Raw genomic sequence first — 219632 nt, 5'->3', positions numbered from 1 at the left:
ATTGCCTGTGGAGTAATAGGGTGAGGATGGGTGGCTGAGGAAGAATAAGATAATATTTAATCAATGTAGCTTCATACGTTCCTCACACTATCCTTGTAAAGTGAGTATTATCCCATTTTACAGATAAAGGAGCAGAGCCTCAAAGAGGTGAATTGCTCTGGCTGCCATAGTTATTCTCCAGAAGTTGGATTTCTTGTCTCTAGAGCAAATGCTTTTCTTCTTTCACCAAACAAAGTAAAGAGACATGGCAAACATCCTAAACACATTTCTCTTCTTTCAGTAGCACTTACCACATTAAAACACCACATTTTTCCTTACCATGTCTTGCTTATTGCCCATGTCCCTGCTAAAATATTAAATTTATGAGGTCAGGGATCTATTTTCTGTTTTGTTCACAGGTGTATGTCAAGAACTTTAAAAGAGTCCTGGTACATGGTAGGAGGTATAAAAGTAGTTGCTGGATGAGTTAAAGACCAGGCACATTGCTGGGTTGGTCATCAGTATTGAAGGAAACTGACAAAATTTTGACCTTCATGGAGCTTATATTTTGTGTCTGTTACAGAACATGTAAACAAATAAGTAAACAAAATAATTTCAGATAGTGAGTGCTTCAAAGAAAATGAACAAGGTGTTTTGACCAAGAGTGACTTGAAAGAATGTAAGTAATATATCTCTGAAGAATAACATTGGTGCAAATGAATGAAAAAGAGCCAGTCATGTTACGGTTTGGAAGTTGGAAGACCCTGAGGCAGAAAAGGGCTCAACATGCTAGAGGAATATCGAGGAGACCTGTGTGGCTAGAGAAGAGTGAAGGGGGAAATGGGAGGTTGGAACAGTGGACAAAAAGCCGGTTCCTATGGGATACTGTAAACCATGGCAAGGGGTTTGAATTTATTCCCAGGGCAATGAGAAACTATCAATGGCCTTTAAACAGAACAATGATATAATTTGGTCTTCCTCCCTCCTTCCTTCCCTTCCTTCCCATGCAATGGCTGCTGTATGGAGAATGCATCGTAGGCAGGCAGAAATGGAAGCAGGGAGACCACCTAGGGGATCTATTGTCAGATGAGAAATTATGACATTTTGGATGTGAAAGTGGATACAGAGATTAAGTTGAATAATTAAAAATATACCTTGGAGATAGAACTAATGTGATTTGCTGATGGATTAGATGTCAGGAGGGGGTGGGGTAGAGTGTGAAGACAAGAGAAATGAATTGACAACTCTTAGGTTTTGGGCTCCAACCAAAAATGAATGGTAGTACTGTTAACTGAGAAGGGAAAGAGTCAAAGAGAAAGAAGTTTGGTTGGGAAAATAAATTTGAGATGTCTGTTAAACATTCTTGTAGAATTGTCAAGTAATTGCATATATGAATGTGAAATTCATGGGAGCTATCAGGGCTAGGGTTATAAAAGTGGGGTTCTTAAACATTTACAGAGCATTTAAAACCATGGGAACAAATGAGATCATCCAGCAAGAATGTAAAAAAAAAAAAAGAAGGCTGAAAACTGAGTCTCAATCTTTTCATTAAGATAGAATGAAAAACCAACTAAACAGCCTGGGAAGGGGCAGCTAAAAAGATAACAGGAAAAGTAACTACATGGGGTATTGAGAAAACCAGGAGAATGGTTCAAGAAGAATGGAGTGGTCAACTGTGTTGAAATGCTACCAAGAGACTGAGTAACATGAGAACAGAGACATGTCCATTGGCTTTGACAACTAGGTCTTAGTGACCTTCTCAAGATAATTTTCTTTGGAGCAATGGGGATAGTAATGGGGAGGGGATTAAAAGGTGATCAGAAGAAGATAACAATGTATATAGCCTTTTTTTTTTTTTGCATATTCAAGTTTTACAGTGAAGGGGAGTAAGGAAATGGATGAAGTTACAAGGGCTGTGAGGTCAAGGGTTTTGTTTTTTGTTTTTCCCTATTGAGAGTCAATAGAGCAGGTGTTCTTAACAAGGGGTCCGTGTGCTTGAATTTAAGTTAAACATTTTTGTGGGGACATATTGCAGGTATGATATATTTATTAAATAATACACAGTACAGTGTGGACTTAGTATGGGTTCCGTGGTTTTCACCTGACTAGCAAAGGGGTCCACTGAACAAAAAAGGTTAAGAACCCCTGTAACAGAGCATGTTTGAATGCTTTTGCAAATGATCCGAGAAAGGGAAATTGATGGCACAGGAGAGAAAGTGCTACCTGAAGGTGGGAAACCCTTGAGAAGATGAGAAGTGATGGAATCCAGGGCAAGAGGATGTATGTGTGGAGAGAAGTGGTTTGATTTGACAGGGACATTTTTCCTATTGGCACACACACTGGTCTCAGACACACTACTACACACATGTGCACTTACAGTCCACATCGTGCAGCTCCAGACAGCGGTAAAGAGATTTGACTAGAATGGAAGGGAAACTATTTCTGGAGGTGAGTAGTTGGGAAGTGTCCCCAAACAATGAGTCATTCTGACTCCGGTTCCTTCTTGTGTTCCAACTCAGACCAATACTTCAATTTTGGCATCTACTTTAAAGGCCCTCCTTGTGTGTGTTTTTTTAATTCATTGCTAAATTAAAGCATTTTTACTTTAAGAAAAACTACAAGACTGTTTCTGGTATCCCCTTATTGCTGCAGAAACAAATAATCACCACACAAACTCAGCGTTATTATTTATCACTTCAAGCTGGGTGAAAAGACGGGCTCTGGTGAAGAATTCTCCATGAACCACAAATATTTATGTTGATTATGGAATGGAAGGCAGTTGATCACTAATAGCAACTTGCTTTGTCATCTCCATGCCCTGTATCTTTCGCCAAGTAAACCCAAATATTCCAACAAAGCAAACCATTTGAGACAAATTTTGGACACTTCATATCCTATCCATTCCTGAACAAAATTACAAAGGTAAAACAGGAGATCCTGGAACAGTTATTCCTTTTATTTTTTGTATTTGTCAGGGACTCACCATTTATAGTCTGTGGAAAAGTACTGCTTTCATTCAGGACAAAGTCTCTTACAAATGAGTCCCTTGGAGTAAATAAAAGATGGAACATAACTTGCTGTTCGGAAGCCCAAGGCGTTGGCCGGTTTTGTGGACAGGATGATCTGATCTCATGAAAAGAAGCACGTCAAAGTTGCTTTCACTAATTTGGGTGCTTGTGATGTACAATCAGGCAGGAAAATGGAAAAAAGAACAATTCCACTCTATTGAACAAATTGCTGTCCCATCAAAGTAAATGTTAAACATTTCCTACAGTTATGTGAGCAAACATTCCAATTTACAAGAAAAGATTTTTTTTCTCAAGGGATATGCTGACCTTTCCAAGTTGAGCTGTTCTGAAAAGGGGGAAAATGCAATCCACTCAGATGCCAAGCGTTTCTGACATTTGTGGCAGGAAAAAAAAGGAAGTCTGTGATTTACATTTGTCATAGACTTTGCCTAAGTAGTGGTTGGGGCTGATATGTTTTTCTCCAAAGGACTTTTCATTTTAAAAGGTTTGGGGTCGTTTCTGACTTTCATTTTAGGTCAGTGAGCTGACTTTTACAAAATGTAATTTCCATTTTTGTTAGGCAAAATGTACACAATGAAGCAGTAATACAGAAAATTAAAAATAGCAGTTTATAGGAATCAAATCTTGAAAGAATGCAGCAAACCCTCAATTGTCCAAAACAAGAACAATTAGAAAGTTGAAATAGAATAAAAAAGTTTATATCAGGTAAATGATTTTAAACTGGAAGACTTGCTTTGCTGTAAATACTAATTCTCCCACCATCACAATGATTGTGATGACTCATAGTTATAATACTAATTCCAAAGAATTTTAAAGTTCAAAGTGTAAACGCTACTCAGAAGAGTTGGTGTGAAACAATTGGAATATTTCAATAGCATTCAAAAATTTTAAAAAGTGTACTTCTTTAAAAAATGTTTTAAAATACGGAGACCCATATATAAAACACATAAAAGTAAAGCTTTTGAAACAGTAGCACTAGATCCAGAGCTCTAACATTTGCCTTCTTATCTGCTGTAGTCCCAGTATCACCTCTGAGAACAGCTTGAAACCTTTTCTCTGTACAGGGCGTTCTTTGAAAACTGCCAGTACACGTAAGGTCTCATGTCTGTTAACTCTTAATTGGAATAGTAGTCTGGCTAATACCAAAGACTCAATCCTTTATCTGTCCAAAACAAATGAATGCTTAATGGAGTTTTTTTTTTTTTTTTTTAACCCTTAACACAGAACTGTGCTTGCCAGTCATCTGCTGGCTTAACTGTGAAGAGAACTCATCATCTCTCAATCACAGCACAGAGGCCTTAAAAGCACTGGGACTATAGTGATGTGAATTGATGTAAAAATTCAGTCCAGCCACCTCTTGTGAATGATTTTGAAAGTAGGCATCATAGCTTCCTCCTCTTCATGGCCCAAATGTTCCTCCCAGCAGTGATGCTATCTGCTCTACCTTCAGGGATATTTTCACTTTCATTCCCTGAAAGTGTCATTTCTGATGAAAGTTGTTTTAAGTCACTTTGAAAGAAACCAATTTTTGTTAGAAGGTAGCAACTCTAGTGGACTGGAATATGAGAAGTACTAACAGTGGCCATATTTCTCTAATTTGATGCTACAGTACAAACCCCCGTTCCCTTCCTTGTAATAAAAATAGCTCTCAGTGTTTGAAATAGTTTGCCAAATCTCACTTTGCACAGTAAACAATAGGTGCTGGCATTTTAAACTGACCTTTAATTCCTTTGAACAAGGATATTATTTCTGGTTTCTTGGTTATATATAGAATATAAAAAATGAAAGTAGTCTTAATAATTTTCCCATCCCCCACTAAAGCAAGACATGGAAAAAAAGCTACAAAATGGTCGCCCATGTCCTGTCTTTGTCTTAGGGCTCCTTCTAATCAAGACAAATTAGGCAATTATGAGGTTCAGATACACTGCAAAGCTTCAAGAAAGTAATAAAAAGCACTTGTAATCTGTGCGTTTACATTTAAATGAGACAAGTTAAATATATCTATATCCTTATACACATCTTTTTTGCCTTCACTTTATTTTTTTAATATTACATTCAAAAAATATGAGGTCCCCATATACTCCCCATCCCCCTCCCCCCACTCCTCCCCCCATAACAACCTCCTCCATCATCATGTGACATTCATTGCACTTGGTGAATACATCTCTGAGCACCGCTGCACCTCATGGTCAATGGTCCACACCATAGCCCACACTCTCCCACAGTCCACCCAGTGGGCCATGGGAGGACAGTATCCGGTAACTATCCCCGCAGCACCACCCAGGACAAATCCAAGTACAGTACTGAGAACGCCCCCACATCACATCTCTTCTTCCCACTCCCTACCCCCAGCAGCCACCATGGCCACTTTCTCCACAGCAATGCCACATTTCCTTCGATTACTAATCACAATAGTTCATGAATAGAATATCAGTAAGTCCACTCTAATCGATACTGTATTCCCCCATCCTGTGGACCCTGGAATGGTTGTGTCCACTCCACATCTATATCGAGAGAGGGCTTAGATTCCACATGGATGCTGGATGCAATTCTCCTGCTTTCAATGGTAGGCACTCTTGGCTCCCTGGTGTAGTGGTTGACCTTCTTCACCTCCATGTTAGCTGAGTGGGGTAAATTCAATAAACCAGAGTGTAGGAGTTGCAAGTCTGTTGAGGCTCAGGGCCTGGCTATCACATGGTCAGTCCAGAGATTCAGGTCCCCTGGGCTTACACACATCTTACTTTACTTAGCACTGCAATAAAACACTGAGTCATGAAATACTTTTAAAATTTATTTTGGAAGCCAGTATATCTAATGATGTTGTAATTTTTCTCCATAAGACAGGTAAACACCGCTTTTACTCAGCAACAGTCAACAGATTTGAAAATACATTGCTATATAAGAAATGAAGTTAAAGGTAAAATATTTTAACAAATCAAACCAATTGTTGGTAGTAGTTAAAATCTTTTAATAATGGGCCAAAACTGGTCTAAGGATAAGAAACCATAATTGTTCTCAAAATACGACTGACTCAGGGTATGTACTTTGAATTTTCAATGCATGGAGATGATTTTGTTCCATGCCATTCATTCTCCCACCCAGATCCTAAAGACACGTTAATAACATAGGACCAGGAACACAATTTGTAGTAAGGAAGGTGTCTGGGTATAAAACATGGTGGTCTACACAGGTATGAAAACTATGACCTTGGCCTAATTAGACTTATGATCTAATTGGCTTAGTTTTTCAAATGTGCAAATATAAACCACACTTCAATTTGCCTTATTATGTGACACAAGTAAACAGGGAGTGTATAATTATATAGCATTGACATTCCACTACAGTTGGCATTTATATGAAAATAAAAGCCAAGTTACTTTCTGTCATATTTACTAAGTTCTTAGAAAACACAAACGGGTGTTACGTTTACTGTATTTTGTAATACCACCGTCCATCAAGTTCTAACTTTAAGACCTAGAGAAGTACTTCTAACTTTATGGTAGTTCATAATTTCATCACATTGAGAGGCCTCAGAGTCCACACAGAATACTGATTAACCACTAATAACCTACTCTCAAAGCTGCTATTTGCTTTTCCATTAATCAAGCACATACTTGCCTGTCTAAGCCTTGGTTTCCTTATTTGAGAGCATCATGGACATAATTAGCTAATATCTCTGACAGTGCTGAGCACATCATATATGTTGGTTCCCTTTCCTCACTAAATTGGCAGTTGAACTTAAAAGGTACAGAGAACTTAATATTGCAAGATGTCAACTTCTCCCACTCTGCAGGGAAGAGGCTGTCAATACAGGTGAGAAAAATACAGAGGAAGACAAGGCCTCATAACAACATTTGTTGAATGCTTATATATGTACCAGGCACTATAGTGTACATTTACATACAGTCTCAGTTAATTCTTAAAACCACAATTCCCATTTAAAAAACGTGCAAGCTTAATTTGTTTAAAAAATATTGCACCATCACTGCCCCACATGAGCAGCTCTCAAAGTTGACCTGATCAGATCAATTTATAAAGAAAGTGCCCCCACAAATAGCCAAGGAAGTCCTCTGAAAGGCAAGGATAAGATTATCATGGACTGCCCAGACTTTGAGTGAAAGTCTCTCTGCAAAAAACTCCCACTTGTGAATAATCAGTATCAGCAGCAGGAATGCAGTGGTAGAAACAAATCTGTTTGGGGTGGTGGGAAAGTGTCCTAGAATATGTGTCTTTCCAGACTTTGAAAGTTTGAGGCTTCTGATGAAATAAATTTTACCCATCTCTCAAAACTTACTCTGGTTACTGAGTATGCCCAATGGCCATGACTAAGGGACAGTAAAGATAAATGAAAAGAAGCAAAGTTAAAACAACTGAGTATAAAAGGAGTCCCTCTCTGCTGCTGTAACCTTGGAACAGCCTTGGTTACGACAAAGTGAGGGAAATTACACAAAACTACTCAAAAACAAAAACAAAAATACTGTAAATGGCAAAAACAAGTTTAAAAATTATTGGCTACAAAAGTATGTTCTGCATGGACTGAACATCTCTTTAGCTCTTCAATTCATGCAAGAAAGTAGAAGCCCCTGGCCTGAAACAATTGAGGGAGCCCCTACCCTAGGCCAGCTTGACTTCAGCCAGATCCATTTAGCTTATAACTGTTGTACTTGCTTAGAAATCTATGAAAGAAAGGTTTCCTTTGAACAAGAGGCCAAAAAGTGTGAAAATCAATGTAAAAGATTGTCCCAATTCTGAACTATGTAGGATCTAACAACATGTGTAAGTGAGCCATATCTGGCCCAGACTGTCCCTTTAGTAAAAACTAACTCCATTATTGACAATATTTAGGGTCTTTTTAAAAAGCATTGGCCATGGTTAGGCTTATATTATAATTTAAACTTGGAGAGTAGTGTTGGAAGCCCCATCCAGATGTCAGTTTCTATAGCTACCACCTCCTTCTCAACAACTGATCTTCTCTACCCAGGAATAATCGCTGACCTGGCCAGAAGTAAGTTCATGTCAAAACTGAGGAAATCAGATGCCTCTATGTCAGTTCTAAATGTCAATTCAATTAAATATGCTACCAAAATGAAGAGCTAAAATACGACTAGAGGATATCCCTAGAAAAAGCTTAATAAAAGAATGAATGGCTAGAACCACAAAATTTTTATGTAAAAAACACAAAGTAATTTTCACATGTCTTAGATTACTTGGCATTTCAATCATGAAATGCACAATTCATATAATGGATAGACAGTACTTCACTAATTCTACCTTTGCTCGCCTGTATTTCTTCTTTACTTCTACCAATAAGCTTCTAAAACTGACATAAGTTTATTGAAACAAAGAAAACAAAAAACAAATTTAGGAGCAACAGGGGCCAATTTGCTACTGAGAGGAATTCATCATATGTATATAACTCAATGACTTCTTTGGGGACTACAATATACTCAAGTTCACTTCAGGAACGTTAGTTTACAAAACAACAAAGGTCAAAAAAGTCCAAAATTACCTATTCTTTTTGTGAGAAGAATCTATTTCTTCTTATTAATCATAAAAACTATAACTTTTACACCAATCTTTATTTCTAAATAAAAAAAACAAAAGCAACAAAGAGCAAAAAACCTCCCATACATGAAAATCATGAGCAAACCAGATTTCCAATACTTGTCAACTATTGGGGAGATGTAAAATTAACATTACTAAACCAAGTTATCTTTTACAAACTCCAAATTTAGAGAAAATCATGTAGCCATTACCATAATAACTAAAAATAAACACAAATGATAAAAGATTAATAAAATGATTATTAAAAATTAGTCTAATTGGGAGTTTATTGGCAGAAATTCCATAACAAACATGATAACCAAAAATATGGTTTTACACTACAATAAGCAGCTTTTTACCAAAGTTAAATTTCAGATGATTCTATAATCACATACAGTGTCTGGAAGCTTAGACTGAAGACTTAAGAAGCTATCACTGTATAACTTATGATTTAATTTTGAAATATCTCTTTAATTCAAGTGTATTAGCAATGTTTGGCCTGTAAATTGTATATGATATTTTAACAATCCACAAAATGTTAATTTTGGGCAATAACTTTTAAGAAAGTAAAAATCGTTAAAACTTCTAAAGCCATAGAAAATCAGGCTGTATTCATTTTAGTTGTAGAGAAAAAGTCAATGGAATTTTCAACTATCAAGTCTACATTTTCCCTAATGAACACAGGATTTATTTAATTCTTGAAGATACTATTTTGGAGCCAGTTAACAACCAAAAATAAAAATATTATTATTCCTATATTGCTTTATAATTTAATAAATCAATAATGTTATCTAGCCAACAACACAGACAACCTTTATTATGTCAAATATAAAAAACTGATACTGAAATCACCTAAAAGCTTCGATGGCTTTCTGCATTTGTAAACTAATGACTTTTGGGGGGGAGAGGAAAAACTAAGATAATTAAAGAAACCATACATCTTAAAATCTACAATGAAAGGGAAAAAAACTACTAGACTCTAGTTTTAAACAACTACATGTTATAATAATTTAAAACAAATTTATCATTTTAAGTGACCTGCCATATGTTTAGACATGCAATATAAGTTAAAAATATGTATAATAACATAGCAACACCACCTAAAAGAAAATAAAGATGTAAAAAATATTTATAATAAAATTATTGCATTTTTAATGTCGTTTTCTTGAACAAAAACCAAAATCATCAAATTGCTTAATGTTATACCAAACATAAACAATACCTTTACAAATTAGAGGAAATGTATGCAAACACTAGCTTCTGAAGCCCTATAGTTTGTCTGATTTAGATCAGGTAATCAAGGAAGCAAAAGGATATTTAAAATGATTTATTTTATCATTATGCACAATGAAGGAAAGCATAATAGTAGAGTCTTTTTCCACCATAAAATTATTTACACCCATTTATTTAGCTAGAAACTAGCTTGAAGAGGTACTGGTATATTCCATTTGAAATTATTTCTCTACAGCAATCAACTGTCTCATATTTGGAGCATGTTGAATTAAATATTGTCCCATAAGTCTTTTTTTGTTTTTTTAAGTTTCAACCATTAAGAGTTCAAAGTACTTTGGGAGAATCCTCGTGTCCTGGATGGCCTGATGAACATATTAAAATCAAGCAGCACATCTGTATTCTGAAAATACTCTCAAATCCATACAAATGATGCTTAGTTGTGGAGCTCAGAAATCTCCTACTGGCACTATGACATATAAAGATCATTTGTTATGAAAGTTTCACACCAATTTTGTTTTGTTCTTTCTTCATTAACCGCTGTGCTTCCTTCTCCATTTTCTTCCGTTGTTGTTCTGCTGCTCTCTTTTCTCTGTCTGCTATTTTCTGCTGCCTGGAATTCGAAAAGAAACATCTTCATATTTTTACTTTCAGAAAATTCCACACAGGTAAAACAGCAAATACATTCCAGAAGGAAATAACAATGTCACTTTACTATTATCAAATAAAAGCTTGAAAAATCTTGAGTCTTCTCACTGTTTTTAAAATTTCAAAATTTCTCAGACTTCTGTTGTTGTTTTAATAATAGTTATAAACAGTCAACTAAAGGATGTTAAGAACACAAGGGTGCAGAACACACTGCAAAAAGAAAATGGAAACTTAAGACACTCCTGCCAACCTATTCTGATTAACATTTAACCAGCTCTACTATTAAAGGTGCAGAATAGTAGGTATTTACTAATTACACATTATAAAATACATATATTCTCCTTGGCCCCTCCACAACTTCACTGGCCCAGAATCATTAAACTTATCTTTATTGATTTATATGGGGATAGGAATAAGGTGATTAAACAGAAGGAGTGGGAACAGAAGTTTGTCCTGGAGCTGAAAAGTTGGGGTATGAGAAAATAAGTGAAGGATGATGCAAAGGTAAGGAAGGAAACGGTAGGTCACAGTTGGGATAGGCAATCCTAGGTTACAAGCAGAAAAATCCAGCATGGATTACCCATATATGGGATGGGTCAAAGTTGACTATAATGAGTGATATGTATAACCAGTTTTCAATCACACTTATAAATGGGAGTTGGCAGAGTTATGGATGAACAAAATTCAAGGAAGTGGAGGTATCTTTAAGGCAACACTTTTACCTTCACCATCAAATAACTAAGTTTTTAAATAATAACAAGAATCTACTTTTCACTAATTCTGCCCACTTTCAAGCAAAACTGATAATGCACTAAAAAAAGTCAAAACACCAAGGAAAAAAGGAAGACAGGAAAAGAATTATAAAGGGCTGGACAGGCTATAAATAAGCAGGATAATCAATCTTTGACCTGGTTCCTAGTTGAAATTTAAAAATCAATAACCAATGTTCTTAACAAGAAGCAATTTAGAAATCATTACAGACAAAATATATTTTAGTTGTCCTGATTCATGCCTGAGATTACTAAGGTACCAGATCTTTTTCCATAATGAACTGATCATAGCACCAGTAGTATTTTAAGGTGGCAGTGAGAAATGGGCTCACAGTTAGAGGGTATGGAGTATGAACACACTCCTTGAAATCTTAAGTGTTCCTCTGGAGCAGAAATGATGTATGAAAGTGTCCATGGCCTTCTGACACCACTTAGACAACTTGCACCATGAAGCATTACTATTACTAATAGGCTCCTCCCCGCAAACCAGCTTATAATGTAAAACAGTAAGATTTTTTGTTGCTGTTTTGTTTTGTTTAGGGAGGAAGAGTATGGAGTAGAAAAGAGAAGCTTGCAGTGAATGTTGATAGATTTATGAATTCATGGCATAAATTCCACTGTGCTGTCATTAAGATTACTGGATTCAAAATGAATAGCCCCTTCCTTTATCCTTATGGTTAATAATACTAATCATCACTAGAATCCCTAAAATGTTCAAAAATACTCAGCTAGACAGGAATTAGATATTTTAAAACTCCCACAACTTTTCTAATTGAGTTTTTAAATGTGACTTCAACTCTTTAAAAAAAAAAAAAGCATGCTGAAAACAGGAAGAGACCAAAAAAAGTCCAACTAAGAGAATTTTAACTGCACCCTCTGCTGGATGTTCAAGTTAACTCTAATTGTAATTACTAAGCCAAGAAAAGTAAATACAAAAATAAAATATTTTTCTGTTAAGATAATCAGATAAAGGTAATTCGTTTTCTGTCATTATTAACAAAATCTTTTAAAATAAAAAAAAATTGCGGTATTTACTGTCATCTTTGAAAATGCATGAGTAAATTTAGAATACATGAGTTTTCATCAGTGATGATAGTCATAAACTCTTCCAAGATACACTTTTTTACTCTTTGATCTACTGCAGCAGTAATAAGAACTAAGTTTACTGCTCACAGAAACAAAAAAAGAACATAACCAACAAAAAGGAACTTTAAAACCAGCAAAAGAATATTTTCTTTTCTGTAGAACGGACAGTACCTTATCTACTGCAGAGTGTTTTCATGGACATCAACTGAGATGCATGCACAACTGCAGGGTGCTATTTAAGTTACCATTCACTCAAAGTACAGTGCTGGGCACTGTGCGGGGGAAACAAAAGAAGTTCTAATTCTGACCTCCAAGAGTATATAGTGGTGGCTCACATTTTATAGTAGGACATATCAAGAGATAGGTATATTTTATACAGAATAAAGTATAAGCATATACTGCAATATAATGTATATATAAGAAAGATCTCATTTGCCACTAATAAAATTATTATCCTTTTGTTTCTATAATGCTTTATTTATTTACTTATTTATTTAAGGAGGTACCAGGGATTGAACCCAGGACTTCATACATGGGAAGCAGGTACTCAACCTCTGAGCTACACCCACTCCCTTCTATAATACTTTAAATTCTTGGTTCTGTGAGTAAAGTTTTAATAATTTTATAAAAAGGCATATGTAGTCTGAAATACAAAGAAGTATCTCAAACTATGTAAGATTCAAATGAGGAAGAGTGAGGAAAAATAAAACATTTGACAGAGTAGGCTTTCTCGACCTTAAACTAAACAGGGAACAAATCTAGTTCCTCTACTCAGATTGTAATATAAATATCATTCAAATACCTCAGAACTTCTTCTGCTTGCCAGGCTGCATCCTCTTCTTCCTCCCATGCATTGGTATTTTCTTGCCAGGTATCTAAGTCACCTAATTCAGGCTATAATGAAAATAATGATAGTAAAGAGCCATCATTTCTCCATAGAGAAGACATGAAGAGTATCTTTTAAAACATAACTCAAAATCTGTTACTTCCCTGTTTACTACCTTCCTGTGGCTTCTCAACTTCCTTACCATGTCCTACACAAGGTCCCAATGATTTGGCCTCTGGTATGCCTGGGACTGAGGGGTTTCCTGTGACAGAGTTAAGTGCTAACAGCCCTAAGTCAAATCCAACTTTCTTCCTATTTTATGTTTTAAGAGATACTCCTTTTATATTAAATTTTCTTTTGTTTACTTCAGTTTAGAACATTTCTTCTTTCTGTTTCTCTCCTTTCTGTATAGGGTGTGAAGAAGGTCTTGAAGAGGGGAGAGAAAAGAGATTGAATGAACGCAGACTGAACTAGAGATGTTTGACTGGACTAATCTGGACAGATGAAATGGAAGAAGATGGTTTCTAAACTAGCAGTAATGTTCATATAAGCATAAGTAATTTATACGAGTGATTTTTCAGTGGTACCTACTGCCTGGGTCCTAGGCAAAATGAAAATTCAGGCAAAATTTATCTTTACTGGAGTACTTCTTAATCCTGCTTCCTTTTTCCTGTCCTACTTACCTGATACCATCAGTCTATCTACTACCCCCCATTACTCCCAGGCTTCACCTCTAAAATTTTACTTTTTTCTTCCAAAACAGTCAAAATGCTAATTCTGGGATGCTTAGATAGGTGTGGAAGTGATTATGTATGTAAAATAAATGGCACCCATCTATGTGTAGGTTTATTTTCTCTTTTGAGTACTTACACCTAAAAATGAAATAATACTGAGATTTCTCCCCCAGATCATAAATGCCTGCTAAAAAAATTCTTACAAGCAATATTTCCAATGATCTGTTGAATATATATTTCTAAAAAGAGAATACCTAAATTAAAGAAAAGGATGATATTTAAAGCTACTGCCAACAAAATATAAATGATCCCCTTGAAAAGTTATAGCAACTTATAGAAATAGTAAGGTCATTAAAAAAAAGTGATTATCTGATCCTTCAGTAGAAATGGACTTTCAAGTTGAAAAAATAAGTTATAAAAGATAAACTTCATAGATGTGCCTATATAAAAAGCACATCTGTCTATCAAAAATAGCAAAACCTGAGATGACGTTAACTATTGGAATTATGTGACAAAGACTTTAAAATAGCTATAATAAAATGCTCCAACAAGCAATAACAAATACTTTTGAAACTAATGGGGAGAAAAAAAGAAAGTCTCGGGGGAAAAAAGATGTATTAGAGTGGGAAAGACATACCATTAAATTGATGACATCTATTGACTGCCTTTTTTCATGTGAGTTGAAATTTTCTTGCCAAATAATTTTGGATTGTATCAAAGACATTTTGAATATTATGCTCTGAGACTCTGTTTTGCTCCCTATGGTATTACCAACAAGTAGCAAAGGGTATGGCTTTTTTAGGAACAGTTATTGATCAATGAATTAAAAAATCCATAACATGGGTCCCACAGGGAGAGGGATATCAGAAGCACCTGTGCAGTTCAAACAACTAAATAAGATAGTCTGAGAGATAGATGTGGTTGTTTAAACGTATGTCCATAAATTCTTTAATACTCCTTCCTTCAAAAAGTGGAGCTTAATTCCTCTCCCTTTGCATGTGGGCTGGTGTGCTTGTTAGCACAAGAGCATTTATTGTTATCTTATCCTTAGAAACAGGCCAGATTTTGTGATCAGCTTTTTTTTTTTTTTCAGATTTATTTTTTTATTTATTCTTCTCCCCTTCCCCACCCCGTTGTCTGCTCTCTGTGTCTATTCACTGTGTATTCTTCTGTGACACTTAATATCCTTATCGGCAGCACCGGGAATCTGTGTTTCTTTTTGATGCGTCATCTTATTGTGTCAGCCCTCCGTGTGTGTGGCACCATTCTTGGGCAGGCTGAACTTTCTTTCACGCTGGGCGGCTCTCCTTACGGGGCGCACTCCTTGTGCGTGGGGGTCCCCTATGCATGGGACACCCCTGCGTGACATGGCACTCCTTGAGCACATGAGCAGTGCACATGGGCCAGCTCCACACGGGTCAAGGAGGCCCAGGGTTTGAACCATGGACCTCTCATGTGGTAGGCAGATGCCCTATCCATTGGGCCAAGTCCGATTCCCTGTGATCAGCTTGGTATCTGATGTAATTTATAGTCTCATAAAAGGACAGGATTGTTAACACTTCAGAATAAAATTTTCCAAACTGCTATACATATTTCAAGGTCACAGAAATACAAATATTTTGACCAGTTAATTTAGACTTTTTCCTCTTATTTAAAACAAAACCCAGCCTTTGTCTAGCTACATTAACATACTTACAGATTGATGAATAAAAGGCATATCTTGTGTAGCTGCTAATCTACTAGAGAAACCTGTGCTTCCATCTGGAACGCCAAAATTTAATGGTTCTCTCTTCTTAATAACAATCTGAAAGATTAAAATAGAATTAAAAGGATATTTTACACATCACTATATAAAAATAGACAAGATACGTAAATGAACAAAGCATTTTGTTGGTTGATAATTACTTAAAATATGCTTTTTCTTTCTCCTTTTTAAATTTGCAATATAAAACTTTAAAAATAAATCCATAAAGAGTACCAAAAATTCCCAGGCAATTATTAAACAAATCAATAACATATTAAGAAAAACTGTAATTTCAATGTTTTTCCTTAAAAAAAAAAAAGACTCACCTTTTTTCCTTCTTCTCCCTATTTTCCGCAGACCCTCCAAACATTACTATACACTTTTAGTCATGACATTAAATAAGCATATGTATCACATCCTGCTAAAATTATAAGTATCCTAGGCATGTGGAAAGACTGCAAATGCCTTATCTCTTTCAGGCCAGTAATAACAATGATTTGATGCTTTATAGCTGAAGCAGTTTGATATTATTAATGAATTCCAAAAAGAAATATTGGATTATGTTTGTAAACTTTTCCTCTGGGCATATTAAAGTATATTGGATTCAGAGGTTTACTTGATTAAGTAATCAGATAAACCTCTTGTGCCAGTAAGGCACTTAGTCCCCACCACCCTTCAGTGGGTGGGGACTTGCAGATAAAAGGCATGGCAAAGGACAGAGTTGGAAGGCTTTTAATGTTAGAGTTTGAAGCCTTAAACTGGAGCCCCAGGAAACAGGCTCACAAAGAAACAGAGGAGCTGAGCCCAGAGGAACCCAGGAAGCCTGAACCCTCGCAGATGTCAGCAGCCATCTTGCTCCAACATGTGAAAATAGACTTTCGTGAGGGAAGTAACTTACGCTTTACAGCCTGGTATCTGTAAGCTCCTACCCCAAATAAATACTTTATAAAAACCAATCAATTTCTGGTATTTTGCATCAACACACCTTTGGTTGACTAATATAGTATCTAAAAGCATTTTCATATAAATTATTTTAATAAGGTACTACACTGTAATATACTAGGTTCCTTGTGAGAGCAGCAATACACCTCCAAAATACAAGGTATTCATCTAGGAAGTTAACTTAATGACTCATTGAAAAATACAGAACTTAAAATGCTTTTCAGCACTGATATATTTGGACAACTCAAAAAAGACAATTATGATTACAGAATGTAAATGTTATCAACCATGACAATATAAAAGTAAATGTACAGTTGAAACTAGATGGGAAATCAAAAAGGGTGAGCACCATATAAGAAAGTTAAAAGTATAAGAAATATTTCCTACATTTGCCTGAACAAGAAATGGAGACGTTTTTAAAATTATTATAGCAGAATAAGTGTTGAGCTACATTGGAATAATAACATTACAATATCTGAAGGACTGGGAAGAAGGAAAGGGTGACATGAAATAATTCCTCATTTACTATAATATGAAGTCAATGGACAACATCTGTTTGGTATCATGAAATAACAATGTAAGTATATTATATATAGATACAATGATAAAGACTAGACAAAGCCCAAACTGAAAAAGTTATGAGTGGCTTTTTCTGGGATCTAGAACTGGCTATAAAAAGTGATGAAGCAGAATGTTGCTTTTTGTTATAAGCCCTTCTATATTATAAGCCCTTCTACATATTTTCTTTCTTTTTAAAGTACATGTACTATTTTGACAAATAAAAAGGAAAATATCTAGCCATTGTGTTTTTTTCTAGCAATTCCTTACATCTTAAGTGATCTTTCATATTCAACTCAAAAGGGATTAAAGTGTGGATAATTAACACAAATCCACAATTACTCTAAGACCTCAAACCTATGCATCAGTTTTGATTCCAAACAATGGAAACTACTTATCAGATTGTAAAACACACTAAACTGAACTCTTTTTAATATTAGAACTTTATCTTATTCAGCTTAATCTCCATAAGAATCTGAGTCTAGGATCTGCCATGCAAGAGAATTTCAATAAATGCTTATATGAAATTTTAAGACTTGAGGGTACAAGTTACTACATCTTTGCCTACATCACTCGATGTATATAAAAAACCTTCTTTAACATGACAGCAAACAATAAATTGATAAACAGAAATAGGCTTTCAATAAATACTAATTATATTATCTAATTTTAATTTTACAAGTCTGAAAAGTGGGTAAAACTCCAAAAGCACAAATCTTTACATACTTTTTGAGTCTTTCTTATAGTTGGTGTCATGTCCTTAAAATAGTCGGGTTCCAACTGTTCCAAAGCATTTTGTTGTACTGCCACATTCCCATTCCCTCCTTCAATCTTTACACTTGTGGGTGCATCTTCATCCCAGGAAGTCCACTCTTCAACATCTGTCTAAATTTAATTGAGCAACACTGTCAGCCACAAGAGGGAAACCTAATTATCACATTAATTTTTTTAATGTGCTTTCTAAAATGGTGGTATTCAAACTTTTTTGACCCACAATAAGATATACATTTTATATTATATACCAAAACTAGATCAAAAGTTTAAAAAATACTTACTATGAGCTGGACATTTAGATACATTCTATTCTGTTCTATTTTATTCTATTCTAGCCATTAAAACAAAAACAAAAACAAACACTTCGAAAACTGAGTCTGATATTAGAACTACAGTCCACAGGAGGACCAGAACTTAAAACCTAAATCTAATCAAGGTGACTGATATCAACATAGGATATAAATAAGACAGAGTCTCAAATATAATATTAAAAATGTCCATGATATAATCCAAAATTATTCAGCATATAAAGAACCAAGGAAATCTCAACTTGTATGAAAAAAGGCAGTTAACGGATGCCAATCCTGAGATGACATAAATGTTGGAATTATGTGGCAAAGACTTCATAGTTAGTATTATAAAGTGCTCCAGTGAGCCATAACAAATACTCTTGAAACAAATGAAAAATAAAAGCAGCACACAAAAACTCAGGAAAATATGTAAGATAAAATGGAGAAACAAATGAAAATTTTAGGGTTGAAAAATATAAGATACTGATCCTGATTACCAAATTTATTTCATCACCCACTAACGAACTGCAATCCAGTTTTAAAAATACTGTTCTGGAAAACTTACTCAACCTTTTAAAAAATTACCTGCTTAGGAACCGATGAATAATCAACTGTCGTTGGCAAAGTTATTTGGTCTCCACTTAATTTCCGTCCTCTGCCAGATCTGAAACAAAACAATTTATTTCAAGAACTACCAAACCAAAAAAGGGGAAAAACAATATGGACTGTAATTTAAGGTTTTTGAGACAAGCTCTTTCTTAATTTTATAACTATTTCTTTTAATAATTACCAGTCACTCATTAAGAAATGATTAAAGAAAAGGCATGAATCGGTTTTTGTGAATGTTTTTAAAATCTCACGCAAGACAACATACCTACTTTTTGCCTTAGCACTCATAACTATGACAAACTCAGGAGGAATATAAAGCCAAAAGCAAATATGTAACATGCTTTCAAATCATGATCCTTGGAGTACTGTGGATTCTGTAGGTGACTCTCTGGGCCATAGATGCTATTTTAACCAAGGTGGCTTGGCTTTTACAAATTAGGTCTCTGGGTAAAATTAACTATTAAAAATTTTGAAAATCACTTGTGTTGAACTGAACTGTGACTGATAAATTTTAAGAATTAGTAGAGAAAAATACTGTGTTAGACAGAGTAGGTATTGTAACAGAGTAATTAAGAGCATCAGCCCTGAAGTCTGTGTAAACCACGGTTTTCAATTCCATCTTTACTAACTGAAAGTCTAGTCAGAATCGCCTAACTGCCCAGCCTCAATATCCTCATTTTATAAATGCAGCTATTCAATTCTCTTTTCATAGGGTTGTTGTAAAGACTTAATTAAATGACATTTTTAAAGTACCCAAGACAGGGACTAGAATATAACAAGACACTCAAAAAATGGTAGTTATTATAAATGATTAGTCACTTGCTTCATTTCAAATACTCTATAAAGCAGCTATTTAGAACCAACTGATAAAGTCAGCTATTTTTATTAGGAATCACACCTTATCTGTTTAAAGGATGAATAGAAAAGTAATATATCTATTCTTAAATTTCTGATATAAGCCTGTTATTTAAGAACATAAGATCTAGATTCTTTCTGACACCTAAGGTAAACTTACCCTAACAATGGGTCAGTTTTCTTTCAAACTGTATATACAACCAATCCTAAATATACTTATAAAAATACCCTCAAAATTTTCTAAATGAAATGAAATTTATGGTTCTAATAGTATTTATATTCACCATAATATAAATTTTAGAAAATACAGATGCAAAAAGAAAAATATCTATTATTCATCACCACTGTAAACACAATTGCTTCTTTTAACCTCTTGCCTTCTAGCAATTAAAACCTATTCTTACCCTACTTTGTGAATTTCTGGCCATCTCTTCTACCACGTTTATTCTTGTGTCAATTTGGCTAGGTTATGGTACCTAGCTGTTTGGTCAAACACGAGTTGAGAAGTTGCTGTGAAGGTAATCTGTAGATGTGGCTAACATATACAACCAGTTAACTTTAAATAAAGGACATCACTCTCAGTAAAGTGGCTAGGTCTCATCCAATCAGCTGAAGGCTTTGAGAGCAAAAACTGAATTTTCCTGGAGAAAAAGAAATTCTGCCTCAAGACTACAAGGTCAATTCCTGCCAAATTTCTAGCTTACTGACATGCCCTGTGGATTTCACACCCAAGTCAACTTCTGACTGAGTCTCCAGCCTAATGGCTTGCCCTACAGATTTCAAGCTTTTTTCTCTGGAGAACCCTGATTTGACAAGCCTCATTTCTCTGATAAGTTGAGCACTCAGGTCACTGTTTTTAATGTTCCCCAAATTCTGTCTTTTTCCTACCTAGGTGACTTTAACAGTCACATTACCTGAACTTTTTCTTTCTTGACCTCTCTACCACCAGTGATCATATATACCCTCTTTAATCCACTCATTCTCATTTCCTTACCCTGGAGCTTTTTTAAAAATCCCATCATACTACCTCTAATAAAAACATCAATGCCACTTAATCCTTGGAGTTCCAATGGCCATGAAATGGTTATCTAGCTAGAGATTATATTTCCCAGCTTCCTTTGCAGCTAGGTGGCCAAATGACCAAACTCTGGGCAGCAGGCTATAAACAGAATTATTGTGTGCGACTTTTAGACCATGTCCACTAAAAAGAGAGCTAACTGCACTCAATTTTCTTTTACTCAACCCTACCCTTAGTCTAGCAATAGGTTTTTCACAGAGCCTCTAAGCCAAAAGAAATATCCAGTTCCAATAATTAAGCAGTTAGACTCAAAGAATGTACTATTTATGTATGTCCTAAATGCTTAGTAACCATCTGAAAAAAAAACAATACACATAAATTGAAAGAAAAGGCAATATTTTATTTCATTCTCAAATAACCATGCTGGCTTTTTAATGGAATGTGTGTAGCTGTTGAGCACTGCACAGCTTCACAAATCTTGGAATCAAACTGGCTACTGCTGCCCACATTTCATATACCACATTAATTATGGTGTAGTTTTTGCTTTTAATTATAGCAACCTAGCTTGGCAGAGGTATAATATCATCAAAAGTAAACGAGAACTTAAACATTTAAGAATATCATCAATAGGAATGCTGCATGATCTATACTACCTTGAGCAATAGGTGCACACTGTTCATTTTGTTTGGGGTCTCTCAAAGTATTTTTCTACACATAAAAATAATATTCATATCATAGCATATAAAGTAGAACCTATGCCTAGTTTGACCTAACTACCTTAAATACTCTGATAATGAAGGCAATTATGTACATAAAAGCTTTGTGAGGATTATAATAATGAAGGTCAGTTTGCTTGTTTTTGAAACTCTATAGTATTAGGCAGGTTATTTTAATGAGAGGTATTAAGAATTTGAAATATCAATAGAAACTGAACCTCTACTTCAGATCTGAAGTAGAGAAAAAATATGAAGGGATGAATGAATAAAACTGCATTTGCAATATTTTGCTTAAATATAATCTGTCCTACTTTTTTGTAGTTATGGAAGAATCCAAAACCAGGAGGAAATGAACAGGCCAGTTTGAACATAAAATTTGTTTACCTGCATATTAATCTCTTTAGGAATGAGAATACTGTTGCTAGGCAGGTACAAACTTTAAATAACCGGAACTGAGTGATGGCCATGGTGGGACTCAAAACCTGTGGAAAAGGCAGCAGAATAAATGCATTAAGTTCATTTCATAGGTCATACTCTTGTTCTGAAGTTACACTGAAAAGTCCTATTATGCACTGAGAAAGTCTGACTAATACAGTCTTACTTTTCTTTAGAAACTACAAATATAACATAGTTATATTTGTAATTTTTTAATGTAAAATTAAAATGTAAATCTTAACAATTCAAGAAATTAGGCTTTTAAAGGGTTTACAAGAGTTAAGAATATCAAACCTTTTCAAATTGTTCTCAGAGAGTGATTTTTTAAAAAATTTTTATCTAAATTATCGATTTAATACAAATTTATTATTAAAAAATAGTATGAAACAATATCCTTTTGAATTGGCAACTATATGAACATATTACTATATATAATATTTTTAAATGTTTTACATTTTTAGATACACATTATTATATCTGTCTTATACAGAAAGAAACTGAATTGAGAGGTCAAATAACTTGCCCAAAGTTATACAGCTAGTAAGTTGGAAGTAACTGTAAAGATCATCTCATCTAGTGGTTCACAAATCTGGGGATCCTTTAAAAAGTACTGATACATGGGCTTCATCCTTGTAAATCGAATCATATTCTCTGAAGGGCTTAGGCCCATTATACCTAATAAGCCAATAAAAGGGATTAAATAATACTAAAACAAAAAGGTAGCAGAAAAAAAAGGAGAAGGGGGAAAAAAGCCAGATGGGACAAATAGAAAACAAACAGCAAGATGATAGATGTAAACCTAACCATATCAATAATCAGATTAAAAGCAAATTGTCTAATACCTCTTAATTTAAAAGGCAGAGATGGTCAAATTAGATAAAAAAGCAAGATCAAACTATATGCTTCCTACAAGAAGGGAATTTTAACTATAAAGATGCAAATAGGTTAAAAGTAAACAAAAGGGGGGAGAAATTGCCATGCCAACAGTAATCAAAAGATAGCTGGAGTAATTATTTTAATATCAGACAGTAGATTTCAGAGAAAACAACATTACCAGGTAAGAAATTGATCATTTCATAATGATAGAGAAATAAGTTAATCAAAAGCATACAACAATCTGAAACATATATACCCTTAACAACTGAAAGTTTACCAATATAAAAAATTAAAGAGGTGGCATCACTAGATCACTAGAGAGTCTACAGATGTTAAAAGGACATTAAGGAAATATTACAAATAGTTCTATGCCTACAAATTTGACAAAAAGATAAAATGGACAAATTCCTTGAAAGAAGCAAATTACCAAAGCACTCCAAGAAGAAAGAGATAACCTGAAAAATCTCTTATCTATTAAATTAATTGAATTTGTAGGGTAAAAATTTCCCAGGCCCTGAAGCTTCACTGGTGAATTCTACCAAACATTTGAAGAAGAAATATTAATACTACACGAATTGCCAGAAAATTGAAAAGAGAATATTTTCTAATTTATTATTTGAGGCCAGCATTACTTATACCAAAATATTAGTAAATCCTTCATGAAACATAGTAAATTAATTCAAACAATACACAAAAGGGATAATATATCATGACCAAATGGGATATAGCCAAGGAATGCAGAGTTGGTTTAACATTCAAAAATTAATGTGATTCACTGTATTAACAAATTAAAAAAGATAAAACATCATATCAATAGAGACAGAAAAAGCACTAGACAAAATGTAACAACCATTCCTGATAAAAAAATAGAACTAGGAATAGAAGGGAACTTTCTTAACCTAATCAAGCACATCTATGAAGAACTTACATTAAAATCGGACTTAAGGGGAAAAATTAGATATTTTCTCCCTAAGATCAGGAACAAGGCACACGTGTGCTTTCACCACTTCTGTTCATTATTGTAGTGGAGGTTCTGGCGATCATAATCAGGCAAGAAATGGAAATAAAAGGTATCCAAATTAGAAAGGAAGACGAACACTGGGTTTCTATGCCTATGTAGAAAATTCAATGGAATGGAATCTACCCAAAAAGGCTACTAGAATAGGTGAGTTTAGCAAGGTTAAAAGGACACAACATCAATATACAAAAATCAATTGCATTTTTATATATTAGTAATAGTCAGAAATTCAACTTTAAAATTTACTAAAGAATCAAAAATATGAAAAACATAAGGACAAATCTGATAAAAGATGTGAAAGACTTATACACTAAAAACCACAAAACACTGCTGAGAGAAACTTTAAAAGACTTGAACTAAATTTAAAAAGCTGTTTACAGGGTGAGAAGATTCAGTATTGTTAAAATTAAACTGTAAATTCTCCCCAAATTGTGCTATAGATTCAATGCAATTCCGATTTAAATCCATTAGGCTTTTTTTTTTAATTGCAGAATGTGACAAGCTAATTCTAAAATTCATATGGGAAATGCAAAGGACCTATCATAGTCATAATATTAAAAAAGAGCAAAGTTGGAGGGCTAACATTAATTACCTTGATTTCAAGACTTATTATAAAGCTTTAGTAATCAAAGCAGTGCTGTAGTCAAGATTGACAAATAGATCAATGGAATAAAATGGAGAGTTCAGAAACAGACCAACATATATATATAGAGACAACTAAAATTTGATCCAAAGATGTAAAGGTGAATCAATGGAAAAACAATGGTCTTCAACAAATAATGCTGGAAAAACTGGATATACATATGCAAAGAAAAAGAACATCAATTCATATCCATGTTTCCACATAAACAAAAAAGTAATTCAAAATGAATCTTAGACCTAAATGTAAAAGCTATAACTACAAAACTTCTAGGAAAAAAAAAAAATAGGAGAAAATCCTTGTGAGTCAGTTAGGCAAAGGTTTTTTAGATGTAACACCAAAAGTCCAATCCATAAAAGAAAAATTTAAAAAGATAAATGATAAAGTGGACTTTATCAAAATTTAAAATGCCTGTGATTCAAAAGGTACTTTTAAGAGGAAAAAAAAGACAAGCCACAGCCTGGGGAAAAATCTTTGCAAAGCGCATATCTGATGAAGGACCTGTATCCAGAATATATAAGGACCTCTCAAAACTCAATAAAAAGAAAGCAACCCAATTTAAAAATGGGCAAAAGTATGTGAATAGTAGACACTTCACCAAAGAAGATATACAATGGCAAATAAGTACATGAAATAGTGATCAAAATTATTAATTATCAGGGAAAAGCAAACTAAAACCATAACAAGAGACTTATTATAATGGCTCAAATTAAAAAGAATGACTATATCAAGTATCAGTGAGGATATAGAACAAATGGAACTCCCATATGATACACTGGAAGGGGGAATGTAAAATGGTACAATCGCTTTGCAAAACACTTTGGCAGTTTCATACAAAGTGAAATAAATACCTACCATACTACTAGTCTTAGGAATTTACCCAAGATAAATGAAATCAGATACCTATATGAAGACTTGTACTCAACTTTTCATAGCAGCTTTATTTTAATAGCTCCAAACTGGAAACAATCTAAATGTACATCAACCAGTGAATGGATAAACAATTTGTGATACATATAATTAATTCTTACTAGTAATAAAAGTGAATAAACCACTAATGCAAGCAATAGCATGGGTTACTCTCAAAACAGTTATGCTGAGTGAAAGAAGTCAAACCCCCTCCCCCCCAAAAAAGAGTATATACTCTATGATTCCATTAAAAAAAACTCTGGAAAATGCAAACTAAACTTTATCATAGAAAGCAGATTAATGTTGCCTTCTGATGAGACATGGCAGGTTGGGCAGGATGGATTACAAAGAGGCATGAGGACACCTTCTGAGGCAATGGAATACTATCTTAACTGTGGTGAAGGTTTTGTGGATGTGTATACATTCATCAAAACTGATCAAATTGTATACCTTAAAGCTATGCTGTTTATTGTACATCAATTAGAACTCAAAAAAGCTGTTAAAAACTATGCTAATAAGACCTTTTTGAAAATTGTCACTTAAATTAGAAAAGTTTTCTGATTCTAGTCAGAATTTTTAAAGACATCATTAATGTTATAATTTTCTTATATTATTTGTCATTCTTTCTGGAGAGCCAACTTCCATCAAGAAACTAAGTCAATCCATAACAAGAAATACATTTCAGAATTTCTCTAGAAACAGAACACAGTAATAGCTAACTCTATATTAGGCATTCTTCTTAGTGCTTTACAAGTTATAACTCATTTAATGCTCACAACAACCCTATGAGTAAAGTACTATTTTGTTGCTATTTTAGATAGGAAAACCAAGGCATGAACCCATAAGTTACAGAACTAGAATATGAACCCAGGAAGTCTGATTCCAATGTCTGAGTCCTTAACGATCACACTCATATTACCTTTGTATGATTTAAAAAAGAGATGTTTCTATATAAAAGTAATCCTACAGGAATTGAGATCCAGTTAAAGCCCTGTAAGAATATGAATAAAAAATTCTCAAAAATGGTAAAAGAATTATTTTGCTAGCATTTTGAAGATGGTCATTATTCCCAAATTTTTCTATACATATTTCAGTCACCTGTACCATGTATGTGTTGCATATATTATCCTAAAAAAATCACTATTTAATTATAAAAGTTCCTAAAATGAGTTTTGCACAAGTTAAACTGGAATATTTTGAGGATCAATCATTGTTCCCATTCAGAGTCATAAAATAAATACAAAAGAAGGAAAATAAAATGTTAATCCATGAGAGATGGCCATTTTTCCACTGTTAAGGGGTGAAGTGGATCATACATTTAGTCAAGTCCCAAGAAATTATAGATACAATACATCCACACACTCATATACAGGAACAATGTTATTACTGATAATGAACTTCATGTTTTAGCTGTTCCTTGCCATTCTCAAAAGAGGAAAATTACTGAATAAGCATTTAGAATCATGATTCCTGTGTTGGAGCACACTGATAATAAATATCATCCAACATCTTAATTTTTTTTTTTTTAAGATTTATTTTTTCCCTGTTCCCACCCGTGATGCTGGGTTTTTGTTTTTGTTTTGCTGTGTCCATTCACTTTGTGATCTTCTGTATCTATTTCTTTTTTTGTCTTTTTATCTTTCTCCTCTAGGATTCAGAGGGATTCAATCCTGGGGACCTCTGATGTGGAGAGAGGTTTCCTGTCAATGGCACCACCTCAATTTCTGATCTCTGCTGTGCTTCACTTTGACTCTCCCCTTCATCTCTGTTATGTCATCATCTTGCTGCATGCCTCACTTGCACAGGCACTGGTTCACCGCGCGGGCACTGGCTCATCACGTGGGCACTGGCTCACCACGAAGGCATTCTTTCTCTTCTTTTTCACCAGGAGGTCCCAGGGACCTGGGTCCTCCCATATGGCAGGTGGAGGTCTTATCACTTGAGCCACATCCACTTCCCAACATCTCAATTTTTAAATGAGAAAACTAAGTACACTGAAATTAGCTGCACTGTTCAAAGTGAGGCAACAAACTTATGACAAAGTCACAACTAAAACTCAACATTCTCCCAGTCCACTAATAACAACTTAAGAAGCAATCATTGCAGTTGTTTTACACCAATATTTGGAGTAAACTGATTGCTTAAAATGAAAAGGAGAAATAGATAATTCAATGTAAATATAAATATAGATATAAATATAAGGCTTAAAATGTTCCTGGAAAAAAACACTACCCCTGTACTAATAACATGCTGTTTTAAAATGAATTTCATATGGATTAAAGCAGAGAGCACTGTTTTATTTTTAATGACCAGATTAAGAGTAATGGAGTCTTGAAAATACCATGTAATCATTTTCTCAATCAACAAAATATTACAAAGAGTGGGTTAAAATTTATATAGTTAAAAATGGTGGTCACCTTTGATTGGGTAGGGGGAGAGGAAGTACACAGGAACTCCAACTTACATCTTAATCTGGGTGGTGGTAACACCAATATACTTAACCGTTCATATACCTCCATATAAATGTTCAAAACAAAACACAAAAAGTAAGGAAAACATCTTTAACTCTATGGTATCTGATCCTAATTGTTCTCAAGAGCCACTATGGTGCCAGTACCTTCTAAAGGAGAACAAAACAAACATCTGGTCCCTCTCTATTTCTAGGGTTTGACTCTTAATGGTACAGAATTTCAAGTTTTCCTAGCAATATTCATGTATTTTTGTAATCTGGAGATTGTTTCTCTATCATAGTACACCTACTACGAAACAGACACTATTCTAGGTGCTAGGAAGCAGGACTGACCTAATACAGTGAGGTCCTGCTCAAATGCATTGTCATGTGCATGTATACACGCTACCTCCTTTGGAATGCATGGGACTAAGAAGGCACAATCCCCATCTGTGTTGCTCAGTTTGGTACTTCCAAGTCTTCACCAATGCCAGGAACATCGCAGGCACTCAAATATTTTTTGCTGAAGGGAAATTAACAGTCCTTGTGCACTTAGTAAGTGCAAGACACTGTTCTAGACAATATATGTTCTATCATCTCATTAGAATCCCAAGGACAACCAGAGGAGTTGGGTTTCTCCATTCCTATTTTACAGTTGAGCCTGACAGTGAGACTCACCTAGATTTTGAAAAGACTAACCCCACAGCCTAAGCCCTTGCACATCATATTCCACTACTGTTGGACTTGAACATAGGTGAGAAATGACCCTATATCATGCTTAGGTTATTGCTCATTTTATATAACTGCTTCAGTTCGATTTTTGAAATGCCCCCTAGATCAACAATTTGATAAGTATGTATCTTGGGCTACCTTGGATTCAAAGGTACCTTGTGTACTTTCTAGAACTGAGTAATGCTAATACAGACTAATCTTCAAAATTATAATTTCCCTAAAAACTACCTGGAAGATGCAACGACTTGAGATACAGCAGGAAAAGGTTCAAAACCATCAAGCAATTTTATCCTCAGACTTTTGGGAAAATGACATCTTTAGGAAAACAATAGGAGCAATAGCTCTACGTCAAATGAAAAAGATTCACCTACAATTAAACAAAACAATCCTGCATTTGAAATTGTGGGATCAAATGTGTCTTTCCTCTTTGTAATTTCCTAAACTGCTCGTGAGATCCTTTCAGAACAGTCTCACTATCACAAGCCGTTACCCGAGCCAAGCCAAATTCCAAGTTGGTACACAATAAGGTAAACAAATTATCAACTGCTGTACTTCGAGGGCTGTTTCTGATTTTTCAATACCCAATTTTGGAAAGTCATATGATCTCATACAGTACAATATATCATCAAATTAACTTTGTAACTCTCTGAAGGTGATTAAGGAATATCATAAAGCCACAAAAAAAAATTTTCCTGAACTCATTTAAATTGTGGAATCATTTAAATTAAGGAAGATTAGGGGAAACAGTAAGAGCCCGTGGTAAAATCAAACCTCTCTGGCAACTGAAAAGTCAGGCCCTCAAATTTTGACACCACTAGGTCTCTCACTAAAGTAGAGTAAGGTTTCCTGAAGGGCTAAAAAGGAAGAGTTTCTTAACTAAAATTCTTTAATTTCAAATTACCCATCTGAAAGAGGTTGAGGAGGAAAAAAATCATACCCACTGCTCAGATGAGAAAAACGACATATGCGTTTTCTGGTTACACAATCTGACGCCATGAGAACAGCGTGAGGAGAAACTCTCTAGCGGCAGGAGGGATGCCGGGTGGGCTGGGATTTGAATTTTGGAAAAATTTCCTTGGGGAGGTGTGGGGCCTTTAGAGGGAGGGCAGGAAGAACCGGCAAATTTGTCCGCTGGAGGCGCATCTAGGGACCGGGTTCTTCGGGCCGGTGCCCCCGCGGACCTGTCTCCCCACACGTGAGCGCAGCAGCCAGGGCTGTACGCCCAGGCCCCGTCCCAGTCGCAGTTCTCTCACCACTGAGGTCACCCTGACCCGGAAACAGAACCCCAGAGTGGCTGTCGGGCTTGAGGAGGCCAGACAGAGGGGCGAAAAGGAAGGTGGGAGGCGGGAAGTGCGGAGCCAGGAGAAGGGCTGAAGGGGTAAGGGCAGATGACATCTCCAAGGCCAGGGTGGGGGTCGGGAGGGGTGGGGGCCGGAAAGACCCTCGCGGGCGCGCGCGGGCCGCACACACTCACCTGCCCCTCCCCCTCCCCGCCCGCCGGGCAGAGGCTCCGAGCTGCCGCGGGCTGCGCGCGCACTCGAGGCGCGCGCGCGCGCGGTAGCGGTCGCTTCCTCGAGCTCGAGCTCGCGCTCCGCTTGTTCAATCCCAGCACCGTTCATTCAAAGCCGGGCGCGCGCTCCGTCGAAGCCGCCGTTGCCGCCGCGCAGCTGCCATGGCCTCCCCCTCCTTGGGAAACCCATCCCCGGCCCCTCCCCCTTCACCGCCTCCTTGAAGACGACTCTGGGCTGTCTCCAGACCCTACTTCCGCACCCCGCCATGGTCCTGTTTACCCAATAGGCGAGAGGCTGTGGCTTTGGCGTTAGGACTGGGAGCCAATGAGCGCTTGGGGCGGGGCGAACAGCAGCTGGCCCAGCCGGCCGCGCCGAGGCAAGGTGGCGGGTGGCTTTTGTGACTGTTGCAATCACTAGGTGCTTTTTCGTCGTGGAGCGCCTGGTCGCCTTCCGTTTCGCTCTACTTCCTATGCAGCATGCCTCCTCCCCAACCATGTCCCTTCCTTTCCACCCATAGAACCTCCTACCATATGGGACCAAAGGCGTTGAGATTGAAAAAACAGAGCGAGCCCCATCTGTCTCAGGATGATTTGCCTGTCGTTAGGCGAGATCCGAATCATTCCCCAACAACTGAGGGATGCGAAACTCTGAGTTTGGATTAAGATTTAGCCTCCAAGTAATTTTTAATTTAATTTCAAAAGTGATTCTTCATCGCGTCTCTGCATTTTCTCCTCGCCGGCAGGCTGGGCTAAGTCATTCGGTCATTCTCCCAAACTAAGTTGCGTTTCCTTGTTCCAATTATTTTTTTTCCTTCTTTTTCTTTTTTTAAACTCGTGTATGCTATTAACAGGGTCCTTTGCTATTATGGGTGATGGACCCTCAGTAAAAGTATCTGTTCTACTTTTGCAAAGTCACTGATAAAGAGAAGGATAATAGGAGTGTTTAGGATCAAAGGTTGAAAGCAGCTTAAGCATGTTGTTCCCAAACCAGCCTTTTTCTTATAACTGTTCCAGGATTACAACTACCTTTGCTCTCCTACCCTCACCTAGCACCCACCTACCCACTTAACTTTTTAGTACTCCACTCATCTTCTAAAAAGGTAAATCCCCCTCCAATCTGCCACACATTTTAGTAATTTAATTTATTACCCCCAAATCGGGGAGAAACAGGGTGTTTATGACTTATTTTGGAGTGGTTCTGTGTAAGTTTGGATACATTATTGACTTGCTAAACCTCAATTTCCTCGTCAGTAAAATGGCCACAATAGTGGTACCCAACGCTTGGAATAAATTTGCGAAGCTCTTAGCACAGAGCCTGGTACAGGGTATACCTTCATCAATAATAGCTATTACTGAGCCTGTAACTACTACTACTGAATTATCATTCCTAGTAACTACATCTCCCAACGTCCACTAAATCTCCTACAGTCCCTTAAACACCCTCTCCAGTCTTCATCTCTTTAATGCCTAAATTTCAATAATCTGCTAGCCAGTCTACGTCTTGTTAGCAACAAGTTTTCAAAATAATTTTCTTAGGAGCTTCTATATTTGCTTCAAATTATTTATTATACCCCTATGGTATTTTCTTCTTTTTACATTATTTCTCAATTTTCTTTATTAAATTTGCTATTTGAAAAAAAAAAAAACAAACAAAAAGTATTGATTTACTTTTCTAGAAAATAACTAGTTAGTGAATACTTGTTTCCCAACACATTAACAAAACAAAAATAGTAAAGAAAGTTAAAGATTGCAAACAAAATTTACTTTAAAAACACCTACAAAAGAATATTGTTAAATCATCTTTAGGTGCTGAGTAGTAACCCCACAATTGGAGATTATAGGTGCCAGTAATTTGGGATCTTGCTTGAAATTTGGGAGCACTTCTTGGTAATGTGCCATTTTAAGACCTGTCCCCTCCCCAAGGTTTGTGTGGCGGGGAGGGGCACCAAATGTCAAATTAAGGCATAGAACCTGGTACATGAAAGATTTCTGTCTAGATTGCCTCTTATCCTTGGGATTACTTCTGCCAAACCATTTTGCCCACTTTAAAGCTTTTGTTGTCTGCTTTCTGCCCTATCTCCAGCTTGATTTATTCATGTTATCAGTTTTCAACTCATCATTTAATCTCCTGGTTCAAAGCTTATATTGGCTTTGTTGTTCCTAGTTCTCCAGCTGGATCTGAGGACAGTCTTGTCAACTGACCTCCCATCCCTGCCCATGAGGTGAATGCAGACCTTGCAAACACAGTCCATTGCTTTCAAAATCCATGTCCCGTCCCCCCCCCAACACAGGTCCTTGGGTTTTTTCATCAAACACAAATTTAGACCTGCTGTTCTGACTTGGACTTTAATGGCTTTTTATTAATGAGCAGATGCTCACAGTTGAATACATATCATAAAGTCACACTAGTTTCTTGATCAAGCAAAACAAAGCCATTTACCATAGCAACCATAACTAGTTGGTCTATAACTGGGCATGAATTTTACACTGTTATAGGAAATGTTAGGGCTTTACATTAGCATAAAGTGCTGTTTCTGTAATATTTTAGAAGGCTGTCTTTATTGCATCATGCTGCCTTATTCATTTGTTTATTTAAATAATTTATTTAACACTTACTATGGGAACACTGTGTGCTAAACACATTAGAGAAGTCAAAGAACACATAGCCCTTAACCAAAAAGAATGCCTCTAATGAAATCAGCATGTCATGGGTAAACAGCATTTTATGAGGAACTTTCTAATTTTAGAATCATCATTATAACAGACTAGGGCATTAGGACCTGCAAGTAAGGTGGCAAGACATTTGTAGGTAGTCAGACTGCCTACAAATATTCAAATAGTCTTCTTTTGTACTGTTACAGGGTTTCTCTGCAGCCACTCTCTGATGAAGTGAAGTTAGGGGAAGAAATATTAATTTTCTTTTGCTAGAGACTGGACACTCCTCATTATCTGATGCCAGCATGAGGAAGCTAAAAAATGCCCACTGATAAGCATGGGAAAAGGGTGAGACCCTCTGTTTCTGACAGATCTCCCAAACCAAATACATAATGGATTTTGATCAAGGTTTAAGCACTTCTCTTTTGGAGAATACAGGTAATAACCTCAAAGATACAAGTCATTTTAAACCCTTTTCTTGTCCTGGTATTATCTCTGTCTCCTGCTGGAGGAAGAATTAATCCCCTATTCTCTTATTACTTTCTTTTTGCCACCTTCGGCTTCTGATGAATCTAGGAAGTGTATTAGTTAAGCCTAGAGACCCTTCTAAGTAACAGTGATATCTTAAAGAGCAGTAACCTAAACATTGCTCGCCTGTGTTCAAGTCCAACAGTAGTCATTTCAGAGCTTGTATGGAACATCACAGAGCTCCTTTTACCTGAATTATCCAGCCCCTTCTCACCAGGGAGTGACCTCTGTCCTTCTTTCCAAGGAGGCATTCCTACCCTAGGCAGCCCAAGAGGCAGACAGGGATGAAGAAAGGGCAAAGAAGTTCACAAAAGCCATCTTTAAAGGAAAATGTCCTAGAACATATCACAAGGTTACTTCTGGATTTATAACCCAATCCCCAGAGCTTGGTCACCCCTCCCTGCAAGGGAGGCTGGGAAATAGTCTTTGTTCTAGGTGGCCTGGTGCCCAGGCAAATATTCTATTAATAATTAACACTAACTTGGTGCATATTATATGATAGTTACTGTTCTGGTGTAGTAAGAAGTCTTAGTGGTTTGTTGAGCCAGAGATTGAAACCACTTAGGCAATATTATGGTAATAAAAATGATATTTACGAGCGCCTACCCACATGTTACTGTGCTGGTGGATGATATACTATATCATTAGTCATCAAATAATACACTACAAAGTAAATATTTCCCACATTTTCAGTCAAGGAAACAGATTCTGGGAGACAAAGAACTTGCCTGAGGGCACAGAGGTGGTAGAGTATAAACCTAGAATTTGAACAAAAGTTTAGGCGTAACTGTGTTTGATTAAAACCTCTCTTCACAATGAAACGTCTTCTCATGCTTGAGGAAAAGTGAGTGGCAGCTCAATGTTGGTGAAGAGCTTGGGCTCTGGAGTTGAAGTTTTTGAGTTTGAATTCCAACTTTAACATTTATTGGCTCTGTGAACTTTAGCAATTTATTTAACCTTTTTAGGCTTCAAATTTTCATTGGAAAGAGGGGATAATAACCTAACAAGGTCTTGTAAGAAACAGTCCTTGTAGAGCATTTAGCATAGTTTCTTACACTTACTAAGCACTTAGGAAATCTTTATTATTATAGTTGTTAGTAGTAGAAGCAATGCTTTAATAGCACTCTTTTGGATGATTTGGAGAAGAGTTAAAAGAAGATGAACTACCTATGAATTACCTAGAAGGCCATTGCGTGATAAGTAGGTGATGAAACGCAGAAAAGAGTTGGGACCATAGTACAAGATGTAAACACTTATTACGAGAAATTCAGGAAAATATTAATACCTCTATATTCTCACATTGACAAAAGTGGGAACATTATATTTACTTTATAATCTTTATCAATTTTTCAGGTCCTGACTAGAACAATACTTAAACACCAAGGGATCTTTATGACTTGTTTAACAGCTAGATAGCCACATTTCATACTAAAAAGTATTTTTTAAAATTTAAACATCAATCTCTAAGATAAAAAACATTCAAGAAACATTATTTCAAAGCAAAGAACAATTGCTAGTTTATGAATGAAGGCTGTATGAAGCCATATTGCCCATGGTTTCCTATGAATTTGGGCATTTAAGAAAGTAGTAATTAAAATTGCAATTTATTTGGCATAAACAATTATGTACATGCTGTGATAACTCTAGAAATTTTAGAAAAAGCAGGCAGACAGAAATATAAAACAGTTAAGCCAGGAATTTTTTTTTTAGCAAAGTGTACTCCTAAGCAATATTTTTAAAATTCCTTTTACTACCAAATAACTTGTATTAGAAAACGTCTTTATTAAAAATCTACAGATAGAAGGAAGCCAAGATGGGGGGAGAGGAAGGAGCTCCTGAAGTCAGCTTGTGCTATAGGCATTTAGTATTTAAAGCATCTTGGGGGCCTAGAACACCAGAAAAGTATCCTGAAATATCCTTGAAAGTATAGAAGGAGGAAATTGCCCATCTGGAGAGAGAATTTGTGAGTAGAGCCCTCAACGCTGTGGAGGTCAGTGCCTGTGGCACAAGCCACCTTGGAGATATTTCGTGGCTGAAGTTGGACGCTCCATTTCCAAAAAAATGGGGGAGGAAGACACGGTATGGCACTGACTTTCACTACTGATTAGCAAATTCTGTGGGCTAAAGTATAATCCTGAGAACAGCTAAATTTTGAGCCTGTCTAGGTCAGAAGGAGGCCAGTAGACGCCATTTTGACGCCAGCATGAGGGGAAGTGGGGCTGATTGAAAATCACAGTGTTGGTAGGGACCAGCTTCTTTCCACCCATATTGGATTGCAGCTCTAGCCCAGCAACATCTCTGGCAGGGAGGAAGCTGGGGGAACCTGCACCACCTCTCTGGGAAACTGCAAGCCACATGGCAGAGGGCAGTTCCCATCATATTCTAGTGGTACCAGCAGCCTCAGGAGTTATTCTGTGGCTGGAGGTAGAAGCTCCATTTCCAATAGACAGTAGAGGAAGAGACGGTTGTCCATTGACTTCAGCTACTGATCAGTAGACTTGGCTGAATCTAATCCTAGAAACAGATAGGGTTTGAGCCTGTCCAAGTTGGAAAGAGTCCAGTAGCCACGATTTTGACTCTGCCCCTGGCATGAGGGGATCCTGACTGATGGAAAATCCAGCGAAGTTAGGGGCTGGCTGCTTTCCCCCAATGTTAGACTGCAACCCTAGCCTAGTCTCCAGCTCCACCTCCAGCAACGAAGAAGCTGGTAGGGCTGGCGCCAGCTCTCCAGACAACTGCATGTGCTCTCTGCCTTCACAGACTGAATAGTCAGACATCTGGGGCTGCATTCTCACACCCCAATAGGATAGAAGAGGAACTGGGTATCCTTGGCCTCTCCAGGCCATGGCAGGCATTAACAGCCCACACAAACTGATCTGTTCCCCCATAGTATAGGAGGGTGCTGGAGTCCCCTCAGCCTCTCAGGGCAATGGCAGGTGCTTTTGGTCTGCACAAACCCAATCACTGGACACCTGTGGCTTCACCTGCCACCCCAATAGGACAAGAGATGGACTGTGTCTGCCCAGCTTCTTTGAATAGTTGCAGGTGCTTTTGGCCCACACAGCCTAGTTTGGTGGGTATTTGTGGATCCACCTCCACCCCCAATAGGATAGAAGGGGTCTGGTATCACCACAGCTTTTCCAGACAAAGGGTGGTACTTTTGGCCTATGAAGATTGAACTGATGGGTGCCTGTGGATCCAACCCCACAGCCTAATAGAATAGGAGGGGGCTAGTGTTTCCTTAGCCTCTCCAAGCAACAGCAGGTACTTCTAGCCTACAGGGACTGAACTGTTGGACATTGGTGGTTCTTTTTCCATCCACTGAAGGGCAGAAATGACAGTAATCCATCAAATTCTCAGGGCAACTGAGAGTTACATGGCCCACATGGATTAGATTGTTGGGCACTCCAGAGGGTTCATCCCCAACCCAGGCATGGAGGGGAAGGCTGGGCAACTGTGGTCATTTTGAACCCACATGGCATAGTTTCCTGCCCACAGCTATAGCTCTGTCCCCACTCAAGTAGGGGAAAAAGGGTATGAATCTTCCATCAGTCTCTCTGGGCAGCTACAAACAGTCTTTTCCTGGCCAACTTGGATTATTAAACATGGTTGCAGCTCTGTCCCTATCCCTTATGGAAGAGAAAGGTGGGAGAAGCTTCATCAATTCCTGGGGCAATGTGGGTAGATTCAGCCTCCATAGTTTACAGCACCAACTACATCCTCAGCTACTACTGTACAGTGAGCAAGGGAAAAAAGACAAGAAAACCCTAAACTAAAGGGAGAAACTGCACCCAGAATAAATATATCTAACAAGCCAGATGGAAAAACACCAACAAAAAATTATAATCCATACCAGGAAATAGGAAGATATGGCCCAGTTAAAGGAATAAGATAAGCCTTCATAAAGGAGTTGAAACAGCTAATTATAAATGTTAAAACAAATCTCTGTAATAAATTCAATGAGATGGCTAAAGAGATTAAGAATATTAAGAAGATATGGAGGGAGCAACAAGAAGAATTTGAAAGTATACATAGAAATATATCAGACCTTATGGGAATGAACGGTGCAATAAATGAAATTAAAAATACACTGGAGGTATAGAACAGCATATTTGAGGAAGTAGAAGAAAGAATTAGTGAGCTTGAAGACATGGCCTCTGAAAAAGAACAAACCAAAGAAATAAAGAAAAGAATGGAAAAAATGGAACAGGGTCTCAGAGAACTAAATGACAGCAAGACATGTGTAAACATATGTGTCATAGGTGACTCAGAAAAAGAAGGGAAAAGGGGCAGAAGGAATATTTGAAGAATTAATGGCAGAAAATTTCCCAACCCTATTGAAGAACATAGGTATCCATGTTCAAGAAATGCAATGTACTCCCATCCAAATAAATCCAAATAGAACATACTAATCAGAATGTCAAATGCCAAAGACAGAGAATTCTGAAAGCAGCAAGAGAAAAGCAATGCATAACATATAAGGGATACCCAATAAGATTAAGTGCCCATTTCTCATCAGAAACCATAGAGGTATGAAGACAGTGGTGTGATAGATTTAAGATACTGAAAGAGAAAAACTGATGACCAACAATTTTATATCCAGCAAGATTATCTTTCAAAATTGAGAGTGAGTTTAGAATATTTACAGGTAAACAGAAATTGAGAGAGTTTATAACAACAACAACAACAACAAAAACTGATTTTGCAGGAAATACTAAAGGGACTGTTATAGCCTGAAAAAAAAAGGAGAGAAAGGCTTGGAAGAGAGTCTACAAATGATGACTGTATCAGTAACAGTAACTAAAAGTGTAAAAAAAGTGGTGAAAATAAAATAACAGATAAAACCCAAAGATCAAACTGGATGAAATAAGAACTGCCTTTACAGTAATAATATTGAATGTTAATGGATTGAACTCCCCAATCAAAAGACACAGATTGGTGGAATGCATAAGAAAAAATGAACAATCTATATGCTGTCTGCAAGAGACTCACCTTAGACCCAAGGATACCAATAGATTGAAAGTGAAATAGGGAAACGGACTTGGCCCAGTGGTTAGGGCATCCGTCTACCACATGGGAGGTCCGCGGTTCAAACCTGGGGCCTCCTTGACCCATGTGGAGCTGGCCCATGCGCAGTGCTGATGTGCGCAAGGAGTGCCCTGCCACGCAGGGGTGTCCCCCGCGTAGGGGAGCTGCACGCGCAAGGAGTACACCCATAGGGAGAGCCGCCCATCGAGAAAGAAAGTGCAGCCTGCCCAGGAATGGTGCCGCCCACACTTCCCGAGCCACTGACGACAACAGAGCAAACAAAGAAACAAGACACAGCAAATAAACACAGAGAACAGACAACCGGGGAAGGGGGGGCCGGGGAATTAAATAAATAAATAAATCTTTAAAAAAAAAAAAAGAAAGTGAAAGATTGGAAAAAGATATTCCATGCATGCAGTAACCAAAAAAAAAAAAAAAAAAAAGCTGAGGTAGCTATACTTATATCAGATGATACGGACTTTAAAAGCAAAATTATTAGAGACAAGGAAGGACATTACATATTAATAAAAGGGATGGTTCACCAGGAATAATTAACAATCATAAATGTATATGCACCTAACCAGGATGTCCTAAGATACATGAGGCAAAGACTGGCAAAACTGAAGGGATAATAGACGTCTCTACAATAATAGTTGGAGACTTCAATACACCACTCTCAGCATTGGATAGAACATCTGGACAGAGGATCAATAAAGAAATAGATAGCTTGAATAATATGATAAATGGTCTAAACCTAATAGACATATACAGAACAATGTACACCAAAACAGCAGGATATACATTCTTTTCACGTTCTCATGGATCTTTCTCCAGGATAGACCATATATTGGGTCACAAAGCAGATTTCAATAAATTAAACAAAATCAAAATTATACGAAGTGCTTTCTCTGATCCTGGTGGAATAAAGTAGGAAATCAACAAGCAGCAGAAAAGGGAAAATTCATATATATATATATATATATGGAGATTAAATAGCATACTCGTAAATAATAAGTGGGTCAAATAAGAAATTTAAAAAGAAATCAATAAATATCTTGAGATGAATGACAATGAGAACACAACATATCAGAACCTATGGGATGCAGTGAAGGCAATGTTGGTAGGACAATTTATAGTCCTCAATGCTTGCATTAAAGAAGAAGAAAAGGCTAAGATCAATGAATTAACTATACAGCTGGAGGAACTAGAAAAAGAACAGCAAACTAATCCCAAAGCAAGTAGAAGGATGAAATAACAAAGATCAGGGCAGAAAAAAGTGAATTGGGAACAAGAAAAACAATAGAGAGAATTAACAAAACCAAAAGTTGGTGCTTCAAGAAGATTAACAAAATTGATAAACCCTTAGCTAGACTAAGAAAAAAGTGAAAGATGAAAATAAATCAACTGAAAAATGAAAACAGGAACATTACTACTGGCCCCCCAAAAATGAGAGATCATAAGAGGATACTATGAACAACTTTATGCCAAAAAACTAGACAACGTTGATGAAATGGAAAAATTCCTAGTAATGTACAAATACTCTTCAGTGACCCTAGAAGAAATAGAAGACCTCAACAAACCAATCACAAATAGAGATTGAAATAATCATCAAACAGTTCCCCAAAAGAAAAGCCTAGAGTCAGATGGTTTCACAGGTGAGTTCTACCAAGCATTCAAAGAAGATTTAATACCAGTCTTACTCAAGCTCTTCCAAAAAATAGAACAAGGCAGAATGCTACCAAACTCATTCTATGAAGCCAATATCACTGTAATACCAAAGCCAGATAAAGATATTACAAAAAAAAGAAAATTACAGATCTATTTCTCTAATGAATACAGATGCAAAAATCCTTAATAAAATACTTGCTAGTTGAATCCAAAAACATATTAAAAGAATTATTCATCATGATCAAGTGAGTTTTTAAAAAAGATTATCTATCTATTTATTTATCCCCCCTCCCTCCCTTGTCTGCTCTGTGTCCATTCGCTATGTGTTCTTTTGGGTCTGCTTGTATTTTCATTAGGCAGCTTGGGAACTGATCCTGGGACCTTCTGGAGTGGGAGAGAGGTGATCATTCTCTTGTGCCACATCAGCTCCCTGATCTGCTGCATCTCTTATTATCTCTCCTCTATGTCTCTTTTTGTTGCATCATCTTGCTGTGCCAGCTCTCTGCGTGGGCCAGCACTCTTGCATGGGGCAGCACTCCTGTGCAGGGCAGTACCCCTGTGTGGGGCAGTACTCTGCACAGGTCAGCACTCCATTCAGGCCAGCACTCTGTGTGGGTCAGCTCACCTGATGGGCCAGCTTGCCTTCCCCAGGAGGCCCCAGGCATTGAACCCTAGACCTCCTATATGGTAGATGGGAGCCCAATTGCTTGAGCCACATACACTTCCCTCAAGTGGGTTTTATACCAGGCATGCAAGGGTAGTTCAAACACAAGAAAATCTATCAGCATAATACACCACATTAATAAATCAAAGAAGAAAAGTCACATGATCTTATCTATTGGCACAGAAAAGGCACTTGACAAAATACAGCATCCTTTCTTGATAAAAATAATACAGAAGATAGGAATTGAAGGAAACTTTCTCCACATGATAAAGGCCAAATATGAAAAACCCAGAGCTAACATTATACTCAATGGTGAAAGACCAAAAGCTTTACCATTGAGATCAGGGACAAGACAAGATGCCCCTTATCACCATTGTTGTTCAATACAGTGCTAGAGGTTCTAGCTAGAGCAATCAGGCAAGAAAAAGAAATAAAAGACATCCAAATCAGAAAGGAAGAAATAAACCCTTCACTATTCACAGATGATATGATCCTATATCTAGAAAGTCCCCCCAAAACTACAACAAAGCTGCTAGAGCTAATAAGTGATTTCAGTAGAGTGTTAGGATACAAGATAGAAATGCAAAAATCAGTGGTGTTTCTATACACTAGTAATGCACAGTCTGAGGTGGAAGTCAGGATGAAAATTCCATATACAGTAGCAATGAAAAGAATCAAATATTTAGGAAAAAACTTAACCAAGGATGTAAAGAACTTGTATTCAGAAAACTATAATGCATTGTTAAAAGAAATAAAACTTTTAAAAAGACCTAAATAATTGAAAGAACATTACATGCTCATGGATTGGAAGACTATCACTAAGATGTCAGTTCTACCAATTGATATATAGAGCCCACCAGCTATTTTTAAACAAGTGGAAAACACAATTATCAAATTTATCTGGAAAGATAAGAGGCCCCAAATAGCCAGAAACATCTTAAAAAGGAAAAGTGAAGTTGGAGGACTCTTGCTTCCGGACTTGAAATCCTATTACCTAGCTACAGTGGTAAAAACAGCATGGTATTGGCATAAAGATAGACACATAAACCAATGGAACTGAACAGATGGTTCAGAAAAAGACCTTCACATCTCTGACCATGTGATTTTTGACAAGCCTGTCAAACCCACCCAACTGGGACAGAACAGTTTATTCAACAAATGGTGCTGGGAAAACTGGATATCCATAGCCAAAAGAAAGAAGACCCCATCTCACACCTTATACAAAAATTAACTTCAAGTGGAATGGACCAAATATCTCAATATAAAAGCAAGTACGATGAAGCTCCTAGGAGAAAATATAGGGAAACATCTTCAAGATCTGGCCATAGTTGGTGGAATCTTAAATCTTACATAGAAAGCATGAGCAATGAAAGAAAACATGGATAAATAGGACCTCCTCAAACTTAAACACTTTTGTGGTTCAAAGGACCTTATCAAGAAGGTGAAAAGACAGCACACTCAATGGAGAAAAGATTTGGAAACCACACATCCAATAAGGGTTTGTTTTCCATTCTATATAAAGAGATCATACAATTCAAGAATAAAAGAACAAGCAATCCAGTTAAAAAGTGGGCAAAAGATTTAAATAGAAATTTCTCCTAAGAGGAAATACAAATGGCCAAAAAGTAAATACAAAAATGTTCCATATCGCTAACTTTAGGGAAATACAAATCAAAATAACAATGAGATATCATGTAACACTGCATAGAATGGCCATTATTAAAAAATCAGACAATAAGTGCTGGAGAGGATGTGGAGAAATAGGAACACTCCTTCACTATTGGTGGGATTGTAAAATGGTGCAGCATCTGTGGAAGATAGTTTCGCAGTTCCACAGGAAGCTTAATGTAGAACTGCCATATGATCCAGAAATTCTTCTTCTAGGGACACATCCAGAAGAATTAAAAATTATGACACAAATAGACATTGCACACCAATGTTCATAGCAGCATTACTCGCAACTGACAAAAGATGGGAAAAACCCAAGTGTCTATCAACCAATGAATGGATAAACAAAATGTGGGATATACATATGATGGAGTACTATGCTACAGCAAGAAGAAATGAAATTGGGACATATATGATAACATGGATGAATCTTGAAGACATTATACTAAGCAAATTAAGCCAGACACAAAAGGACAAATACTGCATGGTCTCATTTATATGAACTAAATATGAGAAATAAACATATGGATTTAAAACCTAGAGTATAGGTTATTAGGAGATAAAAGGAGGGGTGAAAAGAACTACTGATGCTTAATATATGTAGAACTTTTAGTTAACTGTAAAAGTGTGGAAATGGATAGAGTTGAAGGTAACACATTATAGGGAATAGCAGCTGGTTTATAAATGGGATTGTGGCTGAAAAGGGTAGGGGGGAAGTAAATGTCAGTTGTAAGAAAGCTAAGGAATAATCTAGGGACTGAATAATAAAGTGAACCCAGAGGTGGATGATAATTTGGTTGAGGATACAAATGCAAGAGAGTCCTTCTGTGAGCTAGAGCAGATGTACATCACTATTGCAGTGTGGTGGGAAAGTGGAGAAGCATGGGAAAACTACAATTGGTGTGACCTATAGATTGTTGTTAACAGCAATACTAAAATATTCTTGCATCAATGCCAAAGATGTACTATGTTAATAATGGAGATGTATGGAAAAAAAGTGTGCCAAATGTACTTATGGGCCATGGTTGGTGGTAATAGTCTGATGATATTATCTTATAATCTGTAGCAAATGTTCCACCATGGTGTGGTGTGTTAGTGAAGGGGTGTTGTATGGGAATTCTACACATGTGCATAATTGTTTTGTAAGTTCACAACCCCTGTAATAAAAACATATTTTCAAAAAATAGGGTGGTTTGGAGGAAAAATAACAACAAATGCAAGATAGGGACTATAGTTAGTAGTAATATTTTGATGATGCTCTTGCATAATTTTTAACATGTTTCACAACAATGCAAAGTTTTGGAGGAGGGGTGATGTATGAGACCCCTGTATGATGTTATGCATGTTTATTTTGTAAGTTCACTTATTGTTTATGCATGTTCATGTATGAATGACATATTTTAATAAAAAATATATTTTTAAAAATTTACAGGTAAATTTTGACAAAATTTCCCAGTGGACTGATTTAAAACCTTAAGTAGGGAAAGATTACAGATGATGGCCAATTTTATGGTTTTCATGGTATTCCCCTGTGCAGAAAATTTTTGCATCTCTTCCAGAACCTACTCTTTCTCTGAACTTAGGAATTTGTTCCAGAGATGCCGTAACTGCAATTCGTGGAATTTAACTTTCTTACCAAAAGCAAGTATCATGAAATGGAAAGAAAACTTTATTTGCATTAGAAAATCTGACTTTTAAGTAAACATAGAAGGGGGTGCATGTTGGATTTTTCTCCTCCTTTCAATTGTTGTAACAGAAGTTTCTGATTCCTCCAGGACTGGAGCAGGGGAAAGAGAACTAAGGGATTATGAAAGTCCTCAATTAGTTGGTGGTGTGGTATGATCAAGTGTCAGTTCTCTCTGGACATGGCAGATATTCCTCATGTAGGAGCTTTCATGTCTCAGGAAACTCTTACCAGCAGTGTCCTGAAAATTGTGACTATTTCTATTCCAGCTATTTGCTTAAATTTTTTTCTATAACCCCTAGACATTCAGTGGTCCCCTCCAAGTTTCCTTTTCCTAGGTCTAGGCAGCACTTCTGGACAAGACAGAAGATTCTCTCTCTCTCTCTCTCTCTCTCTCTCTCTCTCTCTCTCTCTCTCTCTCTCTCTCTCTCTCTCTCTCTCTCTCTCACACACACACACACACACACACAAACACACACACACACAGTCCACATCTGACACATCCTTTGCCCAACAATCTCTGGGGGTGCTGTTAATTCCTACACTTGGCTAGATTTCCTAGACTCATCTGCCACAGGCTGTTTGAGCCACCTGCTCTGTGATTAATCAGCTGTGACTCAGACAGAACTCCATTGTGTACCCCAAACCTCAGCAGTCATCTACTGAGTTTTCCATGGGGCCTAATTAAATACCTTTTCTCTTAACTTGGCATTCTTCCCCTTTGTAAATTGGCTTCTTCCCCTTTTTAAATTGGCTTCCTAGAGCAGCCATCTCCAAAGAATGCCTCTTTAAAAATTCTTCTCTAATCTTCAACTCTTTTAGGTCATCTACTTTGAAAAGTTTTGCATCTTCATTTGGTATTTCCCTTTATAATTTGTCCTAATAAAAATTTTTATTTTAATATCTGGTTTCAAGTGTATTCAGGGACCTACAGAACAAAATCTAGCGTCCCCCGACAATGTGACGCAGAAGACCTCTGTCTTCCCTTCCAGCCTTGTCCCTTGCCTTTCTTCATGTCCTACTTGGTGCTTAGATAAAAATCAAATTGTTTGTTGATTTCCCAATCCTCCATGCTTCACTCAGTCAAAAAACAATGAATAAGATTTACTCGTGCCAGACATTTGTCAGGTAATGAAAAAATGCTGAGAGAGAGCCCTGCCCTCGAGGAACTTATGATCTAGTGGTGTTTCAGTTTTCGCTCTTGCCACCATTAGATTAGAAAATGCTACCTTGACTAAGACTCATGCTTTATTCTTCAACAGTCATCTCCTTCTAGAACTGGGGTTATTAGGCTTTTTTGTTCCACAGACCCCCTTGCCAGTCAGGTGAAAACCACAGACCCCTTACTAAGTCCACACTATGCTGTGTATTATTTAATAAATATATCATAGCTGCACCAACACATCCCCACAAGAATAATGTTGTCTTTAACTTGAATTCAAGCTCATGGAGTCCTTGTTAAGAACCACTGTTATAGAAGCTGTCCCTCATCCATCTCCATCCTTACAAAATGTCCCTCCCCCATGCCAAGTGTCTCTCTTCTATGCCCTTCTAGCACCCTACAACCAATTTCATTCACATTCCATATTGTATTGAAATGATCTGTTTTTGTTACTATTTCTCCACCTATACTGTGAATTCTTGGAGGTTAGCACAGCATCTTATTCCTTCTAATCTTCTCACTCATTAATTAGAGAATACCTGCTACCTAGTAAATGCTAATTGTTTCTTCAACTGAGCTAAATGCCAAATATATACAAAAATATTTGGAGTCATTCCCTGGTAAATGTCTATACTTTCTCTAGTAAGGAAGTTTAACAATGACATGTGCATATACTAGGGGACGGTATTCAGGAGTCAAAGGTATGGACTTTGTTGAATTTGCTCAGCTATTTCAAATTCTTGCTGAGTGTCACTTGCTGGAAGTTACCTTTTGTGAGTACCAGCTCCATCCACTCAGGACTGGCAAGAATGCTTTATTGGGAGTTCTTCTACCAAATTAAGCATTCCCTTTGGAATTTTTTAAAAAAAATATACAAGTTTTTGGTTAACTTATCTACACTAATCTGTGGCTTTTTAAAATTTACTAGTTTTGTCCTCTTGAAAATAAGCGTATGTTCTGGTGTTCCTGGAATTGGGAGCAGTCACACTCTTAATGGCATTCTAGGATGGGAAGGAGGGGTAAGCAGACAAGGAGTTTGGACTTGTTCCAAAAGTCTGTCTCAGGTACACCAAGAAAACGCATCTTAGAAGACTGGCCAGTGTTTGGTAAGCCCAGAAATTAGTTCAGCCCAGAATTCCTAGGATTACTGTGGTTCTGAAAAACAGCAACTCAATCAAAGAAATGTATAAAACAATCTCATCTCTCTAAGATCTTTAGAAATTAGAATGGCTTAGCTCTTTGGAAATCAGAACTCCATGAATGGGTTGAGAAAATCATATTTTTCAGTATATACAAAAATTCTAAATGCTTCACATCTGATTTAAAAAGGTTAAGTCAGAATGAGTGAAGCTCTTTCTACTCATGAAAGTATGCCACCATTTGTTGGTATAATAACTTAGAAGCATATCTGCTTCCAAATCAGAGATTTCTGAACGTTTTTAGAAATTAAATAAGAACATACAAATATAAGGAGTCAAAAGAAATTTATACTTTAAAGAAATTTCATTTTTGTGACTAAGGTTAATTAGTACATTTTATGTATTATAAAAATATTTTGAGTATATTTGCTTGAAACTCCATTAGACTTTTTCTTGTTATATCTTATTATATCTCATAAGTAAGCAGTTCTATATTTGTTTTCAGCATGTTCTTCAGAAAAGTACTTCAGTAGCCTCCTGAGAAGAAAAAGACAACAGCACAAATGTTTTATAAAAGCAGTAATAGCATATAGTGTGATTCAGAATATATTTTATCAATTTTGACTTTTATAATATTTCATGGTTTGGTTAATAGGACAAAATTAATATTTAAAAATTAGTATTTCAAAGTTTACTCATTTAATGTTAGAATCGATAATATTTTTTTGCATGAAAATGTGTAGACAATAGTGGTCCTTACATATTTTTTATATTTGCCACATTCAGGTTTTGTCATTTTATTTAGTAGAACTTCATGATTCTATTAAAGTAAAATACTGTTAATTTAGAATGCAAACTTATTTTTAAAAACTCGGCCTTTTTATTCATTAATGGCATTTAAATTATCTTATATCTTAATTAAATAGTGGCAAATTAGATAGTAGCAAAAAACTTCTGTGGAAAATGGCCTGAAGAGAAAAAGCAGGAACTATGTTTACTACTGATTTTAACAGAATTTTCTGAATTTGGTAAAATATCCAAGTTGTCAGGAATAAATAGGCCAAAAGTCTGTAAAGATAATTAGAAAACAATGCAATTAATGAGGAAAAACAAATACACAAATATATATAAAACAGTGTTTACGCATTTAGCCAACTAGCCCTTACATTTTAATGTTTCTAAGAAGAAAAAATTGAACTCAAATAATATCTGTCAGACTATTATAAAATAAACTTATTTTACCTTGATTAGAATTATAGAGATAAGAAAACTGGCATAAAAATAAGATAGAATAACCTGATATCTCTCAGCCTCAAACTTATCCTGCTATAATTCAGCCATGACAGCCCAGGGCTGAATATCTTCAAACCATTGTTCTCCCTTGACAGGTGGACTTCACTTATCTTCTGCCAATAGGTGGGGAAAAGGGACTTAATCCCTTCCTCTTTGACTGTACTTCCTGAAGCCCCAGCAGTTGGTTTCAATCCACAGTTTGTTTTGCCACTCTTAGAACCAACCTTACTGTGAGCCCTCATCTTGTCCTTCTCCTAAATTTAAATTTAAAACTCACTTTTGGCTTTTCTCATTTGAAATTCTTTAGTATCCATCTAAACTATTACCCCACTTCAAATTCCTTCTAAGTCTTATCAATATTTCTTAAGCCACACTTTTATTTCATTAACCTGTCCAAAACTTTTCATACTCCTCATTAGCTCAAATGCAACTGATTAATATCTGCCAAGCAAAGCTCTTTAGAATTTACCTACAATATCTCTATTCAACACTACCTCCTATGTGAGGGGGAAGGAATTACCCTCCTTTTAAAACTTAAAATCAATTAAACCTTATTTTTAGCACCTTTTAATATGTAAGGCATGTGGTCTTATCTTCCAAGTGCTCAAAATTTAGTAGGAAAGATTTGAATATATTTAAGGTTATAACTTGAATTCACTAGAGGAAGCACACTAGAGGAAGGGCAATTTCTGTACAATGTACAAATCATACTGAAATTCTCTACTGTTTCTGACAATGGTATAAACAAAGTGCAAGTGGGAAACAAGGATGAGGAGAATTCAACATGTTGTTGAGTGAGAAGGAAAATGGGAATCCCAGTAGAGGAGGCAGGATTTGAGCAAGGCTTGGAAGGATGCTCTGAGAGGTAGACTTGGTGACTAGGAAAAGATGGTCCAGACAGAGAGAATATAAGGGAATAGGAAGAGTTTATTCTGGGAATGCTTTGGTACATAAATGCAATCCTCAAGACTGGTTTCAGGGCCTTTGGTGTTAGCTGTAGTTTGCATGTGTTGGGGAGATTTTTGAATATTTTTGAGATTACCATGTTACTACTTGCTCTTAGGTTCCAGGAAACTAAATCTGATAGAAGTAGGCAGGATGGGTTGGAAGTGGGAAAGTTTAGAAGCAGGGAATTCAGGATGCTCTTATACAGGTCAAGTGAGAGGTAAGAAAATTGTAAGTAGAGCAATGAGACTTTAAAGGAGGGAGAGAGATGATACAATATGGTTGGATATAGATGTCATGGAGCACCTGAAAGGATGTGGAACTTGAAGGAAATGAAGGTCAGAGATTCTGTCAATCCAAGGAATCAGAAATATAGCATAGCTATTAACTGAGAAGGGGAAAAGAGAGGAGAAGCATGCTTCGAAGCAGAGGAAGAGGAATCTGTGATGAACATGCATAGTTTGAAGATATGTTTTCTTCCCTCCCGTTTTTTCCTTTGCTCCTACCACATTCCTGTTCTGGAGTTCCTTTTCCCTTCCTTAATGAGGAAACACTAATATATAAATATATATTCATAAATCTTATTCATTCTATATAGTCCCAACTTTAAAGTGTTGTTGATTGGGTGATGTTAACAATCTTCTATAATCATTCCAGACCACAGGAACCTCTCCCTCCTGTTAAGGTCCCTAACCTAATAATATCTCTTTCTGCCTGCCCCTTCTGGTACTAATAACTTGATTTCCCTCCATGAAACCACATCTCCACTATTCTCAGCACCTCATCCCATGTGACTCAGGTCAGGCTAACTAGAACACTGTATATCCAAATAAGCATTTGACCCAACCCAAGATAATGATGTTGCTTTAGGATTTTCATTGGAACTATTGGGTAAGAGGTTTACTCTTTCTGCTGCAGCTGCCAGGATGCTAGAATGTAAATCTGAAGGTGCTGGTGGCTACGTTTTCTCTGGGGATTGGGGTATGGAAAGTCTGGCTGGGAGTGAAACTAACACTGAGGAGAATAGAGAGACACAGGTTTCAGATGCCATCATTTGACCCTTGGATCTAGTTTTGGCAGAAACCAAACTACTTCTTGACTTCTCAATTAAGTAAACTCACTTTACTTAAACCAATTTGAGCTGAACTTCTGCCCCTTGCTGAAAAAGTGTCTGAAAAAGACTCCTGGTACTGCTGTATATCTCATTCCATATATTGTCATATACCATCAGATACTGTGAATAACATTTCCTGTAGGGTTGCCTTGTCTCTGGCAATGAAGCTGCTACTTTCTCAATGGCTGAAACAATGTCTTTGTGTTCCCAGCAGTGCCATGAGTAAGCTTTGTGCACACAGTTTGTTTTTAGTAAACCTTTACTGAGACCTCAGTATGTGGATACAGATATTATACAAAAAATGAACTGTACTTACCTTTAGTAACATTCAAAATCAAAACTGCAGCTGTAAATATTTCCAAGAGCAACATTCTTCCTATAAGGCAGCTAATAACTATAGTCTTCATCTGGGCAGCTGTCCCCATAGCTGATGCTTTGCTGTTGCTACTGCTACTACTGCTGCTGCCACCACCGCTGCCACCACTGCTGCTAGAAGCAGACTGCACTGGGACACTGAAAGTCTTGGACTCCACCCGAACAACACTGCCCAGTATAAATTCAATTTTATAATTTTTTCCTGGGGAAAAAAGATCACCATAGTGTTGACAACCTTTTTGTTTGTTTTCAGAGGTTCCAATTTGGTTTTTGTTGATTTAGAACATTATATAATTCCTTTTAAAAAGTTCTTTGGATATTGAGTCAAATGAATCAGTTAAATATGAATATGTATAGAGAGGGTCTCAGAGTTAGAAAAATTCAAACCTCTATCAGGGGACAAAGGAAACCTGGGTAGATTTTCTCTCTGCACATCAGTACCTGTTTCTTAACGGTTCCTTTCTGAAACTCAGAACTGGGAGAGACTGTTTGAAATGAGGGACAATAGAGAAGGGAAGTGAAAGTACTGAGCCTCTGCTGCCTGCATACCTGTCCTAAGGGTAGAGAAACTTCAGCCTTTGTGGGGGTGGGTAGGGTGGGGTGGGCATGGATACTGAACACCACTTGAAGCACAGTTACCCAAGCCAAGTCAATGAAAAAAGCCTGTTCAATTCATGACAATGGATTTTCTTTTTTGAAAAAAAAGTGGAATTTTTGTGCCAGATTTGTTTTTCTTAGTGTTTTTGAGGAGGAAAGAATTTAGTTTTTTTCTTCTCCAGCATTGTGAGGAAACTCAAACTAACCTTGTAGAGAGGCAAAATTGAGGAGAACTGAAAAACCCAGGCAAAATCCAGAATCAAGGCTTCAGAGAAATGGCTTCATTCAAGACATCATAACCAACTCCAGTTATTAGAAGCCTCCCCAAAAAAGAATGCGCCCCGCCCCCCGAGCTGAAAGCTCAGATATCGTGTAACAGAGATAAGCCATCCCTGCCCAAACTCCTGACCCACAGAATTGTGAGCAAATCAGATGGCTGTTTATTGAAACCATTAATTTTGGGGCTGGTTTGCTAAGCAGCAACAGAAACTGAAACATACACTAGATATCACTTAGGTTGCCAGTCAAATATGTTCCACATGTTGCCATCTGTTAGTAATATTATTTTTATCTGAGTTGGTCAAAGATGCAGCCTCAGCTGTTCACTTATTTCCTTCTTCTTTTACACTTTTCTCACCTAATTCTCACATCCCTATTTTCTATGTTAAAAATCATAACCCATACCTCCTCTAGCCAGGTGACCACTGCTTTGCTCTTTATGGAGCTATAGTAGAAAAAGGCGAGCTCCTATTTTTTCAGGCTAGAGTAAAATCAGCAACGGGATTTTCTGCAATGCAGCGAATTGTACGGGGCACCTACTAGAAAGGGTCATGAGAAAGATTATTATTTTTTTCACATATTTTTTTTGTTATTACAATTTTATTATGCTTAGTCTCCAAACTGGGTAACTGATCTAAAAATAATGAAAAAGTGACTATCTTTGCCTTCTTTATTACATATAACCAGGGACCTAAGATCCTGCACTTGATTAAAAAATAATAATCACACAACAGACAAATGAGAAGTTATGGCTCTTCTCCAAAACAGGTCAAACAGACTCTCCAAGGGAAGCTTTGAACTCTGAAAGACAATTTACTGTATAAAAGTACTTCAGTTATTATTTTGCTACCACAATAAAATACCAAAACTTATTTTATGGCTTCAGCGCTCCAGTGCTTCTGGTTACTTTGGAACATTGTTATTATGGAAACGGTAGTTTGAAGATCTTGGTCACAATGTCAGACTTTTGACCCAGGGCACTTCTTGGGTCCACCTGTGTGGGGAGGTGGGCAATCTTCTCTTTGGGCAGGGTTTTTGTCAGGTGCGTCATTTCCTGTAAAAGGGTTCCAGTCCTACCACCATTTGGCTGACCATTAAAGATTTTGGCTCTGCCCTTTACCAGCAAGTATCTAGGACACTCTCGGTATACATCACAATGCACTACGTTAAACTCCTTGCCATTTGATTCTTATCGATCACTACGGTAAGACACGCCGTAGGCAGACCAGACATATCTGGGGTAGGGCATCATCAGAGCTTGAGGAAACAAAAATTAAGGAGAAATTTGTTTTGGAATGATTTCAGTTTTTGATATTATTAGTTATTATGGGGGGGAAAAAACCCAGATCATTGCTGGAATTTCTTTTACTCATTTTACTCTTTATTGCTGCTTTTATTCTGACCATTAGTGTGTGTATGTGTGTGTGTATTTGAGCGGAGACAGCAGGGTAAGAGGTGGGAATGCCACTATACAAACTTTTCTAGAAGTTAGGGCCTCTAAGATCTTAAATGGGCCCTGAGTTGAGGTAAATGGACTAAGGGAGGCCTGTCTCAAGTATAAGCAATTTATTATTTTGGCTACAGTGAAAAGCCTGCATCAACCCATGCTAAGGTAATGCAAGGAACATGATGGTGAAAGTTACTTTAATCTTGTTGAAGACTTCACTTAGTACAAATTCATCGGGTATACTTCCTAGGAGATTTTTGTTCTGATCTTAGAACCAGCTATAATACTGCACAACAGGTTTGTTTATCTGATGAATACTAAGAATCATTATAATGCTAATGTTTCCTCTTTTTATAAAGACTAGAGTGAACTGAACTTCCAGACCAACTCTTGCGTGGGGCATTAAAGTTATATAAGTCAATCTTATCCTTTCCTTTTTTTTTTTTAATTTTAAAATCTATATATTAAATGTTCTTATTAGAAATGCAATATCTATTTAGTGAGAAAATTTAGAAAAAATACACAAATGGGTGAAAAAGAAAATATAAACCATAACATAAACCTAATGTACATCCTCAAATATCTGTCTTAATTTCTTTAATTTTTTATTTTGACTTCTTTCTTGTTTTTGCATGATAAATACATTTTTATAAGCTAGACTAATATTTTCTGAAACAAAAGAGGATATAGCATTCTCATTTCTATAATTTATTGACCAGAGTATTATAGCATGCTTTGTTCTTTAAAAGAAAATTATAATTGTCACTATTACTTGCTACGTATGTTAGGATGCAAATAGTACACTCACCTGTTCTAAGAAGAGTAAGATCTGTGTAGTTGGCCCAACAACTACTAAATGGAATTGTTGTATTTCCACTAAGACCACTGATTTGGTTATTATTGGAGTCTTTTAATACAGCCTTCAAAGTTAGTGAAGTAATCCCAACTGATACACAATTACCCTAAAGAAAAAAAAATAGTACAGAATTATAACTTTTGTCCTGTTTTGTTTTGTTTTTCTTTAGGATAGGTAATTCTTTATTCAAAAATTGCCTTCATTACAGATTTGAAATTGGGGAAAATTCCTTTTTCCCACCTAAAGAGTTCGTAAATGGATAGGGGAACAAGTTCATCTAAAAAGAAACATTTTAAAACAGTAAGGATGATTTCTATAGCCATTAGTCCAACTTCTAAGAGGCAGTGCTATCTTCAGGTAGCCATCATACCGGGATAAATAAAGCTGGACTTACCCTCCAGAATTTATAGCTTAATTCCTTCACTTAAATAAAGCATTGAGTTAGAACTTACATCTGAATCTAATGCCTTCACTGAGGGCTGCTGGGAAAATGGCTGCCCTAGCTCTGTTGCCACTGGCTGAGTAATCACAGAGAGTGAGGACACAACAGCCACATGATGAACTGGAAATGCAGATCTTTCAACTGGTTGGACAGTCACCTGTTAATGGAGATGAAAAATGCTGTGTTTTTTACATGAGACATTGCATTCACCAGTAAACTCATCTTGGCCAGGCTAAGTGTAATATTTATTGTTTTAAAATGTTTGATATGTGAAATTAATATTGTGACAGTTTGAATTTATTTTATGAATACCAAAATGAAAAAGATTATGTTCTTGAACTAATCCATTCCGGTGGGTGTAGCACCATTTTGACTGGACTATGTCAGTGAGGCATGACTCAGATCGAATCTGCCCTTTTGCTGAGTCTAATATAAACGGAGACACACAAAAAGGAAGCCACTATTTTTTACCCTGCTGTGTGACAGAGAACTGGAGGATCACCAGCAGCCAGAGCTTAAGCACAAAGCCCTCAAGAGGTTGGGCCCAGAGAGCTGCTCAAGGCTGAAGAGACAAGACATATTCCTGATAGCTCACAACTGAACTTGGGAAGAAAACGGAGCAGCCAAGAATGAGAGAAGAGGTCCCGAAAGAGATAAGCCCTATGCCTGGTTGCCCACAACCAATCTCTGAGAGATAGTAGATTTTAGAGGGGGAAGGCAGGGACCTTGGCAGAGATTGGTGGCCATTTTGTTTCACCCTGTGCCACGGCCCCAGGATAACCAGTAGCTGACTTTGGTGAGAAAGCATCTCTGCTGATGCCTCGATTTGGACATTTCATGACCTCAGAACTGTAAGCTTTTGCCGTAAGTAAAATCCCCATTATAAAAGCCAAGCCATTTCCGGTACTTAGCATCAGCAGCCCTGTGGCAAACTAAGACAAATATTATTACAATATTTCCTCTAGATTAAATTCATGAAGGATTGTTAAAACGATTCAAAGCAAAGCACACATTGTATCATTAAACAATTTTTAGAAGATATGTCCCTTTTTCAAGCTTCTTTATTATCTTTTCAATGATCCCACAGAAGAGTCAACAATAAATTAGAAAGACATGTCCTCTAAATTACTGTATTGAATAGTGAGGAGAAATTAAAAGAAATAAACAACAATCTTTTGCTTGCCAAGATGCATTTTTCCCTTACCTTAATCCAGTCAGAATCACTCAGGCTGGGGATAGGATTGGTAATAGACATGGCAGAGATATTTAATCCAAGGATACTACTGATTTTTCCTAAGATTACACCTTGTCCAAGACAACCAGCAATTTCCTGAAGTTCATAAAATTGCATCTGACCTATAGGAAAACAGTATTATGACATTTTGAATGTAAGAGTATAGCTTTGCTAGAATGCTTAAGTTGTTCACTGTAGCTTTGTTTGCACTGCCCCATTCACGTTATAAAATCCTAAGGTTTTTAAATTGTACCTTAGCTAAACATAACAAAGCCATATAAATGAGGTTAGGGAAATGAATAACTCACTAGAATATATTTTTAAACTGGAATTAAAGAAAAAAACAAAGGTAGATAAAACATACAAGAAAAATGAATGGAAACATAGTAGGAAAATATATCTCTTTTAATTTAATATGCTCCCATGTGATTCTTTGTTTAGAAGCAAAGCACTATCAGGTATGTCTATCATTGTACATAATTTTTAAAAAATATAGTGTTGATTTTGGAGTGGAAGGATAATTAGTATTCACTGAATTAGCAGTATGTATATTAACAAATTGTTAAAGTTATTAAATTACCAAAATATTACTACTTGGTCTGGAAATTTGACAATTTTCAAGGTTCATTTTAACTTTATGCATAGTTAGTGTCCTCTTTTTCTAGCTAGGTAGGTCTGGGATCTTGCTCTTAATCCTGCTGTCCCTTGATGTTCCTTAGCTTACAGGACCTCCATTTACAATATTCTTTTGTCAGAAACCTGATCCCTTTCCTTGATCCCTTCTTCTGCTTCACCTCTCCCCAATAGCATATCATAGTCAACTGATAATTTCTAATCTCTCTGTCCCCATTGCCATAACCCTAGTCAAAATCATCAGCAGCAGGGTAACTAAAACAGATTCTAAATGGTTTTCTAATTCCCATTCTTCTACTCTTCCACTCTATTCTATATAATGTAGCCAGGGTGATCCTTTAAAAATCAATTGTAACTAGAAACCTTTTGGTGTACTGTAGGCCCTAATTCCTCTGTGTCCTGAACCTTCTGTTTCAAGAGTCATGGTGTTAGGGACACAGATCATTGAGTTTCTTCCATTAAGGTCAAGCCATGAGGCTTGGTGAGCCTGGGAAGACAGTCTCACATGACACTTTGCAAACCACAGTCCTTGGGAATTTCAGTCCCTGTCAGTCCACTGCTTTCATGATATTCCTCTCCAGGTATGAGGACTCATGTGACCTATTGTTGGCAGAACAAAGGTGCTTCATGCCCATTCACTGCTACTACTACTTTGTCCTCACTAGCTTTGGACACAGTGTGGCAGGTTTGATCTGACCTGCACAGTAAACAGGTTCTCTGACTGTTTGTCAAGGGAAGGCATCCATTTCTGCTATTTGCCACCTAGAAACCAATGACCTTACCTTGAAGGACTCATATTCCTGACCCTAGAGGTCCACTCAGCACTCAAGTGACCCCTTTCTTGGACATCTTGGAACTTCCGGATATCCTGAAACTATGTGAAGACTTCGGGGTGACAGGGGTACTACTTCATGTACACCTTTCTTACCACTTCTTAATATTTTGCTCTTGCTATTGTTCTATGCTATGTTGTAGAGCTTTCCTTGAGATTCAAAACCCTGATATAGTGTATGTCTGGGAAACATGCCATTAGCCTGTACCTTCCTCCTTTGTCTACCTCCTTTTTCTTAGACTTTCCTATACCTATCTGGATAACTCTAACAGGCTAAACTTGCTTTAAGAGGATAGAGGGTGGGAGGGGTTGTGTATAAGGAAATTTAGTTTATACATGGGAAATAAGCCACAGTTCCATTGGATATTTCAGTGGCTAATGTGGTAAATTTGGGGTCCACTACATTTAAGGGCTTGCTAGTAATTTTTTTTTAAGATTTTTATTTCTCTTCCCTCTTCCCTTCTCTCCCCTCCCACCCCCCCCATAGCTGTCTGCTCTCTGTGTCCATTCATTGTGTGTTCTTCTGTGACCATTTGCATTCTTGTCAGCAGCACCAGGAATCTGTGTCTCTTTTTGTTGTGTCATCTTACTGTATCAGCTCTCCGTGTGTGCGGCACCATTTCTGGGCAGGCTGAACTTTTTTTTTTGCACAGGGCGGCTCTCCTTACAGGGCACACTCCTTGCATGTGGGGCTCCCCTATGTGTGGGGACACCCCTGCGTGGCATGGCTCTCCTTGTGTGCATCAGCACTGTGCGTGGGCCAGCTCACCACGTGGGTCAGGAGGCCCTGGGTTTGAACTCTTGACCTCCCATGTGGTAGGCAGACACTCTTATCAGTTGAGCCAAATCAGCTTCCCTGCTAGCAATTTCTAAGAGTTGGTGAGAAATCTGTACAGACCCACAACAACTCCTAAACAGCCTAAGCCATGTTGAGTCCAAAGTCCCACATCTAGAAGTGCAAGGAAACACAGGAATAATGAAGGAAATTAAGCTGTGAAACTGAGCACAGAATATCATGAGTGATCTGGTTGCAAAAAAAGAAAAAAAGCCTATGTTACCTGTTTTGCTTAACAAAGAAAGCTGATCAGCATGTCCCTCCACTCCTTCCCACAGGCTTTTCCCTATAACAGAACAAGTTTTTGCCTGGCTAACTGGTAGATTCCAGAGTGGGTATCTTGAAGTGCATAAGGTCACATTGAGAAAGAAACATCCTTGGGAAAGTAGTGGCAGAAGATAAGAACTTCACCCAGTACCCTAGTTTACCTGTAAGAGAGCCTGGGAGTTTAATGGAAAAAGTAATGGACAGAGAACAGATCCTGATTTTGTGGGATCTGAAATTTATACAAAGTTGGAAGCCCTCTTTAGGATGAAAACATGTACTTTTTCAACTTTTATAATAGTATTCAATGTTTTGACTATATTATTAGGATCCTTCCAAGGGCTTTTAAAGGAAAACCCTTCCCAGGGCTTGTACATGTCTTTGTACAAGGGCCATGAAACTTGAGTTTCATTAGCAGATGGAACATCTGCTAACTGAGACCTAGATCTTCTCTTCTTGGAGAGAGGTATGCCTGGGTGAGTGTAAATGTAGGAATCTTGACCACAGGAGACAATGATATGTCTGGGAATTAGCATATGAGGATGATATTGCCTGTCAGAAAGCCAGGAAGTTTCCATTGTATCACAGGAGATCCTTGTACAACGCAGAGCAGATAATCCACCCTCTACAAAGACCATGAACAGGAGGACAACACATGGCACTGAGTCAGGAAAACCCCTTGGTATCCAGAGACTAACTTTAGAGGAACAAATGGAGAAGAAAATCTGACCAACCGAACATTTACCCACAAGTCCTGTGTCACCCTAAGGAAATGATTTAAACCAGCAGAGATAGCTCTGATAGTACCATTTAGTTTAGTTTAATCTCTGATACCTGGTAAATAGGTCTGTGGGAAGGGGATAATGGCTGGTGAGGATGACTGGATCAGTCATAGGAAATAAGGAACATATTCTTTGCACATCTGCACTTGTTAGTGTAAATTTGTGACTTTCTTACAGAAATCTAAACTGACATTCCACTGTGCAGAATCACTAAGGATCTACTCTTTTCCTTAGGGAAACATCTTTAATCCCTTACAGACTCTCCAGGATCTAGCACCTGTCTACTTCTCAGCCTCATCTATAGCAGTTTGCCCTTCCTGATACCATCTGCTCCAGACCTACTGGACTTCTTTCAGTTTATCAAATGCACCAAACTCTCACCAACTATTTTCTCAGGTGAGAACACTCTTGCCCTTCCTACTTTTCTTTGAATGCCTCTTTTCATCCTTATTCTCTCAGCTATAAGGACACTTCCTTAGGAAGGCCTTCCTGGATCTCCTGTATTAGGTCAAATCCTTTCACTGAATTTATTAATTGTTACAATAACAAAACAGAGGCTGAAATTCCTTCATGGTTCCCAAATAGTTTGTGATTACAAGGAGAAAAAAAGGGAAAAGTGTCTCTAAACCCTTACAGGGCTCAGGGTGGAGGTGGTGGGCTTTCCCAAAGCCTGGCTCACCAGGCCTGATGGGGTTCTTAAGAATGTGAATTTGCTAGTTACATTCCTCCACCTCAAACATCTACCATCCATACCTGCGGTGTCATTGCTTAGGAACTGGGTGGGAGGATCTCCAATTTCCAATTCAATTGTGAGTCCCATTGATCTCTTCTTCCGTAGACTCTTCCCTCGAGTTATTTTGCTGACACGGATTTTGTCACTTGGTATCTTTAGGAATAGAGCAAGATTTCTAACCAGATTATGGGAACTATAAAAATCATCTTCTGTCACAGCAGGTAATTGGAAAGAAACAAATATGACTGCAGTGGTGTGGATTTCAACAGGTATAGTTCCTTTAACCAAAAGGTAAAGCATCTGGTAAGCTCTGTCAAAGTAGTTTTCACCAAGGACAGCAGAATTCAGGTTAGGAAGGTATTTCTCTATATAGGAAAAAGCCAAAACAGTCCAGTTAAACATACTTAAATACTTTATTACAATTATCACATAGTATTTATTATTTGTTTGAATTGAGAAATTCTGAAAAAATTCACTATCATTCTTTCATAAGAAAGGATGCATATTAAAAGCACTTATAGAACTGATATGCAAAGTTAAAATCAATCATTAAACAATACCATTAATAATTATTATACTATATAATATATAGATATTACTATAATAATACAAACCATTAGCTATATATATGATATAAATGAAAAACTTAAAACTTATTATGAACATGGGAGTCTATACTTTACTTGTAATGTCATATATTCGAAGCTTTGGCCCAAGGCATGTGGTAATTTAAATTTAACTTTAATAACTTACTTGTTTATGCAATGTCTTACAAAAAGCATTTACAATTCAGTGGTTTCTACTTTTACCAAGAACAGAAGTATGTCATAAAAATGAAGCACATATTAAAACATCTCAGAATGATCTTATACCACTGAGATAGATACACATTTCAGCCTGAAAACCTTTGGTTTATATGAACCAAATTATACTAAGGAACTGTCCTTTGTAAAAGTGATTGAGATTATATATATATAATGAATGAATATATATATATGATTTTATTGGCAGTATCAACAGTGTGTAAGATGTTATGTAAGAAATCCAATTACATATATTGAGCCCAGATGAGGATGAATTTTTAATAGTAGTGTAATGAGATGTGTAGCTTCTTATCACATTTCATAGTGATGTTTACTAAGAAAAATAAAACTTTAGGAATAAGAAGATATTTCTTATTAATATAATAGATAAAACCATTAAGAAGCCACTTGATTATGACAATATATTTCTTTAGCATCTTCTATTATAAATTCAAGATGCAATTTGGCTAAAATATTTTGTGAATCTGAAGAATATGCTTTTGTATTATAAGTTCAAGCTACTGTTAGAGATGCATGTGCCTATTATCCTAGATAACTTTCTCATGTATTCACCATAGAGATAATAATGAAACATTTTGAGTAACCCAAAAATACATATAGATTCATAATATAGGAATATTCTTTTGCATTCTAAGTGCCAAAGCAAAAAGTTCACTAAAAGCACTGTTCTTTCCATAAAACATCACAGAACTACAAGAGAGTAGCAATGGTATAATTTTAAAACATGACTAAAATGTTGGAGTAACTTGGGAGGAACTGCAAAATTGAAATACGAAACAACTTTCTTTTTGGAACCAGTATCCCTTATTTATTATTTTATTTAAGCTGCTCTTTTGCAGAGCTGGATCACAAGCTAATATTAATGGCAATAGCAGGAATTGCAGAGGGTGCCAAGGATGTTTGATTAAATATTTGCTGCAGGTACATAACGGGCAAGATACTTCTGAATAAAACAAACAAGTATATTTTCATTAATGCTATTACTAGAAAATAAGGTCATCTACCACTACTTATTTTGCATCACTGTGGTCCAAGAATTTTGAAGGACAATAAATAAAGTCTTATTTCCATTTTAGCCAGGAGGAAGCTGAGGTTTAGACTAGTTAATCAACTTGCCAAAGATCATACAGCTTGTAAGGGTGAAGGGATGGCGATTTATATTTAAATCTTTCTGATTCCAAATCCCATGCCTTTAGCTCTGCTATGCTGCAACAATAGGGTAAAGGAAATTTTTCAAGTTTAACAATTTTTCAATTTTCCAAATTTTTATTTAGGAACTGGAAGTCAAAGAGTCATCACCTTTAGTTTTACATACAACAAAATGTAGACTGAATTTGAATAAGTACAGGAAGTATGTGGTTGTATAAAATAATTAAAAATATGTTTTGAGTTACTATAAACCCCTAAAAATCATTTTGTACTTAAACAAAGCTTCATAATAATCAGAAATTCAAAATAATTATTCTATTGCATTATTTTATGTTTTGCATAAGCAAAAATGAGGTAATTATTTTGAGAGCTATCTGGAATAAAACAAATAAAGTAAGATTAAGAAAATAAAATAGGATTTTAAAAGTTACACTTTAAACTGACATTATTTCCTAAAAGCAGGGAAGAAGCACCAACATAGACATAACTCCTTGCACAGCAGGACTCTGCCGAAATGTGTGGCAAGCATTAATTATTGTAACAAGCTGGACAAATTGACCAGTAGCGCGCCCCAATCCTTTGTCTTAATTAAAATGCAACAGTGCTACTTGCCCTCTGACCACTTCCTTTTACTCTTCTAAGCTATGGGCTAGTCTACTTTTCCAGGTACCTTAAATATATCAAAATTCACAGTGAAATGGATCTAACCCCATTTGTATCAGTAAAGCAAAAATGTAACAAAAAGCCTAAAATATACTATTTGTATTCAAATCCTTGAGTGGTTCTTATCAGTTTTATAACCATGACGAATTACTTCATTGCCCTCTGCCTCAGTTTACTCATCTGTGCCTGCCTTATAGGGTGGTGTGGCAGTTTGAGATTATTTTATGAAGACCAAAAAGAGATATGGTTTTAAACTAATCTATTTCTGTGGGTGTGATACTCTTTGCATGAAATTCGATTGAGGGTCCTTTGATTAGATTACTCAATAAGATCGATTTGGGATGTTTGATTGGACTAAGTCTGTGGGGGTGATTCATGTTGAGTCTCTGCCCTCTTGCTGGGTGTGATACAAATGGAGATGCAGAGAGAGACACACTCAGATAGACACAGGAAAAGGAAGCCACCATTTTTGATCCTGCCATCTGAGAGAGACTACAGGATCGCTTAAGCATGAAGCCCACAAGAGGCTGGGCCTATGGAGCAGCTCAAGAATGGAGAAGCTCAAAGAGCTGAGGCCCAGAGATAAGCAGCCATCTTGTTTTAACATGTGACAGCTGATTTTGGCAAAAAAGCTCTTTTATGTTGCCTCAAATTGGACTTTTCATGGCTTTGGAATTGTAAGCCTTTACCCCAAATAAATTCCCTTTATAAAAGCCAATCCATTTCTGGTTCTTTGCACTGTCAGCCCTTTGGCAAACAAAAACAGGTAGTTTTCAGGAGATAACAACAATGACTTATTATATATAAAGCACTTAGAACAAATTTCCTGGCATAGACATACCTCTGGAAACATTAGCTTTTCACATTAATAATAGAAATAGGACTTATTCCAAAAATGGTAAAGAATATGGGTTACCTATTCATACTCTAATGTCTGACTTGTACTATAATTTTTAGCACACCTTTATGAAATGGTTAGCCAAGATTATGGGGCATGTCTGAAAATGATGAGAAGTAGCACATGTGAGAATGGAATGTATAATCTTGGCCTCAATACGACCCAGTTTAACAAAAAAAAAAAACCTTTAATAAGCAGACATAAATCCTGGTTTTACAACTATAAAAAATGGGTACGTTTAGCCTCTTCCATATATTTCATTTAAATCAAGACTTAACTTTATCCTATCTACTTCATGGTATTCAGTTTTCTTGGCAAGCCTTCTGGTGACTGCCAATTTATTTAGGCTCTGATCTCTATGAAATAGAAATAAAGCAATAGTATAGAAATTCTAAGGCAAAACTCTTATGTACATAGAAATAACTGAATCTAGTGTTATGTAGGCTGAAAAAATTCTCAGGGGAAAATGAATGCCTATTATACATATAACCTCTTATCTGCATGTGCGCAGATATAAGTAATCTTTCAAGACACATGTTATAAATGACACATCTTAGTATTTGGTGGTCCATGAATAAAAATCTTATTTTATTTAGCATTTTCAATGGCTAAGGAACTAAAAACCTTAATCATGAAATATTATAAAGACTTCTATAGAACATATAGGAGGCCTCTAAGAACATATACCATGTGTATTGTATTTTTCTGTGGAAATACCTGTGTAGAGATGCCTATTAAGTTCACAGTGTTTTTCTTGAGGGTTCCATACTGTATTTTTGGGACAGACCAATGAATTGTTCACATAGACATCCAAACGTTGCAGTGTGGAAAAAAAGATTCCTACTCGGACAGCCTGTTAAAAATAAGCAATATTTTTGTATTTTAATATTTGGAATTCAGCATTTAACTATATATACCTTCTGGAAAATATTAAAACTAAGATTTATGGATTTAGGATAAGTATTGAACTAAAAGTTTTAAGTGGGTTTACATTCAACCATTCATACAGATGTTATGACTTTACTTTTAATTGATGATTCTCAATAGAAAAATATAATGTAAGAAAGAAAATTAAGGGAGTATCAATAAATTAAAGAAAGGGTTCTTTTAAAAGATATCAAAGCACAAAATAGGTTCTCAAAGCTGGGAGTAGAGAAGGGGGAAGGAGGATTAGCAGCTTTCTATATAAGGCACATCACACAAAATTAGGTACATAATCAACATTGAAAATATTACTTATCTCTGAAAAAAAATTTGTAGTAAGCCTAATAAAAATCAGTCAAAATACCTAACCTCCCTGATTCACTTTTGTTCATTTTTAATTCTTTTATTCCCTATATTTCATGCTATCAGCTATGACTATAAAGTAAGAGGACTGGCTTTTGTGAAGACAGGGAGGTATTAATAAGTGAGGGGTAGGGACTCTACTAAGCTAAACATAACTTGGAATCCTCTTTTGATATTATCTTCAAAGGCTCAAAATATTAACAGTCATGGTACTTTGTAGTTACCATTCTTCATTTAAAATTAAAACTATTCTCTCTCTCTCTCTCTTTTTTTTTTTAACAAAATTTGAGTGCCTACTCTGAGTCAGGCACTATTCTAGGTGCTGGCAAAAATCTTTATCCTCTTTGAACTTACATTCCAGAGTGATGAGAGAGAAAAATAATAAATAATTAACATGAAGCATATTAGAAAGTAAGTGCTACAGAAAAAAGAAAAGGTGGAGGAGGGTAAGAATAATTGGGAGACCCAAGTGAGAAGGGGTGATCAGGGTAAGTCTGTTGGGAGAATGGAGTTTAAGCAAATGCTCGAAGGAGCTTGGGAGTTACCCACCTAGGCTACAATGTGCTAGGCAGACTCAAGAGCTGAAACCAAGGTAGTAGCATGCCTGGTGTGTTGAGGAACAGGAAGAACACCAGTGTGGCTAGAGGAGGAAAAGAGGAACTCAGAGATGCAAGGGGTAGGGGAGATTCCCATAGGGTCCTGCATGCCATTGTGGGGGGCTCCGGCTCTAATACAAAGACAAATGGGGAAATTATTGCACAGTTTTGAGCAGAGGAGTGACCTGATCTGACTTATATTTTGAAAGCTTCTCTTTGGCTATACCATGGTAAGGACAGAGTACAGAGGAGCAAAGGTAGAAGCAGAAAGTTGTGGTGGGGAGCAATGGCCTTAATGGAGGTAGGAGATGAGAGTGGCTCAAACCATATGAAAGCAGTGGAGGTGATGAGAAATTGACAGATTCTAGATATTATGAATGGAGAATCAACAGGATTTGGAGTGGATTAGATGAAGAATGTGAGAGAAAGAGAGAAGTCAGTCTGGTTCCAAGGTTTTGTCTTGAACAACTGAAAGGGAAGAAGGAGGAGGTGGCTCCTTTCTTTACTCTTCTTTCTGATTCACCTTATCTTCATTCTTTCCTCATATTCCTGACACTCTGGGATTTTGAAGTCTCATATTCTTAGAAGAGAAAATCTAAATTATGAAACTACCATTTAACCTTACTCTCTTTTCCCACTGCCACAGTATTATGACATGCGTACGACATTATACTTCGAGATTTAATGGGCTTAGCTGAATTCAGTTTATAGCATAGATTTGACATTATTAGAAGATATTTTTAAAAATAAGCTTGCAATCTCTGAAGTAAATGCCACAGGTGTGGCATTTCTGACATATATAAATAATATCAGCATGATAGAAAAATTCCAAGTTTGGGAAGGGCACGACTTTTATGTAAAAATTCAGGTTTGCCTGCTAATCACATAAGTCATAGGTCTCACTGTGATGCCTCATATATGGAGCAGCAGAATCCAGTGCATATAGGGAGGGTTTGCTACTCCTATCTGTTTGCAGCCTGATGAAAAGTATCTGGGCTAATGGTTGCTTTTTTTTAAAGATTTATTTTATTTATTTTTCTCCCCTTCCCCCCATTGTCTGCTCTCTGTGTCCATTCACTGTGTGTTCTTCTGCGTCTGCTTACATTGTCAAGCAGCACCAGGAAACTGCAACTCTTTTGTTGCATCATCTTGCTGCATCATCTCTCCACGTGTGCAGCACCACTCCTGGCAGTCTGTGCTTTTTTCACACAGGGTGGCTCTCCTTGCGGGGCGCACTCCTTGCATGTGCAGCTCCCCTATGTGGGGGTGACCCTGCAAGGCACGGCACTCCTTGCGCACGGCAGCACTGTGCATGGGCCAGCTCACCACATGCGTCAGGAGGCCCTGGGTACCGAACACTGGACCCTCCATATGGTAGACAGACGCTCTATCAGTTGAGCTATGTCTGCTTCCCAGGGCTAATGGTATTTTTAGTAGCACCCTTACAGTCCTTAAATGAACTATAATGGTGGTGAACTTAAGGAAAAGGAAGGAGATACAGTCCTTGGTAGATAGAATGGCATGTAAATAATCAATGCCAGTCACTCTTAAGAAATTGTTTCTGTCTTGCCTTACCTTCTTATGGTCAACATTAAGTAACATTAGTCGAAGATTCTGAGGACTGGTGCCAGTGAAGTAAATTTCATAGGATTTGTTCAGAGCCACAACACTATGAAACAGGGACAGTCTTCTCTGGCACGTGTAACCAGCACACCAGCCATGATCTTGTGGGCCTAAATCCACAAAAAATGAAAGTTCATGTTTCTGCATTATGAATATTGTTATTGCAAAGTAAACTGCAGCGCTCAGCATCTTTATCCATTAGCCATCCATTCATCTATCCAGTCATTTAAGCTATTAGTCAAACTTTGGCTTATAAAGGAAGGTATAGAAGTTGGACTCCTCTCTATTGCTCTTATTTTTATACTGTATAGGGTAAGAAGTTAAACTAATGTACCAGTGAGGATTTGTACTGGGAGGCCATTGAGGGAAAATAGATTTACATGAATCTCTACATGAATCTCTACTTTAACAATCATATTCAAGCCCAAGCCACAGGACAAGGAAGAAAATGTTTGATCCTTTTGCCTACCTATCTCAGCTCCTTGCTGAGAAATGTTTTATAACAGAGATAAAAATGGGCCTATACCTGAAAAACATAGACATTTGTATGTCTAAACCATTGATTTACTAATTCTTTCCTTCACTAACTCCTTTGTTCATTAGTTTATTGTTATATTCAACAAATACTTAAATTGAAACTCTTTAACCTTCCCTCATTATTATTTTAATTTAATAAATTTTTGTTAAAGATGGTGAACACAGATACTATATATAAGAGTTGGAATAGTTTATTTTGGAAGGTCAAAATCATTAATGAACCAAAGCAATCTGACCAATAAACATGAAATCCTCTAGCAAGTGAGGAGATAGTGGTGCTTTTCTATTTGAATCCAGACATTTCCAGAACCGGTAAGACATGGCTTTCATAGTAAACTTCTCTATTTCACTTCAGTTTTAAAGTGGGATTATATGTATGTGAAACATTGAGTGAAATATGGAATGATGACTTTTCTTGATGTGTTTATTCATTAGCCTTGCTGAACTTCCTGGCTTACTTGAAAGAATTATCAATATTTATAACTGAATTTCAATAGAATTTTAAGTCAATATAAACTCCTAAAGCTCAAGTAGAGCAAAACCTTTCCTTTTAAATACATAGTATAAAAAATCCTTTAACCATATACCCTCTTTTTCTGTTTTGAAAATAATCATAAAGTTCTATATATAAAATGAAAAATATAGAGTGACAAAAAGTCATACTTTAAAAATAAATAAAATTGAACGCTAAGATTTAAAATGAAACTTTAATAGTATTCAATACCTTTTATCTTGGGATATTTTTTCCCTTCTAGTGCAGCACATCCTAATGCTCAGTGATTCTTCTAACACCTTCATGCTTTTTATAACACTACTATATTTACTTAAGACTTTTCTTTAAATTGAAAGGATCTTTTTTTAAAAAATTAAATACATTTTAAATACAAATGTCAAATCATTATTGTAAATTGGTATTGTCTGCCATAAAAGGGAAATATAGAAACAAATACAAGGAAATCTTTTCCTCCACATAAAACAGTGTAATTTGAAAACATCTCCTCCATTATTGACTCTAAAATTATTCTCTCGATCTCTCTGCTTTGTATAATCTGAAGAGAAATACTGGAAATTGGGTTGGTTCCAGTTCATAGAAACAGATTGTGTGTTGGGATAGGAGAAGTGAGGAGACCTTAAAATCATCAATTTTTAAAAGACCCCTAATTCAATTCATTCTGGTCTCTTCAATAAGTGTTTTTTGTTTTTTTAAAAAATCTCTACTTAGGTGGAGTGTTGGCTATTTTTTTTTGAATTCTAGAATATTTTAGTCTTTTTTTTTTTTAATTGGGTCATCTTGTTGTGTCAGCTCTCCATGTGTGCGGCCCCACTCCTGGGCAGGCTGAACTTAGTTTCGCGCTGGGCGGCTCTCCTTACGGGGCGCAGTCCTTGTGTGTGGGGCTCCCTACGTGGGGGACAGCCCTGTGTGGCATGGCACTCCTTGCGGCATCAGCACTGCGCGTGGGCCAACCAGCTCCATACGGGTCAGGGAGGTCCGGGATTTGAACTGTGGACCTCCCATGTGGTAGACGGACGCCCTATCCACTGGGCCAAGTCCGCTTCCTCTAGAATATTTTAGAACACATGTTACATCACTACAGGACACAAAAATCAATCTAATTGGGAAGTGACTGTGGCTCTATCAGTTGGGCTCCTGTCTACCATACGGGAGGCCCTGGGTTCTCGTCCCGGGGCCTCCTTGTGAAGGCAGGCTCACATGCTGCGGAGCACTGCCCAGCCTGCAAACACCGCAGAGCACTGACTCAGCAAGGGACACAGCAAAAAAGGGAGATAAGCAAAAAAACCACACACACACACGCAAGAGCACATAGTGAATGGGCACAGAGAGCAAACAGCAAGCCACAAGGCTGGGAGGAGAAATAAAATAAGTGTGAACCCATCTTAAGGTGAACCTTTGATGAGGTTACTTCATTTAAGAAGTTATGACCTACCTCAATCAGGATGGGTCTTAATCCTATTACTGGAGTCCTTTATAAGAAAATGAAATTCAAACGAAGAGAGAGAAAGTCACAGACAGAACCCAAAGAGAAAGGAGAGACCAAGAGACACCATCATGTGCCTTGCCATGTGACACACTAAGGACCAGCAGCAGCCCCAGAATGCCACAGTCTTTAGGGAGAAAGCATTGCCTTGATGACACCTCAATTTGGACTTTATTTTAGACTCAAAACCATAAGCTAACTGTAGCAGTTTGATATGGTTATGAATTCCAAAAATAGATATTGGATGATGTTTGTAATCTGACCTGTACCTGGGCATGAATGAGTTATGATTAGGGCATCGAGTCTCCACCCACCAAGGAGTGGGGACTTACAGATAAAGGCATGGCAAAGAATAGAGTTGAGGGTTTCTGATGTTGGAGTTTTGATGTTAGAGTTTGATGCCGAAGACTTAAGCTGGAGTCCCAGGAAGAAAGCTCACAGAGGAAAAAGAAGCCAGCCCCAGGAAGAAAGTAACCTTGAACCCAGAGAGAAGCAAGACCCTGGAAGGGAGGAATCCAGGAAGCCTGAACCCTCAGCTGTCGGCAGCCATCTTGCTCCGACAAGTGAAAATGGACTTTGGTGAGGGAAGTAGCTTATGCTTTATGACCTGGTATCTGTAGGCTCCGACCCCAAATAAATACCCTTTATAAAAACCAACCAATTTCTGGTATTTTGCATCAGTACCCCTTTGGCTGACTAATACACTAACAAATTCCCATTGTTTAATCTGACCTTTTAATAGTGTTTGCTTAGGCAGTCTAGGAAATTAAAACATCAAGTAATCCATATAGCACATTATCATTATTTTAAAAATGTGTATAAAGCAAATTGCTTGTTTTTTGTTTTGCTTTTATAGTCTCAGGCCAATCTTTTTTTTTTTTTTTTTTTTTTTTTACAAAAAATGTCACCTTATCAATAGAGGCAAGAAGGTCATTCCAAGAACACATTTTCCTCCTTCTTCTAATGTCAGTTTGGAATAATTGCCCTGTCTTTTTGTATGGAAGGCTGATAAAGCATAAGTCTCTTCCCTGCACATAAATCTTTCTTACTTAAAAATGGAAGGCAAAGGAAATTTTGATGTTTGGTTTCATGTGGTAAATAATTTATGAGATGGGTCCATGAGTGGAATAAAAAGCAAATGCTTTAAGTTTGTTTATTTTGAACACCTACCATTAATGAGATCAACATAACCACCACTCACTACTGCCACTGGCGAAAGTCTTCGTGTTTCTGTGTCAGAATCCAGGCTTTCAATAACCATCATTGCATATTCCATCCCAAAGCACTGATAGCTCTGCCACTCTGGAATGTATTTGCAGGTTGAATCTCTAATAATTCCTAGAGGTATATGTATATATATTTAGGAATGAAAAGGAATCTCTTTGTGACAACATCTACCTATTATTTTTTCTTATTATATAAGATTCATAAATAGAACATATAAGTTATTGGTTGAGTACATCAGTCATTAAAAATAAAAGATATATTTTGTTTCATGAAACTTGAGGACTAACAACAGTATAAGAGCCAACAAACCTTTGTAAGGTGCTTTCTCAAATGCAGGAATTCTACTTCCATTTGGGAATGTGAGCATCACCTTAGGAATTCTGTAGTCTCCAATTCCAAGTTGGCTGTTTCCATCCCATTCATATTCTGCTTGAGGTATTACTGAACCAGAACTTCCCAGAAAGGATCCATCCATGTCTCTAAGAAAAGATTTTCTTTTGGCATCACATACCATGTCTACACAATCAGATGGATTCACCTTACTGTGGAAAAAATGGCAAAATGAATGAATATTTAGATTTAGTATCTCTCTTTTGCTCCTCAAGAGAAATTTGAATATACTTGAGTATTTAAGAAGAAGATATTTTTAAAATTGATTATTTGAATCCTTTCATTTTAGAAAGAATTCAAAGTGGGACCAAATAACATATGTAATTATCATTGTAATGAAGTCTGTTTTCCCATTGTGTTGATTTGGTCTATTATTATGAATTCATTAACATTTCAAAAGGACAAGTTATACCTGTGGGATATAAAATTAGAATTCCGTTTTGATACTCTGTATTTGTTGAATAATAGATTTCATATTTGTGCATTGCTTACAATATGCTGCTGCTGCCCTTTAGAACATGGTAATGATTACTTTGTTGTACAGGACATATGAATGCTTATTTTGATAGGGAAGTCTTTGCTATTTTTCCATTCTTTCTCATTTTTCTGGGTCTTTAAAAATTATAAAAGTATTACAGGGGAGAGGATATGGCTCAAGCAGTTAAGTGTCTGCTTCCCACATGGGAGGTCCCAGGTTCAGTTCCCAGTGTCTCCTACAGGAAGAACAGGAACAAACAATAAGCAAAACAAGTCAAGGACTAAACTCAGAGGAGCCAATGTGGCTCAGTGGTTGAACACCAGCTTCCCACATATGAAGTCCTGGGTTCAATCTCCACCAAACAATTCAGTCCCCTTCACTTTCCTATTGCAAGCTCATAGGTGTATTACCAATTGCAGATTAGTACATATTCTGGTAGACATTTGCTTATGTATATACAAACAGAAATATTTGGATTATGATTATTATGCTATTATTTTAGTAACCATTCTGTAAATAACTGAACTGTAAGAGATGAAATCTCTAGTCATGCAAAAAGTTCAACCACAGATGGCATTTTGGCTTCAACTTGAGCCATCTGAAGTGTTAATTGATTGTAAATTGGTTAAAATAATAAAATAGCTGCTTAATGTTGCAATATACTATATATTCAAATGGTATACACTATACTTAGATACACCATGGTTTATACTATGGAGAAATAGAATTTATTTCCAGAAGTATAGCAATAAAATAATAGTGGAATATTCAGTTCTATTAAATAATATCATATCTCTTCCTTTTGTTATGAGAGAGTCATGTAGCTATCCATTATCCCTTACTATAATAATTTTGGAGCAGGATTTGAATAAATATTTCTATATTTTCCATGTTTATTGTGCTTAGATATGTGCCATGTGTGTGAGTACAGAGCCCAGTGGCATCTTTTATGTTCTGACTTTGGGCTTTTTTTAATTTCAGATTCCCCAAAACAGAGCCTGAGACGTGAATTTTTATTCAGGGTTTTTTAAGGGAGTCCTCTCAAAAGGGAGAGAGGGAAGCCACATAGTGCAAGGGGAAGAAATTAAGATGTCTGTGTTCTGGAGACTAACTTCAGTCTGATCCCATGGGAACCTCTGGAACATGAATTGCACCAGAGTTGCTCCTACTTTGAGACAAGGGGGCTGGCCTATTGTACTCCTGTATCAATCTGCCATTTTCCATGGTCTCCAAAGGGAGTGGTTGGAAGGAGGGCTTTAGACTCCCAAGGCTAATTCTGTTTGGCTAAGATCAACTTTCTGGCAAATGAGACAATCGTGGGTTGTTACTGGCCGACACTTAGAGCATTTAAGGGATTGGTATGCTGCCTAGAAAATGGGATCTGGAAAATAACAACAGATCCACTATAAGAACAGAACTCAAAGACATATTTAAAAATGCAATATTTTCTTCATGACTTAGATATTAAAATTTTATATTAAATCTGAAAGATACAATGACAACTAAATGGATGCTAATAATATTCTAGCAAAAGCTCTATTGAGAAAAACACTGCAGCTCAACAATTACTGAATGAGTAGGTGTTGGGCTATCATCAACATAAAATCAGATGAAGCCAAACTTAATGAAATATTACATTTCTCTGAAAAGATATTTACTTAATTAGACATCTCCCCTATACTTGAAAATGGAAAAAAAAAAACCCTCAAATAGAAAGCTAAGGACATTTTCTATTATTTTCTCTAAAAGAAAGTTAAAGAAATTTTTCTATTATTTTCTCTAATAGAAAGTTAAAGACATTTCTCTTATTTTTCTCTAATATTGTCTTATATCTAAATCCTAGTCTGCACATCTTAGGAAAATAGCAGTTATATTCTTCCAAGACTTACAGTCTAAGAGATCAGCTTCTAGAATTATCCTGATACCTACTAACCTTTGTGATAAAAAAAAAACCACTGTCCTAAGTTTCCACATTTTCACAGTCATAGTGAATATGCTGACTGACGTTTAATTTCCAAGCACATATTAGAGTGTGTGGAAAGCAACAGGTAACAGAAGTTAGTAAAAGGAAAAAAATAATAGATATGTTCTTTACTCCTTAATGACTATTAATGGAGAAATATTAATGTATAACACTGTTCTGACTCATCTCTATATTTTATGTTTAATGATATGTTATTGATGATTCACAGAAAAAGGTGTCAGAAAATAAACATATTGAAGCTCAACTTCGTAAACTTAACTGAGAATACTTAGATTTACATTATGAAATAGTCTTCATATTTATAGTTGTGATTAAAGTTTTATAGAAATTAGTAGTTATTTTTAAAAATCATCTTTCTCAGATCTATGTCGGGGAAAAGGAAGAATGAAAAACTGTAAAGACCAAAAGAAAAAACTGAGTTTTCATATATTTTACCTTATATCAGGCCTATGTATATATATTTTTGATTGTTCAGTAGTATCAACCAGCTGTATGTTCTTCACATGGATTGGATGTTGTAAATCCTCATTTAAAGGATTAGTAATGAAAATTACATTCGTTTCACCTGAACAAACATTCTTAAATCCAACAAAGGTTGAACCTAAAACATAAATAATAGGAAAATACTTGTTTTCAATAGAGAAAGTGGTAAAATAGGATTCATTTCAATGCACATTTCATCACTCATCATTGGACATTACCTTGAACATGGAGCATTTACTTAATGTGGTAGATAAGTCTTATCCACACTGTAGGGTAAGTCTACTACTATTTGTGATAAATTGTTGCTTCCCATATCCACACCAATGAGTAGTCCTTGCTCACATTTTCTCTGGGCTTAGCCATGTGACTTGCTTTGGCCAATGAGGTAATAGTAAGAATGATATAAGTAGAAATCTGCAAAGTGTTTGCATGTTAGTGCTTACTAACTTAATGATCTGACTGATCCAAATTTTGGATTCAAGTGGATACAAGCTAGGACTCCCATCTCCCATATTTGTAGAGTGCTGGATGCTAACAGGTCAGAGTTGCCCTCTCTTTCAGAGAATTCCCTTTGGCTACCTCACCCAGGAGATTAAGGCCTTCCCCACAAGGGCAGCCTGCAACCAATAGCTGAATACCATGAGGATATAAGAGGCAAACCCCTCCTACCCAAGTGAGATCAGCTCAGTGGTACAATTTACATTCAGAGCTCCTGATGGGAGCAAGTGAAGTTCTTTGTCCAGTTTAGACCACACCCTTGCTTAGCAACCCTTTGGCCCTGCCCTGTCTCCCTGATTCTCTTTCTCCAGAAGCAAATTCTTCAAGAAACTATTTGCACAAAAATCCTCATTAAGCCTCTACTTCTAGGGAATCAAACCTAAGACAACCATCATTCATATATTATCTTTTCAGAGCATGTGTTTTAAAAGAAGAACAGTTCTTGTGTTCATTCGTAAGTCTCCAATTCATAAGAATATTTACTCCCACATGCTATTTATAAAATTTCAGAGCATATTTTTTATTAAAAGGAATATATATTCAACTAAAACCACATTATATGTTAACCGATTTTCTCTAAGAGGAACATCATTTTGAGTAACACCGAGGGTCATTTATTTTGCATTTCTGGGACTTAAAGTTATGGGATATAACGTCAAAGGCTAGATGTCTAATTAATTGAACTGCTTTCTTTGAAGAGACATTGGTTAAAATTATTATGGAAAGGAGATATACTAAACTGGAATACAGACTGGCATAAGGGATTTAAAAGGTAAAATTGGAGATAATTTATCTGTTCACTGTATGAATTTATATATAATTATTTATGTTTTTAAGGAGACAGATTGGTTCAGTGAAAGAGCAGTGGATTTTGAGTCAGAAGACCGTGGTTCTAATCCTAGCTCTGCCATTAACTATGAGAATTCAGCAAATCACTTAAATTCTATGAGTTTAAGTTTCTTCAGTTACAGAAGGGAATAATATATATATCTACTTATATTAAAGGGATTTTATAAATTATAGGAACTAATCTTAAATCACTGTAACAGTGTGTTTCTTTTTTCTGATGTTTTGAAAGGAAAATTAAATGCCAATTCCTCAATATACAAGAATTTTGCTGGGGGGTGCGGGGGGATCCATTCTTGAAATGGACTCTGATGTCTGCTTTCTTTGCTTGTCATAGTCAGAAGGTACATATAAAAATAATTTAAATCACTATTTTTTTACTAACCAGGAACCATTATTTATGCTCTATATATTCTTTACAGAAATTAATTGTATAGATTTGTGAAAGACTATGTTTAAACTCACTTGCAACATCCAAGCAGCCAGTGATGGCGTTGTAACTCATAATCCCTGCATGAGGTTTCCGGGGTGACATGTTATGTGCTGAAGCAAAAGTAGGCCAGCAAATCCCACTTCTCCCACCTTTTACAAAAGGAGAAAAATTAATGAGATTTGAATATGCACTCATGTGAACATCAAAATTAGTGTTTCCAAATCTTCACCTGATGGAGGTCGAGAACTCCGATGAGCAACAGTAAGTTCAATATTGGGATCATCATTGGTTAGGACATCAGAGCAATTTAATTCAGGGCTACTTCCAACAATTAGTGAGCTCTATGTAAAAAAAAAAGTCAAATGGTATAACTTTAATGATAATTAAATAAAACATTATAATGAATAATACTGAATATGATGGTAACAAAACATAACCTGGAAGTTTCAAGAAGTACATCTCATTAAACAAAGATGAGAAAGGTGTGATTTCTGCCCGGCATGGAAAGACACTCAAAGTGGGAGGGGAAAGAGAGACCTGCAAATAATTATATATAATAACACTATGCTTCTATGACAGAAATATGTACAAGGTAGGGTAGGAACAAAAAATGGAGGGAGTATTGCTCAATATCTCCTAAAGAGGTTCAGGAAAGGCTTCATAAAGAGGTGAAAAGTTCATTAACTGTTATGAGATTAGCAGGAATGAGCAAAAATGGGCAAGGGGAGCAGGGAAGAGAGGAAAGGATGAAGAGCTTCCATGCAGAAAACAATGAGACCAACAACAGGAAGGTGTGGATTAGACGGGTATAAGTCAAGATCATCCTTTCGTACTTTTCAGAGTTGCTCTTTCTCTTTAGTGTGGCTGTATTCATTTCTTACCTTAACTTGCACTATTTTACTGGAAATTTTGTGAGATACAGCAGCTGGCGTATAAATCATTGAAAAAATGGCCATCCCATTGTCAACCAGGGTCACGTTATAGATAGACACACTCTCTGTGGTCTGTAATAAAATTTGTAGATTACATAGTACTAAGGACAATCAAAAAATAAATTAAACAATCACCATCATGTACCACATTTACCTGAAAATAAATTCCATAATCCCAGCATTTCCAAATGGTAAATCCCTGTATGAGAGAACACCCAGGAAGGCCGTCTTGGTTCATATAGACACCATGCAAACCTCCATGTGCTTCATTGTCAGTCCACTTTTCTGAGGGATTAGATTGAGCTTGGAACGAAATATAGAACCACAGGATGAACATCAAGAGTCAGTCATCTAGCTATAATAAGCAGTCTTTTATATATAATAATAGCATATAATATATTTAATATATATTTCAGATAGAAATTTTAACAAGATGAGCAAATATTTGTATGGCTCTGCCATTTATGGTTTACTCTATTTAGTATTTATTTAGTATTTATGGCTCCCTCTATTTAATGTTTACCCTTCACTAATTCATCTCTGTGGTTATTCAGAATAATCATACACCCATTCACAAAGTTTGGTTTGGTATTAGCACCCTTAATTATTACATGATTAAACTAAATTAGATTAAATTAAACATGGATTTTATTAGTAAGAGCATGGAGTTTGGATTCAAACAAGTCTAAGCTTGAAATGCAATGATACCACTTGCTGTCTGTAAAATGCTTCCCCTGTACACCTGTTTGTTGCTGGCTCCTTCTGGTTTTTAAGTTTTCATGTTAAGTGCTGCCTACTCTGAAGGCTTTCCATGATTACTGGGTTCAGAGGAAAAGCTCAGTAATTTTACATTGCAATTATATTTTTCTTTACTTGATATTTTATTATTTATTGGTGAATTGTCTATCTCCTTCCTCCTACTAGAAAGTAAGCTTCATTAGAGAAGAAATTTTGTCTAGCTCATTCACCACCACATTTCTGGAGCCCAAAAGATAATGCAGGGATAAGTGCTTATTAAATATTTCTTGAACTAATGCACACATGACCTTGGGAATGTTGTTTGACCTTTTAAAATCTTAGTTGTCTCATACACAAAAAGTTTTTTGTTGTTGTTGTTTTGTTTTTAATTTTTTTTTTAATTAAAGTTAATAGATCACAAGGAACACAAAAAGTTTTAATGCCTAATTCAGGATTGTATCAAGATGAAACGAGAGAACCCATATAAAGTGCCTTATGAATGCAAAGAGAAGGTCCTCAATGTATGCCTGCTCTACTCCTTATGAATATACAGGATACTTAAAATGGATTTTATGGAAGTTTCACTTATGTTCAAATCAGATAGGCAGTCTCGATAACTCCCTCCTCACTGCTGCATAAATCAGAGGATTTACTGTAAACAGGAGCAGATGCAGGCTTCATCTCGTAAACTCTATTTACAGCTCTTTTATTCAAGTCCCCTGGTTTCCAATTTTTAAAATTGATTTTCCCTCTCTCTCAGTCCTTTGGGATTGACATTTTACTTGGGTGGTCTGCTGGCTTTGATTGCATTCCTCCTTAAGAAGCTGTTTGCACATCTCTCTTGGTCCCACACAATGCAGCCCACCAGACAAACCTGGCTCTACCTGGACCAGCATGAACCACTGCCCTCTTCCTACCACCTCAGGCTCCCCTTGTTTGGGAGAGGGATTGCATAAATTGACACACTATTCTAGGAACTTAACCCCTCCATCCGTCTGTGTTGCCTCATATTTTAATTTCTATAAATTCAACAGCTCTCTATAAACACTCTCAATTTAGGAATATCAATAAAGTCAGTGAAAAATGCAGTAAATCATATTATACATATTAGTAAACATTCATGAATCACATTTTGATTTAAAAAAAACATTTCAAAGAATTTGGGGAGAAATTGCAGATTTTAAAAATTTTAATGAAAGAAAATCTACTTTAAGCTATTGGGAGCTAAATTATTTAAAATGCTTAATAAATGATACGTCAAGGGATCAGTTAAGCCTGTTAGCAAAGTTGTTTTATTTCTTCAAAATGTGTTTTTCACAAGAATAAAATTAGCTTATATTAAGCCTAGTGATTTAAAAATGGACAGAAAAATATTAATTCAAATAATATTAGAAAATAATGACCCATTGACTTGTCACTAAAATAGGTGAATTTTATGTAAGTCATACCTCGATAAAGCTATTGAAAAAAATACACCTAGATTTAGAAAAATCAACTCTAGAAGATATCTGAATATTTCAAGAAAGTCCCAATTCTTTTAGTAAAGTGCCTCAAGAAGCATGCTTGCAGTTTATTTATTTTACTTAAATTGTTTTTTTGAAATATTTTCCCTTTATAGAGAAGTTGTGGGTTTACAGAACAATCATACATAAAATAAAGCTTTCCCATAAACCACTCCACCACCACCATCTTGCATTGGTGTGGAACATTCGTTACAATTGATTATAGCACATTTATATAATTGTACTATTAGTTAAAGTTCATCGTTTAACTTAGGTTTCACTGTGTATTGTAGTGCCACAGATTTTATTTTTTAAATTTTTATTATTACATATACACACTCTAACATTTCCCCCTTTTAATTATATTCAGATGTATATCTTACTTTTTTGAGCTGGTAATTGATTTACAAGGTTGAAAATTAATAAATTATAAAAAGTTATCATCACCCTGTTGCTATGCATCTTCTATAACTTCTGTAACTTTTTGTTTTTACAATTTCAGTGTTTCTTTATGTAAACCAAACAGTACCACATATATTCTTATTTTTTCCTCTTTCTTCCACAAAATACATTTTAACAAGTTATACACAAAACAGTATTGTGTGTGCTATTCTCCACCCTCCATTTATCTATTAAGATTATACTAGAGAGTTCTCCAAATAATGCATAGAGTTCTTCATTCATTTTTAGAAGGGCCTAGTGTTCCAGTGTTTGGAACTTTTACCAAAGTTTATACAACTAATCCACCATTATTGAGTACAGGGTGGTTTTCAATTTTCTGCTAATATAGACAATATTGTGGTGAATAAACTTGTTTGTAAACAATTTTCTAAGTATAGAGGCAACTGCTAGCTAGTGCATCTGAAATTTTGGTAGATATTGCCAGATACTCCTATGCAGGGGTTGTGCTATTTGTCCTTCAACTAACAATGTGTAAATGTTCCAGTTTCTCTAACTCCCTGCCAAGAGAATAATTTAGTTGTTCAACTACTTCTTGATTTTTACTACTCTGATAGAAATATATCTGAGAACTATCAGATCATGTCCACTGTCTTTTTTAAAATATATTTTTTATTTTTTTAAAAAGATATTTAGATTAAATAAAATGTTACATAAAAAATATAAGGAATTACCATATGCCCCCTCCCCACATGTCCCACTTTTCCCCACATTAAGAACTTCTTTCATTAGTGTGGTACATTCATTGCAATTGATGAACACATTTTGGAGCATTGCCACTAAGAATGATTATAATTTACGTTGTAGTTTACACTCTCTCCCTCTCAATTCTGTAGGTTATGGCAGGATATATAATGGCCTGTATCTGTCATTGCCATGTCATTCAGGTCAATTTCTCCATTGACTTTTTATGCTTTATATTAGGAATTAGCATTTATTCTTTTAAAGTGGAATTATAGAATGGTAGCATATCTTATAGACAAACATATCTCTATGCTTACAAGTGCTGCTGTTTTGAAATTCGTAGCAGGACAAGGTAGTCCTTGCTCAAATACCAACAACATTAAGAATTGAAATTGTTGTTAGAACTTTTAGATTATAAACTTGGAAACAAAGTTAGCCTTAGAAACCTATCTATTTTTCACTGAACTCAATGTTAACTTGAAATAATTTAGCTTGTTGAGTTCTTTTAGTGCTAAGAGGAATAGATAACACATATCGAATTGAAAAACTTCTGATTTCTAACAAATATGGACAAGTTATTCTGTGCCAAAAGACTTACTTGAGCAAGGTTCGCCATCAATACGGTATCCTGCCCTCCCAAATCCAGCAACTACATTATTTTGTAAGACTGTATTGGTCCCTCTATTTATCTAGTAGAGTGATAAAGAAAATGTTTTGGGTCAGGCTATTTCACAAATAATTACACAATGAGTGCAAGTGTACAACATACATAGGAAATTTCTAATCATGACTCACAGGCAGAAAAACTAATTCATTATTTACCTCTTTCAAACTTACAAGTGAAATATTCAAATTACATTTGAATTTTGGTTTAAAAACATCACTAGGTACTATGCTTTGGACTTCATTAGAAAACTGCATTAAATAGATTATTTTTTATTTCAGTCATAAAATCCACTGGATGTGATTTTAACATTTACAAGCTATAAACCAAATTCCTATATTATAGTAAGATTACAAGGAATTTTATCACTCTTTTTAGTTATATTCTATTACCAATTTGATTGATTTATTAAGAAAAAGAGAACCAAAGCAATTAAAATGGACCATAAGATAAAATAGAGGCATTCATTAGTTTAAATAAAATCTGCTAAAATAATAATAATAATAATAATAATAATAATAATAAAAGTGTTAGCCCAAGCTAAGTCAAAGTGGAGCAAATGAAAATAGAGAGCATAGAAAGGCTAATTCTTGACCATGGTGTCAAAGTCTCAATCATTTAAGAAGCATATTTTTATATGCTTATTTTTAAAGATAATGAAAAAAAGAATTAACTAGAATTTGTAAATATTCAATAAGCACTGTTTTCTTCAAAGGCTTAGTTAATTTTAAAGATTTGGAATTGACATTTGATTACATTCTAACATCTATAAATAGATGAAAAGAGAACATTTTTATCTCATGAAAGTATACTAAGTTTAGGGCTTTCAGATTTTACCTTAAAGTAATTATTAATAGTTGCACAAAAACAAATTTCAATCATTGTTGCATGTTTCAAAGAGAGCAATTTTTAATTCCTTTTCACTTCAATGACAGAAGTAAATGAATAAAAACCAGAGGAAGCTATCTTTTCCAAATCCTTTCTCTGAACTTTCTATTTTCTTGCTTGTAATCTTAGTCCACATTTAAACAAAACTTTTATAAAAAATTGAAGAAACTCCACAGGGAACAAGAAGGGTTCAATTAGTAATATCAGATAAATTTAAATAGCATTGCATATAGAATCATGAAAGTTTTAGGGAGGAATGGACTTGAGAAATTCTATGGTCTATCATTCTAATTTTTCATAAGAGGAGGGAAATTAAATCCAGAGAATTAAGCAAAATGTTTAATGCACTCAATTAGCAGAAAGACCCTGAAAGTGATGAATAATGAAAGACTTGACAATGATGAATAATACTGGGGAAGCAAGGAAATAAGTGAGCTATTTAAACCAATGGCTATCAACAGAAAGAAAAACCCAGTGGCTCTTGGAGCTCATAGTATCTTTTATGAATTTTCATTCACTCCTTTAATCGGCTTATTTTATTAATTCATCAAACTTTGTCTAGGAAAGAACTAGTTTACAATAATATTTTGAGATTCAAATTTTCTACAGAAATTGTCATCTGTAAGAAGGAAATTATAAATTTTAAATTCATTTGCACTACCTCAATTGCTGCATGCCAGAGAGTTAAACTTAAATCTTTTCTGTTCTGATAGGTTCCTGGCCAAACCGAAAGTGCAACCAAATTTCCTCGGACTCTGTTGCCATCCCCCCATATTCGTATGCCTGTAAAAATAAAAAGAAAGGATAATTCCCCCAAAATGCAGATATAAATTTGTCATGAATATTGTGGCAAATGTCTTTTATTTTTCCATGAAATGATTTTGGTGGTTTAAGTCTGACAAATGTTCTCATTGGTTAGAGAGAGCCCTCTGGGTCTCTTTGATAGTAAATCTCTGTGTACCTCCTTTATAGACTACCTGAATTCTGCATTTAAAAATCTCCTGAGATGCGTGATTAAATGTGTGAATTTATGGGCTCCACCTCAAATTTCAATGAACATGCACAAATGATTTTTATACATCTGAAATACATTTGTATTATGCTTTATATGATATTCAGTAAAAATAACATCTAAAATTATATAATTCTTAAAAAATAATAACCTTTACTTGTGAATAATCTTTGTGTTTTATTTGTGAGGAATCTTTTAAAATAATAACAATTTAAGCTATTCGTAATTAACTCAGCATGATTATGGTCTTGTAATACTTCTTTATTTAGGGCTTCATTCTCCAATACAGTAGTCAAAGTTCCATGAAACTACTTAAACTTAAATTAAGTGCAATTAAAGTTAAAAGTCGGTTCCTCATTCACACTAGCCCCATTCAAGTGCTCAATAGCCACATGTGGCTTAGAAATTACCATCTAAGCATGGATAGAGGACTTTTCCATTCTTGCAGAAAGATCAATTGGACGGCATGGTTAACAGACTGATTGCCTCAGAGAGACATATGATTTGGACTAAAACATTATTATATTACCTTCTCCCACTGTGAAGTAAATGATGTTATCATCTATGTCCAATCCATCTGTCCCAAACACACCAATTGCTGGGGAAAAGCCATTGTGAAAAGCACAACCTCGAATATAAGATGAGTCATGTTCTTGAATCTATAACATATTAGGTTTCAGCAAATATTTTAAAAATAAAATAAAGAAAAACATTGAAGTACGATGATTTCAGGAAACAACCCTTGACAAATATTCAATTTATTCTCCATTAAAGAAGATGAGTCATGACAGGTTTTTGTAGCTGGGAAATTTCCATACATTTTGAATTTATGATGAAAGAAAACAAAAACATATACTTAATTGAAATGCACAAAAAACTCTCAAATATTTTCTTTGCATTTATCTTTATATCATTACTTATAAAATGCTTCTATTTTTATTATAAAAACTAAAAATTATTTTTCATAATAGTTTACTATTTGGTGAGCATTTTTTTTGTTTTTGTTTTTGTTTTTTTTACAAAAAGATGAGCTATAGGCAAAGGCTACAATTCAAATGTTGATAGGAATCAGTTATTGAGCAAGTTGAGCTTTAAATCAACAATATTATTGTTGATTTTCACTAAAACATATGTTCTCTCCCTGTTTTTCTTTCTTAAAACATCAGTCCTCTCAATATTTATTTTCCTACTTTAGACTGAGGCATCTATATACAGAAAGGCTTTCATTTGAGAAAAGAAGCAGTACATGCTCAGTGATGAATGGGATCAACAGGGAATGGAGGGAAGGGTATAGAAATGGAGAGTGTATGTCTTAACTTCAGGGGCCTCTACTACTTAGTGGTTGTTGCAAGGTGGGAAGACAGACCAATATTTTAAAAATAAACTAGAAAGCTGAATTTGATGTGGAATATGATATTTAAATGTTGGTTTAATTAAAAAAAACAGCTGTGCTAGTCAACCAAGACTTGGCTGATAGGCCACCAGTTTGCAACCTCTGCATTAAGCAATATTCATTTTGCTTAATAGAAACAGTTTGGGAAATATTATTGGTCATTTCAAAATGAAAATTGAGATGTGAAAACACTATTATTGGTCTTCAGTTCATTCACTTTCTGAGCTACTTTTTCTATGGCTATTTCACTGACCTAATTAATAAACGTACAAAATGGGTGGAATCAACTGTGCTATGAATCTGAAAAAAATTAATGGGTTCTATATCCAAGAAAGTTTTATCATATTTATTATAGTTTAGAAACTCTAAGACATGGTTACTTAGTAAAGTTAAATGAAAATAAAATAAAAATAAAATGATTTTATTATGAATATATGCAAAAATTTAAAATAATGTACAAACCTGTCCTAGGTTAAGAAATGTAACAGCATATCTTGGATCTGTGCTATCCCTGTAGCCTTCTTGACCACTGTGATAAAATTCAACATTACTTATTCTTGCATTTCCTAGGAGGGAAGAAAATATTTTTAAAATTATTTCCTGAAACAAATAGAATGCATAATTTTTGAAAAGCTATACAAACTTATTCAACATTCTCATGGAAACAGCATTATATTTTCTTTGCTCTTTTTATCTGTATACGACAGTGCTTCTGAACTTTCTTGAAACTGCCTTCCTAAGGAGCCTTTTTAGGCATTTTTTCCCCAAGTTATCCTTTATCCCCCTGCCAATGAAATATTAATACCACAGATATGCTGTAAATCTGTCAATGTACGGTAGGTCTTTGGAGGATCACACACCTTGTGGTATATATTTCTGTCCCCTTAAAACCAATTTTCTTCTCCTTGGGGTCACACTGACTGCAATGAAAATGCATGAGGGAAGCAGATGTGGCTCAAGCGAATGGATTCCTGGTCTACCATATGAGAGGTTCAGGGTTTGCTTCCTGGAGACTCCTGGTGAAGGTAAGCTGGCCCACACAGCAAGCTGGCCTGAGTGGAGGGCTGGTCCGCAAAGCAAGCTGGCCCGAGTGGAGGGCTGGTCCGCAAAGCAAGCTGGCCCGAGTGGACAGGGGTGCAGCAAGATGATGCAGCAAAAAGAGACAAGAGAGGAGAGGCAATAAGAGATGCAGCAGACCAGGGAGCTGAGGTAGTGCAAGAGATTGAGCACCTCTCTCTCATTCTGGAAGGTCCCAGAATGGGTTCCAGTGCTGCCTAAAAAGAAGACAAGCAAGCAGAGAAGAAAGCACAGTGAATGGACACAGAGAGAAGATCCAGGGGTGGGGGTGGGGAGAAGTAAATTTTTAAAAATAATAAATAAATCTTTGAAAATTTTTTTTCTTAAAAAAAAAGAAAATGCATGATATAAGGCATGAAAGATAATTGACCTGACATTTCAATTCTGTTGCTATAAAGAGCTTTTAAGGACACTATCTTTATATTATCTCTTTCAGAATATAAAGTGCCAAGTAACTGTTGATTAGTTTGTCATAAATTCCATCAAAGTGTTAAGAGGCAATTTCATAGATTAGTAATAGCAGTAATAACAATCCATGAGAGATGATTTTGTGTCAAGCACTGTACTAAGTGCTTAATTGGCAGTATTGGGTTTAATTCTCATAAAGCATTCATGAACTAGGGACTTTTATTATCCCTACCTTCTAGATGAGGAAATTGAGACACAAGATTCATGGCTAGAAAAGAACAGCAGAAGATATTCCTTGTTTTAAAAATGGATGACTAATAGAATATGTTGGAGATATTTCATACAAGAAGGGAAAGTCCTATCTGGAAATCCACGCAAGTGGATGCATGAGAGAACATAAGAAAAATCAGGTAGAAATAGAAAAGAAATGTTTGCTATAGACCATCTGTGCCTACAAAAGTCACAGATGTATTTTCTTAACACACATCACAAAACAATTGATAGAAGCCAAGAAAGGTTGTCATGGGATTTGAAGTGAGAAAGGCATTTCTGGTATCCAAGTCAGAGCAATTTTACCTCTTTTTTCATCTTTTACTCATCTTTAAAAGGGGATTAATGGTTATATCATAGCAGTATATCATAGCAGTATGAAGAGTAGATGAGATAATATGTTAAGTGCTTAGTATAGTGCCTGAGATCTTATATCAGTTTATGATCATGATCATTATCATCATCATTGTCAGTTAAGTTTCTGTTGGCAGATCATGACCAATAGGTAAAAGTTATAGAGGGTTAGTTGTTTACTTGGTATAAATATTTTCTACAATTAGAGTTTTTGCAAAATGGAATAGACAATATTGTGAATAAGTGAGGATCTCTGAAAGAATTCAGATCAAGAATGGATGATCTACCCCTGGTAGCCAGATCAGGGGATCCACATACGAGCTTCCACTAAAAAGAATTAGGACAACTTGGAGGAATGACTGATTCCTAGACTTGGGGGGAAAATTGACAATATGTGCTCGTAGCATCAGAAAATAAAGAGGCTGAAAACACTAAGTCATGTGAAAAGGACTTAGGCATCAACATGATAAGATTCCAAGGGCCAATGATGGAGCATTTTGAGCATCAATATGATTAATAATCACAATGGATTAGAACTCATCAAATATTTTTAAATCTGTGAGCTCAAAATGACACTAATGATAAAACAAAAGAAACCAAACCAAAACTCCTGGTTTCCTTTGGAGGATGCTTATTTTGATGAGTTTAATGGTTATCAATGGTTCTTAAACTTCGCCTTGTAAGAAGAAAGACCCAAGGATTTTTTCTGCATTTTCTATATGAACTGTCTTTCTGTTCTTTATAGAAGTATTCTAGATTATAAATGAGATGGGAATGACAAATTAGAATATCACCATTTTAATCCCAGAGACTTAATGGATCCAGAAAATGATCATTAATAGTTGCTAACATCACAAAAAGAGAAACAATCAGACACATTTTGTGTCTAAATTATTGCCTAAAGAATTGACCCTGAATCTGAGCAAGCCTCTAGTTCTAAACTACTTACTCAAAGGAAATACAAGGGAGAAAAAAAGAACTTAGATTCCAGGGATGCAATCACTAAATTCCAGGCTGTTGTAAATTGCAAGGAAAGAGAAATGATGGAAGGGGTAGCTATATATTTCAAAGAGACTTAAGATTCATTATTCATAACCAGTTGTAACATGCATCATATTTAAATTCTTATTTGAACAAATAAAACTGCAAAAAGGAAGGATATATGGAAAGAAGGAAGGCAGGAAGGAAGATAGGGAGAGAGGAAGGGATGGAGGAAAGAAAATTGGGAAATTTGAGCAATCTGATGATAAGGAAATGTTAACGTTTTTAGGTCTGACATTTGTAGATAGGTTTAAAATATTTTAGAGTTATATATTGAAATATTTGTATATGAAATGATACTTGTTTGCCTCAAAAATAATTCAGGAGCTTGAAGAGAGAAGGTGGAGGTACAGATGAAATAAGACTGGCTAAAGCTGAAAATTGTTGAAGCTGGTGATGGTACATTGAGACTCATAATACTGTTTTCTCTTTTTTTGGTTACATGTTTGAAATTTCCCTTAAAACAAAACAAAAATAACAGATGATCTGTTGTATTTGTTACAAAATGATTTCTGTTTGGGTGAAAAGACTGGTCTAGTTAATATCTAAGGTCACTATTAATTTGATAATTCTTAGTCTACGGTGATCAAGTAAGTAGACAACCACTGTCAGGGAATGTAGTTGGAGGGTGGCACCTGGATTACATAATCCCTCTCATGACTTTATTTTTCCATGTTATCCTAAAATAAATGAGAATTATTTAAGGACTCACTAAAAATTGAAGAGACTGTGTTATATTTCATTCAGAAAAATAAATTGAAATTGTACCAACCTTTAAATGCCATCATATTTTCAGTGAATGAGCTGACCAGGACTCGAGCACCAAAAGATTCTTTGAACCAACCTGGATAATCTTCACCAACTATTTTAATGTTCCTACTCAGTAGTCCAACATCAGCTGCTAATGTGTAGCTCTGACCTGTGCCGGGAACATGGTATCTTTTACCTGCAACAGAGGGACAGCTGGATTACCACTGCTGAGAAACCTGTCTTTATTAGTTTCTTTGCAGGTCATAAATAGGGTAGGGAACTTTCTAACATGCCCCAAACCAACACAAACACATGAGTTGATTAGATTTGAATGTTTATATATAGATGGATGGCAGACTGAAATTATGATACTTTTAAATTTATAAACTGAAATATTAACAAAATTTCTTTTTTCTTTCCAAATGTTTAATCAGTTTTCATTTATAGAAAATACAACACATTTATCTTTCATTTAGCCAAGTAAGCCAAAGGAAAAAAGTGAAATACTATGATTACAAGTATGTTAATAAAAGAAACTGTTTTAGAAAGATAGACAAAAATGGTATTTTCAGCAACTTTTAAAAGATTCTAGTATAAAACAAAGGTAAATAAAACATTTCAGAAATGACAACATCAGTTTAACTTGCATTCCTTCAAAGAGACATTTGTACTCATTCTGGCTTAAAGACAGATAAACAAAACCTCAAACTTCTTTCATCCAAATCAATTTATTCTATTAGCTAAATTGCATAAAGTCTGTGAGGACACGTTTTCATAAAAAATGCAAAATTAAGGCAAACCTGTGCTGGCATCAGATAAATATCCCATTTAAAAGGAACTTCACTAATAAAATGCATTTCATTTATAAGGATCTATGTGTTTCAAAAATTACCTTTTTACCCACTGCACATCTTATCTTTATAGCATTCATGAAGGTGTAAAGACAATGAGATTCCCACTTCACTGAACAGAAAATTAAGGCACAGAGAAGTGACTCACTCAAGATCATAGAGCTTGATGAGTGGCACAAACACATTTATAAATGGCCTTGGAATATAGAGTAGGGATTCCTGCTGACAGATTTACCTTCTTAAGTGTATTTAGATATGACCCAAGCATTAAAACAAGTGTAAGTTCCATGAAGTCTGGAAAATATTCTCCAGCCATAAGAGTGATAAGGAAAGGCAACTCAAAATTGATAATATGCTATACAATTTACAATTTAAACCAAATTGGAAAGGGAGAGTGATGCTAGGAAAGGGGGGAAATGATTTGAAAGATCATAAGATGGCAAGGTTCCATCAAAACCTAGCACAAACTAAAACAAAGAAAAAATGGTCTTCTTGGCAAACCAATATTCAGACCAAGGTGTGTGTGTGTGGGGGGGGGGGGCGGGGAGGATCAGGCAGGGAGGTGGCAGGGAAAGAAAGATAAGAGATTACTCATTTCAGTATCTCCAAGTGTTTGGCAGACATCTCCATATAAATAATCCTCCTGATATTTCCTTGAGATAGACAAATACAAGGAATGACTTGAATTTATGTTAAAAAAAATCTTTAAGAAAGAAACACTTAGGAGAGTGCCTATTTTTAATGTTATCTATAAAAACGTTAGAATTATCTGGAAGAATACTTTACAATAAAGTGCTTAGATGCCATTTTGTTCCTATATCTACAGGCTGATATTAAGTATCTTAGCTAAAGGACCAAAGCCAAGTTGGGGTTTTATTAAACAACAACAACAAAATAAACCTACCAAAGTTCACAAGTTTATAACGTTTCATAATGTCTTTACAGGACCACATTTTCCCTCCTCATTCCCTGGCAAGCTCCGCCTCAGTGGTCAAGTCCTCACTCAAATCCACTCCCCTGCACCACCCTGCCTGACTCCCTGTCAGATGCAGGACACTCCTGCTGGAAGTTGAAAGCCCACCGCACCTAGACGCTGTCATCACTGCATTGGCACTGTTTGCAACCCAACTTTAGGTTACTCAAAAGGCAGAGGACTGCCTTTCATTTTTAAATCTTCAGGACCTACCACTTAGTGCGTATGCAAATGAATAAATAACACATCTGACTCATAATCTCTCAAGCAGTTCATTTTCTCTAAAGTGAAACAACTTTCAAGTTTGCAGTTTTTCACGTGAAAGTCAATAAAATATACTCCAAACGAAACATATTCTTGTACTTGATCTTCATTTCAAAGAACTCAGTGAATTTGAGACTGAACTTCTACTTGAAAGATCTCCAGGGAAAGAAAAATCATGAATCAAATGAAGGAAAATAGCTATTCAAAGGGACAAATTTCTGTACTTATTTTGCTTCAGTTTCTGCTACCTAGATTGCGCCAATCTTCCCACACACGTCTAAGAGTGAAGTGACGCTTGATCTGCAAGCTGGACCAGTGATTACCACAGAACAGCAGCCAACGTGTTCTACTGGCGGTACTGCCATGAACAAAAGCCTGCCAGGATTCAGCTGAGCCATAATAAAATACTTCCCATGCGTGAATAGGACTAAAGAAGGTCCCTCTTTGTGAAACAATTAGTCCAGGCTCCTAACCATTCTCCAGTGTCTTTATAGAATACTTGGATTCTTTTATTTCCTCTGTCAGCAACCTCTACCCTGTGAAGTATGTTGAACCGAGCAGGCCCTGCCTCATTTCCTTCAGCAGCCAAAGCTCTGGGAAATCTAGGAACAGTTTGAGCAATGCTATTCAATCCTCCATCTCCATCTCCAATGCAAACATCTGTGTCCTCTCTGTATCATTCTGCAGGGTTATCAAATTGCAAAGGATTCAACCAGTGCCTTTTCTGCCTGGGGTACCCAAGACTCGAATAAGATCATCAAAGAAATTGTATTTTTTAACATTATGACCAAAGGATCCACTTCATACAGCCGTGAGGCTGACAGATTGCTCAAGTGGTGGGCTGGCTGCAACATGCCACGAGGTATTTTAACTGTGTAATTCCAGGCTCTCAGAAAATATTCGTCCGCTGTGAACACTAACCCTTTGGATAGTAACTCCTGTTTGCACTACAGAAAAAAACCCGGTGAGGGAGTCAACTGCAACACAAAATGTTATTCGGAAAATTATTCTGAATATTTGCCCCGGCAAAGCGGGTTTTTGGTTCTCAGGAAATCTGAAGAGCAAAGTTGCTTAACAGAGCCACAAAACTGCAAGCGCAAGGCCGAAGAAGGCGAGGGAGAGGCCGGCGCCCACCCCGCACTCCCAGGGCCACCTGGAGCCCCGAGCCCCGCCCCGGGGACACCGAGGCGGCCGGGGATGGCGCGACAGCCAGGCCGGGCCACCGGGGGCTGGGGGCTTGAGAACCTGGAGGGAGCGGGGCCAGCGCCACGGAAACCCAGCACGGCCGGCTCAGCCGGCTCAGCCCCGCTCAGCCCCGCGCCCCAAAATATTTCTTGTTTTCTATGGAAAAGATTAGTCTACGCAGCAATTTTGAAGTTGTTGCTTAACAGGTCTTGAAGGTGGTTTGCGGTAACTTCAAATTATAGTGAACGACACTATTGTGTGGCAAGTTGAGAACTTTATAACAATTTTAATAGATAAGAAAGTGCGGTAGCGAAGAATTTGCTCAAGCCATGTAGGGAGTCAACAATGCACAGGTAATTTTACCTCTCGACTCCTAAACCTTGTTTTGCTACACTTTCCCTATGGCTCGTTTCTATTAACCACAAAGCTTTATAAAAAGGTAGTAGCTTATCAAACTCAATCTGTACATTTATGTCTTAATGGTTTGTAAAACATAACCAAAATTACATTCTGAGAGAGAGAAATGTTTGGTGTTTCAAATGAAAAAATCTGTAATGTCAAACTGTAAATCCCCTCTTTAAAATTAAAATGCTCTTCAATAAAGCCTATTTCTTATGATTTAAAGGCATATATCTGATATAGAAATATATATATTTATATACATGCTTCTATCAAAATATTGCTTTAAATCGTTGTTTGCTCTCCAAATGTTTTTCCCACACACAGGCCAACAATCTGCGGGTCTATCATGACACCTTACAACTGTAGCCCTTAAGAGCATCAGAAACATCTGACTGGCTTTTCTAACATTATGTTCCTATCTTTTCCCACTTCCTGAGATTCCGATGAAGGTGGTAAGACAATGAGATTCCCACTTCACTGGGAAAAGACTAAGGTGCCAGGAAAGCTCTGCACCTGAAGATGAAAAAACCATCTTCAGATGATTCTGATCCTATTCCTTCTCTCATTGAGAATTTCAGTTTTATTACAGCTGAGGAATGTGTCAATGAAACAAATAGGACAATAATGTTCTTGGATCAATGGTTCTCAAATTTAAGTGTGCATAAGAGCATCTGGAAGCTTGCTGAAAACAGACTGCCAAACCTTAAGCCAGAAAATGTGTTTCCGTACGTTTGGGGTGGTGTCTAGAAGGCTACTTTTTGGCAACACCCCAACCTCCACCTATTGCCAGTGATTTCAATGCAGGTGGTCTGGGGACTATTCTTGTAAAAAAGACTGCTTTAGAATATCATTCTCCAAATTTTCTTCCATGTGACACATACCTGTAGTCACAACTGCATGTAGGATTTGTTAGTTCTACTTTCTGAAAGAAGCTAAGCAAGATGAAAGGTTATAAAACCACATATTAGCGACAACCAGCAAGATGGCTGCAGAGTAAGAAGCTCCTACAGTCAGCTCGTGCTACAGGGCAGTTGGTAATCACCCAGAGCTACCTGAAGTACCTGTTTGGGGGGCTACAGGAGACCATAGGAGCATCCCGCAACATCCTTGAAAGAAGGGAAGGAAGAGACTGCTCATCTGCAGAGAAGATTTCATAACTGAGCACTCCATGCCATAGAGGCCTGTGCTCATCCTCCACTGGAGGCACAAGCCGCCTCCGCCTCTGGAGCTTTTCTGCAGCTGGAATTGGAAGCTTCACTTCCCAAAAGTAGGGGAGAAAGAGATGATTGGGCACCAACTTCAGTTACTGATTGGTTTGGTGGGCTAAAGTATAATCCTAGGAACAGCTAAAATTTGAACCTGTCCAAGTCGGAAAGAGGCTGGCAGCTGCCATCTTAACTCTGCCCCTGGCATGAGAGGAAGTGGGGCGGACTGAAAATCACAGTGCTGGTAGGGACCAGCTTCTTTCCATCCAGGTCATATTGCAGCTCTAGCATAAGCCCCAGCCCCACCTCTGTCAAGGAGGAAGCTGGTGGGCCCTGCACCAGCTTATCCAGGTAACTGCAGGTACATTTGACTGGTACAGACTGAATAACGGAAGTCTACCAAGGCAACTGTGGTCATATTGGATCTGCATTGCACAGATTGCTGCCCACACCTGTAATTCCATCCCCAACCCGGGCAGGGGAGAAAGGGGCGTGAGGCTTCAGTAATCTCTCTGGGCAACTACAGTCTAGGCCTGCGTGACTCAGTTATTCCACAAAGCTGCGACTCTGTCCCTGCCCCTGGCAAAGGAAAAAGTTGGGAGAAGCTTCACTGGTCCCTGGGGAAATGAAGGCAACTTGAGCCTCCAAGCTTATAGTGCCGACTACATCCTTGGCTCCTACTGTACAACCAGCAAGGGAGAAAGGCGGGAAGTTCTAAACTAAAGAGAAAAACTGCATCCAGAATAAATACTCTCGTAAGCCAGATGCCAAGACACCAATAAAAAATTACAATACACACCAAGAAATAGGAAGATATGGCCCAGTTAAAGGAACAAGATAAGCCTCCAGATGACATAAATGCGTTGAAACAACTAATCATACATGTTCAAACAAATTCCTTAATAAATTCAATAAGATGGCTAGAGACATTAAAGATATTAAGAAGACAATGGATGAGCACAAAGAAGAATTTGAAAGCATACATAGAAAAATAGCATATCTTATGAGAATGAAAGGCAGTGCAATCAATGAAATAAAGAAAACATTGGAATCATATAATAGCAGATTTGAGGAGGCAGAAGAAAGGATTGGTGAGTTTGAAGAAATGGCCTCTAAAAGTAAACATTCAAAAAAAACAGATGAAGAAAAGAATGGAAAAAATTGAACAAGTTTTCAGGGGAACTAAATGACAGCAAGAAACATGCAAACATATGTCAGGGGTGACCCAGAAGAAGAGAAGGGAAAAGGGACAGAAGAAATACTTGAAGAAATAATGGTAGAAAATTTCCCAACCCTGTAGAAGAACATAGATATCCATGTCCAAGAAGCACAACGTACTCCCATCCAAACAAATCTGAACAGACCAACTCCAAGCCACATAGTAATCAGAATGTCAAATGCCAGAGAAAGAATTCTGAGAGCAGCAAGAGAAAAGCAATGCATAATATATAAGTAATGCCCAAAAGATTAAGTGCTGATTTCTCACCAGAAACCATGGAGGCAAGAAGACAGTGGTATGATATATTTAAGATACTGCCAGAGAAAAACTTCCAGCCAAGAATCTTATATCTGGCAAGATAGTCTTTCAAAAATGAGGCAAGATTAGAATATTCACAGATAAACAGAAACTGAGGGAATTTCTAACAAGAGACTAGATTTTCAGGAAATACTAAGGATGTGCTAAAGCCTGAAAAGAAAAGACAGGGGAGAGAGGCCTGGAAGAGTGTAAAATGAAGATTATATCAATAAAAGTAACTAAAAGTGTCAAAGGCATGGTAAAAATAAAATATGACAGATAAAACCCAAACAGTCAGAAATAAACTTAATCAATGATGTAAAGGACTTGTATTCAGAAAGACACAACTCAATGTTAAAAGAAATTTTTAAAAAGGCCTAAATAATTGGAAGAATATTCCATAATCACGGATTGAAAGACTAGATATCATTAAGATGTCAATTCTACTCAAATTGATATACAGATTCAATGCAATCCCAATAAAAATTCCACCAGCATTGTTAAAATAAGTTGAAAACATGATTGTCAAATTTATTTGGAAGAGTAAGGGGTCCTGAATAGCCAGAAACATCTTAAGAAGGAAAAGCGAAGTGGGAGGACTCTTATCTCCAGACTTTAAATCATGTTACCTAGAAACAGTGGTAAAAACAGCATGGTACTGGCATAAAGACAGACACATAGACCAATGGAATCAAATTGATGGTTCACATGTATTATTAAGTGATTTTTTACTAGCCCGTCAAACCCACCTAACTTGGAGAGAACAGTCCATTCAACAAATCATGCTGAGAGAACTGGATATCCATAGCCAAAGGAAGGAAAGAAGACCCCTATTCATACCTTATCCAAAAATTAATTCAAAATGGATAAAAAAACCTAAATACAAAAGCAAGTGCCATAAAGCTTCTAGAAGAAAATGTAGGAAATTATCTTCAAGACCTGGTGGTAGGTGGTGGATTCTTAAAGGAGTTAAGATGAGGATTGAGATGGTCTACTGATGTTTAATTAATGAAGAAGTTTTAATAAGCTTTACTGTAAAAGTGTGGAAATGTATAGAGTGGATGGTAACATAGAGTGAGTAACAGCTAGCTTATAAGTGGGGATGTGGGTGAAAATGGTAGTCTAGGTATGTAAATGCCAATTGACAGACTGCTAGAAAATAATCTAGGAACTGAATAGCACAGTCAATCCAGAAGTGGATGAGAATTGTGGTTGATGGTATAGATGCAAGGGTGTCCTTTGTTAACTAGAGCAAATGTACATAACTATTTCAGGGTGGTGGGAATATGGAGAAGCATGGGAAAAATACAACTGGAGTGGACTATGGACTGGCTAGCAGTAATAATGTAATAGCCTTGCATCAATGCCAAAGATGTACTGTTTGATAATGGGTCAGTATGGAAAATATGTGCCAAATGTACACTACAGACATGGTAACAATCAGATGATATTATCTTATAATCTGTAACAAATGCTCCACCACAGTGTGGTGTGTTGATAGAGAAGTGTTGTTTAGGAATTCTGCACATGTGCATGATTGTTTTATAAGTTTACAACTTCTGTTATAAAAATATATTTTAAAAATAATAATAGGGTTGTTTGGGGGGAAAATACACTAAATGTAAGATAAGGACTATAATTAGTGGTAAGATTTTGACAATATTCTTTCATAATTTGTAACAAACATGACAATGCAAGGTGTTGGTGGAGGGTTGATGTATGATGTACTGCATGTTTGCTTTGTAAGTTCACAACTATTAATATACACTTGTTTATGTATGTTCATATATAAATGATATAAAGATAGTAATAATAATAGGGAGTGTTGGGGGAAAATTCTTTGGTTAGTAGCAATATTTTGGTGATGCTCTTTAATCAATAGTTAAAAATGTTTAACAACAATGCAAGGTATTGGTGGTAGCATGAGGTATGAAAGTCCTAGATGATGTTATATATATTTGTTGTAAATTCACAACTATTATTATACACTTATTGTTTATGTATGTTTCTGTATGTGAGATATACTTCAATAAATTTTTTAAAACTATATATTAAGTGGAAGACTTCTCAAAAAGCCATTTTTGAAAGCTAAGGAGAAAATAATTACCCTGCTCTTTGTTTTCTTTAACTCTAAAAATCTCTTGACATTGTAAAACCCAGAAAGAAGAGAGTCAAATGTATACCTAAAATCTTCTATCTCCCTGGTTCCTAATTTCTAATACAAATAGCAGACAAAAATATGTTTTTGTATAATCCATTTTGTATAACCATACATAATTAATAATTTTAACTGAATTATCCAGAAAAATGACAAAATTCCAAGTCTCCTTATTCGTTTAGAAGTGATTGATTTAAATCCTAATTTAAAAGTTAATCTTTGCTTTGAAGTTACATCCTTGGTTTAAAAAAAAAGAGAGAGAATGGGTAAAGAAATTAAAAAAAATTTATTGAATATTTGGATGAGACTGAGGCATGTCTTGAAGAGATCACAGGTGTGAGAGAACAAAGAGTAACCAGATATTTATAGTGCAGCACCATTGATAAAGGCAAAAACATCAAAGCGGGGACCATATAAATTTAGTACTCTGCCATTTGGCACATAGTAAAAACGCAAACATTTGCTGAATGATTTATTGCATACAGAAGGGACTTCTGGTAGCCAGCACAAATAGTATCACCCCGTGGGTAAAAGTGCTCATTTGAGTGAATGCTCTTCTAAATTATTTTGTGAGATCTTTTATCAAGTAATTGTAATTACAGAGAAGAGCACTAAAAATGCGAATATTTCAAAAAATTTTAATTATACTCCCATTTGGTTAATGAGCAACCACTTACCAAGGTGGGTGTAGGAAAGGGTGTCATTGAGAATGAGAATTTTGCGACCATGCAGGATTTTGATGATACTTCTAGTTTCTGTCTGGTGGTAATCATAGCTTGTGGTTGTTATCACAATCTCTTCTCCCTCCTTAAAAAAATCCAAGTGCCAAATTCAAGAACAATTCTTTAAGTTTATATTTCTTAATAGTAACTATTAAATTATATTTGAATGTATTTTATGTCTGATTCATGATGATGGCATTGTTAAGAAAAAATAAACTGTACATCTCAAAAATAAATATGCTTGTGTTTGATATTAAGAATTCTAAATTGTGAATTATCACTGCATTTCCTTAAATGTAATTCAATCATTTAATGGAATCATAATATACAACATTTTTTTAAATAAAAAAGGTCAAAGCAAATACACTCTTATTTTATTAAGAACTGGCTAGGACAATATTCTTGAGACTGGAAAAAGTTTCACCAAATTTTCTTTACACAGTTACACACCACTTGATATTCTGAAAAGGTGGAAAGGCAGAGGAAAGTTAAAGAACAAGGACAAGACCTAGAATCTAATCTTTTAACATTAAGCATCTTCTTGTCATCCAAGTATCTGCTAGCTTGCCATGCCTGATGGAGACCTTCTCCTACCCACTCAAAAGTTATCTGCCACCCCCTGCCACAGTAGCCTCTATTACATTACCTGATTTATCTCCTTCAAATTGCTAAACACAATTGAAATAAACTTTTAAATTCATTTATTTAGTTCTACTCTCCTACCCCAATTCAGTTACCATGATAGTTTACCCAGTTTCTTCATCATTGACTCTCCAGTGCCTAGAAAAGTATCCAAGAAGAGTGGTAGGCATGCAGAAAATATTAATAGGATAAAAGGATATTGAAATCATTTAATTTAATTACTCTTAAAATAGTAACCAAATTTGATCTACCACAAATAAAAATATATTGTAAGTAGATTATAATACTTCCCAATAAATCCTTCTGTTAACAAATTTCAACTGCACTGAGAGAGCAAACCTTTATCGTTTGATGAATGCTATTGCTTTACTCAGACTAAGGCTCTGTTTGTCCTATGACTCTAAAGTTCATTCTTACCAGAAGGTGAGATCTGAGAGATTGGAAAACGAATCCACCCATTTTCATGATCCTTTGCTATTAAACAGCATATTGGTAAAACACAGAATCTAGGCCCTGTGCATGTTTATGAGTATAGTACAGATGGGAATTGCTCCTATTTGTATCTTCCCAAAACCCCCCATACAGCATAGGCATTACTCAAATATCTCTGGGTATCAGGATTTGCTTTCTTTCCAAAAGCTTTACATGTAAAATCACAAAGTAGAAACAAAAAAGTGACCAAGATAAAAATAAAATGTATTTAAAATATATTTCTATTTTCAGTTTTACAAAACTTTCTAATATTTTTCGCACTAGAACTTTCATATTTTTCTTTCATAATGTTCCTCATATGAAAAATTTTGAGACCACAAATTTTTAGATGTTTGCTATCAGATCAGATTTTTGAGTGCAAATTGATTATAAAATTAACATTTCTCATCTGGCCAATTACTTGAGAAAAAAAATTCCTATGAGAATAAAAGAGAAATCTTTTCAAGCCGACCCACTGTGTATATCCACTTTTAACCATATATTTCCTCTACCTGCCAGTCCACAGCATCCATCAGAGATAGGACATTGGAACCTGCCTCTGCAGTTTCTGAGAGCTTAGTTTTATATATTGAATGTGGAATTCCATGAAGATCCAGCTCACCAAACACCCCTAAAGGAGAAAAGCAGACACGTACTATTCAGTAAAAAGTACTGGGTTAGGTGCTAGCATAAAATGAAATAATACATCAAAATAGTTATAACAAGTGAACATTTTAGATTGAATGGAATGAATTGGAGTTATCCGTTCAGGGCTGAATAAGAAGACTTTGACCATTTGATCCATTTTTAGGAATCTGGGCGATAGAAGTAAAAGCCAGTGCCCAAGGATACATTACTAAGGATGTTTGTCTCCTACATTTTAGAAAAGAGTGGAGAACTAGAATGAATCCAAATGTACATAAATAGGGGAATGATAAAGTATAGTATATATAATACAACATAACATAACATAACATAACATAACATAACATAACATAACATAACATAACATAATATAATATAAGTTATACAGTGGATTATTATGCTATAAAAATGATGAATTTTATCTCTATGTGTTGATCTGGAAAGATGTCTATAATATGTTAAATGAAAAAAGAAGAACGCAATGTACTTAACTTGATCATGTTTTTGTAAAAGGAACACTACTACTACTACCACAAATCGATACACATAAAATGAATATAGGCATAGATAAAAAGCATGGAAAGGCAGTAAACTTAAATAATGCTAGTTTCCTCAAGGAGGTAAAATTGGCAATATGTATCTTTTTTCTTTTTCTTTTATCTTGTTATTTCTCAATGTTGTTTGAAATTTTACTTTCGAAATATAAACAAATACATAAAAGCCATTTTTTAAAAACGATTGAATTTGTCTGCCTGAGGACTTTTGCCAGTGGATGTCTGATTAATTAAATCTTTAGACTTTTTTTCCTTATTAACTGGATGTCATTGTTTTAGGAATTGTACCGTGAAATAGTTGCAGTACATGCTTGCATGTGTCCTCTAAATAAATATGCAGTAGAATTTAATTATTAATAAAACCCTTTCAAGTACTTTGCTTCCCAGAGTGAAGTAGGAATATGCACGGCCATACCAATGCAACTGGGAAATTAAAACTCAGGAACAGTTGTGATTACATAACTAATAGCAGAGTCAACTGAGTCACAAGGTTACTTAATAATTCTTTAAATTGAACAATATACAGGAAAGTTCCCTTTTAGAGGAAAAGCACTAGGTTTTAAAAATATTATTGCTTACATAAGGAAAAATTATGGAAAAAACAGATGAGAAAGATAATATACATAAAGAGATATTTTTAAATTGGTTTTGAGATGTATTATGTTTTGGTTCATAATATATACTTCTATATTCCTATCTCATGTAGTATCATATGATTTAATTTTAAAAATCTCTGCCTTTATTTTTATACTCTAAATAAATATCTATAAAAGCTTCTGATATTATAACATCATGAATTGATAACAAATACTTTAACAATGTTGTGGATTCTCAAAACTGGTATGACACTTTTGATATCTGGAGATACATACCTATGACCTTTGACCCTTGGTTTGGTCCTTCTGGAAGAGTCCAGTCTGGGGTAGAATGATTTCCTCGAAGTACAATCTGTAAGTCTCCTTTAAAAGGGTTGTCTTCCCAGCCACCAATTAATCTACCTCCCTGAAGTAAAACAAAAAATTGCAAGAGCAAACCAGTAATGCATTTGGAAAAAGACCTTGACCAAAAGGGGAACTTATTAAATACAAAAGAGTTTTTATGGCTAAGAGATTTCAAAGTGAGTTGGGAAGTTTTTTCAGAAATTATGCTTATGCATGTCTTGGGCAGATCTCACTAACGGCCACAGTAAACAAAACCTCATATGGGAGTGTGGCTGAGGGCTCCAGAAATGTCCAGACACTACAGGCAAGGCACACAGCCTCACGAAATTAGCACCCTGTTGATGGCCCTCACCCTGGAAGGTACCAGGATTGGTTCCTGGAGCTGCCCAATAAGAATACAAGCAGACACAAAAGAACACACAACAAATGGACACAGAAAGCAGACAATGGAGGAAGAGGGGAGAAATAAACAAATACATCTTTTAAAAAACTAAGGATGAACGTTACAAGACCCCTGGGACATTCACTCTTACCTGGAGTGATATGTAGGTAGCACTCAAAACAACTTTTCTATAAGAAGACTCTGCAGCTCCCACATTATATTTATCTTCCAGTTCCAGAACCCCCCAAATAGTGAGCTTTTCCATTGGTGGAATATCTGTGTCTGCTACAATCCATGTTCCTATAAAGCAATACTTTCATATAAGAAATAAAACCCATAGACGACATCTCACAGAAAAAACATTGACAACTTTATCAATAAGTCCTGGTTTTGAGGTTTGTGATCCATCTTTCCACAGAATAGAAGGTTCCTGTCTCATCCAGGAAATCTAGTATTCTTAATACTCAGGTTTTAATTCACATAAAAATCAGAAGACTAGGTTTAGGACCAAGGACACAATGATAGAGCCCATCTCTTCAAATCTTTTCTTTCCCCAAGGTGTGCTGCAAAAAAGGTAGAAAGCTAAACACGGTAGCATCTGTCTCAGCATAGTGTTAAAACTGCATAAGCACTGGTGTTTTATTTGTTTATTTTTTAAATTTACCTTCAGGAATAACCACATTTGCTCCTGGGTGAGGTACAGTATAATTATTTTCTTGAGATGATTGCCAAAAAGAGTCATTTGACCATAAGCTAAAAGGAGAAAAGAAATATTTTCATTAAACATCATCTCTATATTTAATTATCTATGCCTAATACAAACTATGAATTATACTTAACAGTAATATTTTAATATTCTTTCATCATGTCTAACAAAGATAACACATCAATGCTAAGTGTCAACAATAGGAGGGTATATGGTAATATTGTATTTTTTTACATGATTTTTATGTAAACCTGTAACTTCTTTAATTAAAAAAATAATTATGGGCAAGCAGCTGTGGGTCAAGCACTTGAGTTCCTGTTTACCACATGGAGGACTCGGTTCGATCCTGGGACCTCCTGGTAAAAAAAGAAAAAATGCGTCCCAGACCTGCACGGTGTGGAGAGAAATCTGAGTCAATTTTTCTCCCACTAAATCCTTGTGATACTCTGATTTTGACTAAAGTGTACATTATTCAATTTTCCAGTAATATTTTTCATAGTAGAAAAGTGAAAAGAATTGCATGTTATATCCATTTAAAGACCTTTGACAAAATGGTGTTATTTCATGGAAAGATACAGTCTTCGAAATTATGTGAAGGGAGGGGCAGGAAGAATGGTCCCTGAATTGGCAAGGGAGAATCAAGGAGGTTAAGTCATTGGGTGAGGAGGGGGTGTCTTACAAAAAATGAAAATTCTGTTAAATTGAATTAAATATGGAAAGTGCATTGTAGGAGACACAGAATCCACTATTCATCATTATGCCTTCTAGAAATTACGTCTCTGTGCAAATTATTATCAAGAATATTATTATACAGTTGACATTTTCATATTGGAAAATGTTCATAATAAGAGGTTGTTCTCCCGACCCAGTAAAATTTAAGTTATTATGTGATACTAATCCTAGGATTCTACAAAAGGGTTTATATACAGTTTATTCTGTTAAAATGTGATAGTTATATTACTAAGAAACCTATTGATCAAAATTCCTGTTAAAAAAATTTGTCCTAATGAATTTAAAAAAGAGATTGGAGGCGAAAGGATTATTTAGACTCACAATAACACATTATATTTTCTGAAGCAATTTCACAAAAGGTTTTTAAAATTTGTGTCTATATAACCAAATATCCTGACCCACATTGCACAGATTTGATATTTGATTTTATCTAGTTTTTCTCAAGATTAACTGCCTTTCTTTATTTTCTCTTCAGCACTATCACTATCATTATACTTATTACACATTCCTCTTTTTCTTCTAGCCCACTGTTATCGTAAACATAGTCTAATCTCTCTTAAACAAAGCATTTGTGTTGTGTAGCTAAGCATTACGGTCTACTGAGGTGCCAATTACATTTATTCTCAATGAGAAAAATTCATACCAAAGGAAATAAACCAAAACTATAAAACATGCAAGCAATGTATCGTCTTATACCACTATCACATCCTGTCTAGACTAATCTAAATATATTTTGCTAACTAGCGATAATAAATATTAATTAAATATCTAATAATTTTACCTACCTTGAACTGTATAAGGGTTTTTGATCAATGATCTTGGTAGCTCACATCACTTAAAAAGTTCTTTAAGGGCTTTTTATGAACCTCCCTGCCTTCTTCATTGATCTTCTGTGATACATACTCTACAGAGTAGCTACAGTGATCTTCTCAAAATAAAATTTGGAGTGTCACTACCCAGCTTAAAGTCATCCAAAAGTTTCCCACTTTCTTCATCGTCATTGCCTACTGTAACTGCATAGTCTGGCTTCCACCTGTTTCCAACACCATCGCCAGGTGTCTCCCCTCCTGCTCACCAGAGTACAGCCATGCTGACTTTTTTGTAACTTAAACCTCACACACTCTTTTCCACATAAGGGCTTTTTCAAAGGCTGCTTCTCTGCCTTGGAAACCTCTCCCACCCTTCACATGACAAGTTCTTCCTCTTCCTTTGGTCTCAATTGGAATGTCTTCTCCTGAGAGGCTTTTCCTGACTGCTCCACCCAAAGAAGAGCCCTGCCATGTTGTTCTTTTTTTTTTTTTAAAGATTATTTATTTATTTATTTAATTCGCCCCCCCGCCCCCCGGTTGTCTGTTCTCTGTGTCTATTTTGCTGTGTCTTGTTGTCTTGTTTCTTTGTCTGCTTCTGTTGTCGTCAGTGGCACAGGAAGTGTGGGCGGCGCCATTCCTGGGCAGGCTGCACTTTCTTTCGTGCTGGGCGGCTCTCCTTACGGGTGCACTCCTTGCGCGTGGGGCTCCCCTACGTGGGGGACACCGCTGCGTGGCACGGTACTCCTTGCGCGCATCAGCACTGCACATGGGCCAGCTCCACACGGGTCAAGGAGGCCCGGGGTTTGAACCGCGGACCTCCCATGTGGTAGACGGACGCCCTAACCACTGGGCCAAGTCCGACTCCCCATGTTGTTCTCTTGTGGCCCCATATTCATTCCTTTCATAACAATTACTGCAGTTCAACTTAGTTTATTTTCTGTTTCCTTTTTTGTTTATTTGCTTGTTTTGGGTACTTCTCTCTGAATGGATGTGAGCAGAATGATGGTAAGGGCCAAACCTATGTTGTGTTGTTTACTATGAATCACCAGTGCTTGGCACATTGCCTTGTGTATAGCAGCTACTCAATAAATATTTCTAAATGAATGAATAAATAAATTCCCTTTTTATTCTTTTAAAAAATAACCACTGCATTATCTACATATTTTGGAATATAATATAATAAATATTGAGTGGTACCTGATGCATAGTAGTGGGCTATTAAGTGTCCACTAAATGTTAGCTTTTATTATCACTTCATCATTTATATTTCCCCACAAAGAACATACAGATATATCAAGTCCAGGACTCTATGTCTCTTATATATTAGTAGAGAAAATAGGTCACATACAGTAATACTAGGTAGAAAGTGATGTTTCACAAGAGAAATAAAGGAAAATAATTGTACAAGATACAAAGATAGAAAAAATTTTTTTTGATTGGAATAAGTAACATTTACTTAAGAGCAAATAATTGAAATAAAATTAAATATGTATATAACAAATTTGACATGAGTGTTATTTGAGAGATTAAGATACTTCCTTCCTGTAAGGCAGCACTGGATGAATGAAGGAGTCTTTTTTCTGGTGCTGTCAAAAAGTTCCATGATACCATGTAATTCACTTTAGGTCACTGGGCTTTAGCTTTCTCACCTGTATAACAAGGAAATTGGACCAGGACTAACAATAAATATCTAACACTCTGCAGGTCTGAGCTTTCCAGGAACTTTCACACCTACTGTGAGATATTTCCATTTTCTCATGTGGAAGTGCTTTGTGAACTGCAAGGCATCATGCAAGAGGTGAACATTATTATCTCACCCAGGAGTGAGTAGTGAAGAGTTATGCCAAAGGATACTGAAAGATATTAGACAACAAAAGGTCTAGTTACTTATATGTAGCTGGTCGCTTCCTGGGAATTGGTTTTTTTGCTGTAGGATGTACAGGAAAGCAGTCCTGGAGAACACAACAGTAAGCTTGGAAATTAATAGTAACATCTTTCACATCAGGATCCAGAGTCCCAGAAACAGGTTGGCTTTGGTGGAGGTCATTTCTTCCTGACACTAAAAGTGAAGTAAAAACAGTTTAAATTAGCATGATGGCCAAAGGGCTTGAATGAAAGAAGTTGAATGCTGAAAATCATGATATTTTTGAAAAATATTCTTCAGATAACAAGTTGATATAATGCAAATTTATGGAATAGGTATGGGGAAACTTTAACAGAATATACATGTTCTGTTAAGAAGCACATAGCAAAAATATCTTGACAAAAATGGGTACTTCAGAATCTTAATTAAAATTTTATTCTTTAATATTTTTATTTTCCAAAGTAATCAAATAATAAAAATGGAAACAGAATATAAGTTGACTTCCATTGTGTGCATTTCCTCTATTTCTATGAAATAAAAATGTTGGGACTTTGTGTAGAAGTGCTGGTGTCATCTCCAAATGTAAAATGTACACTCTTAATTCAGGTCAGGGCTTTTCACAACATAAAATCAGTATCCAGTCCTTTCAATCAACAAATAATTAGCTATTGAACCTTACTATATACAGGGCACTGTATAATATACAGTTGTCTATTAAGCAAAATTTTCTAATTCTTTAGACAAACCATAGGTAAAATAATCACTTCTGCCTAATGAATACATACCCAAGTAATATAAAGTACTAGAGTTTGCTTCAAGGTGCCAGTCTCCATTCTTGCTGGTATTCCAACTTAACGGGTTTGAAGAGCCATTTCTCTTATCAATAATGTTAAATACATCAGGATTTTGAGTGAAGTTATGAGATATGATTACATAGTCTTCTTCCTATACAATTTTACAATGTGACATATTTTATAATAGTCTGCATAATATACATTAAATTTGATGATATAATTAGCCCCTATTTTATGCTGGGATTTAAAATTATTGTTTTAGTTTGCTTTTCATCTTGCTCCGCCCCGCTCCCCTCCCCCTTTTATTTGCTTGTTTTACAATTTACACGGCTATGGCAATAATGCTAGCTCTATCACCAAGGTATAAAAAAGATTAATCAATTAAGACGTATAAGTAAACACTGCTGCGCATGCATACATACATGCAAATATCTATACATAGATTCTGACACAATGACTTGCTAGCCTCAATCCTCCAAGGGCAAGGGGTAAAAGGACTATTTTTCATTTATTTTTAATTCCCTAAGCTGTTTCTTAAACTCTCTGGTTAGCATTGTGGCCCAAGCTAATGCCTTGCTCTAGAACTTTAACTTACATCCATAGTATAGCTTACTGAACAATGATATGATATGGCTAAGTTTGAGAACTTTATAATAAAGATATTATTTATACCAAATTAACATATTGAGTAACTACTCTAAATAATGTTAGAGTTGCTTATGAGTGATATAGAAATGAATATAACAGCCTACAAGCTCCAAAAGCTTACAGTCCACTAGTAAAGGCACAAGTATTAATAATTCAAATATAAGACAATGAATAAACAAGGGAATAATGTGGGCTTTGGAATCATCCTTTATGAATTCAAATTTCAGCTCTGACACTTACTAGCTAGATAGTTGTGGATATGTTTCTCAACCTCTTTGTAACTCAGTTTCCTCATTTGTAAAAATGGGAATGTGTATAGTAGCAATTCACAGGGTTGTTTTACGGTTTAACACATGGTAAGAGCTTAGTACAAAAAAAATAAAATCACAGAATTTTATTTAGAAAATATTTTACTTCAATAATGTTTTAAAATATGCAAAAACAATATTAGAATACTGCACATAAATGTTATATGGAAATGAAAACAGCCAGGTTCGGATACTGGTTACCATTAGAGGTGGAAAGTAGAGAATAAGATGGGGATAAGAAATTAAGGGGGTTTCTACTGTCTTTGCAATGTTTTATTTCTTTAAAACTATCTAAATTAAATATTCACAGATTATTAGATTCAGATAGACCTGAGTGGTAGTCATATAGGGCATATAAAATTTGGCTCATTTTCTGTATAATTGATATTATATTTCATAATATAAAAATTGAAGCCCTTATCTTGTGTCCAAGACATTGTAAGCATTCAACGAATGTTCATTATTAATACCAAGGGGTCAAGTTAGTACTATGGGAAAATGGCAGAATGATTGTTCACTTCTGATTCTCAAATGATGCTTTTTGGCTTGTTTCTCAGAAAAGAGATGATTTAGGGTGGGTGATCAAGGGTGTTATGATGGTTTGGACCTATGAAGCCCTGAAAAGCATGTTCTTAAACTTAATCCATTCCTATGGGAGTGAATGCATTGTAAGGAGAACCTTTTGATGAGGTTACTTCAGTTAAGGTATGACTCACTTCAGTCAGGATAAATCTTAATCCTACTACTGGAGTCCTTTATAAGCAGAGGGAAATTCTGACAGAGAGAAAGAGAAAGCCAGAGGGAACAGCCAGAAGCTGAAGGTCAACAGAACCTGTAAGAGAAGGGAGAGGCAAGAAGAGGCTGCCAAGTGCATAGTATGTGACAGAGGAACCAAAGACCACAAGCAGCCAATTCCAGAATTCATGTCTTCAAGAAGAAGGCATCACCTTGTTAACACCTTGATTTGATCTTTATCCTAGCCTCAAAACCATTAGCCAATAAATTCCCATTGTTTAAGTCAAACCATTGTATGGTATTTGCTTGGGCAGTCAAGGAAACTAAAACAGACATGTAGGACTTTGATAGGTCGATATGTAAGGAAGGGCATTCTAGGCCTAAAAATTGAGGTAAGGGGAGTCTAGTAATAAAATAAGAAATTTTTAATTATCAGAAGACAGATTTTATCACTTCTGTTTACCTTAAATCCATAGAATGTTGACGTATATGATATGTTAGTTATGTGATCTATATCTTTAAAATACCAATTAATGTGCTTTGCATTTGGAATCAGAGCCATCCATCCTGACATATGAGTCAGTCGTTTCTTCTGAAAGGGAACAATGCTTTTTCCTATAGAAGAACGCAAAACAAGAAACAAATAATAGCAATCTCTACTTCTAGAAAACAATATCTACCTTTAGAAAATATCTCTGTAAGCAAGGGCAGATATAAGATACTTATCTAATATGGAACTCTCAAAAAAGGATAGTACAGCATTTCATTACTTATGTTCCTAATGTCTGCTTAACAGAAGGTCTCAAATGTTATTTAACTGAAACATAAAATGCTGTCTCATTTAGAATTTTGAATTGAGATGGGTCTTTTATTTCTTAGGAAATGATAAAACGGAAAAATGATGATGAGTCACTAAAACAAAAGTTCTTAAATACATTAATATGATTCTTTAATATCATTGCTCTAAAATATAATTACATTCCCTTTTAAGAACTCATTTTTTCAGTGTTCTTGATTTACAGTATGTGCAAGTATAAGTTCTGGTTCTTCACTAGATTCTCCTATATCCATTGAGATGACTCAAAATCTATATAACAACTACTAACAGTAAGCTTTGATTTAGAACTCTTAAGGAGCTAGGCTTCACCTAGGCCCTGGGCATGCAACTCTACAATTTGTGAATACACAGTTAGAATCTGGACTACCTGTTATGGGGAAACTATATAATTTAGTAATGCTTTGGTCATGAGAGAATGTTTGGCAACATTAATAGAAGATTAGGAAAGATCTTTTACAATGTAAAGAAAATGTATGTGGTTAATTGTCCCTATTCTATTTTCTCTCTCCCTTCTTTCTCTCTTTTCATCTCTTGATTAAATTTTCTATTAAATTATCAACCCCTTCCCTTACAAATCTAGGAGGATGAAGCTAGAAGCAAGATTATGAAATAAACTGCCATTCATTTCCTTTCGGGAATAAGGCAAAAAAATATTCAAAATCAGTGGGGAAGAAAGTCATTAATTCTTAGGCTTAGGAATCAGGGTTAGATTTAAAAGTGCCATGAGCAGAGGCATTAAAAATCTCTGCAAAAATCCCCCAAAAATATGAGAACTATGATAATTTGCATTAGTATTCAGCAAATATCCATTCCTCTACTTTCTTTTTTGAGGAAATGGAAACTTACCTGCCTTGTTGATGTTTGATGATTTTTGACTAGCAGAATATTAACAGAACTGACATGAGCAAAGCTTTGAAAAACTTTCTTGGTGATGGTTGGCCTCCTAACCCTCTGACACCACAATGAAAAGAGCCTCTGTCTGGTAGCTTCTATTCCTTTGGTCTAGGCTCCAGAATGAACACACAGAGAGTAGACCTGAACCCCAGAGGAGCTAAGCTCACTGGATCCCCACCTTGAAGTAGAACCTCCAAGCTGAACCCAGCCTAGATCAACCAAACCAGGCCCCAGATACGTCAGTGAAAATAAATGAATGTGGGTTTAAGCTATCAAGTTTTGGAATCGTCTATTATGAAGAAACAGCTTATTTAAGAGCTAATTAAATTATTTCAAAACCTCTAAAATTTGGCAGAAGCAACTCCACTAAATTTTTTCGGTGTATTGTATTTTTCTGTTGCATTGGATATCTCAGTTTCACAAACAAAACTAATTTCCATTTTTCTTAGTTATTTATGTTTTTTGTAAATTTTTTCATCTGGATTCATTGAGAATGTTGGTTTTAAGCATCTTAGACTGAAATACAAATTCTTTGAAGTTGATATTTTTCAAAAGTAGGATCTTTATGAGTAACTGTCAAATTAATTTGCCATCTGGTGTAATTTTAACATATATTTACATAAAGACATCAAGTGTGAACATGTGCTTTGATAAAAATATATACGGATATTTGTTAATTTACACCAAATTTTATTTCTCACTGATCTAGTTTACTAGTTGTATATACATATACAATCAAAGATGTGCTGTATTTTATCTTTTACATTTAAGTAAAATCATTTTATGTGCCTTTAATGAAGATAAAGTAAAAATCATCAAAATTGCCTTACTATGAAGTTGATATCTTTGTCACCTTAAAATATAAAGCATCTTGAACAATATTTTTTGTACTATACTATCTGATCCAAGAACTGCAACTAATTTCATCTAATTCAGTACTTACTAAGTCTCTACTATTTGCTATGTTCTGTGTTGTATTCTCTGTATGAGACACAAATATTGTTCCTTGCCCTCACCTCTTTAGGCCTAGCAGTGGTAACATTATCCTCTTTGAAAAGAACTCTGTGGGGGCTGTTCTCTGGACACTGAAGATTCTAGTGGAGGATACTATAATGTAATTGGGTTCCCTGATCTCTTGTGGGAAAAATGGACTACAAAAGTAGTAGAAGCCAGGAGGTGGCCCTTAACCCTCAGCCATATAGGCAGGTTTAATTACAACAGTATGTAGAGGTCAGGGGGATAATGGGAGTGTTCTGACATGCAAGGATTTGTGGTAATGACTGACTTACCTTGAGGTTCCTAAAAATGAAATGGAAGGGTATTACACTATATGTTTGACATATATAGGCAGAAAAATTATCTGAAGGACAGAAATCTCACTTAAATCTCCAAGTGGGGATTCCCTACTTTGTACCTAATTCACACACCCAGAGCCCCTCCCCTGAGGGGAGACAGGCTCTTGTGGTCATTTATCAGCATACTATGTACTGGGGAAAGGAAAATATCCATACCTTCCAAGAGTTATTAGATCATTGCTCTAAACTGTAACTTGTCTTTGAAAACCCTAAATGCCACCACAGCCCACCAGTTAAGAGTGGGAGCTTGTGAAGTCAGGTGATAGACTGACTCTTTGCTCAATCAGTCTCACAGTGAGTTCAGTAGGACCACAGACCCAGTTAATGGTTATTTCTCCAGTTCCAAAATGAGCAGTGGGAAGAGACAGACTTAGTAACTGGAAGAATTCCTACATTGGTTTCTGACTGATGGAGTAAAGGAAAATATGAGGAAGCATAAAGGGGAACTCCAGGAATGAAGCCCTCCCAACCCTTCAGTGATATAAAGCAATTCCAAACCCTTAGGGGAAGGAGAGAGGGAAATGCAGAGATTAGTGCCACAATCAAAGATTTGAGTGACGCAAGGATCATGACTCCTACCACATCTCCATTTAACTTCCTTCTTTGGCTAATGAAAATGGCAGATGGATCATGACAGGTGACAGTAAATTACTGCAAACCTAGTCAGGTGGTAATGCCACGCCCATCTGGTGTTCCAGGTGTAGCATCTTTACTGGATCAAATCTGAAAGGCAGCAGTCCCTGGCACTTGATATGCAGCTCTTGACCTAGCACATGCTTCCCCCCACCCTCTCCTATTTCAATCAGCAGAGATAATTAAAAGCATTTGCCTTTAATGGCAAGAACAACGGTCTGTTTCTACTGTCTTGCCCCAAGGTCTACGCCAACTTTGTTGCTCTCTATCATAATATTGTCTGGAGTTGCCTTAGTCAAAAAAAATATCATGCAGGCCCATGAAATTATTAAATGCTCATCAGACTTGAGTGTGCTGTTTCTGACTGGACTCCAACTGATACAAATATTTTGCTTTTTTCAATGTTCTAAACATCATATGACAACTCAAGATGATGACCATAAAAATATAGGAAACACTTAAATTGGTATTTTAAACTATTACATTGTACTTACCAAAAGAGTCGGAAAGAACCACATCCTTTTCAAGCAGAGATACTGGGGAAGGTTTGTTGAATGCTAAACGGTGAAAGCTGACTGAGGCGTCACAGACAGACCCAGGGAACCCAACGCTCCACTCAGCTTCTTGAGTGCAGTGAGAAGGGTCTAGCAACGAACTGTGTGGAATGACAGTGTGTCCTCTGTGTCCTAGGAAATTAACAGAAACAGTGGTTTTTCTATTTCATGTCAGAAAACTAAAAAAATTGAACTGTCTACGATGTATAGTTATTGTGACCCATATTACCACTGATAAATCTAACAGTCTTGAGTTTTTTATTTGCTTCTTGTGTGTGTATGTGTCTGTGTGTGTTTCCCATAGGGCAATTAAAATCTCCACTAAGCAACCTAATGTGGATGTGGCTAAAAATAGGATCTGAAGCACCAATGAGAGCCAAATCAGGGGATGGGAAGTGGGATAAGTAACTTGGTCAAGGATGCACCGAAGGATTTAAATCCAGGCAATCCAATCATAAAGTGTATGTTCTTAACCAACGCACTGCCAACTAACTCTAAAAAAGCAAGCTGAACTAACAACCAATAAAAGTTACAGAAAGCTTTATATATCAAAAGCATTCAAATGATATCTCCTGTAAAAGTCACAATTAGATCAGAATACAGAGGCCAACAACTCAGTCTGTTTGATTATTGAGATGAATATTCTTTCTTCTTTCAAAGAGTCTTTCAAGAGTAAATCCTTAATACATTTAGGTTTACTTGTCAATTGTCCCATAAACTATGATGCAGTGTGACACACACACAGAAATATATCCTTGTTATCTCACTTAGACAAATCTTTATCATCAAACATTTGTAAAGTCTCTAAAACCTAGAAAGCATGAATATTTACAAAAAGTGTATGAACTTGACATGCTAAAAAATTTAACCTACAAAGAATATGGAATTTTGTACTGGATTTAATATATTCTTTGAACTAATTCTAAAGTTAACATGGAAAGGAAAAGGACTGTAACTTACTCCTTTCTATAAATATTTTGGAAGGATATACCAAGTATGTCTATATTATGTCAATAAACCTGGAATTTATGGGTTTAGGGGACATGGTATTCTGGAGAAATTGGGCAATCATGTATAAATATTTTGTCTGCATGATTAGCAGAGTATAAAATGGAGGAGTGAATGGGCTTCTTTTGTGATCAATGTTCTATTGAATATTTCCATCAAAAATTGCTGTTAAACCCAAATCAAAATGCAAATGGGGAAGTGGATTGGGCTCAACTGATAGAGCATCTGCCTACCACATGAAAGATCCAGGGTTCAAACCCAGGGCCTCCTGGCCTGCAGGATGAGCCAGCCCACGTGCAGAGCTGATGAATGCAAGGAGTGCCATGCCATGCAGGGGTGTCCCCCGCGTAGGGGAGCCCCATGTGCAAGGAGTGTGCCCCATAAGGAGAGCCACCCTGTGCGAAAAAAGTGCAGCCTGCCCAGGAGTGGCACTGCACACACGGAGAGCTGACGCAGCAAGATGACGCAACCAAAAGAGACACAGATTCCCAGAGCTGCTGACAAGAATACAAGCGGACACAGAAGAACACACAGCGAATCAACACAGAGAGCAGACAACCGGGGAAGGGAAGGGGAGAGAAATTAATTTTAAAAAATAAAATAAAATCTAAAAAAAATTGCAAATGCAGGAGAAAAAGGACATATTTGGAGATTGTTTCTGATAGTTCGGGGTTCCTGCAGAAAAGAGTGCCTTATCTGTGCCTAGTGCTTGCTATATGCTTTAAATTATTAGTAAAATTTGGTACTGTGTAAGGTCTGTGATTCACATGTGTCATCTTTGGCCATTAGACTCTGTTAAAACAAACATATTTCCAGTGTACTATGTCACAAATTAAAAAATAACATTACCTGTAAGTGAACCATCAACATCAATCAATACCACTTCATGTTCCCATCGGAAGCCAGCTTTATTTGTTGTGTGAAAATACTTGATGCCAATAAATTTTGCACTCCAACCTCCACATCTTTCATTGCAAACTCCAGTGATGGATGTCACGCCCAAAGCTACACAGTTGGGACGGTCAAAGTTCATAAAATGTACAGAAGATACAGTCAACCCTTCACTGAATGGGAGAAGCAGCCCTTTCATTGTGCAAAATGCAGACCCCATCCCCAGTTCATCAAGATGACCAACTATTTTGGCATTTTTAATCATGGCACCATTGGTTTCACCCCATCCACCAACATACGGAGCCAGGATCCTCTTGGTCTCAATTCCAGCCTCATAATTATTTACCATCACAAAGTTATGGAACTGAAGGGCACCTCCATTGACCCACTCAGCTCCTTTTTGACAATTCCAAGTTGTAAGTGAATTAAATATCGCAGGCACTGGTACTGTAGATGTACAAGATCCTGTTTGCATGGGGAAATATTCTTCAAATATCCATATTCCAAACCAACCTTGAGAATGAACAGTGTTGTTAAAGAATTCCCCAAGAGGAATTCTTTTTTGGCAGATATTTCGGTCATAGGATGGTCCATCAGGGTGGTTGTTCATTCGGTACCAAAAGCCGAAATGAGTGCCACCGGCAGCTGCATTGTGCCGAATGGTGTTGTTCGGGTTTGTTACCCAAAATGCAGCTGGGGTTACATCATCACTCAGAAGACTAGTACTTTGCTGCACAAATACTGCCAAGTTATATTGCAGGATATTGCCATGTTCAATACCATCTTCTATAAAAAATGCTCCTCCCTTGATATCATAAATAATATTCCTCTCAACCAGAAGGTGATGTGTATTATGGATAGTAACAGCTCTGTTATAGGTCTGGTGAATTGCACAGCCTCTTACATAAGATTTATATTGCAAATCTCCCAGTAGATGCCAATGTATTGGATATCGCCCCAACCGGAAAGCCTGGCCAGCATGGAATACCTGTTAAGTCCAGAAATCACAGCTTTTTAGTGATCCATAGAGATTCAGAGTTTGCTTTGCTCATGTTTTCTTATTTCAAAAAGATCTCCAATTTTGTATTAATACATTTATATCTTCTATTTAGTCATGTTTTTAATTGGAAAATGTTTTTGATCCCCAAACGACCTTGTTTTTAATAGGTACCATGTATAACACCCATACTTTTCACAAAGTAAATGAATGAATGAATAAATAAGTCATCTTTGTTCTGCTTTTCACTTCAGTCTATTACTAACTTTTAGTGTTATGCAAAAACAAACCTTTTAAAATATTTCTTTTTTCATCTTCTTCATCTTTACATTGAATAATATTTATTAAATGTTTATCATGTGCCTGATATTGTGTTAAAGGCAAGATGACAGTCTTTCTCAAAACTCTATGAAGTAGCCATTATCATTCAGTTCACTCCAGGGATGAGAAAATTGAAGTTTAAAAAGGCTATGTATCTTGTTCATGGTCTCAAAGTCCCATTTAAACCCAGTTTGTCATGATGCTAGAGTTGGGTGCTTTTGTTGACCACTATACTGTGCTTTCTTTCAATAGTTCTACAATCTGATAATACAGAAGACTCCTAAGTGTGTGTGTATATAGTGTGATTTGATGGGGGTAAGGAAAGAGAATATTAGGATCATTATTTATATTCTTCACCTGTAAATAAAAATAAATATTACTAATAATTAATATCCGGCTTGACACAGACACTCCCACTCAGTTCATATCTTAGATGTCCCATGTGTGTAACATCTCCAAAGAGGAAGGGAGTTTCAAAACATGGAAGTATTGACTGTGTCTCCCTCGTTGGTTAGTCTGCAGTTGAGGGGTGCATGATTTCATGGATTTATGGGTTTTATTATCTAGTTTTTTAGGTTAACTCTCACAAAATAGACCATGGCTTAAAAGGATTCTTGCAAAGAAGGCATGACTTGACGATGCAAGCACAAGCAAACAAAAATAGTAGGAGCTCTTTGTCAGCTGTATTATGAGATGAAATCAATATTATGAGTTAAACATCAGATAGGACAATAAGCCAACTCCCCAAAATGTGAAGTTGTCAAGAAGTGTATTTAAAGTATGGACTTAAACTTATTCTTGTTGATAATAAACATCACTCTAAATATAGATTGTGCCTTCAGATATTAACTGATTATAGTAAACATATATAGTAAACATACATATAAGCAAACATATATTGAGGGTGGTGTGCTAAAAAATTCTTACTGAGAGAAATAAAGTTCAGAAAAACACATTTTTATTTTTTGCTCTCATATTTCATTAACTGCATTCACTAATTCATTTCTCAAATTCTTCCATTTTCATTGTTCATTATGTAAACAATTTTTTAATCCTTTTCTATCTTTCATATTAATCTTTCATTATACTCTTTTCATATCACCTTTCTAAGTGTATACTTCTTGCATTTCAAGAAGAAAAAGTGCCTCTATGAGAAAGCATTTGCTGTATGAACGGAATGTAAATCTAAACTCCTGGGCAAGTACAAGCCTCGTGTACTATGGCAGTGCCCAGCTCTCCTATCTCATTCTCATTTTCCAGAACACCATGTTCTTTTAGGTCCTCTTTCCCACCATAGCTCTCTTCTTTGCTTTGTAACTTCTATTTCACTCATGCCATTCGGGCTTCATTTTCATCAGGGAGACTGAGACAGGAACTTGCCAAATGAGCTTTGTGCTGTCATCGAGGATCTCACTCTGCTTTCCTCCTTTCTTCCCTCCTCCCTGCCTCCATTCCTTCCTTCCTTTCTCTCTTCCTTCTTTCTTTCCTTGTTTCTACTGAGTGCTGGATGCAGATTATGCTAAATTCTGAGTACACAGATTGAATATGAAGAAGATGTATAAGAGCTACTAATCTCTAGTGGATAACTTGCATTTTCATTCATTTATTTACACATTTATTATTCAACTAATAATCAGCTCAGAGTCTCCTCTATGCTAAACACTGTTCCAGCCACAGGAGAATTAGAAGAGAGTCAGAAAGACAAAGTTCTGGAACTAATTGAGCTTATGTTTTAGAAGGAAAGATTGAAAATAAACCAATTTTTAAAAACTGATATAATGTTTAGTGTTGTGAGTAAATAAAGAAAAATGGGGGGGGGGCAGTTATTTCTAATAAAGATGGCAAGGAAAAGACCTCTCTGAAGAGATCACATTTGTGCAGACACAGGCCTGAAATGAGAGAGTGAACCATCCAAGCATTTTATGAGAATTTTAAGCAGAATGAGGAGCAAGTACAAACACCTTGAGGCAGGAATGAGTTTAACATGGTCAAGGAGCACAAGGGGTGCTGTGTGGCTAGCATGACGTGAGCCAGGGGCATGGTCATAGAAGATGAAGTCAGGGGGTTGCTGGGTGTCACATAATTTGGATTCATTGGGAAGGACTGGATATGAAGCTGCCAATGGGGCTTAAGCAGGTGTGTAACAAGGTCTGATTTATGCTCTTAAAGTTCCCTTTAGCTGCAGCATGGAGGCTGTAGTGGAGCAAGGGTGGAAGCACAAAGACCAGGTAGGAGAAAATCACAGTAGTCCAGGTGACAGGGATGGGGACTTGGGTTAGGATATTGTCTTGGATGAGCAAATAGGTGGAAGTGTTGGAAAGAGAGTGAACTTGGAATACAGTATTTTGAGAGCAGAGCTGAGAGAACTTGCTGATAAATTTGATGTGAGGTGTGAGAAAAATAAGAGGAACAAAGTTTTGGAACTGATTATCTGGATGTATTATAATTGTTTGCTTACTTATCTGTTTCCCTTTCCAGTTTATAAGTATCACCTGGAAAACAGCAGGAGCTCAATTCACGTTTATAGTAAAAATTACCTTGGGTAAATCACGGTGAGTTAATAATACCACTTACCTCCACATATTCTATTCTTCCTGTTACCATATTAGCACCAGGTACAGGAGCATGAAACATAATGCAGCCTCCAAACTGGTCACTTCCTATTTCTTCTCCAAACTTTCCTTGGAGACATGTCTGTGTAGCAAATTCACCTTTAAAAATATTTTTAAAGCATCATAAAAGAAAAACCATTCCATAGTCCCTCTTACTATATTGTTTTTCTCATTTCAATCTAATTGTATCTTTTTCTTCACATATAATTTAAGTCTCATCCTAAAATATTGTGTTCATATCATCTCCTCCTCTAGATAGTCAGTTAAGTACTCTGTCTTATTCACCTATGCATTCCCTGAACTTCTTACTCCAGTATTTTTTAGAGAAAATACTAAAAAATAATTGTTTGAATGGCCAAGTGAATATTGATAAAGGTGTTTTGTTTTTAATATCTCTGATGCTTTCCTCCAAGATTTGGGGATTAAAATAATTAATACAATATTATATTTGTATAATACTAGAAAGTGTATTATCTCATTAAATTTTTACAACCTTAGTAATTAGAGAGAATAGGAAGTGTTCTCATTTTAAGCAGGATGAAACAGGGTTCTTGGACATTGTGAGACTAGATGCAGATGAACTGAAATTAGAACCTAGGTCATTTAACATGGAATACAGCAAGATTTTTCTGACATTATACTGCCCATTGTAGCAAAAGGTACCTATAAGCTATATCCATTACTATACAAATTTATTATTGTAATGGTATTAGTGACCACATGAAATATTTAGAAGAGACTTGTAAGAAACACTGTGCTACCTGCTATATAAGAAAACTATGGCAAACATTATTAAGTTCACCAATATCCAGTTCTCTACCAGTTCTGTTTACACTAGGATTTGCACTAACTCACTCCCTTTAAGTTATGCACAGCCATGGGATTAGTTCTGACCAATTAAACGTGAGCAGAAGGACATAAGTCACTGCAGGACCAAAGCATATGATCGCTGGTTCTCTACTCTGCAGCCCTCTCATCTCCTGCTTCAGACATCATGAAAGTCCTTGTTGAGATGGGGCCTCCATCAGCTTGGATCCTGGAGTGATTACAGTGAACAGGGCCCTCCTGTTGAACCATATTGGGTACATGTAGCATGAATGACAAATAAACCTTTATCATTTTAAATTATGGATATTTGGGGCTTGTTTATAACTATAGTTTATAACTATGGTTCTGAACTAGGGGTGTGTCCCCTTCCCCCTGCCATTCTGCAATATATGGAAGCATTTTTGGTTGTCACAATTGAGAGAATGTTACTGAATTTAGTGGGTAGAGGCCAGGGACGCTGCTAAAACATCTTACAATGCACAGGACAGTGCCCTGACAGCAAAGAATTGTCTGACTCAAAAGGTCAATAATGCTGAGGATGAGAAACCCTGACCCATCATCCCCTGACTGGCTTTGATCTACGTATCTCTCTCTTTATCCATCCATCCATCCATTCCCCCATCCATTACCTATCTAGGAATTATTTGTGAAAGTATCAATCTTCTATTAATGCACTCTCACATACATCGTTCTGATGGATGGCAGACTCTGGAGAATAGAGAAAGCATTCTTGAAAAAGGATATGCTCATAAGAGCATTATCAAGTATAGTTTCCTATATTTTCCTATATTCCTATATTTTTGAATGGTGTAGTTTCTTAATGACAATATGTAAAACTAAAATCAAGTTTTAAATTTATTATGTGTTTATATTAAACATGGTATAATCTAAACACATAATAAGGGACCCTAAGTATAAAAAGAAACTTTATGAACAGACTCTAAACCATATTACACACACTTACAGTCTTACATTAACCATTTCCTTCAATATGTCGTAAATATGTACTACTTTAATAATGTTCCTGGAAAACACTATCAGCATTTCAAACTTTTAGTATTTAGTAATACTTACTACAAACAGCAACTTGCAATTTGAAATTAAAATCATTTATCTCAATATAAATTAAATGAATTCTGAATACCTATAGTATAATTATACCAGCCACAATATAATTGCTAAAATTACCTGTGTCAAATCCATCAGGGCATGCTGGAATTTTGTTATTCCATCCCATATTATCAGATCCTCTTATTAAGATATTTCTTGTAAGAATTCCAACTTCTGCCCTTGCGTCAAACACTGTTCCATCAGGGAGTGTGACAGTGATTCCTAAGTGTGTGAAATTCAGTGGTTTAGTTAATGTTATGTTTATGCCATCAGCAGATACAGATGCAATTGTCCTTTTTTCATTCTCTCGTTGACTGTGTCTGTAAAAAAACATAACAAAAACTTTCAAAATTAATATAAATAGATATAACATATTTTTGGCATATTTATTTTATGTTGTTCCAAACACTTCTTTTATAAAACAAGAAAATATTTTTTTATGTGAGACAAAATACTCTGAAGGAGAAATTAAAGATAGTGTGTTACTCTTCCTTAGAAAACTGGATAAATTTTACAGATGCATTTCAATTTAATTGAATAAATATTTTTCCAGGTCCTATATTTGTGTATAGAACTGTGTTAAATTCTATAAAATACTCAAAAGAAAAATACAGTAAATATAATGACAAAATATTAACAACTTTAATAACTAAAGTATCAAAAATATTGATAAGAAAAAAGCTAGTATTCAGGAGGTTAATGAGCAAAAATCATGACCAGAAAATTCTTATTTTCATAATTAATCTAAATAATTCATCTACATTTAATGAGATTCTCCTTTTTTATAAGATGGTAATTTAAAGATGACTCAGATACAATTTCTGCTCTCAGGAAAGTCAGTTTATTCAGGAAGAGTGACATAGAAACCATCAGTTATGATATAATGTGTTATTATTACTAATAAACATGGAGAAATGTTTAAGCTTTCTTGAAAATAAAGAAAAACAACCTAAAGCAAAAGTGAGATACTGGTTCTCACCTAAGATATAGCACAGTTAAAAATATCCGATTCTGGAAAGTGTGGCATGAAATGGGCATAATTCATGACATTTGCAAAAGTGTGAGTTGATGAAACATTTTGGAGAGTAATTTGACATTATGTATCAAGAATCCTGAAAATATTCATATGCTCTGACCTAGTTATTCTCTCTTGGGAATTTATCTTAAGGAACTAATGAGAAATTCTCAGAACCCATATCCAAATCCATATCCATATCCATATACAGAGAGAGAGAGATGGGGGGAGAGATTCATTATAGAATTTTTTATAGTATCAAAAACTTGGAAATACCCTACAAGTCCAACAATAGAACAAAGGGCATGAAAGAAATATTATTGCCTTGAAAATGATACAACTAAGAGTTTATAGTAATGAAATAACATGCTTAAGATACAGTTACATATAACCAAACTACACATACTGTGTGATTTTAATTATGTATAAATATTAATAATGCATTGAACTAAAACTGGAAAATAGAGACTGCTGATCTAAATGGTAGGATCATATTTTCTAAGTTTTCCAAATTTTCAATTAAAAAAAAAGAAAAAGAAAAAGAAAAATTTATTGCAAGTTCTTTATACCTTATAATTTCCTGAGGAGATAAATACCTCAGAGTAAAAGCTAAAGTTTTTTCACTGGTTTAAAAATTCCATGCCAGTAGTTCTCAACTCTAGTTGGGCATTAGAATCACTTGAAGAGTTGTTAATACATACTATTGCCCAGACTTCACCTAGACCAACTAAATCAAGATCTTTGACAACCAGGCATTAGTACTCTTTAAAACTCCTCAGGTGATTGTAATGTATCACCAAGCCTGAAACTCTCTAGGATATGGGATCTGTCCCCCTCCCTCCTCCTTGGCCCTTTCACTATTCCATTCCAGCCCCACTGTCCTCTAGCCAGTCTTTGGACCCAGATGCAGAGCCCAGCACTTCCTTCCCCTAATAGCCTCAGAGCCCCCTCACTTCCTTTAGGATTTCAACTCAAAAGTCTCCTTATCAGAGTGGCCTTCTTTCGTGACCTCCTTAGATATAAAAGTAAGCCTATACCTCCCTCTAGCCCTTCTCATCCCTTTGGCCTTACTTCATCTTCTCCAAAGTACTTCTGACTTTTATATATTTTCTTTCTTATTAATTTATTGTCTGATTTCCTTTAAGCTCCAAAAAAAGGACTTTGTTTCTCCATACTATTTCCTCTTAAGTGCCTTGAAAGACGCCTGATGGGTAACAGACAGTCAATAAATAATTGCTAACTTAATAAATGAAATGAATGCAAGCTTACTATTTTTATCTACTTCTCTGTCCCTTCCACTCATCTGTCTGCTCCTCTAGGAAAGGGACCTAATTAATCATTTTGTATGCTGAGCACTTAGAACAGTGCCTGTCACAGATCAGTAACTGTTTTTGATTGATTGAACAAAATTAATGCAGAATGAATTAGTGTGGAGGGGAAAGAAGAGGAATGGAGACCAAACAGTAACATGATGTAATATTTTAGGTGTAAAAAGCTAAATTAAACTGAAAGCAGGGAAAAGACATTTCAAGGACAAACCAGAAGCACTTGATGCTGTTCAGGAAGTGAAAAATGATGATAAGAAGGGCATGGGTAAAGTTTTTTTGAAGAAGGAGTTTAAAGAAAAGCAAATAGTAAGGGTGAAATGGAAGAAATGAGGACATAAAATTTAAGCCATTTAAAAAGTAACTAGCAGGGAAAAGAAAACTAAACAAATTATTTTTCAAGATGGTGGAACAATGAGGAAACCTCTAATGCCAAAAGACTCAAAGAAGGAATTGGTTGGTAGGGGAGGAGGTTGGAAGGGAGGTAGAAGATAGAGATTGAAGATGCTAGAGATAAAGGTAAATCAAAAGTGTAAGCTCCTACCCGAGTTATGGATAAGAGTTTAGGTAGCCTCTCCTGAATTCCTTCAGATTCAGATAATAGAACAATATGTTTAGAAAAGAAGGTTTTAAAGAATTTTTAAGACCTAAATTTTTAAAGTTCTAAAGCATATTTAGAGAAGCAGATGTGACTTAAGAAGCTGGACATCCACCTGCCATATGGGAGGTCCCAGTTTCATTTCCCAGTACCTCCTAAAGAAGACAAGCAAGACAGAGAGCTGACACAATGGGCTGACGCAACAAGATGATGCAACCAAGAGACACAGCAATGAAACACAATGAGAAACAACAAAACAGGGAAGGTGGATGAAGCAATTAGGTGCCTCCCTCCCACGTGTGAGGCCCGGGGTTCGCTTCCTGGTGGCTCCTAAAAAGAAGACAAGCAGATAGCAGCGTAAACAAGATGGCAGAGGGAAATAAAAATAAATAAATAAATCTTTATAAAAAAAGCATTTTTATATGTTATATACACCTTTTCTTCATCATAATATCTATATTAACACATATAGCACTTACTTTGAGTCTAGTTCTGCTCTCAGTTCTTTAGACATATTAACTCATTTAATCCTCATATTAATTCCATGAGACAAATACTAATATCATTACAGTTTTACTGAAGCCCAAATTGGTGAAATAGTAAGGTCACTGGACTGGAAGTACTGTTGGCAGTTGGATCTATGAAGACTGACTTTAGAAGTAGTTTCCTTAATTACTTGCTTTACAAACTCTCAAATAGGATTAACCAGTGAAATAAAGAACAATGAGCAAGATTCCGTAGGAAACTCCTTAACTCTTATTTATAAAACGAAATGTCCCAATGCTAAATTCTAACTTACTATTCTGTTTCATACAAAAAAAGCTATAAATGAGGATTTTCTATTCAATTAGTAAGCCCTTTCATTTTGCTGCTTTTTATTTTGCCATTATATAATTAAAATTTCTTCCAAGTGAAGAAAACTCAGGCACTTATAAAGCTAAGTATATATTTAATTCTTCCTAACATCTGCATTTCTATTTTTAGCTTAGAAAATGGCAATCTTAAAATGCCATCTTGAATTTTAATTTTAAATGGAGGCACAGCTTTAACATAATTTAGCTGTTTCCTGTCATAAAATTACTATTTTATTTCCTGATAAGTATCACTATATCCAATCATACTATTATTCACAATTTGAACAATCAAGTTAAAATAAAGCTCCTCTTGCTTTTGTTCCCCCTTTGATAAACTTGGTATAGCTTAGTATTAGTTTTCCTTCTTTTATTTTCTATTTGCCATAACGTATAATTAAACAGAAATTAAGGGCCATAAGCAGTTTTAATTTTAAAATGTCAAGCACCCCAAAGGTCATGCTAATCATCACTCATTCTACAATGATTTCTTCCCTTGTATTCAGTCATTATAACACGTTTACTCCATGGGAACTACTGCCAAGAGTGCAAGATGAGAACAAGTGCACTGCTTCCAGCCCTGTTATTTGATGACCTCACATAAAGATGCTCATTTATATGCTTGCATGCATTAATATATTTAGGTAAAGCCATAAGTCAGACATTTTCAAATGATTTTTAGCAGCAGAATTTTTTTTCAAATGAATTCTTACATGGGAACCCAACCTTATACAAAAGATAAAATGTTTATAGTCACATATTTATTTTATAAGTTCACACACTTTTTCTTATTATAAATTTCAATCAATGAAAACCCTACAGACCAAAACCAACTAAATGTTAACATTTGGCAAATAATATTTGGGATATGCATGCCTTTTTATTAGAGGTTTTAGAATGAGATAAATTTAAATCAAAGAGTCATGGATTCTCTGAACTATACCATTTTACAGTTTAAATATCTCTGTTCTAGATCAAAGTCATCATGCCAGGAAATCCTCATACCTGTGTCCTGTGCTTGCAATTACAATGTCATCTCCGGCTTTCCATGTTACAGCTTCTTGTAAAATCAAAATCCTGTCCCCAGCCTTTGCAGTATGAGCCAAACGAGTCCAGATCACAGGAACGGGCAAACCTGAAGCCCAGCATACACTGATTATTTCTTCAGGCATGTTTTCTTGGTTATTGAGAGCTTAACGTACTTTTAATTTTTTCCTGGATTGAATCAGTTTTGGGAAGGTGCATTTTGTCTTAGCAGTTCATAGCGTTCTCATAAAAGAAATATGTAGAATTCTTGCTTCCCAAGAGTAACAATTATGTTTGTATTAACATATATGGTTCTATAAAAGTTTTCAAAAATCCATCTGCAATGACGTACTCCATTTAGGAAATCCTCTTTACAGTAGCACAATATAATCATGGTACAATAAAATTGATAAAATGGACAGAGACCTTTGTCATTGTTAATAGGAATGGCTTAAATTGATAATTAGGGACAAATGTTCCTAAGACATTAAAATAGTACAAAACTAGCACAATGCAGTGATCATAATAATGTATCATGATCGTTACAGTCTAAGTTTATAACAGAAATAGATTATAATATAGAAGTCCTTTTCAATATAAAAAGGATTCACAACAAGCTTCCTTTAAAAAGTACTCCTGATACCGGAAACATGATAAAAAAATATTTTCATATGCTGAAAATTCTCCAGAATATGTTGAAAGTAAGGTACAACTATAGAGTTATTTTTTTTTTAGGAAGAGCCATTTTCATATATTAATGTATGAAATTATCATCTTCTTCCAAATTTAGTGCCTTTTAATAAAGATGAATGTCTGAAGTAAAGGCACTATCATCGTGGTGAGTGCTAAATTAGACCAAAGGTACTATGGGAGCACATGGAAAGGGGTAAGGGAAAGGCAGAGAGAGAAGACCCAGAAAGCCTCCCCCAGGAATGACCTTGGATCTGAGCCTTGACAAGTTTGTAGGGGCTTGGTTGGGCTGACCTGGATAAGGAAAGGGGAGGTAACTGGGAGAGGAAATATTCAAAGACATGAGAAAGCCTGGCAAGTTTGCATCTAGGGAGTCTCGTCAAGACTATTCTCCCTAGTTTCCTGCCTAGTCTCTCCTCTGCCAACTCCGTGAACTGATGTACCCTGGCTACTGTACCATGCAGATCGAGGATTCCCTCTCGCACGGCCAGTGTTTTGGCACCATATATAGGCAGCTCAGGAGATCGCAGGTGCCCATGCAAGGTGATGACCGCCTTGTGTTGAAATGGTTCTGCTTCAGTCCCAACCTAAAAGAGATTTGAAAAGCATCATTCAGAAAACTAAAACTCAATATGCACGATTCTAGTCTCCCCAAAGTATTCTTTCATTTTTCCCCTTTCTTTTGAAAATCAGTTATTCAGTTGTGCAGCACCTTTCTCCCAAAAGATAAAACTTAAGTCTCCCTGTCACCCAAATACACTCTGCCAAAACTTTGGAAAGTATTCTGATTGACATTAGCCATATCTCAGAGTTAATTTTTTTTTTCATATTCTATTTTAAACTCTGCTCTATGACAACACACTATTACCTTCTTATTAAAAACTCAAGAACAGGAAAGTGGATGTGGCTCAAGTGATTGGGCTCCCGTCTACCACTTGGGAGATCCAGAGTTTGATTTCTGGGGCCTCCTGGTGAAGGCAAACTGGTCTGCGTGGCAAGCTAGCCCGCATGGAATGCCGGCCTGCACAGAAAGCTGATGCAGCAAGATGACACAACAAAAAAAGACACAGAGGAAAGACAATAAGAGACGCAGCAGACCAGGGAGTTGAGGAGGTGCAAGAGATTGAGTACCTCTCTTCCACTCTGGAAGGTCACAGGATCAGTTCCTGGTGCTGCCTAAAGAGAAGGCATGCAGACACAAAAGAACACACAATGAATGGACACACAAAGCAGACAGCAAACACAAAACAATGAGGAGGGGGAGAGAAATAAATAAATAAATAAATCTTAAAAAAACAAAAACCTCAAGAATACTCTGGGAATCTTTTTTCTCAGAAAAAATTTATACTAAGAACAGAGACCTAAACAAAGATAAATGTGGGAGAGTTTGGCATAAGGAACTATGAGTTTTATACACAATATTTTAAACACAAATGGAAAGGGGTTAGCAATGAATCTATTTTCTATATTAGGCTATCTTATATACCTGAAGAATGCCTCCATCTGTTATTAGAATATTTTCTGCCTGGAGTTCAATGTCAGCTTCATCAAATATTAGAATTCCACCTGTGAACCATAACATTTTATGATACACCACAAGGAAAAGTATTATTAAAAATTATTCTTTAAATTATGCACTCAAATTTAACATCTCATCCCTGACCTGCTATTGATATTCATGCCATTTTACTTCCGCTCTTTGGCAACCCAAAAGCATAAAAATTTCAGGCAAGATTCAGGGAATTGATAGGAAATCTCAGGGTGGATTTTTTCATTTTGACAAACTGTTATTTTAAAATGCATTAAATAAATAAGAGGAAAAAAGGAAATTATATTAGAGGAACCTATGCAAATTATGGTTCTACAAACTCAGGACCTCAAAACATAAATTAAGAATGAAAAGAAAAGAAAAGAAAAAAATTTTATGGAAACCATTATAACGACATTAGCCCTGAAATTTTTTTGCAGTATGATAGTTTGAAGCTTTTGTGAATCCCAGAAAAGATCATGTTCTTGGAGCTAATCCATTCCTGTGGATGTGGGACCCTTTAATCGGACTGGATTCAGTTGCGGGCCTCTGATTGGCGTACTGCAGTGAGGTGTGACCCAGGATGGGTCTCAGACCTCTTCCTGGAGTGCTTTATAAACAATGGAAATGTGCAGAGAGACACACAGAAAAAAAGCCATGGAGGCTGGAGGCTAGAGACTGGAATCAGTAGAGTACAGTGGTACAGAACAATACCCCCATGGAACAGCTAGAAGCTGAAAATATGAGGCCCCGGGAGAGACGAGCCATATGCCTGTTCACCCAAGCCAAATTTGGGAAGAAAGTGGAGGATAAGGCAGACTGGCCACCATTTTGTCTTGCCACATGGCAGGAGTTCAGAATTAGCGGAGTTGCTGACTTTTGGTGAGACAGCATCTCTAATGACACCTTGATTTAGACATTTTTATAGCCTCAGGTAAGATTTTACCCTAATAAATTCTCATTATAAAAGACAATCCATATCTGGAAATTTTGCATCGGCTGCCTTTAGCAAACCAAAATATCCACTAATTAGCACTAGTGACTGCTATAGCTTGATTGTCATAATTAAAGAATGTACTGAGATAGAATTTTCATGAGTTTTATGTAAGTTTGTAAATAGTAACATCTACTTGTCCAAAGGTCCAATATTTAATAATTTCAAATAACTGAAACACTGCCCCTATTATCTCAGAAGTTAAAACATAAACAAAATGCAAAGGGCCTTGAGCTGCTAAAATCATCATGGCAAAGTTTATTTCCTAAAGCTCCAAGCACTTTCCTTTTGTTAACTGATGTTTCTTTACTACACAATTGGAACAGTTTTGGTTATTCGGGTTTGTCATAGTAAAAGCAGAATATCAAAGAGCAGAGAGAATTCCAGATAATATTTTAAAGCAGGTCCACAGGCAAAGGTGAAAAATCACAACTTGGCATCCAATTGGGAGTCAGAGGGATTATTTAGGACAGAATTTAACAAATCTCTATGATTGTATAACCCCTGGGATCCACTGTATCAGTGTTTGTCTAAGTGTGAAACATCTTTTACCTTATGATCCAATGCAAGTGCATGGGCATGCTCACAGACACCTTGTTACTGAAACGAAAGTTTCAGGAAACAATATTTAACTTAAAAGATGCCTACTCATGCATGTGATATACTCTAATAGTTTCTATTCTATTTCATTAAAAAAATACTGGTTGCGTTTCATAACCATGCATGGATTTCAACACTCAATTGACAAAACTCTGCACCACACTCCATATTATGTAAATGATACAAGTGATAAAACGATTGGTGTCCATAACCACCAATTTTGATTAAATTAACTTCATAGAAACAGTCAAAGGGAAAGGTCTAATAATCAGATTTTCAGAAATTTACCTTGAATAAGCAACATTTTCAGAATAGGGGTATTTTGGTCTAGTAAAATTGTCTGTCCATTTGTAATAACAACAAGTGACCCTTCCTCAGGGGGAGATTTTCCTCCCCACGAAAAGCTGGAGGACCAAACATTGACATAAAGGAAATCAGCATTACCCTGTAATAAAATGAGAGACTTTTAAATTAAAAAATTATATACAAATTCTTTATTCAATTTTTCAAAATAGGAAATCTGAAGCAATAAACATTTTAGTAATAATAAAATAATAAAATTAAACCTACTTTAAATATTACTGCTGCCATTGATTTCAAGATGATAAAGTAAAAAGTCATTTCCTATTACCTGACAGTCAAGAACAATAATTAAAAGCCCAAAATAATAAAAATTTTTCAGTAAGCCTCAAAACATAAGCTACTTTAAATTTATTATAATCAATCTTAGTTATTTTTAGGGATGTTAACCATGTAAAAAATCGATTACCAATTACCCCTAAATGTCAGATTTTCCATTGCTGTGCTTATTATACCCACGAGCACTCTCACCAATTTGGCCATGCCGGTGCCTCTGATACTGACATGAACTGGAGCCCACCCTGAAGAAGTATGGGCATTTGTCATACAGATGATGTGTGTCTTGTTGGAATATTCAACATCACATTTGGCATCAGCAATGGTGATGTGAATATCCTGTGTATTTTCACTGCAACAATGAAAGAGGGAAAACAAAACATTTAGGTTTTTCTCGAAATTTTAGGTTACACTGTCAAATCCTTTATTCATATGTTATTGCAAAAATAAAAAATATTTCAAAAAGTGAGGCCTTTCTTGCATACTGTTTAAAACCATCATTCTTCCTCTCAACTTAGCTTTATTATTTTCTCTACAGCATATACCACAATCTTACATAAAATATTTTAAATTTATTTTGTCTTCCTCTTTCCATTCAAATGTAAGGTTTATGAAGGCAGCGGTTTTTTATCTATTCTGCTCACTGGTGTGGTTCATCACCCAGAACTCCTAGTCCATGATAGGAGGCTGATACATTTGCTTAATGAAAAAACACTCAATTAAAGAAATAACAGGATGTTCCAATGTTGGAGGAAACCCAGAAAACTGGGTTTGAGTTATTAAGAGATGCAAAGTTGATCTTCAGATAGGCAAGGATTCAAGGACTATTTTGTCTATGTGACATTTTCACTACATTCACAGAGCTTGGAACTTAATCTCCATGTATGACTGACAGCCCAAAGTAATTATCAGTATTCTAGGAATAAAAATTGCTTTTTCTGGTGTTTTGCAGTCAGCCTTATTTAAATACTTAGTCACCTGAAGAAGGATGACAATGTAATACATAAATTTGAGACAAAGAATGAGTATGTTTAGGAAATAAGAACCTGACGATTACTGCTGAATGAATATAATGCATGTAAAGATGTTTCATTGACCCAACATAGTAGATCATGGTTGGAAATGAGATATTGGGGAAATCATAACAAGGTGATTTATACTTGTGATATTACTTACTAGAAAGTGGAGCAATTATTTAACCTATCTAATCTTAGCCTCCTAACCACAAAATGGAGATAAAAAATATAAGGTAAGGCAGGAAGTTTCTATGGGTAGGAAGGTGCCTGTCACAGAGTAAGTACTACACATCATTCTAGTACATGTCTCAAATGTGACACGTTACATGACTATATATAAGCGCTGCAGTGGCTGAAGAGAAAGCAGATGTAATAGCTTGAGTCTGGAAATATGCATCAATGTGTGTGCGTGTAAAAACAATACCTGAATCCTGATCCCATGACTGTAAGTCTGGTGCCCCCTGCTGTACTCCCTCTCTTGGGAGCTACTTCAGTGATGAACGGAGTCAGAGACACAGCATATGTAAATGGGCTTGTAGACCGTGACAAATTCTTCCCATTGACCACACTCACTTCACAGGCTTGCTCAGGCTCCCTGCCTATGAGAAGAGGATCAAACTGGATACAGCACTACAGTCCTATGATCAGGACCATATTCATTTCCAAAACCCCAAACCATTTTCAAAAACTCCCTCTTCCAGCCATCACTAATACACAGAGGCTCTATATCAGTAATAAAGACCTCTGGCAATGGCTAAAAGCATGAAAGTTCATGTGCATTATCAACAGGAGAAAAATCTTAGGCTCTCCCTTGGAGCCTCCTATTGTAGACAATTCTACAAGCCTGCCTGTTTACTTTTCCAGTCCCAGAAAACCCAAAGTAACAAATTGGGACAGGAAAGATGGAAGAACTGTTAAAGGCAGGCACATTGACAACTGTAAGGAATGACAACTGAAAACAAGATAGATACAGAAAATTCAGACACCTGATACAAAAGCTTAAAAAAAAGAAGCAGAGGTAGTATTAGGAAGAACAACCCCAAAACCTGGACAAATCTTGACACCTGCATTTTTACTCAGGATACATAATCAGGTGTTCAAATGATAGATTAAGCCCAGTCATAAAAAGATAACATTTTCTTCAATATGTAAAGAAGAAAAATATTTAGAAAAGCTTTCATCAGTTTTTGCAAATCTTTTAAAAAACTGTTTAAAACATATCCTTCATTCAACCTAGAATATTCACATTGGCTAAATATTTTCATTAATTTTGTTACATAATTAAAGTTTGCTGAGTACATAAAATACCAGATATTTAAACTTCATAACAACCTACTGAATTAAGGGTTAAAAATATCTCCATTTAATAGGTGGAAAAAACTGAAGCACAGAGTAGTCAAGTTACTTAGAAGTGACAGAGTTAGTAAATAGCAAAACTGAGATCCAGGGACACCTCAGAGTCCAGTCTCTTAACCCCTATATAGAAACAAATACATGATAGGAACAATAATAGCAGGTCACATATTACATACCAGATATCATTCCATCCACTTTATATACATTAATATATTAAACCTCACAATAATCCTATAAAGCAGGCTATTGTGATTATTCTTACTTTACAGATGAGGAAACTGAAGCACGGAGAGGTTAAATACCTTGCCACCTTTAAGAGAAATCTAATACTCCAATAGAAACTAAGAACGTGTTCTCCATTTGACATTCTCAATAAACTAAGAGCCATCAGTTTTCGTGAGAAACTGAAAAACTGCAGTTTATTATAAGTAACTCAGTCTAACCCAAATTTTATGGATCTTGAAAGACATATAAACTCAGAAAACAAAGATCTGAAGAAATTGCTTAAAATTGGGACAGTCATTACAGTGATTCATTTACCCCAAAGAACCTGAAAACTGGAAAAAAGAAATGAAGATTGCGATCTTTATAAAATTAACCATTTCTCAAGGACTGTCATTCTCTTTTTTGACAACTTACCATTATTAGGGGGAATTTCACATAATAAGGTGGTGTAATCAGATCTAAGCCTGTCGATCGCACATTCTGAGCCACACACTAATATAATTGAATTTTGCGGATTAAACCCCGTGCCTGTCACAGTCATGGTTTGGCCACCACCAAAGCTCCCTAGTGAAGACAAGCAAAGGGGAAAACAAAGCTAATTAAAATAAAACCTTCTCTGTGTACATACATATTTAACTTTATTTTTTATCCTGACAAGGAAATAAGTTATAATAAATAAAAATATTCTTAAAACTGAAAGTATATATATCATGTCATTTCATATTATATATCCTATCATATCAATGCAGCAAAAATTCTTTTGACTGTGTTCTTAAACTTTCACAGAGTACATGCAAAATCTAGGCATTCATTTAAACTATTTCTAGGAAATAAATTTTCATTTAAAAGAGATGCCATGAAGAATTTCAGAGTAGTCAAAACATAAATGTAAAATTTTAGTTTTATCTAAGAGGTATATTAGTCATAATTGTTAAAGGTTTTTGACCATTAAAATAAGTTTCAAATAGAAAAATATACTTATTTATATAGAAATAATTATATATAAATGATGTCTAAATGTGATTTATTAAAAATCTCCACATATAACCTGGCCATTTTAAGTAGGGCTACATTTTAAATAAATTATACAGAACTCAGAGAAACAAAAGGCATTAAACTAATATTTGTGAATTATTAAATAATACTCTTACATGCTTATTTATTTGATGCATGGAGAAAAATATTTGAATGTCTTAAAGGAATTATAAATTTTAGCAATATTTGAAGAACTTTTTTTCTAAATAATATAAATATTTAATAGAAAACATTTATTTGTTAGTTCCCTGCACATTCATGACTACCTTGGCGTGGATGAATATTTTGAATAGAAAGTGGGTACTCAAATACAACAGTGGACATGGCAGATCCTTTAGTCATATGTTGCATTGTAACAGGAAAAGTGCCACCAGCTTGATCTCCAACAACACATTGTAACACACTATCATTGACCATCGTTATATTACACTGGACGTTATTGATCATCACTGAAATTTCCAAGATATCAATACCAAAATTAGATCCAAATATCTGAATTTCAGTTCCTGGTAGCCCTTAAAGAAAAATTAAACAACAATGTAAATACACCTAAGACACTATATTTACACATGTGTTTAAAAATATTCCTATTTACTTCTATAAGTAAAATAATATTCAGTGTTTTAAAACTAACGTAAGTGTTAAGGATACATGTCATGCCATATACATTTTGAGTATAATATATATTACAGTCTGATGTATGTTAACTAGAAGAGATTTATCTCAAAGTTCATTATCTTTCCCCTTTCTCTCCATTCTATGAGAGCAGAAAGAAGAATGAATTTCTGGAAGTTTGAATGTTTAAGCAGGATGTGAGGGAAATTACTATTTTTAAAAATTTTTTGTTACTTTGGTACTTTCCTGGCATTAGCAGTTCTTTTGAGGATGGACTGTGTTTTTCTTAACTCAAATAGTTATAATAGATATGACTTCATTAACAATCATGAAATATAAATAATTAGGTATAAGGTGGTAAATACAGGGAAAAGGAATTAAAAAGACTTATAAATGAATGTTGATGTTAATGCCTTGAATGTATTACATAGGGCAAAGTATTTTCTTGCTTCCTTCTTTTGACAAAAGTGTACTGAATATATTATTAAGCATAAGGAAATTTTCATAGATCATCCAAATGAATACACATATACCTAAATATTAAACAAACAGATATTAATCAACATAATTTGTTACCAGTGCAGTCACCAAGTAGTATTTTGCTTTTTGTTTAAGTAGTAACAGTAAAAATAACTATAATTAACCAGAGTGAGGATTATTAAAATATAAATGCTTATTTTAAAAACCATAAGTATTAGTAAGATATGTTAGGAATATTTCTAAGACAAAAAATGAAATATGGCTTTATGGATATTAAAATGAATTACTTTAATTTTATGAGATTGGTACCTGCACGTATAATGAAAATGACGTCAAGAAAGAAAAATTGCCCAAATTTGCATCACTGGGAAGTAGAAGAACCAGAATTTGAACCCACTCATCAAGGCCATTTTCTTAACCATTACACCACAGCTCTCTCTCAAGAATTCATTACTTAGCTAATAAAGGATTACAATAGCTTAAGGATGGTCAGAAACAGAATAGCATAATGACACAGGGCCAAGAAGACATCTCAACCTATTCTTAGCTTAGAAAAATGAGCCATGCTAAATAAACGAGTAAATCATTATTTATATTATATTCTCCATCTGAATATACCATCGGCCTTCTTAAAAAGAAGCCTGTTGAGTCAATAAGATAATGATCAATCAGCTGGAGTTTCATGGAAATAAAGTACTCTGAAGAATTCTCAATGTTAGTAAGATCAACAACATGAATTATAATTTCTTGTGATATATCAACATTACATGACAAATTCATTCCCAGTTTTAATGCACACATATTTATTTCTTCCTCATATTGACTTTTAGGTCATGTTAAAGGATTTTGCTCCTAAATAGAAGTTGGGCAATTTGGCCAAAAGTTTTATCCAAAAATGTATGAAATAAATAGCAAAATAAAGATTAGACAGAAATTAAATCTTATGTATTAATTGGGTTAAGTGGTATTGTCTAAAAACACATCTTAATAATCATTTATGAATATTACTCCAATTTAACACTACTAAATATGACAGTTAGTATGATATCAAGACAATAAAAAGACAGTTTTGGAATACCTCTACTTGGGACAATTCTTCTGAGAAATGGAGTATCCTCCAGGGCATATGTAAAAGACAGAGATGGATAAACAACTCCATTAACACAGATTTCCACATTCACCATTCCAGGCTTCCCTGATGGGGTGTAGCAGTAGACTTCACTGGAGTTAACAGAAATAATGTCACAAGGGTTATCACCAACAATGACTACAGTGTTGCCTGGGCAGAAGCCATTTCCTGTGATCACCAAAGTGGTTCCACCTGCAATGCTTCCAGAAGCCGGTGAGAGCGTTGCAACTGCAGGGCTGCTGAGGGTAAGGTTTCCCAGAGCCAAGCCTTTACTTCCCACTACAACACTGAGAGAATGAAGTCCAGCCGGGAGAGGAGTCACAAGAACAGTGATATTGTTTTCATTAACATCTATTGCTCTGAACTCTTGATTGCTACTGAAAACAGCAATGTCCTCTAAGATAGTCCCAAAACCTCCTCCTTCAATAAAAACTTTTACAGATCCTTTGATAAAGTTTGGTGAGATGCGTGTTATAAAAGGAGTGAGGCTGTCTAAATATGAGAAGCTGCAGTTCCCCTGACACTGGGCAGGCACTCCATGTATTAGAAGGTCTACACCCACAAACTGTTGGGGAGCAGGAAATGTTTCACATTCAATGGCAGTGTAATTCACTGATAAAACTTTACATGGCAAATGACCCATAAGGACTTCTACACTAGCAGAAGAAGCTGCAAATCCAGAGCCTTTTATGGTCACTCTTGTCATTCCTGTAGTTGATCCTGCATTTGGCAACACCGTGTTGATGTTTGGCAAAAGTACAAATCTCCGATCAAATTCATTGGCCAGTGTGTTGATAGCAACACCCAGGTTGTAGACAGTTAATGTGACAATTTCTCTGATGCCAACATCCATTGAGTTTTGAGGGTCAATATAACACATAATGCAATTCTCACTGCTTTCTTCCACAACACAGGGGTAGTTACCGATTGTAACCTGAAAGCAAAATGAATACTATATAAAATATGAATGAATGTGATATACTAGCTTAGTATGACCTTCAGTCTTGTATTAGCTTATAACTATGATTTTTAAAAATACTAATCATGTTTCATAAGATTAATTTTGGAGACTGATTAAGGCATACCTTGGATTAACCTTAACATTAAATTATAATTATACATGAATGTTCATAGGAGCATTATTCATAGTAGCCAAAATGTATAAAAAATGTTCATCACCTGAGGAATGGGTAAATAAAATTTGGTAAATCCATATAATAGAATATAAATCAGCCATAAAAAGAAATAAAGTTGTTATACATACTACAATATGGATGAACCTTGAAACCACTATAAGTGAAAGAAGCCAGTCATAAAATACAACATTGTATGACTCCATTTATATGAAATCTCCAGAATAGGCAAATCTATAGAGACAGGAAATAAATTACTGTTTATATAGGATCTGGAGGGATAGAAGGGTTTGGGTGGGAGAGGTGGGTAAAGAGGTTTATTTTAGGGGTAATGAAAATATTCTAAAATTGATTGTAAAATTGATGGATGCCTATCTCTGTGAATATACTAAAAGTTATTGAATTGTACTTCTAAGTGGGCAAATTGTATGGCATGTGAACTATAATCTCAATATAGATGTTAAAAAATTAAATTATGAGGTTTTGGCCAAAATGTCTTCCTTTTATTCAATAAATAAAAGTTAAAAAGGAGATATTTGTATTCTTACCTTATTAGCACATGTGATATTACTGAAGCCACGCCCTGTAATTGTTATCATTTCATTCACTGTTCCAGTGGATGGACTAATGTTGCTTATAGATGGTGAAAAACAACTAGAAAGCTCAAAGAGGAATCTATCTGACTTTTTAACTCGGGTATTGTTCAGGCCACACAGGGGCTCTGTTGCTAGGCAGCCTGCAGCAGGGCTTCCCAAGTGCAAATTCTCAGGTCCTCCTTTAAACAAAAGAACTGTCTGTAAGTCGTGGATAACATTTCAAGAACTGTTTTCAGACTGTCTTGCTCTTTATTTTGATGAAGGTGGTTTAAATGCTCATAAATTGGTCTTTCTTTTTTTTTTTTAATGACAAGAGGGGCCCCCGGCACTATAAAGGTATTAAAGACTTGGACTAAAATGGTACAGTAAAGAGAGAAGAGTGGATATAAAATTCATTTATTTTTCAATTTGTCTAAGGTCAGAATCCCATGGGGAAAATAAAACAATAACATGATTTTACATGTTAATATATTAGTGGGCACTCTTTCCCACTGTATCTAATTTAAGGAACACAAAGATTCTGGGAAACTGGCAGGACAACATATTTTATAGATTAAATCCAGTCTCAGAGCAGTTGAGACCTATTCAAGGTCATGTAGTCAGTAAGAGACAGAAGCAGGGTTGGACCTCAGTCACCTGCCTCCTACTTCAGAAAGGTCACATACACCATGGGTTACCTCAGTGTCAGAGTTTCCATCTTTAACCATCTTACCACCAGCATATGTGGCCTCAGTGCGACCCACAAACAGGTGCAGGGGAAGGTGCTTGGTTTCAGCTGGTGAAACGTTAATGACTCCTTGGAGAAAAAAGGAGTGAGCATCATCGATATATCCGCTGCTATAATAATGGATTCCAGGTGAAGTAAATTGGTAAGAAAATGAACCTGCCATAGAATAAGATTGCACATAATAGATACAAGCAATTAATGCAGCTTTGAAAAGAGTGCAAGAAAACTTGAAGCAATCATTTAAATGCACATTCAGATGACACGTTTCTTATTTTTTCATGGGTATGCTATTTCAACAGGAAGTAGGAAGGAAACAGAAATGACTTACTGGCTATAAACGAGCTATCTTGTATAATGAAATTCATTCCAGGAATACAAGATCCAGCATTAATTTTCAAGTAAACCAGGTCAAGCCTGGCACAACTTACCAAAATTTAAAAGAAAAAATCAAAATGTAATGAAAAATAAACAATTAAAACTTAATTTTTCTTTATGAATGAAAAGTTCAGAGTGCTACGTGTATAAAGAAAAACAGGCAATTTAAAAGGCACATTTCATATTGAGTTGTCCAAATAGCAATAATGATTTTAAGCTGTTTCTGATCAACAGAAGTTCATGATTTGCTACAACATTAGTGTGATTAAAACACATTCAATTTTCATTGTATTTTGTTTGCTTTAATACTTTATATTTTTTAATTGTTTGATTATCACAGCATTAATAAATTATTTCTAATAGCAGAACTCATCTCTATATAATAGGTATAAAACACCTTGCTTATATTCATATATAAAATTTTTACCACTTCACTAAAATGCAAACTAAACCACCTTGTGTATATATTTATATTATTTATATAAAAGTATTTTAAGTCTAATCAAAATGTCTTCTTATTACATCAAGGAAAAAGAGACACGATACAAAACTTGACAGAGTGGAAACATACCTGATGCAGATTTTTGTCTTCCACTTGTAAATCCTTTGCCATCATAAATTACACTTCCAGGGCTGGAGACAGAGAAAACTCTATATCCTATTCCCCCAAGGAATGGATGTGCTTGCCAATGCCATGTCACTGTGTCACCCACAGATACGTTTAAGACCGATGGGGACCAGGCATAACCTAATCCATACACTTAGAGCAAGAATTGAGTCACATTTTGAAAGAAAAAAAGGAAAACAAGTGAATTTTTAAAATAACATAAAAACTTATTTCATTCTTATATGGCCATTCATGAAAGTTTTTAACTAACATTGTAAACCTTTATGTATAATTTTTAAACCCTTACCAAAAATAAATGGAAATAATAAAAAGTAAGATGATGAGAAGCCAAGGGGAAAAAACAAATCATACAATTCTAAAACTCATGGTCAAGAGACAATTTGAAAAGAAATTAGAAAGTCAATAACCATTGGGTCAGAAATACAGCTTGGAATATTTTAAAAATCTAAGATCTATTCTTTAAACATAAGAATTTTCTCAGACATACAACAATGTTTATAATTTCAATTTGCATATTCAATTAGAAACATTGATTCTAGCCTTCTAGATACACATCTACCACCTATTCACTCTGTATGTACCCCTGGCTATGTCAAGGAGATATACTTGACCAATTGTAGAAAGCAACAAGAATACTTATTCTTTGATTTCTTTACTTTGAAGTATAAAATATAAAAAATAAAATGAATTCCAGGGGGAAAGGGCCTTCATGATTTAAAATTTATAAATATTAGTCAATACCTGAATCTTTCCCATTGTTGGTAACCCTGAATACATTCCCTGTTGAATGAAGAATACATTTTATGACACTTTCTGAAGATGATGTCACATTGCAAGGGAAGGACCCTAGAAAGAAAAAAGGTGTAAAAAATAAGTGTTTTCTCCAACATTTTGTGCACTATAGATATGAAGCATAATTAACAAATGAAGTTCCTACAAAAGGCCTGCCTTATATAGTAGAAACTTTGGTATTTTTATTGGTTAGTAGTTATGTTTGAGGACTGATTATTTTCAGAAGAGACTCTCCTTTTAGGTGTTCTATATACGCTAAATACTATAATAATTATTTATTAAAATCAAAAGTAGTATTCCAGATTTCCCTGGAAAACTACTTTTAACCTCTTATTGACTAAAAGAAAAATAAAGTTTCCATGATTAAAAATATTTGTGTACCAACTCACCATGCACCTGTAGGACATCATCTGAGCTAAGAAAAATAGCAACACACCTTCCTGTGAGAATGAAGCTCTTACCGAAGAGAACTGTGTTCTCAGTTGGTATCATGCTGAACCCAAAACCTACTATAGTGACTTCGGTGCCGCCATATAAAGAGCCTCTCTGTGGAAATATGTTAGTTACTTCCAAAATATATTGTATAGAAGTATTTAACTTGTCTCTGTGAAAGAAAAATGAATAGATGGTTTACTGACATCGCTGTGGACTCATATGACTAAACTCTTACTGTAATATGACTCCTTTAGGAAGAGGAAGCAATTGAATATTTAATTAGACATTAATTCTTCAAGCTAGATAATCTGGTAAGTAACACAGCCCCAGTTTGGTTGGATATAATATGTACAATAATTTCTCCCTAACTATGGAAATTAGATTTCTGAAAATCGTATGGCAGAAGATTTTGAAATGGAGAATCTTAAACTATTATGGAAAAATATATGGTTTTATGAGAACTGAGATGATATGAAATACATGAAATCCTTTAAAATATTTTACATATTCATTAGACTAAAACATAAATACATTACTTTCTATAAAAAAGGAAAAGCAATGAAATTCTATACATTTTATATGAGTAGTAGAAGATTGTATGTAATTAATTTGAATTTATTATTTGATGTTTGTAGGAAAATTGTCAGAATCTCCCTTCCCACTATTTCAGTGAGAAGATTTTTAACTTATTTTGCTTTGTTACAGACAACATGCCTGGTCAGAGTCATTTTTCTTCTCTCTACAATGCCTTACTGATCTATATATATAAGTTGACTCCCACATCCCAGATCCCACCATGACTGCAGAGAGGCAGAATAACTCCAGGAATCTTTATGCTAACTTTTATTAACTACCTCAGCATAAATATACAACCCCCACACAAATACACAATTTTTAATTGTGTCAATTCTGCCCATTATTTCATCATGCCAAAGCACAAGCCAACAGCTCTCCTTGAATTCATCTCAACTCCATCCTATAAACCCAAGAGGGGATGTAGTTCTGAGGTTTATGTTTACTGTGGTTCATCTTCTTTCATCTCTCACAATGCTTCACTGTAAACATTTCCCTTCTACTCAGACACCAGCTTTACCTGCCTTTTAAATTTTAATCCCTAAATCTTAGCTCCCTCTTTTCCTAATTATTCCAAACAGGAAACTTTACACCAGTACTAATTTTTTTCCAATTAACAAACAAGTTCTGGGAAGGAAATCTGCTAAATACTTACCAAAGGGAACTTAAAGTTGGAGAAAGAGTTTCCATCCTTTTCTTCAGATAGTCATTCCTATCCATCCTTTATATCTAGGCCTAATTGTCACCTTTTAGAGGACCCGTCCCTGTCTCTCGGGATGTTAGATCTATCATATATACTCTTACAGTGCCCACTGCCTCTGATTTACAATATTTGTCACATTTGTAATTAAATTATGTAATCCTTGGGGCCATGCCCCTCTTGTTCATCACCGTGGACCCAGCACTGAGCAAATGTCCTCCCTAACTATTTGATAAGTATTTCCTGAATGAATGCAAGAAATATGACAAACACCTAAACCTAGTTCCACAGAGAATCTTACAGCCTAATTGCAATGGATTGGTCTCAAAACTTAGTGTCATGCTGTACTTTTATGAGATGTTCTCAGAATATCTTTTGCAATAAGGAGATGTAAAAAGGTGATGAAAACAATTGCAATATTATAAAGTCAATGATTCTTTTTCAATACAATACCATTAGCCCCATGTTTTTTACAAGTCCTTCAAGTTTTTGTTCATTAACATACCTTGTTGATGCAAAACCCCAGTTTTTTACTTCCACAAAGATACCATGTTTTCCAGGAAGCAACTTGGGCAAATGGCATCTAATATCTGTGAAGTTCCAGTGAAGAATGTGGCAGGTTTTTCCTCCAACATAAACCTTGATTTGTGTGAGTTCATTTCCAAAGTTATAGCCCTTTAATGTTAAATTAACTTCACCTATTATTTTAAAATAAAAACTCATTTAAAAAGATTCAAATTATTAACCAATGTTAAATTTTGAGAATTATATAAATTAATTCATCTCTTATCTTTTATTGAATTTAGGAAATCCTAACAATTTCAGAGGCAAACGAAAAAATAAAGAAAATAAAGTCCATGTTTAGTTGTTGGCAAAGTACATTTTTAAAAAATGTAATATCTCTCCCCTTATTTTACATGTTCCAAGTGAAATAACAGGTAGACTAATTTATGATAAAAAAATAAGAAACCCATCCCCCTGCACCAACCAAAAACACACACAAAAGTCCTGTGTCTGGTTCACTTTATGAAACAGAAGTTCAAGAGAAACTATGCTTCAAAAATCTATGTAAAGTGATTGATCTTATTGAAGAATTTCTTACCTAGTACTGTTCGTATTTTTGGATTAAAATCAGTTATAACTGGAGTTTGTAAACAGTTATAACTAAAAGCATCATTTGCAATGGCTTGGAATCCATTGGTAATAACTGAAATATCAACAGTCCCTTCAATTCTCTAATGTAAAAGAAAAGAATAAAATGAACAATTAGAAAATATTAAATTTACAGAAATTTAATGGATTAAAACTAATAGACTTAAGATAAATTTCTGAAGATGTTTTGTTTCAGGTTATAAATCAGAGCTAGCTTTTAGATAATGAGAAAATTGTGGTGTCAGATACAGATGGCATGTTTGAATTCTCAAGATAAAGGTATATGTTATTATGGTTTTGTACACGGTTTTAATCAGTTAAAATGCAATCATATTATTGGATTCCCAAGTTCTCTGTAGTATAGTGAGATGCTCTAGAAAAGTGGTTCATTAATTGTTAATACATAAGGTATTGAAAGTTTCAATTTTTTGCTTTAAAAATAGACTCAAATGTAAGTTTTTGCTTTTCTTCACTGAAAAATAATCCATTTCCAACAGCTAAGAACACTTGGGCCTCTCAGAATAAAACGTGCTGCTTTATTTACTAAAGTACATGTGAAATTCCCAGCATCTAGTTTCTACTTAATGGCATGCAATGTTTACCTGAATCATAATTTAAACAAGGTCAGTTTTAATTTATTGTATATTCCTGATTCTCATCTTTATCTTTCAGTCCAACCTGTGCTAAAATTTACTTTTCCTATAGATTTCCACTACACTGTACATAATACCTCATTTAATTTGATACACCTTTTCCATTTATGTGTGTGTGTAAGTGACTGGAGTCATTATTTTGAACATAGTAAGCAAACAGGAGGCTTGGTTTAAATTTAAACACTTTTTTAAATGAAAAAATGATGAATGGTCATAGGATACAATAGTCCAAGGAGAATTTCACATTGCTTCTTGCCAACAAACTGAAATTTCAATCAATTTTAAAATATTCCTTTCTAAAAACTAAAAATATCTAGACAAACTTTTCCTAAATTTCTTAACTACATTACTTGTTCTATTATATTTTTTCAGCTTTCGATTTATCTGGTAAACTCTCCATCATCCTTCAACCTCTGATAGGGCATCATTGTTTTTTGTGAAATTACTTGAGATACCCTCTCAGAATTTTATTTTTATTTTGTATCTACTTCTAATATTTCAAATGGAGCCACATTGTTTAGTATTGATTTACATGCTTATTTTCCTTCAGGATTTTAAGTATCTAGAATATGGAGCTCATATCTTGTCTTTGTATCTTAGCAGACAAGGTGGAAGAAATAATTATCGTAGCACGAAACAGAAACTCCGCAATTTCTAGGTAAATATGCCATCCTCTATTGAGATACCTCCTAATTCATATGCATTCTGACAGAAAAGAAAAAAAAAAGGCCTGTGAACCGATGCCTTACTTTTGGTGTTCTGCAGGTTATCATATTCAAATTCCCTTCCAGCACATTGCAGGATTCATTTCCAACAAATACTTCTGAATTTTCATTAAAGCCAAATCCAGACAGAGTCAGTAGAGTACCACCTTCACAAGAAAAATGAACAAACAAAACAGATAAACTACAGCGAACAGAAACTTTTGGGCAACAATCTGATATGACTCATGAATCATCCAGTCATCCAAAAGACGGACTATTAAATACATCAAGGATAAGACTGAGATTGTATACATAACTGTTGTATAATCACCACCACACACCCACGCTTGAGCTTTGAAGCCTGGAACTATAAAGGAACTAGAATAACTGATTTGATAAAATAATATAGATTTGCAACTACCATTTGCTCTGGTATTACCAGCAGCAACAACTATATTTTTTAACAGTACTTTCTTCATTCTAAAAAGAAATTAGGAGGGAGGAATTCTAAGGGGTGTGGAGTAGTGAAGTTGTTCTAAAATTTTGAGATGATGAATGTACACGGTGAATATACTAAAAGTCACTGATTATATACTTTGGATAGAATAGCCAGAAACAGCAGCTGGATACAGTGGGGGAAGCAGAGAGATTGAGAGGTAAGGAATTTTCTTATTTGTTTGCCTGTTTATTATTATTATCGAAATAATAAAAATGCTCTAAAAGTGACTGAAATGATAAACACACAATTATACCAAATACTATTGATTGTATACTTTAGATGCTTTATTAATATGTATCAGTAAAATTGATTTATGTTTTAAAAAAAAGAAATAATGCTGTTTCTTTTTGTTCATCCATACATTGGGAAGGAAATGAGAGTGAATTAAGACTTTCAAAAATTCAAATTTTAACATGCCTAAATAAAAAGAAAACTAAGGGAAAAAACACAATGAAATAAATATAAAATAAAATAAAATCACAAAAACAAATCAAACCAAAGCACAAAATCCAAAACTAAAGTTGGTAAACAAAGAAATAAAAGACAAAGAATTGAGGCAGGAGAGGAAAAATGTGCTATTTTCTTCCCACCCTCTACATCAGCCTTTTTTTCCCTGATTTGTTCCCAGAACTTTTTCTGGGTCAAGTAGCTCTACTGAGACTGTGGTTACAAATGAAGCAGCTGGTAAGCAGAATAATAACTAATAAATCTTATCTTGACATAATTGATGAGCTTGTTATAGAAACATGTAATAATTGATGATATTAATTCAATAACCTAAGATGTAAGTATAAGGAGTCACCCTTATTTGTGCTTCCTAAGAAACAAAAGGATTAGTCAGCCATGTAATTACTGTGCCTTCTAAAAGGGGACTCTCTTTTGTTCTATGCAGGAGATTTGGGTTTCTCTACCTTAATACTGTTCCAGAAAAAAATACAGTGAAATAATGGAAATGAATGTAATTCTCTTCGTTTAAAATTATTAACTATTCCCTACCTGCTAGGCTTCCAGAAGCAGGCCAGATGCGTGAGATCTGGCTCTGGTAGGTGAAGCAGAATACCTCACCTTCCACATTCTGTGCTAGCCCAACGTCAGCTATGGACACGACAACTGGGAAATGTCCAGCACTCCCATTCAGAATCTGGCACTTGATCTTGTTATCTTGTGATTAAAAAAAAAAAAAGTAGAAGGAAATGATAAAGCACATATTTCGTGTGATAAAATTACTGAAAATTTGTATTTGTAAATATTAATATCGGCCTTCATTTTTATACCCTAAGAATTTAAGAAGTATATCTAAGGAAAGCAACTCATAAATTAATGGGGGGAAATTCTTTATAGACTACCTGATGTTATGCATCTGACCCTTCTAGGTAATAGGTAAACCAACAATGAAATAAAAGTAAATAATTTGTTCCTGATTACTACTGTAGCAAAAAAAAAAGGGGGGGGGGGTGCTGTAATAATTTTTAAAATTCCTAATCTGTAAAGTCATACATATGAAAGATTCTTAACATTTTGGCCCAATATATTGTATGTGTCCAAAGTTAAGTAAAATAGTAGGTTTCATTGAAAAAGATGATCAAAAACCAAATGAAAACACATTTTTCACTTCACTTAGAACAATGTATGTGCACTTATATACAGGTGGAATTTTGCCTCTTAGAACTGAAGAATCTAGATATAAGATCTAGATTAAAAATCTAGATTAAAAACAGCATAAACATTTTGGAAATTTATTTGCTTATCTAATTCCAATCCAGTAAATCACAACAGTGAAAAATGAGTAAGTAGTCATAACCAAAGATTACAAAGATAAGGCATTTCTCCAGACCAGGATACCAATTTCATAAATATATAGGGTACTCTGTAGGGTAAGAATAATTGTAATGCTGCTCTTTGGTTACACTTTCTCTTAAAGAACAATTAAATTTAATAATAATCACTTGAAGGGGACCTACCATCCACAGAAAGAAGAGAACAACCTACTGGTCCAACTGAAACTGACACAGCTGAACTAGGAGAAAATCCAGAGCCGGATATGGTTAGAATTGTGCTTTCTTCATAGGACCCTGAAAATGTTAAATATAAATAACACAATGAAAATGACAAAAAATTGAATCTGTTGTTAGAAAATCAGACGTTTCAGAGAAAATTAAGCCCCCCTGTGACAATAAACCTATAAGCAAGCAGGGGAAAGGATATTTATTTGGTCAAGTTATTGTTTTCCATCGAATGATTCTACATAGCTTCATATTTGGAATCTGTCTGTTGACAGAGATTAGCGGAAAGAATCACGCAGTGTATAAATATGCATAATCAAAGTTTATACTTTCGCCAGCTGCCTTCCACACTATACTCCGAGTTAAAAAGCAGGAGGTTACCTTGAGAAGGGCTTGTGGCCAAGACTAGGGGTGTTGTCATAGGATCCCATGTAAATCCACAGTCACCTGAACATTTAGCTGGAATTCCATTGACATAGACTTCAACCTTCAAATAAAGAAACACAGAGCTAGAAAGCAGGGTTAAAGAGACAGCATGGTTCAATGGAATGGCCATAGTATTTAGAACCAAAAGTTGAAATTCTATTTGATTATAAAAATAAGTCTATTCTATTTATATATTTTTTCTGCTTTGACACTTCCTTCCTTCATTCATTAAGCATATGTGCCCACTATGTGGCAGGCACAGTTGTAAATGCCAGGGATACAACATTAAACAAAACAGACAATGTCCCTGCTACCTCCCAATTTATAGTCTAGTGAAGGTGACGTAGAAAAAGTCCTTCAGACTATTAAAAAAAGGAAATGTATGCTTTGTCTGGAGGTAATTAGAGCTGTGAAAAAAGTAAAGGTTTCCCTTGGGCAAGTCACCTAAACACACTGGACTTTAATTTCCTCATTATTAAAACAGTAACATTAATAGTTACTTAACAGTTACTTTCAAGATTAAATGAAAGAATATGTTTTTGAATTCTAACCAATAGAGATTAAAAATCCATTCTTTTATCATAAGGAAGATAATTTCCCTAAAATCATAATATAATATTATTGAGTTAATCTACTGTTAACACAAATATCTCCATGAAAATAAAGATGTCATCCTTTCTGTTTTACCAGGTGTTTAATATATTGCAACTAGTTATACATTTAAAATGATGTTAAACATCATGAGAAAACAGTTTCAAAATACCTGTGGCTGTTGGCTGGGTATACGAAGTAGGTCTCCAAGTATGCGTTGTCTGAATAAGCCACCTTCCTTCACTTTTGTAACTGTTATATTAGCATTTTGTCCAATAACGTTGGAATCATTAACCTATTTTTATACAGAATTATTTTATCAGAAAGACTATAAATAAGGCCATACTAGTTCTTACTTTTTAACTTTAAACATGGTTGAAAGTGAATAAAAGCCAAAGGATGTAAAAAAAAAAAATCAAAATTATTTTTGTCACATTTCTTGGAAAATGAGTTTCTTCAAAAAGGAGCATAGCCTTCCAAGAAAAAATGCTAATAAGATCATTTCATCAACAACCACTTTGAATTAAGTTACTAAAGTTAATTTTAAATTTTGGAATTAATAAAATATGTCTCAAAATATGAATTTACTGATTTGATTTTCTTAAAAATGTTTGTGACAGTTAAGTTCTCATGTGTCAACTTTGCTAGGTAATGCTGTCCAGTTGTTTGGTCAAGCAAGTACAGGCCTGATTGTCACTGTGAGGATATTTCGTAGATTTAAATCATTGGTCAGTTGATTGCATCTGTGGTTGATTACCTCTACAACCAAGGAAGGAGACTGCCTGCAGCAATGTGAAAAGTCTCATCCAAACAGATGAAGACCTTAAATGAAGAACTGATAATTTCAACAATCACAACAAAGATTTTCTCTCTCTACTTCAGCCGGCCAGTTTCTCCTAGGGAATTCATTGAAACCTGCACTGGAGTTCCCAATCTGTGGCTGGTCCTGTGGAATTTGGATGAGCCAATCCCCACAGTCATGTGTGCCAATCCCTATGCTAGTTCTGTTGTCCTGGACAACCTGACTAATACAGGTTTTCGGTGTTTTAAAAAATTTTTATTTTTCCCTTTCCCCTCCCCATGCTGCTGTTTTTGCTGTCTGTGTCCATTCACTGTGTGATCTTCTGTATCTATTTCTCTTTTTGTCTTCTCATCTTTCCCCTCTAGGATTCATTGGCTTGTTCTAAATGTAACTGCTTTGATAAATGATGGTTGAGTAATTGAGTCCTCTTTCCACCTGAGGGTCAACATTTTCCCTTTAGCATTTACACCTCTGACTACCCTGGTTTTTCTTTCCCTCTTGGAATTATATTTTCTGTCAGCGGTAAAAATGAAACCAAATCAAATCCATATGTACCATTTGGTCATTCCAAAGCCCCTGCCAATGTACTATCCTTTCGATATAGACAGGGGCTAGCAAAGGGATCAGCATCTCCACACTGGGTCTTGTATGAGCCAAACTGATAAGGGACCGAAACAATGAATTCCTCTAACTTTATTAGAGGAAGAAAATGCAAGAGATGATAGCAAAGACACCAAGAGGAGGATGAGTCATTAGAACTTCTCTGATGAAGAATTTTCCACTTCTGGATTCAGGTCATGTGTTTTCTTAAAACAACCCCACATCTCTATGATAGTGACTGATTTACATTTGCTTTCTATGTCTACACACCATTTTTTGGTTTCCTACCTCTCCTCCTCCTTTTATTTTTCCCTCCAAAACTAGTTTCAAAAGCAGAGTTTTCCATATTTTTCCCCACCTTATGTCATGGGCAGTGTTCCAGGTGAGCATATGTGGATCTGCCTATGGCTGTGTAGTTTTGATGCTAACAGTATGTCATTTAAACCACCATTCCTGGGGATTTAGGTTTCTGTTATTACAGATCATGCTACAATGATTATCTTTGTGCCTATAGATTTTCACTTTGGGTTACTATTTCATCAGGATAGAGTTACATAACTGAGACTGCTAAATTATAGGATATCTATATTCAGATGTTACTAACTTATCCTGGCAAAAGATTTATATTCTCATCAACAGGGCATGAGAAAGCCTGTTTCCTCATACTGCCATCATTACCAGAAAGTATCATTTTTTAAATGTTTGACAGTCTGACCCTGAGTCTCTTTGAACACTTCTCCTTCACATACTCTGGGGTGGACTCCCCTTCCCCACCCCCTCTCTGTTCTAACTAATCAAAGGTAATCAGATGAGAGCTTAAAGCATGACTCCCTTATGAATTCTGAAACATCATCTCTAAAATCACAGAAGTATCCAAGGCTTCAAAATATAGCTCTAGTGGTAGGATTATAGACACTGAAGCTAGTTCTACTTGGCACCCCATTAAAATACCCCTGAATTAGGTCCTAAACCAGGTCCTGACCATGCTGCTCCTGCCCCATCCCAGGTCTTCTAACACACATATTCCTGCCTTTTTTCATATGTATTAGGGAATAAAATACCAATGGCTAATGCTGAAAGAGAATGCCTTGCCAACTTAATTTAGAAAAATCTTCACCTCAATTTCCTTTTCTATTTTTAATCTACAGTTTGCACTTTTTATATATACAGTCTTAAATTCTTTTTTTTTGGAATGAGGTATGGTGTAAACAGGGAAAAGATACATAAAAGAAAACAGAAACAAAGACAAGTAAAAGAACCTGGAGAAGACTCTGTTTTCCACACATGCTCTTCCACTTGACATTCCATGAGTACCCAGCACAGGTTCCCTCTCGAGTAACTGAGACTTGTCCCACTTCTTGAAGATTCTGAAGAGCAAACTGTAAATCTGCAGCTGACACTGCTGCAGGGAGACCTGCACTCATAGAGGGAGGTAAACAACAGGAATCAAAAATTCATAAACTGATTTTATATTTAAAATACATGAAACATGCTATGCATTATTGCTTGTAAACCAAATGTCCTCCAATACAGTAAAAATGAAATTTGTATCTTACTTATGACAAGAATTTATACATTTTTTGGAAACAAAAATTACATGACTAAAGCACCTCAAACTCTGGCCTTGTCTCAAATATCTTTATTTATAAAATCAATTCACTTTATGGATAATCTGTAAGTCATGGATATAAAAGAGCAACGATCTTTTTGAAATGGAACCTGATATATCTGGTGAGGCAATGAAGAAAATGTGAAAGTGTCATTTGTACTAGATAATTTAGCTTTATATTACTGGTATAATCTCAACTATATAAATTATCTAAAAAAGTACTACTGATAGAGATACACCAAAATGTTTATTACATTTGAATAGATCAGCACTGGCCAATAGATGTGTAATGTGATCCACACATATAATCTAAAATTTTCTAGTTGCCATAAACAGAAAGAGGTAAAATTACTTTTAGTGATAAATTGTATTTAATCCAATATATTCAAAATGTTATTATTTCAACATGTGGCACTAGCCACATTTCAAGTGCTCAGCAGCCACACATCACTCATGGCTACTATATTGGACAGCAGAAGTCTACAGAATTCAATTACAGTTGTATTTAAAAATTATTTCAATACTCAGTTTTCATATTTTAGTATTTTCATTATTTTTTCTGACTACCTCAGTAACAAATGCTCATTTTCAAAAATGCAATCATTACAGGAAGGTATGATATATGAAAGTTATAATTTCAACCATCTCTAGAAAAATGACTTAAGAATTTGCTGTATAATTTTGTCAACTTTTTCTTATCTTAAAATAAAAATTATCATTAGTTAAAATGTTAGCTTTGAATGGGTGTGCTCATTCCTAATCTACCAAACAAATACCAAATAATTGGCTATTAATTGTCCATAATCAGACATATTAATTTATATACCCATGTGACTAGAGATTTTGATGTAAAAATAAACAATAAATACTAATTCTTCAAGTGAAATAGCAGGCAACATTTCATAGCACTATACCTACATGTATCTATCTATCTATCTATCTATCTATCTATCTATCTATCTATCTATCTTATTCTATTCTTTGTTCTGAACATTTTTCATATACCTTTGAGAATATGTCCATAAGCCTGAATGTCAAAGCTGCCACTCAGAGGTGAAGATGCTGCTTGCATTCTTTGAATACGAATCTGTGATTCCCCTGGCCAATTATTTCCTCTGTAAACAGACTCATCTTCTGTCTTGTTTGTTATTATCTAATTTCCAAAATAAGTATTGATAAAATGATTATTAAACTTAACAATGGCTAACACGATTTCTCTTTCACCATGGTACAATCTGTGACATGACAAAAATTAGCCTAATGTATTTGGGATTCTTCCAAACATTAACAAGAGTCACATAAATCAACACAGGCCATACTTATATGACTGTAATAATGAGGCCAAAGTCATCTCAGTCATCTGTGCAGCAATCAGCCAGAACCACTGTAATACCTCATTAATTCAGAATGTACCCTCCATCACTCAAGGAACAAATATTTTTTGAGCAGGCACTTTCTTCAAGATAGAGTATCTTGGTACCCCACATGGGGTGGGGCAAGGAAGCATGAGATACAGTCTTGGCCATCAATAAACTAAACACCTTTTTGGAGAAATAGCATATGGGGACTTGAAAACTTAGCTAACAACACAAGGAAGTATACATGGTCTGTACAGTGACTGGCCCAGGCTCAGGAAATATTGTTTAACATTGAGGCAAGACCAATCAAGTGAAAGAAGCAAAAAGTGTTATGGAAATTCATCAATTGTTAATTCTAGCCGTAAAAACTATTTCTCCTGCTTCTGTTACCTAACAGTTTTCTCTGTTAATCTTGTAGAATTTAAAATTACAAAACCTTATAGCCCACAGAAATGAGTAAACACAGTGACAGAAGACATGTATAAGAATATTCATATCAGCTTTATTCATAATAGCTACAAACTGGAAACATTGCAAAAGTCCATCAACAGAACAAATAAATCATGCTCTAGCCATTCCATGTAATACTGTAAAGCAATGAAAAATGTAACAATTGAATCTTATAATATTGGGTAAAATAAGCTAGGAATAAATGAGGACATACTATGTATAATTCCATTGATACGAAATTTGAAAACCACAGAACTAAACAATGCTAGTAGAAGTAAAAATAGAGGAGTGAAAGGTGTAATGACCGGGAAGAGGCGCAAGTAAGGCTCCTGGGAAGCTAGCGTTTATCTTGATCTTGATCTGCGGAGTGATTACATGGGTGTATTGACTTTGTAGGAATGCATTGATTTCAGCAATATTACAAGATAAGAGTTCAATGCACAAAAATGAACCACATTTCTATTTACTAACAAATGAACATGGTGAAACAGAAATTAAAAACACAAGGCCATTTATAATTGCATCAAAGAAAATGAAGTACTTAGGTATAAATCTAAGATAATATTTACAGGATCTGTATACTGAAAATTGCAAAATGCTAGTAAAAGTAATTTTTAAAAAGACCTAAATAGGCTATAAAAGAAATTTTAAAAGACCTAAATAAAATAGACATACTGTGTTCATGGATTCGAAAACTTAACGTAACACAGAGTCCAATTAAATCATCTATAGGTTTAAAGCAATTCCAGCAAGGTTGTTCTGTAGACATAAACAAATTTATTCTAATGTTTATATGGAAAGACACAAGACCTAGAATAGCTAGAAGAATAAAGTGTGAGGAAACACTCTATCTGATATTAGGGCTTATTATATAGCTATAGAAATCAAGAAAGCAAGTTATTGGTGGAGGAATGAACACATAGAACAGAATAAAGAACTCAGAAATAGACTCAGAAACTTGCCCAATTGATTTTTTTTTTCTTGATTAGAGAAGTTGTGGGTTTGGAACAATCAGACATAAAATACAGTATTTCCTTATACCACCACACCAACCAACACTTTGCATTGGTTGGAACATTTGTTACGATTGATGATAGCACATTTTTATCATTGTACTATTAACTAAAGTCCTGGTTTAACTTAGGGTTCACTGTTCTTATAAAACTATACTTGTGCTTACCATGAATTTAAAAATTTTTTTATTCTGTTACCATATATACAGTCAACCTGTCTAAGGCAGGTTGAAATAATATCTGCTCTCAGTTGGGACCCAGTGATCTTACTTTATTAATCAAAAGCCATGATCAGTGATCAGCCATGTTCACCCCTCTTTTTGGGAAAGAGGATTTTAAAAAAAAATTCTGTCACCAGCAGTGAGCCAGGGGCTGGACCCGATGGCATTCTGCAGTGAAAAGTGGGGGATGGCGCCAGTAGCCACCATGAGGAGAGAACAATTTAGAGTTCTTTACAGTAATTTATCAGCCTCTTCCTCTCACTCTTTCCTGGGTGCTATACAGTGTCCTTATGGCCTCTGGAGTTTCAAAATGGTTGTTTCAGACAGTTACTGCCTGTTTAATAGTTGCTTTGGTGGAAGGACAGTGTCCTGGAGCTCCATACTCTGCCATCTTCCTCCCATAACTTCCCAACAGATTTTTTATAAAATTGCAAAAGCAAATCAGTGGAGGAAGGAGAAACTTTTCAATATATGATGAGGGAGAAATTGGAGCTATAGAAAACAAATGAACCTTGACCTAAACATCACATTTTATACAGATATTAGTTCAAAATGTATTGTTGATATAAATGTAAAGCTCTAAAAATCTTAGGAAAAAACATAGGGAAAAAATCTTCAGGACTGTAGTAGTTTGGAAAGGTATATACCCCAGAAAGACATATTCTTAAACTTAATTCATTCCTGTGGGTGTGAACCTATTGAAAGTAGGATGTTTTGATGAGGTTACTTCACTTAAGGTGTCACCCAGCCCAATCAGAATGGGTTTTAATCCTATTACTGGAGTCCTTTATAAGCAGAGAGAAATTCTAACAGAGAGAAAAAGCCACAGAAGAAGCAGCCAGAAGCTGAAATCAAGGGAATCAGAAAGAGAAGGGAGAGATCAAGGAATGTTGCCATGTGCCTTGCCAAGTGATGAGCTAAGCACCAAGGATTGGTAGCAGCCAGCATCAGCATGCCACAGTCTTTGGGGAGAAAGCATCACCTTGATGATGCTTTAATTTGGCCTTTTTCCTACCTTCAAAACCATGTGCCATTAAATTTACATTGTTTAATTCAAGCCCATTGCATGGTATTTTGCTTGAGCAGTGAAGGAAACTAAAACAATGGCTTAGGGTTAAGCAAAGAGTTTTCAGATTTGAAACCAAAAGCACCAACCATAAAGGAAAAAAATTTAATAAACTGGACCTCATCAAAATTTTAAAAATTTGTCCTCAGAAAGGTCTTGTGAAGAGGATGAGATGACAAGATACAGCCTGGGAGAAAATACTTGTAAACTGCCTTCTGACAAACAACTGATATCCAAAATATGTAAGGAGCTCTGAAATCTCAACAGTAAGGAGCTTAACAGTCCAGTTAGAAAATTGACAAAAGATATGAACAGACATTTCAGAATAGAAGATGTATGGATGGCAAATAAGTATATGAAAAGATGTTCAACATAATTAGCCATTAGGGAAATAAAAATCAAAGCCAAAATAAGTTATCACCATACAGCTATCAGAATGGCTAAAGTGAAAAATAGTAATAGCACCAAATGATAGTGAGTATGTACAGAAATTGGATAATTTATACATTGCCCCTGGGAATTTAAAGTAGTCTTTTGAAAAAGACTATGGTAGTTTCTTGTAAAACTATACTTGTGCTTACCATATGACTCCGCAATTGTACTCTTAGACATTTAACCCAGAGAAAGAAAAACTTAGGTTTACATGAAAACTAGAAACAACTCAAACACCCATCCATAGGTGAATGATTAAACAAATGTAGTACATCTGTACCATGGAGTACTACTAAGCAATACAAATGAACAAATGATAAACACAACTTACTGGCTATCAAAGGAATTATGCTGAGGCAAAAAATCCAACCTCAAAAGGCAACATGTTGGTATGATTATATAAGGTATGATTCCATTTATATAACATTCTTAATATGACAAAATTATTGAGACATAACAGATTAGTGGCTGTCAGGTATTAGGGAATGAGGAAGGAAGGAAGGAAGATGGTTGCACCAATAATCCTTGTGATGGAATTGTTCTGGTGGTGGTCAGATGAAACTACACATAAAATTGTATAGAACTACACACAAACATACACATAATCATACCCATACACACAATAAGTGCATGTAGAACTGGTAAAATATGAATAATGTTAGTAGATTGCATCAATTACATCAGTTTCCTGGTTGTGATATGATACTATAGTTAAACAAGATGTTACCATTGGGAGAAACTGGGTGAGGGGTACAACAAGCTCTCTGTATTATTTCTTTTACCTGCATGAAAATCTACAATGATCTCAAAACCAAAATTTTTTTAAACAATTCATTGAGCTGTACATTATTATATTTGCACATTACTATGTGCTCATTACTCTATGACTTTTTCACTTGAATTTTTTAAAAAAAGGTCACAAAAATATTAGTTCCATTTTAGCCTTTGGATAAATAACAAATGCTAAAGATAAAATTACAAATTAGTAGTTAAATGATGAACCTTGGGAAATGGGGAACTATAGACACAGATGCTTTGAGAATACAAATCCTTGAATTAGTTTTTACATTTTTTATAGCGCTTAGAGGAAAAGATTTTAAAACATTTATAAGACATTTATCTTGAAGACATTAAGACTAAAACTTTGGCAAGGATGGGGTCAAGGCAATTTTCTTTGAATATAGTTTTTCATATTTTTTCATCATAAAATCATTTAGTTAGAAAAGTTTTCTATGAGATTCCAACTACAATTATTATTTAACCTTTCATCATGAGGCTATTGTATTTGTTTTTTCTTTGTTATGGGAAACTACAAGTATATCTTATATGAAATTAAATTTTAAAATACTCATCATATTTGTAATATTTAATGAATTACTCCTATAAATAATTCAAGCAGTATGAAAAATTGCCTATATCTTTTCTGAATTATGGAAAATCATATTTTTTCCTCCTTGTATATTTTGATACAAGCAAAAATAAACGCTGTTTATAACTAAAAACATATGTAAGACCACAACTTTACTTTCAAGAATCTGTGTTAAAAGAATTATTGTTGTAAGAGTCCACATTGAGTCAACAGAGAAAACACTACTTAAATTTCCCTATGGCTTCTTTGCTAAGGGAGGTTTCCCCCTGTTTTTCCCCAGAGATAATATTTCTTGAAGAAAAGACAATTTTCATTTGAGAGTTGAACAAACGTTTAAATATTCATTTATCCTTAGAATAATTGTCTGATCATCAGCTAAATAACAAAATTTTTAAAAAAAGTTTACTACATTTAACTAATGCTCCATAAATTTAAAATGGTAACTTGCAAAATTCTAGGCTTACCTGCCCAAAGCTCACAGTCATCATGGGTATATTATAACTACAATTATATGCAGTCATGGTGACAGAATATTGATTGGTCAAAACAGATCCATTTACTTTAGTCTGATTCACTTGAAAGTGCTTTAAAAATATTCCTCTACTTGCTAATGCTGGAAGTCTTCTCTTTGGCATTTCTAAAGAATATACACAGGCAAAATCAATGGGAGATAAAATTGCATAGCTTCTGTTGCTGAAAAGAAAATCATCAAATAATATCAATATGCCACAGAATCAGCCATTATAGTCAAATTTTAGAAAGAAGAACTTAATGTAAGTAGTTTGTAAGCCTTGATAAACTTTCACTTCTAGAATATATACCTTTAACATCTTTTGACATATGATCCCAATGAGCCAAAACAAATATTTAAAAGCCATCAAGCCTTGGGCTCCATCTAGCCCCCCTGTGCCTGTAAGCTATGTGCTGTTCTAGATTCCCTGAATGTGATGCTCACGAGGATGTATGCTCCATGAGGGTAGGATGAGTACTGTCTTGCTCACTGCTCTCTTCTTAGTCCCTGATACAGTGCTTGTTGCATAGTAGGTGCTGAATATATGTTGCCTAATGAATTACATCACTCACTCCAGCAAAATCCAGCCATCTGGATTTTGTTCCACTAATCACAACGTAGCTCTGGTGATAGCAAATTCAATAGGAGTGACTATAAACTGTAATATTTAGGTTTTTTGTTTTTTGTTTGTTTTTTGTTTTTTTTAATGAGTTGACTTATAGTCTCACACTTAAATATAGTTTCAGAGGAAGGGATTCCAAAATTCCTCTGAAAAGTGAGAGTTGTCAACTTTGATGGTGGCTACTTGGAAATAGATTAATTTTATGAAAAGATTGTAGAGTTTAATGTTGTTTATTTTATTATTACATTTCATATACATTTAAGTCTATTAACATGACCAGAAAGTAATGCTAAGATTATCAGCAATGAAGTTTTTATTTAAAGCATAATTAATTATCACTAGCAAGTCCATGAAAAGTTTCAACTCAGTCATACTAGGCAGATGTCAATGTTAAGAGTTGCCTTTTAGGAACATATCTTCATCTAGATAGTTGGTTTCCAAAGATAAAACAAGGCAAGTGACAATGTTTGTGACAGTTTATCTGTAAACAGAATCCAGGACTTCAATTCTTGCTATAATGAGAAAGTTTACATTAAGGATACATTTACCCACAGAATAATCACCTTGCCTTATTCATTAAAAAATAAGGTTAAATCATAATATTGAGATGACAGAGTGATGTATTAATATTTTGAAATTAGTACTTTTGTCTATACTAAAGAATATAAAAATAATTTCCATGGTAAGATTTTACTATTAGATTTAAAAGGTTTAAGTAGATATGAAATAATATAAAATACCATATAACGTTGAAATTGTAGATTGCTGTCCAATGTATACTGTATCCACATAGAAGGACTGTGATTCTGATGTTTTCCATAAACTAATCCTTTGAAGAGAAAAATTTGTTCCAGCATATTTGGTTTGTATGAGGTCCAGAAGATCTATGCAAGTATAAGTCCAGCTGAAATATGGTTGATTAAAATTAGGTGTTGTAGCAGTTTGATATGATTATGAATTCCAAAAATAGATATTTGATTATGTTTGCAATCTGGTCTGTACCTGGGTATGATTAAGTTATGATTAGGGCTTTGATGGGGCCACATCATTAGGGTGTTGAGACCCAACCCCTTGGTGGGTGGGGACTCACAAAAGACATGGCAAAGGACAGAGTTGAAGCTTTTTGATGCTGGAAGGTTTTGATGTTGGAGTTTTGATTTGGAGCCCCAGGAAGTAAGCACATAGAGGAAAGAGAAGCAAGTCCTGGGAAGAGAAGATCTGAGCCAGAAGAACACAGAGGAATAGAGAGGTCTCCTTAGACATGGCAGATACCCCAGAGAGACAGAGCCTTTTGCCTGAGAGTCTACAGCTGACCTTGTGAAGAAAACAGAGGACTTGAGCCCCAGAGAGACGCAAGACCTGGGAAGAGAACAGCCCAGGAAACCTGCACCCTGGCAGACATCGGCAGACATCTTGCTCCAACACATGGAAATAGACTTTGGTGAGGAAAGTAAACTATGCTTTAAGACCTGGTGTCTGTAAGCTCCTACCCCAAATAAATACCCCTTTAAAAAGCCAGCAGAGTTCTGGTATTTTGCATCAGCATCCCTTTGGCTGACTAATACAGGTTTATAGATAATTTATAATGTTTAACAAACAAATACACTATTAAAAAGCATAAGAGTCAGAGTAAAACTCCCCCCCCCCCACACACACACAAGGAAAGCATCAAGCATACTTTATTAGCACAGAAAAGCCACCATAATAAGGCACAGCAGGCAGAAATTTGCCTAGTTAAACGCTGCATACAGATATAGGTTTTCTTTCATTTGTAACCTTGGCAGTCACCATCTGGGTGTAAAAATAATGTTCTGCACCAACAGACAAGAGCACACTCTTTGGTGTAGCGCATTAAAATAATAAGACATCAGATAGAGTCAACTGTTCTAAGGTAAAGTATCAAGACAGAGCAGTTTATTCAGGCCAATACAGAGACCAAAAACTGAAACTTGGTATTACTTCCAAAAGAGGTCACAGCAGTAGTTTTGTCCCCTATACTAAGTGACAAAAAGTTACAATGTAGAGTTTTTAAACAATGGTTGCACAGTAACCATAGTATAATGAAAAACTTGGCTGGTGTATCTTCCCATTTCCCCCGGAGGCAACCTCTGAATCTTTGGAATTTCCTGTAAAGAAGTGTCTTTTGTTATTCATGGTGGTCTCAGGACCACACCTAAAAGTTAAAGGGTGGGACCAGCCACTCCTTCAATCTAGAGTGGGGACAGGCCCCACTAGAAGGACCAGCAATGTGATTAGGGGACTGGGGCTTTGAGCCTATCAGTCCATATCGGCCCACCTTCCTGACCTCTGGGACATTTATTCTATCAAACATGCCTCCAAAATGAGACCCCCTATAAGCACAGCATTTTAAGTGAGGTCTGTGAGTCATTCGAATCTGAAGGGGTGATGGGAACAGCTGAATTTGTAGCCAGTTTGTCAGAAGTGCTGGTGGCCCTGTACTTAGGACCTGTGCCTGAAGGACAATCTTGTAGAGGATTTCCCTGAACCTATAGGGCCTGGCCTAACCTGGTTAGAGTCAGAATTGAATTGACTAAGTTACTGAAGTCTTTACAGTTGTTGATTGAACTTTTGTACCCATATAGCATCTTTTACAGGTACACAAATTCAGATTTCCCATTAACTCATAATTACATTTGACTCTCACAAATTATAATTAAACAATTCAGCTATGAGTTTGCAACAAAGAACAATAAGTACTACCATCCAAAAATCTAAATACAGTTTAACAATAATCTCTACATCAGCTACCACTGTAATTATTAACTGACTAGCTTGTCTGGACATCTTCTATTCTCATTTTCTTTATGATTTACAAATTCATCATGGTATCCATCCTAATGAATCAAAGTTTAGACAGCACTTGTCAGTTTTAGAAAATTATATGCAGGAGTACATTAATTTAAAGCATATGTAAAGTTAAAATACTTAGGGCCTTTAGATAGAATTCTACTACCAAAATTATATAATTTTATAAAATTATAAAAACATATAATTTTGAAGCTTTAAACCTTCAGGACACATTACATAAGAGAAAAGAAAACTACAAATGACATCAAAACTTAAGTGAACTGCATTGTTCCTTTGTGGCTAGAAATTTCCATTTTCTAAAAGAAAGGCAGTTTTTATTTTTGGATTTTGAAATAATTTATAAATATAACACCACTGTTTGGTAAAGCTGTAATAATGACACTAAATTTACATATTACACTGTATTACACATATTACATATTACACATATTACATATTACTAATTTACACATTACATAAAACACTAATACTGATATATCTACTTGATCTAAGTGGACTGTCTGACCTATACAAAGGCAGATCTAGATATGCTTGCTAGTGATAAGAGTTTACTTTGCCTTGGTGGTAATAGTTTTAACCAGGGAATACAACCCTTTTAAAAATAGTGATATTCTTGTTAAAAGATTTTGTAACATTTTTAGTAAAGGGAATCCATCATTTCCATCATATATTGTGCACAGAAGATAAATTGAAGACCAAAAGGAAAAGCCTTTGTAGCAGTTTGACATGGTTATGAATTCCAAAAATAGATATTGGATAATGTTTATAATCTGGTCTGTACCTGCGTGTAATTAAGTAATGATTAGGGCTTTGACTGGGCCAGGGTGTTGAGTCCCCACCCTGGTCCCCACCCTGGACTCACAGATAAAAGGCATGGCAAAGGACAGAGCTGAGGACTTGTAATGTTGGAGTTTTGGTGTTGGAGTTTGATGCTGAAGTCTTAAGCTGGAGCTCCAGAGAGAGAGACAGAGCCGTTCGCCTGATAGTCTACATCTGGCTTTGTAGAGTGAGGCAAAGCCTAGAGAGCCTCATAGTCTATGGCTGACCTTGTGGAGAAAACAGAGGAGCTGAGCCCAGAGGAACCCAGGAAGCCTGAACCCTCGCAGAAGTTGGTAGCCATCTTGCTCCAAATAGACTTTGGTGAGGAAAGTAACTTATGCTTTATGGCCTGGTAGCTATAAGCTCTTACCCCCCAAAAAAACCCTTTATAAAAACAAACCAATCTCTGGTATTTTGCATCAGCATCCCTTCGGCTGACTAATATAGCCCTATTTAGTGATATAGTAAGCAATGGTTTGCCCGACATGGAAGAACTGTAATCTGTAGAATGCGCCAAAAGTCCTGTTAAGTGGAAGAGTGAAATGCTTCACAGACAGTCTTCATGTAGGAACTGATTCCTCCTCCATCAAAATTGCCCTTTCTTCCCATCCAATCAGTCATTCTCCATAATCATGACTTTTTATTTCTTGTTTCTGTTTGTTTGTGATTAGCATTTGACTCTGTTTTCAATTTTGGGTTATTTTATCCTCCCCCTACCTAGAAACACAGGAGGATGCACCAATTTTGACTTGCTCTTACTCCATACCTGCAGGTTTGAGTTATTATAGTCCCATTCCTATGACAAGAATAGAATAGTGTCCTCCATTTAAGACAAAACAATGCAAATTAAAAGGACGGGTAGTAAAGTATGATACACACTGTGTAGACTCTACAAAACAAAGAGATTTTGATGTGGCTATGACAGGAAACAAACAAAAGAGACATTAGAAATTGTTTCAAGACATGAAAATCATACCATGTTTTCACATGAACGTTATATGAAAAAAAAACTTCTAAAATTGTGGAGAGGAAATGTTCTACATCTTGACTGGTGTGATGGCTGCATGACTGTTTATATTTGTCAAAACTCATTGAACTATACACATAAAAAGTGACTTTTACTTTATGTAAATTATACCTCAATAAGTATGACTTTAAAAATTTAGGCAGAGTAACTGGGGCAGCCTTACTATACAATAGAACACTGCTCATTTCTGAAATTACAGATGTAAGAAATACAAAAAATCTTTGAGTTACCTAATACAAATCCCTCATTTTAAAGATGGACAAGATGAGACATAAAAAGTTAAGTGACTTACAGCCCATGCCACTTAAGATGGCACAGTGGGATGCCTCAGGGCTTCAATCCCCCATAGAAGCTTTGAACAACCAGCAAGAACTGGCAGAAACATCTTTCTCAAAGCTCCAGGGAACAGTTAAAGGACTGGAGGAACAGAGTGGGCACTGAATCAACAAAAAGCAACTTAAAACTGGTAGGATAGTGTGATGCCACACTGGCCCCTCCCACACTTCTCAACAGCCCTGCAAGGAGCCGACCTCCACTCCCAGTGTAGATCCCTGTTCCCAGTTTTAAAGGAAGCAGAGTAACCCTCGTGCACATATACGGGGAATGTAGGTCTGGCCCAATCTGCCTGGTGGTGGCCTGAGAGACTTGCTGTCCCACACCATCTCAGAACTTGCCCTGCCCGTAAAGGTGCTCACCAAGCTCTATGACAGAACGCTGTAGTAGAGCAGTTAAGTCTTGCTACCTGGGACAAGGGATTGCTGGCTGGGGGCATATAGGGCAGTGCCCAGGACAGAAGGAAACTGTTTCCTAGGGAATAGGGGACCCTCTGAACCTGGGAAACAGGGGGATTCCTGAAGAAAAGTGAACAAAGCCTAAGGAACCTGCAGGACACCATCAAGCTTGTCAGTATATACACTGTGAAAGTCCCTGAAGGAAACAAGAGAAAGAGGCAGAGAGAATATTCAAAGAAATAATGTCTGAAGACTTAAATTTAATGAAAAGCAGGAATATACACATCCAAGATGCTCAATGAACTCCAGCAGGATAAACCCCAAAAGACCCAAGTCACTGCATATTATAATCAAAATGTTGAATGCCAAAGAACGAGAATTCTGAAAGCCTCAAGAGGGAACCAGCATGTCATGTAAGATAAAAAGTTGGCATCCGAAGCAATAGAGGCAAGAAGGCAATAGAATGACAAATTTTAAATGCTGAAAGAAAAAATAAATGCCAACCAAGAATGCTATATCTGGCAAAATTGTCTTTCATAAGGTGGAAGAAATTAAAACATTCCCAGATAAATAAAAGCTGAGGGAGTTGTTACCTGTAGACCAGCCCAACAATAGATGCTAAAGAGAGTTTTGAAGGTAAAAGGAGTGGACAGCAGACAATAGATCCAAGCCACATGAAGAAATAAATATCTCCAGGAGGGTAATGGCATAGGTAAATATAAATGCTAGTACTGTTGTACTTTTGGTTTGCAATCCTACTTTTTATTTCTTACAGGATCTAGAAGGCAAATGTGTAAATCAGTCATAATGCATAAGCACCTAATTTGTGGGGAGACGGGAGAGTATAGGAATATAGTTCATGCTTACTGAAGTTAAGTTGGTATCAAACCAAATGAGACTGTTATAGATCTAAGACGTTAAATTAAAACCCCATGATTTACTACAAAGAAAATGGAGAATATGCATGCTCATAGAGAAAGATATTAACAGTATAGTTTGCCAGGGGCTGGGGGAATGGGGAGTTACTACATAATGGGTGTAGCATTTGTTTGGAGAGATGGGAAGTTTTAGTAAGGGAAGGTGGTGAGGATATCACAATACTGTGAATGTGATTAATTCCAATGCATTGTATGTTTGTGAAAGGTGGAGATGGGAAAGTTCATATTGTATATATGTTCCTACAGTTGGGGAGGGGGGCAGGCAAAGAACAACTAAAGAGTCAATAACAATAACAATTAAATGCAATGCATGATCCCAGATGGGATCTAGCAAGGGAGGAGAAAAGACTCAAAGGGACATTACTAGGACATGTGAAAAAATTGGAATATAGATTGTAAGCTTTATATCAAGTTAAATTTCTTGAACTTCATAACTGCACTTAAGCTGGTTACATAAGTAAATATTCCTGTCCTTCAGAAACATACATGGCATATTAAGTGTCCAAGGAGTATGATATATAAAGTAACCCATATTCAAGTATTCTGAAAATGTGCTTATAAATAGATATACAGATATATAAATGAGATAGATAGATAGATAGATAGATAGATAGATAGATAGATAGATAGATAGATAGATAGATAGATAGTAGACAGGTAGATAGGTAGATAGAATGATATGGCAAGTGTGGCAAAACGTTAAAATCGGTGGAACTTGATATCCAGGGTGCAGGGATATGTTGGAGTTCTTTGTAAGGGGTTTGTATTATTCTTGTAACTGTATTTTTATTTTGAAAGTATTTCAAAATTTAAAAGCTTAAAAAATTATGGGCATACATTATAAAGCAAAAATTTTTGAGTGTGTATGTGTTCATGTGTATCTTCATTATTATTTCTATTGCAAAATGAAACTGAGTGCAATTCACATGAAAATGTAAAATCAATATTGACAGAAAATTTAGAAGATACAATAACTAATAAAAACAAAATATCAAATTGTGCTTGGCGTATGATAATTATGGTCAATAAAAAGCTTTCTCTAGACTCATTCAGTTTTTCCCATTATATTTCTCTATGTGCATTGTGATAAGTCTAAATTTTCACAAAGCCAGTATCATTTCAAAATATTTTTTACCTTAATTTTGGTATATTCATGAAACATTTTATTTTTTCCATTAACACATAGTAGGTATATTTTTTTCAGTGATTAAAGTCTAATGAATACAGTAAGAGTCTCTTTCTAACTTCCTATAGTAACTAGGAAAATTATTCAATTTAATAATATATAATTTGTATTCTAAAGTTTACCATTGTTTTGACTTTTAAGTGGTTATTGGTGATGACAACAATAGGCCAATTTTTATATTCATAATCTATGAATTTCTTTTTTGCTGCAACTATTTCTGTCAGGAAACATACATAGAGGCAAGGAAAATTGCAGTTACATACATGGTGTACATAATCTATCAAAAAGAAAAGGCATGAAATGGATTTATTTTAGCTTCACAATTTATATATTATAATATAACGTTCTTTCAAATTTATAGTATAACTTACTTGTTTCCATAAGCAAAGGTAAATGGAAATTGTACATCAGTGCTTCTAGTAGTCTTGCTATTGTCTTGGTACTGGAATTTTAGACCAATATAATTTGCCAGGAATCCTTTGTATGCTAAACATAGCTACATTAAAAAGTATTTAAAAATTAGTAACAACATCTTTCTAATAAATTAATAAATATTTGTAACAATCAAATTGATTTAATCCAATACAATAACACTATTGAGTATTTTCCATATAAAATGAATCAGAACACAGTGAAAGAAATTTCAGCCATTTAAAGTGCAGAGGAATTGAGCAAGATTTTATAGAAGAGGAAGTGGAGCTGAAGTGACCTTACAATTCGTGATTAATTCCTTATTGTTTTCTTAGATGTTGCTTCCTAACAAAATGGAAACAATTCATTCCCTATGGAGCTATGTAGGATGTAAGCCCTAACTGAACTGCCCAGTAAATTGAAAAGTCCATTGCAGTGGAAAAGAAAGAGAGGCAAACATTCCAGGAGATTAATTTAGATATAAATGCAGTTGAGTATTTAGAGATGGAGACGAATATCACTGTAAAACAGTCATTACCATTTTTTATGGCCTGCAACTCCTTAGGTGTGTCAAATACACATCTTACAACTGTATCACAATTTGAGAATTTCAAAGCAAGAGAAAGTAAATCTATTATATCTAGTCTTAAATGATTTTCTTTCACTTTTCCCTAAATCATAGTATAACTTACTCGTTATATGATCACTCTTTGATGGCTATCAATTTTTGTTCTTAATTAATGAAGGAAAATGGAGGAGACTATACATTTTTAATTGTTTTAGTATTTAAACTAGCATGCAAATATTTCTCCTGAGATTATGTGATAAATCAAAACACATATTACATGGTGTTACACATGAGCATTTTATCTTTTTTTGAGAACTATGATGAGAGGACATCACAAGCACACAGAATGTGAGCTGCAGTACCTTTCCAATGTGACATGATTTCACATGACAAGTACTTTTCTTCGTCTTAAAATTCCATAAAATTTACTGCCAAGGTTTTCCAGATTCAATTAGCATATCATTTTGTTGAGCTTACCTGATTATAAGGAAATAATAAAATGTCTCCATATGGTAGTTTGTTTGGTTTAACATCTGCAGAGTCAAAAAGAACAGCTGGGTTTTTCAGGGAATGACGACCACAGTAAGCATCAGTTTCAGCTGTCTTCTGCCCTCTGTTAATATGTTCCTGCAGAAAAATATTTAAATGAAAACATGGTTTATTGTCCTGCCTTTTTCCCTGACAACTCCACTTGAGTTGTTCAAGGTCCAAGTTGGATCTCATTGCTTCCCAAAGTACTTTAACTTGAAATGTTCTCGCCTTTTTCTGAAATTCTAAAGTTCACACCCTGTATCACTCATTTTGATCTGCAATCACATAATCCCTTGTACCTGTAGTTGACTATTTCCCAACATTTCCTAATTCCTTTCTCATTCCTTCCAGTGTTTATTGTGTGCCAAGAATATTTTCTCTTTTTTTTTACCTCTTCAGGGTTGAAATGTTGAACACTATACTAAACTCAGGAGCCCATCAGTCTGAAGTAAAGAAAACTACAATTAAAATACCAAGACTGAAGAGAAGCATCTGATTCAGACAAAACGCAGAAATATGACTCAGAGGGCGTGGCAAATAAATCTTTAAAGATAAAAAGGAGAAGCTGTTCAAGTGGAAAAAGAGGTCAAGGGGATTCTGAAAGAGGGTAAAATACATACAAAGAAGTAGAGGTGTAAGAGGGCATGGAGCTGTGAAAAACAAATAGTTAACGATAGATGGAGCACAGAACATGTATGGGAGATGAAATAGAAGAGGAGTGTAATATAAATTATTTGTGCAATTGCTATGGCTTCTAGTACTACATTTGGGATAGGAGAACCCAAATACATATATATTTATTGAATTAAGTGGAAAGATTTTTCTTTTTTCTCCCTCATAAATCTCCTCTTATAAAGCATCATGTGATACTTCTTACAGTTTTTTTTCTAAGGTATTGATCTAAATTGAATAACTAAACTATGTATTTATTATTCTTAGAGTAGTCACTTGGAAATGGTGAGTATGTGGCTTGCTGAAGTCTTCAAAATGGGAATTAAAAAGATAAGAGCATATTTAATTTTCTTCCTTTACTGTACATCAAAGGAAAATCTTTATATTTCACCAAGAAAGAATTATCAAATAAGCATTATATTAATTGACCAGAGGGTAAGCTCAAAAAAGCAAGAGAAGCAACTTACTATATAATGCTGCACTACAAATTGTATTCTCTAAATCAGTGAGGAAAAAGGATATACTCTGTATTTAATTGAAGAAAACAAACCTCTGCATAGCTTACATTTGTCTATCATTCCTACTCTTACATTGATTAAGAAAATGTACTATGTGATGGAAATAGTGCTTTCATGAATGAATCATTTTATAATGTAGAAAGATGCTAGAATGGGATTTACCCATAAACATATACCAAAATTATTTTTGCAATTTCACTTTGAATAATAAAGAATCAATGTTAGTTTAATAAAGAAATCACAGAATTCTAAACATTTATATGAATTTTTGTTTAGTCAATTTCACAGCTCATTAAATGTTCCATACCAGCTTAAAATCAGTTTCATAATCTCTGAAGTATTTCACAATAAATCCTTCTTCAAAATTCGCAATTTGCGGGGGACACTTGGCACTAACCATTTCTTCCACTGCTGCCTGAAACTAAATCAACATGAACTTTAGTAATTTTGTTCTCATAAAGAGTTAGAACATTAGTAATTCTACTACTATTTCTACTAATTAGTTCTAAAGAGCATTTTCATAAGATAATTCCCATATTTAGCCATAATTATGAAATTATTCCCTAAATAATTTTTAAATTAATATGTGATAATTTAGTGTCCGATGACTTTTTCAAGAGTTTTCCTTAGAGTGCAATTGTTGGATAATATTAGTTTCCTGAGTTACTATGTAAGGTAGACACATTTGTTTAGTAGTTTATTAAAAGAGAGCAATGAGGCAAATCTAAATGAACTAGCAACAATTAGACTCAAAATGAAGCACTTTATCAATTAAGTGGAAATTAATTTGAAAAAATTATATACTCCAATGCATTTTAGTTTTTAAAAGAGACAGACACTGTAAGCCTGCATTGATGATTATTTTTGAAATATAAATAAGTCTGAATTAAACTATAACTTTCACATCTTTAGCAAAATACAGAAATAATTGGGGTTTAGAATTAATTATGAGCTTGAGAGAATGTATGATCTTTAATCATCAAACAAATATTAATTTATACTCATTGTATAGGTATGATTTTTAATCATCAAACAAATATTAATTTATACTCATTGTATAGGTAGTCCTTAAAATTCAATAACTCACAAGCAACTATTCTTTCTTTATGAACAGCTACCCCACATGGAGATTGACTAGATCCTGTTGGCACAGATTCTAAGAACCCCCCTTCTCTCCCTTTTGTCCTTGCAACATTCCTCCCTTCTCCATTCACTACAGGTTGGCTCCAACCCACCATTCTTTCAAATGGCTTTTATTGAAGATTGATGCTTAAATGGAATTCCATTTGAAAGAATAACAATGCTGAGGTGGGTGAAGGGACACAAAGTTTCTCTGCAGTAACAGAGCAAGACCTTGGTAGCTTCAAAAGCCCTCATCTAGAAAAATGACTGGTAGTGTTAAACGGTCTCCTATTCCCCTTTCAACCAAAAATGTCTATGCCATATAAATTGTGGAAAGCTGGTGGGGTACTAAAGGATTTGTAGTGATTTGGGGGAGTAATTCTCTTTCCCATTTTTCTACAGTAACCAGTGAGTGTTGTAAGAAGATGCATGAAAAATACATAGAAAGAACCTTCCTAGCACCTACTTCAGCTTCTGATGACAATGGGGAAAGAGGTTTAGAATCAATCCCATCCCAACTTAGGGTGAATGTCTCCAAACTGGGTTTTCCTTTGGTTTGCTCTGTAATATCCAATGTGACATTATTCCCTTCAAATACTTCATAATCAAATAGATCAAAGTCTCCTGCAAGTAAATATTAAACAAAATTTTAATATGCTAATTAATAAAATAGCAATATGGCTGTCATAGACACTCAAATTTAACCAAATTGGTTGCATTTTGGAATTCATTATCACAAAGGATGAATGTGAAAGATGCAGATCCTTGGGTCTGAGCAGATTTATCCATGCAGAAATAGCAAAAACAGCAGAGAAATAGTATTCATTTAATATTCTGTTTCTATGACTTAAAAAGGAAGCAATATAAATTAAATAGAGGATGTAATGGGGCCATGAGGTAAGGTTAAAAAGCAGAAAGATATTCCAAAAATTCTTTTGGCTTTTTTTGCCAGTGGCCAATACCATAGTGTTAGGAACAACACTATGGTTAGAATATTACCATTTTCTTTAAACATGAATAAGGCAGAAAGCTGAATTCAGGGCAAGAGTCTCAGACCTGTGAGACTTGCCTTCAGACATCTCTCCTCACTGAAAGAATGTTTTATCACTGGAATCCTGAAGACCTTTTCTGTTGGGCTAGGTCCTAGAATTTGCCATTATGGGTTGGGTAATATATTTCTTATGATCTTGGCTGAAACCTTTACACATCTGTCTTATCAATAAATATTTTCCTGGGAGAGCAAGAATGACCATATCTCCATTTGTATAGTATTTTCACAGTAAGCTTTTGGGAAAATTTTATAACTTTAACTCATGTAAACAAAATTCTTTACTCTCCACTCAGTAATCAAATCAACAATTTCATAAAATATGATATAAAAATTGAACATTTTATTTATGTGAATTGGAAAATAATGACTGTCCAAAGAAAAGTAAAATCAAAACAAAACAAACAAAAACAAAAACATTCAGATAAATATTTCATAACCTAGACCTCTCAAAAAGCCAAATCAGTTGCTAAACTTAGCTTTAAGGCAAAATGCCTACCTTAATATTTCAAAATTGTCTTGAATATAATATTAATTTAATCAGAAGTCAATAACTATTACTTGGGGGTGGGAGAAGGGCGAGGTCAAATAAGTTTGGAAAATGTTACACTAAACATCATAATTGGTTTCTTTACTGCAGGACTCTTCAGGGATTTTAATATTCTAATGAGCTCTGTCAATCTTCAAGGAGGACCCATAGAATACAGTGTTTTCCATGTGAATTTGATCACAGAATCCCTTCATTAGGGAAGATCTTGTTAGACTAGTATCTTCTGGGCAATTCTGATTTACTTATGTTTTATTTCTGGAATTAATAGGTTATTAATTTTTACCAGTTTATAAGGTAGACTGTCATATTGATAGTTCATTTGTGTAGTGCATATCTCTCAGACATTAGAATTATACATTCCTTGAATTACCACTAAAATATAAATTGACATAGGGAAACACTAAACTAATTAATATTTAATTTATATTTATCTTAAAAATAACCAAGGCTATGAGTCCATTTTTTTTCTCTGTCATTTTATGGAGATTTTCCCTTTTTCAATGCAGTTGCATAGGATATAAATTTGTTTCCTTAGAATAAAGTTATGGAAGTGCAAAATGAGATACATGCTTACCTCTGGTTGACATAAAAGTTATAGTGTAAGTATAGCCATGAGGATTTTGTATTCTTGTTACTCGAACTGTATCTGGTTTTATAGACCAGAGGTCATTTAAGGCTGATTGCAATATGAAGTCAGAAGCATCTGCAGGCAGCAAGACTTTTGTAGGAAGTAAAAAAAAAGTATGAAATATTTCTGGATGATGGCAGCCTCTAGTGATTTCTTATATTTGAATTTTTAAAGCATCCATAATTTATGCTGTATAAGGTATCAGTTAATGAAATTATATTCTGAAATTAATTCAAATTTAGTATAATTACTATTTAATTAGGTTGAGATCTTTCGAGGACAGGGATGATATTTTCTTGATTTAATATTTCCATAGTAGTGAGCATTGTGCAGAGCAAATTGATGTGTATGTACTGATCAATTTTCACTGACAAACAATGGGAATAACAAAAATTATTTTTTCAGAATTTAATATAAAATATAGAAATACAATGTTAATTGATGAATTGTCTCTTAAGAGGTCTATCACTAATTTTGAAAACTTAAAAGAAATAATCACTTCTATGTAATGATGAATTACACTCCTCTTATCTTGTTATACCTGTGAATCACACTTATACAAAATCCTTATGCACATTTATATGTATTTATCATGATCATTATAGAATAAAATGATGGTATGTACCAGAAAGCTGTTTATATTGATGCCATTTTCTATCCTTGCCTCTTAAAAGTTATCTTTCTACGTAATATATTTTTCTGCTTCTTTGTGTAGTGTACTATTAAAACTATATTTTCAAGACATTACAATTTGGCTAGGAAAATACTCTTTTACAACAATATCTACATGAAGAGAAATAAAAGCTCCCTTACTACTTAAAACTTACCAGTTTTCTCCATGTTATAGATTAATCTATATTGGTAAAGTGAACATGAATTAGCTTTCACACATGGGCTGGTTACCATGATCTTCTGAACTTCATTAGTTGCATTAGTTGTTTGCCAGTTTTCCAATGTTATAACCTATGTTGAATTTTTTAAAAATAACTTTATCATGCAAAAATATATTCTAAAAGCATCTTAATTCAACTGTTCAATGCCATGTTTTTGCTCTATTTTACTGGAAATGGTGAAATAATATTTTAAAATGTAAAGTCCTATCAAGTAACAGTATCTTTGGTTTATAATACATGTATTTAAAAACCACAATTCTATAAGTGTCCATGATGACTTTCCCCCAAAAGAGCATCTTACCTAAGAAAAGTTATAACTTACAGAACTCCTACCTTTGGATATTTACTTTTAATAAAGTAGATTCATAATCATAACAAACCTGTACTTCCTGGATGATTGTAGACTGGGATTTGATAACTTGTTCTTCATTTACTGCATCTCCTGTTTGTTGTTCTGAATAGACATTTCTATACTGATACAGTCCAACTTCAACAAAAGCACTTAGCCTATACTCTTGCAGCAAAATTTCCATGTAATATCTGGAAAATAGAGTAACTAATGAATAGAATTATTTTTCCAGATCATTTGCCATGAATTTTTTCTGTCAGTAAATAAAATTTCAAAACTAGAAAAATCTGCCTGTTACATGGTTTATTGTAATATTCCTGGAGAGTTGTTTCTATTCATGACCAGTTCATTCAGTTTGGCCAATAAATATTTACTAAAGAAGATACTATCCCCTATCCTCCAGGGCTTAAAATGCAATAACACTGTAAGGTATAATATGAACTCACTGGCAGATAACTCAGAGGTTAACAACATGCAGAGGTTAAATACTTTAATATGTAAAACAAAGTGACAGACATACTTACACATATCATGTATTTAGTATCTGAGTAGTTGTATGTGTCAAGGATGAAATTTCCTAATTTCATGTTCCTTAAATTGTGTCCCCACTTGTACCTTGGAGAATGAAACATTACCTCAGGAAACCCTTAATGATTAGATTGACTATGGTCCTTCAAACAACTGGACAGGATTAGACATTACACTTGGAATTCTTGGTTCCTGAGGCCCCTGCTCACCATTCAACTATCCATCCAGGATAAGGCATTCACTCACCAGCTGTCACAGATGAGTGCAAAGCTACTGCTGGCTTGCCTAAACCTCCATCAATCTCATCATTGCTCCCATATCTGGAGAGGCCAGATGGGAATTCCTCTAAATTACCTCACATCATTCAACAGATACTGTTGTTCATAGAAAATAAGTAATCACAGATCACACAAGACTCTGAATGAGTCTAGGATGGTGAATCCTGGGTGGTTGCTGTAATAGAAATGACACTGGGGGATTATATCAGATTCAACAACCCTGAAAACCTGCTCCCCAGCTCTGATCAATGGAAGGGACCACATTAATTAAGGATCAGGGCTCAGAGAAAAACTGTTTAATTTTGCATCCTCATTTGGCGGGTTAAAAATATTTATTGGGAACCTTCTATATTCTAAACACTAAACTATAATAACGTAAATTATTATATTTAATTTTCACAAGAATCCCATAAGAGAGATATTATTCCCTTTTTTCAGATGAGGAAATAGAGGCTATGAGAATTTTAAAGATTTAAAGGTTTTAAAATTAGTAACTAAAGTAGTATTCAGTGCACAAAAGGGATATCAAAAAGACATATACTTAATGACTGGTCTATACTATTTCGGCAGGATAAACTTGCAATATGAGCCCACCTTGGAAAGGCCCTGGGGGCCACTGTGCAATAAACCTAGTAGAGTTTACCTCAATTTCAGAATTCATAGACTTCATGTAAGTTCAGTGGTTAACTGTAAGCTGGTTTTGCAGAAGCACAGATCACAGGCAGTAGATGTGCTAGGAATTTCTTGCCTGTAAGCTCTGTGCTTCTGCCAAACAAATAGACTGAACTCATATCTGACGGCAAGGCAAAGTTTGAAAGTGTACTGACACCAAATTGCAATTGGTTAAAAAAGAAAATGTTTAAATACATAAACAAATATAAGGAGAATAAGAACAGAATGCTTTCCTCATGTCACTGTTACTATATGTGATTACCCCCAGATTCCATTGTTCCCAACCCTCTGTTCAACCCTATCAGAATCTTCATGGTGCTTCCTATGAGCATAATCACTTCAATATTCAGAAAGGTGGTGTGTGGTAGAGCAAAATTTTTAAAAATCTCTTCCATCAAGAGATGAAGTCTAGGGAAGAGGACTTGGCCCAGTGGATAGGGCATCTGTCTACCACATGGGAGGTCCATGGTTCAAACCTCGGGCCTCCTTGACCTGTGTGGAACTGGCCCATGCACAGTGCTGACGTGCGCAAGGAGTGCCCTACCACGCAGGGGTGTCCCCCGTGTAGGGGAGCTCCATGTGCAAGGAGTGCGCCCCGTAAGGAGAGCCACCCAGAGTGAAAGAAAGTGCAGCCTACCCAGGAATGGCACCGCACACACGGAGAGTTGATGCAGTAAGATGATGCAACAAAAAAGAAACACAGATTCTTGTGCCACTGACAAAAACAGACGTGGACAAAAACAAGAACATGCAGTAAATGGACACAGAGAACAGACAACAGCAGGGGGAGGGAAGGGGAGAGAAATAAATAAAATAAAATCTGAAAAAAATGTATACATATATATACATTTAAAAAAAAGATGAAGTCTATTTTTTCACCCATTGAATCTTGGTATAGCTTTGGCCAAGGGGATGTTAGCAAATGTCACACAAGCAGAGTGTAGAAAAGGACATTGGGAATTGTTCCCTTTATTCCTGGGAACCCTTCAGCCAAAGTGACAGACCTGAACTAAGGTCCTGGTAAGATAAGAGACCGTATGGAAAGGGACACGCCAGATGTCTAGACATCCCAAATATGTTAGCTAAGGTTTCAGATATGTGATTGTGACCACCTAAACCATAAATCCCTAAGTAAGCTAAGTAGACCAAAAGAACTGCTGAGCCAATCACAGAAACATGAGAAATAATATGTTTGTTGTTTCAAGCCACTAAAATTTAGGGTTATTTGTTATGCAGCAAAAGTTAACAGATATATGGAGAGCAGATGTAGCTCAACTGGTAGACTGCCTACTTCCCATATATGAGGTCCTGGGTTCAATCCCTAGTACTTCCTCAAAAAAAATAAAATAAAACCTAACAGATACAAGTAATAAATGAAAGATATTCAATGGTCTCCATGTAACTTAATCATTTTGAGTATGCCTTGTCTTGTATCCTCCTATTTTCTAGGAATCCCAAATGACCCCATTGAATGGAATTTTCTCTTTGGATGACACCCTCATCTGTTCTCTGGACTTGACTTTTCAACACTAAATGATATGCTCCTTAAGGGAACTGGGTATATTTTAATATCTTTCACATTAAATTTCTAGTACCTGGCACAAAGCCTGAAATGAATAAGTTAATAATAACTACATATTAACAATGGCACCAATCCATGTGGTTTTGTAATTTTTCTCTAGCAATGTTGATGATGTGAGGTGCAAGAATAGAGAAATTAGATGGCTACATTTATAGAAAGATTCTAGTAAAGTATTGAAAACAGTAAATTTCACACAATTATTATTTCTGCAACAAAATTTTTGCACAAAATTAGATTTCAAATCTCCCTGCTTAACTAAATGCCATTATTCTGTGAAATTTAGAAAGAAACTTTAATAAAATTATAGAGAATGACCATTATAAATTAAGCCAAATAGGCTAATATCACTTTGATAACAAAACAAATGCATTAAAAACTTTCTAATAAACTTATAATTTTTCAATTTTACACAATAATTTAAAGAAAAGAAAGTTCTTACTCTTTTCCTCTCTGAAGATGAATCTCATCTGATCTTTGCGTATGACTAGAAAAATAATTGTTGGCATTTGCGGAATGATATGCAATTCTCACCTTATCCCAGAGTGAGAATAAGAGCACAAGAGAGAGAGAAAGAGAGAAAATTTATTAATAAACATTTTTAACATCACCATTATGCTTCTATGGTTATCATTTATTATTTCTGTCATCCTTGTAATGTTCATGAATAGAAAAATGTAAAACTCCAACATATTTTTCTTCTAGGAGTTATTACCCATGATGAAATCAAATTTTTTAAATTATCAAAACTCACTTCATTCCTTCCACTCTTCACACCACATGCCTATACCAAGTGAACTGACTAGACCATAGCTTTTCCACAATTAGAATTGCAGTGGAAAAAACAAAGATATATATGGGGAGGAAAGCTGTTATGGTTAAACAAAATGTTCTTTTGCTCTTTGGAGGACTTTGAGGAATTTAATCAAATTTAAATCATGTCAATGTAGTCTTGAGGATGCAAAAAAGACCTAAATGGGTCTGTGTACTAGAGTGAAAGGAGTTTGTGCTTTGCACTAGGAATGACTATACCATTTCTATTAGATTCCTGATTGTGAAAACACATACCATACAATGTGTTGGCTTAATAGGAATTTATTGGCTTGCAGTTTTGGAGGGTAGAAGGCTTACTTCTCCTCAGGTTTGATATCTTGCTGGCAATCTTTGGGTTCCTTGGCCCCTCTGCCACATGGCAATCAATGCATATGGCAGCATCTTTTTTCTCTTCCAGGTTCTGTTGACTCACAGTTTCTGGCTACTCCCTGTGGTTTCCTCTTCTGTGTGCAATTTCCTTTGCTTATAAGGACTTCAGGTATATTGGATTAAGGACCATCTCTCATTCAATTTGGGCATACTCTAACTAATAACATCTGCAAAGGTTCTATTTACAAATGGGTTCACACACATAGGACCAGGGGTTGGGAACTGGAAATACCTTTTGTGGGGGACATGACTCAATCCCCAACAGTCTGCCCTCTGGATTCCAAAAAGACATGTTCTTCCCTTATGCAAAATGCATTCATTCCATTACATTTTAAAAGTCTTTTTTTTTTTCTTTTTAATATACACTGGGTCTTTAATCTTATAAAAGTAACTGAGTTACACATTGTTTAATATACATTCTTCCCATTGATTTTTAAAATGTCTCCCATCATTTAGAATTTGGTCAATAATTTAACCATAAAATACAGTTATTTTATTATTAAAGAATCAACTTCAAAGGAAAACAGGCTCTGAAAATTGAGACACTTGGTGTCAGTATGTAGATACACTCCATTCACTGATACCCTCTTAGGAAAGGAAAACACCCAGGGCCAGCCAAACTAGGGTGAGAGGGGAGCCCCAGCCAGCAAGGCCTTTTTTGACCTGCGATGTAAACACATGCCTGAAAGCAGAAGGGATGTGGAGCAGCCAGGAGGTGAGAGCAGAGCAGAGGAAGTCCAGTGGCCAACTGTGCACACACCCCAAACACGGTGGTCACCCCCTCCTGGAGACAACAGATGTTCGGCTGAACATGGCAATGCTGCTGAGCAGGGACTGGCCACGAAGAGCTCCTGGCGTTCCTGAGGTGTGGAGCAGCAGGGAAGGCCCAGCCCTGCCTCTTGAGATGAGGGCCTCTTAGCTGGGGCCTTGGCCATAAGAAAGATGACTCTTGGGTGGGTTTAAAAGCCTTAGGTCATTTCAGTAGCAAAGCTAAGTACAGAGTCTCATCAAAATCAGTAATGGGTGTGGACTATCTCCTGCCTGATGGACCTGTGAAACCTAGAAAACAAGTTGCCTGCTTCCAATATATAATTGTGGGACAGAAGAGAGAAACTGTAAGGACAATGGGGTCACAGGTTCCAAACAAGCCCAAAAGACATCAGTGCAATTCCTGTAGATCTCAAGGTCTGAGAACCATCTGTGTTTGGTTCTTTGTCCTCTGGACCTGATGAAGTGACAGTCCCACCTCTTCTAAGTGCTTGAACAGAGGACATGCTCTCCCCAAACACAGGTTCAGGCATCAGAATGACAGCCACATTCTTCGTGAACTCCAGGACACAGGCTACCATCTATGGGCATTGGTGTGTTGGCACTATCCCTGAACAACAGAGGGCAATGCCTGTCCCCTCCAAGTACTGGGACAGATGCTTCAAGTGTAGGAGGAAAACCTGCCCTTTACACACATATGGGTAGGCTTACTCTCGTATATTGAGATCTCTTTGGTTAGACCTCAGCTTCCATGGTTCTGCCCTTGAAACCATTCTTCTTTCAATTTTTCCCTTCCCTGTCCCTTTCAGGCATTGCTTCTGTCCATAAAAATTTCATAAAAACCTTGTTGGCATAGTTCGCAGTTCTAGGAGGTCCAAACTATCAGATGATAGAACTTTCCACAGATCCTTCCTGGATAACTCTTTACCAATCCTAACTTCCACTGAAATGGCTTGATCCATGTACATCATATTCTCTTTAACAAAGGGTTGTTTGGCTAAACCTTTGCAGTGAGACTTGTCTTCTAGGAACTGTCTTACTGAAAGCTCAAGGAGGTTTCTGGCCTTAGTCTCAGAACACATTCTCTGGATAGGCCCAGAATTTCCCAAACCATCAAGTTATGGTTTCTTTGTGCTTAAGAGTTCAGCTCCCAGCTGCCATCCCTTTCTCTTACATTTTAATATAAGCTGCAGTGAGAAGCCAGGTTTCCACCCTTAGCTTGAAAAATCTCCTCAACTAAATATCCAAGTTCATTGCTTATAACTTCTACTTTCAATCCAACATCAAACACAATTTTGCCAAGTTCTCTGCCACTTTGTAACAAGGATAGTCTTTTTTCCAATTTCAAAAACAAACTTATCATTTCTATCTAAAGACTCATTGGAAGTATCTTTAGCATCCATATTTCTACCAATGGTCTCTTTTTCTATCAAGTGTCTCACAATTATTCCAACCTCTACCCATTATCCAATTCCAAAGCCATTTCCACAATGTTAAAGTATTTTTATAGTAGCACCCCATTTTCTGGTACCAAAAACTGTACAAACTAGTTTTCCAGCTGCTAAAACAAATACCATACACTGGGTTGACTTGACACCAAAAATTTTTTGGCTCATGGTTTCAGAGGCTTGCTTTCAGAGGAAGGTCAGTATATACTGGCGGGCTGGCAGTCTTTAGGGTTCCTTGGCTTTTCTGTCACATGACAGTGCACATAGTATTGCCTTCTTTCTCTTCTGCATTCCACTGACTTCCAGCTTCTGGCTGCTCCCTGTGACTTCCTCTTCTGTATTCAATTTCTTTTCCTTATAAGGACTTAAGCCATATTGGATCAAGGTTCACCCTCATTCAGCATGAGCACCCCTTAATTTTGAAAATAAAATTTTCAAAGGTCTTATTTACAAGTGGGTTCAGATCCATAAGATCAGTGGTTGGGACCTGAACATGCCTTTTGTGGGGGACATCATTCAATCCCTAATACCACCTTTGGAGTGAGCATGCTGACAAGCTTTGATAAAATTCAAATTCTTATATTTTAGGTAGCAATTTAATGTTGTGTAATCAGTATGAGGCGCAATATTGCCATATAAATCAAGTAATAAAAAAACTTTTGTGATTTGATCTATTAGTTTCCTAACAGATTATTTGTGAAATTATCCTAACAAAAGAACCTTAAATTTGATGAACACAGACTTTCAATAGAATGCTACTTGTGGTCATGAAAAATTAGACATAAATTAAAATCTTATATGGTAGAACAACATTGTGAATGTAATTAACACCAGTGAATTATGCACTGAATGTGGTTAGATGGAGAAGTTGGGATTGCATGTATGTTACTAGAATAAAATTACACAAACATTGAACTCTAATGTAAATGGTGAGCTCTAGTTAATAATATAATTATAATAATGTTGTTTTAGCAATTATAGCAAAGTTACCATATGAACATAAAGTGTTACTAATAAGGAAAATTATGTGTTGGGGAGTATATGGGAACTCTATACTTTCTTCATGGGTTTTCAGTAGGCCTACAAATTCTATTTTAAAAACCTTATCAGTAGGGAGATGGCTACCTAAGTTTAATTAGCCCACCCAATGATGCATTATTCAGTCATTAAAAATGATGATTACATAGATTATTTAGTAACATGTGGAAATGTTAATATGTGAGAAAAGATGACTGAAATTGTATGATCCCATTTATACAAAATACAAGATAAGGATAAGAGGAAAAGACAAACTTTTATCTCATGACACAGAATATTTACACTCTTTTCCAAATGTTCAAAACTGTGGTTACAATTCTTTTATAACATAAACTAATTTCAATTTTAGGGGAAATATGTATTTTTCTCTTTGCAGAGAAAATTTAAATTTTGGAAAGTATTGTCTCTTAGTTCAGGAGTTTTCTATGACAATTTTATAATTCTTATCACATGTATCAAAATGGCGAAGAACCCAACTACATGAAGCTATCTCAAATATTCAAATATTGGTTTTATTTTAGAAAAATGAAATAACGTATGAAGATTATCATATTGTGTTTATGATACCAAAGAGTAATCTGTGGCTTCCCTACCTTATCTTCTGGAAGTCCAGTCTGGCTGAAATAAATAGCATAACGGTCATCACCTTTGATGTAGAACCTATAAACATCAGAATCTGGAGCCACCAGAAATCCACTGAAGCGTGCAACAAACATGTCTTGCTCCATGGGCCAAATATAGGAAGCTGAATCTACCCAGCTGGCACCCATGTATCCTGGTGTATTTTCATTGAATTCAAGAATCTCTTCAAGATGTACTGGTTGGCTATTATTCCACACCTCAAGTTTCAAGCCTCTCCCACCTGAACATAATAAATAAAATAAGTCTTGTATCGGAGTTACTACACAGCATTCCAATGATCTTCCATTTGTGTAGTGGTTACAGATGTTCTATTTCAGTTCATATTTTTAGAAAATGGGTGCAAAGAAAACAATTACATGTACCCTTAAGCATACCTGCATCTGAGCACAGAATGCTATTACGACAGTCTACAATTTATTTATTATTACCTCACTTCTCTGAGTTGCAGTTTCCTTTATATAAAATGGGAATAATAATACTATTTTCATGGTGATGGGCATTAGATATAATATATATGCAAAATACCTGGAACTTAGTAAGTGCTCTGCTATGATAACAATAATAATATTATTATACTATGATATGACCTATGCCACTTTATATAGTTAAGTCTAAAGACTTCAAGAGTCAGACCATTGATTCAAAAACCTTTGACTTTGGGAAGCAGCTGTGACTCAATCAGTTGGGCTCCCGTCTACCCTATGGGAGGTCCTGGGTTTGCGTCCTGGGGCCTCCTTGTGAAGGCAGGCTGGCCTGTGTGCCAGGAGAGCTGGCACAGCAAGACGACACAGCAAAGGGAGACAAGCAGACACAGAAAAATGCACAGGGAATGGACACAGAGAACAGACAGCAAAACAAGCCATAAGGGGGAGGGTGGTAAATAAATAAATAAATAACTCTTAAAGAAAAAAAACACCTTTGACTTGATTCTTCTCTCTGACAAAAGTTACTCAATTAATGGCTTACAACTGTTCAAGAGCAAACATTGTTAGTGTTAAGATTTCTGTCAGCAGTTCTCTTTTCTTTTCTTTCTTTTTTTAACATTTCCTCTGGTCTGGGATTTCATTTCTCTTTTGGAAACAAACAGAAAGGAATATTTTCTCTAAAGGTGTACATACACTTGCCAGTGTAAAGCCTGTAATTAACCTTATTCCTAGGCAGAAAGGAGCCACCTCCCCCTTTTTGTTTGGTATGAAAAAAAATCATCAACAATCACGATCATGCCTTCCTCCAAAGGCTTTCAGGTGGCTGGATTTGGAATACAGTGGTTTCACCTCTTCTGCCAAGTTTGAGCAATTCAACCTTTCACAACAGCAGCATTCTCTGGTATATACAACTTCCTTAAAATTTATCAACTATAAGTACAAAAATTATTTTCCTAAAGGGGTTATTTTTTTCTAATGGCATTCAAAACAAAGAAATCTATGAAACTGGTAAACAGAATTTATTTGGCTTCAAATATTCAACTAAGAACACAGTTCTTAAGACTGGGCAAGTCTCAAGAATTTCAAATGTTCCTTCTCCGTTTAAGAGAAGGGCTTGGGGTCAGGGGATAGAGTGACTTTGGCTGGTGCTAGGACACAAGGAACCAGTTGTCTATATGCCCTCACATGCTGGTCCTTCACCTTGCCTGGGACTTCCCTTCTATCTAGAAGTGAAATTATGAACTTTTGTCTTAGGCCTCTCTCCTCCACTTCCCACAGAGATTAGAAATCAATAACCGAAGCTCAGGACTATACATTTTTTAAAATATATTTTTTATTTAGTTTTAAAAGATACTTAGATTACATAAAATGTCACATAAAAAAACTACAAGGGATTCCCATGTGCCCCACTCCCCACACTCCCACTTTTCCCCACATTCTCAGCTTCTTTCTTTCATCAGTGTGGTACATTCATTGCAACTGATGAACACATTTTGGAGCATTGTCACTAAGCATGGATTATCGTTTACATTGTAGTTTACACTCTTTCCCACTCAATTCTGTAGATGATAACAGGATATATAATGGCCTGTACCTGTCATTGCAATGTCATTCAGGACAATTCCAAGTCCTGAAAATGCCCCTATATTAAACCTCTTTTTTCCTTTCCCTGACTATACATTTTTAATACTTTTTACATTTTTGGATAAAGGCTGAAATAAAGTGTAGTGGGTTAAGGATGAGGTGAAGTAAGGATGAGAGTAGAAGGATTTCACTGTGTGCACAAGATTTAAGGTCTACACCACACTCAATCACATGCACAGTTGCTCAAGAAGAGAGTCTAAAAAGAATTTTGAGTTACATTTCTCTCATCCTCTCTTTTCACTCCTAAATCAAATTAGAATGATAACGATTTAACTTCCTCTGCTTTTTAACCAGCCAAAAGCATTTTTACTATCTCCCTGAAGTTTATACCAACATTAATAATCATCATTTAATTTGAAATAAAGACCCCATTGTACTCTATCAATAGAGACATGCTATTTTCAGTATAGTGTCTGGGGAATCTAAGCTGACCTTAAGTCTACTGGTACAGCCTTGACTAAGCTACTTTAATACAAGTGTTTACTAATCCATAAAGTGTAAAGAAAAAAAAGGACAGTTATTATAATTCTCCTCACAATAAAAAATCTCAAAAAATAATTTTTTACTAATGCTGTATGTCAAAATATTCTTTTAATGAAAATATAGAAATGGCCATTCTCCATTATGGTAACTTACCTGGATATACTGTTCTGAGACTATGAGGTCTGGGTGGTGTCTTGCAGCATATACTATTTTCTGTCACATTCAAAATATCACAGGGTTGACCTATAGAGAGGCAAGGGGCAGAATTGTTACTACTGAGCCTTCTGGACTTCAAATCACATCAACCTATCTAGAAGTGGTTTTTTTGTTTTGTTTTGTTTTGTTTTTCTTTCACTGAAACAAAGTTGTACAAGCTAGGGGCAAAGTTGGAGACTTCATTTCCTTTACCTACTCTCCATTAGAGCTTATCAGTCATTATTTGCCACAATTCCACAAGTCAACATGTTCCTGGCAAAATATTACAAGTTTGAAATAGAAAATTTCACAATTTCTGGGAACCAAGATGAAAAATTTGATGAACTATCTCATAAAATTATTTCACATTTCGACCCAGAGATGTCTCATATTTTGTTCCTTGGGGATAAGTTCCTGAATAAACCCATTGTGTTCACAATTTCCAAAGGTAGATAACTCCATCTTCTTAGGTAAAAAAAAAAAAAAATGGTATTTTAGTCCAAGTTGTTCAAATGAAAACAAAAAAGATAATAATTTTTAAATTATATTTTCAGATAGAGTAAAACCAAAACAGGTCTACAAGAGAAAGCTTTTATTTAGCATATGCACAAGGACAGTTAGACTTGGGGAAGGGTCCACATTTTAGATGTCCTTGTGCCCCTCATAGTACCTCATGTTAAACTAGCCCTTAGCAAGTATTTACTGAAATGGTCATCATAGCCCATCAAAGGAAAGGGAGTGGGAAATGGAGAGAGATATCTTTGACAAATTTTGCTTGGTGGCCTGGAAAATTTAAACTTTCAACACTAACTTTCACTATTTTTAATACTTCGTGGATACAAGAAAAACTAGAAAAGCAAATACAGTATATATAATAGACCATCCTAGTCCATTTTCTTTGGATAAAAGGAAGGAAACATAAACAGATCATTATTTTCGAGAAATTATTGAGGATTAAGAGATTTCCAATCTGGATACCCCATCATTGGCAATGAAATCTGATAGCAAACTAACATGCTATTTTTGCATAACAATTATAGCATAGTCAAAATAAGAGTAATTATATCAGTTCATAAGACACATTATATAAATTTAAAATATTTTATACTGTGTAAATGTTAGATGAAGTTGCTTTATATTTATTTCTCTTCTTGAAATAGCATTTGGCTGACTCACAGGCATATACCTTAAGAGGTAGAAACTGCCAAAGCAGGTGGACTGTATCAGAAAAGGAATGTGCCCAGTTGCATGGACAGGCATCCGGTCCCCTGCCTGTCAAGGTCGGGAAGGTCATTATGACTGAGTGGGAAAATTCCCACTACCACTTTCTCCCCAACCTACCTTTTGAACTGGATATCTCCCCACCTCTGAACAGGTCTAGACCGGATACATAACAGGAACACATATCCCAAGAATGTTCTTCCCAAAGCCAGTATCATCAGTAATTACTGATGTACAGCTGAAGCAAGATACGAGAAGGGTGTGAGGAGAGTATCCCAAAATATTACTTTAAATTTCCTGGTAACTAGTCAACCCGTTGAAAAGTAACAACAGTTCAAGAAGGGCATTTAATAGTGTATTAAATAGAGAGCAGACGAGTCCTTAGAGTGTGGTGAGGACTTGATGGATGGCAATCACAATGCTGCCACACAATGTCTTTGGTGCCCACCTCAGAGCCCCAGGCCTGATCAATAAGGCTGCTAAAATTGCAGTGGGAAAAACCTCAAGCCCCAGAACCAAACTGCCTGAGTGGAAAATACCCTATTTTAAAAATTAAGACTTTGAGAAAAGATTATTATCCTCCTTATAAACTGTTAAATAAAGGCAGGAGTTGCTCTTATAAAGTAATACATTAAAAAATCATGAAAAATACCTCCAACTAGAACTCTGGTTGGGAAATCTGTTTGATCAAAGAACCGCCCACTTATTGTTAGCCTGGTGCCACCTGCAATGCTTCCTTGTGAAGGTGAAATCGTAGTGACCTCTGGGGGAAAAAGCATATTAAATAAATTGTCATGAATATTACACATAAACCCAAATGCTTGCTTGTTGGTTTTTTAAAATTTCCCAAATTACCTAGCCACAGCACTTAGCACAATACAGATATCAGATTGCTCAATGAATGAATTAGATGTTTCATTATTTTGTCTCTGATGCAATCCAAAGAGGACAGTAAACATGGATTTCACCAAGACCTACACTACCAATCTTCAGTGGTGATTGGTGCTAAAATGATGGAAGTAATGGGAGTAAGGAAAACCTGGGCATAGAACCTTGACTCCAATAGAAAAGACAGGAAGGCAAATAATTTTAGCTGCTTCTCCCATATGCTCTAGAAGAATGGATCTCTCTTATATTTACAGACCAACCTCTTATATTTACATTTTCCTCATATATTAATATATTAAGTATAATTGGACTTTTGACTTTGGTATATAAAAGTTTTAGGTGTTTGGGTAATATAGCCCATGTATGATATAACAATGAATTCTTGGTAATATTTAATCTTATTAAATTCTATCACAGTTCTGTGTATTCTTATACATGAGTTCTCACGTTCAAAAAATTTCTAGAAAAAGCCAGGATATATCACATTTGACTGATTCCAAAATACACATTTTTCACATTTTAATATCTTTGAAATCTGAATATGCCGCACAATATTTCCTGACCGGGAATGAAGTAAAATTATTCCAGGAAGATTTATATTTGCTTCTGCCACTTTCCTGGGAATACTACTGATCTGAGACTACTTTAAATTAAATTAAATTAATTTAATTTAATTATAATCTGCTTGAGGATTCCATTGGACCATATTGAGAGCCTAAACTCCAGTAGAAAGTATTAGCAGCTTGTAGTTTAAATTGACAGGTGAGGTTTTTTTCCTCCCTCCACCCTCAACTGAAGTTGAAACATGTAAGTTTCTTTGCTTTCCCTTTTAGAGTGACAAGTTTATATCTCAACCCACCTTACAGTAGAAATGCATTTTTCAGAGTCCTGGCTTACTGTCAGGGTTTCCTAAAAGATACCCACCTTAGGTGGCTTTTGTTTGTTAGCAGTACATAAAATCATAGTATACTTTGTAAATATTATTGTCTTAAATTTGATAAAATGAAGTATATACCTCTCTCTTGCTCACGCTCTCAAGCTTGTTCTCTCTCTGTCACACACACATGCAGACACACAGAGTGAAAGAAATATCACATACCTGCATAAGTCTGAAACATTGAAATTTTATTGAGTGAAGAAACAAAATATGCCATTTTCTGTGGGAAACTCCTAGTTTAAAAAAAATTTTTTAATTAGGCCTTAAGAATGACCTTTATTTTAGGAAAATGTGGTTTTTAAATAAAACTTTAGTAAGAGAAATCCTGTCAGTCATTTGCACAGGGGCATGAGGGAACTTGAGCAGAAGGAGATAAAATCTGTATCTTGATTTGATTACTAGTTACACACAGTCTATACATTTTTAAGAACTCACTGAAATGCACACTTAAATATGTACATTTTGTTGTTTGTAAGTTATGCCTCAAAAAAGTATTAATATAATTTTGTAAAAATTATATTAATATCAACAAGAAAAACAAGGGAACTGAGGTGATACAAGAAATTGAGTGCCTCTCTCCTACTCCAGAAGGTCCCAGGATCAGTTCCTGGACACAGAAGAACACACAGCGAATGGACAGAGAGCAGACAACGGGTGGGGGAGGGGGGATAAATAAATAAATTTAAGAAACATGAAAATCAGGCAAGAGCATTGCCCCTCAGAAAGGCTGGCTCTTCCACTGACCATACCATTCTCTCTTAGACTCCATTTAGTGTCATGATAACTAGCATTTATTGAACAATTACCAGGTACTGTGCTAAGAGCTTTTTATTTATTATGCCATTTAATTCTTACAACATCTCAATGAGTTAGGTGAGCTCAAAGAAGTTATGTATATTGCTCAAGATCGCAAAGCAAGTTTGTGGCGAGGACAGAGTTTAAAGCCAGGCAGTCTGAGCTGGAATTGCTGACTCCTCACTTGTGTACCACACAGTACTCCTTTCCTGCCTAGTAGTCTGTGTGAGACTACAAATGGATGAGTGTAAGTTAACAACAGTCCATCAAATTTTAAATCATCTTAATAAACACAGAGCCTGTTTATATTTTTTGATGCTTGCACTTCACTCGCCTGGAGAGTTACCAAGGGAAAGAATCTTATCCTAGGAAATTACATGCATTTCTCTTAATTAACTCAATGAGATTCATAGAAAAGTTAAATTCAAACGTTAAGACTCAAGACTCATTCATCACAATTATAATGAGCTGAACTAAAATCGAAAAGGGAAATGCAAATCTTATAGTTGAGTCAGTTTGTGCTCCTAAAAATCTAACCCAGACTATATAATGTACATTACTAAGACTAAAGAGTCCCTTGAAATATTTTTTGCTAAAGTATTTAAGACGATCATACTGGATTCTATGTTTTCATGTTGTTAGCCTTTCAGTTCATTTTCACAGAGATGCAAAACAATTCTAGTTCCAACAATATTGTTTCTGTTCAGATTCTGCATCTGAAAAATTAATTCTGCTTCTTAAATTAGTGGAAAAATTGCTTCCTGAAATAAAATTTGAATGCAATTTATTTTGGATGACACTGGGGTGATTTTCACTAATTCATAGATAATGACTAGGCATTTCTCAATTAAGGCAGCCTCATCTATACCTTATCAGTTTGGAACAGCTGTTGTTTGAACTTAGGGTAGCAGAGGAGAAAAGGTTAGATATTAAAAGAAATAGAGAATGGGCATCACAAGTCTTTAATTGATTCCTCTGATACTCAGAAATGCTCCTGAAATTTGTGAAATATTAATTTTATAATTTATGAAAGGATTGAATATTTAACAATGCCATGTTATTTTAAATTGAGTTTTAGGAAGTGAATCTCATATTTCTAACAGTCATATTCCTAAGAATATTTCATTTAGAAATATATTTGCCTTAATTCTGAGACATTAATTCAAAAGGACAGCCAATGGTTAAAAAAAGGAAAAAGGAAGCACAAATTCAGATCAGATCACAGAATCAACATGTTATGTATTTTTTGCTTACAGTATATGCAAATTTGCTGGTTCTTTTAAATTATAAGTTTCCAAGCATGTTAATGGAGTGAATTGAAAGAAGTATACTTAGCAAATACATACAAGCTCCAGCAGTTAAACCTACTTTTCGATAATTTTTTCTCTGAGAGACATTTGATGAATTTGACTAATAATACCTTTCATAGGGACTCAGAACTAAAAGTTCATTTTTCTCACCTAGAAGAGTGGCATTAAAGCATGAAAGAGCCATAGGTGGTTCAGGAAATCATTTGAAACTCACTAAATCATTTGAAACTAACTAACTGTTACTTCTAAAAAGGTTCTCTAATATTTTCAATAAAATCCTTTGCCTTATATCATCAACTTATACGTAAGTCAGTCATGTCCGTGAAGAGAAGTACATTAAATTATAGAATTTTAAGTCACTTGCCCAATGTCAATAACAAACATGACTCTTAGCACCATTTATCTATCATCCACTCTGATTTGCCCTTGGATTATAATCCTCATGGTTTCAGTCTATAATTAAGTGTCCAGGCCAAGCATCACTTGGTCATAAGTCAATTACCTATAAGCGATCCAGAACTAGATGGTCTCTAAATACAGCAGTAGTAAACTTGATCTCTCCACCTTAATTGCAGTTCCATGAAAGCAGAGACTGAAGCTCATCCTTCTCTCACAGTTTGCTGTCAACTGGCTCAGTACTTCCCAACGGAAAGGGCTATGGCATCTTGGGCAGGACAATTCATTTAGGTTTACCACATCCCTGGCCCTGCCCACTAAAAACCATTAGCATGCCTCAGTTACTGTTACAGCCAACAAATGCCCCACATATTTGTAAATGATTCTGGGATTGGGGTGATGCCACCCTGGTAGAGAACCCTGGAGCAGGATGTCAAGTAGTGATGAGACAAAACACTAGAGGCTGACACCCTTCCACAGTCAGGGTACAAAAATTGGAATGAAATGCTCGGATCTTGGAGCTACACTGTATGGGTTCACATACCAGCTTCGCTTCCTACTAGCTAAATGACCCTTGACAAATTATTTAACATTCCTGTCTCATTTTCCTTATGTGCCACATGGTATGGATGATAGTACTCAATTTATAGACTATCTGGGAAGATTAAACTAGATAATGCATGTATGATGCCACCAAACGTTAGCTATTGTAATTATCTATAATATAAGATTTGAACATAATTTTGAAATAGGCATATTCTGATATTTCTATATCTGTATGACAGTCTTCTTATTGAAATTAGGATGCAGGATAATTGGAAATGAATTCTAGTTTTATTAAATACCATAAATATAAGTTGTTAACATTAGTGTTAGGTGAAAACTAAACAACTGTCTTTCACAAGCCTACATGCCTTGATATTTTAACAAAAAGTCATTATCAGGTAATATTAACCATGAGGTTTTAATTAGTCTTATATTAGCGCAAATCAAAATTTAATTACTTTAATTATCAGAAGAGCTACTACATACAATATAACAGTTTTCAATATCACAAGCAATGATTTTTTTTTATTTGTTGTTTTGGGTAATGTTAGATTTCCCAATAGTTGAAAAACCAAATGTAGGATACAAATTATGGGTGAATGGGAGTCATCGATACTTTAAAAGTTAATTTGGGGGATGAAGCAATTATGTTTTTAACCTCTGGGTCTATAGTACAAAGTAAATAAGCATTTTATTTTATCCACCCAGTTGAATTAATTATGAAAATTATATTGACAGAATGACCTACCTTCCATAGTCACTATCTAAGATGAAGCTGACATTGTGATGTCCTAAAATTAATTTAAAAACATAATTAAATTCTTAATCACAGAAGAACAATAACCACACATTATAAAACTTATTTAAAAGCAAAGAAAATAAATATAAAATCAAAACTGGAATTATACAGCTACCTATTAATAATCAAAGAAATGAAAACTGGACCATCTTAATGAAGTACTTACGGTTTTAAAACACCTGCTAAATTTTTCAAGGCTATAACTAGAAAAACCTGTCCAAATTAACAATGAAGAAGGAATAATAAAATTACAGCTTTCATAACCATATTGTCCTCTGATTTCATTCATTCATTCAACAATTATTAAATTGGCTCAGACACTGCTAGGTGCTAAGCACAACAATATTTCCTTCTCTTTCTGGAGCATATTGATTGTCTTGTGGAGGATGCAATTAGTTAAGTTCAATCACATAAACAAATGACTAAAAATTGTGATAAGGCTATCAAGGAAATGTAGAGTAAGATTCGAAAATATAAGGCAAAGGGTCACAGAAGGCTTTTTTGAGACTGTGACATTTTATCTGAAATATTCAGGATAGGAAGCTTGCAAAGACCCGGAGGAAAAAGGAAGTGAAGTTGGTTCAAGAATTAGAAGATCTGTGTGTCTGCAGTACATACAACAAGGGGGGAAATGGAGTATATAGTGAAGACTACAGTAAAGGAGCTAAATTTGTCATGGAATCCTCTAAAGGATGGAAGGAAAGAAAAAGAAACTTGAAAATAAAGTTTATTCATACATGTTTGCATTAAAGTGAAAAGAAAATAAGGAAAAAAGAAAATATTCTTTTTTTTAAAAGGTGAGGGAAGGTATAGGAGAGCACAAAAAAGGGAAATAGAAACATGCATTTATGACAATGATGACCAACACCTACCTATGTAAGTTCCAGTTGTTTTACAAATCATAGACCCCACATCTCCATTTGAATGGTCCAGTTTTAGACCATACCTAATAAAACATACATGTTAATATCAAAATTTATATTGACACCAAGATTTAAAATTTTATCTTTCTCTTTAAAAACATCTCATTAATTTCAGAATATGTATCAGGACAGAAACTTTTATTATAAGCAAAATTTCTGTAAAATGAAAATATTTCCAAGCTTTGGTTGAAGATATTTGGATAAAACTTCATTTATCAATTAAATATTTTTAATTAATTAGGCTGTCCAAATTGATGTTTCTTTTAAGTATGTAAAATACTACCAAGTGGAATAATTACTGGATGAAGATACTTCTCAAAACATCTTTTCTCATAATAATCTAAATAGTTATTCGTATCATCCTATATTGGAGTCAGGGGAACATCAAGTAACACCTAATACATAAAAGATTGCTAATTAAGTATTTACATTATAATTTATACTGTATTATAAAGTATTTAGTTATGAAGTATTTCTAGAAATTACTATTTAAATTAAAGTATGTGTATATATTTTTTTCCTAAGGAAAAGTATTTTAATTACTTACAAATTATCAGATTGTGGTATGAGAAGCTCACAGGGCATTCCTCCAATATACACTCTGTATAAAAATTTTTGTTAGAAAAGGTCAAATCATATTGAATAAAGAGTTTCAGAATGCTCTCCTCCCACCAAACTCACTAGCCTTTAGCCTTTTACATTTTTCCCCTCAATCCTGCATTATTATCCATCACTCATTCATTCAACAAATCTCTAATGAACACCTATTTGTAGTAGTCTCTGATGTAGGTACTGGAGCACCTCAGTGAACAAAACAAAGATGGCTGTTCTTATAGGACTGACATTCTAACTGGAGAAACTGACAGTAATTATGATAATTATAGCATACATGGTGAGTTAGAAGGTAGTGACTATTATTGGGAAAGTAAAAGTAAAAGCAGGTAATGGACTCATCTACCTGAAGGGGAATTAATCCAAATGAAAGCTGTAATTTATAGCAACTTTCATACTATAGGAATTAAACAAGATAAAAATACAGAGGGACCGTTAACTTATTTGGATAACGTGAACATCAAATGGCATTGGTGAAATTTAAATGGGAACAAGAACTGAGACAAGGGAGGGTTAGGTTGAAAGGAGAGCACTTGTCTTTGCATTTCCCTCAGCTCTTCAGGTCTGTCCTATCATGTTAAGGTTGATAGAATCTGATGCTGTTGGAGGCTCTTAGGGACATGACTGGTACAGTATTCTCTGTAATTCCAGAATAAAGCACTCAGCTTCCGTGGCAACAAATCTGGATTCATAACAAATTCAGATAAACACCTTAACTGCAAAAGCAAGCTCTTCTATTTGCAGAGCTTTGAGCTTTTTAAAAAAATTTATTTACAACCCCCGCAACCCCCATTGTCTGCTCTCTGTGTCCATTCGCTGTGTGTTCTTCTGTGTCTGCTTGTATTCTTGTCAGTGGCACCGGGCATCTGTATTTCTTTTTGTTGCCTCATCTTGCTGTGTTAGCTCTCCTTGTGTGTGGCATCACTCATGGGCAGGCTGCACTTTTTTTGTGCTAGGCGGCTCTCCTTATGGGGCGCACTCCTTGAGCATGGGGCTCCCCTATGCCAGGGACACCCTGTATGGCACGGCACTCCTTGCATGCATCAGCACTGCACGTGGGCCAGCTCACCACATGGGTCAGGAGGCCTTGGGTTTGAACCCTGGACCACCCATGTGGTAGATGGATGGTCTATCTGTTGAACCAAATCTGCTTCCCAGCTTTGAACTTCTTAATATACTTTTATACACAAGTCTTTTCATTTGATCATTATATTATGTTTAGAAACTAAGTGAACTGAATCATTGTTCCCATTACATAGATATATGGGTTAAAATTCTCATTCAGATCTCCTGACTCATTCCAACTAAATAAGTTTAGCAGCTAACACTCATAAACTCTTACTGTGTTTAATCCTTGATTTAATAATAATTATCCTTTGCAATTTTATAGATGAAGAAACTCATGCAGAGGGATTAAGTAACTTGACCAAGGTTTCAGCCAGTAGGGGCCATAGGGCAGTCATTCAAATCCAGACACCATGGCTCCAGTTGACAATCTTAACTACAATCTGCAGTACCCACAGGGGTCTGGATTATATGGGTCTGTAGTAATACTACCTATCTAGCCTTCAATACAGCTTTTTAACTTTTTCTCACCTGATCTATTACACTTGAAGAAGCTCCTTAGTAAGTACTATGTTTTCTACTTATTTGCATGCCCTCTATAATTTGTGACTGGTCTGAATTAGGAGATTTTCCAGAATTCACAAGACTTGTGAGAAACAGAAGCAGCTTGAGCACTCAGGTCTCTGGGTTTCCCAGCCACTATGCAGACCACTGCTCTCTATTTCCTCTCTGAAAATGGAATTCAGGCACACGAAATGTCTTGGGAGACTTTGTGTCATAATTAATGTGGTGAAAATGAGATAAGTGCAGTCTAAGACTTTCTCCCCTCCTATTAATAGGCATATGAAATTTTAAAATGTATTTATATAAAATATCTCAGGGTTCCAGAGTACAAGGGTTGGATTGACTGACCTCCGAGGTCCCTTCTGACTTAGCGATTCTGTGACTTTATGAAATAATTTCCATTCATTACCCGGTATTAAGCACAAATTCCATTTACAGTGGGAAAAAAAATGAATCTCTTTTTGAAAATTAGAAGTATCATTTCCTGGTATCATGGGAAAGGATGATTTAGAAAATCTAAAATTATACAAACAAAATCTTTACTTACAATAAACTGTCTATATCAAATATTAAATATTTATCTATTTAGTAATATGAAAAATTCTAGAATATTGGCAATGCATGTGCATGTAATTTAATCAAGAGTTCTACCTCAATAGATGCTAGATAAATCACTTTTATTTATAAACACCTTTCAAATGAAGGCATTTTACAAATTATATATGTATATGCATATGCATACATATTTTATATGTATGTGCATATGTGTGCAAGTATATATTTTGCCTTTTTAGTAGTTAAGGAAATTCTCTCATTGCTGTCTGAATTGTTTATTTAGCAATTCATCCACTTTATACATGTATTCAATAAGCCTGAAGTATCCTGAAAGCCATGATACTGCCTGTAGTTTCTTCTGTAGGAAATGAACAGGACTTTCAGTTTTTAAAGGCAATACTGAGATAACTCCACTGTGACAGTGTGAAGTCCTTTTTTGAATTTCAAAAGATTATATTCTTTAAAAAAAAGAAAAAGCACAAAAGATTATATTCTTAACCTTATTATTCCTGAGGGTGCGGTACCCTTTGATTGCATTAGATCCACTTTAGATCACTTGAATAGATTGCCTTTGATAGGACTATATCAGTGAAACTTGACTCAGGTTGGGTCTCCACCCTCTTGCTGGGTCTTATATAAATGGATATGGCTCAATGGGTTGAGCTTCTGCCTACCATATAGGAGGTCCAGGGTTTGACACCCAGGGCCTCCTGGCCCATGTGGCAAGCTGGCCCAAGTGGAGTGCTGCCACACACAAAGACTGCGCCCCTGCACAGGGATGCCCCCCTCACAAGGAGTGCAACCCACGCAGGAAAGCAGGTTGCCCAGGAATGATGCCACCAACACAGAGAGCTGATGCTGCAAGATGACACAACAAAAAAGAGACACAGAGAAGAGACAATAAGAGACGCAGCGAACTAGGGAGCTGAGGTGGAGCAAGAGAATGATCCCCTCTCTCCCACTCCAGAAGGTCCCAGGATGGGACACAGAAGAACACACAGCAAACAGACACAGTGAGCAGAAAATGGGGGAAGTGGGGAAGAAATAAGAAAAAAAATAAATGGAGACACTGAGAGAGGAGAGACATAGAGAAAAGAAGCCACCATTGTTGACCCCGCCATCTGAGAGATGACTTGAGGATAGTTAGCAGACAAAGCTTAAGCACAAAACCCCCAAGAGTCTGGGTCCACAGAGGAGCTCAAGGCTTATGAGATGAACCATATGCCTGATAATTCACAGCTCAAAAGCGGAATAGCCGAGACTGAGAGAGGAGTCCTGGAAAGAGGCAAGCCCTATGCCTGGTTGCCCACAACTGAGCTCTGGGAGGTGGCAGATTCTGGAGGGGAAGGCAGGGACCTTGGCAGTGATTGGCCGCCATGGTCCATGGTCGCCACATGGCAGGACCCCAGGATCACTAGTAGCTAACTTTGGTGAGAAAACATTGCTGATAGTGCTTTAATTTGGACATTATATAGCCTCAGAATTTTAAGTTTTTATCCTAAATAAAATATTATAAAAGCCAACCCATTTCTAATATTTTGCATCAGCAGCTCTGTAGCAAACTAAGACATCCACCAATGTCATAGGAAGATAACTCAAGTGACAATGCTGGTTTCCAGTCTGAAATGTAGATATAATCATTTTTTGATGTTTGATCTTTTCTGTTCACCATGGTATAGCAGAAAAAGTGCCAAATTATATGTTGGGAAACTGGGTTTCTGCTCCTGAACTTGACTAAGCCATGTGACCTCCAGGCCTCAGGGTTTTTATTCATATGCAAAGTGAGATAGTTAGATGAAACTCTCTAAGCTATCCTCTGGTAATAAGGCTCTAGAACTCTAACTGGATTGCTATTGAACTTGCTTCCATATGTCTTCTATTAATAAAATCCATCACAGAAGAGAAGGAATTACATCAGAGAAGAAAGACATCCTGATCATTACTTCCATGATAGTAAATCATCCAATAGTCTATTTTCCTTCCTATAATTTGGCTTAAAAACACTGATTAGTTCTACCACATTGTGGTGGTTTATGCTATCATTGGACCCATGAGTAATGAAATATTAGATCCTACCTATGAATTATCAGATATTCAATATAAAAAAATTACCTTAAAATCCTAACATTTTTCCCATTTGAGCTTAGTGCAGTATTACTTCCATAGACATCAGTGAAGATTCTGCCTTGGATTGTTATTAATGTACCTAGTAATAGGAGGGGAAATAAGTTTTATGTATCTTAATATCAAAGCACTGGAAGTGTTCCCAATAAAACCAGCATCCAGACACTTACATGCCTGTTCACCACCACTGTTTAACATTGTTCTGAAAGTTCTAGCAAATACAATAAAACACGAATGAGTATACAAAAGTATTTAAAGAGGTTTATCATGGAAGACTTGCTTGGATCAATTGGTGATTTATTGGAAAAATAAAGACAAGATCTACTTTACACTAAAACAAAATACATTTTCTCGGTGAAACAAAAGTTAAATATAAAAAATAACATCAAAAGAACCTTAGTAAAATGGGTAAGTGTTTATATAATCTTCGGAGGGTGTGGTGTTCTCAGCATAAAAATGAACAAAGAAATAACAAGATTAAGATCTATAAATTTGATAATAAAAATTAAAACTATGACAGAAAAGCATGAATAAATTTTTAAAAGCAAATGATATATTTGAAAAAATGTTTGCCACCTATATGACATAATGATTAATAAATACCCTTTAATATATAAGGATCTCTTAGACAGTATGAAAAAGTGACGACTAAATTGAGCAAAAGAGATGAACAAGAGATTTATAAAAGAAGAAATACTAGCGGTCAGTATGTTGTCAGATAAATACCTGGGTAATCAGCCCGATGCACTCGACCAATCCTGAAATATCAGGATTTCAAAGAGAAAGTAATTATTGCATTGTGCAAGCAAAGAGAATAGGAGAAAATTCTCAGATCGGTACTCCTCGAATTGGAGAAAGTTGGGATTTTTTATGAAATTCAAATAAAGGAGGGTGGACATAGTGATATTGGGATGTTAGGGGATATTGATTGATTTGTTTAATTGGAATTATGTAAATACAGGCCTCAGAGGGTGGTTGGGTAAGCATCAGGTTACAGTTTGCAAACTGGGGCATAAACTGGTTAATTAACATCCATTAAAAACTGACAAAGACTGGATGGAGTAATACATAAATTTGTAAATAGTTCAACCCACATAAGGTAATGCTAAATTAAGCAAAGTTTGTCTGAGTAATATACAAAGTTGTAATTAACAAGACAAAGCTGAACAGGGCCAGCCCTCAAGAAGCTGTAAGGATCCACAAAATCCATTCACGGTAAGATAAGGGAATACAAGTAGGGGCCAGTTACAAATTAAAGATTAGCACTATTAAAACATAGTAATAGAAATTTTAGCTGTCACATAACAGACCTGGAGTTCCAGATAAAGGTGTGATGTTCCTTATTGTTGGGGTTCTGAAGATTTTTGTCTGTAAAATAATAATGTCAATACACAGTTTTATCTCTATTTTGCCACTAGTTTTATTAAGTATATCTACTTCCTTCATTATTTATATTTCAACAATACCTATGACTGTTATATATTCCCTTTTACATATAAGAAGTAAAGTTTAGAATACCATTTCAATTATTCAAATTCAAGATCCTTTCCTTCTTCCCTAAAAATATACTTTCATTTCTAATTATTGTGATATTTCAAAATGTTTAGTCTGACATTTTTAAATTAAATCATTATTTTGCCGTCAATGTAAGCCAAATCAGTGATAAGATTCTGTGGTAAGAAATTTAGGAAGTTTGGTAGAATAACATTATATAAAGCTTTCTCTTGGTGAAACCCATGAAGAAAACAAAATGTTTCAATAAAAGAAAAGAAAGAAAACATGGAAAAAGCCCAGGAAAGTAAGCCTTTCTTACTTAGTGAATGATAATTTTCTAGAGCAACTAAGTATAATTCTTAAGAACTGTGACTCCAAAGGGGAACTAGAAGAGAACAGAATTACAGGAAGGCCACCAGAGTGATGGAAACTCTAATACTTGTGATAGGCAAATAATGCACCGTGCTCCTCAAAGATACCCATGTCCTAATCCCCAGAACTTGTAAATATGGTAGGTTACATAGAAAAGGGGAATTAAGTTTGCAGATGAAATTAAGCCTGCTAATGTGCTGTGTTTGAAATAGGAAGATTACCTGGGTTATTCAGTTGGGCCCAATATAATCACAAGGGTCCTTTTAAGAGGAAGAGGGAGACAGAAGAGAAGTCAAAGTCAGAGAAGGAGAAGTGATGACAGAAGTAAGGTCAGAGTGATGCATTGTAAGAATGACTGGACCAGATATTGCTGATTTTGAAAATGGAGGAAAGGGACCACAAGCCAAGGAATGCAGGCAGCCTCTAGAACCTGGAAAAGGCAAGGAAACAGATTCTCCCCTAGAGCCTCCAGAAAGGAGTACAGCCCTCTTGACACATTGATTTTAACCTGGTGAGACCAGTAACAGACTTCTAATTTACAGAACTGTAAGATAATTAATTTTTATTGTTGAAAGCCACTAAAGTTGTGGTAATTTGTTACAGCAGCAATAGGAAACATATAGAGATATTCAAGTATCTCTATATGTATATATGAGGCTAGAGAGCACCATAGTTAAGAGCTCAAATTCTAGAATCAGGCTGTCTGCATGCTCTACCACCCACAGCTGTGTGACCTTGGGTAAGAATTGTAATTTCTCAGTGCCTTAGTTTTATCATCCATGAAATGGAGACAATAATATTAGAACCCAGTTATAGTATTGTTGTGAGACGAGAGTTAATAATCACAAAATACTTAAGAGTAGCACATGGCACATCATAGGTAATATTAATTATTAGTTATTATTATTCAAATAAACACAGGGTAACTTCTTTTTAAAGGGAGACATGTGAAATAATTACTGGGAAGGGGAAATATACAACAATGGGAAAAATGAAATTAAATTTGAACAAAAGTGCGTACTAAATAGGCCAAGAGCAGAGCTCATGAGGCAAAAACAAAACCTTTAGCCAACAGAGGCACATGCAAATGACAGCCTACAATTAGAAACAACTAATGTGGGAGTAAGAAAGGCACCTAGGAATAAAAAAAATATTATATCATTTAATCCTCACAATAATGATATGAGGTAATATCCATTTTACATGATATCTCCATTTTACAGGCAATGAGGAAACTCAAGTACAGTTTCATTGTGCTGCAGATCACATGTAGTAATTGAGGGAGCTAGTGGTTGAACTCTAAGCCACTATGTAACTGAGGAACCCACTGAAGAAAGTCACTGGGAGAGTTTTAAGAGTTCTGAGCAGTGAGAAATAATTTGCTAAGCAGAAGTGAGTAAGGTGTATGGGTTATTGGTCAAGAGAATGTTAGAAGACACTGACAGAAACACAATTGGTTCCAGACTGTTATACAGTAAAGGAAACCTACAAACGTGGGTGAAGAAGAAATCCTGAGTAGGGAAATAACAGTCATATTTGTGTTTCTGAAGGGTAAGTCTGAGTGACACAATGAGGAAAGGTAGGGAGAATCATGAGGAGGCTAAGGTGATAGCTAGGTGAGAAAGGACAAGACAAGGGTCAAAACAAAGGTCATGACAGAAAAAAAGATAAGGAGAAGATGATCTTGAGAGCTAATTAAAGGAAAAGTTCATCATGGTTTGGTTTCTGAATAGCAATGGGGTGGTGAGGGGGAAATCAAGGGTAAGTATAGGTTTGTAGTTTGAGTGAGTATCTGGGTGGTGAGAAATATCAGAGAGAAAGTAGGTTCAAGGAAGAAAACAAGGAATTCAGTTTCAGATTTGCTGAATTTAGGTTGTAAGGGACCATTTGGGTGTTACATACTAAGAAGCATGGGTTTACATACAGGGAGAGAGAAAGAAGCCAAAGGTATTTGCAAATCGTATTTGGGAAGCATAGAAGTTTCTTGAGGAGACAGATCATTATTGTTTTCCTCAGCAATTCATCTTACATTGAATCATTGCACTACTCAGTGACAAATTAAAATTTTTAAAAATATACGGGAGAAAATATATTTTAAAATATATGGGAAAAAAAAACAAAAGTAAAATAAAAAGACAAAAAATTATATGGAATAGTGCTTAGAAGAATATGTATCATTATAATACCTATATCTAGGGCAACTAACTTTTGAGTGACTGCTGGGCTTCCTGAGGTCACATTTTATCCCAAAACATTAGAAATTTATATATAAAGAAAAAATACTCATGTTTCTACTTAAAATGATAGAAACAAGAACAGGGAGAATCAAACTAAGAGCAGAAATAAAGAAAGAGGAAAGAACATAATGGACAAAAAAATAATTTGGAAATATAAAAGTTTAATTCATTATTAAACTTAATTTAAAGGAGAAGGAAATAAATCAGAAATGATAAAAGAGATTAGACTTCTATGAAAAATAATGAAAAATGGGTGAAATTATCCTTAATTATATGTTAATATATTTAAATGTGAGAATAGATAACAATCTATAAAATTAAAAAATATAAAGCCAACTCTGCAAGTAAAAAACACAAGATCAACTACATGTAAATTAAAGAGGAGATGCCCACATACACTGAAGCTGCAGGCCCAGCTGTTGATGTGACCTTTGCAGGTATTATTTTCTGTAATAGGAACCCCATCCACACTGACTCTAACAGTGTAGGAATCTTCTGGCATTGCTCTGGAAGATAAACAAAGAACAAATGAGGAAGGCGGCACCTTTTTAATTTAATGTACTGCATAATGAAAAACACTGGTCTCAAACAACATGTTATTTTGGAAAGAAGAGTAGTATATTATGGAAACTGAAAGCCTCCATCCTGAACTGTGTACTGCAAATTCTATTATCATGAACCTTGGGCAACGCCTGTTCTGACTATGTGCACTAGTGCTTATTAAAAAGAATACTTCGAACAACAAATGTAATAATAAGCTTATTAAAAAGAATACTTCGAACAACAAATGTAATAATAAGCACTAAAAATAGTAACATGCGTCTAGTTACGTTCAGTTATTTTATGCTTTTTTTTTTAAGTAGTCATTAATCAAGTCTCCCCTCAAGTAAGCTTTTGTTGGAGAAAAACAGGCCAACAAGCCTATTGTAGATGAAATCCTCTGGAATATGTGCTACCTGTTTTTAAGGTCAGTATCCAAAGCTGACATTTAAAATGATTTAAACATTTTTTTCTGAAGTTGCTAATAACACACATCAATTTGGACTGATAGTAAAGAACATGAAATATCACTATACAAAATGATCATCTTTAATCTTAATGACTATGTCAAGATTTTGAACAAAATTAATCAAACTGGAGAGAAGGGCATAATTTTGGTGTTTTGAGGCACATCATCACAATTTAATAGAAGCTATTTATCTTATAAAAGAGCCAAGTGATGATAAGATAATAGCTCTAATAACTTGGGAAATTATATAGAATATTTTAATCATGCTAATATGGGGGAAAAACATTATAATTGAATTTAATAAAGGTATAAAATATTCTAAGCAACATGAAGTAAAAAATAACTGGAAATTAGAAAAATACTATTACTTTCAAGAGCCAGGAAGCTAAAACTATTATAATACTAATAGGCATACTAATATATTATATATATCGCAGATGATTTTTTAAAATATATTTTAAAACATACCTAGTATAGCATGTAATTTGAGTTGAATGACTTGCATCTTTTTCTACATCACAAGAAATTGACCGGAATGTAGAAACTAATTGCACACTGTTTCCCAACTTGTCATTATCAACTCCATAGTTAAACTGGTTTGCTTGAGCAAAGCCTGGAAAATTAGAAAACTCAACTATTATTAATAGAATTCTATAGTCAGTAATCTAACAGTTTCGTTCAGTATTGAATCATTTAAGTAGCTTATCTAGTTCATATTTATTGCTATGATTATAATCTTTGAAACATAAAAATTGGTCTCTTATATATTCAGAAAAGTATTGATTGAGAGCCTATTAATTGCCAGGCACTGTTCAATACAATGGAATCAAATAACTTACATATTCTAGGAATGGGGACGAAATAGACAAATAACTTTACAATATATATACCACCATATACTTAATATGAGAAAAAAATACAGACTACAGGAGATAGAAAGAGTAAAGGAGGGGAACACAGTTTTGTAAGGAATGGGTTTTCACCCTGGGTTTTTCCATAAAGCAAAGTTTATGGTGACGTCTTGCAGGCAGATAGTTTATTTGTGCAATGATTCTTTAGGGACCAGGGAGAATAAAGTCTGAAAAAGGAAAAGCTGTGCATCACTGAGGACAATTGGGGCTCGATCTTGCTGGGAACCTCTGAGGAAAATACAGAATGCCTCTCAGAATCAAAGAAGCTTTGGCAAGAAGCATTTATTTATCAAATCCTGTACTCATTGGTTGAGGGTTATCTGTGAGAGAAATATTTTTTCCTGCACTTTCAGGCAGCATATAGGTATATGCTAGATGGGCTTAAATGTCTAAAGTCATTGCATCAGAGAAGTTTTGAGATGGATAAAGACATGCTGCATGTACTTGAGGCAAGATGCTGGAAACATAGATTGAATTAAAATGCACAGGGGAACTATTTGTAACAGTTATAGCAGAAACAGAGGTGAGAACAAGAATTTGTGAGGTTGAGTATAAAAGGCATGTGATACAACGTACCTTATGCCCCCACAAAAATCTGCTCATGCCCCTGCATTTTAAGTAAAACCTGTCACCAAGTCTACAAGGTGGTGGTCAGCTGAGAGCTCTGCTAAAGATTTAATAGAAGAAGATAAAAGGGACAAATCTCAGGGTTAATGGGATGATTGCAACTGGTCCTGAGACCGTAATTAACTTTATCATGGGTAATGGATGTGGCTCAAGCAATTAACCTCCCTTTTACCATTTGAGGGGGGTGGGGCCCAGGTTCTATTCCTGGGGCCTTCTGGCTAAGGTGAGCTGGCCCACACCCTGGAGAGCTGGACTGTGCTGTGAGCTGATGCAACAAGATGATGCAACAAAAAAGAGACACAGAGGAAAGACAATGAGAGACACAAGAAACCAGTGAGCTGAGGTGGCTCAAGTGACTGAGTGTCTCTCTCATGTCGGAGGTCCCAGGATTGGTTCCCAGTGTCTCCTAAAGAGAAGACAAGAAGAGAAGACAAGCAGACACAGAAGAATGCACAGTAAGTGCAAACAGTAAGTGGGGGTGGGGGGTGGGGGAAGAGGGCAGCATTAAAACACACACACACACACAAAATAAACATTATCATCTACCATCTGTATTGCCATAGTAGATTTCTCTTGCCCTTAGCTAGCACTTCAGCTAATGGGATGACACTAATCTTCATCCCACGAGAGTTTGAAGCCCTTAGTTGCTTTGCCCTTATTAGGCTGTGGTTGTTGCAAATCCCTATTCACAGTCATCATGTGGACATGAAGCCAAGATGCCTCTGTAAACACCCTTAATTCCAGACATAGTCCTCTTTATCTGCATTAGTTAAAAGCAACTTTACCTCTTCATGATAATCAGAATTGATTATCTCTAACAGTATACTAAGTACATTTGATGAGCCCAAACTAATCAGGCAGTAGAGGTAGTTTTGGGGAAGTGGAACCCATATTGTGACCTTCTGTGGAAGCATTCTTTACCTGGAAACTCAGACTCCAAATCTAGCAGAACATAAAGTTGCAGGACAGAAAGCACAAATTCAATAACTGGACTACCAGGAGTGACAGTGAAGGGTAGCAACCCTTCCTTTCCAGCTCATTGGTTCAATGCATATACCACATAAAGAGGATAGCATCCCATCCCACAGGATGTTGTTCCAAGCTGGCATCTTACCACCTTACGTTTAGGGTCACGCATGTTTCATTGTCATGTAACCATTATCACAACTTCTTCACTATAAAGTGGTCTCTTGTATTGAGGTGATATTTTATGGAATCCATGGCAATAAATAAGGCTCTGTAAGTGTAAAAGGTGCTGGCAGGGGCACTGTGGAAAGAGAAGGCAAAATCCAAATCTGGAGTAGGGATCAGATTCTTCCAGGAAAGAAGGGGTGATGCAAACAACTTGTTAGTAAGTGGCTGGTGGGTTTACTGAGGGATAGTATGATAATAAGAGCTCAGTGCTCATCTCTCCTGTAGAAGGTCAGATATTCAGCAAGTGATATGTTCTTGGAGGCAGAAGTAAAGATGATGTTTCAATGGGTGATGGGGTAAATGACATTTGGCATGGGTTCAAGACAGGATTGGAGGACAATAAGTGGAAAGAACAAATGTTGGCAACATTTTTAAGGAGTTTTACTGGAATTGAAAGCAGTTTACTGGAATGGGAAATGGTGGAAGCTGAAGTGGGGTATGGAGCAAAGACAAGACTGATGACTTTGCCTTTTTTTTTCCCAAGTGGGAGAAATAATAGTATGTCAGCATGCTGATGGTTATGATCCAATAGAAACAGAGAAGTGGATGATGTGAGAAAGACTATCATTTTAATCGTTTTATAAATATATAAAAATTAAAAATGAGATTGGGAAGAAATTAAGCATAAATATTTTATGCCATATGAAAGCATTTTATATTATTAAAATAATACCTAATTTTGAAATAAACTGAAGAAATAAAGCCTTTAAATAAGATTGCTTAATGTTCCACTATTTGAACTCTATGAATAAATGTTCTCCTAATAAAAAATATGAACAAGCTACTTAATACTGTTCTAGTTTGCAGAGTAAATTTTACACATTTATGATGTTTTCTGGATTACAATATTTTTTGGAATAAGTTTAAATTATTAAACACACAGTTTTTGCCAGGATTGAATCAGTCTAAAATTCCTAAGTTCCCAGTTTTAAAAATATGTAAGTCTTAAGATACTAATTTTTTCTACAATATCGCAGGTGCTTAACATGAATATTAAACTAATCTATAGCCAAATTGATGACTATTTTTGAAATTATGAAAATTTTTCTTTACACTAAAAGATTTGCAAATGTCATTAATATAAAGTTGACTGCTCTTTATTTTAAAACTTAGGCATATATTATATCATCCACAACACAAGAAATTTAGCATCAGTAAGCAGTAAAAAAATTATAAAACCAGAAACATAGATTCAATTCTTTAAATCCTATGCATTGGGAAGCGGACTTGGCCCAATGGATAGGGCGTCTGCCTACCACATGGGAGGTCCACGGTTCAAATCCCGTGGCCTCCTTTACCTGTGTGGAGCTGGCCCATGCGCAGCGCTGATGCACACAAGGAGTGCCCTACCACGCAGGGGTGTCCCCCATGTAGGGGAGCCCCATGCGCAAGGATTGTGTCCCGTAAGGAGAGCCACCCAGTGCGAAAGCAAGTGCAGCCTGCCCAGGAATGGTGCCACACACACGGAGAGCTGACACAACAAGATAACACAACAAAAAGAAACACAGATTCCCTGTGCCGCGGATAAGCATAGAAGTGGTCACAGAAGAACACGCAGCAAATGGACACAGAGAGCAGACAACTGGGGGGGAAGGGAAGAGAAATAAAATAAAATAAAATAAAATAAATAAATCCTATGCATTTATATTATTAATGTTAGGAAAAATAAATATGTATTTATCTTAAAATATCAATAGTGTTAAGTACATTTCAACAAAATAATCACCACCACAGTATGTACTAGCACCAAGCAACTTTTAACAGTTAAAATGGCTGATTTGTCTTAATCAGCCAGATCTGTGATACAACCACGTTTAAATTATGGAATATTTTCAGTGTGTGTTACAAAGGTCCATTAGAAAACATGAATATCTTGATGTTTAATGTAGAACTGAGGATGTGCCAAAGCTCATCAAATGCCAATGCCCCTACACTCCTGCTGTAGTAAAGCTGCATGTAGGGTGTCAGTGCTTTTTAAAGGAAAGGGGCAAAGTTTTGGATCCTGACATTGTGGTCTCTAGCACTTGCTCACTGCATGAACTTCTGCAAGATACAAACTCTTAGCCTCATCTCCTCATCAGAAAAAGGACCATAATAATTTGCCTTACTGACTTATTACAAAGACTAAATAAGAATTCACGCATAGTGCTTCTCATGGTGCCAAACTCGTGCATTAAGAGCTCAAATATCTACTCTTATTATTAATCACACACACACACAAAAGACCTGAGATTTAGGTATACTATTGTCTTAATTTGCTGCATTGCTACGACAAATACTATACAATGGGTTGGCTTACACAGCAGGGATTTATTGTCTCATGGTTTCAGAGGTGGGAGGGTTTGCTTCTTCCCAGGGCTGGTAGCATTCCAGTACTGGCTTGCTGTAATCATTGGGGTTCCTTGGTTTGAATCCCTGCTTCTCATCAAATGGCCACATCCTCTCCTTTTTCTTCCAGGTTCCATTGACTTCTGGCTTCAGCCTCCTCCTATATAGCTTTCTCTTCCTATATCTGAATTTCTTGTTTCTAAATGACTCCAGAAATCTGAATTAAAGCCTACCCTCATTTTAAAGGGTCCTATTCACAATGGGTTCACACACCGAGGATGCAGATTAAATACATACCTATATTGGGGCGCACAGATTAATCTACCAGAAGTATTAATATCTAGTTTTTAAAATGCTACAGAACCAATAATGTGGGAGCCAGGATTCAAAACCAGGTTGTAGACACCAAAGCAATTACTCTGTCATCCAATGTAACTTACTCTAGACCCTATTAGCTCCTACCTTACCCTTTAAATGTAAGAAAGGTGAGCAGAAACTAAACAAAGGGTAAAAGTTTCAACAAACACCACTGCCTTTCTTTAAACTTAAATCTTAATCAAACAGGACTCATCCAACATAGATTAAAGTACAAATGTACGCATCAATTTAGCATGTGAAAGATATTTGTATTGAATTTGCAGTTGTGACTCTAAAAAGGGAGTTACCACTATGATGGAATTGTAAGACAAACGAAAATACAGAAAAGCAAGCTATTTGTTAAACCTGCTCTTCCTTTTGCCAACTTCTGCTTATCTTTGGAGTTCACGTTGAGTTTGGAACACACAGATGGGCTGCTGGCAACTGACTAAAGAATGGAAAGTTTTACTTGTGGTATGGTTCAGGATATGAGTTTATTTTCCTGTTAGATACATCCCATATCAGTGGTACAGTAACACGGATCTGTTCTTCAGCATTCCAGTGACTACAACAATTCTCAAGACCACCACTAATGAAAGATGATACTGTTTTTTAGCTTAGGAGATGTTATAATGTTAAAGACATACACACATACATCGTAGGAATGAATGGAATTACTATATTAGTCTTAGAAGTGGCTAGTGAGAAAATATGAAACAAATCAACAAGACATAAATATTTTCCTTATAAATTTTGCTTAAAAAAAACTCAGAAGGTATAGAAATACTTCCAATTTTTCAGCTAATTCTAAAGAGTTAAAAGAGATTTAAAGAAAAGGAGTCACCTTTAAACATAATTTTAATTTAAAAGTATAATTCTAAACAAGCAATTGAGTATAAAGAAGACACCTCTGGCTGTTCGCCACAGCACAAAGATTAGAGGAAGGGTTGGGTGTACTCTGGAAGCTGAAAAGGTTGAGACTTCAAATGGAAATTCCTGACATGTTGATGTATTTTTTCTTCTGCAGAAAAACTGGAGACAAGAACTGCCAGGCACACAAAGCTGAGTCTCCTGATAGCAGCGATAAGAACATAACCCCTGTGCTGCTGTCATAGAAAATAACACTGTTGTTAAAGGCTGCAGTTGTCAGTACAATGCCGGCTGTTCATGTTTCTCTAGTTAAAAAAGCAGGGTTGAGGGTGTATAAACCTACGTAAAAGTTGTAACATTTACAACAATGGGAAGGAAAACTGCTGTATAATGGAAGATAACTCCTAAAGAATAAAACAAAACCTATAATACAAATGTGAAATAATCGTAAATATAAAATAGCTTTCAATTATGTAGCATATACTATATGATGGATACCTTAGACACAACCACCTTTTTCAATATTCTTAGTAGTCCCAAGAGGTAGGAATCAATAGCCTATTTTGCTGATTAGGAAGCTGAGGTTCAGAGAAGAAACTTGACACATTCACACAATGGAAGGTGGCAGAGACAGAATTCAAAGCCAGTTGGAGCAGACCAAAGTCTGTCTGCTTTCCACCACATAATGCTGACATTAATAAAATTTTAAAAATTATATAATTCAGTACTTCAGTTTAACAAAAATTTATTGAATTCCTGCATGTGCCAGATATTGAAACAGAAATAACTAGAAGAAAATAAAACAAAGCCAAAATACTAATCCTCCCATCTTAATGATTTTTAAAATGAAGTGAAACATGATAAATACTAAGGAAGATGATTGAGAAATACAAGGTATAGATATAAATAAAGCCAATATAGTTACAAATACTGCAGAACTTATCAAAATGATAATGTTCCTCTTCAAAGCAGTCATCCTAAGAGGGAATACAATTATTTCTATGATCATGTCATTGTTCAAAGCACTTTTGTTTGGGCATCAACTGTGAAACTATATATCTTCGGCTTCTGAAATTAATCTTTTGAATAAAGTAATATGGAGCAAATTTTTGAATTTAAGATGGATACATGTTTAGAAATAGTCAAAAATCATTTGGATACACCAAAATGTAGAGAGAACTCACTTTCTAAGTTAATCTTTCTATATTTCTTACATTTTTATAATGGCCTTCATAAAAATAAAACACTTTTAATGTCATGTGGACCCAATATTTAGGTAATTAGAATTTTCAATTCCATTTATTTTTTATGTTTTTATTTCTTTCTCTCCCCTTCCCTCCCGCTGCCCCCCCCCCCAGTTGTCTGCTCTCTGTGTCCACTCGCTGTGTGCTCTTCTGTGACCGCTTCTATCCTTATCAGTGGCACTGGGAATCTGTGTTTCTTTTTGTTGCGTCATCTTGTTGTGTCCACTCTCCAGGTCTGCGGCACCATTCTTGGGCAGGCTGCACTTTCTTTCGCGCTGGGCAGCTCTCCTTACAGGGCGCACTCCTTGGGCAGGGGTCTCCCCTACGTGGGGACACCCCTGCGTGGCACGGCACTTCTTTGCACGTGTCAACCCTGTGCCTGGGCCAGCTCCACACGGGTCAAGGAGGCCCCGGGGTTTGAACCGCGAACCTCCCATGTGGTATGGCGGATGCCCTATCCATTGGGCCTAGTCTGCTTCCCTTCAATTCCATTTAAAAAGCACTCTTGTGTGATTGATAAGATCCACCAGTAATTTAAAAGATGAAGTTTTAAAAGTATATTGCTCAGTGACAGCACTGTTAAATTTTCACAATGTTTTCCCTCTAAATAAACTTTATGTACCACATTTCTGAGATATAGGACCTTTTAATTTGCTTTACAAATTAATAACATTGCTTTACACACATTCTTTATATAGTCTCATCACCCAAGACCTATATAAAAATAATATTTAGACTCAGCCTCTGAGACAGACGTGCTAACACATTTCTAGCCACCTACAGTATGTGTGGTTAAAGGAACAGGAAAACAAAGCAGGGTGGGGCAGGGATCTGCAGTTCTAATAGTTAACTGTTCTATAATTCTCTGCCAAAAGCATCCAGAAATTGGGACTGACAGGAAAGCCAGAAATTTACCATGAAACTTAATACTTCATAGTTAAGGGTGTTACTCCTGAACCTAACTCCCTCAAGAAGTTTGTAAAAGAGCAAATGTTGTTGCTAGAATAATGAGGATGCCCTTAAGAAGAGAATGATTTCCCCCCCTGTATGTCACTAGGGATGATATGGATCTATGTACTTAAACTCAAGCTATGTTTCCTGGGTCAGGAAAAGTCTTGAGGCAGGAGGAAATGGCTAGGTTTTTGTTTTTTAACCTGGGCATTTCTCTTACGGCATTGAGACCTCTGTTAAAAACCCAATAGCTCTCAAACACATCGTCTTTATAATATAAAGTAGCTATGGATAAAGATATTTACAAAAATAATCTTTAATATTCCAGGTTTTAACTCTTAATAAAAGCACTTCAATTCAAAATACATTGAGCACAATTTAGATGTAAACCATCTTAAGCATATCACTGAGAATTTGAATTCTACAGCAATATTAGAATTACTGAAAGGCATTTCAAAATATGACACAGAATAATTAAACATCTTACTTCGTTAATTCTCTGACTATGAAACCTGCCATTTTTCTTCTTATTTTAAAGATAAAATAATAGATTTTACTAATATTTTAAAATGTTTTCCCAATCTTCATAACTATCTGAATATTACTGTCATTTAGATTGCCAAGTCCTTATGGCTTGAAAGAACCGTTTATTTCTCTTTAATCCAAAAAACAGCTATTCATTAAATGTATTAACTGATTGCCTACTATTTAAGTTCAGGCAAGAAGAAAGTGAAGAAGCACATGATAGAGGTTGGGTGGCAGGTGAAGGAATCCAAGGTTTTGCTCTTTATTGCCTTTTTTGTTGTTGTTAATCTATTTCCCTCTCTGTCATATTCTTTTACTAACATTCTATGCCAAAACCTCTCAAATGTTTTATTTACTATAAAAATAAATTAAATTAAGTGTTATTAGACCCATGAAGAAAAAAGCAAATGTTTGCAGAGTTGGGTTAAAGATGTTCCTTTCTGTCATTAAAATCCAGATCATGGAATTAAGTAAGTAATTATGATAAGAATTCAGTTGATCAGGATGATAAAAATTCTTGGGGATTTTATTGGCTGTCAAAAGGGATAGAGTTTTACTACTCTGGCCAAGTAGAGACAACCCCATGGGATTTTTTTTTTTTTTAACCATAAAGCTTTATGTGTAAAATAGTCTTGAAAATGCCTCAAACTTTCTCAGCCTTGACAACAGAAAAAGCGAGCATACCTTCTCCTTTGATTGTCAGCCTTGTTGCTCCATTTATGCTACCATATTTAGGTATAATTCCTGAGACTTTCGGGGTTATTTTAGAGCCATCTGAAATAAAGTGGAGGTAAAATCTTTAGGTATTAATAATTCATTTTGAACACCAAATTGTGTACCACATATTACAACCTTGTGAGAAAAACACCAGAAAGATTTAGGACTGAAAGCAAATATGTCTAGGTTCTATGTTCAGTTCTACTACTAACTAATGACCTCTAAGGGATAGTTTATGCACTTTTTGGTAACACCCACAGTTTTGTAGCCTTAGGTGCTATAAAGAGCAGGTGTAAAACATGATCATTGTCATCTTTCTTACCTGTCATATTGCAAAACATTTACTAAACACTTGATTTCATGTGGTGCTCTGCTAACTTCAGTTCTGTAACTACATTTATCAATTCACATAGTAGCAAACAACACTGGCAAGGATAAATGGGTCATTATAAAAGCACATAAGAAACACAATGCTAGGCAGATTGAAAGAGTCCAGGTAGAAAGAGGAATGTTGTGTTTTGAGAAGAAGCAGAGCAATTGAGTGGGACTTCTGGAAAAACAATTTCTGACATCTTTCTAGCCTCCCGATGATAGTGAGTGCTTAATTTAGAGGTTATTAATTCATTCAACAAACTGTATTAGGTCCCTGAGAATACAAAAATGGGTATGTGCCCTCAGTATCCAAAAGCTTAGCTTACACAGTGTTAAGAGTGACAGAAAAGAATACAAGGGCCATGGGTGGCTCAGAAGGGATATTTCACCCATACTGCTTGGATCATCTGGGCTTCTTGAAAGAAGGGTGCTCCTGTTGCATCTTGGAGGGCAAAGTGAGCAAATATAAATTAGCTAGACCTACGCAACAGTCAGAGAGATAAAGGGAGTACTAGACAGAGAGCTGCCTGTGTAAACACAGGGGTGCAGGAGCAGACTTCTTTGAGAACTGCAAGTAATGATTTAAAACTCAAAGATACACAACACTAGAATGGTTTATTTCTTGCTTAAATAGTACAGATCTGGTAATTATTAGACTTCTATAACAAATTCTTAGAGTAGGTAGAAAAATTTACGTGGGGTCACAAAGATCAGTCACACTAATTAGCTTGAAATGGATGTATAAGAAAAAGTTAAGGAAATTATGATTGTATAGTTCCTATCTCACTGAAAAGAGTTTAGTGTGGACTTCACCTATAAAAGCAACAGCTCTCCAAGGAAAGGAGACCATCTCCCAGTCTCCAGATGCACCGCCTCTGTACTTAGGGTCTACCTGCAACACCCTCAAGGCTGCATCAAGAGCATTTCTAACTCCGGGCAGCCCAAAGCCAAGCATAGGAAACTGCAGCAGTGAGCTGGATCCTATCTCTAGACGGTGCTGCTCCTCACCTATCTCAGGTTCATCCTCCCCGTTATCTCCACAGACAACTCCAATTTCTTATCAGTCTCTTCTCAGCCTTCTCCTGAGTATTACTTCGGAGGCACAGAGCAGCTGCCCCTGGAAGTGACTGACACCCGCCACAAAAACCCATCCCTGTCCTCCTGGAGGAATGGCTCTCCTCCCTTGAGTGGGGAAAGAGGCCGTAAGAGTGAGGGAAGGAAGGGCTCGGGGTGTCTACCCCCGCCGCATTTTAGTCTCTTTTCCACTGAATCACTTGAGGGTGAGGGGCTCGTGGGATGGTGAGGGTGGGGGTGATGGTCAATAATCTAAGCAGCAAGACTGATGACCTAAAAGTGAGGCTCTCTCTCTCCCTCTCTCCCTCTCTCCCTCTCTCCCTCTCTCCCTCTCTCCCTCTCTCCCTCTCTCCCTCTCTTCTCTTCCCCTCCCCCCGCCCCCCCCCCCCCCCCCCCGCCAGGTGCCAGGACCACCATGAATCCCCAGCCGCGGTTGAGGGGATGTGCCAGATTGTCCCTCCTGTCCCTGACCCCAGGAGCAGGGGTGGTGTCTAGGCGGACCTTGCGCGCTTGCCTCCCTGGTGCCCAGTCCTGGTTACCTGTGCGGAGCTCCGCGGCGCAAAGGAGCAGCGCCCAGAGGCCCCAGAACCTCCAGCGCCACAGGTGGCCCATCCTGGCGCTAGTCCGCCGAGTCCCCGCGCGTGCTGAGCTCCGGGACTGCACCTCTCCAGCGCGCCCGCCGCGTCCCACAGGCGCAGGCCAACTTGGCCACCCCAGGCCGCCCCGCCCCCGGTTCTCGGGCTGCGCGTCTGGGATTTGCACTCTCGTGTTGGAGCTTTCACTGGAGAATCGCGCTGGCAGCGGGCCAGTCCGTAATCATCAGGGCTACCCGCTCAAACCCGGATGCTGATATCCCAATAATGTCCCCATAGAGGCATAGGTCCCACACATTTTGGCAGGAAGGATCAAGTTCTCTGTCCTGCTCGTGTTTTCTTGTTTCTTTTTTTAAAATTCTGGGCCCGCGTACTTTAATTTACCTGTCTTGTTATTAACCATCCCGAGGTGATTCCATAAGACCACCCCACACATTTTCCCCTTCACATTCATATATAATTGTGTTCTTCCTTTAATAGGCAATGATACTGATAAAACTCTGCCCAATGCTTTCTAGATGTGGAATCACCATAACTGCAAAGCAGAACTATTATTGTCCCCTTAAACAGAGCCGGAGACTGAGACATAGAGAAGTTAAGTAACTTGTTCGTCACTCTACCCATAAGGGGCTCAAGTGGAGTGACCCAAATCCAGCAGACTTCTGGTTAGGTCTTACTATTGACAGGAGGGAGGTCCAGAACTGTTGCCCTCCGCCTGGGGTCTGCAGAGGTCCCTGCCCTCATGGAGAGTGCAATACAACATCCCTAGGCTAGGCCCCCCAGGAATATTCCAAACCATCTTCACTGCTCGTAACATCATACCTTCATCTTCTCTTGACTACCAATCTCTTTCTACCTTATTAGGAGGTGAGAATATAATGGCGATAAATTCTACCCGTTCCAGCTCTTCATTTTAAAATTCTCTGTGTTCTGACAAGATACTGAAAAGACAAAAATGGAACAGAAGTGGCTCAAGCAGTTGAGGGCCCTTTTCAGTTCCCTGTGCCTCCTAAAGAAGAAACAGACAACGAGCAATAAACAAAAACAAAAACCCCATAAATACAAATGCCTAAGTCTTGTTTATAAATTTGGCCACTCTGGTTGGGAGGGAACAGAAATGAAATAGAACTCCAAATAAGAAAAATAAATAAAATTTGGTTCTTGCTCTTGAGGAGTTTATATCTATTTGGGATAAGGAAACTAATTTTCCTAGAATTTGGCTAATTATGTTTATCTGAAAATTGTTTGCAAACTGACTTCCAAGTCCAATCTTCTGAAAATAGTGTCTGCAATGACCTTGAGAAACACCCAATCTAGTCTTCCTTCTCTTGAATGCTCTGTAGCACATGGTATTGTTGACAACTTTCTTGAAATTTTCTTTATCCACGGCTTCCTTTCCTTGAATAGTCTTGAGATCTTCCTACCTCTCCAAGCATTCCTACTTCATATTTTTCTCTTTCATTTTCTTTCTGAAAATTGGCATTCCTGAAGGTTCTAGTCATCCTCCCCCTCTTCTATCTGGAAGTAGGGAAATAAACAGAAAATCAACTAATTTATTGCTGATTTGCCAATTAGATATTTGCCAAATTTACCAAATTTGAATATTGTAATGTTGAATAGAAATACTTAGCAGCTTTAATAGGAATGATTTGGCAGCATTAACAAAAATATTCAACTTATTAACTATGAAATGTGTAAGAGTGGGGAAGCGGACTTGGCCCAATGGATAGGGCATCCGTCTACCATATGGGAGGTCCGTGGTTCAAACCCCGGGCCTCCTTGACCCGTGTGGAGCTGGCCCAGGCGCAGTGCTGATGCACGCAAGGAATGCCCTGCCACGCAGGGGTGTCTCCGAGTAGGGGAGCCCCATGCGCAAGGCATGCTCCCGTAAGGAGAGCTGCCCAGTGCCAAAGAAAGTGCAGCCTGCCCAGGAATGGCGCCACACACATGGAGAGCCAATGCAGCAAGATGACGCAACAAAAAGAAATGCAGATTCCTGTGCCGCTAACAACAACAGAAGCAGACAAAAGAAGAACAAGCAGCAAATGGACACAGAGAACAGACAACTGGGGCAGGGGGAAGGGGAGAGAAATAAATTTTTAAAAAAAATCTAAAAAAAAGGAAGACCCAATGGAAATGTGTAAAAGTGTATACTTCAATATCAATAACCAAAATAAAACTTTTTGTGGTAATTTTCATATGGAATTGGCTAATTTTGGCCAGACAAAACTTCAGAAAAGAAAAGCATTATACTCATCCAGCAATACTTGCTAATACATCTAGTTTGGGACCTTAATGAAAAAAGATCCTCACTTTGCCCTTATTTCTTTTTGTGGCAGACATGCACTGAGAAATAAGTATTTTTCTAATAGCTCTGAAAGAAGCATTGTCAACAATGATAAAAGTAATCAATTTTGTCTACTTTAGCCTCTGAATTACTGAATTTAAAAAATTATCAAGAAGTAGGAACAGAATATAAAGTACATGTTTACCACACAGAATTTCACTGGCTTTCCAAGAGATCAAGACTTAAATGCTTGAGTGAAAAAAGGACCAAGTTTCACTTTTTTCCCCAGAAATCACACATCTGGAATACTGGGGAAAAAAGCAACAATAAAGATTTATCCACGGATTGGTTCACCTAGCAGTTATTTCCAATCAATAGATTTTAAATTCAAGACCATTATGGTTTCTTCTGATCTGGAAAGCAAGAATAGAGCCTGACATCCTTGCCAAACTTTGAAATGTTGGAGAAGGTAATTCATCCTCAGATAAAGCTGAGATATAAAACTCTGTCAATTACTTTGAGAGGAGAAATCTGTAAACACCTCAAAGTTCTTCAGGAGTCTTTCAGAAGTAATTTCTATCTTGATGTTATTAAAGGTAAATGGTGTAAAGAAAAATTTTTTTTCTGATATAAACTGTATTGAAGATGTTATCTTAGCCTACAATTTTAGATCTTAGCACCAAAAACTTATTATAGTTGGAGTTTAATTTTAAAAGTCAAGAATTCTGATGCTCTTTGAGACAAGCTTATCCTGTCTTTTAAGATGAGCTAGAGATGCTTTCATTACATTTTTGAAAAAAAAGGTTTAATTAATAGGGATTTACAATACTTGTAACCATTAAAACAAAGTTTGAAATTGTTTGATGAAACATGACCTGCATGTTTTCCAGTTGAACACCATCTCACAGTTAATGTTATTTCAGTTAAGCAATAACTTGGATACGCTATTACACTGAAATTTTTAAAATAATGAAATTATTCTAAGCATATCTATATTTTAAATTCACTACCCTATTTATAATGTTAATAAAGATTAATATCATGCATTTATTTTGAGATGTTATGATATAGTTTCCCATGCATTTATTTTGTGCATTTGACTATATTATTCTGAGAGAGAGTTCATAGGTTTCACCTGAGTGCCAAAGAGGTCTGTACTAGTCAGCCAAAGGGGTGCTGATGCAAAATACCAGATATTGGTTGGTTTTTATAAAGGGTGTTTATTTGGGGTAGGAGCTTACAGATACCAGACCATAAAGCATACATTACGTCCCTCACCAGTCTATTTTCACATGTTGGAGCAAGATGGCTGCCGACGTCTGCGAGAGTTCAGGCTTCCTGGGTTCCTCTTTTCCCAGGACTTGCTTCTTTCCAGGCTTAGGGCTCCTCTCTTTCTGGGGCTCCAGCTTAAGGCTTCAGCATCAAACTCCAACAAAATCCAACCCAATATCAAAACCCCCCAAATCTGTCCTTTGCCATGCCTTTCATCTGTGAGTCCCCACTCACCAAAGGGTAGGGACTTAATGCCCTACTGGCAAAAGAGGTTTACAGAATTAATCAAGTAACCCTATGAATACAATATAATCTAATATGCTCAGAGGAAAAGATCAGTTTATAAACATAATCCAATATTTCTTTTTGGAATTCATCAATAATATCAGACTGCTACAAGGTCTAAGACACAAAACAGGTTAAGAATCCCTGATAAAGGGAGAGGGTACAGGAGAAGAAAATAGGTCACATGAATTAGCTTGGGAGAATTCCAACATTTAGAAGTCTAGCAGAAGAGAAGACATTAGCAAACAAGACTGAGAGGCAGCAGCCATGAATTGGTGGCCAGTGTGTGGTATGCAAATCAAGAGGAGACTATGTCTGAGGAAGGAGAGCTGTAATTTGTTACCAATGCTGCCAAGAGATTGTATGAGGCAGTAGTCTCTGTTGACCTTGACATGAATAGCTTCAGTGGAATGGCAATTTCTAGAAGCCCAAATTGAGTGGTTTGAGTGGGAGGTGAAGGAGAGAGAGCCCACAGATAACCCAATGAAGAAGTCTGGTTTAGACCGCAAGCAGAGAAATGGGGCTGTTTCTTGAGGGAAATCTGTGATCAAGAAATGGTTTTTATACAAGATGGGAGATACCACATGACTGTGCTGCTATGGCTGATGCAATAGAGGGAGAAATTTCTGATGGAAGAAAGAGGGGTGCAACTATAGGCAGGAAATCCTCGAGAAGGAGAGAGGTACTAGGATGCAGAGCACAGTGGAAATGTGAATCCCGAATCAGTGAGGCTGGTTGATTTGGTGATGGGACCTCTCTGATGGCTTCTGTTTCTTGATAAAGCATGAGGCAGTGAGAAAGAGAAAGAGAGAAGGAGGGGGAAGAGAGAGAAAGGGTGGAGGGAGAGGGAGAGGGAGAGGGAGAGGGAGAGGGGGAGAGAGAGAGAGAGAGAGAGAGAGAGAGAGAGAGAGAGAGAGAGAGATAGAGAGAGAATCTTTTGTCTTGTCCAGAAGTGTTGGTGCTGCCTAGACCTAGGAAAAGGAAACAAATAGCTGTCTAGGAAGGATTACTCACAGATGTTCCTTAAACATGCAAAAATTATGGTAAGGAAGTATATAGTAATTGAAAAGCCATTTATTACCACTTAATTCTGGTGATCTTAGACACAAAGTTCAAACATTTATGGGTGTGATAAATACTGGCATTACCTCCTTTACTGAAAACTATTTTAGGAGCAACACTACATCCTGAGTACTGATTCTATCTGCCCTTGTTAATGTCTTTGATCACCATTGTCATCATACACCAACATTCATTGAAAGTCCCCAGGGTTCTGTCACTGTAAAATGCTCTGTTTATACTCTCTTTCCCTTTCTCTAACAAAGTGACATAGTATGAAAAAGGAAAATACTAATATTCCCTTTTAGAGAGATTTTTTATGATAAAGGAGCATAAAGATGGAAAATAACACTGGAAATTCTTTAACTTTGTATTAAAAATTTGCTATACTTCTCTCTCTCTCTCTTTTGGATAAAGTAACCAAAATATGACTATTTCAGTAGTGGTCTACGCTACTTAAATTAACTTGCTGCCTAAAATACTGAACTGGCTTTGGAAAATGCCCCCAGTAAAACAGCATCTACATCTCACTATAGCTTCATCTAAATTCATACCAGAAGTGCATTCTGAAACCCTCATATAAAATTTTAATTCAATAACACTTTCATCTTGAAAAGGACGGCTGGCCTGAACTGGAATTGGGGATGTTGAAATGTTAACACAATTCATTACAGAGGACTCCAGAGAGGACCAAATTACAGGCTCCAAGTGCACTCTGCTGGCCAGTAACCAGAATAGCCAAATACAATTTGAAATCTGGAATAAACAGACCATAAAAGTAAAGCCAAATAAAAGAAAAGCCAAATTTCTTTTTCTGTTGCCTTTCATTTATTCATTCTTTTAAAAAGAATTTATCAAACATTTACTGTGTTAAGCACTGAGGATCAAAAGATGAATGGGATGTAATCCATGTCATAGAGAAGTTTAGAATGAAGGCAAAAAACTTCAGCAATCCCTGCTATGATAGTTAACTTTTATTCCTTGTTCGAATTATGTTGGTCTTTATTTTTATGGGCACCTTCTTGGTAATTAGTTGGAAATTTCTGAAAAATGTAAGGGACTATTCTCCACATAAGTAATTAATTTATCTATATAAATTTAGAAAACATAATCTATGTTTGCATATTTTTAGTTCTTTCTAGGAATGGTATGAATCTCTTTACATAGAATCCAGAAGCCTTTTACAATTATGCTATTAATTGTATTTATAGTTGTATTTATTATTTTAATTCCTTCAATTCTGCCTTATCAGATCTATTATGCAGATGAGAAAACTGAGACAGAAGAGTCAGTCTTACCTGGTAATTCAGTATCATGGATGAGACTAGAACCAGAATCATCTAATTGTACTTGTTGGTTTTCTTGGTAGATTCATCCAACGACTTTTGTGTGGTTCCTAATGGTAAATATGAGGGGTTTTATAAAGTCACCGAGTAACATGAGATAGCCAGTTTCAAGAAGAGTTAAAAAAAAAAACCCAACACACTGGCTTCCTTCCAACAGCAGCTACTAGGCAGCTGTCACAATTCTCTTGAATTGGACAGAGACTTTTATCAAGTTATGAAAGTCTCATATCTGATTACTGATCCCCAGCATCACCCAGACCCTGCCTTGGCATTGCTCAAAGAAATGATACACTTGTAATGCCAAAGCAAAGTGAGTACATAAATAATTTAGTTGAATCTTCTTTAATCCTATTCAAGAGATTACAGCAACCCTAATTAGTATTTTATTCACCTACTGCAGTTATGGAACAGTAATCTATTGAATTCCCAACATTGAGAATGAAAGAGCTCAAAATTTTTAAAGGTGTTTTTATGTCACATAAATCAGAGATGTGTCAATATGTTCACAAAGATGGTTTGACATAAATTGTTCTATATGCAAAATGAGGTATTTTCAAGATGTAAAAAAAAATTAAATGTGGGGGGTGGAAATTGGGGAGTTCTTTGAACTAACATTTTAATGTTTTTTAGTTCTTTTATTATTTATTACATTAATTTTAATAACACAAGCATTTTCAGTTCAGCTATTTTTGTTGCATTTCAAAATATTTTCATAATAATTTGATTTTCATTTTTCCATCTTCTCTTTGAGCTATTAAAATAGCAACTCAGGGAGTGGATGTAGTTCAAGTGATTGAGCACCTGCTTCCCACACATGAAGTCCTGGGTTCAATCTCCTGTACCTCAAAAAAATATATAACAAAATAAAATAGGACCTTCAGGAACAGTTTTTGGTTTGCTCCTGTATATGGTATTATGAAACAAGAACTATCCATTGTTCCCCACTCTTTCTATGTATCCCTTAAGATTGCTTCCTTTTTGATAATGGGCAATAAAATGATGTGTATAACTCTCATTACTTTAGATCATTGCTTTATATGAGGTGATGTGAAACAAAATTTTTGTGTAGGCTTTGTGATTGTTGTGTATGTCTTAGGTTCAGACTATACAATTATGTACAGTTGGTTTGAAGATGACTTAAGATTTAAACTGAGCATAAAGATACAGCTGTACCTCTTGAAAATGAAAAATTAATGTAAAACCCTCCCTCAACTACACTTAATTGTATTGTACCAAGGTTGTGTCCCTAAAATGTTCATTCACTGGCTTATTCATTTCCTCACCTATTCTTCCATAAACATTTTTTACAGCATGCTGAGAAATTAGTTGGAAAAATAGGAATATAAAGTTAAAAAGTCGTATTTTTTACCCTCTCAAAGAGATGTACATAAAAGTTTTGAGAACCACTGTTTTAAAGAGAAACTATACACAGTGCTTTTTATAGAGTGAGTGATGGGGAATCAAAATCAGAAGGGGAAGTGTTAGAATATTTTAACAACCCAACCTGAATTTTGAAGAGAAGATAGGAATTAAATGGAAAGGGCTTTCTAGGTTGATGGATTTACTAAGGTATTTAGGGATGAAACACTTGATATTTTTGGCAAATCTTTAGACTAACTAGAGAAATAAGTTGATAAATCAGTAAGGGCCCAGGTTCTGCACTGAGCTTGAGTTTTATCCCACAAACTAGTAAGAGCCTTTAAGAAATTTCAAGTAGGGGAATATAATGACCAGATTTCTATTTTACTAAGGCCAACTAGGTATTAGTATGGAAGAGATATTGGAGGTGGCATGGGACTAGAGAAAGGAAATATCAGAACAGCCTGCTACAATAATCTAGACTTGAGCAAAAGCAGTTAATAGGCCAGGTGGTGGACAATTTACAGCCTTGTTATACACAAAATGGCCCTCTATCAGTAACATGTATTTTGGGGGGCTTTTCAGAAATGTACACTCTTACGCCATATCCCTATCTTCAGTTAATCTGTATGCAAGGTTCCATTCAGAAAGATAATGCAGTAGAGGCAAATGGTGGGGGAAAAGTAATTTTAAAAAATATGATTAGTTTGAGAGGTGCTTGTGGGACGTCCAAGCTGATCCATAGCAGCTGGGTGTATGAATGAAGTGGCTGCATTCAAGTCTAGTTTGGAGATGCAGTTTAAGCATTTATCAATCTGCTGGTATTTGAAGTCATGGTCTGACCCAATTCTCTTGGGATTTACCCAAGAAATGTATATCTACTTAATCTGGCAGAGGGCCCATTATTTTAAAGTACCATACAGAAAAGGTACTGCACAATAAATAGAAGAAACAATGAGAACAGTGGGAAGAAAGTTCCAGGTTTTGGGATAATCAGCATTCTTATTTTCTAGCAGAGGTCACATAAAAATAGAAAAGAGTCCATTGGGTTTGGCCATCTTGATGTTAGAGCAAAGATAATGGATAGAGATTATTTTCCATTATGTTCTCTCTTAACTTTA

General features: G+C 35.8%; 2 protein-coding genes and 1 pseudogene across 4 annotated transcripts; all 3 read right to left on the bottom strand.

Annotated features, from left to right (window-relative positions):
* Positions 1 to 5786: 5786 nt before the first annotated feature.
* On the bottom strand, positions 5787 to 30205 carry EBAG9 (estrogen receptor binding site associated antigen 9). Of its 3 annotated transcripts, none has more exons than XM_004457524.5 (7): positions 29886 to 30205; positions 21737 to 21834; positions 18740 to 18818; positions 17817 to 17975; positions 15543 to 15650; positions 13089 to 13180; positions 5787 to 10395 (listed from the first exon to the last, which is right to left on the bottom strand). In XM_004457524.5, the coding sequence occupies exons 2-7, from the start codon at positions 21817 to 21819 to the stop codon at positions 10275 to 10277; spliced, it is 642 nt and encodes a 213-aa protein (XP_004457581.1). In that variant the 5' UTR covers positions 21820 to 21834; positions 29886 to 30205; the 3' UTR covers positions 5787 to 10274. The 3 variants fall into 3 exon arrangements, with proteins under 3 accessions (XP_004457581.1, XP_004457580.2, XP_004457582.1); XM_004457523.4 differs by having other exon boundaries at positions 29349 to 29898; XM_004457525.5 differs by lacking the exon at positions 29886 to 30205 and adding an exon at positions 23592 to 23699.
* A 16240-nt stretch (positions 30206 to 46445) lies between these two features.
* PKHD1L1 (PKHD1 like 1) lies at positions 46446 to 210975 on the bottom strand. Its single transcript, XM_058275919.1, has 78 exons — positions 210850 to 210975; positions 208832 to 208921; positions 199609 to 199753; positions 198529 to 198637; positions 195339 to 195396; positions 194017 to 194110; positions 189656 to 189709; positions 189058 to 189131; positions 188135 to 188177; positions 184502 to 184572; positions 183167 to 183277; positions 181252 to 181341; positions 178498 to 178766; positions 173890 to 173981; positions 170422 to 170581; positions 169976 to 170111; positions 169095 to 169238; positions 167389 to 167546; positions 166108 to 166221; positions 164557 to 164706; positions 163472 to 163596; positions 156311 to 156474; positions 154902 to 155074; positions 149534 to 149681; positions 148179 to 148333; positions 145690 to 145812; positions 144882 to 144987; positions 144459 to 144569; positions 143494 to 143658; positions 142044 to 142165; positions 140592 to 140724; positions 139995 to 140187; positions 138243 to 138385; positions 137731 to 137835; positions 136933 to 137121; positions 135972 to 136142; positions 135212 to 135438; positions 133480 to 134464; positions 131573 to 131821; positions 130686 to 130835; positions 129115 to 129289; positions 127870 to 128026; positions 127327 to 127483; positions 125403 to 125482; positions 124374 to 124503; positions 123206 to 123335; positions 118490 to 118731; positions 116436 to 116572; positions 112502 to 113531; positions 110585 to 110776; positions 106834 to 106985; positions 104671 to 104830; positions 103909 to 104080; positions 100439 to 100527; positions 99926 to 100074; positions 99324 to 99453; positions 97765 to 97883; positions 96095 to 96224; positions 86886 to 87059; positions 83426 to 83529; positions 82100 to 82229; positions 81220 to 81341; positions 79605 to 79695; positions 75778 to 75926; positions 75573 to 75695; positions 74921 to 75032; positions 74724 to 74840; positions 72867 to 73032; positions 69889 to 70121; positions 69523 to 69690; positions 65771 to 65928; positions 63030 to 63165; positions 58799 to 59143; positions 54670 to 54821; positions 53476 to 53622; positions 52976 to 53129; positions 49786 to 50046; positions 46446 to 46654 (listed from the first exon to the last, which is right to left on the bottom strand). The coding sequence occupies exons 1-78, from the start codon at positions 210920 to 210922 to the stop codon at positions 46644 to 46646; spliced, it is 12756 nt and encodes a 4251-aa protein (XP_058131902.1). The 5' UTR covers positions 210923 to 210975; the 3' UTR covers positions 46446 to 46643.
* LOC139436467 (NHL repeat-containing protein 3 pseudogene) lies at positions 89125 to 91643 on the bottom strand (annotated as a pseudogene).
* Positions 210976 to 219632: the final 8657 nt, after the last annotated feature.

The sequence above is a fragment of the Dasypus novemcinctus genome, chromosome 14 (genome assembly GCF_030445035.2).
Source record: "Dasypus novemcinctus isolate mDasNov1 chromosome 14, mDasNov1.1.hap2, whole genome shotgun sequence".
Lineage (NCBI taxonomy): Eukaryota > Metazoa > Chordata > Mammalia > Cingulata > Dasypodidae > Dasypus > Dasypus novemcinctus.
The sequence above is the reverse complement of the archived record's forward strand: the minus strand, read 5'-3'. Positions and strand labels throughout refer to the sequence as shown.

Excerpts from the sequence above, each read along its gene's own strand:
- EBAG9 (XM_004457523.4), bottom strand. The coding sequence starts at position 29,375 with ATGTCGTTTTTCTCATCTGAGCAGTGG. Across the intron at positions 21,835-29,348 it reads TTTTCTCATCTGAGCAGTGG|GTTTTGAGTCCCACCATGGC; the intron begins GTATGATTTTTT and ends CCTTTTCCACAG. Across the intron at positions 17,976-18,739 it reads ATTCATCGGTTCCTAAGCAG|ACAGATGTTGAAGAGTGGAC; the intron begins GTAATTTTTTAA and ends AATTAAATTTAG.
- PKHD1L1 (XM_058275919.1), bottom strand. The coding sequence starts at position 210,922 with ATGGGCCACCTGTGGCGCTGGAGGTTCTGGGGCCTCTGGGCGCTGCTC. Across the intron at positions 134,465-135,211 it reads ATATCACATGTGCTAATAAG|GTTACAATCGGTAACTACCC; the intron begins GTAAGAATACAA and ends TTTTGCTTTCAG. Across the intron at positions 100,528-103,908 it reads AAGCGACCAGCTACATATAA|CTTATGGTCAAATGACTCTT; the intron begins GTAACTAGACCT and ends TTCTCCTTTTAG.